The 238,052-nt window shown below is 45.3% G+C and overlaps 3 protein-coding genes, 1 long non-coding RNA gene and 1 pseudogene across 12 annotated transcripts; 1 reads left to right on the top strand and 4 right to left on the bottom strand.

Moving 5' to 3' along the window:
- Positions 1-11,661: 11,661 nt before the first annotated feature.
- On the bottom strand, positions 11,662-28,230 carry INIP (INTS3 and NABP interacting protein). Of its 9 annotated transcripts, none has more exons than XM_066256520.1 (7): positions 28,075-28,218; positions 26,365-26,451; positions 19,628-19,714; positions 19,212-19,288; positions 18,417-18,519; positions 16,152-16,242; positions 11,662-13,779 (listed from the first exon to the last, which is right to left on the bottom strand). In XM_066256520.1, exons 5-7 carry the CDS (start codon positions 18,452-18,454, stop codon positions 13,684-13,686), a joined length of 225 nt encoding a protein of 74 aa, XP_066112617.1. In that variant the 5' UTR covers positions 18,455-18,519; positions 19,212-19,288; positions 19,628-19,714; positions 26,365-26,451; positions 28,075-28,218; the 3' UTR covers positions 11,662-13,683. The 9 variants fall into 9 exon arrangements, with proteins under 9 accessions (XP_066112617.1, XP_066112614.1, XP_066112619.1 ...); XM_066256517.1 differs by having other exon boundaries at positions 19,148-19,288; positions 28,075-28,216; XM_066256522.1 differs by lacking the exon at positions 19,212-19,288.
- A 1,208-nt stretch (positions 28,231-29,438) lies between these two features.
- LOC136322769 (uncharacterized) lies at positions 29,439-33,897 on the bottom strand. The gene is made up of 3 exons (XR_010728860.1): positions 33,838-33,897; positions 33,237-33,326; positions 29,439-29,756 (listed from the first exon to the last, which is right to left on the bottom strand). It is a non-coding gene; the product is annotated as an uncharacterized lncRNA (long non-coding RNA).
- An 11,333-nt stretch (positions 33,898-45,230) lies between these two features.
- Positions 45,231-158,050, top strand: SNX30 (sorting nexin family member 30). Its single transcript, XM_066256491.1, has 9 exons — positions 45,231-45,687; positions 89,071-89,262; positions 103,653-103,763; positions 117,621-117,779; positions 122,911-123,106; positions 124,435-124,634; positions 139,912-139,998; positions 149,845-149,997; positions 151,963-158,050. The coding sequence occupies exons 1-9, from the start codon at positions 45,532-45,534 to the stop codon at positions 152,020-152,022; spliced, it is 1,314 nt and encodes a 437-aa protein (XP_066112588.1). The 5' UTR covers positions 45,231-45,531; the 3' UTR covers positions 152,023-158,050.
- A 3,929-nt stretch (positions 158,051-161,979) lies between these two features.
- On the bottom strand, positions 161,980-172,072 carry SLC46A2 (solute carrier family 46 member 2). The gene is made up of 4 exons (XM_066254670.1): positions 170,824-172,072; positions 169,866-169,949; positions 169,313-169,469; positions 161,980-162,729 (listed from the first exon to the last, which is right to left on the bottom strand). Exons 1-4 carry the CDS (start codon positions 171,941-171,943, stop codon positions 162,675-162,677), a joined length of 1,416 nt encoding a protein of 471 aa, XP_066110767.1. The 5' UTR covers positions 171,944-172,072; the 3' UTR covers positions 161,980-162,674.
- A 29,186-nt stretch (positions 172,073-201,258) lies between these two features.
- Positions 201,259-236,681, bottom strand: LOC136322183 (allergen Fel d 4-like; annotated as a pseudogene).
- Positions 236,682-238,052: the final 1,371 nt, after the last annotated feature.

Here is a 238,052-nt window from a genome sequence, read left to right as displayed (position 1 = left end):
ATGCTCTGGGTGAGAGAGAGAGAGAGAGAGAGAGAGAATTATCAACTCCTTCCACTTGGTTGTACCATTCATTGCTTCTCATAGGTGCCCTAAGCAAGGCTCGAACCATTGAGCTGGCAACCTAGGGATCAAACCAGCAACCTCAGCGCTCTGGGAGGACACTCTCTATCCACTGTGCCACCAGCCAGGGTGGAGAACTGTTGATTGTATACTGACCATTGTGTACATCCCTTTCATGTTTTTCTGCTCTTTAAATTATTATTTTTGGCTTTTTCAGAGTACATTTACTCCTAAAATCTTTTAAAGTAGAAGTTTACTGCTCTATATTTACAACAGTTAAAACCATTCCTAAGAACTTTCTGAAAAATGCTTCTGAGTGAGTAGAATGGTGGTGATGGTGAAAAGATATTTCATTGACAATTATTGACCCACAGGCAAATTGACTCCTCTCTTATTACTGTTCTACTTAAGAGAAATAATTTTTAAAATTTTAGACTCCTGAACCCATTTTATTTTTTTTAATTAATTTATTTATTTATTTTCCAGAGACACAGAGAGAGTCAGAGAGAGGGATAGACAGGGACAGACAGACAGGAACAGAGAGATGAGAAGCATCAATCATTAGTTTTTCGTTGCGCATTCCAACACCTTAATTTTTCATTGATTGCTTTCTCATACGTGCCTTGACTGCGGGCCTTCAGCAGACTGAGTAACCCCTTACTCGAGCCAGCGACTTTGGGTCCAAGCTGGTGAGTTTTTGCTCAAACCAGATGAGCCCTCACTCAAGCTGGCGACCTTGGGGTCTTGAACCTGGGGCTTCCACATCCCAGTCCAACGCTCTATCCACTGCGCTACTGCCCAGTCAGGCTCCTGAACCCATTTTAAAAAGTTGATGAAAGCTACAGAGCATTTTCTCAGGAAAATGCGAATATGCATGAAACATCTTCCATACATAAACCCAGATTTAAAAACTCTCACACTAGATTTTTAAGAGTTGTCTTTTTTAAGACATATTCTAAAATACTGTATTTAGGGATTTGCTTCAAAATAACCCAGAAGGATAGAGTAGGTAGAGATGGAGATGATACACAAATTGGCGTTGAGTAGATAACTGTTAAAGCAAATCAGCAGATTCGTGGGAGTTTGTTACACTGTTCTCTGTTCTTTAGTGTGTTTGAAGTTTTTTTTTTTACGAGGCAGAGGTTTAAAAAAGCTCATGTACTAAAGATTCCACAACGCTCCTCACCAGTCTCACAGATCACAGAATCTTCAAGCTGGAGGGAAGGACCAGAGGAGAGATGAGTACATGAACCCTGATGAACACAGAAGAGACCCTCCAGATAAAACCCAAGCTAGATTTTCAGGTGAGAATGCTGGGTTGTAGCAGCGATGGCAAGAACTAGCGAAGTTTGGATAGTTACTGTTAACATGACTGTAAGGCATTTTTCCCCGCCGAGGAAGAAGGAAGGGGCCTGAGCCATGAAGTGTGCAATACTAAAGGCTTGAGTACAGAGCGCATCCCGCCTGACAAGGTTCCCTGGTACCAGGAACATGGAGGCCAGGGAAGTCGCATGGAGTGACCCGTGTGGGAGATATTTAAAGGGTCCCATCTAGGGTGGTAAGCTAATATGACGTGGTGAAACCTCGCTGGCTGGCAGACGGTCGCTTTTTTCCAAAGAGCTCCTGGGAAGTTTCTTTTGACGCACTTGGCTGTGGGCGGGTGTCTAGCCAAAGTTCCCGGGTCTGGTGTCTCACGTGACCATCCCCCATTGCTGACCATCCCACAATGACTTCATTTATACCTACCAAGTGGTAGGTACAGGAAAGTAGATCTGTGGAAATTTTAGGAGTTGACTTATGAGGCACAGATTGAGATGCGACCCAGTCGTGGTGAAAGGACTATGAAGCCTGCAGCTCTGAGCCAGGAGGTCCCAGGGCCTGGGCTGGCACGTGGCCTTGTCGGCCTGGAGGACAAATATTCCTCTGGGAGCTGCTATGGAAGCCATGTGCTACAGATACTCTGAAAGAAGGAGAGAACCTCCAGGCGAGCAGCGGGGTGGGCTGCAGGAGAGATGCGGCAATGGCCCGGGGGCCCACTCTCACTGAGCTGTCAGGCCGTCACTCCTGTGTGGAGGGGCCTCGCAGGACAATCACGTTTTGGCTTATTTCACTCCGCTACATCTCCTTTTTCTCGCCCTCCCCCAGATCAAGACCTGCAGCCCCAGAAGGCGCATCTGTCTTCCTTCCCAATGCATTTCCTTTTCTTTTTCTTTCTATTTCCCTATTTTAGTTCCTCCTTTGCTCGGGAGCATTTTCATGGCCGTTTTTTGCTGCTATCACCCGGGACAGGCATGAAAGACATTAAACAAGATATATTTCGGCAATAAACAAGATTCTTGTATTTCTCATGGGATCCCAAAGAAATAAGGATGAGAAATAAAAATTCCTGCTGGAGTATTTACAATGTACTCAGCTGTTGAAATGTTCAAAATGCAATCAAGGAAGCAATTTAGCACATTTCCAATACACTTAACTAGGGTAATAATGTTGAAGAGTTTGGCCAAGTTTAAAGAACCTAGTAAATCTTTGAGGACATTATGAAAGAATCTAGCCCCCACAATAACAAATACATCTTGACAGTTAATAGTTAATACAGAATTTGTGGTTTGTTGTTGTCTGTCCCTAGGATAATGGCCTAGATTTGAAAGGACATGATTTGACCTCCCCTTAGGCAGGGGACAGTATGATCCAGATGTTTCCTTTTGTCCCCTGTTCTCCTGACATGTGTAGACTATGGATACCTGACTCGACTCTCATGTATTTCTCTGCTCTCACATTCTCAATGGAACTCACCAGCTGGGGAACCTTTCCCAAACATTAGTGGTTCATATGTTCCTCCACAATTTTTGGGAGAGCTGAGTCCATTTCTTCTGTTCTTTAGCAATTTTAATTAATTGACTTTTAATTAATTTAATTAATTAACTTAATTTTATTTTAAAACAATAAATAAATACTTCTTATTTAAAGTAGGGCTCCTTGAAACCAACCATTTGGGTTCAAATTCCAGCTCTGCCTCTTACCAGTTCTGTGACCTTGAACAAGGCATTTGACCTCTCTGTGCCTCAATGTCTTCATCTTTAAAATGAGGAATAACAATAGCTGCCTTGTGGATTGGTGTGTGAGGCTTAAGTAAGAATGTTAATACATAAAAAGCACTTAGAACAATTGTAAAGTGCTTTTAAATAGTAAGTGCTGGTAAATAGTAACTGTCAAAAAATAACAGTTAGCTGTGACTTTTACATTAGTATAATATATAGATACTGTATTACTTGTAATAAATAGATATAAATGCATAACTATTAAAATTAAAAAGGTTTGCCCATATATACCCCAAGAATCATCTCCAGCATCAACAGTGGCACTAAAACCACACTTTGGGAAACAGCTTTAACCCACTCTCCTTTTGAAAATGATCTTCACAGTCCTGGCTGGATAGCTCAGTTGATTAGAATGTCATCCTGATGTGCTAAGGATGTGGGTCTGATCCCCCATCAGGGCACATACAACAATCAGTGGAACAACAGATCAATGTTTCTCTCTCTCTCTCTCTGTCTTCTTCCTCTCTCCGATCAATAAAAATTATGTTTAAAAAGAGAAACATTAAAAAAAAAATCTCACCCTGGCTGGTTGGCTCAGTGGTAGAGCGTCGGCCTGGCGTGCAGAAGTCCCGGGTTCGATTCCCAGCCAGGGCACACAGGAGAAGCGCCCATCTGCTTCTCCACCCTTCCTCCTCTCCTTCCTCTCTGTCTCTCTCTTCCCCTCCTGCAGCTGAGGCTCCATTGGAGCAAAGATGGCCCGGGCGCTGGGGATGGCTCCTTGGCCTCTGCCCCAGGCGCTGGAGTGGCTCTGGTCGCAACAGAGCGACGCCCCGGAGGGGCAGAGCGTCGCCCCCTGGTGGGCGTGCCGGGTGGATCCTGGTCGGGCGCATGCGGGAGTCTGTCTGACTGTCTCTCCCCGTTTCCAGCTTCAGAGAAATTAAAAAATATATATATATATGTGATGTTCATGGCTCTCTCAGCCAAAAAGGTTCTCGACCCTTGTCCTAAGGAAATAGCACCTATATCTACCGTGTTGCCCAGGACAGAAACCTGACAGTTATTCTAGGACAGGGGTCCCCAAACTACGGCCTGTGGGCCACATGTGGCCCCCTGAGGCCATTTATCCGGCACCCTCTGCACTTCCGGAATGGGCACCTCTTTCATTGGTGGTCAGTGAGAGGAGCACATTGACCATCTCATTAGCCAAAAGCAGGCTCATAGTTCCCATTGAAATACTTGTCAGTTTGTTGATTTAAATTTACTTGTTCTTCATTTTAAATATTGTATTTGTTCCCGTTTTGTTTTTTTACTTTAAAATAAGGTATGTGCAGTGTGCATAGGGATTTGTTCATAGTTTTTTTTATAGTCCGGCCCTCCAACGGTCTGAGGGACAGTGAACTGGCCCCCTGTGTAAAAAGTTTGGGGACCCCTGTTCTAGGACCTCCCTCCTCACTCTCCCTGTTCCTCTTTCATTTTCCATAATCAGTTTCCATTATCTGATCACTGTACCTACTGGGATCTTCTTGAACCTCTTCCCTGACCATCCTCCTCACTGCCACCAGCTTGGTCAGCCCATACCGTCTTTGCCCTACAATCACCTAAAAGCAACCTGAGTGGTTTCCTTGCCTCCAGCACTTCCTGGGAAAGCCACTGCTTCCTGGGAAAATCTCACTAAATACAACTCTCTATCACTTCCCCTTTAATGGCTCTCTAAAGCCTTTCTGATAAAGCTCCAACCCCTGCACCTGGATTGCTGGCTCGCCCTGTTACATGTTTCCCCTTGTTCTGCCACTATGCCTGCTGCTCCCTGCTCCTCTGCCCGGGGTGCCCTCACTCTCCCACCCGCTCCTCTGCCTCCCCCCCTTGCTTTCGCGAAGGTCTTACTCTTCAGTTCTCTCTGGTATGCTGTATATGTGAGTTCCTCTACAGAGCAGCCAGTCCTCTTGGATTCTGCAGCCTCAGAAGCAGGCAATGTTGAACAGCCTGCAGCTGGTCACTGTTACCCTGCAGGCCATCTCCATTCCCGGGGAGCCAAGCATGTTCAAAGGGAGCAGCTTGGCATCTCTGAGCGTCTGACTCACGAAGTGGCTAACCTGGGAGAAGTCAGTTCCCTAACGGGGTCTGTGCCTCCCGGGGCAGAGGGCTGGGCTCCTGCTTGTGGCTGCTCAGAGCCTGTCTTTTCACTGTTGGATGCTATCCTAAGAGAACTTGAATGAATAGCCCAGTAGTGAAGAACGAGGGGCTGGCACACACTCCTGTTTTCTTCACAGAACGATGGCTGCCAGCTCACTGTATTTGCAACAACACTGCAGGGCTCGGCATCCCCTGGAGGCGCCGGCTGGCAATCACATCTGTGGCACCGAGAAAGAAGAGTTCCCAAAGACTGCACTGGACAAGCGTCTGAAGGGTCGCAGCTGAATTCCTTTTCGTCAGACTTGGCACCCATGGCTGGGTTTTAGGGCGTCCAGGAGCCCAGTAACTTACTATTTTTTTGTATGTGTATGTGTACATTTCACTTGGGGACAGAGTCCACACTGAGGACCAAGATGCCAGTTTTCCTTTTGGATGTCAGACTTATTTCATTTATTCATCAAAATGTTCTAACACTTGCTATGATGTGCCAGGAACTGTCCTAAGCACCAGGGATATATTTCAGTGAAAACAAAATAAAACAAAGTGTCTGCATTTACAGTCCTTATAGCCAAAGGGAAAGGAAGGCAATAAAGAAAATAAGGAAGTAAATTACCTTCTATGTTAGAAGTTGCTCAGTGCCACAGAGAAAAATTAAGCAAGGTTATAGGGGAACAGAGATGTAATTTTGAATAATGTGTTCAAAGAAGGCATTGATGAAAAGATGCCATTTAAGACTGGAGGATGTTGGGAAAGCATGCTACATGCGTAACAGGATGAAGTGCGTGCTGGGCAGAGAGAACAGCAAGTGCTAAGCTCCCAAGGTGCCCACTGAATCCTGAGACCTGTCTCCGCAAAGTGGCTTTTGCCTGACATTACAGGGCTAGGAAACATTATCTTCTGGAAGAGCAGAAGGGTGGAACATCTCAGGTCAAACCATTATGTGTTTAAGGGACCAGGCTGGGTTGCCTGACCAAAGTCAACACAGAGGAACGATATCACTCTGGACCAAGGAGTGATACTATCACTCAAACCTGCTAATTGCACAATGGAATGGAAGTACATATATTTTGACTGAAATTTCAATTGTCATTTTGGCCATTGGCCGTTTTCAGGAGATCAACAGCCTCTCAGTAGAAGATTTTAATAACTAAAGGGAAAAGAGAAAGAGTATATTAGATTCAAGGATTTTCATCAAAATTCTTTTTGTTCCAACAAATAGACTCATTTGATAAAATTTTCTGTATTTACAATCCATTGTAAAGATTTTGGCTTTTATTCTTGGTGAGATGAAAACTCAGAGAAGAAAATTGGCATGATCTTACTTATATTTAAAAATGTATTGTAAAATATATGTAACAAAATTTATTATTTGAACCATTTTAAATGTTATGGTTCAGTGGCATTAGGTTTATTCACACTGTTGTACAACCACTGCGACTATTTGTAGAATTTTTTCATCATCCCATACTGTGACTCTGAACCCATTAACTGTACCTGGACAGGAAGTCCTCATTCCCCCACTTCCGAGCCCCTGGTCACCACCGCGCTTTCTGTCTCTGAACTTGACTGCTCTAGGTGCCTCATATAAGTAGAATCACACAATACTTGGCTTTTTGTGTCTGGCTTATTTCATTTAGCATAATGTCTACAAGGTTCATCTATGCCAGGGGTTTCACTCGCGGCCCGCAGACTAATCCACGAAGTTCAAAATATTTTGGATAAAATTAAGTAAGCCTAGGGGCCTACTTGTATTTTTCATTTCTCTAGCATCCTAGCTAGATATTAGCTTAGTTAACAGCAGTTGTGATGTGAACTACAGTTTCTGGTCGTTTTGTGACACTGAGTAAACTGCATGTACGATTGTGCTTGTTGTAGTGAATTTTTTTTGTTTTCAACGAGAAAAGTGTTGCGTAACAGTTGCCTTTTGTAGACCTAGTGCGGCCCGCCGAACGGCTGTGATCTTGCTCTGCGGCCCACATGCTGAGTTGAGTTTGAGACCCCTGATCTATGCTATAGCAAGTATCATAATTTTATTCCTTTTTAAGGTAAAGTAATATTTCCTGTGTGTATATAACACACTTTATTGATTCATTCACCCACTGATGAACAATTGGGTTGTTTCTATCTTTTGATTATTGTAAATAATGCTGCTATACATATGGGTGTACAAATATCTGTTCAAGCCCCTGCTTTCAGTTATTTTGGGTATATGCCCAGAAGTGGAATAATTGGAACAAATGATAATTCTATTTTAATAATATTTTTATGAACTGACATACTGCTTTTCCACAGTAGCTGTGCCATTTTACACTCCACCAATAGTGCATAAGGGTTCCAAGTTCTCCACATCCTCACCAACACTTTTTTTTTTCTTTTTGAGTAATAGCCATCCTAATGAATGTGAAATAATCTCACTGTGGTTTTTTATTTATATTTTCCTAATGATTAAGTGATGCTGAACATTCAGGTATCTCACATTTTTGAAGTATCACTCTAGCTGCCATATTGAATATTCTCAACTGTGAAGGTGCAGGGCAAAAACGTGGGAACAGGAAGACCAGTTAGGCTACTGCAGTAGTCTAGGTAAATGATGACGGCGGCTTGGAACAAAATGAATTGGCAAGAGTTCATGGGATTCTGGATATACTGCGGGTAGAGCTCCTAGACTGAAAGAGTGTGGGAAAGGAGGCTAGATCGACTGCTACGTCTGCCGCTATGCAAATAGCCTTTTACTGGGACGGGGAGTGAGTGCCAGGGAGAGCTTGCGGGGAAGGTGAGAGATCAGAGTCCAATTTGGGACATGTTAGTTTGGGCGCCTGTTAGACCTCCAAGCAGAGGTGTCAAGTTGACAGTGGATATGGAAGTTTATCAAGGGTGTTCCTGTTATCTTTTGCTGCATAATAAACTATCCCACTATCCCAAAACTTAGAGGCTTAAAACAGCAACAATTTATGATTTCTTACAATTCTGTGGGAATTCTGCTCAGCTGGGCGGTTCTGCTCTGTGTGGATCAGTTGGGGTCGCTCCCTTGGCTGCGTTCAGCTGGTGGCTGGGCTGCGAAGGAAGGTCCAAAGCGGCTTCACTCACATGTCTGGCACCTCAGTGCTCCACCACGTGGCCTCTCCATGTGGTTAGCTTGGGCTTCCTCACAGGATGGCAGTCACAGGGAATCAGTTCCCAGTCAAGTACACAATAACGAAGATCAAGGAACCCACACTTGACACTGTATGCACTGCCAGTGTGTTTTAGATATTGTGGTCTGAGCATGTTTAAGACAAGTGAGGCTAAGGTATTATATCTGGTAGGTTAGCTGTATTAAATGCATTTTCTACTTAGATTTTTCAACTTAAAATGGGTTATTGAGAGCGGAGGAGCATCTGTATAGACACACACCTCCTTTTACAAATCTAGAGAAAGAAGCCCTTTTGGTAGCGTTCTCAGAGGTGTGAGAACATATCTTTCCCGTAAACCCAGCAGTCCTTCCTGGAGTCTCATTTGGGTTGAATTTGGCTAACGTGCACAACACTGAACCAGCTCCTGCAGTCTCTGAGATGCCATGTGCCGAGTACCTGTGGCAAAAGGGAATTGACTCCCCTGATTGGTCCAGAGTGTGTAAGCCCACTCCTGTTGCTGGGTAGGCAGACCTCCAGCACACTGGCTGTACTAGGGGGTGAGGGGGAAGAGAGGAATAAATGCTGAGTAGATTATTAAAAACATCCACCTCTCACTGAGCTGTTGTGAGGATCGAAAGAAAACTGTGTGAGGATGCATTGCTTTTTCCTTCTTAAAAGGTTCTTGAGCCCTGGCCGGTTGGCTCAGCGGTAGAGCGTCGGCCTGGCGTGCGGGGGACCCAGGTTCGATTCCCAGCCAGAGCACATAGGAGAAGCACCCATTTGCTTCTCCACCCCCGCCCCCCCTCCTTCCTTTCTGTCTCTCTCTTCCCCTCCCGCAGCCAAGGCTCCATTGGAGCAAAGATGGCCCAGGCGCTGGGGATGGCTCCTTGGCCTCTTCCCCAGGCGCTAGAGTGGCTCTGGTTGCGGCAGAGCGACGTCCCGGAGGGTCAGAGCATCGCCCCCTGGTGGGCAGAGTGTTGCCCCTGGTGGGCATGCCGGGTGGATCCCGGTCAGGCGCATGCGGGAGTCTGTCTGACTGTCTCTCCCCGTTTCCAGCTTCAGAAAAATACAAAAAAAAAAAAGAAAAAAAAAAGGTTCTTGAGGCCCTGGCTGGTTGGCTCAGTGGTAGAGCATCGGCCCAGCATGTGGAAGTCCTGGGTTCGATTCCCGGCCAGGGCACACAGGAGAAGCGCCCATCTGCTTCTCCACCCCTCCCCCTCTCCTTCCTCTCTGTCTCTCTCTTCCCCTCCCACAGCGAGGCTCCATTGGAGCAAAGATGGCCCAGGTGCCGAGGATGGCTCCATGGCCTCCACCTCAGGGCCTAGAAAGCAATAGAGCAATGGCCCAGATGGGCAGAGCATCGCCCCCTATTGGTCATGCCAGGTGGATCCTGGTAGGCTACTTGCAGGAGTCTGTCTGCCTCCCCGCTTCTAAGTTCAGAAAAAATACAAAAAAAAAAAGTAAAAAAATATATAGTAAAAAGGTTCTTGGAGGTAGAGATGTAGAAGCTGGGGAGAGAAGAAAGGTAAACCAGAAAGGGAGATGAGGAGAGAGAAATTTGGAGGAAGGGTACAAGAACTAAATGAAAAACAGCAGAGGAAGGTGGGGCTGGAGTTGAGCTGCAGGTGGAACAGAACATGCCTGCCTGAATTCTCAACAGAAAGTAAGAGTAACATGATCCTGCTGCCCTGTAGTCCCCCTTTCCTGAGAGCTGGTGAGGGCCTAACTGGTCATTTCTCTACCTGCCTACAATAAAAAATGTTGAATAGCTCCTGGATGAGTGCCTGGCTAGTTATTTGCCTCATCCTGGAATTCAAGGCTCTCCAGAATAAAGTCCAGCCTACCTTGGGCCTCATTTCTGATGCCTGTCCCATATAAATCTGTCCCTACAAGTCCAGCCAAATTGGACTTGTCGCTGAGCAGTGGCCCCTACACCTCTCCTTCCTGCCTTTTGTGCAGGCTTTTCCTTTGCTTTGAATGTTGCTGTCTTTCCTAGCTGACATCCTCTCATCTTGAAGGCCAAGTTCAAATGCTTGTTCTCTGATGTGGCCTTCACTGGTCCTTCCAGGCTCATACGCATTCTCTCCCAAGCTGTACCCTGTATTCGTTGTGTGCTTGTCTCACCCGCTCTCGACTGTCAGGTTTTTGAGGACAGTGCAGTTCTCCTCCTCCATCCTTGTCCACTCCTTAGCTACTGGACACTGGTGCACAGAAGTAAGAAAAGCACTCAGTCAATACCAGCTGAGCTTACAGCTGCTGGAACGAGGTTTGTGCTAGCTGATGGGATTCGGTAGTGGGGGGTGAATGGCACTAATGGACTGACGCTCTCTTGATCTTCTGTTCTCTGTAAGTGTATTTGCTAAAACCCTCGTCTCAGTGGGCCTTAAACTTCTATAAATGCTGAGTTTCTATTGCCCAAGTGAAGCAAAGAACTGAGACAATTTAATGAGATAGCTTACAGATTGGTTCAGGAAACAACATATGCCTTTGAAATTGTGTCACTTCAACTTTTATTTCAGAATTATACAAAGCATTATCATCTGTATTAATTACAAGTGGCTTTCAAAACTTTATTACCATGACTCACAAAAAAAAAAAAAAGAAAAAAAAGGCCCTTTATCACCACCCAGGTCATATCTACTCAGTCGTTCCTTCCTTCAACAAGTAGGTAGTCAGCATCCACTATATGCCAAATACTGTTCGGAGCGGAGTACAGTAGTAAACAAAGAGGAAGGGAGGAACACAAAACTCCTTGCCTTCAGAGATCTTACATTCTGGTGGAACATACAGTAAACAAAATAAGTAAAACAAACACAGAAACAGAACATTCATGGGACAAAACCTCCTATCACTACACGCTGTCACTCTGATGAAGTGGACAGGGCACATTCTGTTCCTGTATTACAGATGGGGTGGGGTGACGTATAAAGAGAGATTAAGCAAGTAAGGCAAGTCCACCATCATCTGAGGAGAGCAATAATGAAGCTTCATCTCAGGGCCTCTGACGGAGTCCTCTGCTGCCCTTCCCATGTCCTCTGTAGTCCTCGCAAGTGTCTCAGATCCTACTTCCTTTGATTATGACATCCCAACCTCTGCCTGGAGCGACTCTTCCCCCCCCCCCCCTTGCCAGGGAGGATCATCCTGTTCTCCAGGCCTGTCTAGGCTGCCGCATGCTCCAGGGCACCCTCCATGCCACCCACCACAGTCTGGCCTCCTTCACCACTACTGCTGCGCCAGAGTGGGTGCCTCTCCACTGTCGCCCCCGAAGAGCAGGTGTCCCTCACCATTTCCCCCCAAAGCCATGTTTTACAGAGTAGATTTTTTATTTTTAGATCTTATTTATTCATTTTGGAGAGAGGAGACAGAGAGAGAAAAAAGAGCAGAAAGCATCAACTCCCATATGTGCCTTGACCAGGCAAGCCCAGGGTTTCGAACCGGCGACCTCAGCATTACAGGTCAACGCTTTATCCACTGCGTTGCCACCTACGGTGACAGGTCAGGCCAGAGGAGATATCAATCAATACATATGGAATTGAGTTTGAAAGTGACTTAAAGGAGGGTTAGGAGGGAGTGTTTACTTGCCCAAGATTATAGGAATTAGGCCACATCTCTTTAAAAGGCTAAGACACTAGAAAAGATACCACTGGAAAAAAGATCTCTTTAACCGAAGTTATAAAAGTCACACATTAGGTAGAGGCTTTGAGAGTATAAAAGCTACAATCCAAATTTTCTATCTCCCTAGCATCAAGTAGATAGATTTAGAACCATGGGTTTAGATCATGTATCACAAAGAACAAAAAGTTAGTCAAATTAATTCAAAAAAATGAGAGCCACTATCAGGAGGCCCAAGGAACAGCCAGAGAGGCCTGAGGCAGGACAGGAGCCGGAGGCCTGGGGACTGGGGACTCCTCCGCGGCAGGAGTGAGGGCACCTTTGCTGTAATGGTGACCATTACAATGGGGACAGCTGCCAGCTCACCCAAATGAAGAAAATCAGTTCAAATTCTCAAGAGACATAATCTGACTGGTGCAGACCAGTCCAGAATTGTCCACTTCTGCGTTAATTAGTCTGGGAGAGATGGGGCCATGCGGGTGGTGCAAAGCTAGGGAAGGAGGGAGAAGAAACTTTTTGAAAAAGGAGATGAACTTTGATTAAATATCGACCCAAACTGGAATTTTAAGTTTAAATTTTACCCCACCACTAGAGAGGATGGGGATTCAAGGCCAAGATGAAGTCAGTTATAAGCAGTTATATAAAATACTCTATGATAGCATAAAATATAATTTGAATCCTATTAAAAGTAAAATAATATAGATTTTTTGCTAAATGACCTCTAAGTTTCAGGGACCTACAAATCTTTGAATTTATAAACAAATTATCATGAAAACTGAGTTCTCTAACCCATGGTTTTCACAGGTTTCGAATTAAATTCTTTATTTGAATGAAGATTCTAACTCCGTTGGACTAAGGTACGGTAGTGGAGACTGCGTATTTAAATAAGCACTCCAGAGTCTGTTAGAGATGTTGAGAAACTTGTTTCTCTTGTTGAGAAGCTGCTTAACCTCTTTTCCCCTTAAAGTAATTAAAAAGGGGCTCAACTTTCATGTTTTTAATTAGGAAAAAAGCGAACGATAAAACTACGCAGGCATACCATTAAGTAGTAACACTAAGTAAGAGCGTGTATAAAGTTTTAAACCACATTTCTTATAATTGTTTAAATAGTATTTAGTCACCTAATTGATAGTGGCGTAGCTTTATAAACAGTGTTTCAGACTGGTTGGTAACTTAGTCTTGGGTTTTCTTTTAAAACTGAGACTAAGGAAACTAGTTATGAGCGACACTACTTCAGGGTGTTACATACTATAAACTCAAAGGTACACTGATGGCAATTCTATAAACAGCAAATACAAGATTAACTAATTTAAGTCTTTTGGTTCACATTTTTAAAAAAAGCACCCTTATTTCTCTAAAGTTAAGTACTATAAATGGTTCTTAAAAGTCCCTTGTGGACATGCTGTACTCAGTCTAACTGGTTGGGGGCTGAGGGAGTGAGTTTATGTAACCATCAAATTCAGAGTTTGACTTAGCCTTAAAATCAAACTGCATTACAAGTACGTTCCAGTCGCAGGTAGCACAGTCAGTCCTCAGACAGCACGCTTCCAAAGCTCGCATCTTCCTGTCACCCCTTTTTCTGCTTTTACAAACACATACCTTTCTTTTAAAGAAGCAAAACATATAAAAATTCACCAAAATTCAGAAAGTCACAGCTTGTATAGCACTGAATGATAACAGCTTTGGCATTTGATATCACAAAGTCAATTTCATAACAAAGAGCTTCTTCATTCTGGGTCCAGGCGCGGTAAAACAGGAAGAATAAGATTCCCAAAGGCAGAATCTTGCGTTATGAAGTATCCAGATGAATGTGCATGTGCATGCTGGAAAGTTTAAAAAATAGCAGTTAAGCAACTAAGAGTCATAATTCTTCAATCATGGCATTAAAATTACTTATCCTTTCAGCCCTGGCCAGTTGGCTCAGTGGTAGAGCGATGGACTGGCGTGCAGGGGTCCCAGGTTCGATTTCCAGCCAGGGCACACAGGAGAAGCACCCATCTGCTTCTCCACCCCTCCCCCTCTCCGTCCCTCTCTTCCCCTCCCGCAGCCAAGGCTCCATTGGAGCAAAGTTGGCCCAGGGCGCTGAGGATGGCTGTGGCCTCTGCCTCAGGCGCTAGAATGGCTCTGGTTGCAACAGAGCGATGCCCCAGATGGGCAGAGCATTGCCCCCTGGTGGGCATGCTGGGTGGATCCCGGTTGGGCGCGTGCGGGAGTCTGTCTGACTGCCTCCCCATTTCCAACTTCAGAAAAATACACACAAAAAAAATTATCCTAAGCGCTTGAGACCAAATTTGTTTATTTAGTTAGTTATTTACTTACTTACAGAGACAGAGAGAGAGAGAGTCAGAGAGGGATAGAGGGGACAGAATTTATTTTATTTTATTTCATTTATTTATTTATTTACAGAGACAGAGAGAGAGAGTCAGAGAGAAGGATATATAGGGACAGACAAAACAGAGAGAGGTGAGAAGCATCAATCATTAGTTTTTCGTTGCAACACCTTAGTTGTTCATTGATTGCTTTCTCCTATGTGCCTTGACCCAGGGGGCTACACAGACCGAGTGACCCCTTGCTCGAGCCAGCGACTTTGGGGTCTCAAACCTGGGTCCTCTGCATCCCAGTCCGACGCTCTATCCACTACGCCACTGCCTGGTCAGGCTTATTTTATTTTTAATTAATTATTCATTTATTCATTTTTTAGAGAGAGAGAGAAAGAGAAAGGGGAGGAGCAGGAAGCATCAACTCCCATATGTGCCGTGACCAGACCAAGTGCAGGGTTTTGAACCAGCGACCTCAGCGTTCCAGGTCGACGCTTTATCCACTGCACCACCCCAGGTCAGATGAGACCAAATTTATTTTAAAAATCAGTTCTTGTGCTAATTATTTTTAAATACACAGGTGACGGACGATAATAAAGAATTCATATTAACAGTTGCACCAGGTACTCATCTGTCAGCCACACTTTCTCCCCCATGGTTCTTCTTAGCCAGTACATGAGTTAAAACACAAATCACATACTTTGTTCCTTGAAGTTGGGGGAAAACCTAGCAACAAGGGCCCCAAAGTACTCTGTATTTAATCAACAAAGCAGGAGGCTGAGAAAGAAGGGCAGCAGTTGGAAGGGGAGGGGAAGGCAGCTAAATGTTGGAATGAAGTAACAAAAAACCACCAGTGACCTCTTTTGTCACTAAAGACAGACAGACTGTTTTTAGGTTAAAATTAGATGATCTTTAATAGTCCCTTCCAATTCTGAGATTCTAAGGTTTAAAAGCACAGATAACAATGTCTCTGGGAAACTTAAATGACCTAAGATCAGTGAAATGCTGAAACTGGTTTTTTTGTTTTGTTATTTGGTGTTGTTTTTTTTTTTTTTAACAGAGATAGAGAGTCAGAGAGAGGGATAGACAGGACAGACAGACAGGAACGGAGAGAGATGAGAAGCATCAATCATTAGTTTTTCGTTGCAGTTCCTTAGTTGTTCATGTGCCTTGACCGTGGGGGTACAGCAGACCGAGTAACCCCTTGCTCGAGCCAGCGACCTTGGGTCCAAGCTGGTGAGCTTTTGCTCAAACCAGATGAACCCGCGCTCAAGCTGGCAACCTCGGGGTCTTGAACCTGGGTCCTCCGCATCCCAGTCCAGCGCTCTATCCACTGCGCAACCGCTTGGTCAGGCTGAAACTGTTTCTTAATATGAAGAAAAGATATTTTTTTAAACTGATGAATTATTACATTCTTATGGTGAGAGTTAGTCTTTAAATATTTCCTGCACAAGAGTCATGCAGACCATTAAAAAAAGAATCCACACAACAATTAAAAACCGGTAAGACCATCAACCAATATAATGGCATGAAAAATTGGAAAAAATATAGATGTACTGTTAAACTAGCCAGTGCAGCTTTCAAGATCCTTCTGTCCATCCAGCTATCCTAAATAAACTCTTCTGTACCCAAGCAGTCCCTTGCCAGGTGTGGCACAGATCAATCATGACCGCGTCAACACCATAAAAGATACTTTCATTACTGCTGTATCGGTCTTTCAAATCCTCTGGGCATGACTGAACATCAGCAAACCACTGCAATTATGTGTGGAACATTTTTATTGATACGGCTCCACTGAAATACAAAATAGGAATTGTGCTGGCTCCCAAGACCCAGGAACCTCCAATGAGACAAGGATGTAGTTACCCTTTGCTCACCTGCAGAGCGGCCTTCTGCTGGGCTGCAATGTGCTGCTGCTCCGCGTGGTCGCGGAAGTCCTTATTGAGAGAGGGTCTCGAGAGCGCGATGCTGGAACGAGAACCAGGGTTACTGGGCTGTTTGAGGACAGGCCTCCTTACTCCTGACTCATAGGTTTCATTATATAATACACATAGATAAAATAAAGACCTTCCAGAATACAGTTTTTCTTCTCCTACTGTCTATGTTAATACACATGTTATTTACTGGGCTTCAAATGATCTCACTTTTATTGATGATTTAAGTCCCCGACTCTCAAACAGATTTGAAGTACTTCACGCTAACATAAAGTTACACTTATGCTGAAAACTGAAGAGTGTACTGTTCCAAGCAGAAGGTATAGCAGGCAAAGGGCCCAGGGCAGAAGAGCTTGACATGTTTGAAGAACTCAAGAGTTCAGCGGGACTGGAGGTCCGGGAGGGGGAGGCATGAGCTGGGTTGGCAAAAATGAGGCTGGGGAGGAAGACAGGTGCCAGGCCATGAAGAGCTGGTGAAATAAATTCAGAACCGTGGCCCTTATCTAAGTGGTAAGCGGAGGGGTAACGTGATCACGAGCACCACTTATGTGTAGACTGACCACTGTGACGGCAGACCGTGTTCATCTCTCTCCTTCCTTGCTAATGGGCCCAAACCTAGTTCAGTCATCAACGGTCCCTGCTCCGAGGCAGGCCTGGCTCGTCCCCAGGGGTGAGCTTCGGTGGAAGACAATTTCCCCTTGCTGATTTCTAGCTTAGGCAAGAGAAAGGCTCAAGATGCTGAAAATTAGATCTGATGGGAAGTCTATTGGAAGGCTTCTGAGAATATTTTCCTCACTCTTATAGAAGGGACAGGACAGGAACCTCCCGGCTTTTGCCTCTACAGGTGGGTCAGCGTGGCGGTGAGGCTGGGGATAGGGCAGTCAGATGGTGAGCAGTAGGGAGCTGCTGACCCGGGAGAAGGGCAGGAAGGGGAGGCAGAAGGAAGTGGGTCACTGCCCATGCCGCGGTGCCATTGTGTCCGGCTCTGAACCACCTGATCTTCACATTCCTGCTTGACACGTACCCTGATGTTTATGGCAACTTTGTTAGTTTACCGTAACTTCCAGATTAAAACAGCTGAACTGACAAGTGTATTCGAGACTGAGGAAATTCAGTAAGGAAGCAGTTACGGCAGCTAAGGAAAGAATGGCAGTGCCAGGAGCAGGGCGATGAGGAGAATGGACAGACGAAAGACACACTTCCCGGTGGAAACAGGAGAGAGTGGTGAATGCTTGGAGAAGGAAGTGGGCGGGAATGACAAACAAAGTTCACATTTCTGACTGATAACTAGCATGTAGATCTGCACCCCTCACTGAGACAAGAAACCAAAGAATATTATGCAGTTAGTTAAAGAGAGGGGAGGGCAGATGAGTTCAGCATGCGGAACACTAGGTTTGAAATGCCAGCAGGGCATGGAAGTGGAGCTGTCCAGGCGGCAGTGCTGGGAGAGCGGGCTGGGCTCAAGACGCAGAAGTGTGAGCGTTATCCACACATTAGTTACAGGCCGTGAAAGTGGATGCAACTGTCCAGTGAAAAGCTGTAGACGGGGAAACTGAGTCCAGAGCAGAACTCAGAGGAACATCAATATTCAAGAGACAAGCAGTGGAGAAATGTTTGCCAGAAAAAGCAAGAGTATAACAACAGTGAGTGACCAGAAGCCAAGGAAAAGGTGCTTTAAGGAGAGTGTGACCAGTGGTGTCAAATAATGCTAAGGTCTCTAGCAAGAAAAGGACTCTGGTCTACCAGCTTTAGCCACAGGAGGTTGCAAGTGAACTAGGCTCAAAGCTATTCTAGGTAGGGGGAAGGGGACACCTGCTAATCAGACTGTAATGGGCTGTAAATAAGTGAGAAAGAAGAGGTGAGTACAAACAGCGCCTCTACGGGGCCTGGCTGGAGGATGGGAGAGTTAGGAAGCCGCTGGATGCCAAAACAAAGGCTTACAAAGTGGGACAATGAATAATTCCAGCAACAAACAAAAATCATACAAAACCCTTTCTTTAAAAATAGGCTATAAGGAAAATAAGATACTCTAATCAGAATGAAAATATTTAAAATTTAAACAAATAGTCTATTTTTCAAGTCTAACTAGGAAACAGAACATAGCGTAAATTCCAGTATTAAAGAAACCATTGCCAACCAACTTGAATTATTTTGTCCAAGATACTTTTTTATATCACTGAACATAAAAACCTCATTATTCTTCAGTACCTAGCTCCAGGATGATTTGTTGAAGACTGGTTCTGCATTAGTAATTTTCTTTTTTCTTTGTCCAATTCTGCCAAGATTGCAACTCTATTTTTATTTTGAAAACCTAAAACAGACAGGAGCGTTGGGAAAGAGAAGGACAGAAAAAAGATATTTAGAGCTATTTTATAAACCTGGCATCTAGAACCCACACAGCAAAATTCTCTTCTCTAACATGATAATGAGCCTGATAGGTGGTGGTCCAGTGGAGAGAGCGTCGACCTGGGACACTGAGGTCCCAGGTTCAAAACCCTAAGGCCACCGGCTTGAACACAGGCTCATCAGCCTGAGCATGGGCTCACAAGCTTGAGTGTGGGGTCATTGGCTTGAGTATGGGATCATTGACATAAACCCATGATCGCTGGCTTGAAGTCCAAGGTCGCTGGTTTGAGCAAGGGGGTCACTGGCTCAGCTAGAGCCCCATGTCAAGGCATGTCTGAGATGCAATCAATGAACAACTAAGTGGGACGCACTATGAGCCGATGCTTCCCATCTCTCTCCCTTCCTGTCTGTCTCTCTTGCTAAAAATAATGACAATAACAACATGATAACTCACTAATAAGTAGTTTCTTTAGATGGTTACTAGTTCCTGCTGCCTATTTCCTAGCAACTGTAACAGCATAACACATGGATATATGCACAGTATAAGGCTGACCGAGTAACGTTAAGACTTAGTTCTAAGGAATTTTAATCACCAAAATATGGGTAACAGCATTTGTTTTTTAACAAACTCTCCAAGGCCCCAAATGCTGCACAGACCAATCTCTCTTCTGCTCAGTCAGTCTCTGGGAGTGGAGGTTTTCTTAGTTCTCAGCTCTGGGCCTCTTTGTGAAAGCCTGTTTCATGGAGGGAAAAAGCATTAGATATACTTAGATCAAAACAATATTTCTTTTTCTCAACTGCTTTCATTCCAAAATGACACACAATCTTTCAAGGAACAAGTAAAAGAATTGCAACTGACTAGAAAGCAATTCTGAGAAAGAAATGGACCATAATGGACAGGGTTCTTTGTCAGTACTTAATCCTGGGCTTGACTCTGAGCTCCAATCTCACAGAAGATCTACAGATGAGGTTGCTAAGTCTTTGTCCCGAAGCGGTTATCTAACTATGTTTTAAAAATCTGAATTAAATGCCAACATGTACACACTGAGAGAGGGCACAGAAAATATATACACCGAGGTTTGCAGCATTTCAGCGAAGTCTTGTGCCATCCCACTGAATCCTGCCCGGGGTGAATCGTTCCTCTGTGCAGCGTATCCGGACTGTACAGACAGTAAGTACATTAAGATATTTTGAGAAAGAGACCATATTTACATGACTTGTATTATAGTGTCTAACTACTCTTATTTTGATTAGTTATTGTTAATTTCTTACTGTGCCTACTTTATAGATTAACTTTATCGTGTTAGGGAGAGGGAAAGAACACTATTCCTAGGGCTCAGTCCCAGCTGAGACATGCAGGGGTCTTGGGACACCCACCCCACGGATAAAGGGGATACTGCTGTGGTTTACAAACCATAGCTTTAGACCTTTATTCCAACTAGTACCAGAGCAACTGATAAACAAGCCCCTTCATTTTATCAAGGCAATGTGTCAAAGGGGTTTAAAAACTAGGTGCTATACAAATAAAGGCAATAAAAAAATATTTTCAATGATTAAATAATTTCTTTTTAGACCTCTAATAAGGGTGACCATCACAAACCATAAATATCAACTCATCTTTATACGACTAGGGACATTATGCAAACGTAATAACCACTATACGAGAACTTTTACGTGTTAAGTTAAAGTATTAAATTGCTTATGACCATTTTCTACCTAAAGAAACAAAAACTGCATATAATTCACCAACTTTTTCCCCCCTAAGTCGCATATGCCTTTTTTGGCTTGGTGAAGAAGGGACAGCCAGCCTCCTTAAAAAAATCCATGCATGTCTAACAGTCAGAGCACAGATAGATACAGTGAACACCCTGATACCATGGAAATTAAGTATGAAAGTTAGTAACTATAAACTCTAAATCATTTTTAAATTAATATAATTTATTTGTCAATGTTCTTAGTTCACTAAGGAAGTCTACGTTATTGTCAATCTATTTATTACCTCATGGTTGGCCTGTTATTGAAATAAACAAATCAGTCTAAGTTATCTGGTAATGTATTAGATGGGAAATTCAGAATATAGGTATTACTAACTTTATACACCCCCCCAAAAGTGATGTAATACAAGTTAAGGTAAAATAATAATGGAAGGATACATAAATACTGGAATGTGTTATTTAAAGGAACCCCAAAGTGAGTTCTTTGTATAGTGAAGAATGCTTTCCAAGGGAACTTGGTACTCTCCCATTTGTATATATGAAGTTATATATATATATATTTATATTTAAGACAGATTACACCACTAGCTACATTTCCAATTATAAGACCTTTCCTTTTTTCAGAAGAGCCTAATGTATTTTTAAAAGACAATTAGTAGTTACATCTTTTCAGAGACTTAGAGATACTATAAATATAAAGTAGAAAATTCTTGAAAAGCAAATTTTAAAATCTGATAGTGTCTAAATTATATGATGAGCAAAGTAAATCACCACATTGGCAAAAAACTAAAGTGCTGTTTAAAGAAATATAAATTCCCTCAAGATTACAGTAATTTGTTCACAAGAAAATATTTTTTCCTTTTCTTCTTTTCTAAGCACAAGGAGGGGAGATAGAGAGACAGACTCCCGCATGCACCCTGACCAGGATCCACCTGGCAACCTCCATCTGGGACCGATGATCTGCCCATCTAGAGCCATGTTTCCAACCAAGCTATTTCTAGCACCTAGGGTAGAGGCTCCACAGAGCCATCCTCAGCACTTGGGGCTGATGCACTGGAACCAATGGAGCCATGACTATGGGAGGTGAAGAGAGAGAGAGAGAAAGGAGAAGGGTGGAGAGGCAGATGGTTGCTTCTCCCAGCACACTGGGCTGATGCACTACCACTGAGCCAACCAGCCAGGGCCACAAGAAAATATTTCATACTAGCCTCCAGGGAAAGGAACCAGGGTTCTTGGAGAGTACTAGTTCAGATGCCTTAGGACAGAAAAGTAATCAAAATGGGCCTGGAATATCTTATGAGAAAGCAAGATTTTTTTAAAGACCTAGGATAGCACTAAAAGAGCACAAAAGCCAGTCTGAGATTAGCCAGGCTGTCACAATTGGAACATTAAAGAGAAGAGTAATAATAGCTAAATTGAACAAATCAAATCTATGATAAGCCGTGACTTCACAATCAGATACAGAAAGGAAAGTTAAAGTACATAAAAAGACCATTGTAAAAAAAGGTAAAACCTAGTAAGTATACATCTGTTTATAAAGCACAGCTGGGTCCTTTTTTTGTTTAGGTACAGGAGGAACAGTAGACAGGCAACTGCAGCTAAGCTAAAAAGTGGTAGAAAAGCAAGCCAGGCACCACTGGGACACACTCTCAATTCAGAGGTAGCATACCTCAGTACAAGCCTGAAGGGTGAATTTGCTTTCCTTCTGGTCCATAGATGTGTAGGTGAGACTTCTAATTGGGTCTGCTGTCAAGCGAGACAACCTCCCAGGAGCTACGCCACCTGCTTCCTGAAGTCACAGCTAAGAGCATCCAGAGTGCCCCCAGATCAGTAGTTCCCACCCCTTCATCTGCAGGCTTTATAGTCATTTCTACAAGCATTTTGAGATAATCATAACATAATCAAAGACAAGAATTCATGTTCCTTACTGAGTATTTCACCAGGTTTCTCTGTGTAGCTGAAATCAGGTTAGACCGATCCAACTAGTACCACATACCCACAGGACCTTTATATCACCAATAATAAAAAGACTCTTTACATAGGACCGGTACCTTGGACAAATTTCAGTTTGACAATCTGGCTTTAATATTAAAATTCTCAAAATGCTTCCTCAATCAAATAATAATGTTCCACACTGTGATGGATGCTAAGAACATGAGACTTCAGGAACTGTCTGGCAACAGCTTATGAAATTCATTAGCCCTGATTCCCACTGTGGTATGATTAGATCTGAAAGAGGCCTTAGTGAACACAATAGGATTCTGTCCCCTACACCAGACACATGAATATATCGCAATGCATGTAGCAAGATTTTTCTTAAAGTCACTGTTCTTTCAGTTATCAATGTAAGATAATTATGGCACTTGACACTCAATTTCCATAAGTAGCCCCTACACACATTAACATTACAGAAATAATTCAATTTAGAGAATAAAATGCGTAGGTCCAAATAAATAAGAATCTAAAATTTTCATTGAGTCTGTGAGTCTACAGCACAGGATATGGACTCCCTCTGCTGGTGGCTGACAGCAGCAACACCATGACAGCAAAAGAGGAACAGAGTCCCAAGTGGCTTTGACTGTTTCAGAGTGGATTTAACTATGGATCAAAGGCAACACTAAAAATGACTGCGTTTTATTGCAACTGCTAAGAAAAAGAGTAACCGCCAAGTTGTAAGTTTCATTTACCTGTGCTACTAGAACAAAGAGATAATTTTAAATTTAATTTTCATTTGGACTGCCTTGTGTGATTTTTTTTTTTTTTTTTTTTTTTTTTGTATTTTTCTGAAGCTGGAAACGGGAGGCAGACAGACTCCCGCATGTGCCCGACCGGGATCCACCCGGCATGCCCACCAGGGGGCAATGCTCTGCCCATCTGGGGCCTTGCTCTGTTGCAACCAGGGCCATTCTAGCGCCTGAGGCAGAGACCATAGAGCCATCCTCAGCGCCTGGGCCAACTTTGCTCCAATGGAGCCTTGGCTGCGGGAGGGGAAGAGAGAGACAGAGAGGAGGGAGAGGGGGAGGGGTGGAGAGGCAGATGGGCGCTTCTCTTGTGTGCCCTGGCCGGGAATCGAATCTGGGACTCCTGCACGCCAGGCAGATGCTCTACCACTGAGCCAACCGGCCAGGGCCTGCCTTGTGTGATTTTTTAGCGTCACATTTTCCTTTCAAAACAGACTTCTTTTAGTTTTCATTTTTGTCTAATATCAATTACTGTTAATCTGAGACCATATAACTTGGAAGAGAAGAGAGAGCACAGGGGAAAGTTGATTTGAGAAAACAGAACAGTATTAGCTGGTTACAGCTGCTAAAGCTGTCACCGCAGCTGGCTTCTTACTACACTCCTCTAAAATTCACGCAGCCTTTAGTTAGCCCTAAATCCAACAACTGTACTAAAATAGACTCAGCAGGCTCCAGCTGCCAGTAACGGCAGAGTAGTTTGGTTAGACTAACCCTACTTGCAAAGAGAATGATAAATATTAAATGTGCATTAGAGACTGACCAAAACCAGGCAGAAGCTGCAGCTGGTGAGATTTAGGAATTTGTGGCCTTTTGCCTGAAGCACTCCTCAATCCACAAACAGCTTGGACAGCCACACCTTATTGTCTTGATGTATCAGAGGACAGAGTTCAGGACTGGCAGAGCAGCCAAATATTAGGGGAGGGACCTAAGAGGGAAAGGCAGAAGGAGTAAAACCCAAAACAAGCCTATAAAAGCCACCCAAAGTTTTTGCTTCTTGCTAAACTATACATATACGGGGAGACCCCAGAGAGCCCAGCAATAAGGCAGAGCTGAAAGCTGAAAAGAATGAGCAGAGATTTCAGCTGCTGCCCAAGACAAGCAGAAGAGTCCAGAGTATGAGTTGAGCTAAGCTGTCCGCTAGAACAAAAATATATAAGAACCAACCTAGAGTCTCAGCGATGTATTCGAATATCCCGTATCCAATAAGAAGTCACTAAATATAGTAAGAAAAAGCAAAATGTGACCCGTACTAAAAAAAGGTACATTCAACAGAAACCATCTCCAAGTTGATCCAGATAATGCAATTAGCAGTCATGACGGACCTTCTCTAGACAAACTTCAAAATAAAAAGAAGTAACCCAGTTGTTTAAAACTAAGCAAGAGGCATGAACAAACACTTTGTAATGGAAGATTTACAATGGTAAATAAGTACATAAAAAAGTGCTCAACATTTGTTATCAGGGAAATGCAAGTTAAATACTACAATGAGGTATCACTCACACCCTAAAAAAAAAAAAAAAAGACTGACAGCAGCACTAGAGGTGGAGCAGCCAGAATTCTTACACATTGCTGGAATGAATGGAAATGGTACAACTTAGGGAAAAGTTTTGCCAGTTTTTCATAAATTTTATTATATACTGAGCTGCTCCATTCCTAGATAGTTATCCAAATATTTATAAAAAGGCTTACAGCAAATATTCAAAACAACTTTATTCACAATGGCCAAAACTGTGACAACGCCGAAGCCTCCAAACAGGAGAACGAATAACACAAATTGTGGTAAATTCAAGCAATGAAACTGCAATGAAAAGGGATGAATGAACTAGGCCCTGGCTGGTGGCTCAGTGGATAGAGCGTATGGACCTCCCCGGTTTGATCCCGGTCAGGGCACACAGGAGAAGCAATCATCTGCTTCTCTTCCCCTCCCTCTCCTCTTCCTCTTCCTCTTCTCCTCCCACAGCCAGTGGCTCGATTGGTTCGAGCGTGGCCTGGACGCTGAGGATAGCTCGGTTGATCCAAGTGGGTCAGCCTCAGGTGCTAGCTTGGTACTTTTGGTACTGGACCATCAGCCCCAGACGGGGTTGCCGGGTGGATCCCAGTCCGGGCGCATGCGGGAGTCAGCCTATCTCCCCTCCTCTGACCAAAAAAAAGGGGAGGGATGAACTATTGATACATGGCACAACATGGCTAAATGTCACAGACAATATGAGTGAAAGAAGCTGGACACAAGTGCACACTTATGATTCCATTTATATGAAATTTAAGACAAGACAAAACTAAGATTTTTTAAAAATTGAAACTGATCAGAATAGAGATGAGTAATAACAAAATATGGTAGGTCAAAAAGGTTAGACTTAATATGCAAAAGAAATAGAAGTTTGCTTCAAGTTTTGAAGCAGGAAACTACTACTTATAAAGTGGGATTTAATACTTTCTAGGGATTAAATTTTACTGTTTGAAACTTTTAAATAAAAATTTCTTTAGGCAAGGGATGTATGTTGAGGGGAACACAGGGGAGGGGGGATACTTGCAGAGGGACACTAGAATCTATGTAAACACAATCAATTAAAATCAATAAAAAAAATTTCTTTAGGATGCGTATAACTTGATTTGTGTTACAAAGCTACCTCACCACCAGTGAAATGTGTGTGAAAGTTTTTAGAGCAAATGAAGATAAAGGTATAGCTATTGCTTGGTGGCAATATAACTTCTTTACAAGTGGTTCTGATTTCAAGTATAAGAGCAAGAGGAAACATTAGAGGAGCTAAGGTGTACTATGTGAATAATTTTTTTTTTTTTTTTTTGGTGACAAGAGACATAGAGGTACAGATAGGGACAGACAGACAGGAAGGGAGAGAGATGAGAAGCACTAATTCTTCATTGCAGCACCTTAGTTGTTCATTGATTACTTTCTCATATGTGCCTTGATGGAGAGGGCTACAGCAGACCGAGTGACCCGTTGCTCAAGCCGGCGACCTTGGGCTTCAAGCCAGTGACCATGGAGTCATATCTATGATCCCACGCTCAAGCCAACTACCCCATACTCAAGCTGGTGAGCCTATGCTCAAGCCAGCAACGTCGGGGTTTCGAACCTGGGTCCTCTGTGTCCCAGTCCAATGCTTTATCCACTGCGCCACCACCTGGTCAGGCAACTATGTTAATAATCTTAACACTGATTACAATAGGATTCATAGCTATTAAAGATGTTATGTCTGATTCAATGTTGGATTTCCTTCAAATATGGGGTTTTACTTTGCTATTTATTTTTAAATTCTGGCTACAGTAACTGCCCTATACCAAATTCTCTATTAAAATACATTTCCTAGTAATCAAATAAATTCTAGCATACATTACCTTGTCCTGAAGGGTTTGCTGCCATCTTCCTATTTCCTGTTCCAACTAGTTCAGTTCAGTGGCAATTGGTCAGCACTTTACAATCACCTGTAAAATATGCGTGCGTGTATACAAAATGCACTATACTTTAGTTTTTTTTGTTTGTTTGTTTGGTTTTGTATTTTTCTGAAGCTGGAAACGGGGAGAGACAGTCAGACAGACTCTCGCATGCGCCTGACCGGGATCCACCCGGCACGCCCACCAGGGGCGAGGCTCTGCCCACCAGGGGGCGATGCTCTGCCCCTCCTGGGCGTTGCTCTGTTGCGACCAGAGCCACTCCAGCACCTGGGGCAGAGGCCAAGGAGCCATCCCCAGCGCCCGGGCCATCTTTGCTCCAATGGAGCCTTGGCTGCGGGAGGGGAAGAGGGAGACAGAGAGGAAGGAGGGAGGGGGGGTGGAGAAGCAAATGGGCGCCTCTCCTATGTGCCCTGGCCGGGAATCGAACCCGGGTCCCCCGCACGCCAGGCCGAAGCTCCACCGGTGAGCCAACCGGCCAGGGCCGCACTATACTTTAATAATAAATTAAAAGCTGTCAGGAACAGCTAGCTTTCCTACAATGAAGTGTGGGCAGTTTCATTTCTTCAGAAACATACATCTGAAAGGCACACAGACTGAAATTACAAACTCTGCAAGCTCAAGTATTTAATTAGAGCATGAAGGTCAAATCTTCATTCTTGCAGATGTTGATGACAACATTTAGCATTACTGTCTTTAATATATCCTCAGGTTGTTCACCAAATACTACCAAATGTATCAATCGATAACATCAATACGATCAGCGTTAGGGAGAAAAATCACTCATCTACAGTGCCTTTCGATTCACTTAAAAACCGTATTTAGCCTGACCTGTGGTGGCGCAGTGGATAAAGCGTCGACCTGGAATGCTGAAGCCGCCGGTTCGAAACCCTGGGCTTGCCTGGTCAAGGCACATATGGGAGTTGGTGCTTCTAGCTCCTCCCCCCTTCTCTCTCTCTCTCTCTCTCTCCTCTCTCTCCCTCTCTCTCTGTCTCTCTCTCTCCTCTCTAAAAATGAATAAATTAAAAAAAAAATTAAAAACAAAAAAAACAAAACCGTATTTAGCAACAATCATGTACACTGAAAGCTTTTTTTTAAAAAAAAGGCGACCCCAAATAAGCAACATCTTATTCCTTTCCTCTAGAAACAGAGAATCAGTGGGTGGGAAAATATAAGTCTCATTCATACAACCATACTAAAAAAGTTTAACAGACGCGCTCTTTAAAAGGCGTGCCCGCGCGCTGGAAGGTGGGAGGGCTGGTTCTGCAGGCGTGGTGAGGACTGCCTTCGGGGAGCCCGGGAAAGGACCAGGGCTGCAAACAGAAGTCGGGATTGAACAAAACATGGCTAGCTGTCTCCTGTGACTGAAGCACCGGGCCAGGGAAGCCCGGTTACGTGGGCGCATCTGGTGAAGGCGGACGTCAATCAGGGCTGTGGCAGGGCTGGCCCTGCACCTCTGAAGGGTCCCTGCAGGCGGGCGTGGAGCGCGGGCTGGGCGGAGGCTGCGGCCGACACGAAAGAGAGGAGGGAAGAGAAGCTTTGGGGGGCGAGCAAAGCGCAGAGGCCACTGTCCTGTGGCAACAACGATAACGACAGCAGGTCGGCACCGCAGCCACACACCTTCATTCCCCGGCGCCGCCAAGCAGCCCCACTTACCCGAGACGCGAGTGCGCCAGCCACGGCCTCCCCGTCGGATCGCGCTCTCCGAGGGGGCGAGACCGCTGAGAGACAGGCACACCGAGCCCAGCGTGTAGCTCTACAACCTTCCCGCCCCCGCTGCACTTCCGCCTCCCGATGACGTAGCCGAAAGGAGCGGAAGTACCACCTCCCGCCGGTACGCAACAGCCGCTGCCCACGACGATTGGTACTTTAACTGCCGACTTAGCGCAGACGCCACTTACCTTCAGAAGAATGACAGCCGAAGAGGCTCATGGGACATGCAGGCTGATCTCTGGAACACCCGACCCGAGTGGGGCGGGACGCATTGACGTATCCCGCAGGCTCAGCTAGGAAGGGGCGGGACGGAGACGACTGGGTCCCTAGCACCGTCTCTAGTGGAACTTTCGTCGAGAACACTGATCGGAGAAAAGCCACCAACACGTCGGTCCTGCGACGGTGTGATTCCGCTTATCCTGGGTCTGAGACCCAGCTGCTGGCGGGACTAGGAGGATGCGTCTTCGTAGGCTGGCCTCGCTTTCAAACTATAACACCAATCTCGGGTTGCAGGCCCACACACACAAATCCCAGGAATATTTTTCTTTTATATAGTTTGCATAATTAAGCACTAAACATGGAGAAGTTTTTAGTACTGTTTAATAACCTGTATTTAAGAAGTGGGCGTGCCACATCTAAGAACTCTTAAGTCGCTCCCGTTGGGATCTCCCCTGATACCTGATTCCAGCACACTAGATCTACACATTTATATTAAAAGCTAACCTTATATTGATTTACTCCCCTGTTCTGTGGTCGTTAATCCGCGATGTATCTTTTCTAGAATGTGAACATACGTTCTTAAAAATCGATGTGTTGTTATTTTGTGGTTCATGGACCTGTGACTAAAGCAATAACACTACCAAGCATTTATTGTCTTGTACGTGCTAGATACTTCCTGTACGTCAGCTTCGAGGCTTGTCATCCCCGGTTTGTATGATGAGACTGAGAAACGCTGTTACTTACTCAGCACAGTTTCAAAGGACTAATTGTCTGCCTTAAGTCTCACACATCACCTCTGCTCTGGAGGAACCAATTTCTCCGAGACCAACTCTTGTTGACTAACCTAGATATAAAGTGTAACACATGACATTTTGGTAGTTGGCCAGGAACCCTTCGCGGTTGAAGGCGTTTTGATTCCTAAAGTGACTAAAAAGATGACCAGAGATATATGACAGAACCTTAGAAGAACTCTTTGGTTTTAGGTTGCCTGACAATACAGAAACTAGGGCGTAAGAAAGCACCAAACTAAGTCCCAAATGGACACTCTGAACAAAGTTTATTTAAGGAGAAAGGGGGAGGGGGGAGACAGTTCTACCTCCTGAACAACATTTTGCAATTTTCTTTGAAGTTCAGCCTCTCACCTGATAACTTCATTCTCTCAGGGTTGGGAGAACATTATCAGGAGACAGATAAATTCAACTTGCTGCAAATCATTTTGCCCTTTACTTGGGCATTTAGCCCTTGAACCCCTTTATCTTCTTCTTGAAAGAATTTGGAACTTTTGCCTCACAAGAATTTTAACATATTGGTTAATAGTAGGTCAGTTTACTTAAGTTCAAATCCCAGCTCTGACGTTTAATGAGTGTAAGCTCTTGTTTAACTTTCTGGTGCTTCAGTTCTGTCATCTACAAAAAAGGAAATAAAAATAAATGAGTGACCACCTCACACCCATTAAAAAAAACCCAGAAAATAAAATAACAAGTGTTGGTAAGGATGTGCACTGTTGGTTGGAATGTAAAATGGTGCAGCCGCTGTGGAAAACCATATGACAGTTAACTCCAAAAATTAAAAATAGAATTACCATATAGTCCAGCAGTTCCACTTCTGGGTATATACCCCCCAAAAATGAAAGCAAGGCCTTAAAGAGATATTTGTACACCCATGTTCATAGCAGCACTATTCACAATACCGAAGAGGTGGAAGCAATCCAGTGTTCACTGACAGATGAATGGGTAAACAAAAGGTTGCATACAGATACAATACAATATTATTCAGCATTAAAAAAGGACATTCTGACATATGCTGTAGCACACATGAATTTTGAGGACATTATGTTAAGTGACATAAGCTAGTCACAAAAAGACAAGTACCATGTGCAATACTGTGATTTATTATATATATTTTACATATATATTGGTCTTCGCCACAATTCTTGGCTCACAGATAGATCTGTTATACCCTTGGGATTTCCCAAAGCTTGAGAGTGATACAGGTGCATTTTGTTAATGAGGTGGATTTTGGAAAACAGCTAAGGTTGGGGACTGGTTGCCAGTGGAGCCAAGCAAGTAATTACAGGGTGAGAACATTCATTCCTACCGCTGACCTCCTGGAATGGAAGAGGAGCTGGAGATTGAATTCAGACACTAATGACAAATGATCTAATCAATCATGCTTATGTAATGAAGCTTCCATAAAAACCCAAAAGAGGGTGTTGGGAGAGCTTCCAAGTTGGGGGCCAGGTTTCCAACTGCCACAATGCCGGGCTCCAAGCTCCATGAGGACAGAAGCTCCACTGCTTGGCACTTCGCCTTATGTATCTCTTCATCTGGCTACTGATTTGAGTTCAATATCCTTTGTAATAAATCAGTAATCTAGTGAGTAAACAGAATTTTTCCTAAGTTCTGTGAGCCATTCTAGCAAATTAATTGAACCCAAGGAGTGGTTGTTGGACCCTTCAATCTGTAGTCAGTCGGTCAGAAGCTCAGGTTACCGGGACTTGTAGCTGACATCTGAAGTGTGTATGTTGTGAGGTGGGAGGCAGTTTTGCAAGACTGACTCTTTTTTTTTTTGTAGCAGAGACAGAGAGAGTCGGAGAGAGGGACAGATAGGGACAGACAGACAGGAAGAGAGATGAGAAACATCAAGTCTTCATTGTGGTTCCTTAGCTGTTCATTGATTGCTCACATAGTGCCTCGACTGGGGGGCTACAGCAGACCGAGTGACCCCTTGCTCGAGCCAGCAACCTTAGGCTCAAGCTGGTGAGCCTTGCTCAAACCAGATGAGCCCGCGCTCAAGCTGGCGACTTCGGGGTCTCGAACCTGGGTCCTCCACATCCCAGTCTGATGTTCTATCCATTGCGCCACCGCCTGGTCAGGCAGACTGACTCTTAACATGTGGCTAACTATACTGTCTCCAGGTAGATGGTGTCAGAATTGAGTTGAATGCTTCGATATCCTGTTGGTGTCCAAGAATTACTTGTTGGTATAAGGGACCCTCTCACATTGGAATTGCGTCCAGGAACTCTATTTACTGTGTGATTCCATTTATAGGAAGTATTTAGAGTTATCAAAATTATGGAGTCAGAAAGCATACTGGTGGTTGCCAGGGACTGGGGAAAGGAGCGAATAGAGAACCGTTTCATGGGTCCAGAGTTTCAGTCTTACAAAATGAACAGCGTTCTGGGGATAGATGGTGGTGATGGAAGCAACTGAGAGATCTGTTTTACTGGCGATCTTGGTACTTGGTCTATAGATCATAGCTCCTACATAGCTACTAGGGGAAAGTCCTGGATAAAAGGAATGCATGTTACAGTCCTGTGGCTCTGTTACATGATAAGGAAATGCAAGGTAGCAGTGTGAATTACTGAAGCCATTATGTTTATTATAAACTTTCAATATCAATTTAGAGTTGAGAATAGTCCCCAATTTCCAATTGAAGCCACCTTGATCCTCTTATGCTATTCTGTGATCAATATTTATGGGAAATGCATTAGGCTAGACAGCCTTTAAAATCAAGTGTGTAGAAATTTGAGAATTACTATATTAGTTATCTATTGCTTGTAACAAACTACCCCAAAACGTGTCAGTTTAAAACAACAAATACATATTCTCTTACAGTTTCAAGGGGCTGAACTCTAGGCAGCATAGATGGCACAGGATCTTTTGTGAGGCTGCAGTCAAGATGCCACATGGGGCTATCTGGTCATTTGAAAGCTCAAATGGATGGAAGGATCTACTTGCAAAAGTCACTGACCTGGCTTAATAGCAGGAGGCTTCAATGCCTCACCACAGGCCTTTCCATAGAGTCGCTCGGGATATGGCAACTCACAGCCAAAGCCAGGATACAAGAATTAAAGAGGCCCCGGCCAGGTGGGTCTGTGGATAGTGTCGTCTGGAGTGATTCCTGGTCAGGGCACTAATGAGAAACAATCAATGAGTATACAGTGGAACTAAGTAGAACAATGAGTTGATACTTCTCTGTCTCTCTCCCTGCCCCTTCCTCTCTCTTTTTCAAATCAATGGAAAAAATTTTTTTTAAAAAGAAGAAGAATCAAAGAGAGTGACCAAGATAGAAGTCAGTGTCTTTTTTATTTTATTTTTTTATTTTTCTGAAGTGAGAAGCGGGGAGGCAGACAGACACATGTGTCTGACTGGAATCCACCTGGCATGCCCACTAGGGGGCAATGCTCTGCCCATCTGGGGCATTGCTCCATTGCAACCAGAGCCATTCTAGTGCCTGAGGTGGAGGCCATGGAGCCATCCTCAGCATCTGGGCCAACTTTGCTCCAATGGAGCTTTGGCTGCGGGAGGGTAAGAGAGAGACAGAGAGAAAGGAGAGGGGGAGGGGTGGAGAAGCAGATGGGCGCTTCTCCTGTGTGCTCTGGCCGGAAATCGAACCCAGGACTTCCACATTCTTAATCTAGGCCAATGCTCTACCACTGAGCCAGCTGGCCAGGGCCAGTCACAGTGTCTTTTATAACCTGAGTTTGGAAATGACATACCCATTGTTTCTGTCATATGCTACTGATCACGCAGATCAACCTTGATACCATGTGGAAGGGGCCTACAAGGCTGCAAATACCAGGAGATGGGATCTTGGAGACTGTCTTAGTCCATTCAGGCTGCTATAACAATACCATAGACTGGGTCTCTTATATCCAGAATTGTATTTCTTCAGTTCTGAAGGCTAAGAAGTCCAAGATCAAGATGCTAGCATGATCGGGCTGTGATGAAGATGCATTTTGTGGTTCATAGATGGCTGTCTTTTGCTGTAACTTGACATGGGCTCTCTTTTATAAGGGCACCAGTCCTATTTATGAGAACTCTTGTGACCTAATCACCTGTGAGCTAGTGCAGACTGAGAGTCAGTGTGGAGTCAGGTCTCACCCAGTTTGCAGACCCAGTCTGTGTGGCGTAGACACCAAGGCATTAGGTCACTCTGCTTCTTTCTCCAAGGAGGGAGGCAAAGGAGTGCTCCTGTCAAAACATAATCAAAGAGAATCTGGAGACTCTGGCTACAAATAAACAACAAAGACTTGTTTGCCAACTGGAAACACATATAGCCATAAAACCCAGACATGTTCCACAGAACAAAGAAATATTATTCATTTTTATAATGTAACTGAATCACAAGAGAGAAAGGAGCCCTGCAATCGCTGATTGGTTTACCCAGTAGTCTCAATAATTATGATGATGAATTTCAGGTGGGCATCAAGCAGGACATCAAGCAGTCTGGGCACATAGAGGTTTTCTTTGAGGCCTTACGCTTGACTGCAATCCAGGCATATTAATACATACTGTACTGATGATAATCTGTATAATGTCTAACACAGGATTGAAGAGTTACAGGAAAGTTTAAAAGTTCAAGTGTCAAAGATCAAATATTAGAACAAAAGAATGCTCCCATTTCTCTTATCACTTAGGAATTCATGAGGGTTTCAGGAGCTCTGTGCCAAGAATGAGGAGGGTGAGGGGCAAAGACCAATACCTGTATTTTCTGTGATCTCACAAGGTCAGGAACGGACAAAGCTTTTTTTAGTGCAGGGACTAGGTGAACAGCAGGAGTACTTAGGTAAGAGAAAAAACAAATTATTAACTTCCAAATACTTCCTCTGAGATTACATGAATTCAATAAATATTGCTGTTGAGTGTGGAATGTCCACTTTCTGGCTTTTCTTCTATCCTCATTTGTGACTCTGGAGTTGCTCATGAAGTAGTCCAGTGTCCACAACAGCTGTGCTGGTGGCTGAGGAACACTTCTGCAATATTAAGGAATTGATAGTCTTACAGTATTTGTAGAGATGTCGGTTTATGTACTATGTGTTAAACAATAAAAGTCCAGCTGAGTACATTTAAAGATCAAACTGGCTTTCCTGAATGGCCCATGAAGCAGGCAGCATTCCATGTACCAAACAGAAAGGAGCAGCAGAGAAGCTACAGGAAAAGAAGGATTTTTAAAGTCTGAGAGGGGATGGGGCAAGGAAGTCTGAAAGGAAAAAAAGGATTCTTTCAGGAAAGGTCACCTTCATGGGGGACAAAAAGGGTCTACCAGGAAATTTCAGACTGACTGGTTCAGATTACATTCCTAGGGAGGGTTGAAACTGCTACCAAGTGAGGTATGAAGTTTCGGTTTGGTGATAAGGGCTTAGCACGAGTGACTCCATTTGGGGCCTGTTGTTTCTTAACATATGAGTGAAACATGACACATTATTTGCTGTATGACTCTAGATCCTGCTTGAAGAGATGGTGAAAATTGCATTCGAAGTGATAATTTATTATAAAATGAAAATATAAACTAATATTCTGTGGTAATGATATCGTATTCATCCCCATTTTTATGTTTTAATATGATATATAAAATTTGATTCATTTTTGAACCTAAGTGTTACTTTAATAATTTAATTGGCAAGTTCAGTTGTTGTTTCCTGACCAGAGGATATGTTTAATCCAAGTTGAAATTCATTAAAAACTATCTAAGAACTATAATCATTTAAGAAAGTTTGCCCAGTTGCACATTATCGTTGTCAAATTAAACAAGGAGGCCAGTAGACTGAGGTGGCTCCAATGCTGTGGCAGCCCACGTAAGTGGCCCCAATCTAAGCCTGTAAATACCTCAGGGCTACACAGTTAAAACCTAAAGACAGCCCATCACAAATGGCCAACTTGGCTTTGAGCTAATAATCACTCAATAATCTCCTTACTTTCCTCCTATCTTTCCTCTCTGGTCTCGCCCAGCCCCTGCCGGTGAGCTTCCTAACCACTTCAGTGTGGTGTTGCCCAACTGGAATTGATTTTTGCTCAAATAAACTTTTATAAATCTTAATATTCCTCAGCTTATCGTTTAACACTGTCAGTGTAATGCAGTTTATATACTATATCTTATAATAATATAAATATTATTTTGCCGCTATAAAGGCAAGAAAAAGACATCTTCTAATTTGCTTATGTATTGATTTTATTACTCATATCAAATATTAACAGACTACCTAGACTTGAAAAATAATAGAGTAAGTTGTCCTTGATAGTTAGCCAACTTTCAGTCATTTCAAGGCCACAGCTTTACACATGCTTGCTAACTTGATGTGTAACTTTCACGTATTTAGACAGAGGGAACGTGGGTCTGCATCTGGACCCCTGCCCCAGGACTCACAGATGCTCACATCGGCCTGACTCGGGTGCGTCGACCTGCTAAACCTGCTGCTGTTCTTTCATCGTTAGCATACAAAAATTAAAGTAGAAAGATTTAGTAGTTTTTTTTTTATCTTAAATGTAGAAATGAGAATTAACCTCTATTTCATTAGTTGATTAAATAGTGGTAATCCAGATGACTCAGCATATGCTATGTTATATTTCCTATTCAGACTATTATGAAAACTTTTAAGATTATCATCAAAATAAAGAAGCTGAGCCCATACCAGTTCCAGTTAAGAATACACGTTGTATGTAAAGTTAACAACAAAGAGACAGAATTCTGAAGCATAAAAAATTCTAAGTAAAATTGTAAATTTTTCTAAAACTGGAAATATTTCTGTAGTGCGCTTCGAATGATATGACATGACTTCAACCTTGCTTGTTAATGTCTCTCCTCTAACAAGTAAGGTAGGACACAAAGGAGTGTGTCTGTAAAGAGGAGGAGAGGGGTGTGGCACAGTGATAAGGTGGAAGTCTAGGCTAGGCTGCAAGTATCCTTGCTGCTCTTCAGTAGCATATACATTTAATTTGAAATAGAAAGTGGTACCTGTCATTAAGAGTTTTTAAAAATGCAATGCAGGCCCTGGCCGGTTGGCTCAGTGGTAGAGCATCGGCCTGGCGTGCGGGAGTCCCGGGTTCGATTCCCGGCCAGGGCACACAAGAGAAGCGCCCATCTGCTTCTCCACCCCTCCCCCTCTCCTTCCTCTCTGTCTCTCTCTTCTCCTCCCACAGCCAGGGCTCCACTGGAGCAAAATTTACCAGGGCGCTGAGGATGGCTCCATGGCCTCCGTCTCAGGCGCTAGAATGGCTCTGATTGCGACAGAGCGATGCCCCGGATGGGCAGAGCATCGCCCCCTGGTGGTCATGCCGGGTGGATCCCGGTCAGGTGCGTGCGGGAGTCTGTCTGACTGCCTCCCTGTTTCCAACTTCAGAAAAAAATAATAAATTAAAAAAAATGCAATGCACTGTTAATTGGGGGTATAAAGGGGACTTCTTTCTTCTTTAGAGAGAGAGAGGGACAAACAGGAAGGGAGACTGATGAGAAGCATCAATTGATAGTTCCAGTGGCCAAGCCAATGACCCCTTGCTCAAGCCAGTGACCATGGGGTCCACACTCAAGCTGGCGACCCTACACTCAAGCCGGTGACCTTGGAATTTTGACCCTGGGTCCTCAGTGTCCCAGTTCAATGCTCTATCCACTGTGCCACTGTCTGGTCAGGCTAAAGAGAACTGCTTAAAGCTCTTTTTATAATTAAATCAATTTAGGAAAGGAGAAAGGCAAGCGAGAGGTTGGCTGACACAAATAATATTGCTTAGCTTTGGCAAAGAGGTAGGGGGCATTGTAAATGTTTAACTCAGGTGTTTCATTTGTTTTGATTAATTTTTTTTCCTTATTAGAATACTTAAATTACAAAAGAAATAAATGCTCACTGTAATGTGTGAAATATGAGGCTGTAGAAAGAAAATGCTAATCTGATCTGTCTCTGCCTGCCTTGGTGTCCCCTCTTCCCCAATTAAAACCTTTAACAGTCTGGTCCATATCCTACAACGTGTTTTTCTATTGTGTAAACATATACCTATATACATTCATGTACAGTGATCCCACTACATATATTACTTCACCACTGTCTTTTAATTTATCATAGACCTCCCAATACATAAAGCTCTAATTCAGTTTTTATTGCTGCATAATATGGTATGGATGTACTATAATTTGTTCAGCCTTTTCCCTAGTGATGTGTAAGATGTTGTAATAAACATCCCCAAAAGAAATCCTATACCCTTTAGCTATCATCCTCCATTCCCCATCACACTTTGTCTTTTGATATGTGGTTTTTGTGTTGTTGCTTTTTGTGACAGATAGAGAGAGAGCGAGAGAGAGCCACATAGGGACAGACAGACAGGAAGGGAGATGAGAAGCATCAATTATTTGTTGCGGCTCCTTAGTCTCCTTAGTTGTTCATTGATTGCTTTCTCATATGTACCTTGACCAGGGGGCTCCAGCAGAGTGAGTGACCCCTTGCTCAAGCCAGTGACCTTGGGCTTCAAGCCAGCGACCTTGGGGTCATGTCTATGACTCCACGCTCAAGCCAGCTACCCCATGCTCAAGCTGGATCCCGGTTGGGCACATGCGGGAGTCTGTCTTGACTGTCTATCCCGGTTTCCAGCTTCAGAAAAATACAAAAAAAAAAAAAAAGGCACAGTCCTGATCAGCCCTGTGTGGGCTGCTGCAGGGCGTATGGTGTAGGGCACATGATGCCCGAGACCTACCTTGACCAGACAACTTTCTCTTTCAAATAGAGTGAAAAGGAGGTTCTAATAGCAGTGGTCAGCAAGGAGCTGAACTGTGCTTAGCAGTGCTTCCAGAGACTACAGAATGGGAAGTGGGGTAGGGGAGGAGTAACTACAATGAAGAAACCTGGCAAACACTACCTGGACCAGGTAATCAAGGTTAACACCAGGATGATAAAGTATGATTTTTGTTTGTTTTGAGACAGACAGGGAGGGAGGGAGAGAGAAGGTGGAGAGAGAGTGAGAAGCATCACATTGTAGTTGCTTCACTTTAATTGTTCATTGACTGCTTCTTGTATGTGCCTTGATGGGGGTGAGGTGGGGGTGGGGAGTGGTGTCAGGCAGAGCCAGCAACCTTTAGGCTCAAGCCAGCAACCTTGATCCTATGCTCAAGTTGATGAGCTCGGGATTTCGAACTGGGGACCTCAGCATCCCAGATTGGTGCTGGATCCACTGCGCCACCACTGGTCAGGCGTAAATCACATTGATAGTATGTATGTACTCTTGAAATGTGATGAGAATGGCACTTCACTTCTGTGGTCTTCCTGCCAAAACTCATAATCAAGTCTAACCATGAGATGAACAGCAGACAAAGCCAAATTGAGGGGCATTCTATAAAATGCCTGGTCAATACTACTCAAAACTGTCAAGGTCATCATACACAAGGAAAGTCAGAAACTGCCACAAACCAGAGGAGGTGAAGAGACATGACTACAAAATGTAATGGTATCCTGAGTGAGATTCTGGAACAGAACCAGGACATTAGGGGAAAACTAGTGAAATCCGATAGGGTATCTAGTGGTCGGCAAACTCATTAGTCAACAGAGCCAAATATCAACAGTACGATAGAAATTTCTTTTGAGAGCCAAATTTTTTAAACTGAAAACTATATAGGTAGGTACATTCCTTAACAAGGTAGCGCCCGCACGTGGTATTTTGTGGAGGAGCCACACTGAAGAGGCCAAAGAGCTGCATGTGGCTCGTGAGCCACAGTTTGCTGACCACTGGGGTATACAGTTTAGTGGCTAGTAACATACTAATGTTGGCTCCTTAGTTGTGACAAATGTACTATAATGATCTAGGATGTTAACATGTAGGTGATGCTGAGTGAACAGTATGTGAGGACACTGTACCATCCTTGCAACTTTTCTCTAAGTCTGAAAGTATTCCAAAATAAAAAGTTTAAATTAAGAAGGAGAGGGAGATATTTTTGCTGGCCACATTCTTCCTGAGGGAGCATATCTAGGCCAAGAAAGCATCCTGCCTTTTGACAATAATAGTTGCGTCTCTATAGCCCAGTGTTAATATCTAAGACTTTCTGCCCTGCCCCCACCCCAAGAATCAATTTCCCCTTTTGAGAATGCAGGTGCTAGAAGGCTGGTTCTGCTGCTGACAACACTGCTGCCCACACAGGGAAATTCTCTTCTTTGACTCTCCTGCCTGCTTGTATTCCTCATCTTCTGAATCTCCAAGGCTGAGCTCAGCTGCCTGTTACAAGGATGCCAATTCCTGCCAATTCCTTACAAACTTCCTAAGACCACAGGGGTGTTTACTGTTTACTTAAGAAGCCTGGGGGTAGGTGCAGCGGCTCCATGATACCATTAAAATACAGGCTCTAATCCACTCAGCTATCCTCCAGGTACCGGGCTATCAGGAATGTCTCCACTCTTGGCCACAAGATGGCTGTAGCAGCTCCAGGAATTAGGTCCGCACAAGACTGCATTTCTGAGGAGAGAGGGGAAGAGGGACAGGACAGCAGTGAAAAGGGGCAAGTGACTGGTAGGCAAATAAAAGTTGATCTCTCTCTCTCTCTTTTCCTTCACTCCTCTACCTTTTGGCTTTCCCTAAACTAGTATTCCCCAAGCCCATCTGTGAATCACTATGCATCCAAATGGAAGGGTACATACACTAGCAATAGCACTAGCTCGTTGGCCTTGAGCAAGTTACAGTATCTCTGGGCCTCTGCTTCCTCATTTGTGAAGCTGGGATCACACACTAGATGCTTTTTCATGTAATTGTATAAATCGGGCTGATGCGGAGATTCTTGGCTCCATCTGCTGATGAATATACACATGCAATTCTGCTGTGCTCTGGAACTGCTGGGTCACATGATGTTTGAATGTTCTCCTAGATGCCCTTTACAGACCATTCCTAGTGACGAGCCCAAGCGCGATCATGGAGCACGCAGCCAGTAAGCAGGTTGTTCCATCCCGTCCAGAATTCACTGTGAATGAGACTCAGTGCCGGGGCTCCCGGTCCTTGTCAGCACCATAACCCTCCCCCCCCAAAACCTCTAGGACAGGCCGCCAGCATGAAAGGATACACACTCCCACACACACCAGAGCCTGCCTGTGAAGACAGTCAGGGAGCAGGTGTCCCTGGAGAAGGTGGTGAACTGCTTTCCCATGGCCAGATGTGGCCCGTTACCAGGAGCCCATGTGGCAGCCCAAGGACGTGTCTAGGGCTCTGGGAAGTGTCCACTCCTTTGTGAGGCACTTCACGGGCAGCACTCCGAGACGGCTCCGTCAGTGGATAATTTCACTCATGTGAGCCCTTCTGAAGTGTAAGCAACCTGGTAGGTCCTCAATAACAATAACCATGAAGGCTTGCCCTGGCCGGATAGCTCAGTTGGTTGGACCAACACCCTGAAGCGCAGAGGTTGCTGGTTCAATGCCTGGTCAGGGCACATATGGGAACAGCTCCATGTCCCTGTCTTTCTCTGTCTCTCCCTTCCTCTCTCACTGAAATCAGTAAATAAAAATTAAAAAAAAAAATGCAAGGATTTCTAATACATAACACAGTGGGCCACATCTTTAAAAAAATAACCATGAAGGCTTATGGTAAAGGACCCTGCAATAGCATTTTTTGTAAGAGAAATTTGTGTTTTAAGCACTTTTCAGCAAACAGGAAATTTCTCCAAAGTAAGCACTTAAAATACTATTTACAAAAGGAGGTTTGGAATGTTACTTTATAGAGAAATGGGTGGAGCTCTGAGAACAGGGTTTGTTAATGTACAGTCTACAGACCAGCAGTAGCATGAGCATCAGGCAGGCAGCTGTTAAAAAATTTAGATTCCAGCCTGACCTGTGGTGGTGCAGTGGATGGGGCGTCTACATGGAATGCTAAGGTCGCTGGTTCGAAACCCTGGGCTTGCCTGGTGAAGGCACATACAAGAACCAACTACTACTATGAGTTGATACTTCCTGCTCCTCCCCCATTTTCTCTCTCTCTCTCTCTTCTCTAAAAATCAATAAATAAAATCTTAAAACAAGAATTTAGATGCCAACCCCCACCCCAGAATCACAATCTTAAGGTGGGGTCTAGAAATTTCCATCTGAACAAACTCACAGGCAGTTCTTGGGTACAACATCCATGATCCGTGCGGCATCACCCAGTACAGAGGGTCTCCATGCTTTGGGGGTCAGGCACCTCGATCCTATCACTTACCCACAAGCATCTCTGCTGGTTCTGGGGCAACATCCAATTTTTTATTTGCAAAACTCCTCAGATCCTGGCTTCAAGTGGACCTGCTGGTTTTTGCTTCTTCCTGGGACACTGTTGGCTGAATTTAATTGTCCACACAATTTGCCTCTGTTGGCGACAGTGCCTTCTCAGCTGCCCCTCTTGTCTGAGACAGCCCTCTGTGCCTTTCTCCATGTCACTCTGAACGCTCTCTGAAAACCTCCTTTGTCTTCATCGGCCGTCCACTTCAGAAGTGCTGGTGTTATTTTGAGGCAGAGTTTGGGATGCCATATAGAATAAAGCTATGATTGTATTAAAAACCAGAAGAGGGTAAGCAATGAACACAAACATGAATACAGCCTAAGCATGTCTGTACCAGGGGAGAGAAAGACAAAACGCTCTGCTGTGACTCTGCTTTGTTCCTGAGGTCTGGGTGCTCATGCAGAGTCCTTGCAGACCTGCTGGGGAGGTTCACAGGGTTCCAGCCTGGCAAACTCACCGGATTCTGGGGCCCAAGGCCCTTTCCCCTGAAAGCCTAAGTGCCCAAGATTCCCTGTGGATGGGGGAAGGCCCCATGCCCTGTTCTGGGCTCTGCTGACATCTCCTCCGTCCCCCATACACACGCATCAAGTTTGTTTCTCCTCAGAGCCCAGCCCTAGAAATCCAAGCCTCCCTCCACAGATTCCACCAAACCCCATAGACTCCTGACCTGATCGAAAAACTTCACAGGCTTCCTCCTTACCCCCATGTTGCTTTGAAACCTTTGAGTAGAAGTATAGTCACACACTCCAGGACACCAAATGTTATTTTAGTGAGTTTCCCGCCACAAGGAACTACAACAGAAAATGGTGAATTTGAATAGGCAGGTCTGAGCTAAAATTGAATGGTGGAAACTTTATACCAAAATGCTTTCCACAGAAGTTCACTTTCTTTAGTTTTGATGACTACTCGCTGGATCATTTATGGCCAGATGCCACTGACCAACCAGGAAATTGGAAAATAAATAAACTGTTTCATATGGCCTTTCAGGAACTCTGGTTTTTTGGTTTTGTTCTATTTTGGAGTGGTTTTTTTTTTCCGTTTTTTTGGTGGGAGCAAAGAAGAATGGTATCCAAACTGGGCAAATAGAGGAGTTTGGGGTGCAACGTTTCCTTATGAAAACTTTACAGTTATTGTTTCCTAAGAATAGTAGAGAAAACCTGACAGAGAATGAAAGGAAGGGAATTAACATTTAGGGAGCACTATTTCACGCCAGCATTCTGCTAGGAATGTTAGAGAATCCAATCATTCTCACAACCACCACCTAAGGCAGGGGTCCCCAAACTACAGCCCGCGGGCCGCATGTGGCCCCCTGAGGCCATTTATCCGGCCCCCGCTGCACTTCCGGAAGGAGCACCTCTTTCATTGGTGGTCAGTGAGAGGAGCATAGTTCCCATTGAAATACTGGTCAGTTTGTTGATTTAAATTTACTTGTTCTTTATTTTAAATATTGTATTTGTTCCCGTTTTGTTTGAACTGGCCCCGTGTAAAATGTTTGGGGACCCCTGAAAGGGAAGGATTATTGCCTGCTCCCCATGCTCCTTCTTTTTAGGTTAGAAAACAGGTTCATTAAGGTTAGGCAACTTGCTCATGGTCACCCACTTGTGGTGACCACACAGGAATCCAAATAATCCAAATGTGGTTCACTTTGTACTCCTTGCGTTCTTCCCAGATGTCCTAAAGAGAAAGCTGTGTGGCCTGACCAGGCGGTGGTGCATTGGATAGAGCGTCGGACTGGGATGCGGAGGACCCAGGTTCGAGACCCTGAGGTTGCCAGCTTGAGCGTAGGCTCATCTGGTTTGAGCAAGGCTCACCAGCTTACATCCAAGGTCGCTGACTCGAGCAAGGGGGTCTGCTGAAGGCCCACGGTCAAGGCACATATGAGAAAGCAATCAATGAACAACTAAGGAGTCACAACGAAAAACTGATGATTGATGCTTCTCATCTCTCTCCGTTCCTGTCTGTCTGTCCCTCTCTCTGACTCTGTCTCTGTAAAAAAAAAAAAAAAAAAAAAAAAAAAAGAGAAAGCTGTGTGGAGTCTTTTTTTTTTTTTTTTTTTAAAGAGAGACAGGCAGGAACATCGCTCTGTTCCTGTATGTGCCCTGACTGGGAATCAAACCGGCCACCTCTGTGCTTTGGGACGATGCTCTAACTCACTGATCTATCTGGCCAGGGCAATGGTGCTATTTATTTTAACATCCAGGCTGCCTTAACAAAATAAAGAGCTTATCAACATTCCACACAAGCCCTGGCCAGATGATAGCTCATCCCAAAGCACAGAGGTGGCCGGTTTGATTCCCAGTCAGGGCACATACAGGAACAGAGCGATGTTCCTGTCTCTCTCTTGCTCTCTCTCTTCCTCTCTCTAAAATCAATATAAGAAAAAAAAATGCCATTCAATAAGAAATACCTATGCTATACATCTATAGAATACTGATTTCTAGTTATATTCATGCTACTTATTTTAATGCCAATCTGAAGAATGGTGAACAGGGTCTGTAGTAGCTGTTAAGCAGCCATTGAATATAAAAGTGTAAATTTTACTCAACTCCGAGAAGGCCAGACATTGGCATTCTTGTGAGGTAGATGCAATCTGAAGAATGGTGAACAGGGTCTGTAGTAGTTGTTAAGCAGCTATTGAATATAAAAGTGTAAATTTTACTCAACTCCGAGAAGGCCAGACATTGACATTCTTGTGAGGTAGATGCAAGCATTTAAAATTGTTCCCAGTGCCCTCTGAATCCTATTCTCTGAAAAGGCAGACATGTGGAAGAGATAAAAGCTGATAACTGAGAACTAACACCCAATGAATTACATCAAGGAAAATAAGGAATGTCTTTGAAGCTCACTGAGTCTCTGAGTGATATTCTGGGCCAGCTTCAACTCTGCATTCTCATTCTGCTGAAGTATCACTTGTTTCTAGATAAAAGTGTGGTAGTGAATCCCAACTTCAGGATCTGTCAGGTGAAACAGGACAAATCCACACAGTTTGGGGATAGGAAAAAACATGCCCCTTACCATAAGCCACCCTACCTGATACTTTGTTAGTGTTAATGTATTGTCTGGACTGATGACCTCTACTGACTTGGCCCTAATAACAAAAGCTGCACAGACAGGTAAGGCGGGAAAAGGAAGTGAACTTCTACCCCAAATCACTGAAGTAATACTTTGACTATCTCTACTCTACTAGCAAATAAAGCTGAGTGTCCAGTTCAGCCAAAGGCCCGGAAAGAAGGCACAGAAACATGAAAAAGAACTTAAACCTCACGGTTCTTTCAAAAGGCAGTTCATGCACTCCTCTTTTTTTTTTTACTGATGCTCATTCCCCTGGGATTTAACCTTACATAAACCCAGTTTAGCTGCAGAAGCAAGATGGCACCGGGATCTCAGAGTGCATTTGAAGAAACCCCACAACGTCTCCTTGAACTGTTGTTCTCTATCATCTTTGAGCCTAATAATAATAACCTTTTATGCTATTCTTTATTCCTTCCATTTGGGGTTATTTTAAAGGTCAGAAGATCCCAACCCACGTGCGTGTTCCAAAGCTCCAGCCCAAGCGTGGCTGCCCATGGGCCAGTCAGTAAACGTGCGGGGAAAATGGTACAGGATCCTCCAACGTCTCTTCCCACCTCCGATTTCCGTTAAGCATTCGCTCTGGGGACAGCGCGCAGTCTCCACAGGGCGGGTCTCTCGGAGGCGAGGCTGGACGCTCCAAGACAGCGGCGGAGGGCTCCAGCGCACTTCCTGCGGGACAACGGGCGGGGGCGGAGCAGCCCGCCTCCCTCCCCGCGCCCCCACCCCGCCTCCGCCCCCACCCCGCCTCCCTCCCCGCGCCCCCACCCCGCCTCCGCCTCCCCGCCTCCCCCTCCGGTCTCCCCCCGCCCCGGCGGCCGCGGCGCGCGGGGGCGGGGCCGCGAGCTGGCTGGGCGGCGTGGCGGTGCTGGCTGGCCGCCCCGGCCAAGGTGCGAGCGGACCGTGGCGGGCTCGGGCGCGGAGAGGGAGCGCGCGGCGCGGAGCAGCCCAGCCAGCCCAGCCCAGCGCGGGCAGAGACGAGCCGGCGGCCGCTCCTCCCAGCCCGGCCGGTGCAGGGCCTCGGGCAGACCCGCTGCCGAGCGGGGCCGCGGCCCGGGCGCTGGGGACCCCGCCGCGGCGGGCAGCAGAAGGAAGCGGCGGCGGCGCGGCCCGGGCGGTGCACGCCATGTCGGGCGGGCTCCCCAAGGCCCTGCCGTCCACGGGGCCCCAATCCCTGCGCGACATGCCGCACCCGCTGGCCGGCTCCAGCAGCGAGGAGGCCGTGGGCGGCGATAGCACGCCCAGCCCGGACCTGGTGATGGCCCGCAGCTTCGGCGACAAGGTGAGGCGCGCTTAGCTGGGGGTCGGGAGGTCCATGTCTCTCCCGAAGCGGGTGATGGATTCTGAGCTCTCTTGGGCACCGGGCCGCGCCCACCCTGGCGCCCCTTTCCGCGGGGCGCGCGTGCCGTCTGCCCCCACAGCCTTTGCAAAGGCCTCTCCTCTCCGCTGCCCCCGCGGGGTCGCAGCCTTTGGGAAGCGGCCAGAGGGGACGGACTTAATCAGTTTTGCTTTCGTGCGCTGGTGACAGCTGGTGGGGAGGGGTCCCGCCTGCGGGTTGGGCCCGGATGCACGTGTGCAGTGCTCAGCGCCTGTGGCCTGGGATGTCCCAAGTTCCTTCAGGTGCATCCCTGAAGGCTGGGCTGCAGAGTAACTTGTAGCTCCTCCAGTCTGCTGGTGCTGCCAAGAAGTAAGAGTTAATGGTTTTTTGTAGTAGAACCGGCAGCCTCGGTCTTACTGCCAGTCATTCACCCCATCCCACCCCGGTCATGTGGGGAGGAATCTTTGTTTAGGTTGTTGTGTGCCCTGAGAAGTCACCTGACTCAGACCCCAGCCGGCGGCGGGAGGAGACTCAGCTGTGGTTTTCTGTCTGGGGCTCCATTCACCTCTAACGGCCTCCCACACTGCTTAGGTTTGGCAGACGCTGGTTTTGTGGTTGATGGAAAGCAAGCTTGCCCTTTGACCTTCTTTGTGCAGAGAGAGGCTCCTGATTTTTCTTAGAGCAGCATAACCCTCCTGCTGCTTTGAGAGACAGCAGGGTCCCGCGAGGGGCGAGTGGTGAGGGGCGAGTGGCGAGGGGCCGCATCCCCCGCCCCCATTGCCATTTCAGCTGTGGCCAGGACTTGAGCTGTGATTGTATTAGCGCTGCTGTTGACGCTTGTCACTAATTGCAAAAATTAGAATTGTTCTCAACACTGTAATCAGGATTTCTTCTTCCTAGTAAAATATGGAATGAATTCCGTCTTGTTCTAATACTAAATGAAGTTAGGGAACCTGAGTTTCTTCCCCCCCTTAGATGGGAGGGCATGTGGTACAGTTAATGTAAGTATGCCTGCACTGAGCGCTCAGAACAGCTAGGGAGGGGCGCTTGATGTACCTTCTCGAGAGGGTTTGTAAAAGCGAAGAGTGGGGAATGGAGTGTAAAGCTTTAGGAGCAAGATGTAAAAGCTAATGAAACCGGTGATTGAACAGCTTGAAGTGTGTGTGTGAGGGGCTCTTTGTAATTGTTTTTATTTTATAGATTATAAGCTATACAAAGGCTTATAGTGCTTGGAAATATCTTCCCTGTATTTGACTCTCAATAAGTAATTGTTGAAATGACTGGATGAATAATTTGTTGCTTTCTTATCAAAAGAGAAATTGTTCTATATGTATGTTGGTTAGGGACTGAGATTAAAGCTTTTGATTTCCATCTGAGGTCTGTGCAGGACAGTGAATTATCTATTGCTGTGTTAACACTGATATTTAGTGTCTGAAAATAGTACCTGTGGATCAGAAAAATGGGGGGAGTTTAGCTTGGTTCTGCTGCAGGTCTTTCATGAGGTTGCCATCCAGCTGTTCACTAGGGTTGTGGCCATCTGAAGGTTGGACTGGGGGAGGTGAGCTTCCAACCTTATTCACTTGGCTGTTGGCAGACCTTACTTAGTTCCTCACCATTAGGCTGCCTGACATGGTAACTGGTTCCCTCCAGAGCAAGTGATCCCAGAAAGCGAGACATACCAAGACTCAAGCCACAATCTTGTGTAATCTAACCTTGGATGTGACATTCCTCTGCTATATTTTGTTGGTCTCATAGACCCATGCTAGTATAGTGTGGGAAGAGGGTATAAGTATGGGTCCTCAAATAATGTCATTTTGTTATAACATTAATGAGATGCTGTAGGCACTTAACTCTTGTTCATATAATTGGCCTATGGTTTCCTTATATGTAGTTTCACTTAAAGTGGCAGAATCACTGGGGTCATCTTGGGCTGACTACTACAGATGACTATTTTAAATATTTGCTTAATGACCCATTTTTGGAGGACACCTGACTTAGAAGTATGACCTGTTTACTAAAGTACTGGAAGGACAAGTGCCCTATGCCACCAAGATCTGGTTGATGAGCAGGAAGTCAGGCCCAAGTCTAATCACTAGAGGCGGCCTTTACAGAGACAGTTCTGTGGGAGCAGCAGTCTTGAAGACCTTGTTATTAATTATTGAATATTTAATAAGTCTCCTTAACAGCTGTAAGGAACATCAAAATGACATCACTCATAAGGGCCTGCTTTATAGTAAGCCACTTATCCTTAAAAGCTAAGCAATATAATTTCTTTCTCTGGGAGTAATATTTTGCTTGAATCTTGGCATGCACATATGTTTTCATAACTCTGGAGAAATTTTTTTAGAGAGAAGCTAGCAGGCAACAGAGGTGAATCAGGCCCACTGGGAGGAAGGCTTCCTGTGGCCCTGCTCTTTCTTGTCTTGGCAGCATGGAGGGCAGGTGGGAAAGTTGAGTGCTCTGGTGTGTCTTTAAAAAGAAGCTCGTTTTCTTGCCTTTTTGGATGGCAAATGGGGTTTTTAGGGCTGTGATCTTCGATGCCTGCTTTGGATTCAGTCTGGGCTTGGAGAAGGAGGATTTGACAGGCTGTTTATAGTGCAGGGCTGTTAGATTATGTGAGGGGGATTGTTTTCTGTGGTCATAGGATGGTGCCATGAACAGAAAAGGCTTGTGTCTTGGTTCAGCAGACACTTCTGAATGGCCTGTGCTGTACTGGCAAGGAGGGAAAGACCATATATGATGGCTTCTCTACCCACAAAAATCTAAAATCATTCAAACCGTGGAGTGATAGGAGGAACCCTTTCTATCCACCAAGATGCTCAGACTAATTCTTTTGATGCCAGCTAAACTCACCAGGCCTTCTATCACTACATCCTTCATATTTTCTACCTAAAATACAAGTGAACCACTGGCTCCTCTCTCTTTTTTACTTGTATCTGCAAACCACTCTGGGCTGCTTCTCCCCTGACTCAGCTTCCAACTCCTGTGTGCCTCCCAAAACTTCACATCAAGCCCTCTCGAGCTCCAGCTGTGGTTAACACCCCTAGCCACATCCTCAACCTTTTTACTGATCTCTTCCACCTACTTCCTGCCCCTTCAGGTCACTGCTTCCCCTAAAGCCTTTGAAATGGAGGTCTTTTTCTCCTGTACTCCACTTACATCAGGTTCAGGAGGTAGAGGTTAGTGTCCTCTCTCTCCACTGCCTCAGTGAACCAAGATCTGCTCCTTTGAGGCTCATGTCATTTTGTTTGTTCACTCAGCAGGTATCTGAGGGCCTGCTAAGAGTCAGGCACTGTTCTAGGAATTTGGGATAAATCAACCAGTTGACAATGACTGCCTTCATTGAGTAGGTACGTTCAGTGAGTACCTTCGATATTACCTAATAAATGCTATGGAAGGGAGAAACAGGCAAGGGAGGGCAGTGTTCATGCTCACTAGCCATGGGGCTGGGGATCTGGGCAGGCCTCAGTAAGAACTTGAGATCAGAGCAGAGATGTGAAGGAGGTGAAGCCATTTGTGAGTGGATGTCGGAGGAGTGTCAGGTGGAGGGACAGCCCAAGCAGAGGCCTGGAGGCACATTTGCAGTGTGTCAGGGAACAGCGCAAAGGCCAGAGTGGCTAGGACTAGGTGAGCAATGGGAAGTCACAGGGTGGGGGTGTGGCATGGTGGAGGCAGACTGTATGGCCTGGAGGCACATTTGCAGTGTGTCAGGGGATAGCGCGAAGGCCAGAGTGGCTAGGATGAGGTGAGCAACGGGAAGTCACAGGGTGGGGATGTGGCATGGTGGAGGCAGACCATATGGCCTGGTAGGCCACCCTGAGAGCTTTAGCCTTTACTTTGAGAGCCATTGCAGGGTCTTTAGCAGGAGAAGGGCATAGTTTGTCTTCTGCGTGAAAAATATCTCACAATCCATTGGATAGAGAATCCTTTATTTGACTATTCTACTGAATTAGGTTTCTTTTTTGTTAAGAGTACGTAAACCGAAGGCAAAACGTCTCACGTCGTTGAAAAGTTCCATGTATTTGGCTTCAGGGATGGCTGGAACTAGGTATTCAAATGATGTCGGGAATCTGTCCCTTTCCTCTTGGCTCTGCTTTCTTTTGTATTAGCTTGATTCTCAAGCTAGTGAAGGGATAGGTTATACAAACAAGCTTCACAATTCTAGCAGAAAGAGAGCACCTCTTTCCTGATAGTTCCAGCAAAAGCTTAGGCTGGTGTCTTGTGGGCCCAAATTGGGTCAGGCTTGGAAACCAATCTTTGTAACACAGGTCCTTATCTTGAAAGCTTGGAAAAGGGAAATTTTTGTATGTTTGTTTGTTTCAACTGTGAAATATATATCCAAAGTGTATAAAATGTATCCGTATAGCCTAAAGAATAAAATGTATCTATATGGTTTAAAGAATAATAGCATGAACACTCCTGTTCCTATCTCCCAGATTGAACTATAGAATATTAGTAATATTTCCTCCTCCATTCCTGGGGAGGAAAGAGGTTGCTTCCAAAGCAAAACCAAAATGCTATTATTAGAAGTAGGAACCAATGAATGCTGGACAAGCAGAAACAACAAATGTCCATTACAGACCTTCCATTACCTTTTTCTTCCCTTCATTTTCTAACTTCCCCGCTTCTCCCTCCTATTCATTGAAATCTTTACCCCCCAAATTCAGTCTTCTCAAATCATGCCCTCATCTCATGGACTAGGTTCAAATCTGCCAAACTCTCAGTTTTTTTTACCTTATTTCTAGTCACCTTCACCTCTTTTTTTTTTTTGAATTCTGCTGCCTTCTCCCATGGCCACACCCTTGTATTATAACACCCAAACTAACTGCTCCTGCTCAGAAATGGTGCCATCAGAGATAATGCCTTGGCCTCTTCTCGTCAGTAATAACAGACCACACCTGCCCTCCAGCTGCCTGCATTCACCTGCCTTCTTTAGATTTCATGCTTCATGTAGTCAGTTGCTCCTGCCACTGCCTTTTACTCAGTTTCTTTTCTCTCCTATTTTTATACCCAATCTGGATCGTTCCATTTGTTCATGTCTTTTGCCTACGCGTGGGGTGTGAAGGCACCTGGAAAATTCCTGCCAGTGTGGAACCACAGATTCCACCCACAGCCGGGGCTGGGGGCTACTGGGCACTCCTTTCTTTCCGCAGGAGACCCCCACTCTGCACTGGGGCCGATCTGAAGCTTTTCTGTGCTCCTCACGCCTCCACCCTTTTTCTCCACCCTCCTGTCTGCTGATGGACTCATTCTCTAGCTCAGAGAGGATAGAAGTCCCGGTAAAAGCACTTCTGTGACTGTAGTTTGTACTGAACTACAGAATGGTCTGGGTCTTCAGCCGTCCTTAACTTTCTTACCCGTTGTGGCAGTACAAGGGATTCTGAGGAGATCCTGGCCTGTCCACTGCACCCCTCTGGCATCGCGGGGACCAGACCCTGCTCCGCTGCCCACCTGCCTCACTCCTGTGTCCTCAGGCTTCCTCCTGACGGCTCTTTCTAATCAATATTTAAACAGGCTCAAGTTGCGCTCAGTTCTGAAACACAGCAAGAATAAAGAAAACTCCTCTGTGAGGCCGCCTTCTCCATCTCCGGCTGATTTTGTGACCCCTCTTCACAGCCAGACTTTTTGAAAGAGGTTTGCTTCTCTTGTCTCCACTTCCTAACCTCTGGCTTACTGGCCAGCCTCATGCTGTCTGGCTTCTGACTTTCCTACTAAGGTTCCTCGTGACTTCCTCATTGCTAAGTCCAGTGGATGCCTCGCAGTCCTTATCGTACCTGACCTCTCGGTAGCAGTCGATCCTGTTGAGTACCCCCCCCCCCCCCCCACTGCTTGAAACACTCTTCGCTCGCCTTTGTGGTTTGGAGTGTGCACCTGGAAGTCAGGCTGTCTGGGTTTGAATCCCAGCTCCACTGTTTACAGTCTTTGTAACAGCAAATTATTTTAGCTCTCTGAGCCTCAGTTTCGTCATCTCAAAAAGAGGGTAACAGAGAACATATCTACATCACAGGGTTATTATGAAAATCCTGTCAGTTTATTTCTAAAACACTGAGACATACTCCTTTGAGGAATGTCAGGTATATAGGGAGCCTTTCCTAAATGTGAGGTGGTTGGTGGTGGTTGTTTTTTATTCCTAGTCTTTTTTTTTTCTTTTTTTCCTAGTCTTTGCCAATTTTTGTATTAGTTGTGGTCCAGTCAAGGAATAAACGCCACTGTTTATTCAAACAGAGTCTCTCAAACAGAGACAGGGAATTGGTTACAGAGGTGACGGAAAACATGAGGAATCGGGCAAGAGGGCAGAGCAGTAACCTGGGGGTAGCAGTAGCAGGACTCTGCTGCCATCCTCAGGGTTGGAGGGTCAGTGGGCGGAGGGGTGTTCTCAGAATCCAGGAGCCCCTGTGGGCGTTAGAACCATGGTGGGGCTGCGTGACAAGAGCTGGGACCTCAGAGGAAGGGTGCCCTGGACAGGGAGCAACAGCTGCCAGGGACACAGGCCGAACCAGAAAGACGCTGTCTTCTCTCCTCATCCTGCCTTCTGCTCTTTTGTTAGTATCGTCCATTGGCCAGATATCTTCCTTGGTGGACATGTGACCCCAGCAGAGCCAAACAGTGCTTCCTGAGATTTACTCAAATGAATGCTGGGGGAAGGCATTTCTCTGTGAGATTGTGAACCTTTGTTTCCACGATGGGGAGAGTTCCTGCTTCAGACTGAAGCCAGAGAGCAAGGCAGAGCTGGAAGGAACGGGAGGGGAGGGGGGGGCAGCCTGAAGATCACTGACCCCAGACCCACCCGTGCCAGCTCCGCCTGCACCGAGCTAGCTCCCCTCCCCCTCCAGCATCCTGGTTACAGAAGGTCATGTACACTGTTTTCAACTTGATTTGTCACCTGAAACTTAAAAAAAACAAACAAACACCAATACTCTGACCTTACAGGTGAAGTGAAAATTGAATTTTACATTGGGAGTATTCTGAAGGGGGTGCTTAGTTCCTATTGGTCAACCCCACCGTATGCAAACCAGCTAAGACGGCAGGGGTGTGTTTTCACCAGGTCCTTGACGTTTCAGGTGTGGGGTGGGGACAGCATCATGGGCTGAGGGAGACGCTGGAGCTGAACGTCGCAGGCAGAAAAGAGCTGTGCCCACTGGAGTTGGGCTGAGCTGGGCCACGTGTGGGTTTTGAGAGTGTAGAGGTGCGGCTTCGTGAGAGGGGAGGTGGGAGTCAGGTCAGGAAGGAGCTGAAGACTGCTTTGAGTGCTGTGGTCTGGTGGTTGCTTTATTATATCAATATCCAGCCCTGGGTGGCGGGGGGGGGGGGGTTCTGAGCAGGGGAATGCGTGATCAGTGCTTGGGGTGGGAGCACCTGGCAGTGAAAGATGTAGGTTAGGCAGATGTTAGCCTGGTTCAGGTTGGAGTTGTTGCCGGAAGAAGAAAGATCAGCAAGTGGAAAGATGACTAGTTTGGGTAAGATCTGGGGGAGAGGGGCACACAGATTGGGAAGCAGGTGTGCACCACAGGTATGAAGATGACTGGAATGCAGTTTGAAATAAGGAGTTCAGGACAGATGTTGTCTGAGCCCTGTTGTTGAAAGCCCACTCAAACTTCAAGGCTTAGCACAGATGGTGCCTCTGGGAAGCTCTCCTTTATTATATAGATGCATAACTCCTGTAGATTTAACTAGCCATAGGAGTGGAAGATGCAGAGATTGAGGTCAGCATTTAGACCAAGGACCTGTTGACAGTCACATGGAAGGGAGGAGGTCATAGCAATTTAGTATAAGAGGGGTGGTGGCTTAGGGATAAAAACAGGGTCGAGGAAGGTCTTCAGGGTAAGGGAGCATTGAGCATTAGTGGAGGTTCTGGGGAAGAAGACATGTTCCATGATAAGTGAGAGTCTCTCAAATGAAAATAAGTATATAAATAACAGCTTGGCAAAGTGCACTAATTCATATGTGAGCAATTGGGTTTGTATACGTGATATTAGAGGGGTCACATGCTGTCTTGTATCTGCCTTGCCCCAAATGTGACAGTTCCTCATTTTGGCTGCCACACCAGGGATCAGGAATTCTTGTCCTGTATATGGGGGAGGGGAAGGGTGAACAGACAAGGACAAGAGGGACATACAAAGTGCTTCAGGGCTCCTATTTGAGAAGAGGCACAGAGGAAGGAAAAGCACACAGCATGTCCGGGAAGCAGAGTGCAGGCACTTTTCAGGATCTGTATCCCTTGAGCATCTGCTACATGCCTGGCTCTGGGCTGGATGCTGGGGATGTTGAGAAAGATTAAAAAAAAAAAAAGATCCCTCCCTGGAGAGAGTCATGGTCCAATGAAGAAGAAAAACACATGCACAGATGGCTGCAACAGAATGTGCAAGATGCTAAATGTATTTGCCAGCTCTGTGGCCTTGAGCGAGTTTCTTCACCTTGTACAGTAGTCCTCCCCCTTATCCATGATGCAGGACCACCCAAAGCAGCTGATTCTTCGCCTGACGTTTGGTCAGAAGGTCCATAGTAGCTTAACGCCGCCTCTCCTTACCTACGTCACCCACCTCACTTAATCTCATGATGTAGACATTTTATCTCATCTCGCAAGAAGGGTTAGTGCAGTACAATAAGGTATATTGAGAGAGAAAGACCATATTCTTATAACCTTTATTACAGTATAGGGTAATTTTTCTATTTTGTTAGTTATTGTTAATCTCTTACTGTGCCTAATTTATAAATTAAACTTTATCATAGGTAGGTATACATAAGAAGCAACATAGTATGTACAGGGTTTGCTACTAGTTGGGGTTTCAGGCATCCACTGGGGATCTTGCAATTTATTCCCTGTAGTTAAAGGGGGACAACTATAATGCCCTGTTGTCCCCCTGTCTAAATTTCGGATTAATTTACAGGGGTGTTCTGAAGATTAAATGAGTGTTTAGAACAGTGTCTGGCACACAGTAAATACAGTGGAAACGGTAGGTGATGCTAGTAGCTTAGCAGCAGTCCCTGAGAGAGTTGAACTGCCAGTAGTTTGAGGAATGAGAGAGAGACAGGGAAGGGAAGGCCACCAGTAAAAGGCACGTTACAGAGCTGGTTAGCCCTGCACATAGCCCTGCACATAGCTGGGGCTTTACTATCCTGGGGAACCCTGGGAGCCTGGGTAGAACATGCTACCTCTGTCATCCCCACCCCAGGACAGGGAGCTGGGGTCTTCAAACAGCAACCCTGCCAGCCATTGGTTGCGCTCGCTTGGGTGGGGGTGTTTGGGCATGCTTCCCTGAGCACTTCCCAGCCTGCCCCACGGGCGAGCAAAGCGGGTTCTGCAGCCAGGTGAGACTGTCAGGCCAAGAAATGCGGGTGCTGGCAGCTGGAAACCAGGACAGGGGCACTGAAGTGGCAGGGCTGGGGGCACACAGGTGGGGATACATCTGACATCGTCCTCTACAGTTGTGAAAATAAGACACAGGGGAAGACTAAGGAGTGACCAAGTAGGAAAATGCTGGGTTTTCCCAAGGAGATGATGTGTGAGCTGAAGAGCGAAGCAGTAGATCCTGTTTTCGGTTCTTTGGATATATACTCAGAAGTGGGATTGCTGGATCATATAGTAATTCTATTTTGAATTTTTTGAGGAACTTCCGTACTGTCTTTCATTATGGCTTCACCATTTTGCAAACCCCCCCCCCCCCCAACAGGGCACAAGGATTCCCATTTCTCTACATCCTCACCAACACTTGTTCTTTTCTATTGTTTCAATAGTGGTGCTTTAATGGATGTGAAGTTACATCTCATTGTGCTTCTGATTTGCATTTCTCTGATGATTAGTGATGTTGAGCGACTTTTCTTATACCTGTTGGCCATTTATATCTCATCTTTGAAGAAATGTCTGTACAAGTTCCTTTCTCATTTTAATATCAGATTATTTGGTTTTTGTTGTTGAATTGTAGGAGTTCTTTTTATTCTGGATATTAACCCCTTATCACATATATGATTTGCAAATATTTTCTTCCATTCTGTAGGTTGCCTTTTAATTCTGCTGTGTCCTTTACACAAAATCTTTCAAGTTTGATGTAGTCCTGTTTGTCTGTTTCTGCTTTTGTTGTCTGTGTGTTGTCGTATCTAAGAAATCATTGCCAAGTCCAATGTCATGAAGCTTTTTTTTTCTGTTCTAGGAGTTTTATAGTTTTGGGTCTTACAGGTTTAGGCCTTTAATACGTTTTGAGTTAATTTTTGTATGTGGTGTAAGATGAGGGTCCAAATTCATTCTTTTGCATGTGGACATTCTTTTTGCATGTTTTCCCACCTCCACTTGCTGAAAAGACTGTCCTTTCTCCTTTGAGGGTATATATACTTTTCAAGTTCATTTCTTGCTAATATTAATAAACCACATTAGGTTAATACTTGAAGTGCTAAGGGAAATTTATTCTGTAAGTGTATGAAGAATTTCTCTGTTCTGTGCACTGTGTAAGGCATATTATGTTCCTTGGAAGTTAAGATATCTAAATTCTGGAATTGACATTAGCCCAGGATGGGTCAGGTCTCAGACATTCAGATAAAAGATATTTTATTAAAATTAGAATGAACGTGGTTATGGAATCGTTTTATTGCAAAAATGGAAGCCTAGAGCTTCTCGAGGCCTGTGGAATCAGGGCAGGGTGTGTTCTCAGGGCCAGGGCCTGCCGTCCTGCTGGAGTCAGCATCTGTGCTGCGGAAGCAGTGTTGCTGCCTCCCTCTGCCCTGTCTGCTTGAGAAAATCTTGTTGAGTTCCTCACTTACATCAGCAGTTGTGAAGGACACTCGGACTTTTTGTTTATTCCTCACATATTCATGTGGGCCTGTCGTGTACCATGCCTGAAGGATCCGTAGGTGAACAAGATGACCTTGGCTTCTGGGCACCTGAGGTTCAGGAAGGCAGACAGAGGAGGGACAGGTGTATAACTGCAGTTTAATATGATGGTAGGTGTGGATTACATAGAATGCCATGATGGTAATCAAGTGATTTCTTTGCATTAAAGAAATTCTAGCCTGACCAGGTGGTGGCACAGTGGATAGAGTGTCGGGCTGGGACGCAGAGGACGCAGGTTCGAAACCCCAAGGTCGCTGGCTTGAGCACAGGCTCATTCAGCTTGAGCATGGGCTCACCAGCTTGAACCCAAGGTCACTGGCTTGAGCCCAAGTTCACTGCCTTGAGCAAGGAGTCACTTGCTCTGCTGTAGCCCTCCCCCCCAATCAAAGCACATATGAGAAAGCCATCAGTGAACAACTAAGAAGCTGCAACGAAGAATTGATGCTTCTCATCTCTCCCCCTTCATGTCTGTCTGTCCCTATCTGTCCCTCTCTCTGTCTCTATCACACACACACACACAAAAATTTAAAGTGTATATGAAGGAGACATTGGGTTCTCTATTATAAATAATAACTACATTTTGTCTTTTAAATTAATGGCCATTGTTGGAATTTCAATGAGAATTTGAATAGTTGTTTTCTGGATAACAGTAATGGGAAATTCTTTTCTATTCAGCCCTTAGATTTTATTATGTGTATGTTAGTCTAATGAATGTCCTTTACCATTGTATCCAGAATTGGTGACAACATTTGTGGGACCCATTGTAAAGTTAAAATGCTTGTTCCCTTGCTAAAAAATTATTAATAATTTCAGGATAGTGCCCTGGCCAGTTCCTCAGAGCGTTGGCCTGGCAGGTGGATGTCCCAAGTTCGATTCCCAGTCAGGACACACTGGAGAAGTGGCCATCTGCTTCTCTCCCTCTCCCTGCCCCACAGCCAGTGGCTTGATTGGTTTGAGCATCGGCCCCAGGGAACTGAGGATAGCTCAGTTGATTTGAGAATCAGCCCCAGAAGGGGTTGCTGGGTGGATCCTAGTCGGGCACATGTGGGAGTCTGTCGCACTGTCTCCCTTACTCTCACTTAAAAAAATAAAAAATAGGCCCTGGCCGGTTGGCTCAGCGGTAGAGCGTCGGCCTGGCGTGCGGGGGACCCGGGTTCGATTCCCGGCCAGGGCACATAGGAGAAGCGCCCATTTGCTTCTCCACCCCTGCCCCCCCTCCTTCCTCTCTGTCTCTCTCTTCCCCTCCCGCAGCGAGGCTCCATTGGAGCAAAGATGGCCCGGGCGCTGGGGATGGCTCCTTGGCCTCTGCCCCAGGCGCTAGGGTGGCTCTGGTCACGGCAGAGCGATGCCCCGGAGGGGCAGAGCATCGCCCCCTGGTGGGCAGAGCAGAGTGTGGCCCCTGGTGGGCGTGCCGGGTGGATCCCGGTCGGGCGCATGCGGGAGTCTGTCTGACTGTCTCTCCCCGTTTCCAGCTTCAGAAAAAAAAAATAAATAAATAAAAAAATAAAATAAAAAACAAAAAAAATAAAAATAAAAAATAAAAATATAAAACAAAAATAAGAAGAATTTCAGGATAGCTACAGTAGTCGAGTGATCACACAAATTGCACATCTGTGAAGCTGGCCTTGAGAGTATCCTTTGGAGGTACTGGTGTTCAGGTCCCATTAAAATCACTCCTTACCTGTCTCAGTGTTCTAGTTCAGGACTCTTGTCGTCTGGTTATGCTTGCAATGAGTTGGGGACACAGGGCAGACTTATCCAGTGTGGATTACTGTGGAGCTTGTCTGGAATACTTATCCTCTGTTTCTATATAGAAAAATTCACTGTGGTGTCCTCTATGCCCAGGTTTTTGTGTTTAACATATGCTTGGAACTGCTTTTCACTTTTTAGAAATATTTTTACTTATTGACTTGTATGTGTGTGTGTGTGTGAGGGGGGGGGAGAGAGGAGGGGAGGGAGAGAAAGCCATTGATTTGTTGTTCCACTTATTTATGCATTCATTGTTTGATTCTTATGTATGTTCCCTGACCGGGGATCAAACCCGCAACCTTGGCGTATAACCAACTGGACTGCCAGACCAGGGCCTGCTTTTCATTTTTCTGATTGTTGCTTTTTCTCTTTTCCTTTATTCTGGTCTCTTCCTCATCAGGGGTGCTCAGCACGTGCTCCCTGAGGAGGGAGCTTTACTGTGTACTCCCCCTGTGATGTAGTTGCTACCTCATTCCCTTCAGTTACTTGTTCTCAGAGCTAGAAGAGAGTGAGTCTGGGATTTGACTTTGGGTCTTTCCAACTTCAGAACCCACTCTCTTAACCACTGCTGCTGCGGACTGTCATCCATTCCCAAACTTCTTCCTCCTTTTTTGAGCATTTAAATGCATTAGGCACTGGATGTTACGTGTCGTACGTAACAAAGTACAGTCTTCAAGGCCCACGGGACAGCCTTTAAGGCCTGCAACACTGAAACCAGCTTCTACTGTGTCTTAACACCCGTGTTTCTTCCCTTATTTCAGTTTCTAGCTTCTTCAGCCTCTTCTTCCACATTGTACCAGCCTGCCTTGTCAGAGAAGTTTCCTAAGGCTCCCTGCCCCCTGCCCTCTCACTTCCCATCACTGCCAGGCTCCTCGGATGAGAGGTCTTTGTGCACTGCTTCCATCTGCCTCGCCATCTGCTGCCTCTTGCCTCAGCATCAGGGGGGCCCCCTGGTCCCGGTCCTGCCCGACCACTTGCTGCTCACAGAGACCCACCTGGGCTGTCTTTCTGCTCACAGAGACCCACCAGGGCTGTCTTTCTGCTCACAGAGACCCACCTGGGCTGTCTTTGTGCTCACAGAGACCCACCTGGGCTGTCTTTCTGCTCACAGAGACCCACCAGGGCTGTCTTTCTGCTCACAGAGACCCACCAGGGCTGTCTTTCTGCTCACAGAGACCCACCAGGGCTGTCTTTCTGCTCACAGAGACCCACCTGGGCTGTCTTTCTGCTCACAGAGATCCACCTGGGCTGTCTTTCTGCTCACAGAGATCCACCTGGGCTGTCTTTCTGCTCACAGAGGCCCACCTGGGCTGTCTTTCTGCTCACAGAGACCCACCTGGGCTGTCTTTCTGCTCACAGAGATCCACCTGGGCTGTCTTTCTGCTCACAGAGATCCACCTGGGCTGTCTTTCTGCTCACAGAGATCCACCTGGGCTGTCTTTCTGCTCACAGAGGCCCACCTGGGCTGTCTTTCTGCTCACAGAGATCCACCTGGGCTGTCTTTCTGCTCACAGAGGCCCACCTGGGCTGTCTTTCTGCTCACAGAGACCCACCTGGGCTGTCTTTCTGCTCACAGAGATCCACCTGGGCTGTCTTTCTGCTCACAGAGGCCCACCTGGGCTGTCTTTCTGCTCACAGAGATCCACCTGGGCTGTCTTTCTGCTCACAGAGATCCACCTGGGCTGTCTTTCTGCTCACAGAGATCCACCTGGGCTTTCTGCTCACAGAGATCCACCAGGGCTGTCTTTCTGCTGGAGAATTCCAGGCCTCATTGCTGCAGAGGCGTCAAAATGCCTTCTTATCATTCTTAGCATCTATGGATATGATTGGTTAATTTTTCTGCATTAATCTGTTAATATAATTAATTGGTTTCTTAATATTGAACCACACTGACATTTATATATGTAGGATGAGTCCTACTTGGTCTTGTATTCACTTTGCTAATGTTTTATATGACATTTTAGATATATTCTTTATTTTCTGTTTACTGTACTATCTTTTTTCCTCCCTTTTCTCCACTTCCCGACTTTGGGTGGATTGGACAAGTGTGCTTTGTTCAATTTTATTTTTCTTCAAGTTCTGTTTCCTGTTTTGATTTGACTAATGTTTATGATTATAATTTTCTACATAGGCCTGATTTAACTTTCTACAGAATAAGAAGAGACCTTGGGCTTGCCTTTACTTCCTTTCCTTTGAAATCATCCAGAATTTGAGTTCCTGATTGTGATCAATCTTTAAAAAAAAAAAATTAATGCACCTTCTAGTATATGAATTCTTTTTTTCCCCATTGATTTGAGGAGGGTGGAAGGGAGAAATAGAGAAAAGGAGAGAGGAGAAGGACAAGAGAGAGAGAGAGAGAAGCATCAACTCATTGCTCCACTTAGTTGTTCCATTTAGTTGTATACTCATTTATTGCTTCTCCTACATACTCTGACCAGGGATGGAACCTGCAACCTTGGTGAACTGAGATGACATTTTTTTTAAAAATTTTTATTTATTCATTTTTTAGAGAGGAGAGAGAGAGGGAGAGAGAGAGAGAGACAAAGAGGGAGAGAGAGGAGAGAGAGACAGAGAGAGAGAAGGGGGGAGGAGCTGGAAGCATCAACTTCCATATGTGCCTTGACCAGGCAAGCCCAGGGTTTTGAACTGGCGACCTCAGCATTTCCAGGTCGACGCTTTATCCACTGCGCCACCACAGGTCAGGCCTGAGATGACATTTAATCCACTGAACCACCCAGCAAGGGCCTGAATTCTTTTAACAGTTGCATCAAACTTCACAGTAACATCAGCTCCCCATTAAACTGTCTTCTTGAATGAAGGGTTGTTCTGATTTAGTTTTTAATGTACTGCGTTATGGTTGTAACATAAGGGAAATAAAAATCCGAGATGGTATGCATCATATAACAACATTGAGCGGTATGCTTTACTCTTATTTTCTGAATAGTAATTTGGCAGAGTTTTCCCCTTAAGATATGTGAAGAGATTGCTTCCTTGTCTTCTTTTATACTTTGAAAACATTAAAGAAGGTTGAAGCATATTTGAAAATCAACTGGGGTGTAACATATAAAATAACTGTTTCAAATAACTGATTGTGCATTTTGGCAGGTGTATACACACCTGTGAAACCACTATCACAATCAAGGTACGGAACACAGCCTACAAGAGTTTTCTCATGCGTCTCTGTAGTTCCTAGCTTCCTCCACCTTGGCCTTAGGCAACCGCTGATCTGCTTTGTGTCACTGTATTTGTATTTTCTAGAATTTTGTGTATTTGGAATCATAATCTACTCTTTTGTGTCTGATGTCTTTCACTCAACATAATGATCTTTACCCATGTTATTGCTATATCTCTAGTTAGTTTGTTCTTTTTTATTACTGAATGTATTCCATTGAATAAATATGCCACAATTTACCCAGTCACTCATTAATGGACATGTAAGTTCTTTCCAGTGTGGCACTGAGTTTAGCTGCTACATTGAAAAAAGAAGAGCAAACTAAACCTAAAGCACGCAGGAGGAAGGACATAAAGATTAGAGGGGAAATGAATGGACCGAGAATAGAAAAACAATAGAGAAAATCAGTGGAGCCAAAATTTGGTTCTGTGGGGGAAAAATCAACAAAATTTGACAGGTATAGCTGGACTGACCAAAATCAGAAATTACTACTGACTTTACAGAGATAAAAAGGACTATAAAGGAATACTGTGAACAATTCTGTGCCAATAAATTCTATAAGTAGATGGAATGAAGAAATTCTTAGACACAAATAAAGCTGCTGTGAGCATTCATGTACGAGTCTTTGGCTGACATCTTTTAATTTCTCTTGGGTAAGTACCTGACAGTAGAGTTGCAGTTAATGAGAGTGCCCGCAGCACCACAGCTTTGCTGCGATTTGGTGTTGTAGCCCTTTGATTGGATCCATTCTAGCGGACATGTATTAGTATCTCTTTATGGTTTTAATTTGCTTCTACCTAATAACGAATGCCATTGAACTGCTTTTCACATGCTTACTGGCCATTTGTGTATCTTTTGTGAAGCATCTTAAGATATTTTGCCTGTTTTATTTTTGTGATAGTAAACCTGATATTTAATATTTGTATTATATTTTGTAGTTTATTTTTTTAATTATTTATTCATTTTAGAGAGGAGAGAGAGTCAAAATGAGAGAGAGAGAGAGAGAGAGAGAGAAAGGGAGGAGGGGCAGGAAGCATCAACTCCCATCTATGCCTTGACCAGGCAAACCCAGGGTTTTGAACCGGTGACCTCAGTGTTCCAGGTCAAATATTTTGTAGTTTATAAAATGTTTATTTTGCCTTACTGGGTGGTGGCGCAGTGGATGGAGTGTCGGACTGGGATGCTGCTGAGGGCCCAGGTTCGAGACCCCGAGGTCGCCAGTTTGAGCGCGGGCTCATCTGGTTTGAGCAAAGCTCACCAGCTTAGACCCAAGGTTGCTGGCTTGAGCAAGGAGTTACCTGGTCTGCGATAGCCCCCGTCAAGGCACATATGAGAAGGCAATCAATTAACAACTAAGGTGTCGCAATGAAAAACTAATGATTGATGCTTCTCATCTCTCTCCATTCCTGTCTGTCTGTCCCTATCTATCCCTTTCTCTGACTCTCTCTCTGACTCTGTAATAAATAATAAAAATAAAAAATAAAATGTTTATTTTTATTGTGCTGTTTTTCTAAATTGAATTCTTTCTCTATATACATTGAGTTATTTACATATTATATATGCTTTGAAAGTCACTTTATTGAGGTATGGCTGACATACAAAAAGCTGTACATATTTAATTTGTATGCCTTGATGTGTTTGGAGCTAAATATACACATGTGAAGCCATCACCATGATTTATGCTGTAGATATATCTATCATCAGTAAAAGTTTCTCCCCTACCTCTTATTTATATTGTTATTATTGATAAGAACACTTAATATAAGATCTACCCTCTAAGAAAAATTTTAAGTGCTCAATACAGTATTGTTATAGGTATTAGGTTTTACCTTAGATCTCTAGGACTTACTTGTCTTGCATAACTGAATCACTGTACCCTTTCACTAATACCCCCCCCCCCCTGTTTGCCCCTCCCCAGCCCCTGGTGACCACCATTCCACTCTCTGCTTCCTTGAGATTGATTATTTCAGATTCCTTATATAAATGGTACCATGTCGTATTTGTCCGTGACTGGCTTACTTCACTTAGCATGAAGTCTTCCAGGTTAATTCACATTGTTGCAAGTGATGGGATTTCCCTTCTTAAAGCTGAATAATATTGTATGTGCATACCACGTATACTTTATTTTTAAAAAAAGGATAAAAATATTTTAATTTTAAAATACATTGGTAAGTTGAGTATTACGTGGATCTAGACCGTCATTTTCAAATTGAAGGACTTTTTAAATATTCCACTACTCTTCAGTCACGAGTCCTTAAGAATCAAATAGGATTTACAGGAGGGGATGCCATGGCCGCTCAGAAGCAGAATGAGGGGACTCACTGGCTAGAAGTATTTGTAGTTACATAACCCTTTGACTAAAGGGAATAAATAGGCTGTTAGTCAAAATGTGCATATGGCGTGCAAATTTCAGTGGTTTATTTTAAAATATTGCAATGTAATATGTTGTTGCTAATAAAGGAAATTCTCTGACATTCAAATGAAGCTGAAAACAAAATAGAAAAAGGGAGATAACAGTAAGAATCAATTTAACAGCTTAAAAATTAATGTGAAGCAAAAATAGTGATAGGCAAATATTACTCTAGGTAATCCATCATAGTGCCCTATTATCTTAATTTATAAATAGAATGAGGATTTCATTATATCAAAACTATCAAAAGGTATCAGTGAAAAGACATTATTTTTATGAACTATGTTGACTGGCCAGGCTGAAAATGTCAGAGCACAGCAGCCATCTGGGCAGTGAGTTTGTGAGCTCGTCTCCCGGAGGAGGACCCTGGAAAGCACCCGAGCCGAGTGCGCTGTTTAACCAGTTTCTTTCTAGTACCACACATTCCACATGTGTCTGTGGTTTTAACTATAGACTTAGGAATTGACGGGGAGAGGGGGAGTGTGCAGACAGCTGTTTAGAATTTCATTGGAAATGTCTGTACACATTACAGTGACCCATGGAGCGAAATTCCTTCCAAACCTTTGATGAGCAATTTCTTGATTATTGATTGAGTCATACTGTTTTCACCTAATTTTTTTTTGTACAATCTTTGTTTGATTGGATACAGTATTGATAGGTTCAGATGGCACACCATCATGTACCCCTCCATAGTTTCTCCTCTTGTCATCTTTCTTACAATCTGTCTGGTCTGCCTGCATGTGTCCTGGTTGGTGGTCGTGACATCTGGGTCCCCCAGCCCATCTGAGCCTCTGGCCAGGGAAACTGTGCTGAAGCCCTCTGGCTGCTGCAGGTCCTGGAGGCCGAGGCAGAAGGCGTTGCTTCCCCAGTGGGAGGCCAGCAGGGGGCACAGGGGCTATTGAGCCAGTTTGGGGGCTTAGAGGAGTAGGGACTGCCCCCTGCTGCCACTGATGGGTGAGGATCAGGGGTGGAAACCACCCACATACATATTTTTTTTAAGAATTCTTGATAGAGCTGGATATAACGCCTTGTCAGATATATTTTCTCCCATCCTGTCTTACAGTTTTTACGTTAAATTTGTGTGTGAGGAAGTGAGAGAGAGAGGGAGCAGAGATGTCGATGCTGTTTAGTGTGTGTGTGTGTGTGTGTGTGTGTGTGTAAGCAGTGCATTCACATGGCACAAATCAGAAGGTACAAAATCTCATCTGGTTGAGAGCCTCCTCTGTGCCCTGGGGCCATCATCGCCCTTCCTCGAGCAGCAGGTGCCCCTCCCCAGAGACAGCCAAGGCTACCGGTTAGCAGGTGCCCCTCCCCAGAGACAGCCAAGGCTACCGGTTAGCAGGTGCCCCTCCCCAGAGACAGCCAAGGCTACCGGTTTCTGGGGAAGCTGTCTAGAGATCCATGGAATGCAGAAGTGTGAACTTGCATAAATGTAATCTTTTACAAATCTGAACTGGTCCCCGACACGGTGTTTTCTACCTTGCTTTACACAGCCGTAGATCTTGGAGGCGGTTTTATTGAATATATTGGTCCCGAAAGACCTTCCTTCCCCTCCCTGCCCCTCTGCTTCCTCTCTCCCTTTTTAGTGATTGCCTAGTATTCCATTGTTTCAGTTGGTTCAGTGCTTACAGTCCCAGATGAGAAGTCTGTGATAATGTTTCAGGTACCCTTCCACATATCCCTTGATTTTACTTCTTAAATTTAGAGATTTCACCAGCCTACTGGTTGTTAGATGTCTGTTTCTCTTAGGTATTTCCCCTTGAGCCGCTTTCAGCTTTACTGCTATGTCTACATCCTTTTCATTCTTCATTTGCTTCTCTGGAGAAAGGACTTGTGGACATTTGGGTGTTAGTCTCTCCTTTCTTTGGCTTCATTTTTTTCTTGGTTCATTTTATTGCATTATATTTTCACTCTGTATATTAGCAGAATTCTTTGATTTGATCTTCTGAATGGTGGATTTATTTTTCATTTCATTCTGTTCCAGTCTTTCTACTTTTCTATTTAATTGAAATTTAACCTCACTTCTGATTGTTTTAGCTATTACGTTTTCGGACCTGCTCTCAGAATGTGTTGTTCAAGGTGATGATCTTGATTTAGGTTGGGAGTTGACTGCCTGCCCTGGCGACCACCTGGACTGGCGAGCACTGAATTTCTAGCGGGCACCTGTTTGTGTGGCCATGTATACATGTCTGTGTGTGTGTATGTGTGCTCAGTGACTGCTATCAGTTATTGGCCTTTGTCCTGACTGCAGTCTGGGCTGAGTCAGGGTCGGAGGGCAAGCCCAACCATAGCCCTAAACCAATTTGGTTAAAAACGGAAGGTTGTTCTGGAGGTGGGTTTCACACAGTGTGAATGAACTTAATTAACACTACTGAATTGTGCACGTTAAACTGGTTAAGATGGTAAATTTTGTGTTATGTGTATTTTACCACAATTTCAAAAAAAAAAGAAAGTTGTAAACCCTGCTTGGTGCAGCCTAAGGAAGTCATTCTAGAGTCCTGAAAAAACTCCATGTGTAAGTTCACTGATAGCAGCTCCAAGTGAGGTCTCGAAGCCTCTTGGGGAGGGATGGCATGAGGGAAGGAGGAAATGGAGGCCAGGTCCTTGGACTTGCTCTTGGGCAGGCTTCCTTTCAGGGCATGTTGCTGATGACAGCGCAGTAGGCTAGACGGATTCATTTTTGTCCATTTAAAAAATTTTTATTTTCAATTTATTGTGTTGGCATGGTTTCAAGTGTCCCACTCAATATAACGCCCTCTACACACCACATTGTTCCCCTCATGCCCCATGCAAAGCCTCTATTCCCCCTTCCCCCTCCCCTTCCCTCCTCCCCTCTTCTGGCTATTACTACTCGGTTGTCTGTACATATGTGTTATGGATATATGTTTTTGGCTAATCCCTTGAGCTTTGATCCAGTCCCCCTTCCCCTTTCCTTCTGACAGCTGTCTGAATGGACTATTCTTAATGGAGGAAGTGGGAGAAGAGTCACTTTGCAGATGGAGAATTTGACAGCTGCTCGAAAAATGCCCTTCCTCTTTTCTTTACTCCAGTTGCAGTCAGAACTCAGTGTTTGCTTCTGTTGTCAGTCGCTGTCACTCCCGAATTCGGGATTTTCCCAGACCCCTCCTGTATTCAGCTGTTCCCACGTGGCCCATTTCGGTTTTGGTTCCTCCACTCAGACTAAATTTGATTTCTTCTGTAAATTTGATCCTGTCTGCACATCTCTACTAGAAATGCCTCAAAAATGTTTTAATTGAATGATAACACCCATTTCTGTTTTCTGGCTTTTTTTCTGGGTTCATTCTTGTCTTGATATTTCTTTAATCATCTCCTTGGAATTTGGAGTGACCAGAGTCAAACACAGGGCTCAGGTCATCACCGTGTGGACTTAGAATCCCTCATGCTTTTCGCTGGCAGGGCTGTACCAGCCTGTTTAACCAGTCTCCCTCCTCATTCGTTCCCTTTCCACCTAATTTCAGTAACTGCAGCAGCTATTAAATTGTGTGTTTGCTCTGTGCCATATATCATGTCAGAGCCAACTGAGTTGCCCTTTCATTTTGTACCGGCCGTGTACCGGGCAGACATTGTTCTGTTGATGTGCTGCTGCTTAGCAAACCACTCCCAAACAACTCATTTATCCGTATCTCTTGTGGTTCTATGGGTTGCCTCGGTTATGTGGTTCTTGTTTGGAGCCTTCATGAGGTCATAAGAGGGCTCAACTGGCCTGGATGCCTAAGATGGCTCACTTGTGGGTGGTAGTTCACTTACATGACATCTCCATGAGGCTTGGGCTGCTCAAAGCATGTGGACGGGTTCCTAGAGGATGTGTCCCAAGAATGAGTGTTCCAAGAGACAGGAAGTGCAAGCTATGAGGGGCTTTTTTTTTTTTTTTTTTTGTATTTTTCTGAGGTTGGAAACGGGGAGGCAGTCCGACAGACTCCTGCATGCGCCCGACCGGGATCCACCTGGCATGCCCACCAGGGGGCAATGCTCTGCCCATCTGGAGCGTCGCTCTACCGCAATCAGAGCCATTCTAGCGCCTGAGGCAGAGGCCATGGAGCCATCCCCAGCGCCTGGGCCAACTTTGCTCCAATGGAGCCTTGGCTGCGGGAGGGGAAGAGAGAGACAGAGAGGAAGGAGAGGGGGAGGGGTGGAGAAGCAGATGGGCGCTTCTCCTGTGTGCCCTGGCTGGGAATCGAACCCGGGATTCCCGCACGCCAGGCCGACGCTCTACCACTGAGCCAACCGGCCAGGGCCTATGAGGGGCTACTTTTGTGTTATGTGTATTTTACCAGTTTCAAAAAAAAAAGTTGAGGGGCCATGCCCAGAATGGGCACAACATCACTTCTGCCTTACTCTTTTGGCCTAAGCATTTATGGGACCTGCCCACATTCACCAGGGGGGATTGATAAACTCCATCTCTTGGTGGGCCAGCAGCCAGGTCACATTGATGGCATGTTCAATAAGAGATATTGGTATGGCCATCCTTGAAAAATTACAAGCAGACACAGACCCCATGCCGGACATGGAAAGATAACCGATACCAGGTCCATAGCTCTTCACAACTTAGTTTTCAGTGGTAGAGGCAGGTAGATAAACAGGCATTGATAGTGCAAATGATAAGTGTTACGAAAGCACTAGGCACAGGGCCTGATAAGAGCGTGGTAGGGGATAGCTAACTAGCTAACCCTGACTTGGAGAGTGCTGGCAGGCTGCAGATGGAGAGGTCTGCTGAGAAGGAAGGCGTCTTAGTGGGGATTTTTGGAGCTGAGTCTTGAAGCACAAATGGGCATTAGCGAGGTGGACAAGGAACAAGAAGGCGTCCCAGGAAGAGGAAGAAACATGATGTGTAAGAGCTCATGGCACTTTGGGGGAACTGTTGGGGAGACTGAGGGTTGGCAAGTAATTAGGTGCTGCTGGCACACGTGATGAGAGGTGAAGCTGTAGCAAAGCTGTGGTCCACCCTTGGGTTTGTGAGTCGTTGGCCTGACCTGAGACACATAGTTGTTTCTATATCAAGTGCATTTGTGGGGAGCTCAGGTGTCTCCTTAGGGGTGATGGCTGGGCTGCTTTGAGGGATGGTAGCAAAGCAAGCCTCATCAACTCCCATTTTGGGGATCCTTTCCTGGATCCTGTCCATTGTCCATCATTCGTTTCCCCTTCTGTTACTTAGTCTGGTCTTTGTTTCTCAATCGATAGTGCAAGCGAGCATGTTGAAAAGGATCATGTTTCCTGTGAAGGACAAGGGCAGATAAGGGAAGACGGTGGCAGTGAGTTGAAGGAGCTACCCGTTGCGAGGGGCTCGGACGGGCAGCTCACAGATTTTCCCTTATCTGATACTCTCCAAGGCAGGCAGAGACGAGGACATTGTCCCGTTTTATAGATGGGAAAGGGGAGCTCTCTCAGCTAGCTAGGAGCAGACATGGGCAGGGTTATTTGTCACTGTGCTCACCCCCCACCCCACACAGTGCCTTCAGAGACATGTGTATCTCCAGGACATATGTCCAAGGTGATCATCTTGGTTTAGGGCAGGAGCTAAATCATTTCAGGTTCCTAAAAGTACTGGATGTGTGGGTTCACTGGAGGCAGCTGGAAGTTCTCGTAAGCTTTTTACTTGCACTTTTGGGAGCCGTTATCTTCGCACCAGAACCCAAGAAGAATGGATTTCCTGCCTTTCCTGTGTGAACCCCTCCCTTGGTGTGGTAACATCATTATGCATTGAATTGAAAATGTTCCTCACGCTGAGTTTGAGCACAGCATTTGGCTGCCGCCACGAGTGGCCTTCACTTCCTTGGATAATTCTGAGGAGTATCTGCCTTCCTGGGACTGGAATTTCATAGTAAGGTGAAATTCATCGGGTATAAATATTACCATCTGCCGTCAATCACGGCTGACAGAGGAAAAGCATTTGGGTCACTGAAGACAAACGGTGCTATCGCCTTCATTTTTGTCCTTGGCATAGATGTTGATGACACTTAGACATGGCTAAAGATTGAAGAAGGGACTCTGGTTCTCCTATCAACATTTTCTCTTTAGTTATGGTCCGAGTCCCCTAACCACAGTGCTGTCACCAGCCGTATTCTCTCTCTTGTTTACAGAGTCCTGCCTTGTTCTTTTGGCTCTGAACAGAGCTTTGAAGAAGCCATTTTATTTTTTTGTTTTCCTAAATATTTTTAGTTATGGTATAGGAAAAACAGTGTTATTTTAGAACCAGAGGCAATCCTTGCAATCTTAGCCAGTTTGATGGGAGAAATGATATCTTGTTTTCATCTTCATTTTGTTGTTTACTATTGATGTTGAACAGTGGTTCACTGGTGATATTTACATCATTTGTCCATTCATGTATCAGGCTTTTTATAATGATTTTCAAAATCTTTACTATATTAAACAACCTACAGTCATATATGTTCAAATCCTTTTCCCAGTTTGCCATTATCTTCTTATTTTTACTAATAGTGTCTTTTTGACGTAGAGAAAAAAATTGTTAAACCTGTTAGTATTGTCTTGTATGGATTCTGTGTTTGATTTTGTGTTTAGAAAGCCCATCCCAAACACAGGATTTTATATATTATTTGTTTAAATTAGGAATCATCAAATGAAGTCCAAGAGGACAAATCTAGCCAGCTGCCTATTTTGCATAGCCCATGAGTTAACAATTTTTAGAATTTTCAGTTTGGAATAATTATAGATTTATAGGAAGTTACCAAAATGTGGAAATAAGATGGTCCCATGTGTCCTCTAGCCAGTTTCCACCAATGGTAAATCTTGTATAACAATCCCAGGAAATTGACTTTGGTGCAATCTGCAGAATTCATTCAGATTTCACCAGTTTTACATGCTCTCATTTGTGTTTGGGTGCATGTGTGTATTTAGCTCCATGCAGTTCTATCACACATGTAGGTTTCTGTAACCAGCACCGCCACAGAGTGCAGACTGCCCATCACTACAGGGCTCCCCCGCACCCCTGTATGGTCACACTCACTTTATCCCTAACCCCTGACACCATCAGTCTAAAGAGTGATGCTCTGTTTTTAAATGGCTAAAAATATATATATATATATATATATAATTTACTAATTGATTTTAGAGCGAGAAGAAGGAAGAGAGAGAGAAATATCAATTGGCTGATTCTTGTATGTGCCATGACCGGGGATGGAACCCGCACCCTTGGCGTATGGGGACAACACTCTAACTGAGCTACTCAGCCAGGGCAAAAAAGATTTATATTTTGTGATATGGGAACATTGGTATAACTCAGATTTAGGTGTGCATCAGTGAGGTTTTGCTGGCACACAGCCACACTCAGTGTCCACCTACTGCCTGCGGCTGCTTCTGCGCTGGTAAGGCACGCCGGGATGTTGGGCAGAGATGTGGGGTCTGCAGAGATGAAAACATTTGCTATCTGGTCCTTTACAAAAAATGTTTGCTCCCCTGATATAAACCATCATCTAATATTCTCTTTTAAAATCTTGCATTTAATTCTTTACAGGACCTGCTACTTATTTTTGCATTTGGAGTTAGAGAAGGATATAACTTAATTGTTTTCTAGATGGTTAAACAAATTCTCCATCAGTATCTATTGAACCTTTTTTCCTTATTATTTGAAGTTCCATAGTTATCATGTATTAAAAATTCAGATCTGTTTCATCTGATTAAGGAACGACAGGGTGGATCATCAAACTATTTGGAAAGGATATATGTTACCCACAAGTTCGCCGGGGCATATGTTACCCACAAGTTCGCCGGGGCCGAGAGGTCCTTATCCCCTGCATCATTGCTGACCATTCAACCCAGTGCCCATGCACAATGGCATCTCACCACTCAGGTTTATTTCTGCGTGCAGACGCTGTGGCGGCACCCAGGGGGAATTGCTGACAGCCAACTGGAGCTGTTTGTTCGTGGTTTCTGGTCCTTTAGGCTGGGTCTTCCCAGCTGGCTGGCTCTTGAAATCCCAGGAGAGCAGTGGTTGATTTATTTCGCTGACACTGGTGCATCAGGTTTGTTTGAGGAGACTCATGAAAGATTGCTCATGACCAGGTGCTGGTGCAGGTTAAAGACGAATGTGGCGGTGGTGGGGGGCGTCTCCTGTCTGCTCGGTGCCCATTTAATGAGAGCTCCTGTGACCAGGGGACAGGTGCTGGAGGGCCACTAGCCTCTGCTTGTTACTGGCTGAGTGACCTTGGGCCCACCCTCTAACCTCCCTGGTCTGTTCTCTTGTAGGAAAGCAGGAATAATAGAGTTCACCTCCCTCTCCCTCCCCACTCTCGAGCTATTTTAAGGGTTAAATGAGACGTCACGTGTAATGCTTATACAGACAGTCCCTGGCAGAGTGTGTGAACTTAAAGCATTGGATTTTTTAAATTTACCTTGACTTCCAGGTATAATATATGTGTAGATTGCTGTGAAAAGTATGAATTTTTGTTACTAATCCTTTGGTATTTCTTGCCCCGAGAGTTTGCTTTCTATTTGGGATTGTACTGTATTTTTTAGTCAAATCGTAGTCCAGGCTCTCGGGGCCCTCACTGTCCACCTTTTGCTTTTTGCTCTTTGGGTCATTGGCTCAGATGATCCAAGGAGAACCCTCTGGCCATGTTGGAGTCAGGCCATGATGACAGCATGTGGTCTGTTTGGGCATCTGGTCTCAAATGGATTCTGGTACAAAACTCCCCGTGTGAGTGCCCTCAGCGAGGGTTGCTGGCTTGTGACAGTGGAAAGTGACTTGAATCAGGTATCACTGAAGTAGCTGTCTAAAGGTGAATGGGAGGAATCCACCCTGGGTGGTAGCTCCCAGCTGGGTGAGAGTCAGGCACGCAGTGCCCTTGCTTAAAGCCTTTGCTAAACAGGGTCATTGTGACAGGACTTCCCTCTTGTCCTGTGGGTGGGCTCTGTGGATTTAAGGACAAGCTCATAGGGCTGTTGAACTTGGGTTTGCTTCATTTTGTTAGAAGTGCAGCATTTCTATCCTCTGTAGTTTACCTATGTCTGAAACATGACTCCCTGGTATGGCCAGACTCTGTTATTTTTCTGCTTAGAAACATTCCTCAGTCTCTCAGGCCGTTTGCCTTTAATACTGATGACACTTCTCTGTCCTTTCCTCTTCATGGCATCTCCCACGCAGTTAGGTCCCCCGGGGCGAGAGATTCAAACAGTACCTGGACTGTTACAATAGCTGCCTAACCGATCCCTCTCTTGTCTCCTATTTCTTACCCTTTTTATTTGTTCTGTGTGCCTTTTCTAAACTCTTTTAATCGAATTTATTTATAATTGCCACTTTCCTCCTTAAAAGCTTAGCCATTGCCTATGGGGTGGACCTCAAGTTCTTACGATCCCTTAGAGTCTGGAACTAATCGCCTTACTTCCTGCAGCTTCCCCTGGGTGGCTCACTCTCTGTCCATGATGACATTCTCCAGCTGTGGCTGTCGCACTTGACCCTGCGACAGTGTGGCTGATGCGGTGTTGCACGCCAGGGACGCCTTTCTTTTCCGTGGGGCGCTTGTCACTGTCGTAGTGGGCTTTCTCAGACACACTCCAGAGTCTCCACACAGCCTCTCTGGCCCCTTGCGCCCATGCTCTTGCCACTTGTCAGGGGACATTAGTGGGTTCGGATGGTTTTCTTACAGCTGTATTGCTAGTAGGAGACTGGGGTTTAAACCCAGGCCTCTGGTGTGCTGTGAAGCCAGCAAACTGCCCCCTCTGCAGCCTTCCGCCCAGGGCAAGGCACTCCGGCTTTCTCTTCACTCTAGCGCACAGGTTTCTCCCTACGCGTGTATCTGTCACTTTATATCACATTGCTGTTTGTCCTGCATGTGTACCACACCCCTAATACTTGAGCCCTCACGTAATGTCCTTGTCAGCTTGTGTTCCCCTGCATCTAGAATAGTACCTGGCCCTCAGGGGGAACTTAGTGTTTGTTTGGATGAACACATGAGTGAATAGATTTTTTCCCCATGCCCTCCAATTTGTGGTTTGGGGGAGTGCAGCACCCTGGAAATAAGGACTTAACTCTCCCATGTGTTAGAAAACATCTCGCTTTTGGTCTATAGAATAAACAGAAAGTGATCATTATTCTACCCCATTCCCTCTGCCATCTCAGACACATACTCAAGGTTCTCATTACTTTGAGAAAGGTGCCTAAAATGTTTAATTATATATATTATAGGGATGCATCTAGAATATCCCTATATATTTTCATAATATACATATTAATCCTTTTAGCTGAATTTTGTTAAGCAATAACTCTGCCTAGGAGTGGCTTTGAGGAAAGGTAGCACTCTGTTAATTTATTAACACCTCCTCCCACCACAACAACCTTAACTGAAAAGTAATAGTATTCTTCACATTGGATGGTTGACATTTCTCTCTCCTATGTGAAGTATAAATAAAAGTGTCTTGAGCCTGACCAGTGGTGGTACAGTGGATAAGAGCATCAACCTGGGACGCTGAGGACCCAGGTTTGAAATGCCTAGGTCACCGGCTTGAGCACAGGTTCATTGGCTTGGGCACAGGGTTGCCAGCTCGAGTGTGGATCATCGACATGATCCCATGGTCAGTGGTTTGAGTCCCAGGTGGCTGGCTTGAGCAATGGGTCACTGGCTTGGCTGGAACCCTCCACACTCCATTAAGGCACATATGAGAAGCAATCAATGAACAACTAAAGTGATACAACTACAAGTTGATGATTTTCATCTCTCCTCACATCCCCCATCCCTGCCTCTCTTCAGTTAAAAAACCAAAGCGTCTTGAGAAATGCTTGCTGTTTACTGATCAGCTTGTGTGTTGGCTTCCAAACAAACCTCGGGATCTCCCCAAGCAGATGGGTACTCAGACCCGCCGCTCTGGCGACATGCGACAGCTGCCTCCTTTCCGACTTTGTTTTCACCTCATGGGTTATAGGCAAATACGTTTGTAAGATTTTTTTTTCTTTATTCATCCCTTGATTTCCTTCCTCCATCTGTTTTTACCCCTCTGCCCTCTGTGCCTGGTCTGAAATCTTTCTTCTGGCCCTTATTCACGGGGCTCATGTCAGAGGGCCAGGCTGACCAGTATTAAGTTCAAGGCCTTTTTCTTTCACGTCCTTCCTGCCTTCATTCTACTTCCCTAGTCTGGTTACTTAGCTGTGAATCCCTTTGGAGTAGTTCTGCTCTAGAATGTCCTGGTCCTGCCTTTTCTTGTACCCTCTCTGTTTAAACTGCGCTCAGACCCCTGTTTGTTGAATGCCTCCCTCCAGCCCCACCATAAAGCGATTAACCATGGAAATGAAAAGGAATGCCCCACGTCCAGTCTGAGTCGCGTCATTAGGAATGTGAGAATCAGATCTGGGGCGACCAGGTAGGTGGCCAGGCTGGTCTTGAGCCAGGAACTCTACTGCACTTTTGGGTGGGAGACAGGTATGCTTCAGGCTTCTAAAAAGGATGCTGAGGTTGAGATGGAGAAGGTGCCGCAGGCTTCGAGGCGTTCCACAGAACAACATCTCTGTGGGGAGGGGCCTAGTCCTGAATCCGGGCAGCTGTATTTGATGCCACAGAACTCGGCCTGGGAGAACCCTGGGCATCCTGGAGGAGAAGAAAATGAAGTGAATTTCTTTTTCAAGAAAGTGTGACCTATTACAACATAGTCACATAGTTCCTTCTAATTTAGCAAGTTCTCCCCTCAGGTTAGTTTTAGGTTTGGGTTGAAGGTTTAAGGACATCCCCTCCCCCAAAGGTAGGGTATGTTTGTCACAAATAATTGACTGTGAGAGTCTTCCAGAGGGCAGTGTGAATTTGGGTAGCTCATGGAAATAGAAATGTACTTTTGTTTCCTCTTTTTGTTTGGAGAGACGGTTTAGAATCTGCAGTGCCTAACTTTCCCCCATTGGTATTTTTAGGACTCTAAAAATGTGATAGGTTCTCTCTGAAGGAAGATTCAAACTTGCGTGTGCACATGCAAAATTTGCACTTAATTTTGGTGCAAGGGCCCTGAGGATCCCAGGAGAAACGTCCCTGTTGTAGCGGCGCTTCAGGTAATTTTTGACAGAAGGACACAGGGTTCAGTCTTGCTAAACAGGCAAGGCTTTTAAAAAGACGCAGCTGAGCCATGTGGGCTGTAAGTGTGGAATTAACAGTAACCACTTGGCAGTTGCTGCTGGTCGCTGAGCCCTGCCCTGTTCTGTTCTTCACTTGAGTAGATTCTGTTTTTGAAAAGCGTTGCTCTGGGGTGATGATTCATCAGCAGGCATTCGATCACCTAGCACATATTCAGCTCTGCCTCATATATTGTTCTGTCTTGGTCTTTGTTCTGAACACCAAAAATACCCTTTCCTGTAATTTTTCGTAGGCATCTGACTTGTTTCATCAAACACCGAGTGCGTTCCGTTTATTTAAGACTGTGTCAGATGGCAACACAAAAACGTGTAAACTAGGATTGGGTTTCCTAAGATGAACAGATAGCATCGTTAAGAGGTATCAGAGACTTGACTTGGGGTGGTGAACACACAATACGGTATGCAGATGATGTATTATAGAATTGTACACCTGGAACCAATATTATTTTATTAACCAGTGCCACCCCAATAAATTCAATAAACTTCAAAATAAATAAACATTAAAAAAATAGGTATTGGATGAAAGTTGGTAAAGAACAGACATTTATTAAGGGATTACACTAGGGACATTGCTTTTTCTTTAATCCTTATACCCTCCATGTCATAGATGAGGAAACAGGGCCTCAGAGAGATCGAGCACCTGACCCCAAGACTGGTAGGAGCAAAGTCAGAATTCAAGCTCAGTTATTTGGACTCTAAGCCCAGTTATTCATTCCTTGCCTCTTCCATTAGGTATTAGAGTGGATGGAGTGGGATCGGGTGGGAAGAGCATAGAAATGAGAACCTTAGACAAAGTCTCCACGGTAGCTGATCTTACAGTCTTTATGAAACGTCATTTATCCTCTGTTGATTACCACTCACAATAAAATTTTTCTCCATTGGCCTTTTAGAGCTCTTTATCTGCTTGTCTATCACTCACCTTCTTCCTATTTAAGACACAAGGAGAAGCATATGGGTTGTGGTGTAGCGCAGCCCTAGGTGAGAGACCGAAGACCTGGAGTCCTCACGTACCACTGGAGTGACTTACTGCATGCCACTTCTCAGCTTCTTCCTGTGTGAGACAGCAACGCGAGTGATCTCTGAAGGGTCCTACACCACAAATCCTTGTGGGATTTGGTGCAGAAATGTCGGTGGAATTATGGGTCTTCAGTTGCAGTATCCTGACGACACGTCAAGGTGGGCAGAAAAGAGAGTCAGTTTTTAGGAAGAGTTCCATTCTTTTTAAATGTGTGCTTTTGGGGAGGTTTAATCCATCCTTTTAGAAAGCTGTCTGCTCTGGGGTTTGAATTTTCCTGATGCCATGTACATACTCAACTAGCAGCAGTGGCAACTTCGTGTTGTGGGTCTTAGTTATCATTCAGTTAGGGCAGTAGGTCTCAAAGTGTGCGCCAGGGCACACTGGTGTGCCCTAGAAGATTTCCAGGTGCACCCTATGGTATTCCAGAGAAATATGTGCCTGTTGGGGACCAAAAAACCAACAGGGTTTTTGGAGTTTAGATTTTTGGAGAACAGAGGTGTGGAGAATTGACTGTAAGCTGACAGTCTGCCCAACCCCTCACCTCACTTGCCTGATTAGGTTGCAAAAGCCTGTTAAGCTGTGGTGCTGGATTGTTTACACTACCCCCCATGTTCCCCAGAAAGACTGGAGGCAAGTTTCTTCTATCCTTTGTTTGGTGTCAAGTTAAGATGATATATATGGTGGGGGTTTACTGCACTCAACACAATTAAGAATAAAAAAGAGAGGAATTCTTCAGTGTATTGACGAGGAAATGAGAGTTTGCCTTTCAAATATATGCCCAAACATTGAAGAAATCGCTAGGACACATCAGGCTCATGTTTCCCATAAACACAAGAATGAAAAACTTAACACATTCGTGCTGGGACTTGGCCGAATTTACTAAATCTTCCTAAGAATGTATTTATATATATAAAAAGATAACTTTTTTGTTGTTTATTTTTTAACCCCCCCCTTTTTTATGAATTCTAAAAAGCATAACTCAAAAAATGTAACAAAAATGTTTTTTAATGTCAGAATAAATTTAATTTTGTAGTATTTATTTTGTTTAATTACCGTGAAAGCACACTTGGACTTTATATTTTTTCTTTAATATTTGACTTAATTATTATAACATATTTCTCAGAAATTTGTATATAGTGTGCCTACAATTATTTATAGGATTTTTAAATGCACCCCAACTTCAAAAAGTTTGAGAACCACTGAGTTAGGGACAAACTTGGAAATGCCTCCCCTCCTTTGATGGCAGTGATTTCTCAGCCTGGAATGTCCACACCATGCTCCCACCCTTGTTTTTCCTTCTGGCAAATTTACTCCTTCACAAGTTGTCCCAGCATCCTTTGCTTGCCTCCTGTCATTTGCTCTATTATAACCCATATTGTGTAGCATCGTAGTTAGAGGTTTTCATGTTTATGAGCCCAGCTAGGTTGAGTTATATAAACACAGATGTCATATCCTGTTTCTTTTGGTAGCCTAGCATTGACACTGTCGCTGATGTGTATTAGGTGTTTGATATGTGCTTGAAATAGTGGATCATCCTTTGAGGGATTGGAAAGGAATCATATTTAAATTCAACTGAGAGTGAGGGAAAGTCTTTGCTCCCAGGAATCACAGGAATGTCTGGAGAAGTGACTGCTAGTCTGGAGATTCTTTAAAAAAAGCTGAGAACAGACACTGGACACTTAGCCTAGTAATGTGACTTCCATTTTGACTTCATGTGTGATCTCATTGGAGGTGTTGTTTTACAGCAGGCCAATGGCTGGATTTTACGTGAATGGCAGATTTACTAATAGTAGAAAAACTAGAAAAACATTTTCAGTTCTAAACATCTTTATTAACTTTCAAATAAAACTTTTAAACGGGTAGTCTCTTAACCCATATCTAAAGATGAAGAGTCTTTACCTCATAAGAAAAGGTCCAGAATCCAAAAAAGGAAAAGCTGACTCTTCAGGCAGGATTCTAGAAACCGCAGGCTGGTGGGCCTTGGGCACTGAGACCGAGGTGCTGGTGCAGGGTCCTTGGAGGTTTTGGAGAGTATTTGAGATGGAGGTCCCAGGGTGGGGTGGGAGGGAAGGACTGAACTTCCTACTTATAAGCAAGTCAGGTCCCCGAACTTAGGACATATATGTAGTTAAGATGTGTTTGAATAATTCTACAAAAAAGAAAAACAAAAACAAAGATAATTCTCCACATCTTAAAATCTTGTATCATTTGTATTAACTATTTTCTATCTAGATTTTAAAATATTATACAGACATTTTAATAAATAAATGCATCAGCCAGCCTTACCGTAGTAATAAACACGCAAAATTCAAAGCTTTGCGGAGCCATTAATTTCTAAGTCGCCCCGTGTGTCGGTGGCTGCAAGTCAGTTGCTGTGCTCTTTCCCACGGGCGTCATTCTGAGGGAGCAGCCCCTGCTTGGGTCATGCCAGTTTCAAGGCAGAGGAGAGAGAGTAAGAGAGCTGGTGGAACCATGCAATGGCCCTTGTAGTGTCTGCTCCCGTCTGGTGTATGTCACATTCACTTCTGTGTGGTTGGCCGGAGAAAGTCACATGGCCGAGCTGAAAGTCAGTAGGGTGGAGATGTGTCCTGTGGGCAGTTGCTTGGCAACAGTAAGAATGTAAAATCCGCTAAAGGAAGGGAGTTAACAATTACACATGGTGATACAATCTACCGTTGAGTCTGTGTCGTCTCCTTTTGTCACTGAATTGTATAGTAATGATTTAAACCTTTACATGAAATACAGTGTGTCTGTAAAGTCATGGTGCACTTTTGACTGGTCACAGGAAAACAACAAAAGACGATAGAAATGTGAAATTCTGCACCAAATAAAAGGAAAACGCTCCCAGTTTCATACCTATTCAATGCAGTTCGATGTGGGCTCATGCACAGATTTTTTAGGGCTCCTTAGGTAGCTATCCCATATAGCATCTACAGACTCGTCACTGACTGATGGCCTACCAGAACGGGTTTCTCCACCAAACTGCCGGTTTCCTTCAACTGCTTATCCCACCGAGTAATGTTATTACTATGTGGTGGCGCTTCCGTTATAAACGCGCCGATATTCACATTGAACTTTGGCCACGGATTCAAATTTAGTGAGCCACAGAACACACTGAACTTTCCTCTGTACCGTCCACATCTCAACTGGCATGGCCGTGGGCTGCTCTGCTGTATACACGGTGTTACATCATCATCTGCGCATGCGCACATGCTGCCACATCATCCTACAGAAACTGGGAGGGTTTTCCTTTCATTTGGTGCAGATTTCACATTTCTGTCGTCTTTTGTTGCTTTCCTGTGACTGGTCAAAAATACACCATAACTTTACGGACACACTGTATTTCATACCCATTCAGATTTATCATTTAAAAGTGTTCTGAATCATTTTCTCAATATTATGTGTACTGAAATTTTAGATTAATTTTGGGGAAAACTGACTTCTTGCCAGGGAAGTGATGTGGTAGAATCTCATCGCTTGCATCAGCTAGAGTCTCCAGAATGATTTGAACAATGGCGTGACATTCGGTATCAGAGTCTTGTTTCTGGATTTAATAGACATGTCTCCAGTGCTTTACATACCATTTGCTGTTACTTTATTGATGATGTTTACACTTATGTCTAATTTCCTTTTCTGTCCTAATATTTTGATATCAAATATAGGTAATCCTCATAAAATGATTTGAAATATTTCTCCATTTAAAAAAAATGTGCTTTAAGAGTGTTTGAAGACAATAGGACTTGCTCCGTGAGGTTCATTCGAGCTGAATTGTAAAACGTTCAGGGCGTAGCTTACCTGTCAGTAAAAGTTCTCTGACGACAGCTATTTACATGGTTATTTACTTGTTTAGGTTTCTTATATCAACTTAATTCCACTTTGGCCATATATTTCCCTATAAAGACATCTACTCATACAGACTTCCTACTTTATTGGCATAGTTATTCATAGCACATTTTTATAATTTATTATTATACATAGATATAAGACTTAAGTTACTGCTTGCCCGCCTCTACCCACTTTCCATATTGATTAGACTTCCTAAGTTTTTGTTTCTCTAATTCATCTTTTTTTTTTTTTCTGAAGCTGGAAACGGGGAGGCAGTCAGACAGACTCCCGCATGTGCCTGACCGGGATCCACCTGGCATGCCCACCAGGGGGCGATGCTCTCTGCCCATCCGGGGCATCGCTCTGTCACGACCAGAGCCACTCTAGTGCCTGGGGCAGAGGCCAAGGAGCCATCCCCAGCGCCCGGGCCATATTTTGCTCCACTGGAGCCTCGGCTGCGAGAGGGGAAGAGAGAGACAGAGAGAAAGAGGGGGAGGGGTGGAGAAGCAGATGGGCGCTTCTCCTGTGTGCCCTGGCCGGGAATCGAACCCGGGACTTCTGTACGCCAGGCCAACGCTCTACCACTGAGCCAACTGGCCAGGGCCGCTCTAATTCATCTTTTAGAAGAATAACATTTTGTTTTTGTTTATAGCTTTTACTCTTTTCTGTTCTATTTTTTTTAATTAATTGATTTTTTTTTTTTGAGAGAGAGAGGGAAGCATTCATTTGTTGTTTCACTTAGTTGTGCATTCATTGGTTGCTTCCCGTATGGGCCCCGCCCAGGGATTGGACCGACAACCTTGGTGGTTTGGGTTGACACTCCAACCGACTGAGCTAACTGACCAGGGCCCTCTATCTGCTTTTTTTTCCCTCTGTTTTTAATTTGTGCTTTAATGTCTTTTTTATTCTCTCACTTTAATTTTTAAATTCTCTTCCATTTATTTCAAATGAAAGCACAACAGAGATGCAGCCTAGAGCAGTGTTTTTCAACCACTGGCTCTCTGGTCTGTAATCACTGGGTCTATAACCGTCATACAACATCAGGGTGGTTAACTCTTTTGTGGACTGGCAAGAAATTTCGGGCAGACTGGTCCCGGTCTGTGGACTGGTGGTTGAAAACCACTGGCCCAGAGTATTCTGTTTCATGGGATAAATATGTCTCAGATGAATATATTTGCTCTTGAGGACTGTGCTTCTTTCTTCATATTTTGATTTCTGGGTGTCTGGATGATGAGCTAATGCAGCTGGTTACATTTTCCGGGTTACCTGTATCTGATGAGGTACTAATGTAGGCCTGCTATTTGCCTCCCATCAGAACAAGTGAATTATTGGATCCCTTCTGTTCTACCTGATGTTAGAGTTGTCTTTTGGGACCTTAGGTTGAGTTGAGTGATCAGTTGACAGATCAGTAGAGTGATCTGTTGATGGGGGAAGGAGTCAGGAGAAAGCAAGCCAGGGCCCTGCACTGTGGGTCAGGGAGACTTGACTGATTCCCCTCTTGTCTGAATCTGGTGGAGCCTGGCTTCCTTATTTTAGTTGCTCTCCCATCTGGACAGAGCCCCTGACTTCATAATTTGCAGTCTCACCTACTTGGTGCATGGTGGACCTGCCCAGGTCAGCCCACCCAGTTGCCTTGTTGGGATCTTTCTGTTGCATCTCTATATGATCCTGGTGAGATGAAGCCATGTGGGTAGGGTGCCCTCTGCTGGTGGCCCTCACATGGTGTCACCACCTGTGCTTGACAGCCCCTTGTTGACACAGCGAGACACCCTGGTAGTCTTGCTGTGCCCTGTAGTCCGCCCTTCCACTCTGCACTGCTCCCTAGACAATTGCACTTTCTAATTAGAGTGGATGGGAGGAGTGCAGGATATTTTCTACTTCTTAGGTAACCTTGGTAACATGAGTAACCTCAGTTGTATGGGTTAAAGATACGTCATCTTTTCTCAGTTGTGTCCCAATTATAGCCAGTAGAAAACCTATGAGAGTCGTGGGTGCCACCCTGTCCTAGTGTGTAATCTGGCACAATTCCAGGCACAGTTGATTTTTTTCTTTTTTTCCCCACTGGTCTTTCCCTCCCATTCTCTAGGTTGTTAAGTTAGGGCCCGGAGGATGGAAAGGGGAGAAAGCAAAGGCTTGTGCTGAGTTCACTGAGTGTATCTAGCAGTCTAGATTTGTAATTTTTTTTTTTTTTCTGAAGCTGGAAACAGGGAGAGACAGTCAGACAGACTCCTGCATGCGCCCAACCGGGATCCACCCGGCACGCCCACCATGGGGCGACGCTCTGCCCACTGGGGGGCGATGCTCTGCCCATCCTGGGCGTCGCCATGTTGCGACCAGAGCCACTCTAGCGCCTGAGGCAGAGGCCACAGAGCCATCCCCAGCGCCCGGGCCATCTTTGCTCCAATGGAGCCTTGGCTGTGGGAGGGGAAGAGAGAGACAGAGAGGAAAGCGCAGCGGAGGGGTGGAGAAGCAAATGGGCGCTTCTCCTGTGTGCCCTGGCCGGGAATCAAACCCGGGTCCTCCGCACGCTAGGCCGACGCTCTACTGCTGAGCCAACCGGCCAGGGCCTCTAGATTTGTAATTTAAAATGAGTGTGTAACATTCTTATTGGTAACACAATCATTTCCTGGTTGTTGAGCCTTGGGGTTTTTCAAGAGTTCATGCTGTGTTCTTTGCTGTTAGGAACATCTTTGAACAGAACATTTTTGGGATTTTTCCTTTGAATTTATTCTCCAAAGTGGGCTTAAATATAACTTCCTGACAAAGTCAGCAATCAAGAATGTTCTGTTCAGTTTGTATGGGACACATTCATTCTTCAAGCATCTCCCATGTGCTGGTGGCAGGGTAGGGTGTGGGGTGTGTGTGTGTGGGGAGAAAGCCGAGTCAGGTACAGTGGTGGGTGGGGGAGAAAGCCTAGTCAGGTACAGTGGTGGGTGGGAGGCGGGGGTGGGGGTGAGGAGAAAGCCAAGTCAGGTACTGTGGTGGGTGGGAGGCGGGGGTGGGGAGAAAGCCAAGTCAGGTACAGTGGTGGGTGGGAGGTGGGGGTGGGGAGAAAGCCAAGTCAGGTACAGTGGTGGGTGGGAGGCGGGGGTGGGGAGAAAGCCAAGTCAGGTACAGTGGTGGGTGGGAGGCGGGGGTGGGGAGAAAGCCAAGTCAGGTACAGTGGTGGGTGGGAGGCGGGGGTGGGGAGAAAGCCAAGTCAGGTACAGTGGTGGGTGGGAGGCGGGGGTGGGGAGAAAGCCAAGTCAGGTACAGTGGTGGGTGGGAGGCAGGGGTGGGGGTGAGGAGAAAGCCAAGTCAGGTACAGTGGTGGGTGGGAGGCGGGGGTGGGGAGAAAGCCAAGTCAGGTACAGTGGTGGGTGGGAGGCAGGGGTGGGGGTGAGGAGAAAGCCAAGTCAGGTACAGTGGTGGGTGGGAGGTGGGGGTGGGGGTGAGGAGAAAGCCAAGTCAGGTACAGTGGTGGGTGGGAGGCGGGGGTGGGGAGAAAGCCAAGTCAGGTAGGTCTGCACACCCAGGGAGCCCCCATTCTCCCCTCAACTGTGGGGATGCCTTCAGAGCTTTGTCAAGCTCTTCTGAATTTTCTTCCTTGAGATGGGAACTTTTAATATCTACTCTCTTAACAGCTTTCAAATATGCAATGCAGTATTATTAACTACATTTAATAATGATTAATCTTTTTCAAAGAGCCTTCTGGCTATAGTTGGAGGACTAACTATAAGGTAGCAAAAATAAAACAGGAGGCTTTTGTGTTGAGCCACAGGGACCTCTCACTTCTCAAATTCTGGACTTCACGTGGGTCATCGAGGTGCTGCTATCCTACAATACCTGCTCCAGGCATGGTCTCAGCTGAGGACTCTGAGAGCAGGGGCGCCTGGGTCATTCCGTCCACCTAACCCTCGGCCCTTTCCTTCTAAGATTCTCATATTTTCTCTCCACGTGAGGTCCATATCTTTTTTTTTTCTTGTGGGAAAGACAGAGATACAGAGAGAGGGACAGATAGGGACAGACAGACAGGAAGGGAGAGAGATGAGAAACATCAATTCTTTGTTGCGGTTCCTTAGTTGTTCATTGATTGCTTTCTCATATGTGCCTTGACCCGGGGGCTACAGCAGACCGAGTGACCCCTTGTTCGAACAAGCGACCTTGGGCTCAAGCTGGTGAGCCTTGCTTAAACCAGATGAGCTCGCACTCAAGCTGGCGACCTTGGGGTCTCAAACCTGGGTCCTCCGCATCCCATTCCGATGCTCTATCCACTGTGCCACCGCCTGGTCAGGCGAGGTCCATATCTTGAGGGAAGTCATTTAGGGAATAACTTGTATTAAGACCCTTATGACCTGAAGGAAAATGTAAGCTTTCCCCGACTAGAAGCTTTTAAAACAGAAGCTTCATGTTTACCCAAAAGGATTTACTGTATAGCCAGAGAGTGGAGAGGAGGGATAGTGTTGGGTTGGAAAAAGCCACGCAAAGGGGATTCAGTGTGAAAATAACCTTGAACTAGGAACCGGAAACCTGGCTCAGCTCTCAGCATAGCAATGACTAGTGTCGATACATTTGAGCATGTTCCTCAGCCTTTGGGAATCTACTTCCTCATCAGTGGAGCCCATCTCTGTCCTGCTGACCTCCAAGGCTGATATGAGGCACAATGAAATACGAACATGGAAGCACTGTGTTCACAGGTGCCGTGGACATCGGAGCTGGTAGCATCGCTTTTTAGGAAACTACAGATCGCTGTAGCTCGTTGGCTGTTTGTGTATGCTTAAATCATTTTCTGTGACACACCAGTAGCAAGAGCGTGAGTGCTTTCCCTGGTCACTTAAGTGCTAAGAGGAAAGAGCATGCATGCAGTATGTGACAAGATTCAGTTGACTGACTCTCCCCTGTGTCACCCCAGTAACTGATTTGAGGAATAGCTGATGTCCCACTGCCTGGCCAAGACATTTCAGAGTTTGTGTGGGCTGTTCCTGGAAGGTATTGGCTGATGTCCCCATAGCAGGGGCTAGGGAGGTTGGCCGGCAGTCACAGGAGATCTGCAAACAGGCACACACACACAGGTAAACAAGACACAGCTAGAGTTGTTGGGGACTCACAATACTTAAGGATGCTATATGTATAAATTAATGATTAAAACTGTGACAGTTGCTTTCAGTGGAAGTGTCTTCAAAGTGTTGAGAAGGGAGTGACTAATTCTGCCAAGGAGTGGATCAAGGAAGGCTGCCAAGAGGAAGGGGCATTTAAGCAGGTTTCTGAGAGAGACTTAGAGACCTGTACATAACAAAGAGGAGGGGGCTTTGCAAGCAAAGGTCAGGGGTGCGAACAGCATGGAGGTCTCCAGGAACTGGTGCCATGAGAACCGAGGCTCCTCAGATGGGCCCGGGCCAGGTGGTGGGAAGCTGGTCTGGAAGCTGCTCTTGGCTTATCTAAGGACTTTGAATTCATTCTCGTTTTCTGTGCCGTGTTTAGCTATGGATAGGCCATTCTGGGGCCCGGAATGCTAGTGTTGATGACTGTAAGGGTCACACAAACACCCTTGCAGTGCCATGCATGGTGCCTGTTTAAATATTTACTGATATGATGGTGATCCCAGAGCTTCAGAGAAGATGTTGCTCTCAGGTCCCAGATGCTAGGGTGAGGACGCTGCCCGCTCTGCGGTGTCAGATGCTGAGGAGGCAGTCAGAGTCAGCTGGTCCCTGCTGCAGCCAGGGTCACGGTCAGGTCCACACACCAAGCAGCTGCTCAGGGGTTCACCTTCTCTGCTGAGGAGGAGTGGAGGTGGGGTCCATTCTCGTAAGTACCTTCTGTGAAAATGGGACCCTAGCAACAAAAATATTTTCGATGTTGCATAATTAAGAGTGTGATTAAATGATCTGAGTTGGTGACATTGCTGTTGACCCCAGGCCTTGCTTCCCTCTCCCTGTCCCAGCTCTCTTCCCAGATGTCCTGTGGTTAGCCGGAGCTCACGGATATGAGCGCCAGGTTGACCTCTGATTTCCTGTATGTGCTGTAGTGTGGGGGCTCAGTTCGATCCAGCCTGCACACAGGAACAGAGCGTCCAGGGGCAGGAGCCCTTTACCCCCATCCTGGGAGCCGCTGACCTGCCGGTCAGGCTGTTGTCTGCATTCCAAAGTGACATTCAAAGGTTTTCACTTCTACACAGGCTTTGTTCTGTTAGCAAGCCTTAAAACCCCAAGACGGTAACTTTGAGATTACACCTTTTTTGATATAAGGGATGTAATTTATTCAAATGGTTTCCTACTTAGGCCTAAAGAAAAAGGAGTCCATAATTTAAAAGAATCTTTCCTTCTGTTTTCCCTGGAATTTGCTCATCGCCCTCCCACAACCCCCATCACACCCCCAGTTGTTTTTTTTTTTTTTGTGGAAAATTGTAAACATACACTAAAAAGGAGAGAATTGTGTAAATGAACCCGCAGTTACCAGCTTCAACAACGATCAACTTTGGGGCCTCTTCTATCATCTGTCTCCCCACCTAACCATCCTTAATTATGGAGCAAATACCATCAGACAGCTTATCATTTCACCTATGAATATTTTAGTATATATTTCTAAAAGATGAAGACTATGCTAACAGAAAGTTATCACACCTAATCTCTTAATATCAGCAACAAACTGATCAGTGGTTAAGTTTTCTTGAATGTCTCAAAGTCTTTTAACATTTTATTTGAATCAGGTCGCATTGCAGTTGTTCCTGGGTCTCTCACGGTTCTTTACATCTCTAGGTGCTCCCATCTCTATCTCTTTTTTTCACTTGAAGTTTACTTACTGAAGAAACTGGGTCTTTAGATTCATATAGTGTAGATTTTGCTGTCTATTCCTCATAGTATTGTTTGCTATCTGCCTCACTCCTCTTTATTGCCTGTAAATTGGTGTTGTGTAGAGATTTATTCAGGACTCAGATTCAGTTTTTTGGCAAGCATACTTCATCGGTGATTTTATGAATGAACTTTTTTTCAGGAGGCACATAATGTTTAATTTTCTCTTTGTGTTGATTGGCTTTTAAAATGTGTTAAATACCTTAGAGAGTTCAGGTCCCTTAATGTTTACTTGGGCCCAGATGGTGGTCTTGAGATGGTTGGAAGGCATATGTGGCTTGATCACTGAGTTCTTTCTCTGCTGAGGATCTGATGATTGACGGCTGTTATGTTCTCTGTCCTTGAATTACTTCTGTTGCTTCCTCCAGTCCTTGCTGGGAGATGAATCAGTGTAAATTTGGTGTACATCCCTGCCATGGTTTCTTTCTCTTGGTCATAAAGGACCTATTCATTGCCAGGCTCATGATGGTGCAGTGGATAGAGTGTTGACGCGGAACACTGAGGTCTCAGGTTCGAAACCCAAGGTCGCTGACTTGAGTGTGGGATCTCTCCTTGAATAAGGGGTCTTTGACATGATCCCAAGGTCTCCAGCTTGAGCCCAAGGTTGCTGGCTTGACCCAGAGGTCACTGGTCAGATCCCCAGTCAGGGCAGTTATGAGAAAAAAATTAAAAGGTCTTGTTTCACTAAGAAACCTTATGTGAGAATAGGCTCAGATTCTTTGAAAGTTGTTTTTGTATTTAGAAATGTTTCTTTTATTTATTTATTTATTTATTTATTTTTAAATAGCTGGAAACTGGGAGAGACAGACTCCCGCATGCGCCCGACCAGGATCCACCAGGCACGCCCAGCAGGGGGCGATGCTCTGCCCCTCCGGGGCGTCGCTCTGTCGCAACCAGAGCCACTGTAGCGCCTGGGGCAGAGGCCAAGGAGCCATCCCCAGCGCCCGGGCCATCTTTGCTCCAATGGAGCCTTGGCTGCGGGAGGGGAAGAGAGAGACAGAGAGGAAGGAGAGAGGGAGGGGTGGAGAAGCAGATGGGCGCTTCTTCTGTGTGCCCTGGCCGGGAATCAAACCCGGGACCTCTGCATGCCAGGCCGATGCTCTACCACTGAGCCAACTGGCCAGGGCTAGAAATGTTTCTTGGTTTGACTAAACCAGTGTTCGGCAAACTGCGGTCTGCGAGCCACATGGGGCTCTTGGGCCCCTTGAGTGTGGCTCTTCCACAAAATACCACGTGCAGGCACTACCTCGATAAGGAATGTACCTACCTATATAGTTTAAGTTTAAAAAATTTGGCTCTCAAAAAAAATTTCAATCGTACTGTTGATATTTGGCTCTGTTGACTAGTGAGTTTGCCAACCACTGGACTAAACTAGCTACTTTTGCTAATATTCTCTAGGTATATGTTTTCATTTAATTTAAATGATTCTTTTTTTCTTTCAGGATCTCATTTTGCCCAACGGTGGTACTCCAGCAGGCACCTCAAGTCCAGCTTCTTCCTCTTCCCTGCTCAACAGACTTCAGCTTGACGATGACATTGATGGTGAGACCAGAGATCTCTTTGTCACGGTTGATGATCCCAAGAAGCATGTCTGTACAATGGAGACGTATATCACGTATAGGATCACCACCAAAGTAGGTCCCTTTATTATATTATGCCCGTGTTGAATGGTCTTGGAGAGGGGTCCTACCCCCAGGGTCTTTGCCTTTTCTCTCTCTCTCTCCTTTTGTACAACTCTGTTCCCTTTTCTACGGCCAGGGGCCGCGGCCACCATCATGGCCATGCACATGCAGGCTCCCCTTAGATTCAGACAGATGATAGAGAAAAGCAGAGTCGAAAACTGGTGGGCCATACTTTTTATTCTAGCTTTGCAACCAGCCGGTGAGTAAACACAAACACAGAAGGCTCTAAAACCCACTCATTCAGTGCTCTCAAAGCTACTGACACATCTGGGTTTTTCTAGAATCAAAGGTCCCCACTAGCTCAGTCACCTCTAGTTCCCCATCTCCTTCTTTCTGCACAGACTGTGCACAGACTGGCTTCTCCTTCAGCACCCTGCCATCTTGGCTGCTCTCTGCTCTCACTCTGCTAAAACATGGCCTCTGGCCTGCTCCCCCTTCTTCACAAACTTTTTGGTGCAAAAACTCCTCCTCCAGCACACATTAGCATAACAAAGCCCTTTCCCAAGCAGGAAGGTAATTAGCAGTATCACCTGGCAGCACCATTCACATGAGCAGTGCCATTTTTAACAAAATGAGCGTAAAAATCACATTTTACAAATTTATTTTCCCAACACCCTTTATTAACACTTGTGAGTGTGGCTTTTGAGAGAGTGAATGCATTCAAATTATAAAGGATTATATGTAAGTATTTTTAAATCTTGAAGTAAAGGAGAAATTGTAACTACAGTCTTTCAAAATAAACTTTTAATCCTTATGTAATTGACTCTGGAACATGAGTTTGAACTGCATGGGTCCGCCTACATGTGGATTTTTCCATTAATACTGCATAGCATATGAATATTCTCTTATAATTTTTGTAATAACATTTTCTTTTCTCTAGCTTACCTTATTGTAAGAATACAGTACATAATATACATAACATATAAAATATGTTCTAATCGACTGTTCATGTTATTGGTCAACAGTAGGCTATTAGTAGTTAAGTGTTTGGGGGGTCATGAGTTACATGTGTAGGGGGTCAGCTTCCCTAACCCCTGTGATGTTCAGGGGTCAACTGTGCTGTCACTTATTTTCTGTCATGATACTGTTGAACATATTAATACTACATTCCACTTGAAATTTATGAATCATTGTATTAACGTAAATCTCTGTGATGAGACCGTGATTCTATAATATGGGATAAGTTGACTTGATGGTGGGGGGAGAAGGAAGGACAGAAGGATGGACACTGATATGTATTGGCTTTCTGCTCTGTGCCACTAAGATGTCATTGCCTGGTCCTTTTCACCCGGTTCACAGAGGACGATTTGTCATCCGCACGTGCACGCACACAGTCTTCCCGCCGCATTGCTGCCGAGTCCCTGCTCTTTCCCAGGCATTGGGCGAGGCGCTTAGATATGGATTATCTCCTCAGAGGTCTTAGGGTAATACATATACCGTATTCCCCATTTATAAGACGCACCTTAATTTTGAGGCCTGAAATTTGGAAAAAAAAAAGTATTACATAAAGTTATTGAACTCAAGTTTTATTCATCATAAAATTGATACAACTCCTCATCACTGTCAAAACTCCCATCCATTAGCTTGTCCTCATCTGTGTCTGATGATGAATCACTGTGTTCAACTGAGCACAAAAGCAAGCGTGAAAAAGCGGGAAATGCAAGTAAAAAAATCTACAACCACTGTATAAGATGCACTCAGTTTTCAGACCCCAAATTTTTTGAAAAATGATGAGTCTTATACATGGGGAAATACAATATTCCTATGAACTATTTCCAGTTACTGATTTTTCCCCCTAGGGTCAACTTAGTTTTTACCCTGCAGTCCGTGAAATGTAAAACCTGTTTTTCTTTTTCTTTTTTTTTTTTCATTTTTCTGAAGCTGGAAACAGGGAGAGACAGTCAGACAGACTCCCGCATGCGCCCGACCGGGATCCACCCGGCACGCCCACCAGGGGCGACGCTCTGCCCACCAGGGGGCGATGCTCTGCCCATCCTGGGCGTCGCCATGTTGCGACCAGAGCCACTCTAGCGCCTGAGGCAGAGGCCACAGAGCCATCCCCAGCGCCCGGGCCATCTTTGCTCCAATGGAGCCTCGGCTGCAGGAGGGGAGAAGAGAGACAGAGAGGAAAGCGCGGCGGAGGGGTGGAGAAGCAAATGGGCGCTTCTCCTGTGTGCCCTGGCCGGAATCGAACCCGGGTCCTCCGCACGCTAGGCCGACGCTCTACCGCTGAGCCAACCGGCCAGGGCCTAAAACCTGTTTTTCTTGAATTTGTGCTCTAAATAGCTCAGTGACAAGGTGACTACCTTGCTGGCACAGCGTGCTGCCTCCCTTGATGTTTCCCCACCCTACTCTGCCCTGCCGTTTACCTCCAAAAATGCTTATGTTTCAGGACTTCTGTCCCCTAATTCACAGGCTGAGGCACATGCTACAACTCATCACTCTTTCCCATGCTTCTTCTCTTTCCCTCCCTCCTTCCCTCCCTCCTTCCCTCTTTCCCTCCCTTCCCCTTCCCCTTCCTTTTCCCCTTCCTCCTTCCCCTTCTCCTTCCCCTTTCCCTTCCCCTTCCCCTTCCCTCCCTCCCTCCTTCCCTTCCTCCCTTCCCCTTCCCCTTCCCCTTCCTTCTTCCCCTTCCCCTTCCCCTTCCCCTTCCCCTTTCCCCTTCGTCTTCCTCCTTCCCCTTCTCCTTCCCCCTTCCCTTTCCCCCTTCCCTTTCCCCTCCCCTTCCCCTTCCCCTTCCCCTTCCCCTTCCCCTTCCCCTTCCCCTTCCCCTTCCCCTTCCCCTTCCCCTTCCCCTTCCCGTTCCCCTTCCCCTTCCCCTTCCCCTTTGTGTTCTTATTTATTTCTGTTATTTTTCTTGAGGCTGTTTGATTTCCTGTGTTTCAGATCTTGTTTTAGGATAACCTTTTCCATGTTTCAATCCCACATTAACACTTGGCTGCGTGTGATGTTAACACCTCCAGCTGAACTTGTTACAAAATTTTTACCTATTATTGATGCATTTGGAGCCTTCCTTCTGAATGTTGTGTTCAAGGGTATGAAGAGAAGTGTAGGGGTGAGAGAGACAGAGGGCACACAGGAACACAGGGTCCCAAACACTTGATCTTTTTTTTTTTTTTTTTGTATTTTTCCAAAGCCAGAAATGGGGAGGCAGTCAGACAGACTGCCGCATGTGCCTGATTGGGATCCACCTGGCATGCCCACCAGGGGGCGATGCTCTGCTCATCCGGGGTGTTGCTTTGTTGCGACCAGAGCCACTCTAGCGCCTGAGGCAGAGGCCACAGAGCCATCCTCAGTGCCCAGGCCAACTTTGCTCCAGTGGAGCCTTGGCTGCAGGAGAGGAAGATAGAGACAGAGAGGAAGGAGAGAGGGAGGGGTGGAGAAGCAGATGGCTGCTTCTCCTGTGTGCCCTGGCCGGGAATCAAACCCGGGATTCCTGCACGCCAGACCAACGCTCCACCACTGAGCCAACCAGCCAGGGCCCAAACACCTGATCTTGTCCCGGGACCCCCACTTTCTGCTGCGGTTCTCAAGCAAAGTTAATGGTCAGAGGACAAGATCGTACATATCCTTTTCTGATACTTTGAGCTTTGACTCCCAGTCCTAATTCAGGTTCTTGATGACCAAAGCTGGACAAAGTACGGAGTTGCTTTTGCCTGAGCTGAAATGTGCCTACAGCACACAGCCAAAGAAGGTGAAGCAAATCTAAGTCATTTCTTCTCCGGTGGTGGAGAGGCCTTTTCGAAAGGGCAGGTTGAACTGGCAGTTTTTGCTGCAGGCTTCTGTAAAGTAGCATCATCATAATAACTACTTATTGAGCACTTAGCATGTGCTATACTTGTTTGCAATAGAAAACCTTTAAATTTACATAAGTAATATGTGCTTACTGTAGAGAAATTGAAAAACACAAGTAAGCTAAAACATTGAAATAAAAGATCTATAAGCTCTAGCCAGAAATAATCACTTAAAACTTTATGAATGATTTATCTCTATTCACTTACAAAAATTAGCACTTTGCATGCTGTCAACTAACTTAGCATGTTACGAATATCTCTCCATGCTAGTAAATGCCAATGAGCATGCTTTCATGCTGTCATCTAAGACAGTAGTACTCGGTGGTGTGGACGCGCTGTCATTTTTGCTGGGGTTGTGTGATGAACAGTGAGGAAGGGGCATATTGTCAAGTCAGAGGTTGGAGTGATGGCTCATGGAATTGAGGCTGGTTAAGGAAGGAAGTAAAAACAGGAATGGAGAGAATATCAAGGATCTGTAGGTCCCAAGAGTCTGGAAAAGGGGATGTTGGGAAATGGCCATCTGAAATAGAGGTGGTGCTGGTTAGAGAGGGCTGTGTCCATTTCTGTGTGATGACAGTTCGTGGAGAGGCTGTGGGCAGGAGACATTTTTTTTTTCTTTGTCTTTTTTTTTTCTTTTTTTTTTTTTTAATAATTTTAGTTTTTTAATGGGGTGACATCAATAAATCAGGATACATATATTCAAAGATAACAAGTCCAGGTTATCTTGTCCTAACATTATGTTGCATACCCACCACCCAAAGTCAGATTGTCCTCTGTCACCTTCTATCTTGTTTTCTTTGTGCCCCTCCCCACCCCCTTTCCCTCTCCCTTTCCCCCCTCCCCCCTGTAACCACCACACTCTTATCAATGTCTCTTAGTTTCACTTTTATGTCCCACCTACGTATGGAATAATGCAGTTCCTGTTTTTTTCTGATTTACTTATTTTGCTTCGTATCATGTTATCAAGATCCCACCATTTTGCTGTAAATGTTCCGATGTCATCATTTCTTATGGCTGAGTAGTATTCCATAGTGTATATGTGCCACATCTTCTTTATCCAGTCATCTATTGATGGGCTTTTTGGTTGTTTCCATGTCCTGGCCACTGTGAACAATGCTGCAATAAACATGGGGCTGCATGTGTCTTTACGTATCAATGTTTCTGAGTTTTTGGGATATATACCCAGTAGAGGGATTGCTGGGTCATAAGGTAGTTCTATTTTCAGTTTTTTGAGGAACCACCATACTTTCTTCCATAATGGTTGTACTACTTTACATTCCCACCAACAGTGTATGAGGGTTCCTTTTTCTCCACAGCCTCTCCAACCTTTTCTATTACCTGTCTTGCTAATAATAGCTAATCGAACAGGTGTGAGGTGGTATCTCATTGCCGTTTTGATTTGCATTTCTCTAATAGCTAAAGAAGATGAGCATCTTTTCATATATCTGTTGGCCATTTGTATTTCTTCCTGGGAGAAGTGTCTATTCATATCCTCTTCCCATTTTTTTATTGGATTGTTTGTTTGTTTGTTGTTGAGTTTTATGAGTTCTTTGTATATTTTGAATATTAGGCCCTTATCTGAGCTGTTGTTTGAAAATATCATTTCCCATTTAGTTGGCTTTCTGTTTATTTTGTTATCAGTTTCTCTTGCTGAGCAAAAACTTCTTAGTCTGATGTAGTCCCATTCATTAATTTTTGCCTTCACTTCTCTTGCCTGTGGAGTCAAATTCATAAAATGCTCTTTAAAACCCAGGTCCATGAGTTGAGTACCTATGTCTTCTTCTATGTACTTAATTGTTTCAGGTCTTATGTTTAGATCTTTGATCCATTTTGAGTTAATTTTTGTACAGGGGGACAAACTGTAGTCCGGTTTCATTTTTTTGCATGTGGCTTTCCAGTTTTCCCAGCACCATTTATTGAAGAAGCTTTCTTTTCTCCATTGTGTGTTGTTGGCCCCTTTATCAAAAATTATTTGACTATATATATGTGGTTTTATTTCTGGACTTTCTATTCTGTTCCATTGGTCTGAGTGTCTATTTTTCTGCCAATACCATGCTGTTTTGATTATCGTGGCCCTATAATATAGTTTGAAGTCAGGTATTGTAATGCCCCCAGCTTCATTCTTTTTCTTTAGGATTGCTTTGGCTATTCGGGGTTTTTTATAGTTCCATATAAATCTGATGATTTTTTGCTCTATTTCTTTAAAAAACATCATTGGAAGTTTGATGGGAATTGCATTAAATTTGTATATTGCTTTGGGTAATATAGCCATCTTGATTATATTTATTCTTCCTAGCCAAGAACAAGGTATATTCTTCCATCTCATTATATCTTTTTCGATTTCCCTTAACAATGGTTTATAGTTTTCATTATATAAGTCCTTTACATTCTTTGTTATGTTTATTCCTAAGTATTTTATTTTTTTTGTTGCAATTGTGAAGGGGATTATTCTTTTGAGTTCGTTCTCAATTGTTTCATTGTTGGCATATAGAAAGGCTATTGACTTCTGTATGTTAATTTTGTATCTTGTGACCTTACTGTATTGGCTTATTGTTTCTAGAAGTCTTTTTGTGGATTCTTTGGGGTTTTTGATGTATAGGATCATATCATCTGCAAAAAGTGATACCTTTACTTCTTTTCCGATATGGATGCCTTTTATTTCTTTGTCTTGTCTGATTGCTCTGGCTAGAACCTCTAGTACCACATTAAATAAGAGTGGAGAGAGTGGACAACCCTGTCTTGTTCCTGATTTAAGGGGGAAAGCCTTCAGTTTAGTGCCATTTAATATGATGTTAGCTGATGGTTTATCATATATGGCCTTTATCATGTTGAGATATTTTGCAGGAGACATTTTGGGCTTAGTGATGGGTGCTGTGTGTGCGAACCTCCTGGCTCTTGAGTGGACCCTGATCATGGAAGGGCTTTGGAAAGGAAGCCCGAGTGTCAGGTGCTCTCAGAGATCCAGAGGAACAACAGCGCTGTCAGCAGATGGCGGCATGAGGAGGGAGGGAGATGGATGTATCCTGATGACATGGGCCTCAGAGGGTTTGCACAGGGCCAGGGAGGGGGTGGTATGGGGCAGTGTGGGGTGAGGGGGCGGTATGGGGCAGCGTGGGGTGAGGGGGCCGGCTGTCAGCAGCAACTCCCAGTCTGGGAAATGAGGTTTGCAAAACCAGATAAAACGAGCTGCTTCCCACTTGATGGGGCAGCAGGCGGCGCTGTTCTTGGGGGAGAGCCAGCCCTCAGAATCTGAATAGGTTGAGGAGCTGAAGGACTTCATTTCCTTTTTTAAAATCTTATTTTTATTAATTTTAATGCAGTGACATTGATAAATCAGGGTACATATGTTCAGAGAAAACATCTCCAGATTATTTTGACATTTGATTATGTTGCATACCCATCACCCAAAGTCAGATTGTCTTCCGTCACCTTCTATCTGGTTTTCTTTGTACCCCTCCCCTCCCCCAACCCCCTCTCTCCTTCCTCGCCCCTCCCCCTCAACCCCCCCCCCCCCCGTTACCATCACATTCTTGTCCATGTCTCTGAGTCTCATTTTTATGTCCCATCTATGTATGGATTCATATAGTTCTTAGTTTTTTCTGATTTACTTATTTCACATTTCTAATTATGAAATGGTTATTCCGGAGAACTCGGTGGAAATATCTGGGGAGAAGGAAATAAGCGACAGCTCTGGTCAGGAGACAAGAAGACAGAGGAGTGTGGGGGGAGAGGCCAGAAGCCTGATCAGTTATCCTGTTCGTAGGGCTGTGGGATTTTGAAGCAGAATGTGGTCAGCTGGCTAATACGGTATTTGATGAAGGAAGCGGTCCATTTTGGAGAGGACAGTCACTCTGCCTTCTTAAGATTCAGCCATGGCCAGGAGAAATGGCATTTCTCTTCTTCATCTTTTTTTAATGTTTGTTTTATTGATTTTAGAGAGAGGAAGTGAGAGAGCGAGAGAGAGACAGGAGTTTCAAATCTGTTCCTGTATGTACCTGACCGGGGATCGAACTGGCAACTTCTGTGTTGCAGGATGATGCTCTAACCCACAGACCTATCGGCCAGGGCAAGATGGCATTTCTGACAAAGACCAAATCACCCTGTGTTGTTTGTATATTTTGGATTGAGTGGAAGTTCTTTGGAATGGCTCCAAACCATAGCATTGGACACATTAACTCTGGGGAAGAAGAGTCCTTTCATGGTAGCGTGAGGCTCAGAGGACAGGGTACCCTCCTGGGTGATTGATTACTTCTCTTTATGCACATCGACAGACTTCCCTTCTTAATTCCCTTCTTTAGGGTTCAAGTTTCTTTTCTTTCACGGTGTTTCCTGCTCTGGTTCTGTGCTGGTCTTAAAAAGTGTTGAACTTGAGCCTGACCAGGCGGTGGCGCAGTGGATAGAGCGTCAGACTGGGACATGGAGGAACCAGGTTCGAGACCCTGAAATCGCCAGCTTGAGTGCGGGCTCATCTGGTTTGAGCAAAGCTCGCCAGCTTGGACCCAAGGTCGCTGGCTCGAGCAAGGGTTTACTCGGTCTGCTGAAGGCCCGCTGTCAAGGCACATATGAGAAAGCAATCAATGAACAACTAAGGTGTCACAATGAAAAACTGATGATTGATGCTTCTCATCTCTCTCCGTTCCTGTCTGACCCTATCTATCCCTCTCTCTGACTCTCCCTCCGTCTCTGTAAAAAAAAAAAAAAGTGTTGAACTTGAAAAAAAAAAACTGGCAGAGATGCTTAGCGATCACCCAGAAGATGTTCACATGGAACAAAGGTGAAAATTAGCATTCTTCATTGCACGCTTGTGTGCGGTTACACATTGATTCATCTGACTTTAGATGTGAACCTGTGGCCTTGTGATCTTTGTGGGGCCTTTTAGATTGTGGAACACAGTATGGAAATAAAACAGAACCGTGTAGTGGCTGTCTTTGACTAGGAGTTATGGTTGTATGCTTTTTTTCTTTTTTATGCTTTGTTTACCACAGATATTAGAAATAGAGATAAACATGACCTTATTTTCCTTTATTAGTCAGACCCTGAATCTCACAGAGGAAAACTTTACTATGAACTCCCAGCTGGAGTTTTATTGGCTTGCATGTTTTATGAGTACTGTCTTATACCAGACTGGGTTTCCATCCAGGAACACGGTAATGTCTGTGGCCCAGTTTCAGCCAGTGCACAGAATTGTTTGGTGAGTGTTTGCTAGCCTCGTTCCTGGCTTCACATTTCTCTGTGCCGGCTTTCTCTGTATCTTCCTCCTACTTCTAATTTATGTCATTTGATCGTATTTTACATATCACTGTATCTTTTCTAGAACAAATTGTGGTAAAAATAAGTAAAATAAATATTGGGTCAGAGAGTGTGAACATCCTTCTGTATTAGGGTGATTATTTTTTACCTTATTGCTTTCCAAAGCATCAAACAAGTTCCACTGCATGTTAAATCCCCGTTGTCTTCAAAGGAGCTGTTAAAAGATGAGCAATTGTGTGTGTGTGATTATAAAAGTGTTGTATGAGGGTAGTAGAAAACTTGGAAATAAGGATGACTATAAAGAGGAGAGTTGTCATTATCAGGTCTAGATTTTTCTTCTATTTATATCCAAATTTTAACACCAATGAAATCATAATTTATATACAATTAAGTTTGTATCCTGCTGTTTTCTCAAAACTATATACTGAAGCATTTCTGTCATTAAAAATGTGTTACAGAATGATTATGGGTAACCATGAAATAAATATGCTATAATTTCCTTGACCTTTATTTTGGACATTTAGGATGCTTTGATTTTTTTCGCCCTATTTTATTTTAAATAATCTGTAGCAAACATCATTATATGTATATCTCTGCCATTATACATATATTTCTGTTGAAAAGTTATCTAATGATTGTTTCCTAGAAGTAGAATAGCAGTAATTAAAGACATAAATATAAAAGCTGTAAATGAATGAGAAAATACAGGTGAATATTTTTAATAGTTTGCAATGGGGACCACCTTCTGGATGACACTAAAAGTAACCACCATAGCCTGACCAGGCAGTGGTGCAGTGGATAGATGCTGAGGACCCAGGTTTGAAACCCTAGGGTCACTGGCTTGAGTGGAGTGCAGACTCATCTGGCTGGAGCACGGGCTCAGCTTGAGTGCAGGGGTTGCTGGCTTGAGCATGGGATCATAGACATGACCCCATGATTGCTGGCTTGAGCCCAGAGGTTGCTTGCTGGCTTGAAGCCCAAGATCACAGGCTTGAGCCCAAAGTCACTGGCGTGAGCAAGGGGTCACGCCATATGTACGCTTTCTCATATGTACCTCGCTCTGCGGTAGCCCCACAGTCAAGGTACATATGAGAAAGCAATCAATGAACAACTAAGGTGCCTCAGTGAAGAATTGATGCTTCTTGTCTCCTTTCCTGTCTGTCCCTGTCTATCCCTCTCCCTCTCTACTAAAAAAAAAAAAAAAAAAAAAAAAAAAAAAGGTAGCCACCATAAGGGCAAATAATGAATGGATTTAAAAATTCTGTATCAGAAACACCATTCAAAAATTGTGATGGGGGAGAGGGTTGCGGGAAGCGTATAAAGAGGGACAAATATAGGGTGATGGAGGATGGTTTGATTTTGGGTGATGGGTATACAACACAATCGACTATCCAAATGATGTGGAGATGTTTACCCAGTATCTATGTACTCTTGTTGATCAGTGTCACTCTGTTAAATTTAATTTTCTAAATAGAAAAAATTGTGATAAAAATGGCTATAAAGAGCTTTTACAAGTGAAAAAGACTTGACTTATAATTTTTAAAAATACGTCTCATAAAAGAAGAAAAATTATAACCAACAAATATTTGAAAGGATGTTTAATCCTAATAGCCATTAAAGAAACAGAAGTATAACAGAGATAACATATTTTTTAGTTATAAGTCCATCAAAGTGTTGAGAATATGTGGTAAGAATATAAATTGGTATTTTTCTGGAAGCAATTTGTCAATTAAAAATATATACACTCTTTTATCCAGCAATTCTGTCTTAAAGAATTTAAGAGAATTATCAAACAGATGCCTAGTGACATATACTGTAGTATTGTTTATTGAATGAAACACTGGAAACAACTTCCATGGGGATTTGGTTTAATTATAATATATCTATTTGGTGGCATGCTGTATAGGTATTAAAAATTATTATATAGATCAGAATTGAAATAAAAATATGTCCAAGATGTGTTAAAGAGATATAGAAAATGAGTGAATGAATGAATATTGTAGAAAAAGTATACACTGTAATACTAATTATATTTTTCTTGATTTAGAGGGAGTATGGCCAATCTTTTCTTTTTTATTTCTTTATTTTTTCTGATGTTTTAAAATAAGTATGTTCAACCTGAATAAGAGGGGGAGAGCAGTTCCCCAAAAGTAAAATTGGTTACAGTAGAAATAAAACGTCTTTTATCATATTGCTTTTTGTAGTTACCAAATATTGACTTCAAAGTTAAAGTAGAGCCTGACCAGGCGGTGGCGCAGTGGATAGAGTGTTGGACTGGGATGCCGAGAACCCAGGTTCGAGACCCTGAGGTCGCCATCTTGAGCGCGGGCTCATCTGGTTTGAGCAAAAGCTCACCAGCTTGGACCCAAGGTCGCTGGCTTGAGCGAGGGGTTACTCAGTCTGCTGAAGGCCCACAGTCAAGGCACTTATGAAAAAGCAATCAGTGAACAACTAAGGTGTCGCAATGTGCAACGAAAAACTAATGATTGATGCTTCTCATCTCTCCGTTTCTGTGTGTCTGTCCCTGTCTATCCCTCTCTCTGACTCTCTGTCTCTGTAAAGAAAAAAAAAAAGTTAGAGTAGAAATGTTACATAAACTATAATTTATGAAGTGGATTTGCAAAAGCATAACGAAGAGAAGGGATCAGTTCATACCATGTAACATTAGGAAGGCGAAAAGCAGGGCCGCCATCAGTTCTGTTTACAATGACAGTGAATTGCATATATTTGTTGCGTTTCAAAATCTGCCTTTCATGGGTCCTTAATCATTGGCAAGTCCTCAGATGGCGCCTGAGGGCGGCTCTGTGGGGTCTCAAAGAAGATCCTTTTCAACACTGTTCTCACCGTTGAGGAAACTAAGGCTGCAGGAGCCTTATTGGTGTCTCAGGATCCAGTTAGGGGCAACTCAGTTAGGACTACTCAGGCACGGGGTGCTTCAGGCTACCTGCTGTCAATATTTCCATGATCCTTATGCCTGAAAATTCATCAGCAGTGATTTGTTCTTTGGATTTAAGTATTCTTTTTCCCCCTCCAACTCTACAGTGCTAGTTCCTTTGGGGAGTCTTCCAATAGGCTTCCAATAGTCTTCCAGTTCAGATCACAAAAACCTACGTTGAGAGAATTTCCCCACATCTTCCCACTCCTACCCCCCATCACAGGGGAAGCTTGTGTTTCATGGGCATAAGTTAGTGCATGGGACTCCTTAGGGGAAAAGATGCAGAAAGAGTTAGCTGGGGGTCAGGCAAGACTGAGTCCTTTAACCGTATGACTTTGCCCAGACTGTATGAGCACAGCTTTTGAGGAGGATAAAATCATAATTTTCAATGCCAAAGCCTTGAACAGCTTTTTCTTTGATGGATGACTCTTGTTTGTGTGTTTTAAAGATATTCTTTTTTTTTTTTTAAAGCTTTTTTATTTATTTATTTTTTTCCCAGAGACAGATTAAGAGTCAGAGAGAGGGATAGATAGGGACAGACAGACAGGAATGAAGAGAGATGAGAAGCATCAATCATCAGTTTTTCATTGTGGCACCTTAGTTGTTCATTGATTGCTTTCTCATATGTGCCTTGACGGGGGGGAGGGGGGGGGCTACAGCAGACCAAGTGACCCCTTGCTCAAGCCAGCGACCTTGTATCCAAGCTGGTGAGCTTTTGCTCAAACCAGATGAGCCCGTGCTCAAGCTGGCGACCTCGGGGTCTCGGACCTGGGTCCTCCGCATCCCAGTCTGACACTGTATCCACTGTGCTACTGCCCGGTCAGGCTTTAAAGATATTCTTGGTGTTGTGAGTTAAAGCTGACTTTTTAGCTTTAAAATGTAAATTTACAAAATGTAGCTGAACCATTTTAATTTCATACTTTAATTTCTGAGAAATGTGGCTGTCATAAAGTTGGTACCTCCATAGGGAAAAATTATTTATCTGAGATACAGATTTAGTTTGGGCAAATTAATGTGTAAACATCTTGTTATTCTGTTAATTTATTTAATTTTCTCTAACATTGGTTTTCTTATTTATTTATTTATTTATTTATTTTGTATTTTTCCAAAGCCAGAAACAGGGAGGCAGTCAGACAGACTCCCGCATGCGCCCGACCGGGATCCACCCAGCACGCCCACCAGGGGGTGATGCTCTGCCCATCTGGGGCGTCGCTTTGTTGTGACCAGAGCCACTCTAGTGCCTGAGGCAGAGGCCACAGAGCCTTCCTCAGCGCCCGGACCAATCTTGCTCCAATGGAGCCTCAGCTGTGGGAGGGGAAGAGAGAGACAGAGAGGAAGGGGGTGGGAGGGGTGAAGAAGCAGATGGGCGCTTCTCCTGTGTGCCCTGGCCGGGAATCGAACCTGGGACTCCTGCACGCCAGGCTGACGCTCTACCACTGAGCCAACCTGCCAGGGCCTAACATTGATTTTCATTATCAAAGTGCTGCAATCATAATTCAGAAAGCAAATTCAGGAAGGGGGACGACACAATGATATTTTGGTATTTTCTCTATAGATTTTTTTTTTAATCATCCACAATACAATACAATTTCAAGGTGATGGTTCTGGCCAGTGTATGGCAGATGAGGCAAAACCTTGTCTATTATCATCTAATCTGGCTCCTAAATGAGCAGGTGGTCTGTTGTTTCTACTTTTTGTTTGTTTGTTTTTCCCCTGCCTTTGGTAGAACTGGTCAGCTTATTCAGCAGGTGGAGGAGACAAAACTCCTTTGAACAGAATCCCAGTTTCGGATTCAGTAGCAATAACCGCAGTAGCATGATCATTCTGCTAAAAGAAATTTTCAAAGTTAAGCTTGGAGGAGATGAATCTAGCGCAGGCGTCCCCAAACTGCGGCCTGTCCGCGGGCCGCATGCAGCCCCCTGAGGCCATTTATCCGGCCCTGCCACACTTCCGGAAGGGGCACCTCTTTCATTGGTGGTCAGTGAGAGGAGCACTATATGTGGTGGCCCTCCAACGGTCTGAGGGACAGTGAACTGGCCCCCTGTGTAAAAAGTTTGGGGACCCTGATCTAGTGTCTGCAAACACAATTCTGAGGGATAGTTGAGTTCGATTTCCTGAGGGTAGAAATATACATATATTTTAAAAGTTGGCATTTTCATTCTAGATCCTTGAATTTTTCACTGGGCCTGTGGCCCAGCCCCGTCATTCTGTGTTGGTAATCCCAGCCCTTTGGCCGGTGTGTTTGATGGAAGGAAAGTGTATTCTTGCCCAGTCTAGTTATTCACAGAGCTTTTTTCCTCCCCTTCAGCCAAGATAGACTGCTATTCCTTATGCTTATTTTGTTCCGTTTTTCTTCTTTGCAGAGTACTCGGGTGGAGTTTGACCTGCCAGAATATTCTGTCCGTCGAAGATACCAGGATTTTGACTGGCTGAGGAACAAACTGGAAGAATCTCAGCCCACTCATCTCATTCCCGTAGGTACTACTTCATTATAGCTTGTTACGCCCTTTCCCTGCGGCCTCTTTCCTGAGGCTGTTCACTCAGCTCTCGCCCCTGAAATGGCAGGCAACTCTGCCTTACTTTGTAGACCAGATTCACCCGTCAGATGTTTATGGATCATGCATAATGTGTTTTGCTTTTTGGTTTCTGGTTTCTGATTTGCTTATGGTTTCTTGAGTGGGCCGGGTAGGTTTTCACTTCCATTATGATAATTTTTTGAAGTATGGAGAGTTCCAATTCTCATTTTCTGCCTCTTTAAACACTGTTTCCCCTTCCTACATTTTGTTATTGAGGTTTGGACAGCTGCCACCAGGTAAGGGTGAAGCCTCAGATTACAGTTGGCAGGGCTTCCTTTAGACGTGGGTAATTCAGGGAGCAGGAATCTAGCACACAATCCACTCAACCAGTTTTTCACTTAAAAAACAAACCCAAAAGCCACCTTACTTCTATTTATTTAAGCCGCATAATATTTATCTATTATATCTGCCCATTTCTAAACAGAACCAGAGCAAATAAAATGGAAAAGACTACCTAAAATCAACATACACATTGACTACTTTTATGACTATCCCCCCCCTACCCCCCCCCTTTTTTTGTATTTTTCTGAAGCTGGAAACGGGGAGGCAGTCAGACAGACTCCCGCATGCGCCTGACTGGGATCCACCCGGCATGCCCACCAGGGGGCGATGCTCTGCCCATCTATGGCGTTGCTCTGTTGCAGCCAGGGCCATTCTAGCGCCTGAGGCAGAGACCATAGAGCCATCCCCAGTGCCCGGGCCATCTTTGCTCCAATGGAGCCTTGGCTGCGGGAGGGGAAGAGAGAGAGACAGAGAGGAAAGAGAGGGGGAGGGGTGGAGAAGCAGATGGGCGCTTCTCCTGTGTGCCCTGGCTGGGAATTGAACTCGGGACTCCTGCACGCCAGGCCAACGCTCTACCACTGAGCCAACTGGCCAGCCCCCCCCCCCCTTTTTAGTAGAAACAATAACTATTTATATGCCAGATGTTTCTTGGGGCTTTGGTGGCTTTCGGGCAATTTGGGTCATACACCTCTTCAGCGGGCTTTATCTTTCAGTTATAACCTTGGCTGAACAACTTCTTAGCACTACCAGTGTTCCTGTTGCCCCTGCATCTTCTAACGCTTCTTGTTTACACGTGGGCGGAAGGTGCTGAACTGGGGACTCTCTAGTGGTTATCTTGGTTTTCAAGGCGAAAGCGGCCGTGTTGCTGGTGCTGTCATGGGAGTGATGGAACTTGGCTGGGACTCTGTTCTTTCTCAGGGCCCTCTCCTCTCCCCCCACCTCCATCATGCATCCCTCTGTTCTTCAAGCATCAAGTCTAGCTTTTCTGTCTTCTAATCACTTGAAAATGTGTCCGAAGAAGAAATTGTAGCTTTGAAATCATTGCAACTATTCCTTAAAATAGAATCTTTAAAAAAATATAAATCTTAATTTGGCAAAATTGGCAGCTAGTGAATTTTTTACACTAGACTTTTTATTTTAGAACAGTTTTAGAATTCCAGGATGATTGCAATGGTAGCAGTGAGTTCTCCACCTCACACTCAGTTTAGCTTAGTCACACTTTAGTGTGGCACGTGTGGCACAGTGAGTGAACTAGTAATGGTACGTTGTTACTGCCTCCTAGTCCTTTATCCCCGTTTCCTCTGTTTTTATCTACGGCCCTTTCTGTGTTCCAGGACCCCTTCCAGGGTACTGACTGCGTTACATTTAGTCATCCGTCTCCTTAAGACCCTTCATGGCTGTGACGGTGTCTCAGGCTTTCCTTGTTTTTGATGACTGTGAGAATTCTGAGGTGTGCTGATCAGGAATTTTGCAAAATGTCCCTTGGCTGAGATTTATCTGATGTTATCCTCATGATTTGAGTGGGGTAAAGCATTTTGGGGAGGAAAAGCACAGAGGTAAACTGCCATTTTCATTGCCTCTTGTCAAGGGTCCATTCTACCAACAATATTTGTGATGACTGATGTTACCTTGATCACTTGACTTGAGGTTGTGGTTGCCAGGTTTATCCACTTCTTTTCTCCCCCCTTCCCACACTGTACTCTTCGGAACCAAGTCCCTCTTTTATACGTAGCCCACCCTCTGTGCTGGGGTGTTGTGCTCCCCCTGCTGGCAGATGGTGTATTTCAGGCTTGGTGCTTAGCTATCAAAGGTCAGCTAGCAGCACCTGCTGGTGGAAAGCAGTAACGCTCGCTCATGGGCAGGCTCTGAAGCCAGAGCTGAAAGAAAAGGGTAGTCTCCAGAATGTTGGTCTCTGTAGGTGTTGTTTCCTATGGTCTGGGTAGAAGCAGTGAATTAGGAAGGTATGTGAGAAGCAAGTGGATGGAGACTTAAATTTCTTCATAAATTCTCAGTGCCTTTCTGGGCCAGAAAGAGATTTAATACAGGAGAGCATCTCTGACTTAAACCGGGAAGTAAACTAGAAGCAAAAACATTTTTTTCCCACTGAAATTCATTTGACAGCAACTTTGCCTGGAGGTGTCTGCCAATTATTAAGACTCACCTTTGTGTTAGTAGTCTTTTTAGAAGGCCAGATAAGATATGACATCAAATAAAAGCAGATGGTCGCTTCTCCTGAGTGCCCTGACCGGTAATCGAACCTGGGATGTCCATATACCAGGCCGACGCTCTATCCACTGAGCAATAGGCCAGGGCCAGGTCTTACACATTTTGAGTTTATTTTTGTTCAGTAAGTTTTTATTTATTTAACTAGTGAGGCCGAATATCTTTCTATGAGTTTTTTGACACTGGCGTTTTTTTTATGAATGCCTCTTAAGGGTACATATGTGTATGTACCCTTGGGAAGGTGAAGGGTTATAAGACAAGCAAGGGACTCCTACCCCTGGAGAGTTTATTGTCAGATGGAGATCTGACTAAAAAGGCAATATGGTTATTTAAATTTTCATTTATTTTTAAGTAGTTTTATTGAGATGTAATTCCTATACCATACATTTCACCCATTTAAAATGCACAAGTCAGGGGCTTTTAGAGTATTCATAAGTTGTGTGGCTATCAGTGCAAATCAATTTTGGAACCCTTTTATCACCCCCAGAAGAAACCTCCCACCTCTTGCCTTTCTCTTGCCTCTGTCTTCCTTAGTCCCTGGCAGCCACTAGTCTGCTTTCTACCTCGATAGAATTGCTCATTCTGCGCATTTCATGTAAGCGGAATCATACACTATGTAGTCTTCTGTGACTGGGTTTTTTTCACTTAGCATAATGTTTTTAAGCTTCATTCATGCAGCAGCATGTATCAGAACTGCACATTTCTTTTTGTTGAATATTATTTCAATGTGTGGATATATCACATTTTGCCTAACCACTCACCTTTGATGGACATTTGAGTTTCCACTTTTTTGCTTTAATGAGTAATACTGCTATGAACACTTGTGTGCAACCTTTTGTTTTCTTGGGTGTATACCTCGGGGTATAATTGCTAAAGCTTATGTAACTCTACATTTAACCTTGGGAGAAACTGCCAGACTATTTCGAAAGCGGCTGCATCGTTTGCATTTCCGCCAGCCAGCAGCGTGTGAGGGTTCCAGTTTCTCCACGTCTTCGTCAGCATTCGTTATTACCTGGCTCTGGTTGTAGCCATCCTAGTGGGTGGGGAGTGGGACCTCATTGTGGTTGGGATTTTGCATTTCCCTGACAGTTAATGAACATTTTTTATGTGCTTTTGGGACATTTGTTGTCTTCCTTGGAAAAATTTTCAGATCCTTTGCTCATTTAAAAATTGGATTCTTTTATAATTGAGTTTGTAGTAGTTCTTTAAATCTAAACACAAGTCCCTAGTCAGATAATATGATTTGCAAAATATTTTCTCCCATTCATTGGGTTGTCTCCTTACTTTCCTGATAGTGTCCTTTGAGGTACAAAAGGTTTTAAATTTCAACGAAGTCCAATTTATCTGTTTTATCCTTTGGCTGCTTATGCTTTTGGTGTCACATCTTAGAAACCATTAACTGGTCCAAGCCCACAAAGATTTATACCTATGCTGTCTAAGATTTTTATAGTTCTAGCTCTTACATTTAGGTCTCATACATTTTTTTAAGTGAGCGGAGAGGAGATAATGAGACAGACTCCCACATGTGCCCCAACCGGAATCCACCCGGTAACCTCGTCTGAAGCCGATGCTCCAGTACCGGCTATTTTTAGCACCTAAGGCAGATGCACTTGGACCAGTTGAGTTATCCTCAGCACCCAAGGCCACACTCAAACCAATCAAGCCACTGGCGATGGGAGGGGAAGAGAGAGAAGAGGAGAAACGGTTTGGGGAGAGAAGCAGATGGTCGCTTCTCCTGTGTGCCCTGACTGGTAATCGAACCTGGGATGTCCATGTACCAGGCTGACGCTCTATCCACTGAGCAATCGGCCAGGGCCAGGTCTTACACATTTTGAGTTAATTTTGTGCAGTAAGTTTTTATTTATTTAACTAGTGAGGCCGAATATCTTTCTATGAGTTTTTTGACACTGGCGTTTTTTTTTTTTTTATGAATGCCTCTTTATTTTTCTATTTTTTCCTTATTGGTTGTGGAAACTCCATATCTACAAAGGAAATGAACACAGCTGGAATATCTATTTTTTCTTCAGTTGTCATCTGCCTTAGACTTCTCAGACTTTATTTTATTTTATTTTATTTTATTTTATTTTATTTTGGTATTTTTCTGAAGCTGGAAACAGGGAGAGACAGTCAGACAGACTCCCGCATGCGCCCGACCGGGATCCACCCGGCACGCCCACCAGGGGCGATGCTCTGCCCACCAGGGGGCGATGCTCTGCCCCTCCGGGGCATCGCTCTGTCGAGACCAGAGCCACTCCAGCACCTGGGGCAGAGGCCAAGGAGCCATCCCCAGCGCCCTGGCCATCCCCGCTCCAATGGAGCCCCGGCTGCAGGAGGGGAAGAGAGAGACAGAGAGGAAGGAGGAGGGGGGTGGAGAAGCAAACGGGCGCTTCTCCTATGTGCCTTGGCCGGGAATCGAACTTGGGTCCCCCGCACGCCAGGCTGACGCTGTACCGCTGAGCCAACCGGCCAGGGCCTTTATTTTTATTACAGAGACAGAGAGAGAGTCAGGATAGATAGGGACAAACAGACAGGAATGGAGAGAGATGAGAAGCATCAATCATCAGTTTTTCATTGCGACACCTTAGTTGTTCATTGATTGATTTCTCATATGTGCCTTGACCGTGGGCCTTCAGCAGACCAAGTAACCCCTGCTGGAGCCAGTGACCTTGGGTCCAAGCTGGTGAGTTTTGCTCAAACCAGATGAGCCCGCCCTCAAGCTGGTGACCTTGGGGTCTCGAACCTGGGTCCTCTGCATCCCAGTCCGACGCTCTATCCACTGCACCACCGCCTGGTCAGGCCATCTGCTTTAGACTTGACTCCATAAAAAATAACATCCCTTCCCTCTCAGCCAAGTTAATCTTTACAGTTTCTGTCTGTGAAACCTTTTTGTAACCTAGGATGTTTAAAAATATATTTCCGTATTTTCTTCTATTACTTTTGTGTTTATTTTAATATGTAAATGTAGAATTTATTTTGATTTGAGATGGGAGGACCTTACTTTTCTCACATGGTGCGTTACATACCCAGTCACCTTTGTCATACTTTGTCATACTTTGTGCTTTCACTATCATTCATTAGACTTGTGTATTCTTGGGCTGTTTCTGAACCTTTGGGTTCATTGATCTCTAGTCTGGTACCCCTCCTACACTATCTGAATTATTGTGATTTTACAGAACATTTCAGCATCTGGTTGACAGGTCTCCCATCATCCAGTATACCTTGTTTTCAGAGCTTTTCTAGCTATTTGCACATTTTATTTTTTCAAGGTGAACTTTAGAACCTTTTGAATCAGTTGGAAAATTAGGGGGAATGGTGGTGAGTTTCTGGTTTTTGTTTTTCTAACTTAAGTCAATTATGATAAAAAATGTGTGAGAATTCCCGAGCTTTTGGATTCTGTTGCTTATGTCAGTAGCAGGGAGATGAGGTTCCCACTGGCCTGGGCTCCCGTGGAGTCATGTGAGGGTGTCGACAGTCTGGGAAGGCACCAGGGCTCTTCCGTTTGCCTCTCCCTATTGGCTGTCCTGAGGCCTGCCCTCGTTTCTGGCCTCCATGCTCTGAACTTGGCAGCTTCTGGGACTCGACTGGAGAAACCCAACCCGTTCCTTCTTAAGCCTACCTTTCCTTTGCCTGAGTAGGATCACAAGATGGTTGATACCGATTGACTTTCCCTCAACTCAATCTTTTCTGCTTTGTCTCTTTAACAAACTCTGTCTTGTTCCCAGTATATATTTTGGTGTTGCAACAGATGTTTCTCTTTTTATATTGCAACGTTCCCCTGCAATTTTAAAAGCAGAAGGAAATGATCGTATGTTCTTAAAACGCCACCTTAAAATGCTGGCTGTGTGTGTTCGTCATTGCAACTCACTTTGTGCGTCTTTATTATCCAATAGTAGGGGCCACCAGAGAGTCTTCATTGTAACATGTCTTTTTTAAAAAAAATTTTATTTTATTTTATTATTATTATTATTATTATTATTTTGGTATTTTTCTGAAGCTGGAAACGGGGAGAGACAGTCAGACAGACTCCCGCATGCGCCCGACCGGGATCCACCCGGCACGCCCACCAGGGGCGAGGCTCTGCCCACCAGGGGGCGATGCTCTGCCCCTCCGGGGCGTCACTCTGCCGCGACCAGAGCCACTCTAGCGCCTGGGGCATAGGCCAAGGAGCCATCCCCAGCGCCCGGGCCATCTTTGCTCCAATGGAGCCTTGGCTGCGGGAGGGGAAGAGAGAGACAGAGAGGAAGGGGGGGGGGTGGAGAAGCAAATGGGCGCTTCTCCTATGTGCCCTGGCCGGGAATTGAACCTGGGTCCCCCGCACGCCAGGCCGACACTCTACCGCTGAGCCAACCGGCCAGGGCCTTAAAATTTATTTTATTTTAGTTTTTGGCTTGGAAGTTGATTTTACAAGGCTTCATTTGCTGGGGCACAACAGTTACCCAGCAGGTAGATGTGATCATTCTGTGGGCACAGAGATTTTGGAGATGAAGCACATACATTTACTAAACTCTATTGTGTCTAATTTCAGTTGGAAGTTTAATGCTTGCTTCAGTTCTTACAAAGGAAGCTTTGCTGGAAGGATGTATGTGTATATATTATGCACCCAGTTTTGTTTGGGGCAGTGGAAACTCAGGAGTGAATTAGAAGAAATTTGTAATGCAACAACTGTTTTTCTCACTATGAAATGACCAGGAAAATCTCTAACTTCATTTTCTGGTTGGCTCCCCCTTTTTTGTACTGTTGAATATACATGCCTTTAGCTTACTCTGTGGATAAGTTAATAAGTTGTGAGACATTGGCTGAACTTTGGTTGAACTTTGAGTACTTTGAATTAAACCAGGCTTGGTGATTGTTCTTTATGGGAACAAGGCTTTTCATCTTTATTTATTTGTTATTTTTGCTTGGGATCAATATTCTTTTAGTTTGATAAGAATAGAAAAAATAGTTTTCTGTCGTGTAGAGGAGTACACTAAATATCGGTTGAATTTCATAGAAGAACTGATTTAAATGCTAACAAAAGGAAGTTGAACGTTTCAAGATTGAGCAGTTGAAATTTTTGTCCAGATAATAGTGAAGTGGTTATGGGGAGTGGGGGATAAGGAGGGACAAATATATATCCTACATAGGTGTGACATAAAACTGAGACTCATGGACATAGATAAAGTGAAGTGGTTACCAGAGGGAGGGAAGTAAAGATAGATATATGGTGATGGAAAATGATTTGACTTTGGGTAATGGGTACACAATGCAGTCAACAGTTCAGATGCTATGGAGATGTTCACCTGAAACCTGTGATCCATGTTACCCCATTAAATTTAATTTCTAAAAAAGAAAGAAATCTTGTAAGTGGAGGGAACAGGAAGCATCAACTCATAGTTGCTTCTCATGTGTGCCTTGACCAGGCAAGCCCAATGTTTTGAACCAGTGACCTCAGCGTTCCAGTTTAATGCTTTATCCACTGTCCCACCACAGGTCAGGCAAAAAAGTCTTGATCCAGATTTCCCACCCAGAAGTAGGAGTCTTTCAGTGACAATCTTCAGGACCTTTGCTTCTGTTTCACAGATTGTAAAGTACTTTCTTATAAACAAGTGTGAAATACATGTGAAAGTGCGTTACCAAAGGATCAAGTGCTATAAAAATGTAAATATTTTAAGATTAAGCCTTGAAATATTTAATGGGTTATTGTAATGCTTTGCAAACAGGGTATTTGTAGGTCCCAACACATAAATATATAGTTAAAAGAAACACTTTTTCATTATGGAAAATGTTAGTTAATACCAAAGTAGAGAGATTCAGTGCTGTGAACGCTCATGTATTCATCACCCACTCTCAGCATTTATCAGTTAATGGCCAATGTTGTTTCATCTGTGTCCTACCCACTCCCTCACACCAAGTACCTTATTTTTTAAAATTTTTCTTAAGTGAGAAGCTGGGAGGAAGAGAGACAGACTCTCCCGCATGCACCCCAACCAGGATCCACCCAGCAAGCCCCCTACAAGGCGATGCTTTGCCCATCTGGGGCCATTGCTCTGTTGCTTGGCAACTGAGCTATTTTAGTGCCTGAAGCAAGGCCATGGAGCCATCCTCAGTGCCTGGGGCCAACTTGTTCCAACCAAGCTATGGCTGTGGGAAGGGAAGAGAGATAGATAGAGAAGGGGGAGGGATGGAAAAAGCAGATGGCCAAATGACTTTTATTTAAAAAGCGACATGGAAAAAAAGTGACTTAAGCAACAGAAATTTATTATCTTATAGTTCTGGAATCTAAAGTTCAAATCAGTCTCAGTGGGTTCACGTCAAGGTGCAGGTAGGGCTGCACTTCTTCTGGAGGCTCTAGGGGAGAATTTGTTCCTTGGCTTTATCAGTTCCCACAGGCCGCCTACATTTCTTGGCTTATGGCCCCTCCTTCCAACTTCAAAGCCAGCAAAATAGCATCTTTTCTCCTCTCTGACATCTTCCTTCATCATATCTTTTAAAAAAATACTGAGGTAAAAGTCACCATTTAAAAGTATAAGTCAGTGGCTGTGAATACATTTACATGTTTTGTTTTGTTTCAGCATTGGGGTGGGGAGGCAGAGGGAGGGGAGGGAAGGGATGCCCCCTGGGTAGTCTCCACAGTGTATTGTAATCGGCACTACTATGTAATTTCAGAACATTTTCATCACTTCCTAAAAACCCCATACCCATTAAGCAATCGCTATTCCTCCTTTCCTCCAGCCCAACTATTATAAATAATGCTGCTTGAACATGTATTGTACAAGTTTTTGTTTGAACACTGGCTTTCAGTTATCTTGGCTATATTTCAAGGAATGGAATTGCTGGATCATATGGTAATTCTTGTTTAATTTTTTTGAAGACCCACCAAACTTTTCCACAGTGGCTGCACCATTTAACATTCTCACCAGTAATGTCCAAGGATTCCAGTTTCTCCCCAGACTTGCCAACACTGGTTATTCTCCTTTTATTTTTCTTTTATAATCATCCTAGTGGTGTGAAGCGGCATCCCAGACACTTTTTAAAAACATTTTGGCTTTAAGATATAGGGAAGTTCCACCCTTTTATTCACTCTCCTTGTTTCTTTCTTTCTTTTTTCCTTTTTCTTTCTGTTCTCAGTGATTACAAATAAATAGCTAGCAGTCACTCGACATCCACCATGTGCTGGGAGCGATGTTGAGCTCTTCACTTACATTAATTGTCTCAGTTACGGAGTATAGATGCCCTTGATTTCACCAGTAACCCAGATTCCTATGCGTAAACAACCAGGAAGGTAATTATAGAGGTGAGGCTGAGAGTAGGTGTGCCCCTCTAAAGAAGCCTGAAATAGGAAGAAACCAATCATATACATCGGGGAGTACTAATGCTTATTACAAGAAGGGAATTCACCCCAGGGTTCCTTTAAATAGCAAGCTTCCCTAATTCATTACACATAAAGGTCCGTGTACTAAGCCTGAAGAATGGATAGCTATTTCAGGAGGTTATCTGTTATGTTAAATGAGGCATACCTAACCACTTACTTGCTTATGAGGCCTTCCTCCCAAGTCCTGTTCAGCATAAGCAAATGAGAGTGTACTCAACAGGACTCAGAAGGCGAGGACAAAAAAATATCTACTGGAGGTGGTAATTTGAAAGCCACTGCTCATCTTTAAAGAACAGTGCCCACTCTGGGTGGGGGTACAGCAAAGAAGTGCAGCAGTGGAGGCAGTGCCGAATGTGGCTTTGTTCGGGTGGAGGAAGGCTGGGAAAGCGCGGAAGTAAGGATAAAAGATTTTTCAGAAAGGTTGAATGAGACAAGAAGGGGAGGAGAGAGAAGGTAAGGTTAAGGGATTGTTGGATTTATTTATTTTTTTCAGGAAGAAAGAGAACTAGCCTTGTTTTTGTAGGCATGAGGTAGAGCGAGATGAGGCGGAATGTCGAAGATACTGAAGAGAAGTGTAATTAGTTGATGATGACAGTTGCCTCAGAGTGAGGTAATTGGCCCAGGACACGGGGAATAGTTAGCTTTGGGGAGGGTATGTTGTGCACAGGGACCTGAGGAGTGGAGGTGAGGGCGTGCCCAGGAGATGGGTTTCTGCAGAAGCAGCAAAACGGTTAGGGAGTTTCCAGGTGCTGCCCGCACACCTGGTTCCTCCTGCAGAGAGATGGTCACCGGCTTAGCAGGGAGGGTTGGCAGGTGAGTGCAGGGTTTCAGCAGGATGGCTGTCTAAGGGAATGAGAGAAGACTAGATCAGAATAAAGGAATGATCTTGAAGGACAACGGTCCCTGCCTCTGACCCATTCAGGCATTTCTGATGCTCTGCCCCATTGCAGGCGCTACTGGGCGTCTGCCGTGGACTCGTTATCCCCATGGGGCACTGTCATTTCATTCCTGACTACTCCACTCTCTTCCTTTATCACCAGACCTTTCCACTGTGTCCTCCAGAATTTCATCTCTGTTAAAAAAAGATCCTTTAATTCTTAGCCTCTTCCCTGAGCACTCCCACCATCTCAAGATGCAGCTGAACAGTGGCTGTCCCTGAAGATTAGCAGGTCCCTGAAGTTGCTGCCACCCCTACAACCAAACACACGCAAACTTCTAGCCAGTGTCTACTCCGTGGCAAGAACCGTTTGAAGTGCCATCAACCTCCTACCTAATTTACTCCTTGCGAGGTTGATACTGTTGCTCTCTATTTTTTACAGATGAAAAAACTTGAGCTACCAAGAGATTATAGAACTTGGCCAAAGTCAAAAAGTTAGGCAGAGGTGAAAGATGATCCCGGGAGGTGAGCCACCAGCCCTTTACTCTCGAGAACTAAAGCATTCTGACTTTCCAAAGCTGTTTCAAGTTGAGGGCGTCAGATATTCACACACGCCAGGTACTTCATTTCCAGGGGTGCTGGTGTTGCCCATTCTTACGTCTTTCAAAGGTTTCAGGTTATCAATCTGGTTGCTTCTTGGCTTTCCCACTCCAAGTGACTTAGTGTTCCACTTTCCTGGGTTGGCTAAGCCCTTGTTTCTGTATCTTACTTTTTTTTTTTTTTCCTTTAAATTCAGTGAGAGGAGGGGAAGCAGAGACAGACTCCCACAGGCGCTTGGAGAAGGATCCACCTGGCAAGCCCACTAGGGGGCAATGCTCTGCTCATCTGGGGTGCTGCTCCATTGCTCAGAAACCAAGCTCTTCTTAGTTCGTGAAGCAGAGGCCATGGAGCCATCCTCAGCTCCCGGGGCCAACTTGCTCCAATCAAGCAATGGCTGCAGGAGGGGAAGAAAGAGAAAGAGAGAGCTTGAAGCGAGAGGGGGCGGGGTGGAGAAGCAGATGGGCACTTCTCCTGTTTGCCCTGACTGGGAATTGAACCCAGGATATCCACATGCCAGGCCAGCGCTTTACCACTGAGACAATTGGCCAGGGCCTGTATCTTATTTCTGTTGTTGCTTGTAGATTATTTTTTTTTTGTTCTCAAGGCTTTATAACTTAAAAGAAAAAATATCTTTATGGCCATATTATGGAGTTTGAAGAGGTTGTAGCCTTAAATGCTTGTTGCAATATTTTTTGCACCCTTGAAAACACTTGGTTTTTTCTTTCCTTCTTTCTTTTCAGAATTATGGCCATCCTAGTGGGTGTGAAGGGCTATCTTATTGTAGTTTTGATTTGTATTTCCCTAATGACTAATGATGCTGAGCATCTTTTCATGTGCTTACTGGGCCATTTGTACATCTTGTTTGGAGAAACATTGACCAGATCATTTGCCTACATTTTAATGTAAATGCTCTTTTAATATTTCATAACTAGTACATTTCAGATCTATGCATTAGCAAATACTCTCTTTCCCTGTGGTGGCAGTAGTGAAGAAGGCCTTTTAATCAAGCATTCAATCAAGCTACTGCAGAAATAGGTTAAAGCTCAGAGGTCTTAAGTAGCCAGGTGGTTTGGAATTGCCCACAATACCAGCTCAAAGTAAATATGATAGAGAAATTTGTTTGTGTAAGGGAAGTAAAGGAAGTTACTTTTTTTTTTTTTTTTTTTTTTTTACAGAGGCAGAGATAGACAGGGACAGACAGACAGGAACAGAGAGAGATGAGAAGCATCAATCATCAGTTTCTCGTTGTGCGTTGCGACTTCTTAGTTGTTCATTGATTGCTTTCTCACATGTGCCTTGACCGTGGGCCTTCAGCAGACCGAGTAACCCCTTGCTGGAGCCAGCGACCTTGGGTCCAAGCTGGCAAGCTCTTTGCTCAAGCCAGATGAGCCCGTGCGGGACCTCGGAGTCTCGAACCTGGGTACTTCCGCATCCCAGTCCGACGCTCTATCCACTGCGCCACCGCCTGGTCAGGCGGAAGTTACATTTTTAAGAACTTTTGAGTATAAATCTAAACAAACCAAAAAGGTGGAGGAAAGGTATTTTTTAAGGTAACATGGGGTTTGCCCAATGTACTCATTTCTCCACCCACCCAGTTCTTTTACCCCTTGAACTGGGAGTAGAATCTTATTATATTTAAATACATTTTTTTTTGGTATTTTTCTGAAGCTGGAAACGGGGAGAGACAGTCAGACTCCCGCATGCGCCCGACCGGGATCCACCTGGCATGCCCACCAGGGGTGACGCTCTGCCCACCAGGGGCGAGGCTCTGCCCCTCCCGGGCATCACTCTGTCGCAACCAGAGCCACTCTAGCGCTTGGGGCAGAGGCCAAGGAGCCATCCCCAGCGCCTGGACCATCTTTGCTCCAATGGAGCCTTGGCTGCGGGAGGGGAAAAGAGAGACAGAGAGGAAGGAGAGGGGGAGGGGTGGAGATGGGCGCTTCTCCTGTGTGCCCTGGCTGAGAATCGAACCTGGGACTCCTGCACGCCAGGCCGACGCTCTACCACTGAGCCAACCGGCCAGGGCCTAAATACATTTTTATGTGGTTGATGTTGTCTGCCTTTTTTTCTTAGACTATTTTATCCTGTCCTAACTTCCCCATTACGTGATCTGTGCATCCCTTACGTAGAGATAACTAACTTGGATTTACTGGGTGAACTCCAACCAGCTGTTCTCTGTATTGCAGGAACTATGCACTGGTGTTTTAGATCTTACATTATAAAATTGACAGGGTAGCTTTGATTTATTCTGTCTCTCTTTTTCAGAAATGTTTATATTCATGTCCAGCTGTGTAAAAATGAGTCTGATGGAGAAATTGTTCTTGGACTCATGGGTCATAGGATGGTTTGCTAGCCTGGAGTTCTTCATTTCATTGCACCATTTTATCAATTGCCCTGAATCTTTTTCTTTCCATCTTTATAGCCGCTTCCTGAGAAGTTTGTGGTGAAAGGCGTTGTGGATCGTTTTTCGGAAGAGTTTGTGGAGACCAGAAGGAAAGCTTTGGATAAGTTCCTGAAAAGGATCACAGACCACCCTGTGCTCTCTTTCAATGAGCACTTGAACGTCTTCCTGACTGCTAAGGTAAGGGCAGAACTTTTCACATTCTCTCTCCCACGTCAGTGTTCTCCGGGCTCTTCCCTAAAAGCAGTTTGCGTCTCTCAAGCCACCGTCGTGAATGGACCCCTATAGTGGGTGTCACTCAACTGCTGTGGTTTTCCAGGGCTCGCCTGCATTAGCATGGTTACTGTGTTGGCATTAGGAGAACACCTCCTTGCTGCAGCAGAGGGATTAGAATATTTCCACTTGCCGAAAGCAGAGATAAGTGTTTCTTTAGAAGCTCCCGGCATATCACTGGGTGAGGCCATTCCGACCAACAGGGGCATGCCAAGGGGAGAAGTTTATCGAGTGTGTGGTAAGGACATTCTTCACAGGAACCCTGTACGTGTTTACTCATAGTCCCACTGTACAGGTGAGGCAACTGAAGTTCAGGAAGTTTGTACGTGTTCAAGCAGCACCACTAGGATTTGAAATTGGGTCTTTGTGGCCCCTGAGGCCATGCTTTTTCTCTGTAACAGCCTGCCTGACCAAGCGTTTCTAGGTGGGCATTTTCCAAACCCTTTCCAGAGCAGTACTGGGATCTACCCAGTTGCCAGGTTCTGTGTATTCAAACTCTACTGGATGATTCACCAGTGTCCCTCTGCACCTTCCCTGTCGGCAGAACTGGCCAGAACCTGCCGCACTCTCCTCTAATTGTCTGCGGGAATGCAACCTCCTGCCAGCTTCCGTCCTGCTTAGTTTCACATATCACGTTCCCATATTGAGGACACAGGTAATTTTTTCATGTTGGCGAGAGTACTGAGGCCCAGGTACTTTTCCAGTTTTTCTTTTCAAAATGGCAAAATTGAGAAATATTTGCAGATAACATCAGTTGACATTAGCGTCTTTAGAGAGGGTGCCATTCTCCAGATAGTGGAAATCACATGGCAAAGTCCTTTAGTGTTTGCAGTTTCTTTTTATTTTTTTAAACCTCAGTTGGCATTGAGTTTCATTGATGACATTCCCATTCAGCTTTTTCCCGGAGGCCCTTTCCCCCACTGGTTGAACTTGTGTTATTTTTGAAGTAAGTATTTCCTGGTGAACTGATCCTCAGGTATAGTTTTTTAAGCTTATATACAAAGTAAGATTCATCCCGTTCTCCAAAAGTGCAACTCACTCATTTACCCAAATTATAGGTGCACTGGCCAGGCAGCCCTCAAGCTTAGTTGTTTTAACTTCTCACGTGAGAGGAGGGGAGACAGAGACAGACTTTTGCATATGCCCTCTGACCATGATCTACCCTGCAAGCCCCTTAAGGGAGATGCTCTGCCCATCTTGGGCTGTTGCTTGGCCACTGATCTACTTTTAGTGCCTGAGGTGGAGGTTTCACAGAGCCATTCTCAGCACTTGGGGCCAACTTGCTTGAACCAATCAAGCCATGGCTGTGGGAGCAGAAGAGAGAGACAGAAAAAGGAGAGGGGGAGAGGTAGAGAAGCAGATGATCGCTTTACCTGTGTGTGCCCTGACTGGGAATCAAACCTAGGACATGCACACTTTGGGCTGATGTTCTACCACTGAGCCAACTGGCCAGGACTTAGTCATTTTAATTATACAGAGAGACAAAAAGGGGGGAAAACTTGGACCTCTGATGATTTGGAATCTGTGTGAAGACTGAATAGGAAGGGGTGTCTGTGGGTAATTATTTGTGGGCCAAACAGTCTAGAATGATTACAAAGAGCCCTTCAGTATCTTACAACCCAGATTTGTTTGAGTAAGGGGACTTGGCTTGTTTAAACAGAACGAAGTCTAGCCTAATTCAGTGCCACTTGCTGATCCAAATGCACTAAATGACCCATCTTTTCTCCTTTTTTTTCTTTTTCATTATGGTAAAATATATATAACATAAAATTTACAGTCTTAGCCACTTGAAAGTATATAGTTCATTACTGTTAAGTGTATTCACATTTTTGTACAACTAATCACCAGAACTTCTGCATCTTGCAAAACTGAGACACTATCCCCATTAAAGAACTCCCCATCTCTTCCTCCCCACCTCTTCCTCCAAATCACCCCATCTCTTCCTCCTAATCTCCCCATCTCTTCCTCCCCACCTCTTCCTCCCAATCTCCCCACCTCTTCCTCCCCACCTCTTCCTCCCAATCTCCCCATCTCTTCCTCCCCACCTCTCCCCACCTCTTCCTCCCAATCTCCCCATCTCTTCCTCCCCATCTCCCCATCTCTTCCTCCTCATCTCCCCATCTCTTCCTCCTCATCTTTTCCACCCCACCTCTTCCTCCCAGTCTCCCCATCTCTTCCTCCCCACCTCTTCCTCCCAGTCTCCCCACCTCTTCCTCCCAATATCCCCACCTCTTCCTCCCAATCTCCCATCTCTTCCTCCCCACCTCTTCCTCCCAATCTCCCCACCTCTTCCTCCTCACCTCTTCCTCCCAATCTCCCCACCTCTTCCTCCCCACCTCTTCCTCCCCACCTCTTCCTCCCAATCTCCCCATCTCTTCCTCCCCACCTCTCCCCACCTCTTCCTCCCAATCTCCCCATCTCTTCCTCCCAATCTCCCCATCTCTTCCTCCTCATCTCCCCATCTCTTCCTCCTCATCTTTTCCACCCTACCTCTTCCTCCCAATCTCCCCACCTCTTCCTCCCCACCTCTTCCTCCCCACCTCTTCCTCCCAATCTCCCCATCTCTTCCTCCCCACCTCTCCCCACCTCTTCCTCCCAATCCCCCCATCTCTTCCTCCCAATCTCCTCACCTCTTCCTCCCAATCTCCCCACCTGTTCCTCCCCATCTCTTCTTCCCTACCTCCTCCTCCCCACCTCTTCCTCCCCATCTCTTCCTCCCCATCTCTTCGTCCCTACCTCCTCCTCCTCACCTCTTCCTCCCCATCTCTTCCTCCCCTTCTTTTCCTCCCAATCTCCCCACCTCTTCCTCCCCATCTCTTCCTCCCCCCTCTTCCTCCCCACCTCTTCCTCCCCATCTCTTCCTCCCCATCTCTTCCTCCCCACCTCTTCCTCCCAACCTCTTCCTCCCCATCTCTTCCTCCCCACCTCTTCCTCCCCATCTCTTCTTCCCCTTCTCTTCCTCCCAATCTCCCCACCTCTTCCTCCCCATCTCTTCCTCCCCATCTCTTCCACCCCATCTCTTCTTCCCCATCTCTTCCTCCCCACCTCTTCCTCCCCATCTCTTCCTCCCCTTCTTTTCCTCCCAATCTCCCCACCTCTTCCTCCCCATCTCTTCCTCCCCACCTCTTCCTCCCCATCTCTTCCTCCCCACCTCTTCCTCCCCATCTCTTCCTCCCCATCTCTTCCTCCCCACTTCTTCCTCCCCATCTCTTCTTCCCCTTCTCTTCCTCCCAATCTCCCCACCTCTTCCTCCCCATCTCTTCCTCCCCATCTCTTCCTCCCCATCTCCTCCACCCCATCTCTTCCTCCCCACCTCTTCCTCCCCACCTCTTCCTCCCAGTCTCCCCATCTCTTTCTCCCCATCCCCTCCTCCCCCCAGCCCTCCATCTTTTCACACACCACAAATAACTTGTTCTTGTTCTTATTCACTTACATGTTCTGCCACAGTGAATACAGAAGCACTCTTCTCCCTGTGCTGACATGATCTTACACAAACCAGCAATGTCTTGAAGAAGCAGCCGGAAATGCTGGGAGAGTCAGGGACACTCAGTATTAACTGTGTTCAAATTGGTGTTTTTATCTTTGGCCAAATGGGTGCAGCAGTCAGATAGGTCCTCTGAAGTAACTGCGTGCAACACATGAATGAACTTGGATAGCTGGGCATACCCTTTCAAAGCTCCACTTGAAGTAGAGCTCGTGCAGTCCAGTGAGCCCTTTTGGATCTAGCCCTGCTCCAAAAAGTATTGTCTATGGAAACAATTCTGAGAATTCTGAGGCTTCACTTACAGTCTTGTGAAAGCCTGGTGCCTATGAAGGTATTTTCATAGAACATATGAAGGTATAAGGGGAGATGGAGTCTTCCAGCCATTCTCTCAGGCAGCCTGACTTTGAAAAGGAGAGAGGTAGAGGAGGGGGGCTGGAGGGACTCCCTCTGTTTCTAAGATGGGCGAGCCTTGGGTATAGTTTAGGTGCTGAGGATACAGACAGGCAGGGGAGGGTTGGTGGGCAGGGTAGCCTTGAGTGGGGTGCGGTGGAGGGGAAAGGGTGGAATCAGAGCAGACCCGAAGGCCCCGACCGCAGGAAGAAGGAGCAGGAGGAGGCTGCTCTTCAGGCACATATGGAGATCTGGGCCTATGACTGTGTCCGATGCGGGGGTTGGATGTGTTAACCATGATTCCCTGTTCTCTGCCCTATCGCTGCATCGGACTGGGTCACCAGAAAGCAATGGCCTGTGTCATGTCTCTTTATCTCTCTGTAGACATGCCCTTCTAGGACTAGGAGTTGACATTCTGTTTGTACTGAGGGAGGATATAAGGAAGAGATAATTACATCTTCCGTGACACCATTTATAAAGGCATTATTAAAGTCAGGGACATAGAACAACCTGAAGATATTATCAGTTCCTCCTGGAGTTTACTATAGGAAGAAGCTCGTTTTACCTGGCAGGCTAACATGCCTTAGATACATGACTTAGATACAGTGGATTATGAAGCTAAATGTGTTTTGCATTTGTGCCTGGACAAGGAAGTCCAGGGTAAAATGTTTCGTTGTTGCCGGCATCGACGCTGGCCCTGGGTTTTCTAGCGCGGGCGTGTCTGCCCCCGCTTCTGGCTTCCCACCCTTTCCTCTCTACTTTTCGTACTTGGCTTTGGTTGAGGTATAAATAATGAATGAATGGAATGAATTTCAGCTCTTGAATTTTGGTTCTAAAGACAACTTAGGATATTTTGCAGGAGAGAAAGTGACTTTGTGCTTTTGGTCAAAAGTTTTTAAAAATTATGTTGGAAACACAGCATTGTTTAAAGGCAAGCATGCCCAGGTGAGTGAACCGAATAGAAAGGTGGGCTGCGAGCTCAGTGGTGGGGACAGCAGGAGAGGACCCTTTGTGTGTGCGGTTAGGTCCTCCGACTCAGCTCCTTAGTCCTGAGCCCTCCGTTTCCAAAGAGCAGCTGCCTGAAGGGATTGGTTGACTGAGTCCTGGCCATGTGAGTGAGCCTTTTGAGGATTTTTGTTGTTGTTGTTCACATGTCATCCTTAGGACCTGAATGCCTACAAGAAGCAAGGGATGGCGTTGCTAACCAGAGTGGGTGAGTCGGTCAAGCATGTCACCGGAGGCTACAAGCTGAGGAGTCGGCCTCTTGAGTTTGCAGCCATAGGTGAATACTTAGACACCTTTGCTCTCAAACTGGGAACCATAGATCGGATAGCCCAGCGGATCATCAAAGAAGAAATAGGTGAGCTCTTTGCTGAGAATTTGAACATGCCCAGGGGCCACAATTTGCAGAAATGGCATTCACGTGTGCTAAGTAGAATCAGTGCTGGAGCGACAGAGCTAGGACACAGTTTGCTTATAAAACTGATAAATGCGAGAGGGGAGGAGGTAATGGGGACCGGAGTGTAATCTCGTGCTGGCTCCTGGCCCTGCCTTTCAGCCTTGTGTCTGCTTGCTCCAGGGCTAACACCGTGTCTGAGCACCTACGCTTCCCCTTTCCCTCTCTTAGCTTTGACTTTAAAAGTGGTGACACCGACTCAACTTCCCTTCATTCAGAGGAATGATAATTTAAACAAGCTTAGGTATCCTTTCTGGCAGAAGGATGGTTCAAAAGGACGTCATGGTGACCTGCATTTGCCAAAGTTATGATCCTAATGCGCCTTCAGACTTGGAACGGATCCCCTGCTGCATCTCATCCCTCCCCTCTTCCTGGCCTGGGAGTCAGGTGGCCTTTCTTTCCTCTGCTCGGAGGGTGCCGCCCCTTCCTCCCCGCCCTCTCATGAACACTCGCTTTCTGTGTGCCAGAATGTTGGGGCCCTTGCCTTCTCACACACACGAGCCAGACAGACCTGGACCACGGTAACGACTGCTGGCGTGTGACGTGAGACACGTTGAAAAGGGTTCTCTAGTAGTTGCCACCCATTGGTTACTGGGAAAAATGGCTATAACGTTTTACTGTCATGGCAATAATCATGGTGACAGCGATGAGCCAGGTTTTCTCTGTGAGGGGAAATAGTTCTTGTTTCCTGTACTTTGATTCTCCTTTGCTCACGATGGCGTCACGCGGGGCCGCAGCTTTTGGAGATAGCTTTAGACGCTGTCACACACAGGACCGGGTGTCAGGTGACCTGTGGGAGAGCACCAGTCTGCCCGGGTGAGACCACATCTCCTGTGTCAAACGTTCGCTAAAGTCCCACTGTGGAGCCATTGTCTGCTTCCCTGTGCAGGCAGGAGAGGGGTTGTTTCCGAAGGTGTTCGGTAGACGCAGCTCCTGCAACTTCCCCCAGAAGGCAGGCACATGGTCCCCACTATCCAGAGACGTGGCATTCTCACTATGGGGTAGAGTGGTTGATTGATGTTATGATGTTAACTGTAACATCGCCTTTTAGAGATATTTTTAAAAGTTGTGATAAGCAGAAAAACAGTGTTCAGAGTGGGAGAACCTGCGCAGATGAGTGCGTGGCCGAGGACACGCATCTGCATGTGGCGAGCTCTTGGCTGCCGTGGCCATGGAGCCGCAGTCCCGCTGATCGCTGCCCAGCCGAGCTCACTGCTTTCCCTTGCCCTCAGAGTACCTCGTGGAGCTGAGAGAATATGGGCCTGTGTACTCCACGTGGAGCGCGTTGGAGGGGGAGCTGGCCGAGCCCCTGGAAGGCGTGTCAGCTTGCATCGGCAACTGCTCCACAGCCTTGGAAGAGCTGACCGATGACATGACGGAAGACTTCCTGCCCGTGCTCAGGGAATATATCTTATACTCCGACTCCATGAAGGTAAGCGGGCTCGCTTCCTGTGCGCTCAGCTGCTTTGTGCTGTAGTTGTTGTCAAAAAAGCAATGGGATTCTTCCATATTTGCACATGCTGCAGGTGTCCTTTATCCTGGCTGGGCAGGATCGGGCATGTGGACTGACGTCATGGGCATATTTATAGATAGAACGCTTGGTGAAACACATATCTGAATTAAGTGAAAACAAATAGTTTGGAAGAAGTTCTTATTAGCGCTCACTGAGAGTTCAAGGGGGTATGAAGTCTACTAAACAAGAACAGGATGCTGTGGATAAAGAAAAATTGGATAATTGGAACTCTTGGAAGTTAAACTGTGATTGCTGAAAAGAAATTGAAGGTAGAGTTGGAAAAGGAGGATGACAAAACCGTGGAAAGTAAAATAAACGTAAGTTAGAAAGTAGAACAAAAATACAAAAATACTGAGAATGTGGAAGAATGGTAAGAGATGTATAGAGGACTAGTCTTAGAAGTTCAGGATATCTGACCAATGAGGGCTTCTGGTTGAGACAATAGCGAAAACTGCAGGAGGGAAACTATGAAAGAAATAATACAAGAAAAAACTCCCAAAGCTGAAGGATGCCCGAGTCTGCAGATTAAAAGGACATTTTAATTGCCCAGGAAAAGGAATGAGCAGAGAACCAGCCCCAAAGCATATCACTGTAATATTTTAGAACAAGTGATAAGGATCAAACACAGGATCGAATGCTTTGATGCCCACACGAGAAACCGCCCCAGCTTGTGCTTAGACTGGTTGGAGAGCGTAGCCACAGGGGACTTTTATGATGGTGACACCAGGTAGAGAAAAGGGTCTGTCTTCCTGGCCAACAGAAGAAGATACATGGCTCAATGTTGACCACCCCCGCCTTCGCATAGCCCCCTCTCCTTTCCGAAGGCAACTTGTGTTGGTAGGGATTAACGCATCTCTGGAGAGAAACCTGTCACTCAGCTTGGATCATAAAAATGGAAAACGAGACAAACCATGGCTCTGTGAAAGGAGAGTAAAAAAAGAAACCCACAATGAATCAACTAGTTATAAAAACTTTATTATGGCTAATTACAGGCATATACAAAAGCAAAGAGAATCACATGACGGGCTCTTGTACACTCATCACTCTTATTCCATCGGGTATGAAGTATTAAGGCTCTTGACACATAGTGAAGTGTGAACAGTGGAAAATGGACCCACTCCTGGTAGAATGAATCACTGTCTCAGGTATAAAGCTGCTAAAAAAACACTTTCAGAGACAGGATCAGGTCTGGCTTTCACGCTGGTCAGAGAAGATGGTATACATTTCCTCATCTGTAAGGTGGAAATAACGGTAATGATGGGGATAATAAGGATAAAACTCACACATGAGATCATTAAGCTGAGACAGCTTTGTTGGTAATGATTGGAACTGAAGCTGAAAATTGAGACTTCTGACTCCAACTTTGTACTGTGGTCTCCTCTATTACATTGTATTTTTTAAAATTGAGAACCACACATTGCGTACTTAATCCTGTGTCTGAAACAAGTATAGAGAGGCATCCCGGGGTGGGGGTAGGGGCTGGGCAAAATGGGCGAGGAGGGTCCAAAAGCACACACTTCAATTACAAGACAAGTAAGTCATGGGATGGCTGCTAACTACTCTTACTGTGGTGATCGTTGCACAATGTATACAAATCAAATCATCATGTATACCTCAAGTGTAACATTGTAACTTCTAACTCAATAAAAAGTCATCCTGACTTGCTTAAAATGAACCAGAATATTTTGCTTTACTTATAAAGTTAATAGTATCTGTTTTTGTAAACAAAAATAAATTTTTACATTCCTGGGGTATCCTTGAACTTGTCTCTTATATAGACACACCCTTCATCAAAACTCGTCTCTCCTTTTGGGCCCTCCTCACCCATTTTGCCCAGCCCCTACCCCCACCCCGGGATGCCTCTTTATACTTGTTTCAGACACAGGATTAAATACGCAATGTGTGGTTCTCACTTTTAAAAAATACGGTGTAATAGAGGAGACTGCTCAGCAGTAGAGCATCGGCTCAGCTTGTGGAAGTCGTGGGTTTGATTCCCGGCCAGGGCACACAGGAGAAGAGCCCATCTGCTTCTCCACACTTCCCCCGCTCCCTTCTCTCTCTCTCTCTCTCTCTCTCTCTCTCTCTCTCTTCCCTTCCTGCAGCCAAGGCTCCATTGGAGCAAAGTTGGCCCGGGCGCTGAGGATGGCTCCATGGCCTCCGCCTCAGGCGCTAGAATGGCTCCTGTTGCAGCGGAGTGATGGCCCAGATGGGCAGAGCATCGCTCCCTGGTGGGCATGCCAGGTGGCTCTCGGGCGTGTGTGAGGATCTGTCTCTGCCTCCCTGCTTCTCACTTCAGAAAAATACACACACACACAAAATGCTGCCTTTACCTTACTGAGCATCTGAGGCATACGTGGTCCTGGGATATTACCGTGCACATTGCTTTGTTCTTGCAGGTGGCAAGTATGTTAGTGCTTAATATATATTTGTGCTTGAAGCAGGATTTTTATTTATTTATTTATTTATTTATTTATTTATTTATTTATTTTGTATTTCTCTGAAGTTGGAAACGGGAGGCAGTTAGACAGACTCCCGCATGCGCCCGACCAGGATCCACCCGGCATGCCCACCAGGGGGTGATGCTCTGCCCATCTGGGGCGTCACTCTGCCGCAATCAGAGCCATTCTAGTGCCTGAGGCAGAGGCCACAGAGCCATCCTCAGCGCCCGGGAAAACGCTGCTCCAATGGAGCCTCGGCTGCGGGAGGGGAAGAGAGAGACAGAGAGGAAGGAGAGGGGGAGGGGTGGAGAAGCAGATGGGCGCTTCTCCTGTGTGCCCTGGCCGGGAATCGAACCCGGGACTCCCGCACGCTAGGCCGACACTCTACCACTGAGCCAACCGGCCAGGGCTGAAGCAGGATTTTAAATGATCATTTGGCAAGGATTTATCTAGCATCTTTATTAAAATACTCTTACACAGTGAGACATGAGCTTGTGTGAATAATTGGAGTTATACATCAAAGAAACACTTGTTTGTCTGCCCTCTCTCTTACCTAGTGTTCAGGCACATGTAAGTTTCTTGTTCACTGAGCATGAAGAACATTAGCTTACTAACGCTGGGAGAATGGGACTGTATGTAGCAGCGATTTTCCACTGGTGTGCTGCCAGGATTTTTAAACATGCAATACCTGGCTGGTTAGTCAGCGGCACTGATGTCTTTTCCCTTAGATTGTCAAGTTTAAAAAATGACAACAGCCAACACAACAATAGCTGTCTGGTGTGGTGTGAATGAATCAAAATTACACCTATTTTTTTTTTTTTTTATCAAACCAGCAGAAAATATATTTTTTGGTGTGCCACAGAATTTTAGTAATTTGTTTATGTGTGCCATGAGCTGAAAAGGCTGAATGTTGCTGGTCTGTATTGTCCGGAGGCGGGCATGGTGGAGGAAGTGCTGGCTGCCAGGTCGTGGAGCCCTGGCTCTGCCCCGTGGTGGGCTGAGCTAAGTCCAGTCAGAAGGAAACGAGGCCTCCTGCTCCCCAGCTTTCCAGCAGGAAAACACCTGCAGAGAGGTCTGGGCAAGACAGGAGGCCACGATGACAAAGCCAGGACCGCGTGTGGGGTTGTCAGGGTCCGCGTGGCCAGGACTAAGGACACTGCAGAGTGGTCGGTGACTTAAGTGGCTCCCCTGCCTTTTAACATTGCTGCTTTTTAAGAATTCTTAATCTGTTTTATCCTTCTAAGAGAGTCATATAATTTTACTTCCTAAATAACGTCTGACTTTTCAGGTGTGAACGGGACAGGCTTTGTCACTCAGCACGAGGACTAAGCTTCGAGCGGAGGGCTGGTGGAGTCCTGGTTGTGAAAGCCGTTCTCACCGACTCGAATGGTCTCCGGAACTGAGGGGGTCCTGGCTTTGTTTGGTAGAGAGGGATTGCTGTGGTGGTGTTTTGTTAGACTGTCCCTTTTGTGATGGCCTGGAGGGACCCAGAGTGAGTGTCTGTCCCCATGAATGGAAGTTGGGCCTGTGCCTTAGGAATCTGGAGCAGTTGAGTGCCGGTGGAGCCCCCCTGGAGAAAACTTGCTGGAGACCATTGAAGCCCTCTCCTAACGGGACTGATGGTGGGGTTCTTCTCTGGGGTTGAAAAGGCCTTTGGGATCGTCTCCACTAATTTATTTTATGGGTGAGGAAACAGAGCCCCTGGGTAAACCTCGTCCCTGTCCCGTGGCCACAGTTCTAACTAGCAGTTAGTTGAATCTGTCTTGACGTGGACTGAGGAGGAGACCAGGTCAGTTCAGCTGTTCAAGGCTGAGTCTCTGTTGTCTGTCTTTAGGGGCAGTTACGCGTGGGCGCATTCTGTTCCCTCTGGAGGCAGAGAGAGTGCACAGCGAAAGGAGGGCTGTTGTCAGCCCTGTGGAACAGGTGCGCAGTGTTCAGCGGACACTGAGCACATCTTGAACTGTTCCAAGGACAGTGTGAAACAAGGGTGAACAGTGCCCGAGAAGGAGGGGTACCAAAGTTACCCTCACACCCAGGGCTCAAGTTAAATACCCTGTAGACATCTGCAGGTGAGCTGATATGGAATTTTGCATTCTATACATGGTGTGTAAAAAGTAATGAGGTTAGTGATGGTCTGGGAGAGTATCTTGGAGTTTTACCAAATTTCTGGCAATGCCTATTAAGTACTGGTATCATTCTGACCAGGCCAAGAATTAGAGAAGTTTTCCTTATGAAGGTTAGGGCAAGGCCATCTTATTTCCCACACTGTCTCATTCCTAGGGAGGTGGTCAGCAGATACTTAGTTGAATTTGACAGTGTGGTGAATTTGAAATATTTATAGACATACAGGGTGGGGTAAAAGTAGGTTTACAGTTATGAGAGCACAAAACAGTTTATTTTTGTATTATTATTTATTAATTGTATTATTTTCCATACAAACAACTGTAAACCTACTTTTGCCCCAGTCGGTATAACTAGCATGTCATGTGTCTTGTTATTTTTAAGAGACAGGTTTATAAACAAATCAAAGAGCAGACTTATCTCAGAGGTGTTGGTGACCGACTAGGGCAGGGGTCGGGAACCTATGGCTTGCGAGCCAGATGTGGATCTTTTTTGATGGCTGCATCTGGCTCACAGACAAATCTTTAATAAAAAAATAATAATAACGTTAAAAATATAAAACATTCTCATGTATTACAATCCATTCATTTCCTACCGCTCTTGTTCATGGTTGCGGATGGCTGGAGCCAATCACAGCTGTCCTCCGGGACAACACCAAATTTTTATTGGATAATGCCTAACGTACACGGGTCGTTGTATGGCTCTCATGGAATTACATTTTAAAATATGTGGCGTTCATGGCTCTCTCAGCCAAAAAGGTTCCCGACCCCTGGACTAGGGTGAGATAAGAGAAGAGTGAATGGCAGGGCAAAGCCACACAGGGGAAGTGGCTTCAGTTGGAGACTTGAATGCCACACAGGATTGAGCACTTAAGCAGAAGGAACAGCCATTGCAAAGGTCCTGAAGCAGAACTGAGCTTGATGTTTGCAGGTCAGAAAGGCCAGTGTGAGTGGAGCCCAGTGAGTAAGGGAGGAAGTGGGAGGAGGAGAGGTCAAAGAGGCAGGTAGGGGCCAGGCCATCCAGTGGTAGCTTAAAGGCCATGGTTGAGAAGAGTCAGGATTTATCTTTGGGAATAAAAGGGAAGCTCCCTGGTTTTCTGCAGGGGAATGACAGGATACAGTTCTTACTTTAAAAAGACAACTGGTGCTGCAGGATGGAGACTGGGTTGTAGAAAGGAAGAGTGGAGGTGGGGAGACCAGTGAGGAGACTGTCACAGGTAGCCAGATGGCAGAGGCCAACGTGTTGGGGCTTGGACTAAATGGTGATGGAAGAGTGGGAGGATCGGGGGTGTGTTTTGGATGAGGGGCCACACTGCTGTGTTAATGTGAAGTAAGGAAGGCAGGGTTGAGAACGACTCCTGGGTTAGGCTTCAGCAGCTGGGTGGTCTGTGCTGCTGTTTCAGGGGATGGCGAAGGCTGGGAGAAATAGATCGGGCAGTTGGGAATTGAGTTGTTTTGACCATGTTGAGTTAAAAAACACCTAATAGCCATTAAAGTAACGATGCCGTGACAGCTGCGCATGAGTTTAGGTCCGAGTGGGAATAGACATTTGGGAGTCCTTTGTGTATAGGTGGTATTTCAATCTGTGAGATTGGGGAGAAGTCTTGTGATGAGATTGACAGTCTAGGCCTGCACCCTGCCCTGACACATGACAATATTTAGTGGTCTTAACACCTAATAGGAGGGGGAACAAATAGAAGAGGAGGCTGGGAAGGAATGGTCAGTGTAGTAGGAGAGGATTACCTCAGTGAAGCCAAGAGAAGTGTTTTTAGGAGAAGGAACATGAAAAATAGCGACCATTGGATTTAATATGAAATTTATTGGTGTTTGTGATTAGAGGTCTCATATGTCAATGCATGAATTTGTCTTTGCATTAGAGATACTCAAATGCCAGAATACAATGTGAGATGGTTTCTTCAGCCTGTCCACCATTCCTCTAAAGGGCCACACGGTGGAGCTAGTGAGTCAAGTAACTAGTTTATGTTTTAGGTCAGATATTTTCAACTGGTGTGCCCCAAGAAAATTTAAAACATGTGGTGCAGTGGATAAAGCGTCGACCTGTAATATTTAGGTTACCTGTTCGAAACCCTGGGCTTGCCTGGTCATGGCACATACAGGAAGCAGCTGCTATGAGTTGATGCTTCCTGCTTCTCTTCTGTGTCTGTTTCTCTCTCTCTCTCTTACTCTAAAAATCAATAAATAAAATCTAAACAAACAAACAAACATAAAAACATGCAATACTTGAGTATTTAGTCAGGGGCACTGATCTCTTTTCCATTGATTGTCAAATAAAAAAATGACAACAGCTAACACAGTAATAGCCATCCAGGGTGAATGAATCAAAATTATACCTAATTACTTTTTGTCAGGCAAGAAATACTCTTTTGGTGTGCTGTAGAATTTTAGTGATTTATGTGTGCCATGAAATGAAAAAGGTTAAAATTGTTGCATTAGGTTTGCCAGTTGTGGTGCCTTTCAGAAACTAAAAAGGAGATTTCCTACAATTAAGTCAGGGAAGAAGAATCCTCCTTCCTAAAGCGATGACAGGTTGAAGCCCTAATTTCTTGAAAATATGAAGTGGGATGCAGGAGTGTACATGACCTCAGAATGTTTTTCAAATTTAGAAAATGTGAAAATTAAAACTCTGAAATTCCCAGTGATGGCAGACTGAACACATTTTTATACTTCCTTTTCTTCATGAAATTGAACCCGAAAGACACCGGAATGATTTTTTAAAAGACATAAACCTGCAAGGACAGAGTGATAGAAGGGGAAGCAATCGCACTGCAGTTGGGAACCAGAAAGCAGATGTAAAGGTGATAAAGGACTGAGGTGACCCACAAAAAGCCGTCTTAGGAGCTCCCTCCGGGTAAAAGCCACCTGGTTTCACTGTGCAACTTTTCATGAAGGTCAAGGCTGGGGAGCACCAAGGGCCTCTGGGATGAAGAGAGGGGCGGGGCTGGAGAGAAGAATTACCGTATTTCCCCATGTATAAGACACGTTCTTTTCCGAAAAATTTGGGGTCTATAAACTGGATGTGTCTTTTACAGTGGTTGTAGATTTTTTACTTGCTTTTTCATGCTTGTTGAAGACAGTGATTTGTCATCAGATACAGATGAGGACAAGCTAATGGATGGGAGTTTTGACAGTGACGAGGAGTTGTATGAATTTTATGATGAATAAAACTTGAGTCAAATAACTTTATGTAATACTTTTTTTTTTTTTCTTCAAATTTCAGGCCTCAAAATTAAGGTGCGTCTCATACATGGGGAAATACGATAAAGGAGCAGTAAGAGCTTCTGATTTTTTCTCGCTTCTCACACAGAAGCTGCAGTCCCTTCTCTGCACTGTCAGAACTAAGGTGTACTCTTGGCACCAGGCACAGTTGAGGGTGGAGGCAAAAATCCTAAAATTGGGACGTGAAGTGAAAGGTGACTAAATGTTGAGACTCAGTCATCTTCCTCTCTTTGGCTCTTGGCCTTATATCTTCCCTACAAGAGTTAGAAGAGCCTTTTTTGGAAACTGAATAGACCAGGAGGACAGACTAGGAGACACTGACACTGGAGGGGAGGGGGACCCTCAACAACATGACTCAACAGAGGCCCTGGGAGCATTGTCAGCAAGCCCTCGGTGTGCAGAGTTTCATTCGGTTTCTCAGTGTTTCCCTCTGATTAGTGGACAGACAAGAGCCACCAGTTATTTAAGAGAAGATTCTAATATGCATATCAAATAAAAACAAGGATGAAAAGGCAAGCCCTGGCCTGGTAGGGTAGCTCAATTGGTTAGAGGAGCATCATCCCAATGTGCCAAAGCTAGAGGTTCAGTCCGTGGTCAGGGCACGTACAAGAATGAATGCATAAATAAATAGAACAACAAATCTATGTTTCTCTTTCCGTCTTTCTCTCTAAATCAATTAATAGAATTTTAAAAAAAAGAAGAAGGGAAATATGTCAAGTGAAACATCATTGACAAAGAAGAAAATTTCCAGGAACAAAATAATATCTTCAAAAAGGGAAGCTATAACATAGCCATAAAACAAGATTTTTTTTTTTAAAGCCAGAGAACAAAGAGTTCATGGAAATGAAGACCATGATAGAAATGAAAAAAAGAAATCGATAGAAGAGTTAGAAGAAAATTTTAAGGAAACCACATATAAAGGGAAATGAAAAGACAGATGGAGGATTGGAGAGAAAAAATATGAAAATGAAAGGACTAGACCATAATATTCAGCATCTGAATGACAAGCGCCAGGAAGAGAAAACACAATTGGGGCACATCAAAGAAGTCATTCAAAAGAGGAGCCTGAAGTGAAGACTGATGTGGTGGTCCCTGCGAGATGAGATGTCAGATGCCTTTTCCCCTATTTTGCATTTTTCTTTATTTTCTAAATTTTTTATAACAAATATCTTTTAAAATTAGGGGGAAATGTGTGGTTTCAGTATTACCAGCACTTCCCTAGAACCTTTAACTCACAGGAGATCCTCTTTTCAATAGAATGAAAGTATAAAAGGAGTGTGTTCAAAGGTGCAACCTGAATGTAACCACTTAATGAGAAATTATGTCACCAAGACTAAGCCAGACTCGTTTTCCTGCCTGTGGGAAAATGCTCTCCTAGTGGGCTGCCCAAGCACAGGCTGCGGGTCTCTGTGTGTTTGGTATTTGGTTTCTATTTGCATTTGAGCCGCTTTTTCTTTATTACTACACACTAATTCTGCACAAGCACCTCTTGGGTCTTTTCAGCTGTCAGCCCCTGAACCATTCTGTTCTCAGTTCTCTATGTATGGCCAAGTTGTTCCTGCTGCTCTCATAAAACTTTCTCAACCCTGCATCCGAATGTCCCTCTTATAAAAAGATTTGAAACTTGAAAACCTTCTGGACCTGAGCAGGCTTTTTGGTAGCCGCTGACCTTTTGCATTGGGGCTGCTTTTGGACAGCATTTTTCCTCCCCCTCCAAGTTTGTGAGCCCCCAGCTTCACCAGAGGAAGACGTGAGCATGAGCTCTGCGGGTGGAGAGGGAAACTCTGGGCTTTCTTGTTGATACTAACCACTGTGGCACTTTCCTGGGAAGAGTCCAGCGCAGATGTTGAAAGCCAGACTACAGCAGGTGTCTGTGATCCAGCTCCTAGACACTCTGTCATTGTAGTTTTTCTGTCTGTTTGTTTTTTTACATGGACAGAGAGTCAGAGAGAGGGGATAGACAGGGACAGACAGGGATAGATAGGTACAGACAGACAGAAACGGAGAGAGATGAGAAGCATCAATTATCAGTTTTTTGTTGCGACACCTTAGTTGTTCATTGATTGCTTTCTCACATGTGCCTTGACCGTGGGCCTTCAGCAGACCGAGCAACCTTGCTCAAGCCAGTGACCTTTTGTCCAAGCTGGTGAGCTTTTTGCTCAAGCCAGATAAGCGCATGCTCAAGCTGGTGACCTCGGGGTCTCGAACCTGGGTCCTCCTCATCCCAGTCCAACTCTCTATCCACTGCGCCACTGCCTGGTCAGGCCCTGTCATTGTAGTGTAATGGCTGTTATTAGTTTGTGATATAGACATTTTCGATAACAGGTATTATATTTCTATTGTTTAACTTTTATTATAGAAAAATTCAAACATGTTCAGAAGTCGGGTGTAGGTGTGACTGGCGCTCTCCTGTGTGCTGTCAGCTAGCTCCACCAGCTGTCCCTCGTGGCCCGTCTTGTTCCAGCTCTGTCCCCACCCACCCCCAAGCCCCACCCCATGGGTTGTTTTAAAGCAAACCCCAGATATCATGTTGTTTCATACAAACACATTTAGTAAATATCTCTAAAATACAAGCATTCTTCTAATAAAGAGAACCGTATTATCATCACATCTAAAGAACTACTTTTTCTTATCCTCGAATATCTAGCTAGTGTTCGATTTCCTCAACTATCTCAGATGCTGTTTTTAATACATTTTTCAAAATTAGAATAAAAATAAAATTAATATGTTGGTTGATATGCTTCTTAAAAATATTTTAAAAATCCCTCCCTATTTATTTTTTCTTGCTATTTACTTGTTAAAGAAACTGAGTCATTTCCCTGTATATATTTGAAAAGAAGGCAGTGAAGTTTTGTAATTACTAGGAGGACCACTTTGAAATCATGACAAAATGCTCCACGTTAAACAGATACAGGATTCAAGAGAGATTTATTCTATGTCCCAAATTAAAAGTCACCTTGTCACTGAACCCCCCCCCCCGTCCACCCTATGAACAGTTCTGCCGTCTTGCACACCCTCGGCACTATCTGTCCCCCTTTCCTGTTTTGCTCCCCACCCCACACCTGGCACTTCCTCACGTTCTCCGTATTAACATATATGGCTTGCGTATTGTCTGCCCTCCACTAGAATGTCAGTCCTGTGAAGGCAAGGGTTTTGTTCTCTGCTGCATCCCAGCACCTGGGCAGGTGAATGAGGAGACATTGGGGTGAGAGAGAAACGGACACCCGAGTATAACAGGAAAGTCCCTCCACGCACTCCACCTTTCTGATTTCTGGTATTCACTGGGATCGGAGATCCCTGTGACGTTCCCGAGAAGCTCAGGTGCTGCATACCTTTTGCTGTCACTCAGTGATGGGGTCCTCTCTGTCGTGTCGATGCCAATCTGGTCTGTTGGTCCTTTCACCACATTGTAGGTTGAGGTCCCATCAGCCACAGGCTGGCTGACCAACTTTATCAATAGAGCCTGTGTTATTTGGGGCGGGGGGCAGGCCTGTCCTTTCAGGCTCTCACTGACAATGTGCAGAGGTACTCTAGCAAGGATGGTAGTCTCAAACATATCTTCTTAAATGAGAGAAGGGGAGATAGACTCCCGCATGTGCTCCGACCAGGATCTGCCTGGCAACCCCATCTAAGACTGATGCTAGGACCAACTAAGCTATCCTCAGCACCCAGGGCCGATGCTTGAACCAGTCAAGCCACTGGCTGCGGGAGGAGAAGAGAGAAGGGGAAGCGGAAGGGGGGAGAGTAGCAGACAGTTGCTTCTCGTGTGTACCCTGACTGGGGATTGAACCAGGGACATCTGCACACTGGGCTGACACTCGATCCACTGAGCCAAATAGCCAGGGCCTCAAACAGATATCTTGATTCAAAGCTTGTTTCTCAGCCTTTGTTGTGGTTGGATTGCAGTCAGACTGGGAAACCACACGCCGCGCTGGGAAAGCTGGATGAGTCACCACTGGTATTAGCCAGCGGCGTGGCCTCATCCAGGTCTTTCCCCTGGACAATAATACCCTTTCACTTCCATGGGGTTGTTGTGAGTTTCTCCTGCTGTCCAGGGATGCGGGGATGTTAGCAGGACTCCTCCTCCAGGCTGCCAGTGTGAGATGGCAGAATTGTCCCTGCAGGAGGGGTGAACGTAAGAGTGGTGAGGAGACGGGGCAGGAGGGGTGAACGTAAGAGTGGTGAGGAGACGGGGCAGGAGGGGTGAACGTAAGAGTGGTGAGGAGACGGGGTAGGAGAGGCCCACACTAATTGGGGGACGGAGTATGGCTGGATCTTGGGCCCCTCGCCTGCTGTGGGGGTGAGAGAGGAGATGCACCCGGACCTTGGGAGCCTCAGTGGTTCTTGCCACACTGAGAGACAACTCATCCCTGTTCCTGCCCTTGTGTGGGTACGTGCGCTTTCCCATAAGGCGTGAAGCGCGCTCCGAAGGCAGCGCATGGCATTGAGAAGCGTCCCAGTGGCCCCGACCTGCTGTCTCGTTGCCCCTTGGGGCGCCACAGGGCGTCTGCAAGGATGGCATTGTGTGTTTATTTCTCTGCACTACAATTATGCATTTATATTACTGCTGGTACCAGGCTAGTAGGTTTAGAATATTTTCTGGGCTCCACGAAGTCCAGAAAGGACCCCTGATTTTTTTCTGTGTTCATTTGTTTTGCTCTAGATTTGTGCTGTCCAGTACAGCAGCTACTAGCTGTAGGTGACTATTTAAGTTTAAATTTAAATTCGATAAAATTAAGTAAAAGTTTATATCCAGTTTCTCAAGCCCCCAAGCCGTATTTTAAGAGCTCAGTCAGCATGTGGGGCTGCTCATAATAGATTGTAGCGTGCTTGCATCACTGCAGAAAGTCCCACTAACCAGCCCGGGAGGCCAGCCTACTCCACAGTTGATGATTGGGGAGGGAACTTCCCAGCACGAAGGAGATGGATGAGTGAAAAACAAGGAAAAATAAGCTATTGCCGGTTTTACCTCATGCTCTTCTCATGGTAATTTACCTCAGGGGAAGACTTCCGGTCCCAAGTGTTGACACATTCCATTAGAAGGTTGTCCCCAGAGTGCTCTCAGCTATTCAGTCACTTATTTATCACCTTTCAGCACGTTGTCAGGGACACAAGATGCCCACTGGTCAGCCAGGAAAAAGCTCCTTCCTACCTGACTTCACGCTCTGCCAGAAGGTCCCTGTGGGGAAAGTGCAGGATTAGTCACTGCTATAGCAATGTGTGACTTCTGACTTAGGGGGAAATTTTTTTTTTTTTTTTTTTTTTTTTTTTTAACAGAGACAGAGAGTCAGAGAGACAGGAACAGAGAGAGATGAGAAGCATCAATCATTAGTTTTTTGTTGCGACACCTGTTCATTGATTGCTTTCTCATATGTGCCTTGTCCGCGGGCCTTCAGCAGACCGAGTAACCCCTTGTTCGAGCCAGTGACCTTGGGACCAAGCTGGTGAGCTTTGCTCAAACCAGATGATCCTGTGCTCAAGCTGGAGACCTCGGGGTCTCGAACCTGGGTCCTCTGCATCCCAGTTCGACGCTCTATTCACTGCACCACCGCCTGGTCAGGCGGGAAAGAAAATTCTTACCACTGTTGGTTTGCCATATGTAATTGCACACAAAGAAGAAAAAAGAAAGCCTTGGATGAAACAGATGCTTTTCTAGAATGCCAACCACATGCTTTTCCATTCTACATGGTGGCGTCTTAGCAGCAGAGCCAGGACTGGGTGACTTAGGGAGACACACATGCTCAGGTGCCTCTCTTGTACTTGCCCGAGCCCAGGGATGAGTGTCTCCCTACGTTTTGCATCCTGGACGCCTGGTTGGTCACAGTACCCGTTCGAGCTGGCTGTCTAGGGCCCGTGTACTGCTTGCTCAGGCAGGCTCGCTGCCTGGTGGCAGGGAGTCCGGACTTGCTCACAGCTCAGGGCCTGCAGCCTCTGTTCCAGCTGGCTATCTAGGGCCCGTGTACTGCTTGCTCAGGCAGGCTCGCTGCCTGGTGGCAGGGAGTCCGGACTTGCTCACAGCTCAGCGCCTGCAGCCTCTGTTCGAGCTGGCTGTCTAGGGCCTGTGTACTGCTCGCTCAGGCAGGCTCGCTGCCTGGTGGCAGGGAGTCCGGACTTGCACACAGCTCAGCGCCTGCAGCCTCTGTTCCAGCTGGCTGTCTAGGGCCCGTGTACTGCTCGCACAGGCAGGCTCGCTGCCTGGTTGCAGAGAGTCCGGACTTGCACACGGCACAGCGCCTGCAGCCTCATGCTGTGTCTGTGCCTCTCCCCTGGCCAAACCCCCCAGGTAGGGACTATGTCTCTTTGCTTTTTGTATACCTGACCTAGAGTGGAGAACAGATAAGTGGCTAATGGATTAATGAGCAGATCAGTCCATCAGAGATCAGCTCACTTGACTTGGACTTTTCCCTTAACAGTTCAGAGAACGCCCTTCATTGTTACCTGCCAAGTCCCACATTTCCGCACAACGATGTTCTCTCTGCTAGGGGAAAGCCGAGAGTCCTCTCATCACCATGGCAACAGATGGGCGCTGCTCACCCCACTTTGCCCTTCCCTGGAATTGTCATTCTCAGAGTTGAGCTAGATTACCACACTAGAAAGATGTTTCTGAGAGTGGTTCTCCTTCTCTTCAAGTGGAAAATCAGTTTGAAAATTACAGATAAAACTATATTTTGTTCAAATGTGATAGAAATGTTTCCATAAATTGTTATTATTTCCTCCTAGAATTGGTTTGTGGGGTAAGTCTTAAATACCGTTTTCACCCGAGCTCATGTCTTAGAACAGGGGTAGTCAACCTTTTTATCCCTACCACCCACTTTTGTATCTCTGTTAGTAGTAAAGTTTTCTAACCTCCCACTGGTTCCACAGTAATGGTGATTTATAAAGTAGGGAAGTAACTTTACTTTATAAAATTTATAAAGCAGAGTTACAGCAAGTTAAAGCATATAATAATAATTACTCACCAAGTACTTTATGTCGGATTTTCGCTAAGTTTGCCAGAATAAATCTTTATAAAACAACTTACTATAGTTAAATCTTTTTATTTATACTTTGGTTGCTCCCCTACTGCCCACCATGAAAGCTGGAACGCCCCCTAGTGGGCAGTAGGAACCAGGTTGACTACCACTGCCTTAGAAGGCCTTTTGTACCAGCTTTGCCTTCTCTTCTCGAGTTGGAAAATGTTTGTATGAATTAATAAACAAGTGTGTTCTTTCCCACAACAACAACAAAAAGGTGCCTCCTCCAGAGCCCACCACATGTCACACCAAGCCAGACCACCCTAGGAGCACATGGCTGGGCGTGGGTGCCATGATTTGGGGAGGAACAGGGCAGAGGAACAAGTGCCTGGGGCTCGGAGGCCCCTTGTGAACTCGGTGTCCTGTGCCCCTTCTCTGCCCCCCACAGAGCGTCCTGAAGAAGCGGGACCAGGTGCAGGCCGAGTACGAAGCCAAACTGGAAGCTGTGGCTCTGAGAAAGGAAGACCGCCCCAAGGTCAGGCAAGCCCCTGGGGCGGGCGGGCTGCTCGGATGCACGCTGTTACCTGTCAGCACCCTGCGGAGCCCCGGGCACCTCGTCCCTGGACACAGAGGACAAAGGTGGTCCGTGCTGGCTGGGCTGCATCGATGCTGTTCCCTCCTCTTGCTCCCTTTACATCTTATTTCTGGGAGTTTCTGACATGCACTGGGGGTTGAGTTTCCTGGGATTGCTTTTTTCTTTTTCTCTTCTCTTTTTTCCTCCTTCCTTCCCTTTTTTCAAGACTTCCAGCTCTGCTTCCAGCTCTCACAGGCAGTTCCTCTCTGTGAAATGGGATTGAGAAGAAAGGGGAAGAACAGTCTAGATCGGGGGTCTCAAGTGTGGTTTGTGGACTGGTCCACACTGTTACGATCCATGACAGGAAAAGCCGAGAAGCTGGGAGGAGGACGAGTGTGTCACCTGCGTGGAGAGGAGCGCGTGGAGAAAGCTGCGTGCCAGCTGTGCCCAGTAGTTCCGGCAGCTTGGTCGGGTTGGGGGGAAAGAAAGCCAACATAACATGGTCCTTTCCCACACAGCTTGAGAAGCCCTGGTCCAGCTTATGATGCCTCCCAGCCCCAGAGCTCTGGGTCTCGCGAGAGAATCACAACTGTAAAAATGCGTCTGTGTATCAGTCACTCGTGTTTGTTGCCTCTCTCTTCCTCCAGCCAGCCAGGATTAAAAACAAGAGTAATAACAGCCAAGATGCAGGTGCTCACAGTGAGCTTAGTGCTTTATATTCGGGTTATCGCATTTATTCCACACAGCGATCATGCCCGCCAGGTACCATCTTTATTCCCCCTGGGAGGTGAGCAAACCGAGGCCCAGGGTCGCTCAGGTAGCAGATGCCAGAGCCCAGATTACAGTCTGCAGTCTGGCTTTAGAACCATGCCAGCTACCGTGATGTTACTGTGCTCCGTTTTGTGTGTAATTGGAAGGTGTATTTGTTTTCAAAAAGGGGTGGGGTGGGAATGTTATTAGGAAGGTTAATATAATATAATAGCAGGGGCCCAAATCCCAGGGAGATAGTTAGACACCAGAACTGTGTGTTTGGGTCCCCTCCTCTGCCTGTGTTCTCATCACTGCTGCCGTGTTGAAATATACCTAGAGGGAACTGGCCAAACCTCAGCAAGGGCACACCTTACCTCTGTATAGTGCTGTTCTGTGTTCATTGCTCCACCGGCCTCCGAGCGGCTGTCTGAGGCCCAGAGGGAAAGCACCATTCTTTCCCCACTTTGTGGGTGAGAAAACAAGGCACCAAGCAGCCCCGTGAGCAGCCTGGTTTTGTTGATGCTGAAGGTCTGTCTCCAGTGTGCTCACCACAGCAGCGTACAATACACTTGTCGCATTGTGTCATGTGCCACTCAGTGTCCACACAAGACAGTGAAGGCGCGTACGTTTTTCAGAGTCAGATGATAAAGGTTGGGACCCTCGTCACTGGCCCAGTGTGTGCAGCTGGAACTTGGCCAGAGGACTAGGCGCCCCTCTTTTTGTCCATAGGCTGTCATACCGTGTCTCAAGGGAGGGGATGATAGCCACCCCGCTTTGTGCATGGCTGCCTTCTGTCTCAGCTGCCTGTCCCATGGACTGGCTGGTTGTCCCTGGGATATTCTGGAGCGTGGTGCTGTCTCAGACTCTTTTCAAGGGATGACATAGAATACTGTGTTTATATATTTTTAAATTTTCATTCTCACATATAGCTTTCAAATATCAATACGGAAAAAAGTGTTTCCTGGCTAGGGAGGGAATGAGAGATGGCGAGTTCTGCCACCGACCTTGTTCGGGAGCTGAGGACCCTGCATTTAAAAGATGTCACTTAAATAGTTCGGTCAGTATTGGTACATGCTCAGCCCTGAATACAAGTTTTCTCAGAGGCTGATTTTGTCTTTAATATATGTTCAGCCCTACATGGGACAGTTTTTTTCTAAAGACAGGATCTGAAGGGTATGAATAATAGGACAGATTAATTGTGACTGTGCCCTGCCTTGCTGGCTGCCTGAGGTTCATAGCCGCCGTGGGGGCAGACGGAACAGAGGGAACAGCTGTTTCTGGCTACCGAGTTCCAGCTAACCGAGCTTGGGGCTCTGGCCTCGTGCTCTCCCCTTCTTGCTGGCCTGGGGGCTCTGGCCTCGTGCTCTCCCCTTCTTGCTGGCCTGGGGGCTCTGGCCTCTTGCTCTCCCCTTCTTGCTGGCCTGGGGGCTCTGGCCTCGTGCTCTCCCCTTTTTGCTGGCCTGGGGGCTCTGGCCTCTGCTCTCCCCTTCTTGCTGGCCTGGGGGCTCTGGCCTTGTGCTCTCCCCTTCTTGCTGGCCTGGGTGACTTCTCCTCCCTGTGGGTGTTGAAATCTCCCTGCTGCTGCTGTCCTCCCTTCCCTGGAACATCACTGACCCATATGACTTATTCTCTTGGCCATGAAAGCTCTTATAAGAGGAAAAGAAGGTTTCTGTCTAGTAGGTTCCAAACACAGCTACATTCTGTTAGCACACCGTGGACGGGCAGTCTTTATCTTCCTTCTTTCTGGTGACCCTGAGCCTTGCCAGAGTTACTTTTGCTACCTGTTTAGCAATCATGATATTTAACAATAGAGCAGGGGCTGGCACGATGGAGGCTGGAACCATGGGAGCAGCAGAAATTGAACCACCAGTTTGGGATCTGGGGTAGCAGCTCCTTGGGTGAGCAGAGCAGGGCTCTGTTGACAGCCTGTCCAAGTCGACTGTGGTTTGGTAGAAAGAGCACAGGATTTAGAATCAGAGGGTCCTGGCTTCAAATCCCAGCCCTGCCCCCCAGCTCGGACCGGTTTGCTCATTATTCTTTGTGGGCTTCAGGCACATGATTGTCATGAGGATGTAAAGATTAGCAGTGTTGGACGCAGTCAGCATGCTCCATGGGTGGAGCCTCTGCTTCCCATTCTAGTTCCGGTTGTCACCAGTATGAATGCTAAATGTGTTTTCTGAGTTTGAGTGAGTTGCCAGTTATGATTTAAAAAAATTTTTTTTGTCCGTTTTAGACAGAGTTGTTGAGATAAAGCCAAGGAACCGGTGGGTCAGGGCTGGTTTAACCCAAGGGCTCAGTGAGTTCTCCTGCTAGTAGCTTGTAGCGGGAGCAAGGTTGTCTCCAGGTCCATCATGAGGCCGAGGGAAGGAGGGGAGGCCAGGGCGTTTCCACAGGGAGGGCCTGGGTCTGGGCACGTCAACAGGAGACCTGAGGGGGGATGGGGGCTTACCTCATTTTGAGGTGAAATCTTGAAAAGTTGCTCTGAAGAATGAAAGTTGATTTTTGTGAAGCCACATAGTAATAGCAAAATCTGATCACTTCTCCATAACCCAGAAGGAAGGAAATGGCCTTGTGGGTGTCCATGACCTTCTCTGCACATGTCACACTGGGGTGGATGTCCTAGGCGAAGGCGTGAGCCTGTGGCTCCAGAGCTGGGGGAGGACGTTCTCACAGAACGTAAAGGTCGCTTTGTTTTCAGGTCGCGGAAACTGGCAGGCTCTGAGGCGGGTTATTCTCAGGCACATGGAGCCTGGGCCTTGGGTTGCGTCCTCAGCTTTCTCAGGTTAATTCTGTCGTTCGGATATCCGTTGTTTCCAGGCACTTCTGCCTAGTGAGGGGAGAATGCCTGAGGTCCCCCAGCTCTCTGCACAGCAGCCCTGACCTCAGCCTGGGTTCGAAAGCCAGGCTAATGAGGCAGAGATCACAGCAGCCGAAGAAGGCAGGACTCTCACTGCCCTTATCTTATTCCGTTCCTACATCAGCCCTTCTCAGGGTGGTGGTTCTCTTCTCACAGGTGAAGAGCCAGGACTCAGGGGACCAGATATATGCCTTATGTGCCACAGCTAACACATGGTGGGGCTGGGATTGGCCCCCCAGCTGTGTCCTTTTTCAGAATTAGAGCCCTTTATTCCTGCTCCTTGGACTCCCAGCAGCCTTTGCTCCCTGAGGAGGAGCTCTCGGGCTGGTGGACGCAGGTGCAGGTGACCGCAGGGGAGACTGGGGGCAGTCCGGGCCTCTCACAAGCCTTCAGCCTCTGCTAGCGCCTTCCAGCCATCACACAGGTGAGCTCCTGGCTCCCCTGTCCTCGGTGGATCTACGTTTGTCTCACCTGTGCCCCCTCCTCTCTCTCCTCACCCACCATTCTCTGCAGTTTGTCTCTTTTCCTATCTTTTAAAAAAGAAAAGCATTTTTTACAGGGCACCAATGACTTCTTCTTTGCCAAATTTTATAGCGTTTTCTCGGTACCCTATCTCAGCATTTTCTCAACTTTTGGGCGTCTCACAGCTACACAGAAAATGACAATGTCTGTAGGACACACTGGGGTAAACCAGACCAGGGGGCCCGAGGCCGAGGGTGAGCCACCTGGGTCTCTGGCTTCCCGGAGGGCCAGGGCACGGCCCCGCTGTCACTCACACAGCCCCCGTGAGGAAGCTCTGCGCCAGGTCTCTGGCTTCCCAGAGGGCCAGGGCACGGCCCTGCTGTCACTCACACAGCCCCCGTGAGGAAGCTCTGCGCCAGGTCTCTGGCTTCCCAGAGGGCCAGGGCACGGCCCCGCTGTCACTCACACAGCCCCCGTGAGGAAGCTCTGCGCCACTTCCCACCCAGCTGCACGTGGCCGAGAAGACGAGGGCCCGGAATTGCTTCCGTCACTGGCCTTGGCACTTGGCCCACAGCTGCCGTGAACCCCCTCTGCCCATGTTTGGGGTCATGTCTGCCTTGTATAATCTTTGGGGACTTTTTTAACCTACTGTCATCATGGGAGCAGATATTACATCTCCCCCCTAGCTCCAAGGAGAAGACTTGGTTAGCAATTTATATTAGGGCCTAGAAACGTCTGGTACGTGGAAAGAGCTCAATAATACATTTTTAAATGAATGTTGAGTGAATTTACATTACCACCCTGCTTCCCAACACACACAACAAGGCTTAGTTTAATCTCATATGACCCTCCTCCCATCTCTTCAACAACCCGTATCCTGTAGCAGATGTTCTCATGAGAGAGAGAGGAACTGATGGGAAAAATGCAGTCTTGTTCTCTATTTAGGAGTTTTTTTTTGTCTCTTGAGGTCTAATCTGGGGATTTTTTTTTTCTTGGTGGCTGTGTTGAGCAACTCCCAACCTTGAGCATTGGATGTTGCCATCTGAACATCCTGTAGACACAAGATGGCATGACTCGAACAATGCCTCATTCAAAACATTGAAACGTTGCTATAAAGAGGAATGCTGGATGTTTCTAGTCAGTGAACTGATTATCACAAAGATGTCCTCCAAAAAGAAACAAGAGCGAGCCCAGCCTGTATGGTGCAGTGGATAGAGTGTTGAGGTCACCACTTCGAAGCTCCAGGCTTACCCAGTCAAGGCACATATGACAAGCAATCACTGAGCAACTAAAGTGAAGCAACTATGAGTTGAAACTTCTCGTTCCCTCCCCTCTGTAAAATCAATAACTAAAATCTTTAAAAAGAAAAGGAGAGGGGGAAGAAAAATAAAGAGAGCAAGAACAACATGATCTAGGGCATCTGATACACCAGCCCTGCTCTTCACAAGTCGGGCAGCTTTAGCAGCTGGTCATTGCAGACAGCTCACCCGATTCCTCTTACGCTCTTCTTTTTACACCTCCCCCTCTTCCCTCTTCCAGCCCCATCCTCCCTGTTTCTATGACTCCGCCCCCCGACGCTCTTCCTCCTTCTGTGCCCATCTTTCTCAGTGGCCCTGGCTGCTTCCTTTATTAAACCCATAAATATAGGCCTCTCCATGGGTTTTACCCATTGACCCTCCCTTCCTCAGCCTCCGCTTTTAGTCCCTCATATAGTATAAAACTTAATCGTGGCAAAATACACATAAGTCGTATTGTCTTAGCCATGTTTCAGTGTCCAGTCATGTTCACACTGTCGTATGTTCACATTGTCATGCAGGAGGACCTCTAGAACTCTCTGTCTGGCAGAACTGAAGCTCTTAACCCAGTAACAACAACTCTGCTTTTCCTCCTCCTCCGCCCCTGGCAGCCACCATTCTACTTTGTGTCTCGATGAGTTTGATGGCTCTAGGTACTTCATATAAGTAGGATCTTACCATAGTTCTCTCTCTGTGACTGGCTTACTTCACTTAATATAATGTCCTTAAGGTTCATCCATGTGTGGCATGTGTCAAATGTCCATCCTTCCAGAGGCTGAATAATATTCCATTGTGTGTATTACCACTTTTTGCTTATCCATTCATCTGTGGAAGGACACTTGAGTTGCTTCCACCTTTTGGCTACTGTGAAGAGTGCTGCTATGAGCATGGGTGTACCCATATATCTTTAAGACCTTGTTTTCAGTTCTTTTGGGTATATTCCCACAAGTGAAACTGTTGGATCATACTGTAATTACATTTTTATTTTTTGAGGAACATTATACTTTTATCCACAATGATTGGATCATTTTACATTCCCAATAACAGTGCACAAGGGTCCCAATAGCTCTACATCCTTGCTAATACTTCTTATTTTCTGTTTGTTTGTTTTTTTCCAAAAAATAATGCCCATCCTAATGGGTGTGAGGTGGTATCTCATGGTGGTTTTGGTTTGCATGTTCATGATGATTAGTGATGTGGAGCATTTTTTCATGTGCTTATTAGCCATTTGTATATTTTTTGGAGAAATGTCTATTCAAGTCCTCTTCTCATTTTAAAAGTGTGTTGTTTTATTGTTGTTGAGTTGTTGTAGCCCTTCTTGTGGAGGGAAGATCTTACCCTTCTCATGGCTGCAGCTACCTCCTTTGTCTTTATCGGGTCTGTAGACCTGTCCTGTGTCCTGAGCCCTGCAGTGGACTATTGCTACCCTAGTCACCTAGACTAGGCACTTCTGGCTCTTCTCGGACTTTCTATAGCTTACAGCTCACGTGTGATTGGTTGCCAAATCTGTCAGTTCTGTGTCCACCAGGTTGGTTTCATCTGTCCCCTCCCTCCTGGTGTTGCAGCCACTGCCCTGTTTCCAGGGTGCCGTGGGCAGTCTCGAGACGGTGTAGTTTGATGTTGACTCATCTTTAATCTCTGGTGAAACCTTGGGTGGGGCAGCAAGGGTGAAGAGTGGCATAAGGTTGGAAAGAATATATTTGCTTCTATTATAATAGTTTATATTTGGAAAGCAAAACGTAACCTCTTTTTAGAAGATGTGGAATAAAGCTCAATAAAATATTCTGACCTGAGGAACTACGCAAATGACACGTTCTTTTATGAACCTCGATTTATAATATTGCTACTGACCGAGACTAGCAAATGTTTGTTGAGTGTTTAATGCATGCCAGGCATCAAGTAAGTGTTTTCTGCACACTATCTCATTTAACCTCACAACAGCCTGGCGAGGTGGCCGAGGCATAGAGGCCCGAAGTCAGGTCTAGTAAGTGGTAGGTGTGTTTCCAGACTCTGGAAATCTGCCTCCGTAAGTGTCTCTATCGTCAGAGGAAGCACGAGGCTTTTCCCTTTTCCTAAGAGGGGCACATGGTGAATGGGTCTCGGAACAACTGGCCTTCCGGAAGAGCCCTGGCTTCTCATCTTCTAGCCCCCCTCCCCCAGTCTTGCCAGCTGGAGTTCTCTTTCTCTATGCCTTCGCAGGCACTGTGGCCTGTGAGCTCTTCCTGAGGTGGATCAGGTGCTTCTCACCTCTGTCACTGTAGAGTGCCCCTCCCCCAGCATCGCACGTGCCCTGTCATCTTTGCAGAGTTGCCCAGTGGTCTTTCTTCAAGGACATGTCTACGGCCATACCACCCTGAACGCGCCCGATCTCGTCTTTCTTCAGGGACCCCTGATGCCGCATCCCGGTTGGACTCGCTCTCCATTCCGCCGTGGAGGGTGCTCACCGCAGGGCTCAGAGGGAGGCGACAGCTCTCACCTCTCTGTCCAGGCACATCCTTTCCTTCCCAAGGAGACTGGAGGCGACTGAGACCAGTCTGCGCCTAGAGCCCTAAGCTCTTCCATGTTTCCCAGAGCCTAGTGTGGAGTGTTGTGAAAACGATGAGCTTAGAAGCACTTCCCAACGCCAGGCTCAGGCGGTAGTAACGTCTGAGCTGCAGTTGGGATTCTTTATTTTCGCGGGTCAGCCAGAGCTCCTGTCCCGTGACAAGCTCCCCTTCCTCCCTAAGAACACCTTAGTCCCAGAGCCTCGCCTCCCCTGCTCCCTGTGCCCCAGGTGCTTTTCAGAGCCTCGCTCTTCCTCTTTGCCCAAGCAGCTTTGTTAATTAAGCACACGGAGAGCTGCTCCCAGGCATTCAGTCACCAGATGCTCCTGAAATGGCAGTGCCCAGGAGAGCAGTGGGGGCTGGCCTGTGCCTGCAGGGAGGCGAGGCCTGCCAGAGGCCCTGGCTCCAGGGTGCCGCGGAGGCCCGGCCACCAACGTCTATGGGGGAACGGCTTGGAGCAGCAAAGCCGGGCACTCTTGTTTTATTCCGGTTCCCCCGAGGTGGCCAGCAGTGATGGGTCACTCAGTAGGGAAAGGCAGGAGTGACTGCCCTCACGGCGTCAGAAGGAAAAGTCAGGTGGTGGTGTTTTTTATTCCAGAAGCATAAGTGCTTTGAAGAAGGGTCTTTTTCCTCCTTTGAAAAGGAAAGTTCTTTCCTTCCAGGTTGCCTGGGGTGCCTCACCACCCCTTTCTCTCCAGTCCGTCATGTGAGCCCCTCACCCCGCTGCTTCCCTCTCCTGCTTCTGGGTCTGCAGCCGGCTCCAGACGGTCTGGGTGGCAGGTGGCCAGTGCCTGCGGCACCTGGAGAAGCCCTGAAAGTGTCCAGCTCCCTCAGGCTTGTCCTCACCATGACTGGTGTTTCTGGGGTGGCTCCTTGCTCAGAAGTTCTGGATGTTAAACTTCCCTGGTTGATAGAGATTGACCCTGAAGGTGACCCACAGCTTGGAGACACTGGGGTTCACAGGACCCAGCACACAAAATGCACAACACCCCATTTATTGTTGGGAAGCATTTGGTAGGTGGGCGTTGATCCGGCTTTGGGCATGTTGACCCCCTGGTCACCCATCCGGGCCCAGCGGAGGTCTTGAATTAGGGGAGGAAGCCAGCCTTGTGCTTGGGCAGCGAGGGTCACACTTTCCTCTCACCTTCTCACGGTATTGGATGCTCTCTCTAGAGGTGTGGGATGGGCGAGACTCACCAAAGCAAAATGAAAGTTGTGAAATTCAGGGGACATAGTTCCATTCTGAGAAAATCTTTAAGAAAAACTTGAAATAGCCTGCTCTGTTTTTCTTCTTTGCATTTCAGGTTCTTCTGAGACGCATAAAGAATTTCTCTCTTATTTTCCCAGGAATAACTAACTAACTTTTCATTTTTGACAATCTGCTGTCTCGGGGAGCGTGGACAAGTGGATTGTCTGTAGTGTGGGGTTCAGAGGAGGGAGCTGGCCAGTAGTCTTATTATTGCAATTCTCTGATTGATGAGGACAGATATTATCAAACATCAGAAGTAATGGAATAGTTCATGTGATATGGAAAAACCTTTTCTAGCTTAATTATTGGACCCAGGAGACTAGCAGGGCAATACCACATACTGCTGAATATTTGCAAAATCTGCACACAGTTTTACATTTAAAAAGGAACCAAGGATACGACTGTGGATGCAATGTTTTTTCTTCCTGTTTGTAAGTGGGGGTGGGAGGGGGGTTTCTCCTACAAGTTTCTGTTGTGTTTGGATGGGTTTGAAAATTCGGGTCAGGATGGTTCCTTTTTGAATTCCTTAGGCCCGTTTCTGGCGTTGTAATGTAGTGACTTGGCCCCTCACAGAACGTGCGAGCGGAGCAGTCTGTGACATGAGAAACCAGTTACACATGCAGAGCACCCACTCCTGCCTCCCCCTGCCAGGTGCCGGCGGACGTTGAGAAGTGTCAGGACCGCATGGAGTGTTTCAATGCCGACCTGAAGGCCGACATGGAGAGGTGGCAGAACGACAAGAGGCAAGACTTCCGGCAGCTGCTTGTGGGAATGGCCGACAAGAACATCCAGTATTACGAGAAGGTGAGGCGCACACTGGCAGGACCACAGCCCTTTCCTTGAAAAAGCATGTCCAAGAGCCAGAGCCTCGCAGGAGAGCCTGTCAGAAGTCCAGGGCAAGGACCCTGCCAGTTCCAGCTCCTCCCCTATCTTATGTTTGTTCTTAGAAACCCCTGCCTGTCTTTGCCCTGCTGTGCTAGATGCGATGCTGTTTTTGGGAGCAGGACCCTCACTCCCCACCCCCATGGTGCCCACAGGTTTCAGTTGCAGTCACTGCTGATAGAAGCAGAAGTCTTATCCCCCGTGCCCTTTGCTCCTGGTGGCTGGCTGCTTCCCAGAATCAATCAGGCCTTCAGCGTAGGGATGCCTCAGTGAATGGAGGTTTGGGGGCTCCGTTCTTATGGTTTTGGGGTTACAGCTTAAAGTAACCACCTGTTGTAGTTCTTTCTGTAGGGGTTCTTCATTTTCATGGTGCCACAGACCCCTTGGGTCATCTGGTGAAGCCTGTAGAGACCTCTTATCAAAATACTGTTGTTTTTTAAATAGACTTTCTAATACTGGCAAAGAACAGGAAACTGGGGGAAAGGACTGGGGGCATATTGCAAATTAGGGCTGGGAGGGCACGTGAAGCAGGCAGGAAAGGCCAGACTGAGGAAATGCCGTGTGATCTGATTGTCAGAGACAAAGACTTGGGGAATAAGTATTCTAGGCCAAGGGAGTGACACACACAGGGGTCCTGATATAGGAAAAAACTTGAGCGTTTGAGGGTCAGAAGGAAAGCTGGTGTGGTCTTGGTTGCCCATTACTGAGGTAGAAGGACCCTTCCAGGTCCAAGGCGGTGGCCTAGAGAGGGCAGGACCCAGGGTGCCTTGGACCCTGCCCTGGGTCTCTGGCTGAAAGCAAGCTCCTTGATTCTCCCCAGGCTTCCTTATGTAGGGCAGGGCCTGAGTCTAGCTTCTTCCCCAACCTCAGAGACACCAAGACAGAGACGCAGGGAGCAATTTCTCAACTCCTGTTCCGGCTAGACCTGAGGATGCCTCTCCCCTCCCACCTCCTCAGAACATCCTCAAATGACACGGCGCAAAGCCCTGCTGCCTCCCCCCCTCCTCCCTGGCTGCTTCTAAGAAAGGCCTGTGTAATTCCCCCGCCCTTCCCTCTTCTCAAAGGGAGAGTCGTTTCTACTAAGCAGTGCACTCTTACAGGAGCGGGTCAGAGTGGTCCAGGCCCTCAGCCCTTCCCGAGGACCTGGGGTGCAAGGGCGTGGCAGCGTGAAGAGAACATTGGTTTTGGAATCATGAGCTCTGCCACTTACTAGCTGTGTGTCTTGGGCAAGTTTACTTAACCTCTCTGGGTCTCATTTTCCCCACCTATAAAATGTGCACATGTGTGTGTTTGTAATAAATAACTACTTCACAGAGTTGTGATGTGAGGACTACTGAGAGTGAGTGTAAAGTACATAACAGGGATCTAAATATAGAGATCCCTCCTGCCATTTTCCCGTTTGGGGGACCCAGGAGTAGCCTATACAGCAAAGGTGAGGTTGGTGAGGAAGAGCGGGTTCCCGCCACTCGGAGTCAGGTGGCTGCCTCATTCCGATGGGACGTACAGCTTTGTGCCAGCACCGTCCATACCTGGGGCGCTGCCCTATCACGGCTGGGAACCGGGGGCCTCATCCTGGGTTTGCAGCCTGGTCTCTTGTCTGCTTTTGGAAAGGAGAGAATTTCTTTAGTGAATCCATTTTTGCTTCAGATGTGAGCATTTAGTATCGATAGTGCATTTTGACCTTGTACAGACACCGTGGTCTTTTGTAGAAATGGGGGTGACTGTATTCAACACAAACACCTGTTCCTCCCCTGTTTCTTGTCATGGATAGTGCATATGGGGCATCATTAGACAAAGGTGACCCAGCAGGATGGACAGGAATAGAGCAGAATTAAGAAGCTGACGTGAAATCTGAAACTTGATGCTGATACTGTGTGTTGTTTTCAGTGCCTCATGGCGTGGGAGTCAATTATTCCACTACTTCAGGAGAAACAAGAGGCCAAGTAAGTTCCTTCTGGGAACAGAGACTCTTCTACCTACACAGGGCTTGGGAGCCCACATGGAATGTCCCTGCTGTGCCAGAGGGGCGGCCCTGGGAAAACCACAGAAACATCTCTCCTTGTGTATTTCCCTCCCTCCCCACCTTCCTTTGTCTGACAGTTGTTTTCAATTAGTATTTATTCCCTGTTGGAGTCCGCAAGGTTATAATCATCTCTCAGCAAAAGAAGCATACCTCCATGCCGCGAAGGAACCTATGAAAAGGAACACTACAAAGATTTGAAAGCGAGGGACAAGACATCCTCAGCTGACGTGCTGACATCTCATGGCAGTCCCCATTTTGGGACTGCGGAGTTGCCTGTTGTGGAAGAGAACCCAGGTCCTGCTTTTCAAGGACACGAGGAAGGCACGAATAGAAGGCCACTCTTGCTTTCCATGGCTATGTGGCAGCCCTGGAACCCATCCCTGTGGGCACTGACATTCTCAGCCTAAGAGGAGGTGTTGGCACCTCTGTGGGAGGTCCTTAATGGACAGTGGCCTGTAGCCGTGAGTGTGGCCTGCTGCCTGCTTGTGATGAGTGATCGCTGTCTTACGGTTTCTGGTCCATATAGGACCATTTAAATCAGTCTAAATGCATCCGTGCTAGAATGGTCAGGCCAGTGTCCTTGTCCTTATGCGATGCCTCGGGAAGCTGAGGGAACAGTGTTCTCTGAACTTGTTTCTGACACTAGAATGCAGTAGATTGGAAACTGTTTTTGTATAGAATGAAAAAAAGGTGCATTTTTTTTGTGACGTTCTTCCATGTTTTTCTTTAGCTTGTTAAATGTCATCAGAGTAGAAATTAGGCCTGTTTGGGAGTATCTATTGTCTTGAAGTAAGAGGAGCACCCCGTGTTGAGATCATTGGGCAGATACCAAGCCCCGCCTCCCACATCTGCTTTGCGCAATTACCTTTACCTCACCGAAAAGTCCTAGTTTCATGTTTCCCATTATGTCTGCTGGATGAATGTTTGGGCAGCGTTTTGGTGAGAGGTTGGTATGTTGTTGTGACACAATCGAGATTTCATAAACTCAGTGTGACATGAAGTGCTTTAACCCTTAATATTTCCTGATCAGGCAGGAAAATCAGTCTCTGGATGGGTAATTTATAGCCAACTTCCTGGGGACTGCTGGCTGCATCTAAAGTCTTTATTTCAAACTATTACCAGGTTTACTTTTCAAATCAATGTAAACTAAGCAGACCAAAAAAAAAAAAAAAAAAAGAAAAGAAAAGATCTATTTTCCAATACATTGTTTTCTTCTCCTGAAGTGAGGCTACAGTTGTCCCGTTTGTGTTCTTTCGTCTGTGGCTCACCCCTGGAAAATTAGAAATCTGAGCCTTAAATAAGCAGCAGTATTTTTTTTTTTTTTAATGAAACCGCTGTGCTGAGACAGTGCTGCAGGTGGAAGTTCACCTGCACATGCTGGCCAGTGTGCAGCGTGCTGACATCACTTCATTCCACCCCCAGTGGCCATTGACCTCGCGTCAGCCACAGCAGCGATGCCCTTGGGGCAGCAGCTGGACGACACAGAACACTTTGGTTCTCTTTCATCATGTTTGAAAAGGTTGCAGTTTAAATTATGGTTTTTACATCAATAAGTACTTGACTGCACTGCTAGACCCCACTTGTGCTATTCTAAAATCCTTTGATGTGAATTTTCAGTTTGGTACGATTAGAAGTGAGTTATTGAAGTAGATGAATACAAATAGTCCATCTATCCCGAGGGGTGACCCAGTGTTTCATTCTACCTCTAAACCACCACATTGGGTGGTGATGGGTGCCCGAGTTCTCCCTGACCACCTGCCGGTAGAGTCAGGGTGGGTTCATGGCCCTCTGTTGGTATTTGGTAGGAGACACTAGACTGACCCAGCAGCAAACCTTCATGTTTGGCAACGTGTGGAACCTTGCCTGTGGAATGTGTGCTTTAAAAATGTCGCCCAGGGTAAAGAATACTTGGAAAGAACTATGGCAGGAGTTACAAGAAGACTGGACTCCAGTCTGCTGCTGGTTGCCGAAGCCCAGGACACTCCCATGTAAAGGGTTAGATAAGAAAGGAGGCAGCCCTCCCTTAGGAAAGTCACTAGGTTCATCGCTGGGACATTTGGAGGAGTGGGGGCCGTAGTCATCATCCCTGTATATTACTGCAGGTGGAATACTAACTTTGAAAGGATTTGGGCATTTTGGGATTATTGTGCCCTTCCTTGTTTGGGCCCCATGTGGTGTTCCGGCGCTCTGAGACACCAGAGAGGGCTGGAACAGGGCAGATGGCCCTCCGGCTCACCATTGATAGCAGAGCTGGGCAACCAGTGTTTGTTACAGATGTCCTTGGAGAAATGGTCTAAGCTGGCATCTGTGAAGGTAAGGAGGCTGGGCCGGAAGGAGAGGCACAACAGGCAGTGAAGGAGGTTCTCCAGGCCTTCCCACAGCTCCCCCAGCCCCGGAGAGGCAGCAGCCCCAAGCATTAGCCTCTTCGTCTCCATCAGCACAAAGGCGATTGATTCCCCAGGAGACGCATAACCCGGAGATTTCTGTGCCAAAGACTGCCTCACAGAGGCTTCGTCACCCCATCTTTCCTGGTCCCACAAAGTCATGGTGCTGAGGTCACCGACTCCTGTCTTGTGTTTATTTTCTGGGAGACTTTGGCTTGGAGACGCGCCTTCCCTGGGCAGGCAGACGCGGACAGGTTTGGAGGCTTGAGCGCGTGGCAGTGGAATGGAAAGTCATCCCTGTCAACTGTCCCTGGGCCTGGGAAGTGAAAGGGCTCATTCACCCAAGTTAAAAATCCAGGCTAAATCCAAAGAGAGATTTCCTAGGAACCGAGCAGATTTTAAGAGAGCAAGTGATGTCGAAGGGAGCAGTTGTGACTGGTGGCCGATGTGGACAGCTGCTGTTACCATGTGGTGGGTCTACGAGAAGACTCCAGGCTACTCTGCAAGGACCCACTGCTCCCAGCGGGGAAGGGACAGCCCAGCAGCCCGGTGTAGGGTCGGGATTTCTCCTCTGATAAGACTTACTAATGATTCCTGGTGAGCTCAGATATATGCTCAGGTTATGGAGGTTATTGGCTCATATTTCACTGTGCTGCTCCTTGACCTCATCAGACACCTTTCTTAGCTGAAATAACACAGCCCAGTACCACGCTGGCGATCATGAGCAGTGTAACACGTTTGCTTTCCTGCCAAATGTCCACCACACCTGAGTGTATTGTGCATGTTGTCAAATGGAATGTTTTCTCAGTCGCTGTCCCGTGAGGAAACCAAGTGCACACTGCTACTCATGTCCTGTGAGGCTGCCCTCTGTGATGGACACAGAGGAGGGCACAATGGCGCAGTGGCAGTCCGCAAGTAGAGTTTCTCTCCGGATGGTGTCCGTCCCCAAAACACCCAGTGTGTGCAACTCGGCCCCACCAGGGACAGCATTGAAATCACGGGCACCTGGCTCTGTTCTGACACCGTTCACGGGACTTCAGCATAGTCATTCTCCATACTCCATCCTGACTGGGGAGAGGGAGGGACAGCGAGGCCCGTGTTGACCTCATCTGTTTGGGTCTTGGGATGTCAGAGCTGGGCTCCACTCTGACTGCCTGAAAGGGTGCTTCCATTCAGAAAATGAGGCTGCTTGTGGTCAGGGCAGGGCACACAGCCCCGGACCCCGCCCACCTTAAAGGCTTATGGAAACTGGGTAATCTAATTATAATGTCGGGATAACACTGCTTAGGTCATCCCCATTTACAAAATTATGTGGGAATGCGGGTTTGCCTCTTACTTTCAAGAGTCCTCAGGATGGCAGCAGATTGGACATGCCCTGTCCCTGCTTATGTACTCTGTTCAGATGGCCGATGGAAGTTATCAGTAAATTTGAGGACAATGTCATTCCCTGGGCCAGACAAATTGAGCTGGGTGTGTTGGAGTTGTCCTCATCCTTGTGTGTTGTTTTTTTTAATTCTGTGAATAAACCGGGAACCCAGACTTTTATCAACCCTCCCAGTAGGTGGTTAGTGCTTTGTCTGAAGGCTGCCTGGGCTTCCGATGGGTGCACGGGGCAGAGTATGCGCAGGGCTGCCTGTGGTAGAACGTGTGGGAGGGACTTGGTTACAGGGGATTTAACTGTTCTTTCTTAAGCATATGTGTTTGAAATGCTTTCTGGGTATGGCTGTTTATCCCCATCTGTGTGGCAGAAACATATGTCATCCAGGTGGGTTTTACTGCAGTAGATAGCCTGTAAATAAGTGCGTTGAGAAAATAACTTTTAACAAGCCAGTAAGCTGTTTGTCTCATCCATAAACATTCTGTGTACTTGGCACTTAAAAATCAACAAATCCAGACTTTTAAAAATGCCACAGACTATTAAAAGCCTAACTCTACTTTTTGAGAATTTGTCAACACCTATTAAAATGCCTTATTCTGCAACTAGTGTTTTTTAGACTCTGGGTAAAAACAGTTTTCTAGAAATGTAATCAGCTTAAATACTAGAGGTCTAACGTAGCCAGTCCTCAGCTCTCTTAAAGAAATAGGCAAGAATGTGAGGTTCATAATTCGGGCTGCCTTTTAGGAGGAAAAAGCAAAATGGCTATTGCCAAATGATATTTTTGATAATGTAAGGTAACACAGGACCACAAAACCCTTTTTTGTTTTAAAGTGTGAAAGATTATAATTTTGTGCTTTTTGGTACACTTGTGATTGTAGAGGATATATGGTCTCAGCATCGTCACATCACATAGATACAAAGAACTCTATAGATTAGGACAATAGTTAAAGGGTTACCCTGATTCTGCACAACAGCTTATTACGAGATACTGTGGGGGGCCTCAGAGCAGCATGTTGCAGAAAGAAATTCTCCACAGGTTGGAATGCCAAAAACATAAAACGTATTGTGTTGACTCACATAATTAAGTCCATTTTTAACAGAGCCTTTTCTGTTAAGACCAGTGCTTGCGTATTGCACATGCTACCCTCTCACCACGTGGTCCTGGCTCCCTGGCGGCCAGGTGAGAGCAGGCAACACCTGTCAGCGCCCCCGTTGGAGAGGCTGGTTCACAGTCTCAGACCAGCCCTCCGGTCACTTGCTGGGAAGAAGAAAGGGGGCTTGCTTTTTCCTCGGCGTGGAAATGGAGGGGTAAAAGTAGATGCAAACCAAAATGTGACCCAGTGCATTAAAATGATGCCTGTGTCAGATGGGCCTTCCTCAAACAACAAACCAGCAGCTCTGAGCAGTCAGCACCATTCTCCTGGACACCTCTGAGGCCCGGGTCCTGGCCACCGGATGCCCTGTCCTCTGTCCTCTGTGTGCCTGCTCCCTAATGTCTGTGAGCTGGGGGCGCCATTGAGAAATGATGTGCATCTGATGATAGTCCCATGAAATTAACTGCCAGCAGACTTTCTAACTTGTATTTTAACTGTTAAAAAAAGATTTAAAAAAACAAAAACAAAAAAAACCTTCTGTGTAGGTCATGTCCAAATTATGGACTGTATTTCTTATCTTTAGGAACTATTCTTTACATTGAAAATTTTTAAAGAATAAAGAAAACACCTTCCTGAGGTGTTGGTAACATTCTTCGTGTAAATGTGTCCTCTCCTCGCCATGCTGCCGTTAAGCCAAATCAGAAGCTGTGAAAAAAAATGTGTTCAAGAATGTGTGTAGATGAGAAAGTGCTTTATCTACAGATCAAGGTCTTTGTTTCATGAAGCTACCAAATTTAAAAAAGAATGTCACCGTGTTTTCCTTGTTATGGAACCCAGAGATTGTAAAAAGAAAAGAAAAAAAATAGAGCATTTGTTGCATTTTTTATGCTGGCACGAGGTTTTTGTCCACTTTCTTTTCATTTATCTGTGTATAAGAAGTTCTGTCCATTGTTTACTATGAGATTAGGATTACATTTTGAGGTAAATAAAAATTTGTATTGCTCAATAAACTGTTAGCTTGTAAATTTTCAAGGTTTCTTTACCTCAGTTAACTTAAAGTAATGGACCAATAAACTTATAAAAGATGCTTTCTTTACCTTAAGTCGTGTTCTCATTTGTACCTCTCTTTAAGAGCAAAAACATGCATGCCTCTTTCTTTTTATTCTTCTCTGAAGTTTGCCTGCAAGAATTCGGACATACAGCCTGACAGAAAGAAAGCATCACTCAACAGTTTTGATTCTTTTTTGCTTCTTTATAGACTGACCTTCAATTTACCGTCTCCTACACCTGCATGTTGATGCCAGTTTTGGGAGATGAAGAAACTACTAGAGTCGGTAGTTAACCATATACACAACCATGATGGGGGTACAGGCTGGCATCCAGTTCTGGGCATCACATAAAGGATTACTTCCTACTCCCTCCCATAGCAAAGCACAACATCATATTCTGGGACAGATCCAGTCATTTCCTGATCTTTTTGACTACCTAGATCAGGAGTTGGGAACCTTTTTGGCTGAGAGAGCCATGAACGCCACATATTTTATTATTTATTTATTTTTTATTTTTTGTATTTTTCTGAAGCTGGAAACGGGGAGAGACAGATTCCCGCATGCGCCCGACCGGGATCCACCCGGCACGCCCACCAGGGGTGACGCTCTGCCCCTCCCAGGTGTCGCTCTGCCGCGACCAGAGCCACTCTAGCGCCTGGGGCAGAGGCCAAGGAGCCATCCCCAGCACCAGGGCCATCTTTTGCTCCAATGGAGCCTTGACTGTGGAAGATGAAGAGAGAGACAGAGAGGAAGGAGAGGGGGAGGGGTGGAGAAGCAGATGGGTGCTTCTCCTGTGTGCCCTGGCCGGGAATCGAACCCGGGACCCCTTACACGCCAGGCCGACGCTCTACCACTGAGCAAACCGGCCAGGGCCTCTTCCTATTACTTGTTTAACTATGTCCAACTTAAATATGAAGGATATTCCCCTCCTTCCTGGGTGCTTTGCCATTGAGAATTAAGGAGTGGGACTTACCATTTTGAACTGGTTTCTTGTAAAGACGATGGAGGTAGCATGCTGGAGGGTTTGATGGGAACAGATGGTGGATTGTGGAAGCAGCAGGAAGTGATAGGCAGCTGAATGGAAGAGATCTCTGGGAAGGGGAAGGTTCAGAGATGACTTGGAGGTGAACTATGGAATCAATCAGGAGAAATAGATAAAAGATGGAGCGAGTTTAGGTGATAGGGTGAGAGAAGAATTTGGTTTGGATTTATGTTGGAGGAAACTTGTGGGGAGGGATTGGCTGGATTGTTGGAGAGTTCTGGAGTCAGGATTAAACTAGATTACATACTTGGGAAGAGAACCAAGGTCACAGCGTTTGGGGCCTCCAGAATTCAGGATGCAAGAAGAGGAGCGGGGAGACTCAGGGAAAGGTCCCCCCCCCCCCCCCAGAGACAGCTTGAGAGAGAGAGGGATAGACAGGGACAGACAGGAACGGAAAGATGAGAAGCATCAATCATTAGTTTTTCTGTTGCACATTGCGGCATCTTAGTTGTTCATTGATTGCTTTCTCATATGTGCCTTGACCGCGGGCCTTCAGCAGACCGAGTAACCCCATGCACAAGCCAGCAACCTTGGGTTCAAGCTGGTGAGCTTTGCTCAAACCAGATGAGCCTGCGCTCAAGCTGGCGATCTCGGGGTCTCGAACCTGCGTCCTCCGCATCCCAGTCCGATGCCCTATCCACTGCACCACCGCCTGGTCAGGCTCAGGGAAAGATTTTAAGGAGAAAACGTCAGGTCCGCAGATTAGAGCAGTAGTTCCTAAGCGTGAGGACTTGGGAAAACACCAGTTGTTGGGCCCCACGCATAGAGTTTGATCTGGGGGCCCAAGAATGTGCATTCCTAACAGGTTCCCAGGGATTGCAGATGCTGCTGGCCCAGGAAACACACTGTGAGAACCCATGCCTGGGTTAGAACATCTGTTCGAAGACGTGCCCTGGGGAGAGTAGAGAAGGTTTGAAACTGCTACTTCAGTGGTAGGTGGGGCTGGAGAGGGGCCACTGCTGGGGCTTTGAGAACTCAACGCAGGTTAAAACCCACAATGTATGGCAGGGTCAATGCGGGCAATGGGGAAATTTTTCTTGATGTTCAGAGCAAGCTTTTCAGGAGCAGGAATGAAGAGGCAAATGATTAGATTCATTCTGGTTGGGGGACTCATTCAGGGGCTGGGGTGGGAGGCAGGGAGGCAAGAGGAACGAGCCTATTGGTGAGAGTTTAGATAGGAGCGTACCCCTGAACACACCTTCCCATCTCCCCTCCGGGTTTATGTCGCCTGTCTCAGTGAGGGCTCTGCCTTCTTCCTAGTTGTCTGAACCCCAAATCTGAGTCATTCTAGCCTCCATTGACCTCACCCTCCACAGTCCATCCCTCACCGCCCCTGCTGACCTCTAGCTTCTAAGTCTCTCTCCACGTCCATCTACTCCTCTCCACCCTCCTAGCTTCTTACCCGATGTTAGTCCACCCTCCTCCGCCTGGGTTTCTGCAAGAGTCTCCCTGCCTGTCCCCTCTCTGCAAATCCCGCTCGCTCCCTCCTCCACCAGCTCATCCTCAGGGATGCCAGAGTGCTCTTTCTAAGACACAGGGAAGCATTCCGTGTTCCTACTTGAAACTTTTCGACAGCTCTCCCCATTCCTCTAGAGAGAAACTTTTTAAGTTTTTTTTTTTTAAGATTTTATTTATTTATTATAGAGAAGGGTGGGGGGAGGAGCAGGAAGCATCAACTCCCATATGTGCCTTGACCAGGCAAGCCCAGGGTTTTGAACCGGCAACCTCAGTATTTCCAGATTGACGCTTTATCCACTGCGCCACCACAGGGCAGGCGAGAAACTTTTTTTCTTTTCATTTTTCTGAAGCTGGAAACGGGGAGAGACAGTCAGACAGACTCCCGCATGCGCCCGACCGGGATCCACCCGGCACGCCCACCATGGGGCGATGCTCTGCCCACCAGGGGGCGACGCCCTGCCCATCCTGGGCGTCGCCATATTGCGACCAGAGCCACTCTAGCACCTGAGGCAGAGGCCACAGAGCCATCCCCAGCGCCCGGGCCATCCCCGCTCCAATGGAGCCCCGGCTGCAGGAGGGGAAGAGAGAGACAGAGAGGAAAGCGCGGCGGAGGGGTGGAGAAGCAAATGGGCGCTTCTCCTGTGTGCCCTGGCCGGGAATCGAGCCCGGGTCCTCCGCACGCTAGGCCGACGCTCTACCGCTGAGCCAACCGGCCAGGGCCGAGAACCTTTTTTTAAAGGTTCGGTTTTATGTCATTCCTCGTCACCATCCCAGTCTCATCTCTCAAGTCGATCCTCCTTGCTACCTCTTCCTCCCCCTCTCTTTGCTCCACTCGTGTTGAATCCCTTTATCTTGCAATATTTTCTCCTTCAGACCTTGCAGAATGTTGTTCTGTCTGCCTGAACTATCTCCCAATTTCTGGCCTTGGTAACTCCTTCCAGTTGTATCATATGCAACTTCTGAGAGGCCCTCCCTGCTCTCCTAAATCTGGCTCGGATGCGCCCTGATGTTAGCATTGATTATAGGACCCCTCCCTGCCTGCTTTGTGGTCTGCTCCACTCATGAGACAGTGCACGCTGGGAGGGCAGGGGCAGTCCTGTCCCCACTGTATCTCAGCACCTTGCGTGGCACCGGGACCTCAGTAGATGTGCCAGGAGGTTTGTTCCTTCCCTGCAAGGGATCAGAGGTACCAAAGCCTCTGAGCCCAAACGCTCTAAGCTTCAAATGTGTTCTCCAGCTTTGTGTTAGCCCAGCATAAGAACACCATGTCTGTGTTCTAGAGGGAGTCTGACTTGGGCAGCGGTGAATCACATACGTATACTGTGAATGTTGATTTTACGACGAGGCGAGTCTGCTTTTATATGTGTAAGTAAAATAGGCAATAAAAAGTACCTCGAGATAAAATAGCTCTGCGAGTATATTCTCTCCCCTCTCCCTTCACACCACTCACTTTGCAAAGTATTGTTGACTGAAAGTATTCAATTTAATATTCCATCAAAGAAAAAGTCTTGATATTTGCTTCTTAAAAACAATAACAGCGAAAAAAAAACACACAACACCTCCCTGGAAGCCAAGAGCCTGGGCTCTAAATCTCTCCTGAGTGTTCATGGCTAACAAGGCCTGAGGAAGAAAGCTAACTGTTATCCGAGGTTTCGTTTTAATTTTTGAAGTATCGACTGATGTTCACTGTTAGTAGTTCTTACAAAACATCGGTTCCATATTCCCCCCGGACCGTTGAAAATACGTGCCTTGGTTTGAGTTCTCACCCGGGGCTCCTGGCATCACCCAGGTGACTAGATGGCCATACCTTGGAGCCCAGAAGACAATTTCTGGAAGAAAAGGGGCTGCTGTCTGAAGCTCCTTGTAGCATCTGATATGGCTGTGCGTGCAGTTTGCATAGAACCATTAAAGTTCGCACTCTGCTGCCCGCAGATCTAACCTCTGCCTCTCAGGAGCGGCCGAAAGCTGAGAAAGTTCTTCCATCACCAGGAAATTGCTTTTCCCACCCACCAGGAACCCCTGAGTCAGAGCAGGTCACCCCTAGGCTGACTCTGGCTGGAACTCGGGTTTCTCGGCAGTGGGTTGCTTTGGTCACCGGTTCCTGGTCCCTTCCTTTGTCTGCAGAGGGGCCCGGCCATTGCTGGTGCGTTCAGCTCCTGCAGGTCAGACCTTCATTTCTCTGTGACATCTGCCTGTTTCAGTGAGGCTTGTTTATAGGCCACGATGCTGTAAGAATTCACAAGAGAGAATTACAAGAGAACAGCCGGACTGGGGTAAAGATACACTTTTTCCTTCCCACGGATGCAAGGTGGGCCCTAGCCCCCTCTTCGTCCCTGACAGACTGCGAGGCTGCATCTGTGAGAGCAGCAGCGTGCTGTACCGGGTGCAGAGAGAGGGCCCGCGGGAACTTCTCTCACTCCGGGCTGTTCCAATCCTGTAACACCTGAAGCCCTTTGCATCTTTATTTTCCTTTTCCCGGAAGCTCTTCCCATCTTGCTGCTGCCAGAGGATGAATGGCCACACGTATCTCAAGATCAGGGGTTGCTCAGCCCAAGTAGAATTAGCTGCCTCATCTTCTGCCCCTTTACCTCGTCCATATATTATTACATTGATTAAAAATATTTGTAGATAAATGAATGAGTAGGAATGGATAGCTCTAAGTTGAAATCTTGGATCTGTGTGACTTTTGTGTGTCCTTCAGCCTCTAGGGTCCTCAATTTTCTGATCTGGTTGAGCTCTAGGTCCCTTGGGTTCTAAGCTCTTCCTGAATGACACAGATTGAACGCTTGGAACTGCTGGATGGGGTTATGTATGAGCTTAAATCCAAACCTCTAAGGGAAGAAGGCTTCGTGGAAACTTCTGATCATTATGATTTCCCACCTTCCATGAACCCCAGGGCTCTACAAGGAGGGACTTTAAACTTACTGTATTATGAAACTGGCAAGAGGAGAGCCCGGACTTGGAGGCAGCCCACCCAGGACCATGTGAACTCTGGGATGCTGCCGTGACTGCAGCTGACCCCCTCGTGGAACACTGTAGCACAGCCACACAGTGATGGCCAGCCCCTGGCTTCAGCCCTGGCTTCCGGGTCAGCTCACAGGTAGCACCGGGATGCTGATGGTCAGCGGTGCTGGTAGGAGGTGCCACACCCTTTGACAGATCATTCATTCACTAAACAAATGTACTTGAGGACTTCTTTTATGCCAGACTCACTACTGGACGCAGAGGCTACATGGTGAGCCAGTCATGGTCCCCACAGGGAGCCTGCAGTCCAGTGAGCAAGCACGTGAAACAGCCACTAGATAATCACCAACTGTCATGCTAGGAAGAAGTGGAGGAGGCTTTGGGATCTACTTCAGATTGAGAAGGGGATTTTTTTCAAATCCTCTTTGAGAAAATGGTGTGTAAGATCACAACTAGTTGGGGTAAGAAATGTGTGGGTGAGGAAGGGGTAAGAGCGGGGGTGGGGGGAGCTACCCTGAAGCGTAGGGTGGGGAGGGTAGTTAGTGGCAGGAATAGGAGCCTAGAGAGGTTGGCAAGGCCAGATCGTGCAGGAGCTTGTGGCCCATGGCGAGACGATTTTTTTTTTTTTTGGTATTTTTCTGAAGCTGGAAACGAGGAGAGACAGTCAGACAGACTCCCGCATGCGCCCGACCGGGATCCACCTGGCACGCCCATCAGGGGCGATGCTCTGCCCACCAGGGGGTGATGCTCTGCCCCTCTGGGGCGTCGCTCTGCTGCGACCAGAGCCACTCTAGCGCCTGGGGCAGAGGCCAAGGAGCCATCCCCAGCGCCCGGGCCATCTTTGCTCCAATGGAGCCTTGGCTGTGGGAGGGGAAGAGAGAGACAGAGAGGAAGGAGGGGGGGGGCGGAGAAGCAAATGGGCGCTTCTCCTATGTGCCCTGGCCGGGAATCGAACCTGGATCCCCCGCATGCCAGGCCGATGCTCTACTGCTGAGCCAACCGGCCAGGGCACGATTGGGTTTTAAGAGCATTGCAGAATTTTGAGCAAGAGATGGCATTCTCTGATTTACGCTTCCAGGAAACAGCTCTGGCCGCCTGGTGGAGGAGAGATGGGAGCTTGGAACAGCTCCCCACAAGAGCAGATGTGGGGAGAATGGCACAGAGCCCCACTCAGTCATCCAAATGCCTTAGCCCAGGGGTTCCCAAACTTTTTACACAGGGGACCAGTTCACTGTCCCTCAGACTGTTGGAGGGCCGGACTATAAAAATAACTATGAACAAATCCCTGTGCACACCGTACATACCTTATTTTAAAGTAAAAAAACAAAACGGGAACAAATACAATATTTAAAATAAAGAACAAGTAAATTTAAATCAACAGACTGACCAGTATTTCAATGGGAACTATGCTCCTCTCACTGACCACCAATGAAAGAGGTGCCCCTTCCGGAAGTGCAGTGGGGGCCAGATAAATGGCCTCAGGGGGCTGCATGCGGCCCGCGGGCCGTAGTTTGGGGATCCCTGCCTTAGCCTATGAGCAGCCGCAGGAACATAAAAAGAAAAGGATGAATTGGAGGCATGTTTTGGAGGAAGAATCAATGAGGCCCGAAGGATTGCAGGTGGAGGAGGAAGAAGAGGGATGGTGTCAGTGACCCTGATTTCTACCCTGGGTGGCTGGCGGTGCCTGTAATGAGATGGGAAAAACTGGAGGGAGGACAGATTCAGGAGGGTGCCAAGAACCCAATTTGAGACATCTAAATGATAATTAGAAAATTTGAACATTCCTTAGATGACTTAGAGATTATGAAGTGAGGACAACCCAGAACAGAGCCCCCAAATTCTTCCATTTGGAGGTTTGTGGAGCAGCAATCATAGGGTGGAACAACAACCAGAGTGAGGGGTTGAGAAAGGCGAGTGACAGTGACAAGTGCCACCTGAGGAAAGAGTGATCAACAGTGTTGGGGGCCATGAGAAACCATGTGGGGTGAGGATTGCAGTGGGTCCACTGGACTCAGCTTCGAAGAAGTCATTTCTATTGTGGAATCTAATGAACAAATTAAACTGGTGAACAAAATAGAAACAGAGGCATGGACACATGGGACAGACTGACAGCTGTCAGAAGGAAGGGGGTTTTGGGGACTGGATGATAGAAGGTGAAGGAATTAAGCAAAAAAAAAATATATATAAAATCTATCTATCTATATATTTTGCTTAATTCCTTCACCTTCTATTCATATATATATATTACATATATTATATATATATATTAATATATAACATATATTACACACAGACAGAGACAACAGTGTGGTGACAGCCGGAGAGAAAGGGGGTGGGGGTGGAGGTGGACAGAGGAATGAATGGAGAGGAAAGAGATGTTGCTTGGGGTGATGGGCTCACAGTGCAGTGTGCAGACCCGAAACCTGTACCCCAATAAATTAAAAAATAAGGTAAAATAGAATGACGGCGATTACGTAGACTACACAATAAAAGAAAGAAGTCATGTCTTAGTGAGAGCAACCCCAGGGAGTTGAGCTGGGGACATCCGTCTGTAGAGGGTTGCAAAGTGAATGGGAAGGGAGGGCAGGAGACAGCATGCGCAGACCAGCCTTGGGAGAACTTGACCGTGAGGAGGAGGTGGAGGGGAAAGAGGATGAGGGGACAGGGAAAAGAGGGAGGGGAAGGAGAGGGGAGGGAGGGATGGATTCTGTGTCAGTCCTGGTAAAAGGAATTCAGGAGAGAGCGAGCACCTAACTAGCACAGTGAGCTCTCTGAGGAGATAGGAGAGCACCCAGACACCTGGTGACTTTTCTAAAAAAGCAATATCACCTAGCAGATAAGAGAGACTTCCCTGAGTTCAAATCCTGTCTCTGCCACTTATTAGTTGAGTAACCTCTGGCAAGTTACACAGTGCCTTAGAGTCGGTTTCCTCATCTGCAAAATGGGGGTAATGTAATTGCATAAGAGGACTGTTTGATAAGATTGAATTAATTAAAAAATATAAATTATTTAAAGTAGTGCCTGGCCATATTAAGGGCACTTAAGTGTTTGCTATTATTATCATTTAAGAGGGTGGGGGAGGAGAGGACTCGGATGGGCGCACATGAACGTAGGTTTGTAGATTTACTTTGGGGAGGATGGGGCGTTCTCCCCTGGTGGCTTCTGTTTTCTCTGTGAAGCAGGGGCAGTAGGGAGCGCATGTGTGTTGGTTGGGGAGTGGGATGCTGATGGGAAGGACCAGGCATTCATTTCCTCAGCATCTCCCTATTGCATACAAAGAAGAGCAGGCAGGAGAGGGCAGGTCCTGCAGTAATGGGAAACTGGCTCACTTTGGTACCAGGAACAGCCAGGGCCAAAGTCCCTTCTTGCAAACAGGCTGTTGGCAGCTATAGCCCAGGGACCTCTCCTCCCAGCCTCCTGGCCTCCACGGGCTCCTCTGCTCCCCTGCTATGACGTGCCTTCCTGGGTTCAGATGTCCTTGGAATGTAGCTTTTCTTTCTGTAGTCAGAGAGTTCTCCTGGTCTTTCCTGTTGATCTCACTTAATGAGCCCTTTTAGCTATTAAGAAGGTTTCCCTTTGTGGGAATGAAAGGTAATGAAAACCTCCCTTTCATACTAGAGGTTCTGAATCTTGGTTGCACATTTGAATAACCCGGAGAGCTTTTAAAAATTCCTGTGTCCAGGCTAAACTCCAGATCAACTGAGTCAGAGTGTCTGAGGCTGGGATCCAGACACAAGTCAATTTCCACTCTCTCTGGGTGATTCCATTGTACAGCAAGTAAGGGAGGTTTTGTTCACACAGGGGTCTCTTCTACTGCTAAATGTCTATAAAAGAGGGGAAAATTAGTTAACACTGAGGCACCTCATTCACATAAGCACTTGATCACATACTTGATTGGTTCAAGACTTGCTTCTATGAGGTAAGATTGTAAAGATCGTGCATGGCCTAATCCAGATTCTGTGAACAGAATGCATGACTGTGTCCAAGTGCATGTTATAGGTGCATTGAGGTGAAATGTCCAGGGCAGCACACCTGCTTTGTGCACCCTAAAGTCTCTTTATGAAGGCAAAGCATCCGACTTAGCATACACACGAAGCAATGAAACTAGAAAGGAAACAGTTATTGTATTTTCTTATTGCTTTCATTTGTCTGTTTCTGGCTTTAGCTATGACACCCATTAGTCAGACTTGTTTTGTTTTGTGTTTATTTGTTTAGGTTAAAGAGAATATTTCAACCAACTGTCAATCAAATAGCACTGTATAACTTCCAAGTGGCATAGTTACCAATCTATTACTCACTTGGACAAAGAGCTGGGGCTCCCGAGAAGTTCAAAGTGCATGCTAGGTCTGGCTAAGTCCAACATATTCCCCAAGGGTCATGTGAAAACAGGAGCACGTGGAAATACCTAAGGGCTGGGCAATTTGAGGACAGGTCCTACCCCTTGAGAAAGTGAGAACTGGGCCAAGAGGGCACTAGTGCTTGCTCTTTGTACAAATTCCCTGAGCTGTTTGAGCTTCCTATCTTATGATGTTCAACTACGCAATAAAGTAGAAAGCCTGAATGATCAATGGCCCCTGTCTCCGAAAGCCCAACTTTCTGTGCAGGCAGGGACGTCTATTGTGACGTGACGTGAGAAGTCAACAACAGGCCTTACCACCATCCACTTCCTACCTCTTCCATCTGCCTTCAGCCATTCTCTGTTCTGCTGCCCATGCTACTGCCATGACAGACATGATACAGACATGGCAGACATGTGCCCGTAGACAGGTCCCTTTAAAACGCAACTCTGTATCAAACCCCTTGAGCCCGATTGTGACCATATTGCATTCCCTTCTCCTCTGGTGGGATTGATACAAGCCTGAGAGAACCTTACTTTAGGAGGAGGGGGGGAAAGGATCTAACCAGTCCAAGCAATGATGCCTACTATATAGCCACGAGTCACACTGGCTACCGGACACTTGAAATGTGACTAGTCCAAATTGAGAGGTGCTGTCATGCTGTCAGCATCAAACCCAGGCCAGATTTCAAAGACTCAGAAAAAAGAAAAAAGAAAATCTCATTGATTAATTTTGTAAGTTGATGGCATGTGAAAATGATACTTTGGATGTAATGAGTTCAATCAAATATGTTATTAAAATAAATATCACTTGTTACTTTTCTCATTTTTAAGTGTGACTACTAGAAAGTTTAAAATCATAGACACGGCTTGGTCAGAGACCAGACTGTTCTGCAGAGTCCGGCCTGGGGGTGACTCCGGCTGGCACCATGGCCAAGGGCATGCAGTACCCCTTCTTTGCTCTACAGCTTTCTCCTGCCTCTTAGCTCCCAGACTTGAGTGCTCTTGTTTCACTCAAGGGAGTTGGCCAAGTCTTCCGGGGACCTCACACAGTCTAGTGGCTGTGAGATTTCAGGGGCACTGAGCACAAAGGCTGCCTGATGCCAAGCCCTCGGAGGGCACGGAGGAGAATAAGTACTCAAAAATGGGGAGGGATGACGCTCCCCTAAAGGGAGATAAACCAAAGAGGTCTCAGGGTTCAAGAGGTTTTCTAACCCCAGCTTCTGATTCCAGGGAAGTATCTGAGGCTCCTCTAAATAAACTGTATTACAAAGCTGTCAGGAGGGGAGCCAGCTGGTTGGGGCCTTCTGTTCATTAGTTATGACTTTGGGGAATTCCCAAATAATTTGGGGAAATAGCCAGACTTTTTCTTTGCAAGAGAACCTACCGAGAAGGGTCCACTGAAAATACATAACGCTTTATGATGATGGGCTGGAGGAGATGGTCCAACAGCCCTTGACCTAAGCCCCAGGGCCGCAGCCCACACGGCAAACACTGCTCCTGTCTTACCCAATTGGGACGATGGCCAGGAAGGAGAGAAACGAGGAGAGAGCAAAGCAGGTGCCGACAAACTTTTCCATGGTGAGCTGATAGAGCTCATTATACAGCGTGGACGTCACCACCCACGTCAGCGTCAGGGACAGCTGCAGGGTGACAAACACCTTTCCTGTGGAAGGAACAGAGGTTACCAAGAAGATCTGCTCTCTCTCCCTATTCCCAGGTAGCTGAGTCTGTGGGGAGCTCTTAGGAGACCCCTCCCCCTTCCCAGGACTCCCTCTCAGTCTTCCTGGCTCATTCTACCAGGACGCCTCCTCTGTCCAGTGGAGCTACCTGTGGCCTGGGGATGGTGGTGTCTTCCTTTGACTGTAGCTTTTCGGTGACTGACTTTCCTAGTCTGTCCCACCCTTCCGTTTTCACTCCCTCTGCCCTGGGTGGACCCCAGTGTGTTCCTAGACTAGAGGATATTGCTGCTGGAACTCTGCGTGCCTTTTGCAAGGCCAACCCCACTGCCTCAAGCACCGGAAGCAGTCCAGGCAGAGAATCTCAGATTCGTTTTACTCACCATATGAGGAGTCCTTTATGAGTTTGGACATTGCTGATCGAATGGTTGTGACGGGGATGAGAGCGAACATCATGATGGCTCGAGCTGGAAAGAAATCACACAAGGACACTCTTCACTATAGCCCAGCCTTGGCCAAGGAGTAAATTAGAAGAAAGCAAGAGCCTCACTTAGAATTCCCTCTCTCTCTATAACTCCTATGTGGCTTGTTCTGGAAGTTGTTTTTCCTAATATATTAGCCACTGGCATGTGTGGCTATTTAAATTAATTTAAATGAAATAAAATTTTAAATTCAGTTTTTTACTTGCACCAGCCACATTTCAAGTGCTCAATAGCCACATGTGGCTTGCAGCTACCATATTGGACAAAACAGATACAGAACATTTTTATCATTAGACAGCCTATTGGAGCATTGGTCCAGAAATTTCTGCGTGTGGTTGTCTGAACTGTGTCCTCACATGGAAACTTCATCCTGCTTCCCTGAGAGAATTTATTACACTGATTGTAGAAAGCATTTATGGAGAAAATTTTAAATTCATTTTTAGAAAGCCCCTGCTTGGCTCGAAATGATTTTAAATCTTCTCAGTTGAATTAGTTAATGTTTTATCCCTTTAAAATTGGGGAGAAGAAATTCAACCTTGTCTCTTCCATCTAATGCCATCCTGAAGCCTCTTCTATCAACTCCAGGCACCGCTGACCATACCTCCCATGACCTCCTAGAGCTGTGGACACCACTCCACTCCGGTAACATTTCAGTGGGCAATACAGATAACACAATGCACAACGCAACACAGATAAACTCAAGTGCACGTAACCCTATCTCCCTTGAGCCCCCTAAGTAGCAGGTATAATCCCTGGTGCTGAGCAGGGACACCGAGACCATAGCCCTCCTAGTGTCAGCCCCATGACTCAGGTGGCCAGCGGGGTCTTTGTCCTGCTTCCCCAAGAATGTCAGACTCACCAATGTAGAACATGTACGTCTGTTTCACAAAAGTCATTAGGAGGGCTCCCGAGCCAAAGGAGACCATCCCAATCATGATCATGGTGGTGTCCCGGAAGCAGCGGGAGAAGACCAGGACGCCCAGGAAGCTGGTGATGAAGATGGTGTACCCTGCAGCCATACCATAGCCCACCTGCACTTGGTTCCAACTGAGGGGTGCCCTTAGCACAAAAAGGGGCATCACATCCACTGTGCCCACCACTGCCAGGTCATAGAGGATGGCACCCATAAAGAGAAGGGCAATCATGGTTTTTTGAGGCTTTGCTTTCCTAGGAGACAGAGGGTGCCCCACCACACTCTGCCTGTCTGGCTGATCAGGATCCAGTGCGCGATATGTGCCCACCGTGCCAGACACCGTGTCCACGGTAGGGAGTGCCTTTCTGGGCTTGGACACCGGCTCAGGGACCTTCAGGACCAAGAGGCTGTAGAGAAGGGCAAAAGAGGCACAGCTGACGCTGCAGGCCGTCAGCACCAGGCCCTGCCAGGACTGCGCAGACATCTGCTGGAAGAGATGCCCGGAGACCATGCTCCCACAGAATCCCGCCAAGCCCAGGATCAGGTCAATAACGATGAGGCGCACGGAGCGGCGGCCCTCGGAGGAGCCCAGGGATCCCAGGGAGACGACTCCGGACCAGTACAACGAGAGGCCTCCGCAGAGCCCGTTCAGCCCCACGGCCCAGTACATCACCTCCACGGGCCAGTCCCACAGCACCTTGAACAGCAGCCCGAGGCGGCAGAACAGGATGCCTAGCAGGGCCACACAAATGGCGATCTTGCGGTGGTAGCGGTCACTGAGCCAGCCCAGCCCGTAGGCAGGCAGCAGGGGCGTCAGGCCCGTCACCACGTTGTAGATGATGTAGAAATTGGAGATGGCCTTCTGCTGTTCATCTTCTAGAGCCCCCCGGGGCGACGGGGTGGTGCTGTGGTTGGAGGAGGCTCTGGCCCCGAAGGATTCCTTCAGCACCAGGAGCAGCCCCGCATCATAGAGGGAGCCGGCGATCTGGGTGGAGGCCACCACGGGCTCAATCCAGGTCCTCACCTGGAGGCCCCTGCAAGGGCAGCAGGTGGCCTCGGGGCCCATGTGGGCTCTCTGATGGTGGATGGAGGGGCTTGCTGGGAGGCCCCTGCTCCAGAGCACGAGAGTTAGCCGAGCCGCTTGGTGAGCGCAGGAGAGGGAAGAAAGAGCCTAGCTGGGCGGGCGCGGGGCGCGTGTGTGTGACTGCCTCCAGCCCGGTGGCCAAGTGACCTCCTGGCCGCGGCCACTCCTCCCCAGCCAGAAAAGGCGGCGCTCCGCCCTCGCTCCCGCCCCCGCCCCCGCCCCCGCCGGAGCAGCGGGCTGGCGGCCTCCCAGGGCAGCCAGGCACAGGGGAGAGCACGGCGAGTCTTGCCCCCCAGCGTCCGCACCTGTGGCGGCCGCGTCACGCTGCTCCAGTGAGCGCGGCCGCCTGACCACCTACCGACTTCCCCACCGCCGGGCCGGGCGTGCCCGGACTTCCCGCAGCACGCTGGGCATCTTCCCCTGGGGCTTGTCACTGCAGGGGCCGAGATCCCCCAAGCTGCCTTGCTTCTTCCTTTAAGTACTCACTTCTGCAAAGAGAACCACGGTGACTGGTGGTGCAGGGGCAAATTTGGTCATGCCCAGGGATGGAGCTTCAAAACACACAGCTTCTCTCCCGGTCGGCTCAGCCCCAACACAGCCAGGGCGGCAGAAATGAGCAGGAACCCAAAGTTACACAAGGGAAACTCAAGTCTGCAGGGAGAGTTTATAAAGCCCGATGGATAATGTACTTCTGGCTGTAGAGACTAAACTCGGAACGATTTTCTGTAGAAATGTGTCCTTTAAGTAGTTTTTAGGTAGAAAAACTATAATCTTCTCTTCCCCTCCCTGTCACTGCTGAGCCCCGCTGTGCCCAGGCTCCGACAACTCTGCCTCTGCCAAAAGAAAGACCCACTGACTCCCCTGCTTCAGGATGTGCCCTGTGGAGCTGGGCTGGCAGTCCCTTCCAGTGTCCTTCCTTCCCTCTTCCTCTTCCTCTCACCCGGGCTCACCTTGGGAGGAACTGGTTTCACTCAGCCCGTGCCTGGCTCTCCCACTCCATTCCTAACCGTGTTGTTCCAGAGGCTGCAGCAAAGCAGCCCAACCAGCCTGTTGCTGCGAGGGGCAGAGGCTCCAGGGGCTGGGCCGGTGCCGGTGCCGGTGCCAGTGCCGGGGAAGACTGTACTCAGCGGTCAGGTATGGATGAGAGCAGCAGGGTGAACCAGGCAGCCTGTGCTGGCCATTTACTTAAGGAGACTGGGCTGCAGACGCTAGAAAGGCAGCCTTGAGGGGGATTATGGTATCTCAGTTCTTTTTTGAGGGGGATTATGGTATCTCAGTTCTTCCCATTCTCTTGTGACACCAGGGAATTTTGAGAGGACTTTGAGAGATTCACATGAGATATATGATAAATTATCATGATGCTAGCCAGCCCCGGGCCCGGCAGGCTTGGGACCTGAATCCTCTGACCCAGGGCAGTGGGTATCTCTCCCAGCTTAAGCTACCCTGGTTTGGATTGTATTTTCAGACTGTCCCTACCACCCCCTCCATCTCTGAATGGGGGCCCCAACTGAGTTAGTTAGTACCTGGTCATCCTCTGTGCCTTCGGGTACTGGCAGGGTATATAGCCTGCCAGCCAAGTTGAACCCTGACCCTGCTGCTTTAGTCTCTAGCTCAAGGCTGGCTTTATTAAAATGTAAAAATTAAACCCTTTTTATCTTTTTCATTGATAAAGTCACATATTTAAGGAGAAAGAAAAAAAAAATTTTAAAAGAAACAGCTAACAGGCCCTGGCCGGTTGGCTCAGTGGTAGAGTGTCGGCCTGGCGTGCAGAAGTCCCGGGTTCGATTCCCGGCCAGGGCACACAGGAGAGGCGCCCATCTGCTTCTCCACCCCTCCCCCTCTCCTTCCTCTCTGTCTCTCTCTTCCCCTCCCTCAGCGAGGCTCCATTGGAGCAAAGATGGCCCGGGTGCTGGGGATGGCTCCTTGGCCTCTGCCCCAGGCGCTAGAGTGGCTCTGGTTGCAACAGAGCGACGCCCCGGAGGGGCAGAGCATCACCCCCTGGTGGGCAGAGCATTGCCCCCTGGTGGGCGTGCCGGGTGGATCCTGGTAGGGCGCATGTGGGAGTCTGTCTGACTATCTCTCCCCGTTTCCAGCTTCAGAAAAATACAAAAACAAACAAACAAAAAAAACCCAGCTAACATTTACTGAGCCTTTAGTATGTACTAAGCACTTTACAGGAGTAAATTAATTTAATCCTCCTGAGAATTCTTTAGGGGAGTCCATCCTCCCATTTTATGGATGGAGAAACTGAGGCCAGTGAGGTTAAGTAATTTGCACAAGATCACCTAGCTAGTCAGTTAGGGAGCCAGTATTTGGTACCAGTCCTGAAAAGCCTATAGCTATGGGGAATTTTATTCGAGGGTGTCCTCTCAGCCAGCACAGGAATGTGGAGAGGAGCAGAAACACCTCAGTCATTTGGAAATTATTATTGTTCAACAATGTGTTGCATAAATGGAGAGGAACAACAGGAGTGGATGGAAGTTGGTTTATTGAATGTACATCCCAGGCACTTCACAATCAGTTAGGAAATACTTTTATTTTTTTAAAGCAGTTGGCCCCAAAAGTCCATTGAGAAAGGAGCAGTCTTTGTTTGGAAAATACCTTTGATCAATTAGAAGGTGAAATTCCCTGGCCTGGATCTCAGCTGTGGAGAAGGCTCCAGAGAGGCGGGTGGAACCTCTGTTCTGAGTCAGAGAGGAAATTGCCTGATTGCTGGAGAGGCAGGGGCGGGAGAGAGAGCAGAGGAGGGAGAAGGGAGGGAGACAGGGAAAGAGACCTGGGAGGAGAACTGTGGTGGGCAGGGCTAGGGAGGAAACCCTGGAGTCAGTGTGGTCAGGAGGACCTTGGAAGAACAGGGATGCCTTGCACAGGTTTTAAACAGCTTGCAATGGTGTGTGTGTGTGTGTGTGTGTGTGTGTGTGTGTGTGTGCGCGCGCGTGTGGTGTGTGTGAGTCCTTCCTGAGACCTCTCTCTGCCTCCTCAGTTCTTTAGAAAAGTCTGCCCATAAAGGTTAGTGTGAGTGGGATTTTTTGTTTTTCGTTTTGGTGGAAACCAGTGAGGTCTGGATTGAAAGGAAACAGGTGGAAGCGGAGACCAGAAGAACACAAGGATTTGCTGAAATCTTAGATGGGTTTAGGACTTTCACAGGCTATGGACTGGGGTGGTTAAGCCATCTGACTCAGATCTTTAAGGCCAGAGGGACCCCCGCCACTGACATGCAGGTGGCATTGATGAAGATATTGTTCTTTTTATTGTTAATATTTTAGGGGTTGGGGTGAACCTTTCCTCAAGACATTGCAAGTGAGAGAATAAGATGCCTTGTGAAATATAAATATGTTCTGGAAGAAAGCAAATATGTACAGATTTATCCTAGCAGACAGAGACAAACCTTGTCAGTGACCTGTTCCTCTGATGGTTTCCAATGGCTGGCCCATCACTAAACTCAGGAAGCAGCCCAATAACATTGCCCGAACAATTTTCAAGTTACAGTTTTACTCGCCAAATATAGTTGCATGCAGGGAGAGAATGTGACAGTTACTTGGACACTCCAAATAATTTATCATGGTAAATTATTAAGCTGGCATTCTGATTTATCTATTTGCCTGTCTGGTTTGGTTAAATGTGAGTCTCTGTGCTGATGAAATGAAGGTTTTATTTTTATTCTATCAGGCTGAGAACTAGACCCTATTTATAATACATTTATCAAAATAATGAACGTTACATATGGATACTCTTGGGTGAGTGTTTCATTGGGCCTTCCTCCTTGAGGCCGCACTCTAACATTGCCCAATTTTATAGATGAGGAAACTAAGACTTAGGGTAGCTAAATAATTTGCACAAGGTTCATATTTACACAGAGCCAAGATTCAAATCTAGGTTTGTGTGACTTCCGAGAGTATGCTGTTTTCACAATGCTACATTTTTTATGTAACTGAACAGAAGAGATACGTTTTAAAAAAGGCATATGTTTGTGAATATTTTCCATCAAATACTGTGAGCCTGTTCCTAAGATATATTCAAATATACTTGCTTCATTCATTCATTCTTCCATCATCTATCATCTGCTACCCATTTATAAATCCATCTGTCCATCCATCCATCCACCCACCCATCCATCCACAGGAATATTTTGACTATCAGGCCCACCAGGAGGTACCAGGGATACAAACTCCTTTGCCTTCAAAGATCTTTTAGTCTGAAGAGTTACCGAAAGGTCTGACTGATGGTGGCGCAGTGGTTAAAGCATTGGCCCGGAACCTTGAGGGTGCTGGTTCAAAGCCCTGAGGTTGTGATCGGTCCCTGGCTCTGAGTGTGTGCTCATCAGCACGAGGTCACTGGCTGGAGTGGGGGGAATCGTCCACATGATCCCAAAGCTTTGCCAGCTTAAGCTGAAAGGTCACTGGCATGAAAAGCCCAAGGTCACTGGCTTGAGCAAGGGTACACTGGCTTGCCCCTGTCAAGGCACATATGAGAAGCAATCAATGTACAACTAAACTGAAAGCAACTATGAGTTGGTGCTTCTCACCCTCTCTCTCACTGTCTCTCTCTCACACACATTCTTTCTTCTCTGAAAAAAAAGGGCACTTTCCAAGTTCTGTTTTATAGGAAGTCACTGACTTCAGGCCACGCCTCCTCTTGCATCGAAGACTGGCTTTGTGGGATTCCTTTCCACCCCAAGCTCTGTTACCAGCTTGAGTAACCTCATGAACAACCTGCTCGACACTGCAATAGAAGAAGAACATCTGTTGTTCTTGCTGGCCAGCATACATGGATTCTTCTGGGAACAACACCTCATTTTTTTTTATGAACCATCCTCCAAATGGATATGAGTCTCAGGTCTGGCCAATCCCAACAATGTATGCCTGTGATCACAGTGACTGGTTCCAAGATGAGAATGTGACCCAAATTTCAATCAATCAGAATAAGACCCAGGACTTAGGCTGTGTTAAGCTTATTCTTTTTTTTTTTTTGCATTTTTTTTTTTTTTTTTTTTTTTGCATTTTTCTGAAGCTGGAAACAGGGAGAGATAGTCAGACAGACTCCCGCATGCGCCCGACCGGGATCCACCCGGCACACCCACCAGGGGCGATGCTCTGCCCACCAGAGGGCGATGCTCTGCCCATCCTGGGCGTCGCCATGTTGTGACCAGAGCCACTCTAGCGCCTGAGGCAGAGGCCACAGAGCCATCCCCAGCGCCTGGGCCATCTTTGCTCCAATGGAGCCTTGGCTGCGGGAGGGGAAGAGAGAGACAGAGAGGAAGGTGCGGTGGAGGGGTGGAGAAGCAAATGGGCGCTCCTCCTGTGTGCCCTGGCCGGGAATCAAACCCGGGTCCTCCGCACGCTAGGCCGATGCTCTACCACTGAGCCAACCGGCCAGGGCAGGCTTATTCTTTTCTTATTTGTCTTGGACTGGTGAGGATGAAAGCGTAGGGTTGCTGGCAGCTGTTTTGCTACCACTAGAGAGGATCTTACCTGAGACCAGAACCCATACAGAAAACAGCAGAGCTGAAAGATGGGGAGAGCCCAGGTCCTGATGACATCACAAGAGCCGTGCCTGAACCTAATCTGTCCCTCTACCTTTCAATAACAGAAGCTTCTGCATTCTCTTTTAAAGTTGATTTGGGTTGTCTACCAATTGCAAATGATGGCATTAAACCCAAGGCCATTCAGCTTTAGTGACTCCCACCTTTGTTCAGTCACAGACGCCCTTGGATCCCGTATCTGATCAACTATACAGTGCCACTTCCACAGTCATTAATTCAAATATCTCACCCACTGCCCACGGCCTTCTCTCCTTTCACGTTTCTTGTTTAAGTACTTCCACTTCGATGACTCTTTGATCTTATCAGGACCCATGTACTCTTATACTAATATATGATTTTCCAAACCAGTAGCCTTTCCTTTCTTCTCTCCCTCTATTATCTAAATTTGAATTTATGCTACATCATTTTAACAACGTCCTTTTCAAAAGATCAAACACTATGGTTCTTCTATCTTTTCAATGCATGTCAACCTTGGAAGAACCCAATTATCGGCTGGCATTCAAGTAGCTGAGGACTGTTGGGGGAAGTCTTGCAATAGGACAGATTTTAACTATTAATTTAGAAGCTCCAATTTCAAATGAGCCCTCGAAACTACCCAGCAGTTCTATGATGTTTCTCCAGCCAACACTCACCAATTCTCCAAAATTACAAGTTCAGAACTTTGCCATTCCCTTCAAACTTTCAAACTCTCCTACTATTTTCTATTCTATCTCTAACTCTATCATGTCACTAGAATGGATTTTTCTGAGGTTATCAGTAATTTCATGTCATTAAATTCAATGGACCTTCTCAGTCCTCATCCTACTTGACTGAGCAACCTTTGAGAGTCTTGATCTCTTTCCTAAACCATCCCGAGTTTATTTTCTTGCTTTGGTAGCACCACACCTACTGGCTTGTCTCCTTTCTCTCTGAACACTCCTCTTATCTTTGGAGGCTCGTCAAACTCTAACCAGTTTTTAAAGTTAGAATCCGTATGACTCAGTCATAAGCTTTCTTCTCAGTCTCTTATGTAAACAACGTCAGCCACACATGTAGTTTCAACCATCATTTATAGATAGTTGACTCATTAAGTTGTATCTCCATTCCAGATCTTTCTCTGAGCACCAGACCCACATATCAACTACCTACCTGATGTCTTTTTAGCATATGCAAGACCAAACTCATCGTCTCCCTTTCCCTTACCCATTACAATGTCGTGTTCTCTGTCATTGTGAATAACACTACATACACCCAGATGTAGAAGCTGGGAAGGTATCCTTGATAACTCTCTTTCTTGCCTTCTTTATACAATTCCTTACCAAATCATGTTTATTTAACCTCTTAAATATCTCTGACATTCATTACTTTTCATTCCATTTTCATAGCAACACCCTAGTTCAAAGTATCATTTTTTTCTTGCTTGGCTCACACAATCAGTTACCAATATTTTATCTGTATCCACTTTTCATTCCTCTCTAATACGGAAACCAGCTTTATCTTATCCTCTTACCATGGTCTGCCAGCCTTGCACGGTCTGGTAATTGCCTACCTTTCCCCCTTCACCTTGTATCATGTCTTCCCTTGTTGTTTCTACTCCAACCACATTGGCTTTCTATTTCTCAAATATTCTTTGCTTCTCCTACCACAGGCATTTGCACGTGCTATTCCTTCTATCTACAACCTGCTAATGCTCTGTTTTAGCCTAGTTGACATGTACTTATCCTTTGAGTCTCAGTTTATGTGCCACTTCCTCAGGAAAATATCCCCTGACTTTTTTGACCAAGTCAATGATCCCACCTCATCCCCATTATAGGGTTCCTTAGCACCTCATAACTCCTCTTCTTCTCACAGTTGCAATTTTCACATTTGTTTTGGTGATAAACTTGATTTGTGTCTTTTGGCAACTTTAGACTGTAAAGGCAATGAGGGCTGGGACCATATTTTGGTTGACATCAGAGCCCCAGAGCCCAACACATTGTCTGGCACTTAGAAGGCGGGCAATCAACATTTGTTAAATAGTGAATAAATATCATATTACATTACAATTTTTTGGGAAACCCATGGGTTTATCCTTGCAGAGAGAAAAGTTAAATGTCTGTCATTATTCAGACCAGCTTCCTAAAGAGCCGGAGGCCCCAAATCCACAGTTAGTAAAAAGCATCTTCCAATTCTGTGACTCTGACCTTCCATCAAACCACTTTTCCTCCCATGCAGCCGTGGTGACTGGTAACACAAAACCAAACCCTCCAACATCTTAGCATGGGTTTTCAGCAGAGTAGCACGTGACTGTGGGTTTAGGTTTAACTCACAATTATCTTTGGAATTGTAATGCAGGAGACCCAGACCCAGAAAATGGATCTGGTGCTGCAAGACCCCAAAGAAACCACAAGAAGAACCAGGTGGAGTGAATATAGCCTTTATTACTTATATACAGGGGCAGCACCAGTGATAGCTCGTCAGTGAAAGCTCCATGCCCCACTGGGGGTGGTGGTGGTGGTGCGGTTTAAGTAGCTAAGTTCTTTGTAGTTACTCAAGTGAAACCCTTTAATTGTGTGCAGGCAAACAGGTGAGCAGGGGGTTGGGAGAAGGGTACATGCCATTCTGTGTTGTCCCTCCTTGATTCATATCTGATGACTCAATTCCATTGTTCTTAGTAAAACCTTCGTTACAGTTCTCATGACCAGTGGTCAGGATCCATGATGGTAGGACCATGCTGCTGGAGGGGCGGAAGGGCCATGGCCAGCATTGGACCCTGTAAGGACGAGTCTCTTAGTCTCACCAGCACTGCTCTTTGGACAAACTGTCAGCACTAAATCAAATCTACAAAGGTGAACACAGAATCCCGCTATTCCTCCAAACCCTGATTTATTGAAAGCTTTGCAGCCACTGAGGCTGGATCGAGAGCTAGGACCTACTGCTCGCATTTCCATATTTCCGGTCTCATCGTCTTCTGGCAGCTCCTAATATACCAGGAAACATTTTTGGCAAAGGAGCCATTGGGGTGACATCAATCCCACCTAGCCAGCCCTCCTCAGCTCTCCTTAGCCAGAATACTCTTTACACATGCAAATCTCTGCTTCTCCCTCTGTCCTCAAAAACAAATTCCAGCGCTGCCTCCACTCAGGAGCTCCACCTCAGGGATTCTCCAGGCGGAGAGACCCCACTTTTCAGGTGCTAGTGGAGACCTGTTCCTTCATTTAGGGAGTGAGGGTCTGAGCTACCCTCTTACCCAACACATGATCGGCTGCCTCAAAGTGAAAGTCTCCACAATATTTTGTAAAAACTGAGAAATGCAAATAAAGTTTCTGTTCCTCAAAAAAAAGTTTCTGTTCCTAAGTACTGTACTTAAAAACCACACTGTGTAATTCGGAAAGGCTGGGGGGAAAGGGTGATATTCTTGTGACCACCCTGAGTCAGTGTATACTTACCTGCACTGTCATTTCACTCAGTCAAGTTTTGCTTTATGAAACAGAAAAACTATATCTCAGAGAGATGTGGCTGACACAAGCCAGGAAACACCTCTGCAATGAGCTAAATCAAGTTAGACACGTAATCACTTTCTCATTGCAGGGAATGAAAGCATTAGGAAAACAAAGACCCTGTGGAAAAGGCTAAACCTAGTCCAGAGGGAGAAAAGAAAGTCAAGGCCACTTCTCACATGTAGATATTACCAAATCTGCAAAACCACCGAGGGCCGAGGAAAAAGATACATCTGCTTTCCTTTCCAGAAATCAAGTTAATGTTTTGTTTTCTGTGTGTGTGTGTGTGTGTGTGTGTGTGTGTCAGAATCAGAGAGACAGAGAGGGACAGACAGGAACATACAGGAAGGGAGAGAGATGAGAAGTATCAATTCTTCGTTGTGGTACCTTAGTTGTTTATTGATTGCTTTCTCATATGTGCCTTGATGGGGGGTGGGGATAGGGTGGGGCCTATAGCAGAGCGAGTGACCCCTTGCTCAAGCCAGCAACCTTTGGGCTCAAGCCAGCAACCATGGGGTCATGTCTATGATTCCACACTCAAGCCAGTGACCCTGCGCTCAAGCTGGTGAGCCCACACTCAAGCTGGTGAGCCCGTACTCAAGCCAGATGAGTCTACGCTCAAGTCAGCAACCTTGGAGTTTTAAACCTAGGTCCTCCACGTCCCAGTCCAATGCTCTATCCACTGTGCCACTGCCCAGTTAGGCTCAAGTTAATGTTTTGAAGACTTAGATTGAATCATCATATATCTGGGTTAGAGTTTATTTCATGTCACTTCCCTTTAAGGAAGCTGAGCAGTGCCATCTCCTCTTCCACTTGGTTTTGAGACTCCTCTGTTCCATGGACTGCGACTTCAACCTGCCTAGCATTTTCCAGATGACTCTTGATGATTCTGTTTCACTAGTGGCATCTGTCCTGTTTGCCTTTAGTTCAATAGAGTTATTCTTATGTATACTTATTTATATTCCTTCTGCATTCAGTAATATTCTGAGAGAAAGTGATGCATATATCCTCCCACCATCGTAAGAGAAAAAACACATTATATCTTGAAGTGCCCAGGCTCTTGTAGAATGACAGTTTGTGGCTCATTTGAATAAACCTGTGTTTGTGATTATAATACCTACCACCTGAATCTAGAAATTAAATTTTAAAACATGAAATTAATGTGGTCTATTGCACTAATACTTAGGGCATGTAAAATTGTGCTCTTTTGGCTAGTCACTTAGAAAATACAGTACAGTAAATTAGTAGTTATAGTCATGGGGATGTAAAGTACAGCACAGGGAATACAGTCAGTAACACTGTCATAACTGTGAATGGTGCCAGGTGGGTACTAGAATCATCAGGGCGATCACTTCATAAATTATATAATTGTCCAACCACTGTGCTGTACACCTGAAACTAATATACAATAATACTGAATATCAACTGTAATTGAAAAATGAAATAAAATAATTTAAGAAGTGTGGTACAAGATATATTCTGTTGATTATGGGGTGACACTTCTTGTAATGATTTTCTATAAACATTGTTAGATGGCCACATAAAAGTGTATAGAATGGCAAATATCTTACATGCTAGACTTTTCTCTAACAATAAACAAATGCACGTGCTGTTTCTAATGTAGAAATGTTTTAAATAAAAATAATATTATTTTCTGAGCATAAAATTGTAAAACTACAGATAAGTTCTGAAGAAAAAATAAAAATAGAACCCAACAGGGAGACATAACCTCTGTTAACATTCTAGCACTTCGTCCTGCAATTTAACTTTTAAAAAATTTACTGTAGCAAGGATATCTTCCTATATCATGAAATCAATATTTTAAGTTCTTGACTGAATATGGGGTAAAATATAAAGTACTTATAGAGCTGACATGTAAACTCATTTAGTTTAAACTGATATATATTTTATTGTGTTTTAGTTCTTATTGCTAATATGCTGACGACTGTTGAAGTTATCAAAGACGTGTTATCAGTCATGATAGGCTTGGTTATAATATACTGTGGTAATAAATAACCCTCAAATCTCTCAGGCTACATGATCTTTCGTGGGTTGGCAGAGGGGCTCTGCTCCCGGCAACCGCTCAGGGACCCATCACCAACTCAAATATTTCTGGTCACCTTTTACAGAGAGCTCTAGTTGGAGAAGATCCTGCCAGTGGTTCTGGGGTTGAGGCCCAGACCAGTTTCTCCAGCCGCCTTCCCCGCCCTCTTCCCAGCCATCTGCTTTGGTCGCCTGCAGTTTCCATCATGCTGGTCAGACCCCCGACCCCCGCAGTAGCTCTAACAGGACGCTTTCCCAGTGTAGCAGTGGCCGCCTGGCGGCGGGCTCCACCATCTGGTCCCGGTCCTGCAGAGGAATAATCTCCCTCCGCAGCCACTGGGGGAAGGGGGTGGTTCTACAGGGAAGGTTTGCAGGGCCTCAAAGCTGGCCCTGTTCCAGTATTGCTTCCAGTTTTCTCCTCACTGCTTCAGAGTTTATGTTGCACGGCTGGGCAAGCACACTCGTTCACAGATGTGGGCACATCCATCTGTCATCTGTAGAAGGAGTAAAAAGCAACACTCTATCCTGGACCAAAAGCGTAGTGATTTTCTGTTCAAGAAAAAGAAATTTTCTGTAAGCTTATTGTTTTACAGGGAACTTAATGAGAATTGATTTTAAGGAATCAGTTTTTTTTTCTGTGGCTAACAAGCATTTTAATTCGAAAGAAAGAAAAGAAGAGAAGGAAGAGAGAGAGAGAGAGAGAGAGAGAAAGAAAGAAAGGAAGGAAGCTCTAAAGACTGTCATACTAACGAGTAAATGCTTGGCCCGGAAAGTAACATTCACAACTTCTGCTCAAAATTTATTGGCCATTTGGACTTACTCCACATTAGAAACTTTTGGGCTGCAAGGGACACCATCAATAAAATGAAAAGAAAGCCCACAGAATGAATATCTATTGTATATCTATTAAGGGACGTGTATGTAGACTAAAGAACTCTTACTCAATAACGAAAAAATCATTGACCCAGTTTAAAACTGGGCAAAGGGTATATATAGGCATTTGTCCAGAGAACGTAACACAAACGACCAATCAGCGCATGAAAAGATGATCAACAAATTCAGGGGATGCAAATTAAAACCACAATAAGATACCACTTCACACCCATGAGGATGGCTGTCATCAAAAAGAAAGATGAAGCCCTGGCCGGTTGGCTCAGTGGTAGAGCATCGGCCTGGCGTGCAGAAGTCCCGGGTTTGATTCCTGGCCAGGGCACATAGGAGAAGCGCCCATCTGCTTCTCCACCCCTCCCCCTCTTTTTCCTCTCTGTCTCTCTCTTCCCCTCCCGCAGCGAGGCTCCATTGGAGCAAAGATGGCCCGGGCGTTGGGGATGGCTCCTTGGCCTCTGCCCCAGGTGCTAGAGTGGCTCTGGTTGCAACAGAGCAACGCCCCGGAAGGGCAGAGCATCGCCCCCTGGTGGGCAGAGCGTTGCCCCCTGGTGGGCGTGCCGGGTGGATCCTGGTCAGGCACATGCGGGAGTCTGTCTGACTGTCTCTCCCCATTTCCAGCTTCAGAAAAATACAAAAAAAAAAAAAAAAAAAAAAAAAGATGAAACAAGCGATGGCTTGTGCACAGCTGGTGGGCTGTAGAATGGTGCTGCCACCTTGGTAGACATTCTGGCAGTTCCTCAAAAGTTTGAACACAAAGTCACCATATGATCCAGCAATTCTACCCCTAGGTATGTACCCCCCCACCCCCCTGCAACTGAAAATAAATGTCCACACAAAAACTTGAACATTAATGTTCATAGCAATGTTATTCATCATGCCCAAAATTGGAAACAATCCAAATGTCCGTCAACTGGTGAGTGGATGAACAAAATGTGGTCTATCCATACAATGGAAAATTATTCCACAACAAAAAGGAATGAAGTGTTGATCTTTGCTACAACATGGGTGAACCTTGGGCACATTCCAAGTGAAAGAAAGAAGTCAGATACAAAAGGCCCTATAGTCTCTGATTCCATTTATACACAATGTCTAGATTAGCACATCTATAGATTTGTTGCCAGGGACTTGAGGGAGGGGGCGATGAGGAATGACTGCTGGAGGATATGGGGTTTCTTTTTGGGTGATGAAGATGTTCTGAATTAGACTGTGATGATGGTTGCACAGCCTTGGCATATGCTAAAACCCACTGAACTGTACACTTTACAAGGATGAGTTTTATGGAATATGATTTATATATCAATAGACTTTAAAAATGGACTGAAAGCAGATTCTTTTCTTTTTTAGATTTTATTTTATTGATTTAGAGAGAAGAGACAGAGAGAAAGAGAAAGGCAGGGAGAAGGAAGAATGGGAAGCGCCAATTCACAGTTGCCTCTCGTATGTGCCTTGACTGGTCAAGCCAGGGGTCTTGAACCGGCAACCTCAGCGTTCCAAGTTGACACTTTATCCACTGCGCCCCCACAGGTCCGGCCAAAGCAGATTCTTCAACTTCACTTTTACTAAAGGTTTTTTATGATGTTTTAATGATTTATGTAATATAATTTTACAAACTCTGTGTTCTTATTAAAGGCATAATTTTACTATAAGACTATTATCAAACTTTTAAGTCACTGAAAGATTTTAAGGGTTTTTTTTATTTTCTAAATTTCATTAAAATATGTAATAGAAGAATCATTTACATTTTTGTCGGTCACTAAAATATTAGAACCTGCTCTGGAAGAAATCCCCTAAATAATTATAGCATGTAATTCAGCTTATAATTATGGCCATATTTGTGAAATTATTATATCACTAATGATATCCCTCACTAGAAACTTCCTTGAAGGTAGGAAGCCTGGCTATTTTGATTCTTTTTCTTTTTTTGTATTTTTTCTGAAGCTGGAAACGGGGAGAGACAGTCAGACAGACTCCCGCATGCGCCCGACCGGGATCCACCCGGCACGCCCACCAGGGGCGACGCTCTGCCCACCAGGGGGCGATGCTCTGCCCCTCCGGGGCGTCGCTCTGCCGCGACCAGAGCTGTTCTAGCGCCTGGGGCAGAGGCCAAGGAGCCATCCCCAGTGCCCGGGCCATCTTTGCTCCAATGGAGCCTTGGCTGCAGGAGGGGAAGAGAGAGAGAGAGAGGAAGGAGGGGTGGAGGGGTGGAGGGGTGGAGAAGCAAATGGGCGCTTCTCCTATGTGCCCTGGCCGGGAATCGAACCTGGGTCCCCCGCATGCCAGGCCGATGCTCTACCGCTGAGCCAACCGGCCAGGGCCTATTTTGATTCTTAAGCACTTAGCAGTCTATGTGGCCTGTAGCAGATATTCAAGAAGTATTTGTGAATACACAAGTGAATGATTAGTTAAAAGAGCCAGAATTTCAAAGCGTTTTCCAAAGCCATTTGGCACTTCCTAGTCAATGTTAAAAAATACTAATACACAAGTGAGGTAAGATAGAGAGAAATATGAAGTACATCACTTTCCTAAAATTGACAATTTCTCTGACTTTGAAATTGTCATTTTAAGATGTTGTGCACATCTGGTCATAGTCCAATATTTCTTAAAGATGACCAAATGATATTTTTGGTTTTTATCTGATTGTTCTTTCAGTGTCTTAAAATATTCCATTTAGTTGTGCACTCACTGGTTGCTTTCCTGTGTGCCCTGACCAGGGATCAAACTGGTGACTTTGGCATGCAGGGCAGATGTTCTATCCCCTGAACAATCTGGCCAGGGTCCAACAATTGTGTTTTTTAAACAAGAATTAAGGAAGATTGAGTGATGAAGGCAAGAAGGGGTAGAGCGGAAGAGGTTGTGGCACAATGTATTCCTTAATCTGCTTTGAGGACTGCCACGTTGATGTGAAGTTGACTTGTTCTTTGTGGTACCAGAAGAAAGATCTGGGACCAGTTTTGCTTTGATATAAGGAAGGAATTTCTAATAGCCAGAGCTTCCCAAGCCCACCTCAGCACAAGCTACCAGCCTCTCTCTCCTGCTTTACTACAATAATCTCCTGACTTGTTTCCCACATCTTTAAGGTCCCTCTAATACATTAGCCACATTGCAGCCAAAGTGGATCTTTTTTTTTTTTTTTTTGCATTTTTCTGAAGCTAGAAACAGGGAGAGACAGTCAGACAGACTCCCGCATGCGCCCGACCGGGATCCACCCGGCACGCCCACCAGGGGCGACGCTCTGTCCACCAGGGGGCGATGCTCTGCCCATCCTGGGCGTCGCCATGTTGCGACCAGAGCCACTCTAGCGCCTGGGGCAGAGGCCACAGAGCCATCCCCAGCGCCCGGGCCATCTTTGCTCCAATGGAGCCCTGGCTGCGGGAGGGGAAGAGAGAGACAGAGAGGAAGGCGCGGCGGAGGGGTGGAGAAGCAAATGGGCGCTTCTCCTGTGTGCCCTGGTCGGGAATCGAACCCGGGTCCTCCGCACGCTAGGCCGACGCTCTACCGCTGAGCCAACCGGCCAGGGCCCAAAGTGGATCTTTTACAGCACAGATATAATCATGTCCTTTCGCTGCTTATAACCCTTCAATGACTTTCAGTTATTCTGGGAATAAAGACCAACATTCCCATTACAGCCTGTAAGGCTTACCAGGTCTAGCCCTCCCTACCTCTCCAGCCTTATCTGACATCCCCTCTTGCTCCACACTGGTCCAGCCACACTGGTCTTCCTCATTCACCTCCTCCAATGCCCCACAAAGCCTCAGAACATGCTTTTATCTGTTCTTATGACATTCCATTTCCATTTTCTCTAATCAGCACCTATTCTCTCTTCACATGTTAACTCAACCATCCCGTTCTCAGGGAAGTAAGCCTTCCCCGAACTTCCTGTCTTGGTCTACTGGATGTTCGCATAGCAGCATGTACCTCTTGTTTGCAATTCTTTCCACTGTTACAATTTAATGGTGTTTGCGTGAATTTTAAATCAATGCCTGAAAGGCTTATGAGTATAGAGACTGTAATTTTTTTCCATTAATTATGTATCCTCACCTGAATCCTCAACATGGAGCATAGTACCTGATACGTAGTAGGTGCTCAATAGATGCTTCTTGAATGACTGCATGAACAGGTAACCATGCTCTTTAGGTGGGAACTATACTCCTTCCACTGGAGATGTTTTAAGTTGAGGATATGCAAACCCAAGGCTTTTTGAATCTATAATCCAGGACCCTTATAATAAAGGTTTACCTAGCTAAGAAAATAGTAGTGAGTTGCCCACATTGCTGTAGTCAGTCTGAGCCCTTACCACATCACATAGTTGAAAACTGCCTGAGCGCCACCTAGTGAGCAGAGGAAATGCCCCTTTTCCCCATTCATCATTGTTCATTCATCCTTTTGAGTGCACTGTTTAACTCCAGGGGGCACCATTCACACAGACTATGATTCAAGGATGCTTTGTGTCATTGTGCTACATGGCCTCCTTGGCCTTCAAGTGTGGTGATTAGGAAGGATTTTAGACAGCAAGGAAAAGAGCCCATGGAAGAAAACTGGCTGAAGAATTGGGGTTGAGAGGGCTCTGATGGATTCAGATCCTATAGTAAAAGAAGAGGAGCTGGCTTCTCTTCGGACTGGAGAAGGTCACAGGGAAAAAGATAAGATGGTCTCGAAGGCATCCTAGGGGAGAACATCTTGTTTTATAGCAATTTTAAGTTTTTAAATTACTCAAAGATAAGTACTTTTTCATTAAACATGTCTAGGGAAAATATTATATGACATATGTTTTCTCAAACTTACCACTTTTCACCAAGAAAATGATAACTGTTCTGATTTCTGAAATTAGAGATTCTTGACTCCCTCCCTCTGTCATGTAAGAGACCAGCATGCCCACGCCTAGAATTTTTGAGCCCAGAGGACAAATAATCACTCATTCTCTTCCAACATGGAAGAAGTTTGTTTCTAGTGATTCATTTCCCTCCATGTGGAAATTACCTCTCAATCCCCTATTAGTTCACAGTCTGTCTTTTTCCAGAACCCCACCCTTAACGCCACCTTGCTTTGGTATCTTTGGACCTCAACCTTACTTATCTGAGGCCTCAGTTTTTCTTTAGGAATAAAAGGGTAGGGCTCAATCTCTCACCATCTGACACCTCTGAGGTCTGAGACATTGGAGCACCATTTATGTGTTGAAAGAAGGGATCAGATGTTAGAGAGCCCCCAGTTCAGGATTTTGCTAGTGACCCCAATTAGGGTCAACAATTCTTTCATATCAAGCATGAAGTCTTGGCTCAGAAGAGAAAGAGGGGGAAAGAGAGGGAGAGTCCCATTGTCAAGGATAAGAGAGGAGCAATCATTTCTGTGAGGATCAGGATTGTGGGCCAGATAAGGCACCTACTAATCCTTCTTGAGGCTAAGAAGAGAATAATGATGGTGTGTGTGTGTGTGTGTGTGTGTGTGTGTGTGTAGTGGTGACAGAAATGTTAAATCTGGGTTTAGAAGGGGAGTACATGTCATTCTCAAGGGTTTAAGAGGCCTGCAGGCTAAGGCCTCTGTCATCAGGTACCTGAGTGTTGATACAATAAGTGCATTAGTAGAGTAACCAGGGATGGAGGGTATACATTGGTCCAAAAGAAAGTCTAATTTGTCAGCAGCAGAGACCAACACTGAACCTCTGATACAGCATCATCCCCTAAAGGAACTAACCAGTCACTTGGCTGCAAGTTGATTACATTGGTTCCCTTGCACACTAGAAGGGGCAGTTATCATCTTGACCAGGACAAATACCTGTTTTCTACACAGGTTTATCTTTTCTAATATGGGGCCAGCACCACTGTCTGAGACCTTATAGAGTGTTTGATATCAGCAAGGGATCAAAGCTAAGTGTCTTCCTTTACAGTAACGGAGTTGTGGTGATTGACACATGTAAATGGAACCCACAAGTTCTGTTACATACTTCATCCCCCAGGAGCCACGAGCCTGGTAGAGCAGTAGAACAGCTTTTATAAGACCAGCCAAGATCTCCATTTAGAGTTAATACATTGTAGGGTTGGGATACCATCATCCAGGACACCCTAAATTAGTAACCATTATATGGTGCTATTCCCTGACCCCAGTAGGAACAATACATGAAGCTCATTTCCACTGACTCTCTGGGCGATTAGAGCTTCCCATCCCTGCAGCTTGAGCTGTGCAGGTCTGGAAGGGGCCACTTCCATCAGGGACCACAGTAAGAATTCTGGTGAACTCTAAACTGTGGCTGTTGCTCAGGCCCTCCTGGCCCCATGTGTCAAGAGAACAGCAGGAAAAAAGGAAACACGGGGATAAGTAGGGCTGCTGCTACTCAGTGGGGCAGGGAAGAACTCGCCTGGTGCTCAGAAGATCCATGGAGTGCTTCTTTGGTGTTCCCACGCCCAGTTTTTATTTTATTTTATTTTATTTTTTTAGTAATATGTATTTTATTTTATTTATTTTTTATAAATAAAATTTTATTTTAATGGGGTGACATCAATAAATCAGGGTACATACATTCAAAGAAAACATTTCCAGGTTATCTTGTCATTTAGTTATGTTGCATACCCATCACCCGAAGAGAGATCGTCCTCCTCCACCCTCCATCCAGTTCTCTCTGTACCCCTCCCCTCCCCCTCTCCCTCCTTCCCTCCCCCCACCCCCATAGCCACCACACTCCTGTCCATGCCTCTTAGTCTCACTTTTATGTCCCACCAATGTATGGAATCCTGCAGTTCCTGTTTTTTTCTGATTCGCTTATTTCACCCAGCACAATGCTACCAAGACTCCACCATTCCACTATAAGTGATCCGATGTCACCATTTCTCCTAGCTGAATAATATACCATGGTGCATATGTGCCCCATCTTCTTCATCCAGTCCTCTATTTTTTTTTACAGTGATTAAAAGCCTTTAAGCAAACTCTTGGCCAATACAGTAAGAATCCATAAATGAGTAGTGTCCTTAACATGTTCCCCAAGTCCAAGTTGGCCCCATCACCATGCCAAATCCCTGAAAAATGCAACCCAACCCCAGTTCAGTCTGTTAGGAGCTGTCACAGGGAGCAGGAGTCCAGGAAAGTTCCCCACAGGAAAAGTCCGCTTGGCACTGGAATTGTTGTCACCATTCTATACTTTGCAGCTCATGTCCAAGTCCCAATGACCGCTGCTTCTAGCTGGTAATGATTCAGGTAGACTGGAAAAAGCCATTTGCAGCATGCATGGATATAGACCTTCTGTTCTCCTCTGCCTGGAGAGTTGAGACCAGGTTGCTTTTCCCTGGAGCTCTGTGACTGTGGCCTGGTAAAGAGAACCTTGGGATACACTAAGCTGGGTGGCAAAGGTAAATTCATAATACAAGTTGGCAAAAGGAGGAAAGAGAGCTCTAAATTAAGAGTAGGTCCCAGCCTGAAATATGAGTGGGGCATTGAGGAAGGAGGGATAAAGGAAACACTATATATTAAGCAAAGCAGCAGAAAATAGGACTATCAACACCCACAACAGAGATCTTTGAGGGAAGAGTAAAAAACCTGACTATTCAGGCAAAACATAGTTAAGTGGCCCTTGTGCAAATGAGATCTGTTTACCTGCTTCTTGGAAGAAATACCCTAGGCTCGTCCACAGTGTCATAGATGGGGCCAATGGCCCTGGGCACCTTCAGCCTTCAGTGGCAAACCCCAGCTTTCTGGGCAAGGTTAGGTCATAGGTGGCTGGAGCAGGGCTGGAAGAGACTGAACCCTCCCTTAGAGGAGCGAGGGGGAAGCCCACCTTCCAGTGTCCCTGCTTCCTCACAGCAGAGGCGTGTAAGCCTGGCAGGCTTTAGCTCAATGACCTTCCTTTCCACTATTGAAGCAGGATCCAGATGGCATCCTATGAGACCTCTTTGGGGCGTTGGAGCCTTTAAGGGTGTATCCTAAAGGCTGGTAGTTCCCCTGATCTCTATTGGGCTTTTTCTGCCTCTAGGTATCTTAAAAGCCATTCTCAGAAGATCTCGCTGAGGGGTTTGAGGATCCCCATCCGCCTATATAAATCTTTTCCATATATCTGGAACTATTTGGAAAAAAGACAGAACAGTGTTATTAGCTAGATCTAATAAAGAAGGTAGTAGTTTGCAGGCGAAAAAGATTTGGTGTCTCCTGTTCATCAGCATTCAAAAGAAATGTAATTTTTTTTTTTTAAGTAAAAAGCATGATATGGTAGACCCGTCGGAGTCATTGGCCTGGTGTGCAGGATTCCCGGGTTCGATTCCCGGCCAGAGCACCCAGGAGAAGCGCCCATCTACCTCTCCACTCCTCCCCCTCTCCTTCCTCTTGGTCCCTCTCCTCCAGCCTGCAGCCAAGGCTCCACCGGAGCAAATCCACCCTGGGCACTAAGGATGGCCCCATGGCCTCCACCCCAGTCGCTAGAATGGCTCCGGTTGTAACAGAGCAACATCCCAGATGGGCAGAGCATTCCCCCCAGTAGGCATGCCAGGTGGATCCCAGTCAGGCGCATGCAGGAGTCTGTCTGACTGCCTCCCCATCCCCATCCTCAGAAATATACAAAAAATAAATAAATAAAAGAAAAAATACTAAAAAAAAAAAAAAAAAAAAAAAAGAGAGGGGGCATTCCCTTGTGCTAAAGCTCCAGGGAGCCTGGAGTGAGCTTGAGTATGTCCTATGAAACATGGAGCTCTATGTTGACATATAAGTCTTTGAAGAAGGAGGAACTGCTGAAATAGTTTATCAGCATTTGTCCCTAAGACAGCAGTCTTTATAGTGGGAACACCATATGTAAATATTTGCTGTCTGTCTATAGATAAAGGGGGGAATATGGCAAATGCTGAAAAGCCATGATCTTTGTGCCCCTCCCCTCCCCCAACCCCCTCCCTCTCCTCCCCCCACCCTGTAACCCCAACACTGTTGTTCAAGTCTCTGAGTCTCATCTTTATGTCCCACCTATGTATGGAGACATATAGTTCTTCGTTTTTTCTGATTTACTTCTTTCACTCAGTATAATGTTATCAAGGCCCATCCATGTTGTTGTAAAAGATCCTATGTCATCATTTCTTATGGCTGAGTAGTATTCCATAGTATATATATACCAAAGCTTTTTAATCCACTCGTCCTCTGATGGACACTTGGGCTGTTTCCAAATCTTTGCTATTGTGAACAATGCTGCCATAAACATGGGGGTGCATTTCTTCTTTTCAAACAGTGCTATGGTGTTCTTGGGGTATATTCCTAACAGTGGTATAGCTGGGTCAAAAGGCAGTTCGATTTTTAATTTCTTGAGGAATCTCCATACTGTTTTCCACAGTGGCTGCACCAGTCTGCATTCCCACCAGCAGTGCAGAAGGGTTCCCTTTTCTCCACATCCTCGCCAGCACTTATTCTGTGTTGTTTTATTGATGAGCGCCATTCTGACTGGTGTGAGGTGATATCTCATTGTGGTTTTAATTTGCATTTCTCTAATCATTAGTGATGTTGAACATTTTTTCATATGCCTATTGGCCATCTGTGTGTCCTCTTTGGAGAAGTGTCTATTCATTTCTTTTGCCCATTTTTGGATTGGATTGTTTGTCTTCCTGGTATTAAGTTTTACAAGTTCTTTATAGATTTTGGTTATTAACCCCTTATCAGACGCTATGTCAAATACATTCTCCCATTGTGTAGTTTGTCTTTTTATTCTGTTCTTATTGTCTTTAGCTGTGCAGAAGCTTTTTAGTTTGATAAAGTCCCATTTGTTTATCCTGTCTTTTATTTCATTTGCCTGTGGAGACAAATCAGCAAATATATTGCTGCGAGAGATGTCAGAGAGCTTACTGCCTATGTTTTCTTCTAAGATGCTTATGGTTTCACGGCTTACATTCAAGTCTTTTATCCATTTTGAGTTTATTTTTGTGAGTGGTGTAAGTTGGTGGTCTAGTTTCATTTTTTTGCAGGTAGCTGTCCAGTTTTCCCAACACCATTTGTTGAAGAGGCTGTCTTTACTCCATTGTATTGTCTTACCTCCTTTGTCAAATATCAGTTGTCCATAGAGCTGTGGGTTTATTTCTGAGTTCTCTGTTCTGTTCCATTGATCTATGTGCCTGTTCTTATGCCAGTACCATGCTGTTTTGAGTACAATGGCCTTATAATATAACTTGATATCTGGAAGTGTGATACCTCCCGCTTTTTTCTTCCTTTTCAGGATTGCTGAGGCTATTCGTGTTCTTTTTTGGTTCCATATAAATTTTTGGAATATGTGTTCTATGTCTTTGAAGTAAGTCATTGGTATTTTAATTGGTATTGCATTGAATTTATAAATTGCTTTGGGTAATATAGACATTTTAATGATGTTTATTCTTCCTAACCATGAGCACGGTATATGCCTCCACTTAGTCGTATCTTCCCTGATTTCTTTTATCAATGTTTTATAATTTTCCGAGTACAAGTCTTTAATCTCCTTGGTTAGATTTATTCCTAGGTACTTTATTTTTTTGGTTGCAATGGTAAAGGGGATTGATTCCCTGATTTCTCTTTCTGATAGTTCATTATTAGTGTATAAAAATGCCTCTGATTTCTGAATATTGATTTTATATCCTGCCACCTTGCCAAATTCTTTGATCAGGTCTAGTAGTTTTTTTACTGAGAATTTAGGGTTTTCTATATACAATATCATGTCATCTGCAAATAATGATAGTTTTACTTCTTCTTTTCCAATTTGGATGCCTTTTATTTCTTTTTCTTGTCTGATTGCTGTGGCGAGGACTTCCAGAACTATGTTGAATAAGAGTGGTGAAAGGGGGCACCCCTGCCTTGTTCCTTATCTTAAGGGGATTGCTTTTCATTTTTGCCCATTGAGTATGATGTTGGCTGTGGGTTTGTCATAGATGGCCTTTATCATGTTTAGATATGTTCCCTGTATTCCCACTTTGCTGAGAGTTTTGATCATGAATGGGTGCTGGACTTTATCAAATGCTTTTTCTGCATCTATTGAAATTATCATGTGGTTTTTCTCCTTTCTTTTGTTTATGTGATGAATCACATTGATTGGTTTGCGAATATTGTACCAGCCTTGCCTCCCGACAATAAATCCTACTTGATCATGGTGTATGATTTTTTCCATATTTTGCTGGATCTGGTTTGCTAATATTTTATTGAGGATTTTTGCATCTAAGTTCATCAGGGATATTGGCCTATAATTTTCTTTTTTTGTGTTGTCTTTGCCTGGTTTTGGAATCAGAATTATGCTCGCCTCATAAAATGAGTTTGGAAGTCTTCCTTCCTCTTGAATTTTTTGAAATAGCTTGAGAAGGATAGGAGTTAGTTCTTCTTTGAATATTTGGTAGAATTCACTTGTGAAGCCATCAGGCCCAGGACTTTTCTTTTTTGGGAGCTTTTTGATAGCTGTTTCAATCTCATTTGTTGTAATTGGTCTATTTAGTTTTTCTGATTCTTCCAGATTGATTTTTGGAAGATTATATGATTCAAGGAATTTGTCCATTTCATCTAGGTTGTCTAGTTTTATGGCGTACAGTTCTTCATAGTATTTTCTTACAATATTTTGTATTTCTGTTGTGTCAGTTGTTATTTCTCCACTCTCATTTCTAATTTTATTTATTTGAGTCCTCTCTCTTTTTTTCTTGGTGAGTCTTGTTAAAGGTTCATCGATCTTGTTTACCTTTTCAAAGAACCAGCTCCTGGTTTCATTGATCCTCTGTATTGTTTCTTTAGCCTCTATGTCATTTATTTCTGCTCTGGTCTTTATTATTTCCTTCCTTCTACTAGCTCTGGGCTTTACTTGCTGTTCTTTTTCTAGTTCTTTTAGATGCAGGGTTAAGTTGTTTATCTGAGCTTTTTCTAGCTTCTTGAGGTATGCCTGTAATGCTATAAACTTCCCTCTCAGGACTGCTTTTGCTGTGTCCCATAAATTTTGAGTTGATGTATGCTCATTATTGTTTGTTTCTAGGAATTTTTTAATTTCTTATTTTATCTCAATGTTAACCCATTCATTGTTTAATAATGTGCTATTTAGTTTCCAAGTGTTTGAATGTTTTTCAATTTTTCTATTGTGGTTGATTTCTAGTTTAATGCCATTGTGATCAGAGAAAGTGCTTGATATGATTTCAATCTTCTTAAATTTGTTGAGCCCGCTTTTGTGCCCTAACATGTGGTCTATTCTAGAGAATGTACCATGAGCGCTTGAAAAGAATGTATATTCTGCTGTTTTAGGGTGAAAGGTTCTGAAGATATCTATTAAATTGAGTTGATCTAATATGTCCTTTAAGTCTGCTGTTTCTTTGTTAATTTTCTTTCTTGAGGATCTATCTAATGATGTTAATGGGGTATTGAAATCTCCTACTATTATAGTATTGCTGTTGATCTCGCCCTTTAAGTCTATCAAAATCTGCTTTATATATTTAGGTGCTCCTATATTAGGTGCATAGATATTTATAATGGTTATATCTTCCTTTTGGATTGCTCCCTTTATCATTATGTAGTGACCTTCTTTATCTCTAACTATGGTCTTTGTTCTAAAGTCCATTTTGTCTGATATAAGTATTGCTACCCCAGCTTTTTTTTCATTTCCATTTGCGTGAAATATTTTTTTCCATCCTTTTATCTTCAGTCTGTGTGCATCTTTTGATTTAAGGTGTGTCTCTTGTAGACAGCATATGTATGGGTCCTGTTTTCTTATCCACGCAGCTATCCTATGTCTCTTGATTGGATCATTTAATCCATTAACATTTAACGCTATTACTGATATGTAATTGTTTATTGCCATTTTTTTTCTTTAAAACTGTTTTTCTCTTTTGCTATATTCTTTTTTTCCTTTGATCTGTTTACAACAGGTGCCTTAGCATTTCTTGCAGCCTTGGTTTGGTTGCAGTGAAATCCTTGAGTTTTTTTTTTTTTGTCTGTAAAGCTTTTTATTTCTCCTTCAATTTTAAATGATAGCCTTGCTGGATAAAGTAGTCTTGGTTGTAGGTTCTTGTTCTGCATTACTTTGAATATGTCTTGCCATTCCCTTCTGGCCTCAAGTGTTTCTGTTGAGAAGTCAGAAGTCATCTTTATGGGGGCTCCTTTGTAGGTGATAGTCTTTTTTTCTCTAGCAGCTTTTAATATTTTCTCTTTATCATTTAGCTTTGGTAATTTAATTATGATGTGTCTTGGTGTTGGTTTCTTTGGGTTTCTCCTTAATGGAGTTCTCTGTGCTTCCTGAACATGTGAAATGTTTTCTTGCCTTAATTGGGGGAAGTTTTCCGCTATAATATGTTTGAACAAAGTCTCTATCCCTTGTTCTTTCTCTTCTTCTTCAGGAACCCCTATGATGTGGATGTTATTTCTCTTCATGTTGTCACAGAGCCCTCTTAGAGTTTCCTCAGACTTTTTGAGTCTCTTTTCTTTTTTCTGCTCTGCTTCCGTGCCTTTATTTATTGTGTCCTCTAACTCACTGATTCGATTCTCTGCTTCATCCATCCTGCTTTTAATTCCTTCCATTGTATTCTTTATTTCAGATATTGTATTTGTCATTTCTGACTGATTCTTTTTTATTATTTCAATGTCCTTTTTTATATTTGTTATCTCTTTATTTAGGTTTTCGTAATGGCCATCTATGGTGGTTCTAATATCTTTGAGCATCCTAACAATCATTATTTTAAACTCTGCATCTGGTAATTTGGTTATATCTGATTCACTTAGGTCCTTTTCTGGGGATTTCTCTTGGTTTATTTGTGTTGTATTTCTCTGCCTCCGCATTTTCTCTTCACGAGAGTGGCTGTGATCACGTGCTCGGGTGCACAAGGGTTGGTGGCCTTAACCTTTGCCCCGCCCCCGTGTGTGACGTTATGCTCGGTCCTGAGGGCACTGGCGAGCACCTTTGCTCAGCTGCGGGTCTCCGCCTGTTTCCGAGCTTTCGCCCTGCCTTTGCAGGTTGATCCCACTCAAGGAACAGCTGCTAGCCTTGGCTCTACCACCAGGTAGGGCTGCGTGGCCAAGCTCAGCTTCGTAGCGGATCTCCGCCTCTTCTGGGCTTTTGGCTCCACCCTCGCGGGAGGAGCTGGCTACCAAGTCAGACCGCAAGCCTGGGTTGCACGGGCGGGGCCGGGATGTGCTCCTCTGCCCTTGCTCCGGGGCTGGTTTCTACCCTTTCTGGGTTTCCCGCCCTTCTCCCGGAGGCTGGATTACAGGCTGCCAGCAGCTGAGCTTGGCCGCTTTTTCACGCCCCCTTCTCCCTAGCCCGGAAAGATTGAGCTCACACCTGAGCCCAGTGGTGGCCAGCCGGCTTCCGCGCCTGCCAGCAGAACCGCACTTTTGTCTCCTGCTGCCGCCTGCTCTTCGGTGTGCCCTCAGCCGTGTGGGTGGGGATGTTGCAGCTCGGACCCCAAGACTCACCACTGTAGACCCAAAAGCTCCCTCCTTCTATGCGACTCTGCTCTGAATGCCGCGGGGGATCTTGTTTGGCTGCTCTCCTGCTTCCCTTTGCTGGTATTGCTGTTTCCGGGGGAAATATTCACTTCAGCTTTGGGGAGTGACTCGTCCCAGGGGTTAGGGTGGCTATCTCCCAAAATGTTTCTCCCTATGCCTCCTAGATTGCACTCTCTTCCTGTTACTGTGGTTCTCTCCCCTCTCCCTGTCCCCAGGAGCCCCGGGTGAGTGGTTGTGAGGGAGATGTTCTGCGCGGTCCCTTTAAGAAGGATCCTGGGTCTGAGAAATCAGACTCTCTCACAAACAGTATCCTGACTTGTTTCCAGCTAAATACTGTCCTTATGCTTCTTCTGGGCTCTGGGGCTGCAGGCTGGGGCTTTGTTTCTGGGGCTCAGGACCCTTTCCCCTCTGCTAAACTCACTTCCCGCCATGCGAGTCTCTCCCTGCTGCCGTTAGCTCCGAGAAGCTGGGCAGTCCTCTCCGCGTTTCCGCTTTTCCTACCAGTCTCTGTGTGGCTTCTTCAGTGTTCCTTGGTTGAAGAGTCCTTTTAGTTTAGTCCAAAGTTGGTTTTTCCAGCTGATAGTTCATAAAATTAGTTTGTAATCCACATTGGTTCTGGGAGGTAGATGCTGGTACATCCGCCTACTCCAGCGCCATCTTGTCTATCCCCACGCCCAGTTTTAATGGTAAACAGACAAGCCTGAAAAAGACATGGACGATTTAGAATTGACACCTTAAGAGTGAGTGTCTGGGTCACCTCACCAGGGAAGCCACTTATACCAGGAGAGGCGGAGAGGGAGAAGCAGGCACATCTTGGGAAAATTGCGGATTCAGTTCCAGACCACGTCAGTAGAGCGGGGATCACAATAAAGTGACTCATAGTCTCTTTGCTGGTGGGAAGCCTTCCCTTGTATTTGTAAAAAGCACATCTATGAAGCACAATAAAGCAAACCACAACAAAACGAGGTGTGCTTATGTATAATGAAAGTTGGAGGAGGGGACAATGAGTATCATTTATGTCCTCAATTTAGCTGTGGTAGTGGGGTTTGTCCCATTCACCCTTCTCTTGTACATTTCACAGTAAGCCAGGTCAACCATAATTATGGGAAAGTCATTCCCAGACGAATCAGAGAGGTGTGAGAGGTGGGCCGCAGTGGATATTTTAGTATTTGCTCATATCCCTTCTTCATCGCCAGTGCATCTACTCCCCAGCTCCTGGGAATGTCAAGCACTGCTGGCTCACAGCTGTGCCCTTTGCTGGCCATTGTACTTGGCACAGAACCGCCTTGCTTGTTTCTATGCCATTTCCCAGGAGCATCTCCCAGCTAACAGCTTGCCAACGAAAGGGTGTAAATACCCAGTTCCTTCCCTCAATTTGGGACACCTGCACAGCTGCCTCTCAGAGTTGTCCAGAGCACCACAGCTCCAGACCGAAAGTGTCAATTACAGTCCCATCGTGGGTCAGCGGCTCCTACTACCCTGTCATGCTTTTCTGACGTTCTTGTAGTGGGACTTCCCAAAAACACTCCTTGATAAGCCTTCCACACGCAAGTCTCTATTTTAGGGCCTGTCTCCAGGGAACCCAATATATATATATATATATATATATATATATATATATATATATATATATATTTTTTTTTTTTTTTTTTTAATAAATTTTTATTAATGGTAATGGGATGACATTAATAAATCAGAGTACATATATTCAAAGAAAACATGTCTAGGTTATTTTGTCATCAAATTATGTTGCAAACCCCTCGCCCAAAGTCAGGTTGTCCTCCGTCACCCTCTATCTAGTTCTCTGTGCCCCTCCCCCTCCCCCTAACTCTCTCCCTCCCTCCCTCCCATGTCCTCCCTCCCCCCCCACCCTTGGTAACCACCACACTCTTGTCCATGTCTCTTAGTCTCATTTTTATCAGGGAACCCAATATAAAAATGTCTACTTCCAAGAATGAGTTGTCTGTCTGGGATGATCCTTGGTGGATTGAACCCAGTCGTGCCAAAATAGCTCTTTATGAAATGAAGAAAAATACTTTAATTATTTAGACAGAGAAAATATCTTGATAGAATAATGGAGAATGGGATTCAAGAGTAAGAACTCTGTTGCAGTAAAGACATTTATCTGGAGAGACTGGAGAAGAAGGGATGGAAAGAGATGGTAGGTTTAGATGGGGTGTTTTATGTAGTGGGTAGTTAAAGGATATTTCTTAAGAATTGTGACATCTCAAAGAAAGACAGCACACAAGGAGGCTAGGGCATGGAAACTGAGTGAACACGAGAATCGACCCCATGGCACTGTGCGGTAAGTGCTGAGAAAACTTCTACAGACTTCAGAAAAGAGGTTCAAGCCAGTGAAGGCTAGGTGGCAGCACCTAATACCAGATTCCACTACTGCGGAGTTGACCTACCAGGAAGTGTACAAATGGAAGTTGACTTTAAATTTCTGGGATGGAAGTAGGAATTTTGGCAAAGAGACTGTGGCTATCTGAAGCAAAATTTTGCATCACCCGAGGATATCTAATGAAAACTATACCACTCTGTTGGGGGTCTACAAGTTAAAAGGGTCTGGATAATGTAGCCAATATTTCTTTGGCTTATTTCTGAGGTCAGATTTGCCTCCTGAAAGACAAGCAAGATAACAGACCATCCAGAAGCTGATAGGAATTAGGACTGTGAAGTTCCCATACTCTGCTGGCCCTCATGATCGTACTATCAGAACATACCCTCTGTTCTCTGATAATGATTCTATGGCAGCTATCTCACAGCTATTCACTCTTGAAAACAGTGTGGGAGGAAATAGCAGCTCTGAAATGATCAGGGAAAGTAACCTGTTAATGGGATGTTTCTGTCCCTGAGCTCAAAGTTTCCAAAGAAGACAGAGAAAACGCTTCCTGGGTCTCCAAAGGAGGGAGAGCAGGAAGAGAGCCCTCAGTGTTATCTCCATAGGCTTGGTCCTTCTCTGGGGTCATAAATAAATAAGCTCATCTGAGGGGAGACCTCATGTTGTCCATGGATAGCAGTTTAGGGTGTACACTGTGTCCCTGAGAGTCAATCACTTCTAACTGGGAAGCTTTTGCCAACGGTGTTTGGAGGGTGTGTCTCCTGTGGCCAGCTGCCCTCTTGGTGTCCACGTTAGAGTACGTCTGCAGAAAGGTAGCACGGGCAATGGTCACACCAGCCTCAATCCCTGCCTAGGCTCAGTAAAGAGCTTTGTGACGTTGCTATTATTTCCAATCTTCAGGCAGACACCTGCTGGGTGTTTAGTCTTTGAAGTAGTGTGGTAATTGAAATATGTTTAATTATGACCAGAAAAAGTCCAAGTATATTTGGAAAGAAAACCCACAGGATTAAAAGGTCTAATTTTGTCATGCAAAACATGGGAACACAAATTTTGATCATACTGCATTTGAGAAAACACTACCCTTAGGTAACTGACATGCTTCTTCTGTTGGTACATACAAATTCCTTCATCTTTAATTCAGTGACGTTTATGGGACACCTACTTGTGTAAGGCACTTGCATGTTAGGGAGACTGTCTACAAGACCACTCTCTCTGTTGACACTGATGGCAAGTTAGGGGGGTTCCCAATACGACCCTCAGATTTGAAAATTCATGCAAAGAACTCACACAGAAAACTGTTAAACTCTCAGTGATGCTTTTTACAGCAAAAAGATACAGATTAAAATCAGCCAAGGGAAGAGATGCATGGGGCAGAGTCCAGGAAAGTTCCAGAAATGAAGCCCACAGTTGTCCTCTCCTAGTGGCCTCATGGATCTCGCTCCTCTCCTGGCTAGAATGTGTGACCATATGCATGGAGAATTGCCGACCAGAGAAGTTCACTTGAGCCTTGTCATTGAGTTTTTATTGGAGCTCCATCACATAGACATTAATGTTACATGGATGACAACCCTTGTGGCTGACTTTTAGTCTCCAGCCCCTCTAAGGCTGAACTGATACTGCATGGCCCAAAACTTACATTGTAACTCACATTGTTATACTATCTGGTATGAACCAAGATCCCAGGTAAACAAAGGTACTCTTATCAGGTAGGTATATTTTTTATGTGAGAGGAGGGGAGTCAGAGAGACAGACTCCTGCATATGCCCCCACTAGAATCCACCAGCAAGCCCACTAGCAGGTGATGTTCTTCCCATCTGGGGCATTGCTCCATTGCTCAGCAACCAAGCTCTTCCTAGTGCCTGAGGCAGAGACCATAGAGCCATCCTCAGCACCCAGGGCAAACTTGCTTCAATCGAGCCATGACTGCAGGAGGGGAAGAGAGAGAGAAGCAAGAGGGGGAGGGGTGGAGGAGCAGATAAGTACTTCTCCTGTGTGCCCTGACCAGGAATCAAACCTGGGACATCCACACTCCGGGCTGACACTTTACCACTGAGCCAACTGGCCAGGGCCAGGTAGGGTATTTTAAAAGCCTAGAGATACCTCCCCATAACTGTGAACAACAGCCAGAGTTCTCAGAAATGTTTGCCAAAAATGTTGACCAGGATTAACAAGAATTTTCCCCAAGAGGATGGCCTCTCAGAGGAGATTCTGGGACGCATTACAGGGAGATGCTGGGTGGGGGTGGGGCTGCAGATCAGAAGAAGCCAGTCACCTCTCAGGGGAACACACACAAGAAAGGGTCAGCTTTAAACACCTGCCAAGTCTAGAGAGCACCAGGCCACCTAATGAGAGAGAATCAGCCAGAGCTTACTCTCTGTTCCTTCTCCCTCTCCCTACTCCCATTGCTGATAGGCCAGAAGCTGCCTTTAGGAACCTAAGAGTGAAGAAGTGGGGGAAAGAGAAAAATAAAGTTCCCTGATGCCTGCAGTGGCCTTAACCCTAGGGGAAGAGAGAAGACCTGTCTTCACAATGAACATCAGAATGTTGATGAAAGTGGACATTTTTACGAAGACCATGTTTGTGATTTAAAGTAACTCCTGGCATAGAAAGGTGTGTTTTATAAGTAAAATGGTTCACTGTCAGTGAGGATGCTCTGTACAGATAGGAGAGGGAGAGAGATTTAGTTCTGGTTCTCATCTTCCTTGCATGAAGTTTTGATCTTAATCTTCTTGGCCTGTGGCCACCCCTGTCCCTCACATGCTGTTGAGATCCAGGACCGGAGGGCTCAGCCTGATCACCTAGGAGTGTCACACAAGCCTTGCCTGTTTTCAGCTTGGACAATGTCCCACGAGAATCCCCTTTATTTATGAGGAGTTTATATTATATTTAAAGTAGAAATATACGTGTCTATTAACCTTTGAGCACCCCCCCTGCTACAAGGCCATATAAAATTTTCTCTGCATTTCAATTGGTTGAGATGTTGTCAATGTAGTTAAAATGGCATACAATTTAACATCTCGCAATGTGTTGTATTATATACCATGAATTCCATTACATATAAGTATTTATTTTTCGATCAAATATTTGGAAAGAACAATTTCTCTATTTATACTTTGACAGGTTAATTAGTATAATATAAAGGTGTTTTTTTTTTTTTAAATTAAAACACATGATCTGAGTATCAACTGCAAAGCTACTCAAGTTCAATGTTTCTATGCAAGCATTGTCTTTCTTGTTTGGTCATACCAAACCAAGACCTTAAGGCTTCTGCCATTTGGTAAATAAAGGGCAGAGACATGTTAATTAAGGCACAACACTGTAGTACAATGGATAGTCCTCTTGAAGCAGTCATTTTATAATTTGCACTACCTGGGCTGTTTCTGCCAGTGCATGTCTATTTGATAAACAGGAGGGAAAAGAGGGCAGCTTCTCTCTGAGAAAAACACTATATGTCTCATCTTTCTTTCACAAATAGTAGCAATTTGGGGAAATCTCAGAACAGATAGGCATTTCAAATCCACAATGCTAAATAATTTTTTATTTTATAAAACACGGAGTTAGCTCATTGTGTGAAATTTGCATATTGTGATTTATTGAAATTACAAGCTATAGTGTAATTAAAAAAAAGAAGCTGGAAATGGGGAGAGACAGTCAGACAGACTCCCGCATGCGCTCGACCGACCAGGATCCACCCGGCACGCCCACCAGGGGCGAAGCTCTGCCCACCAGGGGGCAATGCTCTGCCCCTCCAGGGCGTCGCTCTGCTGTGACCAGAGCCACTCTAGCGCCTGGGGCAGAGGCCAAGGAGCCATCCCCAGCGCCCGGGCCATCTTTGCTCCAATGGAGCCTTGGCTGCGGGAGGGGAAGAGAGAGAGACAGAGAGGAAGGAGGGGGGTGTGGAGAAGCAAATGGGCGCTTCTCCTATGTGCCCTGGCCGGGAATCGAACCCAGGTCCCCCGCACACCAGGCCGACGCTCTACTGCTGAGCCAACCGACCAGGGCAAAATGTTTTTGCTAGATGTTATGCCAAAGGATGGTCTGATGCTTAAGTCATGACACCTTTATTATATCGCTTATAAGTGAAATGAAGTAAATCCCTGTGCGTAAACGCCCAATTGGAAAACAATGTTAGCAATCTGATTAAGTTGTAGCATAATGTAATAAATAGTTTCTGCAGAGATTTCTAAAAGGGATGGAAAATCCAATATGAACCTAAATATTTTAGAGAGGAACATTCTGATTGGCGGGTTTTAAGCAACTCTTCCTGCCACAGTCTCTCCTAAAGTTTGGGTGAGCTCACTGCTGGTCCCTCAGTTATTGAGAATCTGACCTCATCCTTCGTCACCTGGACTGTTGCCTTAGGTTGCCACCGGTCATCTCCCTGACTCCAGATCCTCCCTGCAGTGCTCACAGAAGTTCTGATCCCATTACATCCTGGCCAAAACTCTTCTTGGCTTCCTGTTTTCTAAAGCAGAAAAACCCCCAAGTCCCTGAGTATCAAGACCTTTCGCAGTTTAGCCTCTGTTCCTCTTCCCACCTTTGCTACAGCCACTCCCCCCCTCCCCCACTCTCTAGGCTCAGAGAGAGCAACTTGTCTAACCTAACACTCAGATCACAGTTTTGTGGGGCCTGACGCTTATAGAATTTTGCGGACCTTTTTAACAAAATTCAAAATGACCCCAACGAAATCAGACACCAAAGCGAGTACTTACTAAAAATGAGCAAGTAAGTCAGCAAATTACAAATTCCACAAAGCTAAAATATACCTCAAACATCACAAAATTTAGAGACATAAAGTGTTTCTATTAATTAACTTCCTAGCACATCTCTGGAATACATTTTCTCTCTTCAGGTTCTTTGTAAACTCTGACTACCTTCTGATGTGACAATAATTTTTAATGGCTAGTTTAGAAAAGTTTCTTTTCTTTTTCACTTCACAACTTGTTGGCAATGGCTCATAACTTTCTGGGATTTTGTCAAATAAAAATTTCCACCTTGTCTACCAAAAAAATTCAACCCTATTAGCCATAGTGAACCTTGATGAGAAACTTCAAGTTACAGATTAGTTATCGGCAGAGTACCTTGGGAACAATCCTCCCACTTTTTTGTTAAATCATTGATTCCATGTCCCTTCCCTGCTGCCCCCGCCCCATGATATTGACTTAAAGATTTAAAAATTTTCTCAATTACAATTGACATACAATGACATTGACTTTTTGACGAGACTAGGCCAGTTTTTAAGTATTATTTTAATGTTTCATTTTTGTTCTCCTGGTGCTATTTAACCTGTTCTACATCCCTTGAATTTTCTGTCAACTGGAGATAGGGCCAAAGTCTTGATTAACTTCAAGTTAAACATTTTTGGCAAGAATTTGTTGTAGATAATGCAATGTACCGTGTTTTTTTGCATGGCCCAAGGAGTCACAGAATCTCAGACGGTCCCCACTATTGGTGAGGCTTAATTTATTCATGTGATTACCAGAGTGACCACCAGATGTCGCTATTGTAAAGTATATTTTCCATTCTGCAATTATTTTTTTAAATTTAATTTATTGTGTTTACATAGATTCTAGTGTCTCCCTGAATGCATCCCCCTCCCCCATATTCCCCTCAACATACATTCCTTGCTTCCCCTCCCCATAGTGCCCTCCCCTCGTCCCTTCAGGTTTAATTTTGTTCCTCAGTTCCTTGGATTCCTCAAATGAGTGAGGTCATATGATATTTTTCTTTCTCTGCCTGGCTTATTTCACTTAACATAATAGTTTCCAGGTCCATCCATGTTGTTGCAAAAGGTAATATTTTCTTCTTTTTCATGGCCTCATAAAACAGTATGGAGATTCCTCAAAAAATTAAAAATGGAACTGCCTTTTGATCCAGCCATCCCACTTTTACGAATATATCCCAAGAACACCATATCACTGATTCAAAAAAAGAAATGCACCCCCATGTTTATGGCAGCATTGTCATAATAGCGAAGATCTGGAAACAGCCCAAGTGTCCATCAGTGGATGAGTGGATTAAAAAGCCATTCTGCAACTATAAAGTGACCTGTGGAGCTGCTTGAGAAATACTCTCATTGACAAATATTCTGGGCCCTGGCCGGTTGGCTCAGTGGTAGAGCATCGGTCTGGTGTGCAGGAGTCCCGGGTTCGATTCCTGGCCAGGGCACACAGGAGAAGCGCCCATCTGCTTCTCCACCCCTCCCCCCCTCCTTCCTCTCTGTCTCTTCCCCTCCCGCAGCCAAGGCTCCATTGGAGCAAAGTTGGCCCGGGTGCTGAGGATGGCTCTATGGCCTCTGCCTCAGGCGCTAGAATGGCTCTGGTTGCAACAGAGCGATGCCCCAGATGGGCAGAGCATCACCCCCTGGTGGGCATGCCGGGTGGATCCTGGTCGGGCGCATGCGGGAGTCTGTCTGACTGCCTCCCTGTTTGCAACTTCAGAAAAATACAAAAAAAAAAAAAAAAAAAAAGACAAATATTCTGGTTTAAGGTTTTAAGCACCCCATATTTTAATGGATTGGGGAATGTCTTTGTCATATTCTGTACTTCATCTTTAACAAACCCAAACATGTAGAAAGTAAAAAGCACAGTATTATATTAGACCCCTCACACATGGACGGTCATGTTTATATGCTCAATCCGCTCCTTTTCGTGTTCCTCAGCAACCTTTTATTGTTTTCACATCACTGGCGCTTTGTTATTACAAATAAAATCCAGTATAGTGTGTGACTATCTTAACGGACTGAGGCATGTCACAATGGAAAACATCATAAACCAGGCAATGGTTTTAGTTAGAGAAAAGTAATTACAGTTTTAGAAAACTAAAATTCAAGAAAAACAATGGAAAAGGCTTATTGGACATAGCACCTTCAGTGATTTAAAGAAGATGGGAAAGGAAAATTCTCAAATCCTTTCTACCAGTTCCCGGAGCCTTATATAAAGTGTTTCAATTGATGTTTGTAATAGGCGGTGCTGAAGACCACCAGCAGCTTTTGAGACTGTTTACTTACAGCATCACCGACAGAGCAACTTGTTAGACTTGGAAGTTTTGCGCATGGGATGGGTAAGAATTTGTATCTCAGTATAATTTTAATTTGCATTCCTCTTCTGAGTGAGGTAATTACCTCACCTTTTCATAGTTAAGAGCCATTTGCGTGTATTCTTTTGTGATCTGTTTATGTATTTCCTATTATGTCATTGATTATTTTCTTCTCAAATTTTTAAAGCTCTATAATATTAGCGACACCAAAACTTTGTAATATGTTACTAAAATTTTTTCTTGCTTGGCCACTTGTCCCTTGATTTATTTTGCATAGTATTTTTTGCCATGCCAGAGTTTTCTGGGTTTTGTGTAGCCAGTTTTACCAATGTTTTTTTATTGATGTATTCTAAAATAATTAAGGAAGTTTTCCTCACTGCCAAAATGGAAAGGAATTTGCTCAGGTCTTCTTCCAGTTCCTCTATTTTTTTCTAATTACTTATGATAACACAACTTATTACAAGTCTATCCTTTCTCCACTGACTGCATATGCTGCCTTATTTTATGTGAAATTTCCCACTTGGTTATATATCTGGATTTTCTGCTTTTCAAATTCCCATTTTGGGGTAGGTCAACTTGGACTTCAAGACTAACATCACTCATTCAAGAACACAGCTGTCCTGACCTCACTGGCATCTTGGCTTTTGTGAGAAAAGTAGCTGTGATTCCTCCATGAAAACTTTATTTATCCCACATCACCCCAAAAAACCTGAAGCAAAGCCACTGATCCAACAGTACCCTCTACAGAGCCTTCCCAGGCTTGGCACGGTAACTTGAGACCTGGCAGTGCCTGCTGGGCTGCTGTAACTGTTTAGGCTCAAAGTCAGCTCTGCAGAGCTGGAAATGGTTGTGGTAGTCCTACTCTGTAAGGCAGAACTCACACTCATGGGCTGTCTCCAACGGCCTCACTGTTCCTCTACTTGGGAGACACAGACGATCAGATCAGAGATGGCACTCAGACTGTTGAAACTAACCGGTTTGCCGATTGAACTGCCTGTCTCATTCAATTAGATGCCCATGGCGGAGGCTGGCTCCCAGACCAACTGAAAGCAAGTTGCTGACTGAACCGAATATTTTTTATGTAGCGCTGCAGTTACAGGCCAGACTTATGATGCCTCCCAAAAGTTGACCCTTCCATCCCACAGTGACAGATGCCACATCACAAGCGGTTCCACTTCCCGTCCCTAGCAGATGGACTCTGTCAGCTGTTTGACCCCCTCTGAGGCTGTCAGAGCTCCTCACTGTCCTCAGATTACCGATTGGCTTATGCCGACGACCCTGAAAGAGGGGATCCCAACCTAATTCTTAAGTTTTCTAAAAATGTCTTTGTCTCTCTTTCACCTGGTTCTTCTGGATGAAAAGTCTGTCTGTGAGTAGGGATAATCAGATAAAAATAAAAGTTCTACTGAAGTGGACATGAGATTTTGTGGAAGTGAAGGAAGAGCAACGAAGCAGCACCTGGGTGTCAGGGAGGAGGGACACTCACAACCTGTCTGTCAGTCAGAACCATCCCGGAGCCTTCCTGCAGGGGGACAATTCACAGTACATCTCTCCCAAACTCCTGCAAAGGGTTAAACTGACTGTTGACTCAGACATCCTTAAACATCCATTCTGTGAGACAGATAGCTGTGACCCAGCTAGCGTTGGGGACAAACCAGACTGACTGTCCTCAGGCAGACCCTCCAAACGGACAGACTGGGAACTCAAAGGCTTACCAGCAGCTGGGAGGCCATGCTGAAGCCACTGTCAGCCCGTGCTTTCTGAGTGATGTAGATCTCGCTTCAGGGGTCTCCCGAAATCATACCCTCTTTCAAGAACATTGTTCTCCTTTGAGTTCGTGGTGCTTATGGGGAAGCTACACCTTGGCTTACCTCTTGCCTACAACACGGCTTATGCCTTAAGAGGTAGTCATAAGAGACCTAGAAGTGCTTACAGAAACACCATCTTTGTCTTCAGTTATGAGTGAAAGAATCACCCTTGGCTTACCCAGGTGGGCCAATTTAAGACTGTGCAATTGCAAATATATCCTGCTCCACTTGGATTAATGCTTTGAGTTAATATGGAAATTTAAGGAGAAATCCACTTGGCTTTTCAAGGTGTAGATACTTAAGATTTATAGGATTTGTTCAGCTGGAACTCTGGGGAGGCGGACAGAGCTAAGGTCAATACTGCAGGGTGGTCCAACTTTGCTTCTTAGAGTACAAATTGAGTAAGTAGATCTGGTCTTAGCTCTTAGCAATGTCAATCTTAGTGGCTGACTAAATGGCGTATTCATAGGAAATGTTTTTAGAAACAAAGAATATCTAGAACTGAAGGAGGGGTATTGTCTTGTGGGGGGCAGTCTTTGACAGCATTTCTCCACATATTGTGGCAGCTTATTTCCTGGACTATATCTTTACAAATGTTTGCTTGGCAAACAGCATGGAGGCATAGAGATAATGTCCCTCTCTAGGGTAGAGGGCCTATTTTTTTCTTGACCAGGGTGTCAGAGATAATGGCTCACCCTTGCCACTTGGATGTCTAACAGGCTTCTCAGACTTAATATGTCCGAGTCTGAGCTCCTGCTCTTTACCCCTAAACCTGTAAGTCCTGTAGTTTTCCTTTCAACTAATGCCAACTCTGCTTTTCTTGTTGCTTGGCTCAGAAACCTTACTTGATCTTAACCAAAAGGCCAAGAAGCAATTGGGTCAGAACCCTAAGATGTCCTTCTTTGCCTCTTCTCTCTCATACTACATATTCCTTCCATCAAGAAATCATGTTGGGCCCTGGCCGGTTGGCTCAGTAGTAGAGCGTCGGCCTGGCATGCAGGAGTCCCGGGTTTGATTCCTGGCCAGGGCACACAGGAGAAATGCCCATCTGCTTCTCCACCCTTCCCCCTCTCCTTCCTCTCTATCTCTCTCTTCCCTTCCGACAGCCAAGGCTCCATTGGAGCAAAGATGGCCCAGGTGCTAAGGATGGCTCTATGGCCTCTGCCTCAGGCACTAGAGTGGCTCTGGTCGCAACAGAGCAACGCCCCAGATGGGCAAGACATTGCCCCTGGTGGGCATGCTGGGTGGATCCCGGTCAGGCACATGCGGGAGTCTGTCTGACTGCCTCCCTGTTTCCAGCTTCAGAAAAATACAAAAAAAGAAAAAAAAAAAGGAAAAAAAGAAAAGAAATCATGTTGGCTCTCTCTCAAAATATATCTTGAAATTTACTACTTTTCACTACCTCTATCTTTCCTACCCTGGGACCAATTTGGACTGTCTCTAGGCTTTCTGCAGAGGTATATGAAAGAGCTCTTCTGTCCCATCATTCTAGCTGTTCCTTTTGCCTCCCTCTCTCCTGGGCTGGCGCCGTCCCCACGCACACGCGCTGCACTGAGGGTCTGAGCTCTGCTCGCCTTTCCCTCCTGCAGCAGGTGCTGCTCCTGCAGCTTTCTCTGGTTTGCTAACTCAGCCCCTGTAGAGCTGCCTGCCACCTCCCAAATGTGTGTTTGTCCTCTTAAGCTATTACTTCCTCTTTCATCCACCCTCCCTCCCTTCCCTTCCTTGATTTAGAGAGGGAGGGAGGGAGGGAGGGAGGGAGAGAGAGAGAAACCTGTTGTTCTACTTATTTATACATTCATAGTTGACTCTTGTATGTGTCCTGACTGGAGATCAAACTCACAACCTTGGCATACCAGGGTGACGCGCTAACTGAGCTACCTGGCCAAGGCTTTTTTCATTCTTTTTTTTTGTTTTGTTTTCAATGGATTCTGCTGCTACCTCCCTCTTTTTCCCCCCCACAAACCTCTAAAATTCATTTTAGTGGGGTTTCAGGAGGGAGCACCAGCAATCATTTGCCCACTAGACCATGTTTACTAGGAGTTCTAGCAGTCATTTCTTAAATATAAGCAGCCTTACAGACCACATAGCTAATTGTGCTATTTTCTTAATACATTCTCCAAATACTATTACTTTAGCTACGGATGTATTTGTAAGCTATGCCTTGAAGCACTAAGGACATTGTTAGAATCTTAAGCTTAAAACTAATGTTAGATATATCTAGATAGTGGCCTGAGAAGGTTGAAGTATTTTGAAGATGGAGATAATATTTCTAATGCAGGAAATATCTGAGAATCATCTGGATAAAGAACTCCATCAGTATGTTTGTTCTTTATTCTATTTGTCCCTGTCCTTCCTGATCACAACAAGTTTCTCTAAGTCTGTGCATTTATTCTATAGATTTTAACATTACGTTCTTGGTGTTCAATATGACTTCCTACTGGATGTGATATACTGGAGTTACATAAAAAATAAGAGGATTATTGCTTTCCTTGGAAGTCCACTTGAATGTAGTTCAGTGTATGTAAAGGTGAAACTGTTAATATCTTTTTAAAACAGTTCCTTGTACCTCTTCTTAGACTGTCCCAGTTATATGACAGCAAGTGCAGTAGGGGAGAAACAGATTTTGTTTGAGAACAGGAAATAACAGCTAGAACTCAAGACTGTTGAACTTCTAATTTAACAAGAAGGAAAAAGAGGAAGAAAATGTGATGAGATTGGTCAGTCTAAGGAACGGATAAAATACAATAAACACAGAAAATTTAAGGAGGTAAAAAAGCACAGTTGCATGTCTTTAAAGTGACTTAATGAAAGGCAAAGAGATGAAAAAGAAGTAAAAACAAAATGAGTGGGACAATGCAATTAGACAAGAAAAATTTAAAGAAGGTTGAGATTGTTCAAGCATTAACAGGACAAACAGGAATTGTATATAATTACTTAAGTGGGAAATACAGTAATAAAGTATGGCCTATATTTAGCCAAAGCCATTCTCTGGAGTGCCTCTGAGCACCCAGGTGGAGGGGTAACCTTCCCAGCCACCCCCTACCATGCAGAGCCTTGTCTGGGGCAGCTCCGGGCACCCCCATCTGTGGCTCCAGTGCTAGAGACTCGACTTTACAGACATGTGGCAAATCCAACTCCTTCCCTTCTTACATTAATGTCTTTCAACTTTGGCTGCACTTTGGAATCACCTGAAGAACTTGAAAAAACTTGATCCACGTGACATGGGGACCTTCTAATACCTTGTCACTGGTCAAAGAAAGTCATGAGGTTTTCCAGTGCAGGTCCAAAGAGGCCACTGGTTAAGCCAACAAGGTGGAGAGCCTGTGTGGGGAGAACCCTGTTTCAGGTCTTGGCCACGACAGTGACTAAATCATCTCCATGACTTCATAGCACTTACCTTCTGGCAAGTGGGTGCAGGCAGTAAAGTAATAATATGGGAGGGCAGTCAGGGATGTGGGGAAGAGCCCTACTTAATGCTTGGGGCTCAGAGGAGTCCTCTGTGTGAGGTGACACACAGGGACCAGAATGTGAGAGGCTGGGCCATGCAGGTATCTGGGGTCGAGTATTTCACACAAAGGGTCCAGACATAGGAGTGCTCAGGGTGTCTGATGGAAGCCGTGTGCATAAAGATTCAGTGTAACAGGAACAAGGGAAGTGAGGGCGGGTGTGGGACTCACGGGGCTGGGTCCTCGCTGTCAGTGCTGCTGACCAGCTCTCCCTTCCGGGCCGGGCTCTCCTCAACAAGCTGGCACCCAGTCCTCTGTCGTTCTTCACCAAGGGGTCAGCCAGCTATGGTCTATTTACTAATCTAGTAACCAAACAGCCACCATAAAGGTTCTTTCAGCAAGAGAACATTGAATCTGAAAAGCTAACACTGAAGAACAACCACTGCTATTTTGATGGGTCTGCTTCCAGGAACAGACAGTCTTAACTAAAGTCTGTCCTGGGGCCAGAGACTCAGTGGACAGAGTCCCCTGAGCCAGGAAAGGAGATTTGGAGTCTTCCTTATTGTTCTTGAAACCCCAGATGACCTCAGAGTGACCTGGTTTGACATTTATTTTGGAAATTTACTTGACCTTTACCTACATTCCCACCGTTCAGCTTTGAGTCACCGAGGGGAGCAATGAGAGGACAACTTAAACATTCCTCCTTCATCCCACAATTAGGTAATTTCATGTCCATTTTATTGAGGGCACTCTGAAGGGTTCAATTGGACAAACTTGTATTTTTGGGGGAAATGCAGCACAAATGACAACTGTAAACAGCGGTCAGGGGAAAGGCCGTGCACAGAGGAGGGGGCCGGCAAACCTCTTCTCCAAAGGGCTGGATGGGAAATAGTTTAGGTCTTCCAGGCCAGGATGCAACATTGAAGATACTACATAGGGTCTAATATAATAATAGAGAAAACCCATTTCCATATTTTGTAAAGAAATTAAAAACTGAATATTTAGTATAATATATATATTTAAAATACAGTTCAATAAATAAGAGAAAAAGACTCTTTCTTATAATAAAATATTTGGAAATTTGCTTCATTGGGATTGAAAATGGTGATCCTAAGATTGCATTGATTGCATATGTCTTGGCTCATGGGCAATACAAAAACTGGCAGGGGGCTGGATGGATTTGGCCTATGGGCCATAGATCTATACCAACTTCTGGTATAGAGAACATGGCTTCAATATTTAAGTATCCCAGGAGATTTTGGCTAAAATTACAAAGAGAGGAGAAAGAGAGAGAGAGAGAGAGAGAGAGAGAGAGAGAGAAACATAAGTATTAAAAGAAATACTTTGACGTTACTTGCAATAATATGACCGTATACCTCTAAAACCAACAAATCCGCAGAACAATGGAACTAATTCCATTATAACTATAAAATAAAAAAATTTCCTTAAGCTTGCTAGAAACATCAACTTACAAAAATCAATAACATTTTTCCATACCAGGCAAAACTTATGATAATAAGTAATGGTTAAGAAAACTAACATGCCCAGCCAGTTAGCTCAGTTGGTTAGAGCGTTGATCTGATAAGCCAAGGTTTGATTCTCAGTCAGGGCACATAGAATAATCAAGCAATAAATGCTTTCATAATGGACAACAATCACTTTTCTCTCTCTCTTCTTCTCTTGCTTAAATAAATTTTTAAAAATTTAACCAACCAACCAACCAACCAACCAACCAACCAACCTAACAAACAAACAAAACCCAGCCTTTTCATGAAGATGGCACCCAAATGAAGGAAGCCCCTACAAAGAAAGCAGAGCTGAAAGGTGTCCTCAACCACACACACACAAAAAAGATCCACACGTCACACAAAATCTATGGCCAAAGACACTGCAGTTCCAAAGGCAGCCTAAATATCCTAGGAAGAGCGCCCCAAGGGAAACTCCAAGCCTGACTCCTATGCCATCCTGACGACCACCGAGTGAGCCATGAAGAAGACAGAGACAGAGATGCACTGTGTTCATTGCGATGTCAAGGCCAACAAGCACCAGATCAAACAGGCTGTGAAGAAAGTGTGTGTCATTGACATGGTCAAGGTCAACACCTTGATCAAAACTGTTGGAGAGAAGAAGGCATATGTTTGACTGGCTCCTGACTATGATGCTTTGGATGTTGCCAACAAAATTGTGGTCTACTGAGATTCTAAATTGAGTCCATCAGTATAACTCTAAATATTAAAATTTTACACTGTAAAATGAACAAACAAACAAACAAAATAACTGGTGAAGTATATGGGAATTAACAACCAAGACTAGAGTACACAAGAGGACTATCAAGAAGAGAATGTTAAAATTCTAAAAAGAAATACTTTGGGCCTTCAAATTGTAGTGTAATAAAACTGTGCGGTTTAATCCACCAAGTTGCTTGTTTGTTCCAGCATGAATGGGAAACTAACACAGGACCCATTTCTCCTATCCAGCTGGATGCCAGGAACAGAACATCCTCACTGCGTTTCTGATACATGGCAGAGCTCTCTCTTGGGAGGAAGTGTGATATATGTGAACTTGTGAGTAATCCTAATTCACACTAGTTATATTGGGGATAGTATTCTGTGGTTGTGCTTTGAAACAGGCTTATTTCCCTTTCTTTACCAACTCAGTTTGTGTTACCACCCCAAGAATATGTTGATGGACAGTGAGGTGATAGGAAGGTGATATGGAACCAATAAAAAGACAACGTAACTTTTAAATGCCATGGTGGGAAATCCCCAATAGAACATGGCTGTGAGCTTGACCCTCCAGTCTCTGAGCAAAAAGATCTAGAAGCAATAGCTTGGGCTGATTCCACCATAACTTTCATTTATTTCCAATTTTAATGGGCATTCTAAAAAATTAAAATATAGATTTGAAAATTCAGTGTCTTTCTCACTGTGTGTCTTTTAGATGAAATGATCACTAAGCAAGGCGGTGGAAGAGGAGGTAACAACCAGCACGTCCCCAATGAAACACCTATTTTAGCAACTACTCATGGGTGAGAACCCCTTAATGGGAGTCGAGAGGTACAACCGACAGTTTCCAGCATGCAGGTGAAGCAAAATTCAAGACATTGATGCACTGAAGAAGGTAAGAAGGATAGTGTCCTTTTCCCTGTGTCACCCTGTCCCAAGGTAGCAAAGCCTTGGCATAGCCAGGAGCTTATTAGAGAGGAGAATCTCAGGTCCCACCCAGACCTGCTGCATCAGAGCTCGCAGGCCCCCCAGACCCGCAGTTGAGTGTGTGCTCCTCCGGAGAAGCATGGCGCCATCACACAGACAGGAATCCGGAGATAACATATCGCATTGTTCTGGGTGTTACACACAATTCATATGAGTGGCACCAGACTACACATATCTATCCTTTAACAGTTGGTTTTTGAGCTGTAACCTTGCTACTATACAGATCTAGGACATTTCCTTTAACTCACTGGAGAAAGTGAACTCTTAGGAACTCAGTCTATCAGTGACATTGACATAGTGCATTCAGGTAACATGGGAATGGCCAGAGAGTCCTCACGCTCTCCACCTTTTAGAAAATGCACACATTTATATATTTCTTGGGGGCACTAAGGTCACTGGGAAAGTTGTTCTTCCCAAAGAAAAGCAATTACTGTTTATGGCTTTAAGACTAATGTTAGGTACCAAGAAGAAACAATATTTTAAAAGTCCTGATGTGTCAGTGTCATTGAGCACATTCAAAGCAAATTATACCAGAAGGACCGTTTTACATTAACAGGGCATCTGTACAGAATATAAAGGGTCATTCAGCGCCAACTTGCATTGAGCTTTATAGTCTTAATATATTTAGAAAAACTAGCCGCAAACATCTCCAGGCTGTGATCTTTTTAAGGCTTGAATTATTCCACATTTCAGAGGCTCGTTAATGGATCTAGATCTTCATGTACAAGTGCAATGTCTGGCTATAACATAGTGTTTCTTTTCCAAGACTTGTTTAAAAGAGTAAGGGATATGGTGGGGACTTACTAGTTGAGGTGACTGAAGGAACCTGAAATACGTGGCCAGTGTACTGGAGGAAGGTGGTGTTGGGCATGGAGGATTCAGCTGTCACAGCCTGGAAAGCTGGCAAGTCTCAGTGCATGCTGGGAAAACATTTGGTCAAATGGTTGTCTGCTGTGCGTGGAGAAAGACCACATGCAGACACAGGCTGTAGAGCTAGGAGAAGCAGAATAAAGGTTCAGGGTGTTGGAATATTGGTATTGTGTCCAGGACTGCTTGCAGCTTTCAGCAAACTTATGAGAGGGTGGTACTTGGGTACAGCCAGTCAGGCTGCAAGTGGAGAGAGAAGGTAGCACACCTTTGCTAAGGACGCACCTCTGCTGCAGCCCAACTCCAAGTTGAGTGAGGGTCACAATTCCTTTAACCTACAGTGAAGTGGCTGTAAGTAGTGGCTATGAAGTGGAGTCTAGTCTCCTAGGAGATAACGCTGCTGCCATGAAAGGTAGGATGATGCTGGTGAAGACGGGATTAAGTGCCCATCCACCCTAACTACTGTTTCCTATGGCCCCAATTAAGTTAAGAAAAGGAGATGGGGTAGGTAAGGCATAAAAGTCAATTTAGAAAATACCTGTTTCTGACCCTAACTCTATGTCTAGTCTGAATTTTATTGCCTGGTTACCTGCACTCAGAGAAATTAAGATGCAAACACATCAGCAGTCTAAGTTTCTGAGGGATTTGCACTGCCAGAGATATTTAGGTCTGGTCTATAGCAAAAGCATGTAACTCTTGAATCTTCAATGTGATTTCTCTGAACCTGCAGAAGCTGAGGGTGTGTGTTTATGGGAGATAAAAGACAAGGGATATCCTACCAGAACTAGGGCCAGACAGGACAGTGACCATAAGATCTTTTCCCACAACATTCTCTGATCCTTTATGTCTTGAAATCCATCTTCAGCCACACATATGGGGACAAAGCTGTAGGATGGAAGGAGAAAGCAGAGAGAAAGAACTGGGTTTCTGAATGACTCTGTTGAATAGAGTTGCCAGCCAAACTGGAGCACTCTCTCTAGAATTTTCATACGAGAGTAAAATTAATTCAATCTTGACTAAACCACACTAGAGTATGGTTAGGTCTCTCTCTCTCTCTCTCTCTCTGTTTCTCCCTCCCTCCCTCCCTCTCTCCCTCTGTCTCGTATTATTATAATTTCTTTTTCTACTTAGAGAAACTAATGAAATATCCAACTGAAGATATTTATCTTTCCCCAATGAGCCAGTTCCTCCACCTGCCTAGAATAAAGGCAGTTCTACCCTTTCTACTGCTCAGGCCAAAATCCTTGGAGGCATCCTGTGTCCTTGCCCCTACCGGATGCAAACATTGAAAGAGACCCTGCATATGTGATTAAGCTTGCTGCATCTCAGAACTCCAGGGAACACATGCATGGAGTAAGCTGGAGCCTAATCCTAAAAATGTGAAATCTTCAAACAAAGATCACCGTGTCCATTCCTGTGGTTAAAAAGCCTGGGTAGGAAGTATGCTCACCATGGGGAACCATGGTGTCTCAGTCAGAGCATGTTAGGAAGAACCTACTACAGGCCTCGTGGACAATCTAAAAAAGGTCTAGGTTGTATGCTCTCAGTGATCAGGGAAGTCTATCATTGACCTCGTCCATAAACCTTCCCTATACAGAGTGGAGATAAGCTTGACTGTAAAGCTGTACTTGATAAAGAAGCAGCAGTCACTCATTTTAGCTGAGAAAGAGACATGTTTTTGGATTGTGCTAAATCTGGTTTAATGATCTTGGAGTGACCTTCTCTGATATTTAATGAGATTGTCTGTGTCTCACAGAACAACTGCTTACATGTGCCCTCAGCCCGGTTGGAGATAACACTGAAGCCTAGCCATGGGGGTCAGGCCGTGCCAGGAGGGTAGGGACTGCATGTGTTTTGTTCTCAAATGGGTAGTGGTGCCTCCTTTCAGGCCTCACACAACTTCTTTCTGTGACCCCAGGGGAGGTACAAGAGCAGTCTCATGTCTTTCTGGCTCAGCCCCTGCTTCTCAGAGCTTTGCATCTTCAGTTGGCCTCCCTGCCTGAGCGCTGTGACCCACCCTGCATGGGTGACCCAGATCTGTCCTCAGAACCCAGCCGACAGGACTGCTTTTCTTTTTCCTTTTTTTTTTTTTAAATGACTGCTTTGCTCTGTTTCTGATCAACTAACTGATGTCTTCACTCATTGCTTTTGAGTGTTCTTAGCATTTTATGCCTCTTTGCTGGAAATGTTTGGAATTGAGTGATATGTTTCACAGGGAGTTCGAGCTGCCATCCTGACCCAGGAGCAGCAGAGAGTCTGCCTGTGCCTCCCCTGGGCTGTAGTTTCCTAAGCCCAGGGCTGTGGCACCTCAGCCATCCCCTGTCATCCAAGTGGCTCCCTGCTCATTGATTGTTGTTTGTAATGCTCTAAACCAGTGGTTCTCAACCTGTGGGTCGTGACCCCGGCGGGGGTTGAATGACCAAAACACAGGGGTCGCCTAAAGCCATTGGAAAATACATATTTCCGATGGCTTTAGCCGCTGAGAAGCCGCGCTACCCTCTGCAGCAGTGCTATTTAGCTTGAACGCACGCCTTTATGAACCTGTGTTCCAAACTGAATGCCTGCGGTCATTCGCAGACGTGATTGCATCATCCATCCGGAGCCGAAGGGGCAGGGGAAGCGAGGGGGGGGGGCACGCTCCACAGTACATAGCAGTGCAGCTGCTTGTCCATAGCAGCGCATTACGTGTGTCCGGCACTTGCTGACATTATCAGTGGGCGGGTGCAGCAAGCGCCAGAGGATAGAAGCCTAGGAGGCGGAGAGGCAAGAGGTGGAGAGCCAAGAGAGCCTGCAAGACAGCCTCCTGGTGTGAAAAAGGTTAATAATGTAAAAACAGTACACACACCATACACACAATACTGTGTAAGTGTAAGGTGCTTTGTGTGTAATCATTACACAGTACACAAAGCAGCTTACACTTACACAAAGCACCATACACCTACACAGTGTGAACTACATTGGTCTTATACTATAAGAGACCACTATAAGATGTAGTTCACACTGTTCCCCAATGTATACTTATCTCCCATATCTCCCACTATTTCCCCATATTCTGAATGAGGAAACTGCTGAAATCAGCGGTTTCCTGCATTGAATCCTCCTCCTATTGATTTCATTGGGAGTGTGGCGGATTTTGTGGAAGAGAGCTTCCGAGAATCGAGAATCTCGGGTTACCACACAATCTGCCGCAGCTTCCTTTTTATTTCAATAAGAGGCGGAGAAATGACAGTTTCCGACACATTTCTTCCTCTCCTATTCAAGTCAATGGGAGGCCGCAGCAGATTCTGCTCAAATATAGAGCATGTTGCTTAATTTTTTCCACGCTAGAACTTTTCCTAGAGCAGAAAAATTCCAAAGGTGGAATCCGCCACCCCCAATAGACTTCTATAGGAGGCAGATCTTTTACACTGCAGAATCCGCACAGCAGATTCCTCAGTGTGAGGCCTCTTTCAGTCTATTGGGGGTGGCGGATTCCACCTTTGGAATTTTTCTGCTCTAGGAAAAGTTCTAGCGTGGAAAAAATTAAGCAACATGCTCTATATTTGAGCGGAATCTGCTGCGGCCTCCCATTGACTTGAATAGGAGAGGAAGAAATGTGTCGGAACTGCATTTCTGCCATACAGGGGATCACTCTTCTGTGGAATCCACGGGTCTCTCATTGAAGTAAATGAGATGTGGATTCCACTGCAGAAACCGCTGCTTTATAGTGTGAAAGAGCCCTGAAAGATACCATGCTGTGCAGAAACTGCAGTGTATCCTATGACGTAGTTCACACTGTTCTATATAGAAAACTTGCCACTAATCTGGAAAAAACAGATCCATTAGTTAAGCAGCTATTTACAGAATGGAAGCCCCAATACACTAGGTAAGGAGGTCCATTAGTAATAAATATTTCTCAATATATAATTAAATATTGTTTTTGTGCTTAATCACTATGTTTAAATTACGTTTGATTTGTAGCAATGAGAATACATAATGCATATCAGGTATTTACATTCTGAATCATAACTGTAGCAAAATTACAGTTATGAAGTAGCCACCAAAATTATTTTTTGGTTTGGGGTCACCGCAACATGAGGAACTGTATTGCGGGGTCATGGCATTAGAAAGGTTGAGAACCACTGCTTTAAACATTCCCTGGGAAACCCTGGAGGCCAAGCCCTGTGGCTATTAGCTTATCGGTTTTCTTTTTTTTTTTCTTTTAGAAAATTAATATTAACAGGGTGACATTTATTAATAAAGGCACATTGATTTTAGGTGAACATTTCTATAGGATTTGAATTGTTGATTATGTTGTATACCTATGACCCAAAGTCAAATCATTTTCAGTCACCATATATTTGTCACTGTTTACAGTTTCTCCCACCCTGTCTCGTGTGTCCCCCGTCCCTCAGATAACCATCACTTTTGTCTATGTATGTGAGTCTCAGTTTTATATTCCACCTCTGTCTGAAATCGTAAAGTTCTTAGCTTTTTCTGATTTACTTATTTCACCCAGTATAATGTTCTCAAGGCCCATCCATGTTGTCATAAATGCCACTATGTCATGGTTTCTTTTGGCTGGGTAGTGCTTCATTGTATTGTATATATGTACCATATTGTCTTTATTCAGTCTTCTATCGAAAGACACTGTCATTGTTTTCGTGTCCTGGCCACTGTGAATAATGCTGCGATGAACATGGGGGTGCATTTGTCTTTATGTACCTATATTTTCAAGTGTTTGGGGGCTGATATCTACTTAAGGGATTGCTGGGTCATATGGCATTTTTATTCTTAGTTTTTGAGTAACCACCATACTTTCTTCCATAATGGTTGTACTAATTTGCATTCTTACCAGCAGTGAATGAGGTTCCTTTTTCTCCACAGCCTCTCCAACACTTGTTATTACCTGTATTGTTGATAATAGCCATGAGGTGGTATCTCACTGAAGTTTTGATTGGAATTTCTCAAATAAGAAGTGAAGACGAGCATCTTTTCCTATATCTGTTGGCCATTTGTATGTCATCTTGGAGGAAGTGTCTGTTCGGGTCCTCTCCCCATTTTTTAATTGGATAGTTTGCTTTTTTGTTGTTGAGCTTAGTGAGTTCTTTATATATTTTGGATATTAACCCCTTCTCAGAGCTGTTGTTTCCAAATATCATCTCCCATTTAGTTGGCCACCTATTATTGGTTTTGTTGTCAGTTTCTTTTGCTGTGCAGAAGCTTTTTACTTTGATATAGTCCCACTCATTTATTTTTTCCTTTTCTTCCCTTGCCTTTAGGATCAAATTCATAAATTGTTCTCCACAGCCATGGTCCGTGAGTATAATGCCTATGTTTTCTTCTATGTAATTTATTGGTTCAGATCTTATATTTAGGTCTTTCATCCATTATCAATTAATTTTTGTGCATGGGAACAAATTGTAGCCAAGTTTCATTCTTTTGCATGTGGCTTTCCCTTTTCGCAGTCCCATTTATTAAAGAAGCTTTCTTTTCTTCACTGTGTATTTTTGGCTCCTTTCTCAAGGATGATTTGTCCATATATAAGTGTTTTTTTTTTCTGGGATCTTGATTCTGTTCATTTGGTTTATATGTCTGTGTTTCTGCCAATACCATGCTGTTTTCATTATTGTGGCTCTCTAGTATAATTTGAAGTCAGGTAGGGTGATATCTTCAGCTTCATTCTTTTTCTCAGGATTGCTTTGGCTATTTGGGGATTTTTTATTGTTTCATACAAACCTGGTGATTTTTTTGTTCTATTTCATTAAAGAAGGGCAATGGGATTTTGATGAAGATTGCATTAAATTTGTTTATTGCTTTGGATAATATGTTCTTTTTAACTATGTTGATTCTTCCAATTCATAAACATGAAATATTTTTTCATTTCATTGTGTCTTTTTCAATTTCCTTCAATAATATTTTGTAATTTTTAGTATATAGGTCCTTCATGTTCTTTCTTAACTTTACTCCTAGGTATTTTATTTTTTTATTACAATTGTAAAAGGAATTTTTTTTAAGGTAATTTTCTGAAGTTTCATTGTTGGCATATGGGAGAGCAATAGACTTTTGTATATTGACTTTGTATCCTGCAACTTCACTGTGGTGTTGTATTGTTTCTAGTAGTTTTTTGTTGGAGTCTTTTGCATTTTCTACATACAGGATCATGTCATCTGCAAAAATGTGATACCTTTATTTTTTTCCCAATGTGTCTGCCTTTTATTTCTTTCTCTTATCTGTTTGGTCTTGCTGAAATTCCAGAATTATGTTGAATTAGAATAGAGAGATGGGTAACCATGTCTTTCTCCTGGTTTTAAGGAAAATCCTTCATTTTTTCACCACTTTATGATATTAGCAGATGGTTTGTCATATATGGCCTTTATTATGTAGAGGTATTTTCCTTCTATTCAGATTTTATTGAGTGTTTTAAACATAAAAGGATATTGTATCTTATTGAATACCTTTTCAGAATCTATTGACAAGATCATATAATTTTTGTTCCTTGTTTTGTTGATGTGGTATATTACGTTGATCTATTTACATATGTTGAACTATCCTTGTGCTCCTCCTGGAACAAATCCCGCTTGATTGTGAGGTATTATTTTTTTAATGTGTTGTTGTATTCAATTTTGCTAGTATGTATTGCTTTTGGAATATTTTATCTGTTTCTTTAATGGCAGTATATAAAATGACAATTCCAGCATGACTGGTTTGCTTTCTACATAGCCTTTTGCCACTTGTCCGCAAACCAGGCCAAGTGTATAAGTCAGGAGAAATAAGCCTGAAGCTAACTTATTCTTCTGACATGGAGGCAGAGTAAGATGGAAGCATCAGATATGTAGAAAGACTTCTGTCATTAACCTTATGCTCATGATGACTGTGCTGTTTTTTGTACATGACAAACCCCACCCCATGTAGTTCTGTTCCAACACTGAAGTGTGATTTTGACACTGATATTCTTTGTGTTTGTTTGTTTATTTTGAGTGATTTTGAGAAGAGAGAGCTTGAGAGAGAGAGAGAAAGAAGCATCAACTCATTGTTTGATTTAGTTGTTCCATTTACTTGTGTATATATTAGTTGCTTCTCCTATCTATCTGCCCTGACCGGAGATCAAACATTTGACCTCAGTGGACTAGGATGAAGATTAACCACAACTGAACCACCGGCCAGGGCACTGACATTGTTCTTAATCATCTGATATGAGGAAAGGATTAGGGTTGGAGGTTGAACCCTAACTTTACTTTCTCCAAAGCCCACAGGCTCCCAAAATAAGAGGTAAGAACTTTCAACATCCCTGATGCCTCCTGATGGCACCCAGTACAGACCGCTAGGGACCGCTAGTGCTCACATTTCATGGCCTCTCAGGGAAATGGCGCACAGCAGATAACCACAGTGGCTGAAGGAGGTATTCTGAAAGCATGAGATGCCGACTGGCAGAGACAGGTGATGGAGAGAAGCTGGGGTGTGAAGACAGGTCCTGACACATGGCGGGCTGGTCTCAGTCTCAGCAACATGTATCCTTCCCTGCCCAATATGAAAGAGAATCCCTGGAGGGACAAACTGTAGAGCAAGTGTCATACTTGGCAGAATAGAATCACTAAGAAATAGGCAATTTAATGCACAAGAAGCACTCACAGGGACAGAGAATTACTGCAGGGGAGGGAGAATCTGAAGCTCAGGGAAGACTCTGAGAAGCAAGAGCACCATTTGTGTGCAGGGCCAAGAAGGACCGGCAGTAGCTAGTGTCAGCCCCTTGTCACTCACATACACAGAGACCATCGAATGAATACAAGACTAATCATTTATTGACAGATAGAGGAACATCTTTTTCATGGCAGAGTTCTCCTGGATCTAGCAAAGAGGGTCAGAAATTGGTAGAAAACTTTTGATTCTTGGCAAGTTGATGAGTCTTTCTTTACAGTTTCATAAAATCCTTAAGATGCAGGGATAATGCCTTCATGGATGATAGTGATGAAAACTGGCTCACACATCTTGTCACAAAATGACATGAGACCATAGAATGAAGATCCTGGCTCCCAGGTGAGGAAGGATTCACACAACTCTAAATAAGCAGATGACAGAACAAAGACACTCATTAAGCACTTCTTGGGTTCCACTGAGACAAAGAGAATTTCTATTACACATAGAAAAGGTGAAGAAATAAACATCAACCTGCTTATTTACTTGTTACTAGACAGAATACTGGGAAGGAGGACATTGATTCAATAATTTCTCTTTTCTATCATTAATGTCATCATACTTTTCCCTAAACTCAGTCTATGAAAAGAGAAATCAATGAAGGACCCGATACTAGTATCTGCCATCATCCACATTAAAAGTTTTGAGGAATTTTTAATAAATTGAGGAAGAATGGCAATAATCATAAGTATCTTTTATTAAATGCTGACTGTACAAAGCCATAGTTGCTAGACTTCCCCATATATCATCTGAATAGAGCCCCACAGTAAGTCTGAGGTAGGAAGCAGATGAGGAAATTCAGAACCGATTCTCCTGGTGGAGGACAACTGGAAGGTGAGTCAGTCTATTTCCAGATCAGAAGTGCAGGATGTGCAGAGATCAAAGGAAGACATTATTGCCACAAATTAGAGGGTGAGACCACAGCGTTGAGGCTTGGATTATGGATAAAACACTGCTATGTATTTGAGTTTCATACTCTCAACCTAGTACTCATTTCCTATTTTACATTTTCAGTCTTAACAATATTGAGGACATTATTAATTACTGAGGCCTTTTCACTAAGAGGATATCCACACAGTGACTTCGTACCATACACAACATTATTTCCTTTCCAATTGTTTAGCTCACTTGCTCTGAAATTCATAGAACATGTGTGTCCTGAACACAGAAACGCCTACTCCAAATTTCACATTCACCCTGTAAGCATCCTGACCAAATTATTTCTATTACAATCTCTGGACATCACTCTCTATTGGCTTTGTAAAGCAGTGGTCCCTGGGCCACCCCCTCTCCATCAGACATCACCCACCTGGAGGCCTGGGCACCGTTGCTCCCTCGGTTGTGGAGGCAGCGATCTGCAGAGGCAGAACAAGCACAGTCACTCTCCAACCCATTTACTCCCCAGCAAGAAACCAATGGATTTTTCAGGTTAGGGAAGAGGGATCTGATTGGAGGAGTTTCTTCTCTTAAATGTCTCCATTCAATTTTATGGAAATTTGGGGAGAGAAAACCAGAGAGCTAAACTTACCGACATTGGTCACATCCAGTATGTTTTCCTTAGGGATTCCCTGTTGTAGGCAAAGTTCCTCAAACCGTTTCTTGAGATTTGGACTCAGATCTGGTTCTCGTGCTGTATAAAGAGTGACAATAACTTCTGTGTCTTGTGTGTTGGTCATTGATGCTCTTGGTGGCGTGGGAACTGGGAGATGGCCAATGGATGGCAGAGATTGGTGCTTAGGCAGAAGTTAGGAATAAGTTATATCTGGTCTTGATTTTGACAGTTTAGGATATCATTGGGGCATGAAGAGAGACCTTCCCATCACCAAGCCTGAATGATGCCCCCAGGTAAGCACCTCTCTTCAGGGGAAGACAGATGTCCCAAGGTAAGAATGGGAGGAGCATTTTGTATCCAGCCCACTGCAAGGTGGATGTCAGAATGAAGATACTCTACCGTACAGCTCTATGAATTTGGTTTCTTTATCATTCTTGAAATTCGAGATGTAAGTGATAAGGTATTCACTATAAACTGCTTCAACTATATTAAATAGATTGTATCCATTATCTGTGGAGGAAACAGGACACAGCTCAGAACTATCTGGTCACAGGGAGCAAGTGAAAGTCTTTATCCATCTCTTTCACAGAACAGACTCTAGGGATATCTAATGTCCTCATTTGCATCTTTTTAGGCTTCATCAGGTGCCTGCAAAGTGTAGAATTGACAACCAGTGGCACATTGATGACTAGTGAGAGAAAATTCAGCCACAGCTGCAACTTAACTTCTATTATCCTCCATGAGGCTCACCTACCACCCTCAGCCATCTCTGCCATCTGTGTGTCTCTGTCCTGTCCATAAGCCCCACTGATATTATACACCCAGCACTAATCCATGCAATGCAGTGTGGCAGTGGCCACAAAAAAGCATCAGAGAGTTACCAAGGAATCCGAAGCTATCTGTAAAGTGTACTTTTTTTGTGCCTTTTTACTTTTGTTACACCTGTTACATATGACCAAACAGCCATCTTATTCTAATGACTTTATGTGCCAGGTATTGGCATTTACACACAAGGTTTTTCCAGCTTGAGGATACTGACTGTTACACAACCTAATGTATATTACTTAAATAGCATTGATCATAAATATATCAAGTCCCACACCAGCTGACTCAATGGATAAAGCATCAGCCTCGCATGTGGACATCTTGGGTTTGATCTCTAGTCAAGGTACACATATGAATCGACCATTACCTGCTTTTCCTATCCCTCTCCCTCTCCCTCTCCCCCTATTCTCACTCTTCCCCTCTTGCAACCAGTGGCTTGATTGGTCTGAGCGTTAGCCCCGGAAGCTGAGGATACTTCTATTGTTCTGAACATGTCAGCCTTATGTGCTGAGGATAGCTGGGTTAATTCAAGCTTCGGTCCTAAATAGTGTTCCGACTAGATTCTGATCGGGTCACTAGTAGGACTGTATCTCACAGTATGCCCTCTCTTAACTTAATAAAAATGAATTAAGATCCTACAAGAATTTAGCAAATTTCTTGCCTTGTGAGGTAGAATTTACAAAGATTTATTTTGTGTATACTTACTGATAGCTGTATATACATCTTTATTTTCTGTTGGGTGAAGGATCATAGCAAATTCAGTACAGTCTCCATTTTCCCTGTAAAGCAGAATGAGTAGATGTCCAAGAGATCATAATGGAGCTGGGGCCCTCACATTCCACCTCTATCCCTACAGTCTGGTTCCAGTTAACTTGCCCTCACCTCCTGTAGTCCCATTTAAATTCAATCCTCTCACCAGTTCTTCTCTCTGAGTCTAGAAGAGATTCAGGTCATTGAGCCATGGGAGAGTGCCGGATGAGTGACAGATTTTGGATACGAGCCTACAATGTAAGTGCACACATGCATGTGTGTATTTGTGCCTGTGGTGTGGTGTGTGTTTATGTTGTGTGGTGTGTGTGTGTGTGTAGAGCTACAAGAGCATATGCAGTGTTTCATTTCCCCCCCCAAAAGAAAAGGCTGTACTTACTTTATATGAAAAGTAAAACGAAAAGAAGAGTTGGAAAGTTCTTGAATGTTCTCCACATATATCCTCTCCTTACCATTTTCGTCTATCCTTTCCTTATCATCTGAGGCCAGCATGACAGTACACCACTCCCCTAAGACCTGCAATAAATCAGTAAAATGGCTGGGAGAGAAGAGAAGACGGAGCATCTCATGGACACTCGTCTCCGTGAACTCTGCCCGATGGGCCAGACTCTGAGTGCTGATGCGAAGACGGCATGAGAAGTCAGGTCAATTGACACCACATGTGAGGTTCTTTTCACTGTCCTTCCACTGAAAATAGAGGTCCCCAAATGCTGTCTTCTTTCCACAGAGGACAATTGCTCTTAGTCCAATGTAAAAAATCACCGCTTTCTCTAACATGTCGAAACCTCTTCCTGTCCCGTGAGGCCACCTTGCGTCAGTATCCCCACAGCCACCCCTAAGTCAGACTCCCTATTCTCCCCCAACTCTACCTTTGACATATTGAAGTTGCTTGTCACAACTTCATGGTGTCCTCCCTCATGGGCACAGACCAGGGTCAACCCCAGATACAGCAGCTGCAGCTTCATCTTGGGAGGGACAACACTGACCTGGCTGCAGTCACTGGGGTGAGTCTCCCTGATGGTGGCTCCACTCCCCAGCGCCTCTGTCTTTATATTCAGTCTGGGTCCAGTCTTTAGTCCATAGGGCACCCTTTTCTCCTCCCACTTCATGAATGTCTGTATTCACTGGTGTGAGGTCAGAACTGTTCCTGCCAATCTCATCTCTTTTAGATCTCAGTGACTTGACATTACTCAAAACACACACTCTAAACAACAACAACAACAAAATAACAGTGCATGCAATGGATGACTGTCTTTTGGAACCAGATTGAACTGTGAAATCTGAAACCAGTGATGAGCAGCAGGAATGGAACAGATCTGGGAAATGGCATGTGTGGACCCTCCATGAACCACCACTCACATGGCGTGTAGAAATAGTTGAATCTCTCCATTTTAATTTCCCTCAGAAACAAAGAAACCATCTCTACTATAGCTACAGTACCTATCACAAACATTCAAATAGAGTAGATTAGAATAAGATTGCATAAAATAATGTCTGGAAAGTATGGTGTCTGGTAATAAGTACTTTTTATTTTTTATTTCTTGTATTCTGAATTCAACCACAATGAATGAACAAATGTTTAATCACTATGTACATATAATTTGCTACATACCATAGATCACCTAACAGAAATGGAGAAGTAGGAGATGTCATCCATTTCTTCAAGCAACATTCAATGTAGGTGGAGAAATGCTGTATGTACTCAATAAAAACTTCATTCTATAAGCAAATGTACTGGGCTCTGGTTGGGACTCTCTCTCCTTGTTATAATTTCTTTTTCTAGCTAGAAAAACTACAGAAATGTCCACCTGATGATATTTATTGTTCCCCAAAGAGCCAGTTCCTCCACCTAACTGGAGTAAGTCAATTCTATCATCCCTAATGCTTGAGGCATCCTGTGTCCTTGTCCCTACCAGATACAAACATTAAAACAGGCCCTGTATTTGTGATTAAGCTGGTTGCATCCCAGAATTTCAAGGGGCACATACATGGAGCAGGCTGGTGTCTAGTCCTAAAAATGTTAACACTCTTCAAAGAAAGACTACCAGGTCCATTTGGTGGTTGAAAGACTGGGTAATTTTTTCAGCTAGGGAGTATGCTCACCATGGGGAACATGGTGTCCCAGTCATAGTGTGTTATGAAGAACTTACTTACTTTTAGGACTTGGGGACAAACTAAGGAAGCTGTGAGTGCTATCAGAGATCAGGGGATGTCAATCTTGAATGGATCCGTATCTTACTTACAGGGAGTGGAGAGAAGCATGGCTGTAAAGCTGTACTGATAAAGAAGCAGCAGCCACTCATTTTAGCCAAGAGAGAGACATGTATTTGGATTGCACAATAATACAGTTTTTTGAAATTTCATTTTTAACTTTTAATTTTTAAAAAAAATTTCTTTTATTAAGTTTTAATAATAATATGGTAATAACAATCTCGAAGAGATGTTGTCTGATGTTGTTTCATGTGAATGTTTGTGTCCAACAAAACAACTGGCCACCTGACCTGTCTGGCCGGCTGGAGATAACACTGAAGCTTAGCCATGGGGCTCAGGCCGTTCCAGGAGGGCAGGGACTGCATGTGTTTCATTCTCAAATGGGTAGTGGTGCCTCCTTGTAGCCAGTGGCAGTCAGTTTCTCTCTGTGACCCCAGCAGAAGGAGAGGATCTGTCACCAAGTCACTCTGGCTCAGCTCCTGCTTCTCAGAGCTTTGCATCTTCAGTCGGCCTCCCTGCCTGAGCGCTGTGACCCACCCCGCCTGGGTGACCCAGATTTGTCCTCAGAACCCAGTGGACAGGACTGCTTTCCTTTTTCCTTTTCTTTTGAAAATGACAACTTTGTTCAGTTTCTGATCGACTGATGTCTTCATCCTGTGCTTTTGAATGTACTTAACATTTCTTGCCTCATTTGCTGAAATTCTTGGAATTGAGGGTTAGGTTTCAAGAAAGCTTAAGCTGCCATCCTGACCAGGCAGCAGCCTAGGGGCTATCAGTGCCTCCCTGAGGCTGCAGTTTCCTGACATGTGACACCCACTCATCTCCCACCATCCGAGTGATCTTCCTTGCAATGATTGTTATTGTTTGTTATGTTCTTAACATTCCCAAGGACCTGCTAGGCCATGTCCTGTGGGCATTAGCTATTCTGCCCTTAAATGACAACATTTAAAATGACAGGTCCAGGGGTGACTGGTTTTCATTTTACATAGCCTTTTGAGACTTGTCAGCAAGCCAGGCCAAGTGCATTAGTCAGGAGAAATAAGCCTGAACCTAATTTATTCTGCTGAAATAGAGGCCGAGTAACATAGGTAGCATCAGATCCCCAGAAAGCCTTCTGTCATTAGCCTTATGCTCATGATGAGTGAGTCATTCCTTGTACATGACAAATCCTTCCCCGTAGAGTTCTGTTCCAACACAAATATGACTTTGACACTGGCTTTTTTTTTTTTTTTTTTTAAATATTTTATTTATTGATTTTTTTAGAGAGAGAGGAATGAGAGAGACAGAGAGAGAGAGGGGGGGGAGGAGCAGGAAGCATCAACTCCCATATGTGCCTTGACCAGGCAAGCCCAAGGTTTCGAACCGGCGACCTCAGTGTTCCAGGTCGACGCTTTATCCCACTGTGCCACCACAGGTCAGGCGACACTGTCTTTTTTAATTGATGTTGAAAGACAGAGAGACCTTGAGAGAGAAAGAGAGAGAGAGAGAATCAACTCTTTGTTTGACTTAGTTGCTGCAATTACTTGTGTACTTATTCAATGCTTCTCCTACTGCCCTGACCAGGGATTCAACCGGTGACCTTGGTGTGCCAGGAAGATGCTTAATCACTGAACCATAGGCCAGGACACTGACACTATAACACTTTTTAATCATCTGATTAAAGAAAGGGCCATAATTGGAAGAAGATCCCTAGCTTCCTTTTCTCCAAAGCCCATAGGTCCACCCCCCCCTTTTTTTTTAAGTGAGAGGTGGGGTGGCAGACACAGAATCTAGCATGCACCCTGACCAAGATCCACTCGGCAAGTCCCCAACGAGGTAATGCTCTGCCAATCTAGGCAGCTGCTCTGTTGCTTGGCAACCAAGCCAATAATTTAGAGCCTGAGGCGTGGCCAAGGAGCCATCCTAATCATCCAGGGCCAACTGTGCTGGAACCACTCAATCCATGGCTGTGGGACCAGAAGTGGGGTGAGGGGGGAGAAACAGATGGATGCTTCCCCTGTGTGCCCAGACCAGGAATGGAACCTGGGACGTCCACACACTGGGCCGACTCTCTACCACTGAGCCAACTGGTAAGGATCACCCACAGGATCTTAAAATAAGAGGTAAACAATCTTCAGTCTTTTTGTTGTCTCCTGAAAACACCAAGTACAGATCACTAAAATTACTAGTGCTCCCATTTCGTGGGCTCTCACTGAATGTGCTCACAGCAGATAATCCGGTGGCTGAAGGAGGTATTCTGAAAGCCTGAGGGTCCCGACTCTGTCAGAGCTGGGTGATGGAGAGAAGCTGGGGTGTGGGGACAGGTCCTGACACATGGTGACTGGTCTCAGCCTCAGCAGCATCTAACTCTCACTCCCCATCGAGAGAGAGAATCCATGGAGAGTAGAAAGTGTGGGACAAGTCTCAAAGTTTGCATTATATGGTCACTAAGAAATAGGCAGTTTAAAGGGCAAGCAGCACTCACTGGGAATTATTGTCCCATAAGTCTCTGGGACACAGAGAATTACTGCAAGGGAGGGAGAATCTGAAACTCAGGGAAGACTCTGAGGAAAAACGGGACCTTTGGGAACAGGGACATGGAAGCCCCGCATTCACTGTGTCAGCCCCTTGTCACTCACATACATAGAGATGATCACATGAGTGCAAGACGAATCATTTATTGACAGATAGAGGAACGTCTTACTCATGCCAGTGTTCTCCGAGGTCTGGTAAAGAGAGTTGTACATTTAAAGAAAACTTTTGATTCTTAGCGAGTTGATGAGTCTTTCTAGACGATTAGGGAAAATCCTGCAGGGATAAAGCCTTCATGGACGATAGTGATGGAAACTGGCTCACATACCTTGTCACAAAATGACATGAGACCATAGAATGAAGATCCTGGCTCCCAGGTGAGGAAAGATTCACACAGCACTAAATAAGCAGATGACAGAGGAACAAAGACACTCATCAAGTACTTCCCGGTTCCGTTGAGACAAAGGGAATTTCTATTACACATAGAAAACATGAAGAAATAAACATCAGCCTGCATTCTAACTTGTTATTAGATGAAATATGAGGAAGGAGTGCATTGAGTCAACGATTTCTTTTTTCTCTGACTGATCTATTATAGCCTCCCTAAACTCAGTCTGTGATAAGAGAGAGGAATCAATGAAAGACTTAGGCTGCTGTCTGCCATGGTCCACATTCAAAGTTTTGATAAATTTTTGATAAATTGAGAAAGAATGTCAATAACCATAGCCTATCTTTTATTAAATGCTGACTGTACAAAGCCATAGCTGCTAAGACTTCCCCATATTTCATCTGAATAGAGCCCCACAGTGAATCTGAGGTGGGAAACAGATGAGGAAATTCAGGTCTGATTCTCCTGGTGGAGGACAACTTGAAGGTGGGCGAGTCTATTTCTAGGTCAGAAGTCAAGGATGTGCAGAGATCAAAGGAAGACATTATTGCCACAAGTTGGAGGGTTAGACCACAGCTTTGGGACTTGGACAATGGGTAAACACAGACGTATCTTTGAGTTTCATACTCATATCCTAGTACTCTTTTCCTATATCATATTTTCCGTCTTAACAATATTGAGGACATTATCAGGAGCTGAGACCATTTCACCAGGAGGATATCCATTCAGTGACTATGTACGGTATGCATCATTGTTTTCTTTTTAATTTCTTTGGTCAATTGCCGTAAAATTCACAGAACGTGTTTATTCTGAACCCAGGAAACACTACTCCAAATTTCAAACTCACCCTGCAATCTTTGTTATTAAATTCTTTTTATTGCTCTCTCTGGACAAAACCCTTTATTGGTTTTGGAAAGCAGTGATCCCTGGGCCACCCCCTCTCCACCAGACATCACCCACCTGGAGCCCTGGGCACCATCGCTCCCTCGGAGGTGGGAGCAGCGATCTGCAGAGGCAGAACAGAGCACAGTCACTCTCCCACCCATTTACTTCCCAGCAAGGAACAAAGGATTTTCCAGCTTAGGGCAGAGGGAACTGATTGGAGGTGTTTCTTCTCATAAAGGGCTCCATTCAGTATCACAGAAATTTGGGGAGTGAAAATTGGAGAGATCTAAACTTACCACCATTGGTCATATCCAGTATGTTTTCCTGAAAAATTCTCTGTTGTAGGCGAACTTGCTCAAATCTTTGTTTGATATTTGGACTCAAATCTGGGTTTTGTCCTGCGGAAATAGTGATAGTAACTGCAGAGACTTGTGTGTTGGTCGTTGAGGCTCTTGGTGGCATGGGGACAAGTGGATGGGAAATGGATGTCAGTGATTGGTGCTGAACGAGAAGTTAGAGATGAAGTATAACTGGTTTTAAATTTGACATTTTTAGGATACTGGGGCATGAAGAGAGATTCATCTTCCCATCACTGAGACCGTGGGATTCCCCAAGGTGAGCACCTCTCTTCAGAGGAGGACAGATGTCCCAGGGTAAGAAAGGGAGGAGCATTTTGTTTTCAGCCCCCTCCAAGGTGAGTGCCAGCAAGAAGATACTCTAGTGAACAGCTTTATGAATTGAGTTACATTATCATTCTTAAAATTCAAGTCTTAATAAATAATATATTCACTATAGACTGCTTCAGCTATGTGAAATAGATTGTATCCATCATCTGTGGAGGAAACAGGACACAGCTAAGAATTCTTTGGTTCCTGGGAAGTAAGTGAAACTTTTTACTCATCTTGTTTCACAGAACAGAATCTAGTGATATCTAATATTCCCCTTTACATCTCCCTAGGCTTCATCAGGTGCCTGCAAAGGGATAATTTACAACTAGTGGCACGTTGATGACTAGTGGTTGAAGATCCAGCCACAGCTGCAACTTACCTTCTATTTTTCTCTGTGAGGCTCACCTGCTGCCCTCAGCCATCTCTGCCATCCATGTGTCTCTGCGCTCTCCATTGTCCCCACTGACATTATACACCCAGCCTTAATCCATGCAATGCACTGTGGCAGTTGCCACCAGAATCCTTCAGAGAGTGAGCAGGGATTCAGAAGCTATTCGGAAAACGTACTTTTTTTGTGTGCCCTTTTACTTTTGTTGCAGGTGTTACATATGACCAAACAGCCACCTTATTTTAATGGCTTTATGTGCCAGGTATTGGCTTTAGCACACAAGGTTCTTCCAGCTTGAGGATATTGACTATTACATAACCTGATGTATAGTACTTAAATAGCATTGATCTTAAATAGCTCAAGGGCCTCGCCAGCTGGCTCAGTTGTTAAGAGTGTCAGCCCAGCGTGCAGACATCCTGTGTTTGATTTCTGGTCAAGGCACACCTGTGAAGTGATTATCAGTTCCTCTTCCTCTCCCCCTACTCACTCTCTTCCTCTCTTGCAACCAGTGGCTTGACTGATTTGAGTGTTGGCCCTGGAAACTTAGGATAGTTCAGTTGGTTCAAGCACATCAGCCTCAGACACTTGAATAGCTTGCTTGGTTCAAGCGTGGGTCCTAAACGGGAATTGTTGGGTGGGTTCCGGTCAGGGCACTAGGCAGTCTGTCTCATAGTCTCCCCTCTTTTAACTTAAAAAAAAAATAGATCAAGAACCTATTGGGATTTAGTAAATTACTTGCTATTTAAAGTAAAATTTACAAAGACTTATTTTTATGTATACTTACAGATAGTACTATATACAATGTTCCTTTTCATTGGGTGACCAGTGATTGTGAATTCAATACATTCTCCATTTTCCTGTAAAACAGAATAAGCCGAAGCCCAAGAGATAGGATGGAGCCGGCTTCCTCCCATTCCACCTGTAACCCGCGTGTCTGGTTCCAGTTAACTCGCCCTCACCTCCTGTAGTCCCAGTTAAATTTAGTCCTCTCACCAGTTCTTCTCTCTGAGTCTAGAAAAGATTCAGGTCATGGAGCCATGGAAGAGTGCCGGATGAGTGACTGAGATTTGGATACAGGCCCACAATGTAAGTGCACACATGTACGTATGTGTTTGTGCCTGTGGTGTGTGCATATGTTATGGTGTGTGTGCGCGTGTGTGTATGTGTAAGCTACAAGAGCATATGCAATCTTTTGTTCTTTTTTCTCAAATATAAAAGGCTACTTACTCTGTATGATATTTTAAAAATAGGGAAGAGTTGGCCAGTTTTTGCATGGATTCCACTTAGATCCTCAGGTTACCATTTTCTTCTATCTTTTTCTTCACATCTGAGGCCAGCATGACAGTATACCACTCCCCTGAGAGCTGCAATAAATCAGTAAAATGGCTGGGAGAGAAGAGAAGATGGAGCAACTCATGGACACTCATCTCCGTGAACCCTGTCTGATGGGCCAGACTCTGAGTGCTGATGCGAAGACGGCATGAGAACTCAGGTCAATTGACACCATATGTAAGGCTCTTTCCATTGTCCCTCAAGTGAAAATGAAGGTCCCCAAGTGCTGTCGTCTTTCTACATAGGACTATTGCTCTTATTCCATCTCAAAAACCACCCCTTTCTCTCTAACATGTCAAAACTTCTTCCTGTCCAGTGGGGCCGCCTTGCTTCAGTATCCCCACAGTCACCCTTTAAGTCACACGCCCTATGCTCCCCCGACTCTACCTTTGACATATCAAAGTTGCTTGTCACAACTTCATGGTGTCCTCCCTCGTGGGCACAGACCAGGGTCAGCCCCAGACACAGCAGCAGCAGCTTCATCTTGGGAGGGACAACACCGACTTGGCTGCAGTGACTGTGATGAGTCTCCCTGATGGTGGCTCCGCTCCCCAGCGCCTCTGTCTTTATATTCAGTCTCAGTCCCGTCTGTAGTCCACAGGGCACCCCTTTCTCCTCCCACTCCATGAATGTCTATATGCATTGATGTGAGGCCAGAATTGTTCCTGTCAATCTCATCTCATTTAGATCTACTCGGTGACCTCACATTACTCAAAACACACACACCAAAATAAATAAAAATGGAACATGCAATGAAAGGCTGTTGTTTGGAACCTATTTAAGTGTGAATCCTGAAACGAGTGATGAGAGCAGGAATGGAGATCTGGGAAATGTCATGTGAACCCTCCATGGACCACACTCACACGGCATGTAGAAATAGGTGAGTCACTCCCTTTTAATCACCCCCAGAAACAGAGAAACAGTCTCTACCGAAGATGACAGTACTTATCACAAACATTCAAATAGAGTACATTAGAATAGGGTCGCATAAAATAATGTCTTGCAAGTATGATGTCTGTTAATGAGTACTTTTAATTCTATTCCTTCTGTTCTGAGGTCCACCACAATGAATGAACAAATGTTTAATTACTACGTATATATAATTTGCTAAATGCCATAGACCCCCTAACCCAGTGGTCCCCAACTCCCGGGCCGTGGACTGATACCGTAGGTCCAGGGGCCATTTGGTACCGGTCTTCAGAGAAAGAATAAATAACTTACATTATTTCCATTTTATTTATATGTAAGTCTGAACGATGTTTTATTTTTAAAAAATGACCAGATTCCCTCTGTTAAATTCGTCTAAGACTCATTCTTGACGCTTGTCTCGGTTACGTAATACATTTATCCATCCCACCCTCAAGGCCAGTCCATGAAAATATTTTTGGACATTAAACCTGTCTGTGGCCCCAAAAAAGGTTGGGGACCACTGCCCTAACTGACATGGAGAAGTAGGAGATGTCACCCATTTCTTCAAGCAACTTTCAATGCAAATGGACAAATGGTGTACATACTCAATACAAACTTCATTCTATTGTACAAGCATATGTACTAGGCTCTGGTTGGGACTCTCTCTCTCTCTCTCTCTCTCTCTCTGTTTCTCTCTCTCATGTTATTACAATTTTATTTTCTAGCTAAAGAAACAAATGAAATGTCTCATAAGAGAAATTTATCTTTCTCCAATAAGCCAGTTGCTCCCTTTAACTAGAGTAAAGGCATTTCTGTCCTCCCCACTGCTCATCCCCAAATCCTGGAAGGCACCTTGTGTCCTTGTTCCTACCAGATGCAAACATTGAAATAGGCCCTGAATTTGTGATTAAGCTTGTTGCATCCCAGAAGTTGAAAAGGCACATGCATGGAG

Source organism: Saccopteryx bilineata, chromosome 2 (genome assembly GCF_036850765.1).
Source record: "Saccopteryx bilineata isolate mSacBil1 chromosome 2, mSacBil1_pri_phased_curated, whole genome shotgun sequence".
NCBI lineage: Eukaryota > Metazoa > Chordata > Mammalia > Chiroptera > Emballonuridae > Saccopteryx > Saccopteryx bilineata.
The sequence above is the reverse complement of the archived record's forward strand: the minus strand, read 5'-3'. Positions and strand labels throughout refer to the sequence as shown.

What these genes read in the sequence shown, in the direction of transcription:
- INIP (XM_066256514.1), bottom strand. Translation starts at nt 26,389, where the DNA reads ATGGCAGCAAACCCTTCAGGACAAG. An exon ending in AGCAAACCCTTCAGGACAAG is followed by an intron (nt 18,520 to 26,364) that starts GTAATGTATGCT and finishes TGTCTGTTTTAG; the next exon opens with GTTTTCAAAATAAAAATAGA. An exon ending in AGCAGAAGGCCGCTCTGCAG is followed by an intron (nt 13,780 to 16,151) that starts GTGAGCAAAGGG and finishes TAAACTTTCCAG; the next exon opens with CATGCACATGCACATTCATC.
- SNX30 (XM_066256491.1), top strand. Translation starts at nt 45,532, where the DNA reads ATGTCGGGCGGGCTCCCCAAGGCCCTGCCGTCCACGGGGCCCCAATCC. An exon ending in TATACTCCGACTCCATGAAG is followed by an intron (nt 124,635 to 139,911) that starts GTAAGCGGGCTC and finishes TGCCCCCCACAG; the next exon opens with AGCGTCCTGAAGAAGCGGGA. An exon ending in ACATCCAGTATTACGAGAAG is followed by an intron (nt 149,998 to 151,962) that starts GTGAGGCGCACA and finishes TGTTGTTTTCAG; the next exon opens with TGCCTCATGGCGTGGGAGTC.
- SLC46A2 (XM_066254670.1), bottom strand. Translation starts at nt 171,943, where the DNA reads ATGGGCCCCGAGGCCACCTGCTGCCCTTGCAGGGGCCTCCAGGTGAGG. An exon ending in GACGTACATGTTCTACATTG is followed by an intron (nt 169,950 to 170,823) that starts GTGAGTCTGACA and finishes ATTTCTTTCCAG; the next exon opens with CTCGAGCCATCATGATGTTC. An exon ending in CTGGCCATCGTCCCAATTGG is followed by an intron (nt 162,730 to 169,312) that starts GTAAGACAGGAG and finishes GAATTCTTACAG; the next exon opens with CATCGTGGCCTATAAACAAG.